This window comes from Bacillus rossius, chromosome 10 (genome assembly GCF_032445375.1).
Source record: "Bacillus rossius redtenbacheri isolate Brsri chromosome 10, Brsri_v3, whole genome shotgun sequence".
NCBI lineage: Eukaryota > Metazoa > Arthropoda > Insecta > Phasmatodea > Bacillidae > Bacillus > Bacillus rossius.
In genome coordinates, this window is record NC_086337.1 from 56018674 (window position 1) to 56299158 (window position 280485).

General features: G+C 43.9%; 2 protein-coding genes across 6 annotated transcripts; both read right to left on the bottom strand.

The window, feature by feature from the left end:
- Positions 1-2862: 2862 nt before the first annotated feature.
- On the bottom strand, positions 2863-239636 carry LOC134536225 (A disintegrin and metalloproteinase with thrombospondin motifs 9). Of its 4 annotated transcripts, none has more exons than XM_063375900.1 (33): positions 239353-239636; positions 121045-121224; positions 118860-119011; positions 114285-114413; positions 78219-78378; positions 56067-56296; positions 54614-54828; positions 52149-52301; positions 49225-49374; positions 47208-47358; positions 44413-44591; positions 43140-43390; positions 40485-40655; positions 38965-39129; positions 37477-37646; positions 36338-36467; positions 35250-35376; positions 33061-33277; positions 28604-28768; positions 26828-26989; positions 24211-24363; positions 22467-22709; positions 21760-21951; positions 20676-20918; positions 17761-17904; positions 16426-16620; positions 15344-15532; positions 13880-14015; positions 11686-11872; positions 10086-10222; positions 8646-8842; positions 7331-7449; positions 2863-6631 (listed from the first exon to the last, which is right to left on the bottom strand). In XM_063375900.1, the coding sequence occupies exons 1-32, from the start codon at positions 239528-239530 to the stop codon at positions 7354-7356; spliced, it is 5547 nt and encodes a 1848-aa protein (XP_063231970.1). In that variant the 5' UTR covers positions 239531-239636; the 3' UTR covers positions 2863-6631; positions 7331-7353. The 4 variants fall into 4 exon arrangements, with proteins under 4 accessions (XP_063231970.1, XP_063231972.1, XP_063231971.1 ...); XM_063375902.1 differs by having other exon boundaries at positions 2863-6682; XM_063375901.1 differs by having other exon boundaries at positions 2863-6711.
- Positions 239637-262735: 23099 nt separating this feature from the next.
- On the bottom strand, positions 262736-279182 carry LOC134536226 (ras-related protein rab7). 2 transcript variants are annotated; one of them, XM_063375904.1, is made up of 5 exons: positions 278965-279182; positions 274412-274598; positions 266523-266741; positions 265498-265739; positions 262736-263905 (listed from the first exon to the last, which is right to left on the bottom strand). In XM_063375904.1, exons 2-4 carry the CDS (start codon positions 274589-274591, stop codon positions 265518-265520), a joined length of 621 nt encoding a protein of 206 aa, XP_063231974.1. In that variant the 5' UTR covers positions 274592-274598; positions 278965-279182; the 3' UTR covers positions 262736-263905; positions 265498-265517. The 2 variants fall into 2 exon arrangements, with proteins under 2 accessions (XP_063231974.1, XP_063231975.1); XM_063375905.1 differs by lacking the exon at positions 278965-279182 and adding an exon at positions 275081-275097.
- Between the last annotated feature and the right edge of the window lie 1303 nt (positions 279183-280485).

The window sequence follows — 280485 nt, forward strand, 5'->3', positions numbered from 1 at the left end:
CCCCCCCCCCCCCCCCCCCCCCCCACCAAGAATTTTTAAAATAATTATCTGTTCACCTTTATAGCACTGTATATTGTCCGCTTTCATTTTTCTTAATTACATTAGCTTTTCTTGAAAGCCAATTTTAAGAAATAGATAATTTTAAAAGTCTCACATATTTGATGTTTAATCAAAATACAATTTTTGTTGTTGTTCATGTTACATTCTGTTCTTTTGTCGTTACCTTGTGCCAGAATTTTATAAATTCACAGTCACTGTTTTCAAATTTATAAGAAATTACAATTATAATATATGCTTTAGAGGTTATGTGTTTTCGTAATGTTTTTGTTTACTGTCCTTGATGGAAATTTTGAAATTGATTAGAAGTATAGTCAAAGTAAGTTTAAAGTTTATTGGTACATATATGTAAAAATTAATGGATGTCAGTATTAAATTTTTTTGAATTCTTGGACAAGTATTGGAGGTTTTAAAAACTACAAAATAATCTATTACTAAGTTGACAGGTAAAAAATTAAAAAAAAATATATTTATTAAATTATTGTTTATAAATCTGCAGTGTTTGAACTTGCTGTGTATATCAGGGAACAAAGCTAGTATCTGTTGAGTCTGCAAGGAACTATTGCTTGTGAAATTGTCTTTAGTATTATAAATTTAAGTTTGCATTGTTAAGATTTTGGCTGTAATATTTTATACTATTGATGTAGATGTAAATATTAGTCACAGTAGAACATACTGATGCTTTTGTATATACATTTGAAATAAATATATTTATAGACAAAAAAGTATAGTTGTTTTGAATCTTAATGTTATCGTAATTATTAGTGTTACTTGAAGTTTATTAGTACCTTCTAATCTAATTTGTGGACAACTATTTAGATATGATTTGAAAGCGATAAGTTTTCATTGTTGAAGTAGAGTTAATCGTTAGTAGGAGGATATTGATCGTAAATAAGTCTTAATACAATGATTAATTCATCCTTTTCTCTTTATACTGACGAAAGAAAGGACTACCAACTTCACATCTTCAGTTATCTATAGACTAGTTTTCTTAATTATTTTTGAACCAGGGCCAATATTTAGTCTGTTGTAGGTTTGTTGTTGGCTTGTGGGAAATACTGTGATCTAATTAAACTACAACCTGATTGTAAGTGACTACAAAAACTTGTACAACATGCAAGTCCTATACCCTGTACAGATTTTAAAATTTAGTAAAAAATTTGTACCGCGAAGCAGCAGCTAAATAAGTTAAAACTCCCAGATGTGGGAGACTGATTAACGTGGTCTTCCTGAATAGTGTCTCCGAGCTGTTGCGTCATTCCCACCTGCCATAGATTGTCACAGATCTGAGAACAACAGAGACGCTCCATGGAGAGGAGACAAGCCCTCCTCCTCGGACTGCCAACAGCAAGAGCTTCGCTGTCTTCGCTGTCTGTGCTGATTGGTAGGACAAGGAGGTGGGCAGCTGCAGCTGAACCAATCAGTCGGACGCGCTGCTCTGCACAACGGAGCGGCAGTTGTAGGCAAGCAAGTTGTTGCAGTGTCTAACCTCGGTGGCAAGAGCCTGCTGGAAGGCGTTGCCAACGGCAGATCCCAACGACAAGGAAATTCCACCTAGCTAAACCTGATAATCATTTATGCTAATTCAAATTTTGCATCTTCCTCAGAAGATTCTCTTTGTGAGAAACCTATTGCTCTTTAACTGAGTTCTTTAACTTGTTTACAAATGTTAACCCAACTCTTAAAGGAATCTTTGTAAGTCTACCATTGGGCATTTTTCATTGTCACTAAATTATAAAACACCCACCCCTTGAAGTAAATTTGTTTTGTTAGAGCTGTTTTGAAGTAACAGTGCCAATCAATTACCACATGACTCGAAGCAGCGCAGGCATAGATTTGAAGTAGCGCTGTTTTCTTTTACGTGAAATTTTTATTTCCGTGCGCGCACAATGGCAACGGCACTTGTGTGGCATTAAATACAGTGCAACCAATTAATAATGTGAAGAATCAACAAACAATATTTTGCTCTTTCCCTAATAGCTATTCGCCTCCTTAATTGCGTATTTGTCTCTGATGATGCTCATGTGTTCAGCCAACGTTTATTCTACGCCACATCCCGTATGTCAGCAGCAGCGCTGGAGAGAGAAGGCAGACGTTTTCAGGGCTAGTTTACCTTGCGCCTACTAGAATGCACTAGTGGCAAATCATGGCAGACACATTTAGTAATCAACGGTTGGGAATTAGGTTTGAAGGTTAAATAATGTTTCTGATAATAGAAAATGTTAAGTTTATATTTTTTTTAAATTCTTGTCAGAACTGAAATATATCTTCTAAATTAATAACTGAATTATTTTGTAAGTCAGAAATGATTTTAGCACCTACTTAGAAATACTATGCCAAAACCTTATGTAAATAATGTCGTACATGAATTTTTTAAATTTAATTATAGGTTGTTTAATCTCAAAATTATGTTCAACATTTATTTAAATGTACTTCAAATGTATTTGGACATTTATTTGTAATGTAAATTAATTTTAAGAAGAACCCTGTATTGACTTAAAGAAATATTTCATCTTAGTCTGCTTTCCTGACGAGTGCCGTAACTTCGCTGCCAAGTCTTTGCAGGATCATTATGTAGATTCCTGTTGCTTCTACTGGTTGCTCAATGCATTCAATTGCAGTTTATAGAGTCTTAAGTTCACAGTAGGACGTCGGAAAATATGGAAGGTTGTATAAGTGAAGGTCGGATAAAAAAGACACTCAACTGTATCATATAAAAAAAATTGTTTCTTCAGTCATAAAAAAAATTAACAGGTGGTCAGTTTTCTTTTTTAGGCAGAATCCAGGGAAGAAAACTCAGAACAATTAAAAACTATTTTTATTCAACCACATTAAAACAATACAAAAAAATGTTTTTCGCAAGCATCTCTTTGATGTTTCTACTGGAAAATATAGAAATAAAACGAAAAGGAAATCAATCAAATGAATAATTTCAATCATACATATACTGAATTTTTTTTTAATTTTGTTAAAATTTTACATTTACTTAAGATTTCATAATTTTATTGAACTAATATAAGTTAATTTAAATATAACTTGTCCTATTTTACTACCATAAAATTTGAGATTCGATAAACACAACAGTGAGTTCATGGTTGGCACATCATAATTTTAAAGTTGTTGCTAATATAATTAAGATTGTTTGGCAATCTTACTGGCATCATTTACATTACAAATAATACAAAAACATGATATGGCAGTGATTCAAACACTTCAGTTCTCTCGTACAATTTCAAACTAAATAATAATAACAAAGCAACACAGCTATAAAAGGCAAAATTTCCATTAAAACAGAAATCGCAGTAAAAAAAATACAAAAGCTTTAAAACACTTATGCTACAGAGAACACAAATATACATCACAAATACTACGTAATGCAAAACTTGAAACTTGTGACGGAGGTGCAAAAATTCTTCAATGAATTTTGCTTGTGTTTATCTACATTTATACACATGTTAATAACATTTGAAACATGGACTGTTTCCGAACAGTAGCTTGCTGGATCCCTTAGCAAAGGAATCCGTGGAAAGTGCATAGTTTTTTTAGAGTTTTGGCACATGAGAAAAAAAATCCCACTTGAATTAGAATACTAATCCCAGAGAGACTTTGACTTAAAAATTTAAATAATGCCCATGATAAATATTTATAATACTGCTGAAATTAAGACCAAATAATTATTTTGATCACTAACCATTTACTGTCATCCACAATGCATTAAAATAGTCATTTGTGTTTGGCTGAAAATCCATGCATGTAACTACTCAAAATGGCTGCGTGCACAATAGCACAAACATCAACAGGTGGTGCTGGCAGCACAAGTATTTGGATATCATCCATCCCTTGAAGTACGTACATCCTTTCCATTGTGGCCTCACTTGCTAAGGGATGAAGGGCCGTGTATTCGGAAACAGCCGTAGCTGTCAACCACTGTGTTTAAAAATAGTGGCGAAATACTGAAAAGTTATTTCATTGGTGCTTAAAATACATTCCCTTGCCTGTCACCTGTTACCAGACTGCGCAGACCTTTGCGACTTACCGAGCTGAGATGAGTATTTTGCGACTTCAAGTGCTCCCTTATCGAAACGGATACCATCACGCAGATTGTCTTAGGTCCCTTGTAACTTACACACTCGTAGCGTTAATAAACTATGACCTTATTGCTCCAATCTTCTGACAGAATCACAACGTTGGAGTATTGTTTGAGTACAGAATACAGTACAGGTCAGAACATAAAGCAGCCGGTAATACCAGCACTGTCTGGGGCGGCCCCCAACAGCCGGGCATGGTCCACCGAGAACACCGCCTCCCCGGCAGGTTGCGTACAGGGTCCTGCGAAGGACATCGAAATGTGTCAGCCGGAAAACCCAGCAGGATCACCTAGAGGGACTGCGGACACGCGGTAAGGACGGTACGGCTCACCGGGCGAGCGAGCGAGGTCACGAAACACAAAACACACTTGAAGGTATCAATTTTTGTTAAGTTTACTGCATGAGAGAGTCTTCTACACTGCCTCAAAAGCCATCTTGAGTGCTAAACATCGGTAAATATAAATGAATGCCAGAGGTGGTTCATATTAGGAGGCTAGCAGCCTGTGCCAATTATTATTGCTTTTGTGTTTAACCTGAAAAGTGCTTCATAATCATATAATTACCCACCAATGTTTCCAAATAAGACCAGCCAATTATCAGCATTAAAAAAATTGTTTTGATTTTACTCCGAGTGTTGGAAAAAAACCTTTAGCAGCATTACGTGGCACTAACTGGTTTTAAGTTAAAAAATTGTCTCCCTCTCTGAAGAAATTCTGGTATTGGAGCTCATGTGAAATGTTCCAAAAGATTCTGAGGCAGATTAGACACAATCAAAATAATAAACCCTACAATGTTTTTGTTTTTCTTGGCATATGAAAACAATCAAAAAGTACAGGAACAATTTCCCACAAAATAAAAAGGTCCAGGCCCGTTCAGAAGCTGACTTGATACATTATTTTTTATATTGCAATGAAGATTCACGTTTTAACGACTGTCTTCAAATCTTCTTATCCTCGTCACCATGCAAAATGCATCTCAAAAGTGTTCCTTTTGCTTTTAATAATTAGATTTTGTAAATAAAGACATTAAGAAGTTTCAATTACTTTTAGTACATTCTAAATATGGCCCTGAATGCATGTACAATCAATGCCTTTGGTTATGGGGTAACATTAAACAGTAGATGTATCATAATCATCCACACTTACCAGATAAGGGTTGTTTTCTTAGAATTTACAGGTGAGAGATGGCTGGGATGTTTGGAGTGACTGGGCGCGACATGCAGGGACATTGCGATGTTGGGGGCGGGGAGAGAAAAGCAAAATCCCCGGAGCCTGGGTACCAGGGAGGCCCAGTTGAGTTTCGAGATTTTTTTCAATGCAAGACTTTGCCCAGAGAGTAGGACGAAATCACTAGTCTGTCGCCAATAGAATTCATTGGAAACCTAACAAGTTATGCAATATGCATGGTTTGCGTTTACACTTACGACCACAGTAACGTTGAGTCTTTATATAAATATATGTATAAATATATAGAGACATATTTTAAACTGTGTGGTTTGAAAAATTGTACATTAAGTAATGGGGAGTGGGGAGTTGTCCTGACGCAATTATTTACCTGCAGACGCTTGGTTTCTCTCAACAACCTTGGCAACATCCATATCATAGTTTATTAATTTAAATGTTGGTAACATTCACAATGCCTGAAACAGCTGGTTTATCACTGCCTCACTTCTGCGTGCACCCCACAGGGACGTCGGTTCACTTCACTTAATTTCACATCACTCACCGTGTAGATAGTTCGTTCTGTGGCTTGTCGTCTCATGATAAAATCAAACATCTTGTACCATTCTTACACCCACGCTGTTACCACGTGTGACTGATTGCAAGGAAAGCTACTGCCCACCACTCCTTCGTCCATGCAAGCGCACAAATATTGGCATATTTTAATAATTTGTTCGGATTGTACCGCTCATCTTGTATTTGCCATAAACACTTAACACAAAATAAAATATATGTAAATATATTTTTTAAGCATTTTGCCACATTTTTCATACCATAGATGGACACACAAGCACACACAAGCAATATGAAGTATTTGAGACAAGATTTCATTTTGACTGGTTTTTGCTTGGAAGCTATTTACAAAACAATAAATTAGTTTTGGATGGCATCTTATGTTACTCTCAGTTCTTCATTTTTTTTACAACCTAGGCAACAACAAAACTTTTTTTTCTCTCGCAGAAACAGGCCACGTCCACTTCCTGTCGGACGTTGCCTACACTCTTCGCAAGTCTACAGGCGACACAACAATACAACTAGGCACACACATTTTGACTTCACGCTCATTTTTCCTACTTTTGTGTTGACGGTAACGAGTAGCGGGCACGCTGGCGTGTGCGTGACCGGGTGGGGAGGGGTGAGAGGGGGGAGGGAGGGCACGGCAGTCTCCTGACTCGTGGGAGTCGCTGGTTCGAGTCCTCCTCGCTCTCTGCGGTCACCGGCTGGCTGCTGAGCCACCTCGGAGTCTTCTCCTCTCGACGGGAGCTGCTGCAACGACACGTCTCGTCAGCACGCCCAACGACTAAGCATGCTCCATCACTACGAGAGCGAACATCCCATTGTACGTCCTGGATTGAGAAATGAGATTTACGAGCTAGTATACCAACTCAGTTATGTATTGTATAGAGTTATAGAGCACCACTTATGAAGTTCAACAAAGGATTCTTGATGTTATAAGACACGTATACAAAGAACAAATTCAGTGATCCGACTTACAAATTATTAAAGAGTCTTAAAGCAGCAAGCAAATTAAGGAGACACAACTCTAAATTAAAACTGTGTGAGGTGGGGCAATGGGATTGTAACAACGAGTAAAATACTAACGATGGTAAGAAAAATTTTACACTTATTCTATGCCAAAATTCTCAAATGACTAGAGTTATAATATTAAAAAAAAAAAAAAGTTTATATGTGGAGACACCTCTGGGGAGTTCCGGCACAATGGCTGGAGCAGTGGAGGGGGTACAGGGAGTACAGGGTGGGGATACAGGGGCGTAGAGGGTGGGGGTACAGGAGTGGAGAGGGAAGGGGTACAGGAGTGGAGACGGAAGGGGTACAGGAGTGGAGAGGGAAATTGTACAGGAGTGGAGAGGGAAGGGGTACAGGGGAGTAGAGGGTGGGGGTACAGGGGTGGAGAGTGTGGGAGGGAGGAGGGGGGCGGGAGGCACAGGCAGACGGGCGGCCCACCTGTGCAAGCAGGCAGCGCGTCACTACGGTGGCAGCACGTCTAGCTGCAGCCCGAGGTGCGAGTGGGGACTGCACGTCCCACAGTAGCCGCCACACCGCCCGTCTATCACCTGGTTGTCCTGCAACAGGGCGGCCAACACGCTGCTCAGAACACCGCGGAGCGACACCACCTTCTGCACAACCACGTGGCAAGAGGTCGCAGTCTTCCATCCACGAGCAATACCGCACTGCACTTCACGTCAAAAATTAACCCAACGTCGCCCTGTTATCTATCTCGTTCAACCACCATCGTCCACCCCACAGTTGCCGACACTCACTAACCAACCTTCTTACACTACACACACAAACACACACATAATTACTAGCCAGACAATCAATTATAATGAATTAAAACTACAATTCTGACGCAAATCGACCGAGACAGATGATGGTGAATCATGGTGAGAATGTGATTTGTTTTGGCACTGCAGGCAAGTGATTTATTTGTCGTGCTACGTTGGTGCTGCACGTCAGTTTTAAATATTACTAGCTGACGTGCCCGTGCCTTGCTATAGGAGTCCACAGGCAGAATACCTTCTGGTGTGTGTGCCACTGCCATGCCGTAAACAAAATGAAAAATTATTAGAATTTTGAAAATAACCAAAAGAAATATCGGATTCAACAGGTTTGTAAGGGCCTTAAAGTTTGAATTTATTTAACCAACAATACTTACCTGCAATACCAGGCACTGCCCGGATAAGAAGTTATCATGATTTTCGATTCATAGTGGATGGTTGATAGGTTGATGATAGCCAAACTGTCTATCTTCACACGAAAATACAATAATTTAAACATTAAGGGCATTTTAGGTTCAATTAAATATATAAATACTGTTTATTCCCCCTCCTTTTTTAATTTAGCCGGTTATTATGCTAGCTTCAATGACGTCATCAAGCAGATGTCAAAAACATAGTCAGTACATAATTTTCGTGAATTAAAATTAAACAGCAAAATGTTTTGTGAGCCAACCTTCGGTTTGAGACAGTGCAACAGCATTCCTTGCATATTCAACGGAATTCCAAAAATCACCAGGAAGCATCAAAAATGCAATATCTGTTGCTATGGAGATTATCAGGAAATCGCGGTTGAAAATTCAATTTAAAAAAAAAAATTAAAACAAAGACGCACAGCCACTTCCACTAAACAACTCTTGGAATTGATGGTAGACCAAGGGCTATGTATGATTGTGTAGAAAACTGAGAAAGCAACAATGATATCCCTTTTATTTTGAAACCGGCGTGTCGAATGTGCAGCAGATGTACGTAGTCGTACTCACGGCGCTCTTGCTGATGGCCAGGGATGAGCTGGAGCCCTGCGTCTGCCAGTGCGTGGCGTCCGACACGCTCAGCCCCGTGCCCTTCAGGTTGACGTTGAACCGACCTTGGGGGCAGGTGACGCGGCTGTAGCAGTCCCCTGCCTCCGCGTACGCCACGTGGCGCCCCCACGCCTGCCGCGCGAACGTGTAGTCCTGGGCTGCAAACCACCGCGCGCAGGCAACACGTCGTAACACTTGCCCCCCAACACTTCACTTGTCGCTTCAGACTTGCAGGCGTCCAGGGCCGGCGCTTCCATACAGGCGAACCAGGCAACCGCCCAGGGCGCCAAGTAGCTGGCGGCGGCGCAGCATGACACATAACAGCTGATATAATGTTTAACGATGATTGAAACTAGATGAAAATGGATTTTTGTAACAGTTTGGAATTTTTATATTGATATAAGTAATTATTTAAAGTCCAGGGTGACCTGTTTATGATTTGTAATAAGTAAAAAAAAAAAAAAAAAAAAACGCAAGCCTGCTTACATTTGATTGTTGACAAAATCTTAGGCTTACGAGATGTATTTTGTTGCAAGGAAAATTTTTTTTTGGGGTGTCCGCCCGGGGGGGGGGAATTAAGGTTTTTTCGTCTAGGGCGCCAATTTACCTTGCACCGGCCCTGCAGGCGTCGAAACACGACAAGTAAACATTTTCTTCAAAACTGTTATTTGAAAGTTTACAACAAGAATGTTTCAAACGAATTAAAAGACTACAGCCATATCAATAATACACTGAGAAGCAAGCCACGTAAAACAAGGACAGAGGCATTCAGGTTCTCATTTTCAGTTCTGAAACAGTATAGGTTTCCCACACGTTGTTCAAGCTAGTGATTAAATTCCTGTCGCAATTCTTTTTGCAGCACACTTGGCGACTATGGAAAGTGATGCCAAAGTTTGTTAAAAAAAAATTTTTTTTTTGATTATGTGTGGTTTTAAAACTGGCGCCAGTAATATATGTATAGGTTGGAGTAAAACTATTATTAGTTATGAAACGAGATGTGTTCCTGATAGCATTTTATGCTGTAATTTATTAAAATATTATTTATTAAAACCTATATTTTTTAAACTATTCGTGTCTGTGCCATGATAATCACCAGTTATTCTGCAGTGATGTGGATTGGATTATATATTATTTTTGCGACTCTGCTTCGCGTTGTTGGTTTTTCAATTTTCTTAAAAAAAAGCTTTAAATAATAACCATTGGGTGTTGAGATGTGGACACTGCCTCGTGGATCAAGGAGAGCCCTCGAAACGAAACAACACGAGGTCTCTGTTCGGGGGCGAACTACTAGTTCAGATCGAGCTTATGGACTTGGCAGTTAAAAAGCGAGGAACTGCCCGGTGCGAGAGGAGGGATGCACCGCGACACCCGGAAAGTGAACTCTGCGGTCTCGGCACTCACTGTTGACGCGCAGCGAGGTGATGTTGAGCTGGATCTTGGTGTAGACGGTGCGGCCCGCGTTGCCGTTGGCGTCCACCGCGCAGTCGCACTCGTCCAGGCGCTCGCCGTTGTTGGGGCACGTGTCCGGGTTCAGCAGCCTGACGGCACACGCACGCACGCAAGTCAGTCGCTGCGACGTTCCGTGCTTCGCAGCTGACGAAAACACTTCACTGCTCGTGTCACAGTTTGTCGTCTTCCACTCAACAAGTTGAAAATTATGAAACAACGAAAATAGCAAAAAGTTATAGTTAGATTTCATTACTCAGGAAAACACATGCATAACACTTCCGCACTTTTATATAATAAAACACATTATAATTACACTTGTTCTACAATACCTTTCTCATTTATATATTAAATGCAAGACTATAACCAACAGATAGACTCTTGTCTATCCTTTCAAACTTTCTTAATAATTTGAAATTGGACCCCAGGTCGACCACTGGGTCAGCCTCTCCCCATAACAATTTCCGTGATTTTTTGTACCTCTGATTTTAAAAAAAATTAATCGAGGGTTGTTATTTTTTTTATGTAGTATAGAGCGATAACAACCAAGTGAAATGAAGCCATCCGTAAATTTTGAGCCATTATGTTTTTTTTTTTTTTTTGGTAACGAATAAACCAAAATACTGTTCAAGCAACTTTTATTCTTTTTTTTTTTTTAACAAGCAACTAATTATAATTCTGGTGAAAAGATACAAAATTAATTCTATAAATTTTTAACTAGTAAAAAATACAACTTTTCTAGTGCTAAAGGTGTTTGTTACCATTCTTGGCTGTCTAGCCGGGCCAACCGGGAATGTGACCAAATTATTTCAGTCTAAAAATGGACATTCGACACAAAAAAACGACTTCTAGACCATGTCTCATGGTGCTGTAGTCCACAAATAAGCAGACTAATTGCCGTTGGCTTTTTACCATTACATTTGTGTTCAGAACTTTTGTATTGCATACTTTGGGTAAAGTACGTAGCATTAAAATCCGTTTTACCAGAAACCTGCGAGAACGTTGTCTGCCTGACAGGGCCAGAGGTGTGTGGGAGGCCTGAATAGCCCACTGACGAACCATCGACTAGTACAGTCCACAGTGGGGCCAGCCGCTCAGAGCAGGCTGGTGTGGTGTGTAAGTAAGGACGGAGGGGCACACAAATGGGGAACGTGACTGCCCTGGGGTAGAGGCTTCAGCTGGGTCCACGAGCCCATCAGCACGGTGGCACCCAAAGTCAATGACGAATGGTTACCAGGGTGTCCACAAGGAAAAAAATATTTCTTACCAACTTAGGCGAGAAAAAAAAGTACTAGATTTGAAAAAAAAAAAGTACTAAATTATAATTTGTTATGGTTTTAACAATTTAGGAAGTTATAATGAAATTGCAATGTTCTAACTTAAATATCACACCACACACATATACATTCCATAGTTTTTAAAAATAAACACGCTTAACAATGAAACATATTGGAGTTACTGTAATATTATTATATTAAAGAAAAAAAAAGTACTAGATCTGAGCATAAATGTACTAGACCACTAAAAAACCGGCCGGTCGGGAGGGAACCCGTACCTGCGGTCGTAGATCTCCGCGTAGTTGGCGGCGTCCCCCTGGGGCAGGGACAGGTACTCGCGGGGAACGCTTGTGTCCATGTCGTGGCAGTACACGGACACGCTGCGGCCGCGCAGGTTCAGCACGTACTCCCCGCTCTGCTTGCTGCGCAGCCTGTGCTGGACATCCGCGCACGACGAGTACCCACCTGCGCAGTGAGACCACTCTTGCTGCACTGCCGCACGCGGCGCAGTGCAAGGTCTCCCGTCCGACTCTTTCGGGAGCACGGCCGTGACCAGAGACCCGAAAAATTCGCGGGTTCATTTCGTGTTATGCTAAAATTCAAATAATTATACCTTAGTGCTGCTTCTGTCATTGGTTCACTGTTAATCTGGAGGACTGAGGGCCAATTAGAGACCCTCACTCATAGAAGTGCCAAATCACAGGTTCACCCGGTCGAGACGACTCACAAGTCAGCAGCCAATGAACGGTTGGCATTTGCCCGAGTGTGTAGAGGATATTGGAGTCCATCCTGGAGGTCATTGAACCCGCGAATTTTCCGGGTCTCTAGCCATGACTTTGCCGGATCATCGAACGTCAATATAGTTTCAACGAAAATACCGAATGTGAAAATGTGAACTATTCAATGTTAACCAGATAGAAAACCGGAAACGTTGTTCTGACATGAAAACCAAGAGTAATACAATAACATGCTTTTACCAAATTATCGAACGTCAATATAGTTTTAACGAGAATAGCGAGTGTGAAAATGTGAAGTATTCAATGTTAACCAGATAGAAAACCGGAAACATTGTTCTAACATGAAAACCAAGAGTAATACAATAACATGCTTTTACCAGATTATTGAACGTCAATACAGTTTTAAATAGAATACCAAGTGTGAAAAAGTGAAGTATGAAATTTTACCAGCTAGAAAACAGGAAACGTTGTCCTGAAAGTAACGATAAACAATGACCTAGTTAAAAAATTGCGGCAGCCCAGTAATGCCACCAACGCCACCTGGCAATGAAAGCCAACAGCTGGAATCCATTTGAAATACCTCAACGCGAGTGACTCGATAAGCGCCGGACTACAGTGCGTGCCAGACCACACAGGCTGGGTTAGATACAGCTCACTGTAGTTTGTATTATAGGAGCCACTAAGGAGTTTATCTTTAAAAACAGTAAATTTAAGGTAATGTTGTATAAGCAACAGATCATAATGTAAGTTTAGGTATGAATAAAAAACATGTGAGCCAGTCTTTCAGTACACAACAGTGATGTGCAACATCTAACCTCGGTAACGAGCAAAGTCATGTGTTCTCATGTTGCAAATAACACTTATAATACAAAACTCAGGCTAAAATTTAATTCTTTAAAATAATGCAGACTGAGATAAATATACGCAATTTGTGTTTTCAACTACATTTCTGGAAGTGGATCACACGTAGTTTCCGCACCTAGTATTCGTTGCTGGAGCAGCTACCGACTATCGAATCATTCGCTTTGCAGAGCATAATTTTAAACTACATAATGAAACTGCTCCGATAAATGCGGAAAAAAAAAAAAAAAAAAAAAACCCTTGAAAAAATATTAAACAAGGAATTTTATTAAAATACTCCCTATCTTGTTAGAACTCATTATACAGTTAATATTATAAAGATTTCCTTTGACTTTGTGAACTTTGATTCACACCATCTGCAAAGATGGTAGCACTGTGGTTACACATTCCAGTTCCATGTGACTTCCATTATATTCACGAAATTACTCATACCTAATGCTTAATGCTCTATACTGAGAGCGGAAATGTTACACATCAATAACTACAGAAATAGTGCTACATCTGCATTATAGATATTAATCCCGAGGTGGCTAAGACATACGTAGATATTGTATCAACCTTCATACATGTATCAAACTGTCAAAAGACTCTTAAGTCAGAAGCAAATTAATATCATCCCACTTTTGCTTATATTCTTAACAATTCAGTTTGTTTGCAAACCCAAAAAATGAATAAATGAGATAATTATTGGCAAAAATATAATTAACAGTTAACAACAAATAAGTTACAAAAGAGGGGGGAATATTACTGGGAAGAAATTATGTACAGTATACCTACCCGACAAGTTTAAACAATTTCATACTTTCAGACTGGGGAAAATACATACAATAACCTGCGAACCTACATATTATACAATGCAGACTCAAATACTTACATTTTCTAAGTGGACACTTTCTTCTGTGGCGGGGTTTAAAGTTTCGAGGGCAATTTCGTTTGGGCACTTTTCGGTTGTCAACACTGATGCAGTATACGTCACGCTTCTGCTTGCATTTCCCACGCATGTGCATACACTGCAAGATAAAAGAAAGCAAAGAATGTTTAGTTTAAAGAGAGATATTTTTTTTTAACCCCTAAGTTCATTAACTTAACTACAGTATGTCATAAAAAAGGGTACATGTAGTTATACATACCACTAGAAGTTATACCCTTTGGCATGATCAGATAACACAACAAGAAAATAACTTATATGCTACACAGGAATACTTTTATGTTCAACTGACTTTTTCTTTTCTGGCAGCAAAAGATAATCCGAATAATAACACTGGCATTTATGATTAGTGATTACAAATTAAGTACCAGAGGTAGCATAATATGAATGACGTTTGGACTGCAACAAAAAAAAAAGAGTGCACATGAAAGGACTGTAGTGATATTAAAAATACTGTTGGTAGAGTATAAATGCAATCAAATGAAAAAATATTAAAATATATACTCATTATTAAATATTAATATAAACACATGCACGTAATTAATTACTTATCTAGTAAAATAACTGAGATAAAATTTAAATAATAATGGAAATCAATAAATATGAATAATGTTTTTTCTAAGTTATAATTTTCATTAATTATTAAATCTTAATTTAATAATTTATAATCTATAATTCAAATAAATTATACATACAGGAACATAAACTCACTTCTATAAATACCCTTGAAAGTTCATAAACACAATTTGTATCACTAATATTCACAACAAATAAATCTTTTTAGTTATGTATATGGATCAGTATTCAAATTTTCAAATTCAATCACTAAAGCATATGATTTAAAACCACATAAATAATTTTTATTTCAATTAGTCTTTAGTCCTGTCAATATCTGTTGCACTGTGCATACGCAATGTAAAAACTCATTTTCATAATTTCATAATAACGTGCCTAAAGAAGTATAACCTAACCTCACATATTTAATACACTTGAAAAAGATTATTGACGTAATTTATATCCCCAATATTTGCAATAAAAGTAATATTATTTAATGATATGGACCAGTATTCAGTATCAATCACTAAAGAATAACTTTTAAAAGCACATACTACTAGCTCGCTATAGGAAAGGTTTTGATGGAGATTTAATATTGACGAAAACTAGCTTCTACTGTGCAGCTTAGGTTCCCCCCCTCCCTTCTTGGCGACAGAGAATTTCTGTCACTCCCCTCTCTGTCGCAAAGAAGGAAGAAGGGAACCTACGCTGCGCAGTAGAAGATAGTTTTCGTCAATATTTAATCTCCATCAAAACCTTTCCTACAGCGAGCCAGTAGTAGGTGTGTGTGTGTGTGTGTTTATAATATATATGTATATATATGTGTGTATGTGTGTGTGCGGGCGAGGCACTGACCGGCTGCCACTCGCCGGCCGACCAGAAGTAGGCGGCGCGGCAGTCGCCCACGGAGCAGGCCTGCAGGTGGGGCGGTCTCGTCGCCGCGTCGCAGCCGTGCAGCACGGGGTTGGGGTCCAGCCAGCCGTCCAGCACGCGGTGGCACGACACCAGCCGCTGCTGCTGGCCCTTGCCACACGTCTGCGAGCACTGCGACACACGGCACGCGGCGCGGTCACGCTCCCGCCACGGGAACAATTACCCTTACCGACATGCTGAGTCACTTGCCTACGTGCTGAACAACCAGCTAGCTGCAACTGTGCATCCTGACAACACAGATGTTTCAAGATTTACAATTACCAGAGACTGTATTTTAGTTCAAATCTACAACACCCCGGATACAGCCGCATCAGTTCACGAGTAGGTTGCCTGCAAAACTAGTTTTCTCTTAGAGGCAGAAAGTAATTATCATCAGCTTCAGTGAACATTGTTACTAAGGAACAATGGTAGCTCCTCTTCATTTTACTAACATTTGTTTAGTGAGATAACTGAATTATACATTCCACTTGTCATCTCTTCGCTTAGATAACAATACCGCCTAATTAACATTTCTGTAATTTTAATGGAGGGTAAAAACAATTATTTTATTCAAGTACATACAGTGTGTATTCAACATAATACTATTTTTATTTTTATTTTAAAACAACATTTAAAAAATATATTTACTATAAAGCAAGAGTGACTAACTGCTCTCCTCCTATCACCACAGCATGGAGCACACTGCAGTTAATAGGTCTGATTTGTGCATTTAGGTGCTTACATTTTTGTATGATGGTGCTGCTACTTGTAGGATTTTTGAAGTAAAAATTGTATCGGTGGATGCGAAACAGCCACTAGAATGCACTGGAACCAAAAAGTCAGTTTCGTTAAAAATGTCACTTAGGCGGTATTGTTTGCTAAGTGATGATATTATATGCTTTCGGCCTGTAAACCAAAATATTTACGGGTGGATTAGCATGCTGCAGAGTGTTAGACCTCAGGGCTTCCAAGGTTACGCTGGTCGAGACGGGGTCTCGCGGGAGGGAGCGACGGGGGGCACTCGCCTGGCTCCACGTCCCGGTCTTCCAGCGGTAGAGCCGGCTGCCGCTGGCAGGGCACGGGGGCAGAGCGGGCTCGCACTGCCGGTAGTGCTCGGGCTGCTCCGAGCGGGGACACGCGCTGTCGGGCAGGCTCTCCCCGCGGTGGCTCTCGCAGCGCACCAGGCGGTGCTGGTAGCCGAACCCGCACGTCTTCTCGCACTGCAACCACGCTCCCCGGTCACACGTCAGCAGGGGATTGCCAGTTGTGTACTTGGCACTAGTTGCATTAGCCTTCTTTTGACTCAAGTGAGGTACTAAAATATTTTTATTATTTATTTTTTAAGAGATCAACCACTGATTCATGCCAAAAGGGCTAATTGGGGTACGGCTTACAAGCTTACTGACACCTGAAGTGGGACTCGAACCACAAAGCCCCAGAGCAAGAAGTCAAGTATGCTGAATCTTAAGATCACAAGAGACATTATTTGCTGAATCCTAAGATCGCAGAGACATTATTTACAATTTGTTATGTGATTTACAGAGTTCAGGTTTTCTGCATTGCACATACGTACAATCAGGAAGGCATGGAGATCGAACTGGCCGAATAGTAAGACTAGCTTGTATTTCACGAAAACCCAGGTAGAATTTGGTCGAATCATTCTGATCTCAGTTCTCCCTGGTTTACCAAACTCATGCTCAGCAAAATCAGGGTTGGTTCCTCACACTAGAAATGGCCAATATTCCTTCCTCGATTTCCCAGGTTTGTGTCGTTCCATTTTCTCATCTCTATTATTATCTCTATTATATCTATAGCTGCAGATGCGATATGAAGCTCACATTTGCTGTCATGAATCAATGATACCGTATTTACTCGCATATAGTTTGCGGCAATTTTACCAGATTTATGGGAAAAAAATGAAGTGTGACCTATAGCAAAGAAAAAATTTTTAAAATTTTTGAGGAATTTTTTTTGCAATATTTTGCGATTTAAAATGTTCATTTTTTCAATACAAAGCACTGTTTTCGAGTTATAGTCTACAATTAAGACATTTTAAGAAGTCAGGAATCTAACTTGACTTCAATTTTCTATATTCGGTTATTACGAGTACTTGTTGTTACAACAATTTATCACGCCATTATCAGCTCTCGTAGTGGCGGAGTTTTACAGTACCCGTTAACTCTTTCGTGCACGGCGCGCCGGCCGTTCGCGTCATTAAATTACCGGTGTGACCTATATGGGGGGAATCTTAAATACCAAATTCAAGACCTCAAATTATGGGTGCGACCTATATGCGATGGTGACCTATATGCGAGTAAATACGGTAGTTGTGACAAAAGGTAGTCGACATGCCCACTCACCGGCGCCCAGGCGCCCACGTTCCACACGGGGCACGGCTCAGGGCTGCAGGCCACCGAGTCGACCGGCCGCTGGAAGGCGCTGCAGTCTGCGAGCCGGCACTCGACCACTCTCGTCCGCACGCCGCCCCCGCAGGTCCTGGAGCACTGCAGTCGGCCACAGTCACTTGCCGCTCGCGCCCGTGACTCTCACTCTACCTTCAAGAGTCTCTCCGTAGTCGCACATGGCAACTACATCTACCATTGACTCTTTGAAGCAGCCTCCTCCCAAAGAAAATACGATACTTATTTTTTCTCCACGCAAATTGTTTGGACATTTAAAATATTGTGTGTTAATTTACTGTATAGTGATAGAAACGTTTGAATTTTGAACTTCGCGCGCTGCTTGCCAACGAAGCAACAGTTGTCGTTCAACCATCATGGCGGTAAGTTGTGCTATCGTGCACGCTTGCTGCCAATCGAGTTATTTGCAAGTGCATCGTCATTAATTGTGTCGTTTTATCTGGATTTTACAGTCTCGTACGTCTCTAGACAAAACACAAATTTTACAATGTGGAGTGCCTTACAATCTTGACTCATAATACACAACATTAACATTCAAACTACTTCTTACCTTGAGAAGTTTCAATAAATGCAGCACATTTTAATAACCTGATAATGCATTGAAAATTCTTGACTTTTTAGTGACTTTCATGAAGCAGAAAAAACTCTACAGTCACAAACGATCACATGCAGTGCCATTGAGGCACTCGCGGATTTATCCGGGTTTGTCATTTACCCGGCTCCGAACCCCTTCACTTTGCAAGCCTGGCTTCTGGGGCCACAACTGCCAGAGAGCACACGCGATGAACACTTCTTGCCTATGGTACTACCTGCTGGCTCCAAACACTTCTTGTAGCTGAATATACCAGAGCCGGAGCCAGATACGCTTAACTTTGTTGGTTCCAGAAACTCGAACTGTGCTCAGAAGCTACCACTTTTCCCCAATTTCACATAATTTTATTCTGGGCAAGTAGCATTCAGAAGGAGGAAGGAGAAAACCGGAGTAGCTTGACCGCGACTTACCGAAACCTCTCCCTTTAGATCTGCCATGGATGCTCCAGATAATCTTCAACAGTTTCTCATACTTGGGATTTTGGGAACGTTCATACTTCTGACACCCCAATGGTTAGAGACAAGGGACCCAGATAGATATTTGTTATTGGACAGCAGAATATAATGATCTTAATTCCCAGGCATTAATAAATATTTTTTTAACGTAGTTCCAAATTTTTATCACTATTTAACACAGATTTTTCCTTTCTATTCGTTCATCATGATGAGTGAGGTTCATGACTTTTGGTGTAAAAAAAAACTAGATGACTGCATCCAAGGTGTTAATTCAATATTCGCAGAATTTAGATGCCTGAGGAATAAGATTCAGAATGGCTGAGACAAGTTAGAAGATAACATGCACAGGGAGTCTATACATGTAACTGCAAGTATGCATATACTAACCCATCGTTTTTTAAGAAACTGTAATAGGTACCATTGTTTCTAAAAATCAAACTCTTCAAATATATACTTATTTAAAATTTTGAACAAGAAATAAAGTATTACATTGTGTATTTAAAAATGTGATCTTTGTGCTTTTTTTTTTAAAAATAATTAATATAACATTCCGTATGTAAGTTTCCTCAATGGCCAAGCTGGTAAATATTCAGCCTGAAGGTAAAACTTCCTCCGCAACGTGGCCCCCAGTCACGGGGCTAACTTACGGGCTCCCAGTCACGAGGCTAACTTACGGGCCCCAAGTCACGGGGCTAACTTGCGGGCCCCCAGTCACGGGGCTAACTTACGGGCCCCCAGTCACGGGGCTAACTTACGGGCCCCCAGTCACGGGGCTAACTCACGGGCCCCCAGTCACGGGGCTAACTTACGGGCCCCCAGTCACGGGGCTAACTTACGGGCCCCCAGTCACGGGGCTAACTTACGGGCCCCCAGTCACGGGGCTAACTCACGGGCCCCCAGTCACGGGGTTAACTTACGGGCCCCCAGTCACGGGGCTAACTCACGGGCCCCCAGTCACGGGGCTAACTTACGGGCCCCCAGTCACGGGGCTAACTTACGGGCCCCCAGTCACGGGGCTAACTTACGGGCCCCCAGTCACGGGGCTAACTCACGGGCCCCCAGTCACGGGGTTAACTTACGGGCCCCCAGTCACGGGGCTAACTCACGGGCCCCCAGTCACGGGGCTAACTTACGGGCCCCCAGTCACGGGGCTAACTTACGGGCCCCCAGTCACGGGGCTAACTTACGGGCCCCCAGTCACGGGGCTAACTTACGGGCCCCCAGTCACGGGGTTAACTTACGGGCCCCCAGTCACGGGGCTAACTCACGGGCCCCCAGTCACGGGGTTAACTTACGGGCCCCCAGTCACGGGGCTAACTCACGGGCCCCCAGTCACGGGGCTAACTTACGGACCCCCAGTCACGGGGCTAACTTACGGGCCCCCAGTCACGGGGCTAACTCACGGGCCCCCAGTCACGGGGCTAACTCACGGGCCCCCAGTCACGGGGCTAACTTACGGGCCCCCAGTCACGGGGCTAACTCACGGGCCCCCAGTCACGGGGTTAACTTACGGGCCCCCAGTCACGGGGCTAACTCACGGGCCCCCAGTCACGGGGTTAACTTACGGGCCCCCAGTCACGGGGCTAACTCACGGGCCCCCAGTCACGGGGTTAACTTACGGGCCCCCAGTCACGGGGCTAACTCACGGGCCCCCAGTCACGGGGCTAACTTACGGACCCCCAGTCACGGGGCTAACTCACGGGCCCCCAGTCACGGGGTTAACTTACGGACCCCCATTCACGGGGTTAACTTACAGGCCCCCAGTCACGGGGCTAACTTACGGGCCCCCAGTCACGGGGCTAACTTACGGGCCCCCAGTCGCTGGCGAAGGTCCACACGGCTGGCGGGGCGTCACTGGTGCCGCCCGGGCCTCGGTCTCGCACCCCCACGGCCGTGGTGGTGGTGGTGGTGGTGGTGGTCGTGGGGCACTCGTAGTTGCCGCAGCCGCGCTCGCGGGCCGGCTCAGCCAGGCCAGCGTCCAGGCACGCCTTCCCTTCCACCGGCGCGCCCGTCAGCACGCCCACGCACGCCACCTCGCGCAGCGCTCTGCCCTGGAGGCCACCCCACCGACACTTCACACACTCGGCGGAGTTTAGCACTACTGCTTCCGATACTGCGCTGACGTATTAGTTTACTATAAACAGCATTTTCATCAAGATCTCAAACCTAGGAGGACTCAGCCATAACCCAATGAAAAATGAACTATGCTGAAAAAAAAACCTGTTTTTCTCTATTCCAATTTTGTAGCCTGGGATATGAAAAAAGTGAAACCATTCTAAGATATTTCTGCAGGGGACCAAATGTAAAAAAAATATTAATGCTTGTTTAGCAAAAAAAAAATATATTTTAAATGGAAGAACTTAAGCCACATGTGTTACTAATCTGAGTTTGGAATCACTGAAGTCAGTTACAAAGGAAATATTACTATTCACTCAGCAGTTGCTAGGTGTGTGTAATTTGATTGGTGTTTAAAAACAAACCGGCTTGAAAACGGAATTATTATCTTAATTCTTTGATCAAGTTTTCACAACATGTACTGTTTGATTTGTGTTTCCAAACCAATATACCATATTTTTTTTTTTTTAATTTACATTGACGAGTTACAAACATGCGAGACATTTTATTTTCACAAAAAGGCAAATGAGAGCAAAAAGGTTAGTGACAAATATTGCTTTTACTGACAGTATTGATTTGCCTGGACAATTTAAATAGAATATTCTAAATTAACTGTACACGCAAGAAATTACGTAATTATAACAGATAATTTCTTTTAGAACTTTATTGTGGTTACTTTTGGCCAAAAAAAAAAAGGGAGTTTACTCGACCAATGTAATCTCGAACTGAACTAGAAGTGTAACTCCCGGTACAGGATGTCAGGGTGAGATGACGCACCCCTCCGCAGCTGACGGGGCACTGCTGCCAGTCGCCGACACGCCAGGTGACGCAGCGCGGCCGTGTGCACGTCTCCGAGCCGTGAGGCTCCACCAGGCGCGCGCAGTGGAACCGGTCCGTGCGTGCCTCCAGCAGCTCGTCATAGCAGAGCACGGAGCGGTGCTTCACGCCCTCCCCGCAGGTCACGCTGCACTGTGGACCAGAGCACGGCTCAGCCTCTACCCAGCTCGTCTCGGCAGCTGTGCTCCGAGGCGGGAACGCCACTGCCGGCTTGAGTCGAGCATGTCACACTAAAGTTAAGAGTTTCTTTGTTGTCACACATAAATCAATGCAAACATAGCGAATACATCTGCCAGTGATTCTTTGAAGCAGCCTCCTCCCAAAGAAAATATAATGCTTTTTTTTCTTGAGCAAATTTTACAATGTGGAGTGCCTTACAATCTTATAATACACAACATTAACATTCGAATTACTTCTTGCCTTAAGAAGTTTCAATAAATGCAGCACATTTTAATGACCAGAATATAGATTGAAAATTCTTGACTTTTTAGTGACTCACGAAGCATGAGACACCCTACAGTCACACTCGATCGCACATGCATCGCCATTCAGGGACTCGCGGCGAAAGAAGCCATCGAGATGCCGACACGACGAACTCTGTGCGCGGACGACCGAAGAGCTCCCCGGCGGGGGCGTGCGGCCGTTACCTGGGACCAGTCGCTGGCGTGCCAGGTGACGCGCGGCCGGCCGCTCCTGCGGGCATCCCCGGGCTGCACCGGGATGCTGTTGCTCTGGATGTGGTCCGTGCCGCCGGGGATGAGGTTGTCCGCCGGGTCGTCGGCGTCGGGCGCGGGGCGCAGGCTGTTGTGTTGGCGCGGGTCGTCGTGCTGCCCCTCCCGCCGCCCCCCCGTCACGGAGGTCGCCGTGGACGTCGCCGGCAGCAGCGGCCGCTGCAACGACACACCAGCTCCGGCGAACGCTCTCGCTTCTTCGGCAGCGTCGTCTGGGTCCTTTCTTTCTTACATTCCTTGTCATTACTTTCATTGAAGGACTATTTATAAAGTCTTAACTTGATACCTCTCTTGCATTTTTTTTATTCTGCCACAAACATTTTCAACAGATATGTCCACTAAGTGTAATATCACAGATGTGAAAAGTTGCGCAGATGATGATCATTAATTATAGAGACTTGTGCACTATGTGAATATATGTTGAAATTATTTGTAGCAGGATGACAAATGCAAGGAAAGTATCAAGATAAAATTTTAACAAATAGCCCTTGCGTAAAAGTAACGAAGGAAAAAGTATAAAAAGTTAACACAGTGTGTGAGACTTAACATTAGCCATGCACAAATCTACTGGAATATCGAACCACGCGAGCAGTCGATTCACTTGCTGCCGGATAAACCCACATTTTTTTTAAGAGTGGGAAACGTGGTGGATGTTGCCATGAGCCAGTTGTTTTTCTTGGTTTCCAGTCCCTCCTCTCCGCTCCTCAACAAACCCACCCCAAATTCATTTTGCCAATGCTGCTTCTTCCACTCTCTTCTTATCACCTCTATTAATCTCTGAAGACCCTGATGTCTGCTTTAAATAATATGTTCATTCATTTGGCTACAGGAATGTTTGGTGTCGTGGAATAACTGTTGATTGACTTGAATTTGCAGAAATTATTTTATAAAATTGCATAGCAAAAAAAGCCAAAAAAAAATTTATAAAACTTAATTAAGTACCCACTAATATTCGTCTATTTCTTTAATAATGTTGTTAGACTCTTTCAACATGGTGCCATCTTGTAATTTTATTTGTAGACATTATTTGCAAGTTCTGTAGTTCAAAACTTGAATATGTATTTCAAATGACAAAAAACAAAACAAATGCACATGCCATGCCAGTTTCCTTTTTCACAATTATTGTTTTATTTCATTTAGCAGTAAGAAACAGAATTCATATAGTATATTTTTTTGTAACATAATAGGAAATTAAAAAAAATTATTTCTACCTTGCCTAAGCTGCTTTACTAGCAGGTAGTCAAGGCAATGGTCATGACCATCAAGAATGATGAAGAGAGTGGTTCAGAAGTGTTATTACGAGTATTCTTTTAAAAGCTCTATTTTTTTCAAAAAAATAAAATTTGACTTTCTTGACAATTACTGCTGAAACAAAAATTGACCTTGGCAGCTGAAAATTCTTTAAAATTAACAAAGTAGTTATTGATGCATGATAAGCTGGTCATGTGCTACACGATTCTGTGCTTGTTTAGTTTATGTCACAATATTAAGCTGTCAACATATCAAAGTTCATTGCAGTACCTGTCAAAAAAGTCACACCTCATCTTGAACAGAATGTGTTGGAATGTCGCCAGCGACGGTATCGGATGATCGAGGTACGAGAAGTGAAGTGTAACATCAGGAAACGGTGTCCGGGAGTCAGAAAACGGCCTGGACTCACCAGGGTCTCGGCGGGACAGTCCCGGATCCTGCACTGGTCCGTGTGCTGCGGGCGCGGCTCCGCAACGCAGGCCGCCTCGTCCTCCGTGCTGCCGTTGGGGTTCTGGCAGAGCACGGCCCTCGTCATCACGCCCATGCCGCACGACGCCGAGCACTGGAGCCACACCACGCTGCCGTCAGCACCTCGCAGGTGCGCCAACACAACCTCGCACCACTCGCGCCGGTGAGTGAGGGAGCCACACCTCTATTTCAACTGCCCGTTCTTTACTTGTAAGATAATGTAAATATGTGGAAAAAAAACATGCACTGTAGTCTTTAAAAAAATCTAAATTGTCTCCATTTATTGTGAGCATACCTTGCAAGTAGGCCTGTGCGAATATTCCAATTTTCGAATATCAAAACGAATAGTTTATTATTCGTATTCGATTCGATTTCGAATACTAACACTTAGAAAAACCGAATATTCAGTCATTTACGAAAAAGGCTGAGCGGGATCACTACATCTGGCCACGTAAAGCCCGTTTGAACACAGTAATTCGGAGCGATAACTAATGTATTTTATGTAGAAGAATGTCGTCAGGTCGTTTAAAACAGATTTGAACTGTCAGCATACTGATAAAGATAAATACGTGTCTGTAAAATCCATACAACCAAGACGTTATAGGTGACAGTTTTCAGATTAGAGGGTGAAACATGGTTTGTCGGCACTGTAATTTCGTTCAGAACGTGACGGCGAAGAGAAAGAAAATTGTACAGACCATGTGGAAAACATCTGGCCGCATACTCACAGCAAAGACTCAAAAAACCCAACATGCTACTTAAATGTTTTTCAATAGGATAATACACAGTAAACGACCGGATGCAGGCGGAAACCCCAACCCCCCCTCCACCCATTCATACCCTTCCCACCCTTCCCAAATTCCTCGCGTAGTGACAGCTCAGGCAATTATCCTGTCCCACGCTTCAAAAAAAAAAAACTCTTGCCAAGAACTTACTTAAAAGCTTGCGATCACGTTACATGGGGTACCAAGATTGTGAAGTAAATGTGTTTTCTATGATGGTAGATCCACGGTTCAAAGATTCACTAATTGAGGATGAAAATTAAAATAAATATGGGTAGAAAATTTGTGCAGGGAGGTATGTAAGCTGTGTAAGCTGAACACAGTAGCTGAAACTATAACTGAGACAAGTGAGGCTACAAGTGAAATGGCCTACGTGAAACCTTCAACAGCAGCTCAGTCTACTCTTGCAAGCTACGAAGAAACTATCCAAGGAGAAGTAAACGAATATCTGGCAGCACCCTTAATCCCAAAGAATGAAAATCCTTTCAGTTTCTGGTCAGAGAAGGGGCGCACTTGTTTACGAAACATAGCTGTGGTAGCAAGAAAGTACTTGCCTATACCTGCCACATAAGTGTGCAGTGAGAGACTTTTCTCAATAGCTGGCAACATTGTGACGTGTAGAAGAGAGAGTCTACTCCCCGAAAATGTAGAGCAGCTTGTGTTTCTCCACAAAAATTTAAATTAGCTAATATGTAGTGATGTGACAAGACTCTTTATAATACGAACTAATTATAAAATTGGAGAACCTTAAAATTTTAAGTACTGTCAGTTTTTTGATTCTACATACATTGTATCAGTAAATATGTACCTGTTATATTGTAATGTGATGTGATATAACATGTTTTATGGGATTTCAATTCTCATTCCAATTATTCGAACTCAATATTCGTATTCGAGAATAATTTGGTATTCGTATTCGAATTCGATTCGAACTAAAAAACTGATATTCGCACAGGCTTACTTGCAAGACATCTAATACTATAGAAAAAATATTATCCAGTATGTGTAGCTAAGTGCCTCCTACTGATATCGATTCATGTAAAACAAAATGAGATTTTTCAGAACTTTTATCACACATTACTGGAAGGATATCTGACACAGCCTCTTAATGAGGATTAGGTTAATACAATTTCAGTTAACAATATTTAGGTTAGGTATTGGGGATTTAAAAAAAAAACATGTTTTGATTTAAGGAGGAGTTTAAGTTACAGAAAATCGGGTATATCCTGTTGTTTTTTTTTTTATAAGGTTTCTCATTAAGTGCATTGAATGGCTGAATTTGAGCTTAACATGTTACTTTTATGGGGGGCCAGTCAGAAACCAAAATGTGATATTCTGGTTTTTGGTCCATGTTAATTTTTGAAAACTGGCCTTTGTTACGGCAAAGAGCACACTTTTTTTTTGAGGTTGTAGAAGTGTGACTCTTGATAAAATTTTACAGTTTAAGTATTTCTTTGAAATATTTAAATTCCGAACCATCAGTGACTTCAAAGGGGAATTTATTTATTACTCCTAAAAAATTGTTAACTTCAGCCGTTCCATTACGTTACGTGCTATACCAGTGACGACCAATCAATGGCCAGTGGGCAATCAGTAGCCCAAACAAAGTGACACACTCTTGCAAAATCTCAATATGTAAATTATATATTTAAAAAAAAAAAAGAGCTGTGAATTTACTGATTTTATTGCTCAGCTGATTCTAACCACTTGTCACGATATCGAAACGACCTACGTTGCGGGGAGAGGAAAGACAGGTGTTTGTCGTAGCACACTCACCTCGCCCCAGGGCCCCAGGCGCCACGCCGCGCAGGGACGCAGCTCGCACGGCTCCTTGTGCGCGGGCACGGGGTCCAGGCAGTAGTTGGCCGACACCACGTGGTTGTCCACCTGGCACCAGTAGGGCCGCTCGCGCTGGCCCGGGCCGCAGGTCGCCGAGCACTGCGGGGGGAAGCACAGGAGCCTCGTGCAGGAACTGGGGTTGCTCCCCTCGCCCCTGCCGTGACTACCACTGTCCCGCTCGAAGCCCCGCTGTCGCAGCACAGGCTGGGAGTGGTTCAACGGCTGGGGCCACCACTTTCAAATGGAAAATGCTCTTTATCTACAGCATACCTTCCAAACTTTCCAGAAACAAAATTAGGAAGAAATTTCAAAACAGATACTCGTGCAAGGGTTTTATGTTTTGTGAGAGTTGGCAAATCCTGAGGACATGTGAGCGAGAGAGAGAGGAAGTGGTGTGGAAGCGTGGTCGAGAGTTCAAGCGGAGGAACTGAAGATGTTTGAATCGTAAACGTAGTGAATAAAGAGTTTGATGCTAAATGGGATACCATTATTGATAATATTAACAATGTTACTCTAAGTTACTCCCAGCACCTCATTTGTCCCAGTCGAAGCCCCACTGTCGCAACACAGCAGGGAAAGGTTCGAGGGCTGGGGCCACCATTTTCAAATGAAAAATGCTCTTTATCTACAGCACACCTTCCAAACTTTCCAGAAACAAAATTAGGAAGAAATTTCAAACTCTTACAAGAAGGCGTGAATAATACGCAGCAATTCTAACAGAAAACTTGATACATAGTTACAAATGCACTTGTGGCATGCTTTGCGTGTCCTGGGGATTATTTAAAGACTTGAGTTGTTTCCCTTGCCTTTTCAAATATCTTTAATATTAATCGTAAGCTTTATTTTGCATAGTGGACATTTAATAAATATTGCTTTAGATTTTATTTTAGCTATTAATTGTTACTGCCTTTTTTATTTTTATGTTGGCATATTTCCTCAATATTTCTATTTTACATTAATTTAGTTATTTTATTTATGAGCCTGAAGTTTATAAGTCTTTTAGTAATTTACTTTTAATCTTTAAAAAGTAGTTTTGGAAGGTTGTTTATATTTGGGTTTAGGTGTGACAACTTTAAAGAACGTTCAACTTGTTTCTGGAACTCAAGTTTTCCTTCCTTGCCGCGAGAGGGGTATGGTAGAGGGAGGGTGAGTGGAGAGTGTACTGGCGGCAGTGTGCTTCTTGATCAAAATTAAAAAAAAAAAAACAATCATGGGGTATATATTAGCATCTAAATTGTTTCACCTATCAGTAGATAAGAAGTAAGGCCTACTTTGCAAATTTCTCACTATCGCTTCTCTGGTCGTTTCCGTCATTTCTGCAATGATTGCTGTTGTTTTCATTCTGCCGCATCTATGTCCCCATCCCTTTGTTTCTTCAGAATTCAGGAACATTTTAAGAAATTACGGACCAGCGTGATCTGCCACACTTACTGGGATGTTGCCTTTTAGCAAAAAAAAAAGTTTAAACAAAGACTGCTACTACTCCCAAAAAAAAAAAAAAAAAAAAAACTGAATTTGCTGTTGAAATCCACACTTTTCACATTATTACAATGTTTGACCAACTTTAAAAGATTGGTAAATCTGTTTTCCTACCATAGTGCAATGTACAACAACAACATGCCTGTTGGAAGCTCAATGATGAACGTCATGTTACTATGTAGGGATATGAAAGTGTATGTTTCAAGTGATACTTATCTCCGATGCCAGACTCACCGGGAACCAGTCGCCGATGGACCACTGGGGGCAGCTCAGCTCCTCGCACACGCCCTCCGTGATCCTCTCGCTGGCCACGCACTGCGCGTCCTCCACCTGCCGCCCCAGCTCGTCCACGCACTCGGCCGTGCGCTGCCGCACGCCGCCGCCACACGTCCGCGAGCACTGCACAGCACAAGCACGCCCGCTGCACCCGCCGGGCCAGCTCACACGCGTCCGTGTCCGCGACGCCCCACCAGCGAGCCAGCACAGACACCGCACACACGCGTACGTGTCCGCGACGCCCCACCGGCGAGCCAGCACAGACACCGCACACACGCGTCCGTGTCCGCGACGCCCCACAAGCGAGCCAGCACAGACACCGCACACACGCGTCCGTGTCCGCGACGCCCCACAAGCGAGCCAGCACAGACACCGCACACACGCGTCCGTGTCCGCGACGCCCCACAAGCGAGCCAGCACAGACACCGCACACACGCGTCCGTGTCCGCGACGCCCCACCGGCGTGCCAGCACAGACACCGCACCAATTTCAAGTACAAACTACATGAACCAAGCAAGAACTTAATTTCCAATAATAAGATAAATAAAATCAAAATTAATGTCTGGTTCAAAGACTATATACTTAAGCTTTCCCAAGATCCAGATATCATCATCAAGCTCATCTTATTCTATCTTCAAGGTAATCCCAGCTAATTTACAGTTTCATAACTCAACCCTGACAAATGTCGTGTTTTGACGAAGGTATGATTACAATACCTGTCATGTAGCAGTTAGAGTGATTTGTTTTTGCAGGTCTTAGCTTCAGATATAGTGCTTGACATCTGAGAATCAATAACAATGGTCTTGAACTTCAAACATTTTAATTTTAAATTATGTTCTATATAATTGAGTAGGAGATGCAGTATTTCTGGTATGCCACCGCACAAAAATATGTGGCTAACTAAAGTGAATTAATTTTACATTGGTTTGTTTGCCTGATGACAGCTGATTCAATTTTGTCTCACAATCAATATAGCTATGTTAGTAATATATTATTAAAACTACTATCTAGCAGGTGGGCCCAAAACTTCTTGAAAAATCAAAAATCAGTCTCGACAATTAAGAGTTTCTCCCACGTGTTCCCACAAACCTCGGTAATTAAGACTGTCATCTTGACACTCAACATCCTAATCAATTCATTTCACAAGTAATGATGTAATTTTCCATGAATCGAGCCAAGACAGCCAGGATGCAGTCATGAAGGTAATTAGTAATAAGCATGTCTTTAACAGAATTACTCTCAAAAATAAAAACGAATCAAGAATTATTGTGCAATAAAAAATTTGCCAATGTCATAAATGTGAAAAAGTGCTATTAGTACGAGATGCAATTTCAAACAAAGAATTATGAATTATTTCCAATCCATTAAGTTCACACGATTTGGTACAAAATTCATGCTGAGTAAATTACTTTCAATGTATTTATAATAATTAACGATAAAACTGTTGTAATTTGAGTTAGTTTGTCAAATTGCTCATTGATTTCATGTTTTTAGTTCGATTTGGTGGTAAGTGGTCTATTAACGGTGTACTGATGTGCTTTGCAGTGTTATTTTGGTATTACCCCAATTCACCATGTGATCTTGTTCCTAGTTATTGGTCATTGCGAAGGTTGGTGATGTGCTTTGTGGTGTTATTTTGGTTATCCCAATTAACTGTGTGATCTTATTCCTAGTTATTGGTCACTACGAAGACTGGCGATGTACTTTGTGGTGGTATTTTGGTATTATCCCAATGGACCGTGTGATCTTGTTCCTAGTTATTGGTCACTGCGAAGGCTGGTGATGTGCTTTGTGGTGTTATTTTGGTTATCCCAATTAACAGTGTGATCTTGTTCCTAGTTATTGGTCACTGCGAAGGCTGGTGATGTGCTTTGTGGTGTTATTTTGGTATTACCCCAATTCACCATGTGATCTTAATCCTAGTTATTGGTCACTGCGATGGCTGGCGATGTGCTTTGTGGTGTTATTTTGGTATTACCCCAATTCACCATGTGATCTTGTTCCTAGTTATTGGTCACTGCGAAGGCTGGTGATGTGCTTTGTGGTGTTATTTTGGTATTATCCCAATTAACCATGTGATCTTGTTCCTAGTCACTGGTCACTGCAAAGGCTGGTGATGTTTTGTGGTGTTATTTTGGTATTACCCCAATTCACCATGTGATCTTATTCCTAGTTATTGGTCACTGCGAATGCTGGTGACGTGCTTTGTGGTGTTATTTTGGTTATCCTAATTAACCATGTGATCTTGTTCCTAGTTATTGGTCACTGTGAAGGCTGGCGATGTGCTTTGTGGTGTTATTTTGGTATTACCCCAATTCACCATGTGATCTTGTTCCTAGTTATTGGTCTCTGCGAAGGTTGTGAAGTGCTTTGTGGTGTTATTTTGGTATTACCCCAATTACCGTGTGATCTTGTTCCTAGTTATTGGTCACTGCGAAGGCTGGTGATGTTTTGTGGTGTTATTTTGGTATTACCCCAATTCACCATGTGATCTTATTCCTAGTTATTGGTCACTGCGAAGGCTGGTGACGTGCTTTGTGGTGTTATTTTGGTATTATCCCAATGGACCGTGTGATCTTGTTCCTAGTTATTGGTCACTGCGAAGGCTGGTGACGTGCTTTGTGGTGTTATTTTGGTATTATCACAATTAACTGTGTGATCTTATTCCAAGTTATTGGTCACTGCAAAGGCTGGTGACGTGCTTTGTGGTGTTATTTTGGTATTACCCCAATTAACCGTGCAATCTTTTTCCTAGTTATTGGTCACTGCGAAGGCTGGTGATGTGCTTTGTGGTGTTTTGGTATTGTCCCAATTAACCGTACGATCTTGTTCCTAGTTATTGGTCACTGCGAAGGCTGGTGATGTGCTTTGTGGTGTTATATTGGTATTGTCCCAATTAACCGTGTGATCTTGTTCCTAGTTATTGGTCACTGCGAAGGTAGGTGATGTGCTTTGTGGTGTTATTTTGGTATTATCCCAATGGACCGTGTGATCTTGTTCCTAGTTATTGGTCACTGCGAAGGCTGGTGATGTGCTTTGTGGTGTTATTTTGGTTATCCCAATTAACAGTGTGATCTTGTTCCTAGTTATTGGTCACTGCGAAGGCTGGTGATGTGCTTTGTGGTGTTATTTTGGTATTACCCCAATTCACCATGTGATCTTAATCCTAGTTATTGGTCACTGCGAAGGCTGGTGACATGCTTTGTGGTGTTATTTTGGTATTACCCCAATTCACCATGTGATCTTGTTCCTAGTTATTGGTCACTGCGACGGCTGGCGATGTGCTTTGTGGTGTTATTTTGGTATTACCCCAATTCACCATGTGATCTTGTTCCTAGTTATTGGTCACTGCGAAGGCTGGTGATGTGCTTTGTGGTGTTATTTTGGTATTATCCCAATTAACCATGTGATCTTGTTCCTAGTCACTGGTCACTGCAAAGGCTGGTGATGTTTTGTGGTGTTATTTTGGTATTACCCCAATTCACCATGTGATCTTATTCCTAGTTATTGGTCACTGCGAATGCTGGTGACGTGCTTTGTGGTGTTATTTTGGTTATCCTAATTAACCATGTGATCTTGTTCCTAGTTATTGGTCACTGCGAAGGCTGGCGATGTGCTTTGTGGTGTTATTTTGGTATTACCCCAATTCACCATGTGATCTTGTTCCTAGTTATTGGTCACTGCGAAGGTTGTGAAGTGCTTTGTGGTGTTATTTTGGTATTACCCCAATTACCGTGTGATCTTGTTCCTAGTTATTGGTCACTGCGAAGGCTGGTGATGTTTTGTGGTGTTATTTTGGTATTACCCCAATTCACCATGTGATCTTATTCCTAGTTATTGGTCACTGCGAAGGCTGGTGACGTGCTTTGTGGTGTTATTTTGGTATTATCCCAATGGACCGTGTGATCTTGTTCCTAGTTATTGGTCACTGCGAAGGCTGGTGATGTGCTTTGTGGTGTTATTTTGGTATTATCACAATTAACTGTGTGATCTTATTCCAAGTTATTGGTCACTGCAAAGGCTGGTGACGTGCTTTGTGGTGTTATTTTGGTATTACCCCAATTAACCATGCAATCTTTTTCCTAGTTATTGGTCACTGCGAAGGCTGGTGATGTGCTTTGTGGTGTTTTGGTATTGTCCCAATTAACCGTATGATCTTGTTCCTAGTTATTGGTCACTGCGAAGGCTGGTGATTTGCTTTGTGGTGTTATATTGGTATTGTCCCAATTAACCGTGTGATCTTGTTCCTAGTTATTGGTCACTGCGAAGGTTGGTGATGTGCTTTGTGGTGTTATTTTGGTATTATCCCAATTAACCATGTGATCTTGTTCCTAGTCACTGGTCACTGCGATGGCCGGCGATATCTCGACCCCATCTCGCCGCGATGCGCTAAGCGGACGTGCCGGCAGACTCACCGGCCCCCACTTGCCGTACTTCCACTTGACGACGTCGCAGATGCCCTCGCAAGGCTCCCGGTCGGGCGGCCGGAACGCCAGCAGGTGCAGGCACGAGCTGTTGTCCACGGGGTAGATCTGGTGCGTGTCCGTCATCTCCTGCACGCACTGCACGCTGAGCGTGCGCTCCCCGCGCCCGCAGTGCGCCGAGCACTCAGAGCGCGACCAAATCTGCCACCTGCGGCAACCCGCGTGTGTCTCTCAAACAAAGTGTGAACAGACAGTACAAGCAAATAAGGTTATAATTTATACATTTTTTTTGTTCATACATTATAATGACCTTTAAAAAAGTTGCTCATTTTGACTTTCATCTTCATATAACTAATGTAAAGTTTCTTAGGTTATATTTTATATATTTATTTCTCAGTTATTATACATTTACAAATGTTTACAATCGTCAAAATACCACATGTAATTTGAAGTGACTAGATGCACTCACAAACAAGCTTGCTTACGCGAGTGCTAAATTTCCTGGTTAATTAAGTGAATATTGTTAAAAAAAATGGTATATAAATTATTATTATTATTATTTTAAAAAATATTTGTGGGTAGTGAAATGTACAGAAATTAGCCTTTAGATTTGCCCGGCGCTAATTTTTGGATATATTAATTGATGTTGCAGAGTAGATTTGTAATCATTAAGTTGGTAGCAGAAGGAAACTGTAAGAGTATTGACTTCAATGTTTTATTGTTGTAGTCTATGCAGTCTTTCGGTAGCCATGATGTAGAGAGGATCGTGTTGTAATGTAGTCGTGAAATAAATATCCTCAAAGAAACATGTTCGTATGCTTTCTCCATAAAATCAGGCTCAACCACTGATCCTGTGCCACAAATGCTACTTTCACAAAATCTGTAAGGTATTTGCGCTCATTATAACATTTTCTTACGGATTTAAAGTGCTATTTTGACACTCTTAAACATCATTGCACGTCTCTTCTGAGACTTCTGGCGGGCGTACTTACTATGCCGCTTTGACAAAGTACCCAGATAATTTGTATGATTGTTTTACTTTTCAAAAAAATTGGTGCTGGTTGATATTGTAACATGTCACAATCATGCCCGGCTAAGACGACAACTCTTCCTTCCACAAACATAAAACATTTGAAGAATACCTTTATGACTGTCACAGGTAATGAGGTGTAAAATTCTATTATATGACTTGGCACTTTTAATGATATTTATCAAATAAAATCGTCTGAAATGAATTAAGACTTTTATTCCTCTCTCGACGACCTCTCGGCCCAGCCCTCGTACAAATACTGATGAAACAAAGCAGAATACAAAAGCCTTACGAAAATTATTTTGTTCGGTACTTCCCCACAAAGCTGCCTAGCTATTGGCTATAAGTATTATTCTTATACTTATTATTCAGTGATTCCAATCTTTGACAGCTTCCCCTAGTTCTCTCCCATATCTCTGTCTCTTTCTTAAACAGAATGCGATAAATTATCGTCTATCATTTCGGCGCCACTGTGTTGCCGCAAATTTTTATTTATTTATTTTTACCTAGCACTGTCTTATGTTATAAAAACGTCAACAAAACACCATGAACCAGATACAAAAATATAATCATTATAAAAATAACATTTAAATGCAATCAACTACAGAAAACCACACTTACATACATAATAATACAGCAAGCAAAAAAGAAAACCAGTACAAATATAGTTAAAAAGCTTTTTTAAATAAAATAAATAAATATCAAAATTTATTACTAGAATATTATTGTCGACATAATATAAATACCAAACTAAGTCACCCCAACCCGAGATTAAAGACATTCACGTTCCTGTCGGAAATTCGTTTAAAATTCAACTTTCAGATACGATGCTTGCCAAAAGTTTACAAAAAAATCTTTCCTTAAAACTGTTTAACTGAGTAAATTAATAATTAAGAGTCCCGGAAATTTTTTTCACTTTAATTCAACAACCAGTTACTGCAAGGTTATGCGACATGCATTTTTGTTTATAGTTTTTACTTGACAAGATTTAAATTAAGGGAAATGAAGGGTCGAATCCAGTGGGAACTGAAAAAGGTTTCTCAAAATAGACAGCTGGCAATGATGAAAGAAGTGCAGCCCGTGGTCTCCGGGCTTCCCTAACGCTACGGGGGGGAGCGGCAAGGGCAAGGGGTGGTGGGATGGTACTCGCTTGAGCGTGCAGTGGCTGTTGCACGGCTCCGTGCGTGTCTGCGGCAGCACCAGCCCCTTGCAGTTCTCGTCGCCCACCTGCGCGTGGGTCTCTATGTCCGCGCACACCGGCAGGATGTGCTTCTCACCTCGGGAAAGCAAACAACACGCAGGCTGTAAGTCAGCTCTACCGCTGCGTCCACTTCGACCTCCAAGACACAGCTACTGGAAGAACTCAGCTCAAACATGACGAAAACCACTGCCACATCGTCAAAGTTCATTATTTGGCCAAGCCAGCGAGGTGGCACAACTGTAAAATGTTGGACATGTATTCTGGAGGACCTGGATTTGAATCCCAACTCATCCATCCTAAAACAGATTTGACATAGTTTCCTGAGATCACTCCGTATGCTTTGATGGTTTCTTTTTATGTGCCACAACAGAAATCTCCTTCAGAATCCCTGAGTTCTACTGTGTTGTGGTCTACAATTAACTCATTGTCAACGAGACATAAAACCAAAATTAATAATAATTAAATGGCAGGACCTTATTATGAAAGTAATTAATGGCTAGGGACAATATTATTTTGTGAATTACGATAAAACTGAAATAACATCAAAAAAGTGTGTCGATAAACCACGTAACACTGAAAATTAATACACCATAAAGCACTGAATTGCAACTAAAATCATTAAATTAATCATTTATTACAAAAAAATTAACACTTATCACAAAGACTAATCCTTGAATACAGTAATTTCAATAAATGATATATATTTAGCACAAAATTTTGTACCAAATTTTATGTAAAAAAAAATATTTTTTTTATTCTTGCAACTGTTATTATTAGCAACTCAGTTTTACATGATGACAGTACATTTTCAAAACACACAAACACCTGCCAATTTATTTTTTATTGTTCTGAATAGTTAAATATGCATATTAAATTTTATTATAGGCGCCTAAAGGTGCCCGTTGAAAAATGACGAATGTAACAAGCAATTTAGTATACACGAAATATTTATTAATATTTCAATTTATTTAAATATTGTAACTCGTCCAAGTGACACACTGTAACAGCGAGCAGCGTCGGGGCAGGGAAACACCTACCATGACACACGCGGTCGCAGGTCGACCACTCGCTGCCCTCGATCCAAGTGTAGTCGGTGACCATGTCGCGCGACACCCTGTACTGGTACGTCACGTTGGGCGGGTACTTGAGCTCCCCCACGGACAGGATCTGCAACGCGAGTCACGTGCTCCCAACGTCTGCCTCGCTTCAGGAGGGAAGGTGTGTGCGCGGCTACGGGACAGCTCTAGTTCGCAAACCACTGACGCGGTGCTTGTGAGTTGTCTGCCGTCCCGTGGCCCCTCGACATGTGCCGTGACAACAGACGCAGTGCCGGGTGGCTGCACAGCAAGTCAGCAAAGGGGTAGTCAAGGCCTCGAGTGCACGTATGTGCACATAGGCCTTGGCACCGGGACCAAGGAATTTGCAAACGTATCATCGATGCTCCAATGGATGGCACCCAATAACTTAATAAAATTTGTTTTTCTCCTGACTTTACAGTGTCATACAAGGATTAGACCTAACAAGTTACTACTAAAATGTTTATTAAATTATCGATGTTCCTCTGATTTGAAACTACGTATGTACTACAAAATAACTTCAATTTACTGACAAAAAAAACGTGATTGTACCTATTCGAAAGTGTGTTCATTCAAATCGGCCAAGGTAGCTCTATTGGTCGGGACAAGATTATACACTGAATTGCGATAAAACTGAAATAACACCGAAATTCTTGTCAAAACACAGCTGAAACACCGAAATGCTAGTTAATACACCATATAACACTTAGGCGCAAGTTATATCATAGGATTAAAAAGCATTTAACCAAAACTTAATTCAAATAATAAAAAAAGGAATCTCATAATGTTTGAAATTCTAGGAATGTCAATTCCAGACAAAAAATTGTACCAAAGTGCATGAATCACAAAAATTAATTATATCGGAAGTATTGTACATCATCTCTTATTAAATTACTTTTAAACAGCAAATGCTCAATAATTCATTTTTATTGTTCTAAACATATCTGTTTTAGACCGATTTATTACAAATTATTTTATTGCAAAAATTCAGCATTACAAAACAACTTTTATGAAAATAGAAACAATAACAGGAAAATCTTCTGTTTTAAAAATGAAATCGGCCGTACAAATGTAGTTTCCAGTGACAGGTGTACTGATACCTCCACGATGAGGTCCCGCTTGAGCGGGCGGGAGGAGTTGACGCGCTCCACCGCGACGTTGGAGCCCGAGTAGTCGAGCGTGGTGTTGTGGTACTCCACCTGCTTGCCGCTCGTGCTGATGATGTAGCCGCCGTTCAGGACGTGCTCCAGAGACTCGCTGTCCTTCAGCACTGCGGGCAGACAAGGTCGCGAGCTGCCGGGGGGCACTGCCCTCCGACACCGCTCTCGGCGGCTAGAGGGAGCGGGGAAGGGACTAACGCAGGCCCACTTCCCCGGGGGAAAACAACAGTTTCTGCTTGTCTCCGCTAATTAAAAACGCAGGGTCTGATTTTTAAAATCGTCTCAACATTCATATAGTACAGTATTTGTAACTATAATTTATTAATTAATAACCTCTTTTTTTTGTATTGAAATATGGTAACACCCAGATACTTAAAAAAATATATTTGATATTACTTACTCTATCTTAATATCATACTATGTATCAGATTTGTGTACAGTAATTCCCAAAGCAATCCATTATTGAAAGTTTAAGACGATTCACGTCCCGTTTCACACGTAAACGAAGTTTTGGCATGGACAAGCCCAGGGGACCGAATCCGTGTGCCTTCAGGAGTGACCGAATGCCTTCAGGAATTTCCACAGAGCACCACGTGGCCTGAGGGTTTTTTTTTTGGACATGGGTTTTAACCGACACAATTCATCTCTGGATAAAGTTGCTATTATGTTGTATCCTGCCCTTGAGTTGGCCTGCATGAATGCAATAGGCAGAAAACTTTAAAATATACAAAAAGTTTTCCATAAAACATATTTTTGACGGTTACATTTATCAACCCCATTTCACATTCGCGATTTTCCAAATCCAAGGAGAACCCCCCCCCCCCCCCCCCCCCCCCCCCAGGGTCTACACTCATGACAAACCCATTCCTGACGATTTGAGCTCTACTCCATCGAGGTGGAAGAGAACTTAGGGATGCCGGGGGAAGAGAGGAGAGGAGGCATCTATGGGGGGAGGGGGAGGGGGGGAAGGAGAAGGAGTAACTTCCCCAGGAGGCAGGACAGGTCGACAGTGTCGACATGACGAGTGTGCTCCTGAACCACCGACAGTCAGGGCTGCCCTGACGCAACTGTCACTCATACACACCAGCACGCTCCAGCACCAACAACTACATATCCTGTAAGTTGGGTGGACTAGAATCATTGCATTTCTTTCTTTTTCAATTGGAAACTCCTTCATCTGGGAAAAAAAAAGTAGAGGTTGAAATTGACGGAGGAGTTCAAAAAATAAAAAAGGATGAGAAAAAAATTTAAAACAGAGAGGGGGGGGGGGGGGGGGGGGGGGTAGGGAAATTTTGTTTAAAAAACACGCTATGTACAATGATTCCAAATGGCAACAGAATCATCACTGCTTCGTAAAGACTTGTTCACGTGCAAATGAAACGTTACTGCTACTGGCTGCTGGCTATCGGGCGGGCGCGCGGGACGCACCCAGGAAGTGGTCGTCCTTGCCATCCGAGCTGCGCTGCCGGATGTCGAGCCCGTACGCCCCGGCCGGGATGCGCACGACGAAGTTGTAGCCGTAGATGGTCCAGTTGTAGCTGCCCGAGATGAGCTTGCACGTCGAGTTGTCCCCCTTGCACTTGCCGCAGATGTCTGCACACAACACGCGCTCTTCAGACGAGCCAGGCCAAAAATAAACAACTACAACACGCGCTCTTCAGACGAGCCAGGCCAAAAATAAACAACTACAACATGCGCTCTTCAGATGAGCCAGGCCAAAAAGAAACAACTACAACACGCGCTCTTCAAACAAGACAGGCCAAAAAGAAACAACTACAACACGCGCTGTTCAGACAAGACAGGCCAAAAAGAAACAACTACAACACGCGCTCTTCAGACAAGTCAGGCCAAAAAGAAACAACTACAACACACGCTCTTCAGACGAGCCAGGCCAAAAATAAACAACTACAACACGTGCTCTTGAGATTAGCCAGGCCAAAAAGAAACAACTACAACTCGCGCTCTTCAGACGAGCCAGGCCAAACAACTTCAACTGCATGCGCTGTATGTCTGTTCGCATTCCCACGCAAGAGGATATTTACACTGTGAAATAATAACATCTCACAGCACTCAAAGGATTCATACAAAACAGGAAATTTCTAGCTGGCCTCTACAGACTAACTTGTATAATAATAATGTGTTCTGTGAGTCTCCAGTTTGAAGACAAAACAGAAGCTATCAGATTCTCTTTTTCTCCTCTAAATTCTACTGGCAAAAAAAAAAAAAATTATTTTGTAATGTTTAATGTTGACTTGTGTTTAGAGTAGAATCATCTTAGTAACCTTTTAGATTTTAAAAATTTGACTGAATCATTAAAAAATAAATTAATTAATAAAGCAAATATTGAGCAGTTTTCTAATTGTGTAATTTCATCTGAAGCTTTGCGCACCATTTACGTGCCCCGGTAAGCTGGGCCTTAAAACCAGCCTTCGATTTAAGTGGACGCCACGAGTTCGGGTGGTGATGAATCATGGACCTGTCAGGACGTGTCTCTCTAGTTGCTAGCCTATCCAATTCAGTTGTGCTGCTATTTTACTGTGGTATTTACCAGTTAAACATGGTTAGTTAAGGGAGAGTCCACTGTAAAGCAACTTTTGTTGTTTTAAATCCAAGGTCTAAAGTTTAAACCTGAGTGTGCCGGTGTGTTGGGATCGAATCAGTGATCCTCGTCACATAAAGCATGACCGAGGTTCCAACAGGAAATTTTTGTGAATATTGACGAACTGAGTAATTTTTGGCAAATTTTTAAGATCAAGGTCATGGTCATAGGTCATCCAAGATGGTCTCCGTGACGTCATCGGAGATGCAGGTTCCAAGGCAGCAGAAGCCGCCACCACCACAGCCAGTAGCCGGGTGCCGGATCGGCCAAAATACGCTACTACTGCTAACCTTTATATTTGTTTCGTTAACATTTTTACTACAGGAGGAACCTCGGGACCACGACGTACCGAGCCGCGCCTTGGAGTACAGCACGTGGTTGCAGCCGGCCGGGATGCACTTGCCGTTGACGCACACGTCGAAGGTATCGGGACCGCACGGCGTGCCGTCAGTCACCTTCTCCCGGAGCGGGTAGTACTGGTCGGAGTGCGCCATGCGGCAGTACAGCTGGCAGCGGTTCTCTGCGCACACGCACACACGGGGGGCTCGCAGGCTCAGCTTCCCGGACCCGCTGTCCCGAGGCCAGGCTCTCGCCAGCTTTGGGGCAGCACCCACCCTCAGTTGTTTAATTGTCTCTCGAGTAACTCCTCAACCGCAGAGCTTTAGTGCGGCCTAAAAGCAGTACTTCAGGACAGTGGCGTGGCCAGTATTTGTGTATTGGGGGGTGTTAGAAGCATGGCCTCCCCTCCCCCACGTATTAAAGCCGTGGGTCCGGGGGTCCTCCCCCGGGAAAATTTGGATTTTAAGGTGTAAAATAGTGCTAAATTAGCTGTTTTCGGTACTTCAATTTAAATATTGTAATGGTAAAAATTGTATTATTTTTAATATGAAATTTGTTTGAGTGATGAGTAAGAAATTAATTAAAGATTTGGTGCTAAGGGGGGGGGGGGGGTTTCAACCCCTAACCCCCCCCCCCCCCTGGCTATACCCCTGCTTCAGGAGCCTTTAGAAAAGTATGTTGACAAAACGTTATTCTGGACTTTCACCACCGCTGGCATTTTAATTCAATCTTTTCTGTTTGCAAGAATCATTCAAAAGAACCTACCAGGAATACTCAATAACTGTTGCACTGAAAATGAAAATAAATATAAATTGTCAAAAACAAATACATGGCTAAGTTCGGGTTCACAATCCCATGTTTTATATTCAGGATATTTCTATGAAGATTCTGTATCAATTCCGCACACCGCGTCAGCCTGAATTCTGCAACGCATCCATGTTTTTACACTTGTCCACGCTGGTGCTAACTCTACCTAAGTGCATTAAATAAAGACTCAAACTGAAAGACTAATAGTTGTAAACACAATAAGATAACACAAACTCACATTAGCTTAAATGTTGCTGCAGTTGACTGACTGGACAAGCACCCTTACAGGGAAGAGAGTTAAGGGTGCGCGGGATCTGCTGTTTCGAGGGGAAACCAGGGAGTCGTGGGAAACACAAACCATGGGAACTGAGATACAGAGGTCAGATGATGCAACTAAATGGGATAAATGGGCTGTTTAGGCCTGGAAACTATCTCCGATTAACTGATGGGTTGGTTACTAAGAAAGCAATATGTCTGCGGCCAGCCAGGGGCAAATTAATTTCCTGAGATAACCAATTTCTCCAGTTCATGAAAATTTAAGAATGAAATTTCCCAAATATACTGAAATTTTTTACATCTCTTTTATTATAAAAAGAAATACCAATTTAATTACTGCATGCTCAATTAACATGATAACACAAAAATGAATGGAAGCCAATATGGTTTACTTTCCTAGCTTAGGACTTGACTCAGCGATATGTTTTATCGGCGGCAACTTTTACTTACCAGCCGAGTTATTAAAAAAGGACTCAGATATTTTCGACGAACCTAGTTCGCTCATTAGTGCATTTTGTCCACCCCAGTTGGCCAAGTGGGTGGAGTGTTTGTGGCGAGGTCGCAGACTGCAGTATGCGGTCGGATGCAAATCTGCTTTTGGTGCGTGAGGTTCTGGGGTTGAGTTACGGGGAAGGCATAAGTGTAGGATCTAAGTGTACATCACTAAACAATCAGAGCCCCTGATTTTGAGTGCTGTTTCAAACTGAGTGTTGTGAGTGCTGCAAACCTGCCAGGCATCAAAACATTTTGTTCTAAATTTTATTTTAGTTTCTTGCAAAAACGGTGGAGTATAGGGAAGTATAAAAAGGTGATCTTTTTCGTTACTTTTGACGTGCAGATTAATAATCAGCATTCATTTAAAAACCACATAATTCTTCCGCGTCACCAAAAATTAATGGTAAAAAAGGGTGTTACCCTAAATTATTTATATTAAATAATTTTACTTCAGCGACAAGATTTGCAGAGTTTGCAGGACTTTATTCAATCAGACATTATGCAAATTTTGGTGTATCATCAAAAATACTTTCTTCATTATTTTCAAAGCCATATACCAGTCTTAAGAAGCACTTTACGAATATGCAGGAAAGTTTTTCGATCAAATAAGGACTCATTCTGTATATAAAAAAAATTGGTAGCAAGGTCAGTCAGTGCTGTTTGCACCGCAATTAGCAGGTTTGCAGCGGCACATCTGTAACAGCCCTGAACAGTTCGCCGGCTGCTTCAGAACGAAGGTGAAGGCTTTGATGACCGGCACCAGAGCCTAACGATGGGATGGACAGCGTACACACACTCGGCAAATTGTTTGAGCCCCAACTTTGAATGGCTTATTAACAAATGGAACTTTCAAAACAAACCGAAGATGATCAATTCTTGAGGACATAATATCTCAAGAATTTTGAAAGTCCTAAATTAAAATAGCTTGATATTTAATTAGTAATACGTTCTCCTTCAAATTACATTTTAAATTTGATAGTTTAATTAAAAAGTGCTGGTGTACCATTGCCCACATCCTACGAGAGCCGAGTCGGACAGTCGGTTTGGCAGATGGCACGCCGTCTACGGAGGGCAACACGGGACTCACTCAGGCCGTACTTGGGCACCCACTGCACCTCGCTCTGCACGCCCACAATGTTGAAGTGGTTGTTGTTGAAGCGACGGCACTGGAGCTCCCGGAAGCTGACGCTGCCCTCGGGACACTCGGCTGTGGCGCAGGAGCGGTAGCGGGTGCCCTTGCCGATGCAGTAGTGGCCGCCGTTGGCCGGCGCCGGGTTGTTGCAGTGGCGCACGGACTGCTTGATGCCGCCCCCGCACGTCCGCGAGCACGTCCCGAAACTGCACGGCACGAGCACACACTGCCCCAGCTCGCCTCTCTACGGAACGCTCCCGAAGCAAGTTCACCTGCGGGCAACTTGTGTTACGCTTGATGATACAAGCACCCAAGCCTGAAATGATCTTACATCAAGCTTTAATTGAAAATTTTCAAGCCAAGTTTAGCTTGAAAGCTTACTGCAAATTTCCTGACTGCAAGTCTGTGAGAAACAGCTGTCAGAATTAGGTTTGAAACAAATTTAAAACCAATTTGAAATGACAGTCTTGTAAAATGGGTATCAAAATGTTTATTACCGCCATTTTTCTCTTTCAAAAAAATACATTTAAGACAAAGCGTAAGAACATAAAATAACATTTAGACGTATCAACTATTTCAAAACATTCATGAGAACAGATGCCATTACAAAATTTTGAGAAAGCCTGAACCACTGTCTCTTCAGGAGTGTTTTCATTCAATTTTGAGATTTGTGGAACGAATCATAGATTAATGCCAACTGTGATTTAAGGTACCCTTTTTCGATAATGAATTAAATGAATTATAAAAATCATTAAATTATTGAAAATTGAAATGGTATATTGAACCAATCTACGAGAGTGGCATGTCCCTCATACAATATTAATAAACACCTTTTCAAGAGAGGAATTAATCAATAACGTCAACGTTTTTGTGGTGTATGGAACATTAAACAAAAACCAAATAAATATTTTCCGAGAGTCGCACTATGGTAACAGCTGCAATAGGTAGTATTTCTTTGAAATCTACCTACTCTATAAGATTAATTTTTTTTTTCATTCTGGTACAAAATTCATGCTAACTAGAATATATTAATTTTTTTCAAATTTAATTTAAGTTTTGTCAAACTGCTGATTGATCTCATTTTTTAGTTACATTTAGATGCTAAATGGTGTACCGACTTACATTCCGGGGTTATACGTTGAATTAACATGCTTTGCGGTGTTACTTCGGTTTTATCGGAAACGACCACACAACTGACGGCACAAGCAAGGAGGGCAGCGGCACGGACCTGCTCCAAGCGCCCCAGCTGCCGTCCACGGGCCGCAGCGCGGTGCGGTTCACGGGGATGCAGTGGCCCTTCTGGCACCACATTCCGTCCTTGCACGGCGTCCCGTCCGCCCACGGCATCTGCTTGGAGCGGCAGCCCTCGCTCACGTTGTCCGTGCACCACAGCTGGCTGCACATCGGCTGCGCACCAGCACTGTGTCATTGTTAGAGGGCACACCGGTGCACCGAGCCGCGCGGGGCCTGGCCGCGCGTCACCGGTCAAATTTGGAGAAACAGTACAATCTTGCCAATGAACAGACAAAAACTACGGAATCCTAACTCTACTTAAGGCTCACTCACACACGTACAGTTCCCAGCAAGCATCGCTACCCTCGTCCCATTGCCACATTTCGCCACAACTCGCTATTTTCATCTCAACGTTTCATAAACTTTAAGTCAACTAGCTATAAAAATTGTTAAAATTCATTTTTATAAGAACCCTTAAAAAGAACACCTGCAGCAATGGCCAAATACCGCAATTCGGTTTTCCAGAATATTCATTACAGATTAAAATTACAAAAATCTGTGCAATAATTATTTATTGTAAGGAATCTTCATTAACAATTTAATTAATTAAAGAAATCACAATTTTTTTGAGTAAGTAATGTTTGCATAATATAGTCAGGGGTTGTTTCATTTATTGATAGGAATGCCAAAATATATATATATATATACTTGTGCATTTTCATACACCAGATACTGAAACTAAACAAAACAGACAAAGTCTTTAATTGGATCAAGTTATGTCGGCTAGGAGCTACGCCTCACCTATGAGCCCACCCCTGCCCGCATGTTTGTGTCGTGACTGCATAGGCGTGCGCACGGTAGGTGCCACAGGTGCCTTGGCACCACCATTAGTGTTAACGTTATTTTGTTTTTTACAAGCAGAAATAATACATACTTACAAAAATCCGTATTATTTCCAAAAAAAAACTATGTTTTCCAATCGTGTCGAGTTACAGATATGTGCTCATAACACTATCAGTATATCAATTATCAATCGAACCAACTATACACACGGAAACAAGCCAGTTGCAATTACTTGTGTTGTGCATGCGGGCCGCGGCTACGAAACTTCTGAAATGAAATATGTACTTCTCTAAGTTCTCCTCGAATTACATAGAATGCGCGCTCGGTGTCCACTGTTCACTCCACTCGGCAGGCGCACGGAATAATAGCAGCCGTCCACCAGGGTTTAAAAAGAGAGAGAGTTTAGTTAGTTAAAAAGATAGGCTTACTCGATGACTTATATGCAGTCGCCGACAAAACATTTTTGTTGTATTCCAAAAATTAAAACTTTTGCCCACTCTTATTTGTGTATTTTTATTATTTTAATATTTTACATATTTAAGGTATGTTACAAAAACTCCCTTGATTTGTTGATTTTAAAACTTAACATTTGAGAATGTTTTTTTCTAGCATTTATTTGTCATCTTCAGAAAACATGTAAGTACGGGTTTTCAAAGCCACCAGTATGAATTCCGTGCAAACAATTTGTGCAATTTACTTTATGGCTCAACAAAGCTTAAAACTGTAAATAGTTTAGTAGTTTTTCTGGTGATTATAATGTTCAAAGCCATAATTTGTCATAAAAAAAAATTAAAATTTTTACATCTGTGTATTTAATGTTTTTGTACGAAACACCTTAAATAGCACCATTTTGCGCTTTCAAATCCAAATTTTTCCGGGGGAGGACCCCCCCCCCCCCCCCCCTCCGCTTTAGGCTCCGGGTCCGTGAATGACAGGGCTGTTGTGTAATCTGGCACCACCAATACTGAAGTCCTGCGCATGCCTATGGGTGACTGTGCTACTTTAAAGTAACAGTTTTATTCAAATATCAACCTAATGTAATACTGTCAACTTCTGTTTTCATGTAATGCCCCGAGTGTATGTGTTTATGGTGTCAGCATGCAAACAATAACGATAGAGCAGAGGTACACAAGTAAAATTTCAGAACGCACCCTGTTCCAAAACAACTTATTCTATATTTTTAAATCTAGTCAACTCAATATCTAAACAATGTTATTGTAAAAGGGCACATGTTTTATTTTTAGGACTTTCATTGAAGGGTTTCTTTTGTTTGCCCCCGGTCTGTATTTGAAATCAACCTAACGGTCATCTTAGTTCACTGATTGGATGCTTCCTGTGGCCAATGAGCGCTGCGCCCACACCAGTCTCTTGAGATCGCCACCCAAGGTAGTTTGCTCAAAACACTACAAAGCCTTCAACTTCGCATTAACTGATCCGTTTCCATCCGCCGCTTATAGAACTATGTATTATTAATTTTTTTTTTTGCTTGCTTAGAGGCCTACTTTGTGCAGTAGACTGCTTTACTTAATTATTTCATTTCTCCGTTTACAGATTTTATGGACTTAAACGACGAACGCTGAACTTATGTCACGAGATGACCTGAACTACGAAGTATTACAATTATGTACCGATGAGGTTTTTATTTTTAATGTTTTTTAACTATTTAGCAATGTGCAACCTATACCAGGTATAAATTGTGTATTTTCTTTTTAAAGACCACATGGTCAAAGCAGTTGTAAAGGCCTACTTAATTAAACGGTGCTCATTAACGGTAAGTAGTGTACATGGACCAGCTTCTGTAGTTGGATGGTACGGGGGAGTCTTGCACCCACGCGGGTCGCGTCACGGCCTTGTCATGTAGTCTCTGCCGGGTCCACGAGGTGGCGCCCCTTAAACCCCTGCAGCACGCGACGGGGGTGGTCGGGAGCGGCCCGGGCCAGATCTCACCATGTAGGAGCAGATGGTGGAGTCCTCGCCGAACACCAGCTTGCACTGCTTGTCCTGGGTGAAGTTCTCCCCCGGCAGGCGGTCCACGGGGCCGGACTCCTGCATGATGTCCTTGAAGGGGCGGTCCAGCAGGCACCTGGCCTGGTCAGACCTGCAAGCCACCTGCTCGTCACGCAGTGCAGCCAACACTCCCCATCTTTTTTCCTAACCTACAGGGGCGCAACAACAGGAGGGGGGGCAAGGGTATTTTGCCCCCCCTTTGAAACCTTGAAGTGGGGGCAAACGGGGGCAAAGAAAGTGCTGTGTAATCAATTTTTAGATAATAAAACTGCTTAAATAGCACCATTTTCCACCTTCAAATACAAATTTTCCCAGGGGGAGGACCCCCGGACACCCCGCTTCAATAGGGGGGATCGATGATTCTTTATATAAAGGTATATTGCCCCCCTTTGGAAATTTAGTTGTTGCTCCCCTGCTAACCTAAGTAATAAAACTAAGTGTATTTGGGAGGGGTCTGGGTTAGGAAAAGACTGTAAGTGCGTCTCAGGTCGAAGCCTACACGCTCTAATCATGCAGGTTGGTAACCATGCAGGAGAGGTAGCATGCATCATGTGCTAGGAGGGGGATTGGCCAGCCACAGCAGCGATTGGCGCCATGACTAACTCCCCCTCACTGACTATACTAGACTAAAAACTAGATAAGTTGGGCCTAGGTAAAAACCTGCATGGACACAGGGAAAACCCTGGGCACAACTCCCATGACACTGGTCACAACTACCCACCCAGTCATTGGCTCGCTGGCCGCTCTGACTGGGGGAAGACATCAACCATAGTCTCGAATGACCAAAATGTGATCCAATTGTTAGGTTGCTATTGGTTGGTTGTTGGTTTGGACTAAGTAACTCGGGGTGTGTCAAAAAAAGAAAACCAGTGATTGAAGGACGTCACAAAAACATTACATGTGTTAGGATTTAAACTTATGGCTGCACAATTTGTGGATCTCCAGGTACGAATGAACCTTGACCATTCATGAAAAAAATATTTATGAATTAGTAATTTTATTGTCGTTTGCTTGTCCAAATAAATTTTTTGTAACCTTTGTTTATAGGCTAGAAACTAATGTGTAATAATGAACAGTACCAGTTGTTGCAGAGCTCGAATAATGTCCTGCAATACAAAAGTTTGTGACAAATGATATGAACTATAAATTACAGCAAAAAAAATATGCATACCTAAACACAAAACAGAAAAGTATTCCTTATTAAATTCAAATAGGATTATTTCTGACCAAGCAAACACGTGTTTCATGAAAATTTTCCATTACAATTGTGGGAAATGTGGTACATCAGCCTCACGTTTAAAGTGACAAAGCTCTTAGGTAATTATAACAATTATAACAATTGTTTTCTATAATTGTAATTTCTTGTTATACATCTGACCCTTTCATACGAATACAATTCACGCAAATTTTTAAGTTGCATGGCTTCCGGGTTGTAGCCGCGTCCAAGGCAAATATATCGCCGATGTTTCGGTCAACCGACATTGCAGTCGCCATCGTCAGGGAGCAGTTACCTACAACAGGTACGACTGCAACGGCGACCGAAACGTCTGTGATATCTTAGCCTTCGACGCTCTAAGCAACTCCAACATTCACACACGTCTGAAGGCAACACTTGGTGTGAAACAAAACACGTCACACCCTGCGTACAAGACTATCGTAACTCAAAAATCAGTGCAATACGATCACAACTCAGATGCCATATTCTTGCATATATTCTCATATAATGTTTTCCAGAGTGCAACACTACATTATTTTCCATAAGTCCCGTAAATGTAAATATAATATTGCGATAATCTTGCAGTGCCTAGATAATCATATTTTCCTGCTTATGGTAAAAATATCTCAGAAACTCAATTTTTTGAGTTGCGATAGTCTTGTACTCAGAGTGTGACGTGATGTCTGTTCAGCGAGCACAGGAGCCCGGCGAGGGGGGAGGGGCCGCTCTCTCGCCACTCACTCGAGGAAGGCGGTGAGGTAGTGGCGACTGCACTTGGACCAGGACCACAGGTCGGTGTGGATGCCCAACATGCGCGACATGATGTTGTGGATGTTGGGCCCGCCGTTGATCTCCTTGCACTTGGGGTCCTCGTCGTGCGTCATGTCCAGCCTGCAACAGCCGCACCGCTCCCGAGTCCCGGGCACAATTCCCCCTCCCCTAACCTTTGACTAGAGCTTTCATGACTAGGAAAACATTTGTTATTCCTACCAAAACAAATTTTTCTTCCATTAACACATTTTTTCAAACCCATTATTTCTTTTTTCTTTCATTTTTAAACTCAAATTTAATATTAGCATATTTATAATACAAACAATATATATACAGTCAAACCTCAAAAACGCAAAACCTGAAAGGGCCATAATTTTGTCAGTTTTCAATTACAAGGTTTGTACTGATAAAACTATTACAAAATTTAGTCGCAAATATTTTTTTAATTTTTAAATAAAAATTCAAATAAACTTTAAACTTGCACTCAATTTTATACTGCACCGAATATATGTGCATTGTTTTAGGGATTGTAAAATATAATTTTTAGATAGCTACACCCACTGCTACAAAAAAAAATGTATTTTCTCTTAAATAAAATTTTCAAGCTATTTTCCCCCAACCTAAAACTAAAAGTACATCTAGTTGACGCTTAAAAAAGGAGCTGTACATGCACACTCTTTGCAAACAGCAATTCCTTTTAACAGCAGTATTGTAATATACTGCATAAACAGGCTTGAATTTGAAATCACGAAAGAGCTGGTTGTTAATACTTTTTTTATTTTTTTTTATTTTCAAATTCCTCTTGCAATTTATTTCTTACCTACTTACAATCACACAAAGCTTTTAATTTAAATTTCGTGATATTACACAGAAGAAAGAAGAGAAAGTTGTAAAAACAGAGCACTGATCATAATATTATTTTTAATGCCTCAAACATTTTGTGTTACTGTGAGTCTTATTTGTTGAATTAAAGGGTCACAGCTTCATGAAATAATAAAATAAATCAACGGACTTACTTCCTTTATTTTCCTTTTGCTGTCAGATAAAACAAAAAAAAGTTAATTAATTACTCCTGTAGCAACTAAGTTTATGACTAAGCCACTGTTTACTGCTAAATGAATCCATTTACACTAATTGCAGTTAGGGCTTAAGTGCATACAGGTACGCACCGTGAGGCTAAAGTCACAGAGCGGCCCAGAATTTTCAGATTGTGTTTCCAAACGTACATTCCTATGGAATAATTTCACTGTATGTAAATTACGGTCAATATTAATATTTATTATGTCGTACAGCATCACAATTATATGCAAATAAAATCAATCTGTAATCGCATAGGAGTTCCTTATATAACATAGGTGAGCACAGAGACAGGAATTTTTTTTAAATTAATCAAGGGTTAAAGAGGGGATGAGAGTTTGGATGGAAGTTTGTCATTTTTAAAATTGAAAATATGGAAAATGCTCTGTTTGTAAATAAAAGTCAGTTGTATCAGCATTTTTGGTATTTCTTCAAATATATGATCAAATACTTTCCCGTCAGGCACATGTCATGTAATAAAATAAAACAAGAATAAAAATTTAAACCACTCTTGGAAACTAAAGTGAGCTTATGTCGTAAAAATAATTCAGTACCTACTTACCCTTTATTAATTTTTTCTTTCAACTTGGTCATTTTGCCTGTTTCAGTTGAATTACAGTTGTGAAATATGCTGTTGTGAGGATGTTGAGAGTAAAATGTTCTGAATGATGAGAATGTTTTTTGGGACAGTGTTATAATTGTAACACAAACATTATGTTTTAATCTAGAATGATCTAAACACTTTTATGGACAATTCATTTTGTGAAGTCATGTTCTAAAGAAAATTACTCACCTAACATTTGTGTAAATAAATAATAGATTAAAAAACTAAAAAAAACACACTTTTATAGAAAATGCAACAAAAAAATTAAAAATAAATTTTAATAAATTTGAATTAAGAATAGTGTAAATAAGAAAAAATGTATTTTATTGTAAAAAAAAATGTGGGGTCCTTTTTAAGATGTTATCAAAATAATAATCCTTCTACTCGTATCTGTCAATAAAATAATATAACTATTGACACCATGCACCCCACGCTTTTTTTTACAATAAAATACCATTTTTTTTATTTACACTATTCTTACTTCAAATTTATTAAAATTTATTTTCTATTTTTAGTTGGATTTTCTATAAAAAGCGTGTTTTTTAATCTATTATTTGTTTTTAATTTTTTATTTGGGTAAATGAAGATGATTTTGAACAATGGGTTATTCGTAGGAATAAAGAATATTGTGTGTGAGCATTGGCAAAGCTATTTACCTACGTTATATAAGGAACTCCTATGCGAAATTTCATGCTTTTTTAGACTCACTGTTTGTAGCAAAGGTTTTTTTTTTAGAATGATCTACGTAAACACTGTTATGGACAATTCATTTTTCTGAAGTCACGTTCTAAAGAACATTACTAACCTAATATTTGTGTTAAATGAAGATGATTTTGAATAATGGGTTATTCGCAGGGGCGCAACAACTAAATTTCCAAAGGGGGTAATTGAGGGGGGAGGGGGGGGCAATATACTGTTTTATAAAGAATCATCGATCCTCCCCCGGGAAAATTTGTATTTCAAGGTGGAAAATGGTGCTATTTAAGCAGTTTTATTATCTAAAAATTGATTACACAGCACTTTCTTTGCCCCCGTTTGCCCCCACTTCAAGGTTTCAGAGGAGGGGGGGGGGGGCAAAATAACCTTGCCCCCCCCCCCCCCCCCCCCCCCCCCTGTTGTTGCGCCCCTGGTTATTCGTACGGATAGATGAAGAACACTGTGTGTGAGCGTTGGCAAAGCTGTAGATTAAGGGCAAGGGGTTGACTGAACTCACACGTGCCCCAGCTCGTGTGCGATGGTGAAGGCCGCGTTGAGGCCGTTGTCCTGCACCAGGGCGCAGCTGGCGCTCAGGTTGCACATGGAGCTGAGCTGCGCCAGGCCGAGCGTGTCGCACTTCTGCAGCTGCGGGTTGCTGCAGATCTTGTACCTGCGCGGCAGAGAACGGTTGCCCCCTTCTCTGTGGTGCCGTGGGAGGGCGATCCCACGTTCTACCAGTTGCACGATTTTTTTTATCCTAACCTAACTTAAAAACTAAGTGTGTTGGGGAGGGTTCAGGGTTAGGGAGAGAGACTAAGAGCGTCTCAGGCCGAAGCCTACACGCTCTAATCATGCAGGAGGGGTAGCATGCATCATGTGCTAGGAGGGGGATTGGCCAGCCATGGCAGCGATTGGCGCCATGACTAACTCCCCTCACTGACTATACTAGACTAAAAACTAGATAAGTTGAGCCCAGGTAAAAACCTGCACGGACACAGGGAAAAACCCTGGGCTCTGACATGCTGCGGGATGCAAAATTTTCATGCATTAATATCAAGCAGGATGCTTACGGGAAAATAGAAGGCTGGATCTGGAAGAAGAATTCTACCAGTTGCATTCAACTACTTTTAGTGTATTCTTTGAATTGTTCTTGCAGATGGAGAAGATTGATTGAAATTATTATTTTGTACATACGCCGTTGTTAGTTTGCACTGTATGGCACAGAGAAAACCAAAAGAACGGACAAAGAAAGATGGATACACCAACCCACAGAAAACAAACCAGAACCAGCTGATGTTAAAAATAAATGTATAGACAGCACAGAGAATGCCATGAAAGTAATTAGTCAAGAAAAGATCACAGCACAGACGAACACAGTGAGCTGACGAAAAGAAAGTTGCAACAAAAGTGGTCGGTTTCGAAGGATTAGTTTCATTACCGGGTTCCTCTGTCTGTAGATGTGATGTCCAAGGTGGTTGGTTTTCTGTATTTCTTTATGACATACAGTCCCATCTATCAATGATGTACGCTCAAATAAAATTAACAACTTTAGCTTAGTAACACATACATAAGTTGACGCCGTCGTCAGTGCTCCCTCTGAGAGCACAGGCCGTTATGTGTCCTCAACACCTGATCAGTGCCGCGCCTCGAACGCGCCCGCGCGCGCATCATAGTGCAGTGCCCCGAACGGCGTGACGTCAGTCACGGCCCCCTACGCGTGCAAAGCGCCCGGCCGGGTGTGGCACTGCGCAAGGGTATTATTTATTCATGCATTTGATAAGATAAACAGAAACTAATAAGTCTAAAACCATTAATAATTAATGTTACATTAATAATCATTTTATAAAGGGTTATCATTCACAAAACTGGCCGAAGTCATCTTCCCGCGCTCCGCAGTTTTCCCGCGGAATTTCCCCCCTCCCTGGCCCCGGCGGCCAGGGAGGTTAGTCAGTCGCCATCCAGCACTCGCCCGGGCCGGCAGCTCACGCACGGGGAGCTCTCAACTTTCGCGCCAATATCACAGTAACTACAATAGGTAATTATAGCCATATCATTTTAATTCAGCTCCCCGGTCGGCCCGAATCGACCGTTCGCGACCCCGCGCGGTCCATTAATAATCTGTGCAGTCCAACTCAGGACTTTTAATATAATACGTAATTAACTAGGTGGCCCATCGTGGCACCTGCGCCTCACGCTGTAAAGTCCCACACCGGGACATAGTTCTTCGCTCACGCAGGGCGGCACTGCGCCAAACGCGATACCAAACTTTCAGACGAGTCATTAACTGGGACATGCCACGGCCACGCGTGTGATATCCTGCAAGATTCCACCGTGCCCGTACCCAGCGTAACGTGGCCCTCGCCACCACGCGGAGTAGCCGCCGTTATTTATCCACCTGTGCAGGACTATCCACAGTGATCATAGTGTAATGTGTTATCTTAAGTAATTTTGCGGGACCTATCGCCCACGCACTTCACGTTGCGTCCACGTACTTTCGCATAAGCCAGAACAGGTTCATGGTGCGCGGAGCTTAGGTCGACGATGAAGCGGCCAGTAACGTGAGCGTGTGACGTGTAGATTGTGCGACGTAATAAAACAGCTAAAAGTACGCGTGTGTTTCATTAATAAGGCGTCCTGGGAGGCCATAACAGCCCGGGGAGTCCTTTGTCGACGCGTCCCTGCCTGCAGCCACGAGGCCAGGAACCCCGCCCTTGAGACCCAAAATTAATCAAACAGTTTAAATTCACGTAAATTCAGATCAGGCAACGGGGACGGCGTCAAAGTGTATAAGAATACGGGTACAAGACTGTACACCCATTAAATTCCTGGCTGAATTGTACTCCAGGCCTTCCCAAGGGAAGACAGCCATGCTATGACTGGTAAGCTAAACTAGCGTGCATGCAGGGGAGTGCTGAACTAGCGTGCATGCAGGGGTGTGCTGAACTAGGGGACTGGCCAAGTGTCTGCAGACGGGGCGCGCACCTGGTGAGCAGCAGCGCCGTGTCGTGGGTGACGCCGTGCCGGAAGTGCGCGTTGCTCGCCTGCCAGCGGCAGAAGCTGTCCAGCATCTCGGTGGCCGAGGTGCCCTCCGAGTCGTCGTCGGGCCGCACCAGGTCGATGTCCTTCAGCACCACCACCTTCACCACGGCGATGGAGATGGGGTTGCCGATCGACGCGTCCTTGAAGATGTCCTGCACCTGCAGCCACGATGTCCCACACGCGTCTCAGACATGTCACTTCAACATTTGAATATATATACTGTATAGAAGTCGCGAGTGGATAGTATTTACTCTTCGTTTTTCAGGAGCATATGATGAGCAGCTTGGGAACTTCACCGCTGCTGGGCGCTGCCGTAACGACCTGTATCGTCTTAGGTTGTTATTTACACGTTAGAGCGCAGCACTGTCGCCCGCTGTCATTCACCCGCACCCCCCACCAATCATTCAATGCAGCTCAAGGTCGTTCAACGGTGTGGGGGAAGGGGTGTTTGAAGAGTTCGACACTTGTCCGCTAGGGACCACCACAAGTCGATGCCCTAGAGATGGTGGCGATTGCGGCGGTGAATTAACCAACTACCTCAAAATCGTATTAAAAATTTTAACCTGGGCTGGCGACTTCTATACAGTATCTATATTCAAAGCTTCAACTCGCTGAAACACTGCGATGTTTCTGCACCATTACATGTGTGTCACTTCACCTCGCTGAAACACTGCGATGTTTCTGCAACATTACATGTGTGTCATTTAACCATCCTGAAACACTGCAATGTATCTGCAACATTACAGGCTGTGAATAGTATAAAAATTCAGACAACTTTACTGTCGCTCTGCTTAGGCGATTAGTCCACATGTTTACTGGAGCTCAGGGGGCAATGAGAAATCATGTGTCAAATAAGTAAAGAATCCACGGCAATCCAGTTTGAAATGCTTCGAAAATCAATAACCAAAGAACACGTGACTTTAGCCCGAAGGCGCAGGGCACTCTGCATGTCTATCCTGAAGGTCAGCCCATGCACATTAAGCGAATTATTATTCTGCTGACTGTTTGAAGGCCGCTGGCTCTCCGGGAAGCGGCGAAGGTAGTTTGGGTTCACGTTCACGTGTGCAACAAGGACACAAGTCACTCGAACCTGGGGAGGACCAGCCCGTGCGAGGATGTGCGTCCCGGGGCTCGAACCCGAGCGTGAGGACAGCGAGAGAGGGAGAGAGGGAGAGAGAGGGAGAGAGAGGGAGGGAGAGGGAGGGAGAGAGAGATGGAGAGAAAGAGAGGGAGAGAAAGAGAGGTGGAGAAACGAGGGGGGAGGGGGAGAGAGGTAGAGTGGGAGATAAGGAGAGATATAGGGAGAGAGAGATAGGGAGAAAGGGAGAGCGGGAGGGGGAGAGGAGAGCAGGAGAGAGGGAGAGAGAGGAAGAGAGAGAGGGAGAGAGCCACGCACCATCTTCATGAGGTAGAGGATGTAGGTCTTGAGGCCGGAGCCGTGCACGGCGGCCATGGTCTTGTCGGCCACCACCATCAGCTCCACGGTGTACTCCTGCGGCCGCCGCAAGGAGCGCCTCCTGCGCCGCCGGCCGCCCGGGGCCCTCGTGGTGGAGCTGGTGGAGCCGGTGGAGCCGGTGGAGCTGGTGGAGCTGGGGTCGCCCCCTGCCCGCGCCGGGCCCTCGCAGTCTGCGCACACACAAGCCCAGGCCGTCTCCAAGGTACAGCCGACTGCGTCAGTCATTCCTCTTTACAACAGATTCATTCATTCATTGTCACATTGAAAATCTCAGAAGATAGCAAGACTTTCAGAACTCCAGAGTTTTCCAACAGAAATTTGGAATGACACATTGTTCCTTAAGTGATAATGTCTTTAATAGTAAGTTGTATTTAAACCTTTGCCATATTCTTCTGTCTTGAATCTTTTAAAAAGTAGTTCAGTATCAGATATAAAATTTGAGCCGCCGGTATAGCCTTCTTAAAATTGTATTTAATAGATCCTTAACAAAAAAAGTACGTTGATGCTGTATAAAATTGTGTGCAAGTTCCCTTAAAAGCATATTCTATTTTTTAAGAGTATTATGCATGTACTAAATCAATTTTTTTTTAACTTTATTTGAATTTAATTTAGAAATTATATAAAAAGTGTGATTGAATTTTGTCACAGAATGGTTAATGCAAAGTTGCACGATTATGGTCCCTTCAGGTTTGTGTTATTGCTTATTGGTTATTGATTGTTAGGCACATGTGTTGGTGCCCGGCGGTGCGCCTGCCCTAGCTCCGGCCGCAACCCGCACTGCTGTCGTGTTGCGCGGGTGACCTGCTGGCCCGGCGCGCCGGGTCGTGGTGTCTGGACTGAGCTGAGTCAGCTGGAGCGTGCTACTTTCTTTGCTGTTGTATGTATTTTATTGCTGAAATAAATGAATTTAAAACTAAACTAAACTGGACTGCGCGCGTCTTCTCGTGCGGATTGCGACGGTAACCGTCACATCACATGGCGGGGAAATGAAGACAAACGTGTAATGCAAGTCTCTTGAGCGCTTTCAAGAACTTACCGGGAGTTTAATGCCAAAGCACATTATCCTGAAAACACGCGTTTTAACCAAGTCCAATCATAAAAAAAACACAGTTTAAAAACGAATTGCGGAAAAAGAACCTTCAGCGTACTCTTAAATGCTTTTCGTAAACAGACACCACTCGGATATCTCGAGAAGTTGTCAAATCTCGTGATTTATTTTTCTGAAGCTCTGCGTACCGTAGTGTGTCCGGGTAGACGGGGCCCTTAACTGAGTTGCGATCCCTAACGTAAGACGCTTCTGGTAGTCTCTCTCTCTCTCTCTCTCTCTCTCTCTCTCTCTCTCTCTCTCTCTCTCTCCTTTTCATTAGGTAACACGGGTGCCGTCCACACACAGGAAGGGCAAAGTGTGTCACTGCAAGGATACTGCGCAGATAATAATTGGTTAAATTGTCTGTTTTATCATCCAACTACAAAACATTTTTGCATTAAGACATTTGGGGTGGAAAGTTCGGTTTTTGACATAAATTTGTATCACACATATATCTACATAATTATTCATCCACATTCATTTCCGTTCATCATAATTCATCTTCAAATTTCATTCATTATCATTTATCATCATCAACAATCATCCAAAAACATCATTCATCATCATTTATAATAAATTATCATTATTTTTACATATTTATCGTAATTTATCATTAATCATCGTCCATAATCATAATTCACCATCACACTCGACATTCATCACCGTTCATCACTCGTCAGCGCGCTTCAACACTGGACCTCGCGGCGTCACAACGTGGCGTCGGGCAGGGCGAGTGACCTTGGAGGCGAGTTGTCCCGAGTGACGCATGCGCGCCGTGACCTTGAACTGCCACCAGTCGCGACGTCTCGGTCCGACCCTGCCCCCTCCCCTCCCGACCGACCGCGAATACCGCGTTATTCTCGCGGCTGTAGTGCTGCTTCGCCGACACGACTGCACGTGCTCTGCACTGACATCACCATCCCTGGCGGGAATTCACACTGCGTACATGCATTACAGACATACATCAACTAAACGACCCTTTTATTTTTGACGTGACAACGTCTAATAAATCGATGAACGCCGGCTGCACGCACGAAAAATTGTCCCGTTACGCACATTGTCCCGTTACGCGGTGTCCCGTTACGCTCATTGTTCCGTTACGCTGTGTTCCGTTAAGCTGTCGGCGAGTGCAGTAATAATAGGTTATGTTAAAATTGACTAAAAAATTATGGTGATTCATATACTTGATAGATAATTGATTACAGTTTATTTATATGAAAACGTGTTCATAATTATATTTAAACTTTATAGCTAAAAGACAAATTTTAAAATTAATTACTAGTCATCTACACGTGAACTGTTTCGTCGACTGTTAAGTGAAGTGAAAAGTTAATGTGGTTTTCATTGCTTATTACAACAACAATTCCGGCAATAAAGGTTAATTATTCTTGCATTTTAAAAATCTGATTACTAGTATAATTTCAAGTATTTATTCTTTTATTATTAAAATAAAAATGATTCAATTTTATTCATAAAAGAATTCAATCATTTCATCAATGTTTTGTTATGACGTGGTCACGTTAAACTATCGTCCGTAAACCGACTTTAAAGACAACCATTTTTATTTTATTTCTTCTTTTACAGTCGCGCATAATACCACAATGCTAAAGTACACCAATCCAGTGAGGCAAGTAAAATATTTTGTTATCAATATCGTAATACCACAATTATAATGTATTTTTTAAGTTGCTACTATTTTTTGTGACTATTAAAGTCAATAAAATTTATTAATTATTTTTGCTATCTCAGAGATTTATTTGGCAGGAGAATATAAAATAAGTTATTGCCACCACGCGCAGAAGACTTCGGTACTAAAGCGCCTTAAGAAATTTAACTTCAAAAACGACTTTGAGCATCTTAATTGTTGCAACCAAACATTTCACGAACTTTTCCATCCGTACAAAATGATTGCAACTGCATAAATCTGGCGGGGAAAAGGTACATTCAGAATCACTCCAGTGATAATAGAGTACACAGAACATGTGTTTCCCATGGGCGTGTCACGATACGTATCTACGTATCTAATCGTAAACACAAGTGTACACTTTCAAATTTCGCCGAAGAAAAAAAAAGTCATTTGCATATTTGGCTCTTCATGCTAGGGCAATATCAGCACAATGTTTTTTTTTAAGAAACGTAACCGTAAGTGTGATAACGTAAGCTTACGTAAACCGACGTAGCGTCGTTGTCTTCGTCGTAAAAGTCCAAGTCGGAACTAGAATGGACTCAACCGATGCACACACCGACCGCCCAGACACCGCAGTAGTCGTCATAAGCCAACCACAACTTTCCTAACCCCGCACGTAACTGCTTATCATCATTGGACGGTGTTGTGTAAAAATGGTTAATCCCACAAACATTTTCAACTGAGTAAATTGAGCTCAAAGTTGAACACACAATAGCCGGTATTGTGGCAGTGCGTTGAATGTTTGGTCGCAAGATGGCATAGTAGCAAGGAATGTCGGTTGAAAAAAAAAAAAAAAAACTTAATTAAGTGACATTTTACCTACACAATTATTTCAATAACTTTTTTTTTCCTTTTGTTGGCTAACTCATTTGTGCATAACACCATCCAATTACACAAGCACCAGACGGCTCTCGTCCAGAGTTAAAAGTCTGTTCCGGAATTTGAATATTTCCCAGCTACGGCTGCGGGACTACCAGCAAGTGGCTTTCCTTGAAGAGATTCCAAGTCCGGTGCAGTCCAGTGTGGAGTCGGTTCCTGGCCGACACACCCAGTGTCACGTGGTGGTGATGACGGGCCATTCATTGGCTCACAGTCCTTCAGGCAAACTGTGTTACAATCACTAGCAACCGGAAAAATTCGCGAATTCATTTCGCTATAGGCTTAAATACAAATAGTTATACCTCAGTGCTGCCTCTGCTATTGGCTCACAGTCCTTCAGGCAAACTGTGTTACAATCACTAGAAACCGGAAAAATTCGCGAATTCATTTCGCTATAGGCTTAAACACAAATAGTTATACCTCAGTGCTGCCTCTGCTATTGGCTCACAGTCCTTCAGGCAAACTGTGTTACAATCACTAGAAACCGGAAAAATTCGCGAATTCATTTCGCTATAGGCTTAAACACAAATAGTTATACCTCAGTGCTGCCTCTGCTATTGGCTCACAGTCCTTCAGGCAAACTGTGTTACAATCACTAGAAACCGGAAAAATTCGCGAATTCATTTCGCTATAGGCTTAAACACAAATAGTTATACCTCAGTGCTGCCTCTGCTATTGGCTCACAGTCCTTCAGGCAAACTGTGTTACAATCACTAGCAACCGGAAAAATTCGCGAATTCATTTCGCTATAGGCTTAAATACAAATAGTTATACCTCAGTGCTGCCTCTGCTATTGGCTCACAGTCCTTCAGGCAAACTGTGTTACAATCACTAGAAACCGGAAAAATTCGCGAATTCATTTCGCTATAGGCTTAAACACAAATAGTTATACCTCAGTGCTGCCTCTGCTATTGGCTCACAGTCCTTCAGGCAAACTGTGTTACAATCACTAGAAACCGGAAAAATTCACGAATTCATTTCACTATAGGCTTAAACACAAATAGTTATACCTCAGTGCTGCCTCTGCTATTGGCTCACAGTCCTTCAGGCAAACTGTGTTACAATCACTAGAAACCGGAAAAATTCGCGAATTCATTTCGCTATAGGCTTAAACACAAATAGTTATACCTCAGTGCTGCCTCTGCTATTGGCTCACAGTCCTTCAGGCAAACTGTGTTACAATCACTAGAAACCGGAAAAATTCGCGAATTCATTTCGCTATAGGCTTAAACACAAATAGTTATACCTCAGTGCTGCCTCTGCTATTGGCTCACAGTCCTTCAGGCAAACTGTGTTACAATCACTAGAAACCGGAAAAATTCGCGAATTCATTTCGCTATAGGCTTAAACACAAATAGTTATACCTCAGTGCTGCCTCTGCTATTGGCTCACAGTCCTTCAGGCAAACTGTGTTACAATCACTAGAAACCGGAAAAATTCGCGAATTCATTTCGCTATAGTCTTAAATACAAATAGTTATACCTCAGTGCTGCCTCTGCTATTGGCTCACAGTCCTTCAGGCAAACTGTGTTACAATCACTAGAAACCGGAAAAATTCGCGAATTCATTTCGCTATAGGCTTAAATACAAATAGTTATACCTCAGTGCTGCCTCTGCTATTGGCTCACAGTCCTTCAGGCAAACTGTGTTACAATCACTAGAAACCGGAAAAATTCGCGAATTCATTTCGCTATAGTCTTAAATACAAATAGTTATACCTCAGTGCTGCCTCTGCTATTGGCTCACAACTCACCTGGACGACTCTGGACCAGTGAGAAACACCCAACCAAAGCTTTATCGAATCACAGGCTGGGACACCTTCACAAGACAGCAGCCAATGAGTGGGTGGCATTTGACCGAGTGTACGTAGAACTATGGAGTTCATCCTACAGGTCATTGAACCCTGCGAATTTGTCCGGTCCCTACCAATCACTGAAGCGGCGATAAGTCACACGCACTTGGAATCTAGCCTATCGCGAAATGAATTCGCCAATTTTTCCGGTCTCTACTAATGATTCATCCAAAAGAAAGACGCACAGCAGCCTTGGGAAGTACTTTAGACCGTGAGTCGTATAGAGGGTTTCAACTGATTGTGTCGTGCTGAGCCTCCAGCAGCTCAGGGTTGTTCAGCTGAGTCACGTGTCACGCGGCTCAGGACATTCCTGAGCGCTGAGCGGGGTGCACTGGCCTCGGCCGATCGCGCTGAGCTTCTCAACTGAGGTTAAGTGCCTCGCGTCCCGCCTGCCTCGCTGTCAGCAGTCGCCTGAATGGCGTCCATTCATGCGCGAATCCCTCCCCCGTCGTCTGGCGCTCGGCTGCGGTGGTTAGCGCGCTCCCCTCCCGACCCGGGTCCCGGGACCTCCGAGGTCTCCCACGTCTGCAGCCTCTTTCCCGGGCCACGTGTTTCCATCTCCTGCGCTGGTGTTGCCGATTCAACCAGTGCAACATATAAACCATCTTAGCTATCGGTAGGGACCGGAAAAAATCGCGGGTTCATTGACCTCTAGGATGAACTTTTTAGTTCTACGTACACTCGGTCAAATGTCAGCCTCTCATTGGCAGCTGTCTTGCGAAGGTGTCCCAACGCAGCGGCCTGTGATTCGACACGGCTTCGGTTAAGGTTTTCTCACTGGCCCAGAGTCGTCCAGGTGAGTTGTGAGCCAATAGCAGAAGCAGCACTGAGGTATAACTAGAGACCCGGAAAATTCGCGGGTTCAATGACCTCCAAGATAGACTATAATATCCTCTACACACTCGGGCAAATGCCAACTGTTCATTGGCTGCTGACTTGTGAGTCGTCTCGACTGGATGGCCTGTGATTCGACACTTCTATGAGTGAGGATCTCTAATTGGCCCTCAGTCTTCCAGATTAACAGTGAACCAATGACAGAAGCAGCACTGAGGTATAATTATTTGAATTTTAGCATAACACGAAATGAACCCGCGAATTGTCCTGGTCTCTAGGTATAACTATATAAATTTCAGACTGTCGTGAAATGAATACGCGAATTTTTCCGGTCTCTAGCTATCGGTATACGGTATTTAGTGGGAGTAATTTCGTGAATGCGACAGAAAGTTGCATGGAACGGAAATGTGTAACAACCACGGCGCTGCCGTCCGTGGCGGATGGCGAGAAGGAGAGTTCACAAATCCGAAGGGGAAAATCTACAGTACTCACTGTTTAGAGAATTGTAACAACATTGGCAGTATTTAAATAAAATTCCTTGTCGAAAATCAGATACAAAACCGGGGGGCAGTATTTATTCAAATCTTTATCTATGTACATGTGATTCGCATACAGGAATAAGTATTTATTTTTCACGTTTGGCGTTCGGCATTATTTTAAAGAATTCTATGTTACGTTTCATGTCCGAGGTTCGTATTAAGAGTGTATTTTGCAACTTGAGAACACGTGAATTAGTTCGTTACCTAGGTTAGAGGTTACATTGTTAAGGTGGTGCCTCCCATTTCAGGTAAAGATTTTATATTTACAGTAATTACTAGAGACCTGCAAAATTCGCAGTTTCGTTGGCCTTCAGGATAGACTGCACATACCCCCGTACACTCGGCCAAATAAAGCAATTTCATTGGCTTCCGACTTGTAAGTCGTCTCAGCTGGTTTGTCTGTGATTCGATCCTTCTTTGGTTGAGGGTTTATAACTGGTTGAGATTCGTCCAGATGCCAATAGCAATATTATCTAAGAGGTATATGTGTTTGAATTCTAGCCTATCACCGAATGAATCCGAGAATTTTGCAGGTCTCTAGTAATTACACATAAACCTATAGACTTTTTCAATTGTTTAACTTTCACGAAATGAAAAATATATACAGCGCATACTCTTTGCATACTTAGCTGCCAAATTTTCATTTTTTAACCTTTTTGGGTTGTACAAATAAGGAGAATTTAATTCACTGCAGAACTGAAACATGTCTAGGTTGAACTGCGATGCCGTGGCATGGGGGAGGGGGCCGGTTGCAGTCGCGAATGTGCGAGGCAGCCTGTCAGTGCCTGCACTCCGCACCACGCGCCATCTGGCCCGGGCGCCGCCGACTGCTAGGCGCCCGCGCTAACAGTCCGCGCTAACACCACTCCGGCGGCTGTCGTCGCCTGTCACCCGGCTGGCGCGCGGCGCGGACAGCCGACACCTGTTCCCTGACAGCTCTCAGTTCATGTCCAACACACTGGCAAATATTCCCGATCCTCCGCTACAGACCGGAAAAATTCACGGTTTCATTTCGTGATAGGCTGAAATTCGAACATGTGTACAATTCTGGTGATTCTGCTACTGGCTCGCAGTTTAACTGGAGCTCTCTGGGCCAGTGAGAGACTATCGACCAAAGAAGCGTCGAATCACAAGCTACCCAGTGGAGACGCCTCGCAATTTAGTACCCAATGAAGACGCGTGTTTACTTGAGATGTGCAGAGGATAACGGAGGCTATCCTAGAGGTCACTGAATCCGCGAATTTTTCCGGTCTCTAATGTGAGCAAATGAATGACACCTCAATGCAATAAGTATCGAATCACAAGCATCCCAGTTAGCAGGTGTCACGAGTCAGTAGCCAATGAGCTGGTGTGATTTCCCCACGTAAATAGAGGATCGTGGAGTCTAGCCTAGGGGTCTTCGAAACCACGAAATTTTCGGGGTCCCTGTCCTCTGCATACTCGGGCAAACGTTGCATGTTCATTGGTCCTGGCTTCTCAGCTGATAACTAGTGATTCGATACTGGTCCATATTAACAGTGAACCGATAACAGAAGCAGCACGGATATGTAGTTATGTGAATGCTAGCTTGTTACTAGAGACCGGAAAAATTCGCGGGTTCAATGACCTTCAGGATGGACTCCAATATCCTCTTCACACTCGGGCGAATGCCACCTGTACATTGGCTGCCGACTTGTGAGTCGTCTCGACTGGGTGGCCTGTGATTCGGCACTTCTATGAGTGAGGGTCTCTAATTGTCCCCCAGTCCTCCAGATTAACAGTGAACCAATGGCAGAAGCAGCACTAGGTATAATTATTTGAATTTTAGCATAACACGAAATGAATCCGCGAATTTTTCAGGCCTCTACTTGTTACGAGATGAATTCGCGAATTTTCATGGTCTCTACCAATGAGTGGTAGAATTCAAACACCTTTGCCTGTGGTTGGCTTCCACAGTTTATGTGAAAGGCTCAAAGCCAATGAGAAACCCTTATCAATGAAATTATCAAATCACAGGCAACCCAGGTGAGAAATCTTTCAAGTGAGCGTACAATAAGCAACGGGATGTTACGCAAGTGTGCATAGGAAAGTGGAGTCTATCCTAGATGAAATTAAAAATGCGATTTTTTCCAGTCTCTACTCTGTCGCCGAGACGATAAGCTCAAGCGGTTTTTTTTTTATGTAATCGTAATCTGCAATTCGAATGCTGATCACTGAATTTTATTAAGCTAACGGTCATACAGAGGCGTGTCAAAATAACTGCGGCTTAAGCATTAACTTAGTGTGAAATAGTACAGATTTACGGTCTAACCTACGACAAAATAATCTGCAAATTTTTTTATCCCCCCGGGCGTTCAGTGATCTTCCGTTTTCGAGACCATTGCAAAACAACTGGTCTCCTTGCGTGGCGTGTGAACGGGCGAACCACTCAAGCTAGATGTTGGCAAGTGAAGAGTAAAGTCATAGTTAGGGGAATGCATTTTTCGCGATATTATCTGAACGCTCATTAAACTGCAAGGAAAGGTATGCCGTGTCAGCGGCCTGCCGAAAATTTCCATCGCTCTAAATTACTGTGATTCGCGTGCCATGTAACTGAGAGAGTGACTCAACCAGTCATGAAGGACACAGCTGCTATCGAAAACTTATCGCGATGCATGAGTCGAGGCATGCACATTTCGCGAAAAGATTCCGAGACTTAACTGAAAGTTAAAACACTGACCGTGTTTCGTGATTGGGTGAGTTTCTTTCAGGTACATGGTACACCGAGAGCACACCAATCTCAGTGACTCAGTGCTGAAACAAACTATGTCCTGAGTGGCTCGGTCAGACAAGGCGACGACTTCTCTCGCAGACGGCCGCCAATCACCGCTGGTGCGGGGTATACCTTGTTGCAGTCTATTGGGCGTTCAGATTTATTCGCGAAAGATGCCTGCCCCTATGCACGAGCCACAGTTGGGGAGTCGACAGAGGGAACGTCTTCTCGGGCGAGATGCTGGCAGGGTCTTCGCGCCAGAGAGCGGCGAGCTGAGAGAGAGAGAGAGAGAGAGAGAGAGAGAGAGAGAGAGAGCGTGCTTCAGCCGTGGCGTATGTGGCTCGTGTTTTACTCGGTCGTAAAAGCGGGGCTGAAATGGTTCAGGGTCCCGGGGCGGATCCCCACGAAGAGGTCGTATAACAGAGCGGGCAGTCGACAGCAGGGACTCCAGGCTGTCTCCCTGCTCAGGGATTGGCAGCTGGCGTATAGCGACGCGCCGTATTCACGTTATTGCCCAATAACATAGAGTGTCAACTGAAGAGGTCCGTGGGATAGTAGTTGTTATCTTGAGTATGTAATTTTATTTTTGTATATGGAACAAATCTTCATGTAAAAATAATATATATTTCTAAATTTGATCATTAACATAAAATAGCTTTCGCAGTAATACTAGATTCTGACTGTTACCCGCGAATTTATGCTTTGTTATAAAGTTATTTGTAAACAGTTCGCTGAATATCTTTCCAGCATTAACTGCGCACATTAATAAGCACAATAAAACAAAATAAAGTTGAATAATTGAATACTTTACTTTCTTGTTCACGGTTTTAAAAAAAATATGTGTGAATGAAACACCAATTAAAATGTAAAATTATGCCCGAATTTTCGTAAAAAAATAATTATCATTATCATCTCGAAACAATATATTTTATTTATGAAAGTACAAAGTTACAATATCTTTCCTGCAGTGTTACAAACTATTTCCTGGCAACTAGTTTCCAAAAGAATCTGTTGTAGAAGTACAGAATTGTCTCCTGTGTTTCGGACACCAGTGCCTCGGAGGAAGCCGTCTGGAGCAGTTCAAGCCGTGTGACGTCACTTCCTCGGCAAGAAGGGCCGGGGAACCGTCGCTAGGGACTGCGTCGTGCAGCGTTTACTCGGGCAAACACTGCCAGTTCATTGGCTGCTGACTCGCGTGACCTCTCGCCTTGGTGGCCTGCGATTCGGCACGTCTTTGGACGAGGGTTCCTCATCGACAAACTGTGGTCCAATCACGAAAGCAGAAACGACATAGAAGTGTTCGGATCCTAGCCTGCCGTGAAACGAATCCGCGAGTGCGTGGTATCAATGTAAAATTTAGCTACAAGACAGAAGATATTCGCCACTGCGTAACATTCGAGTACGTCTTCTTTTTTTTTTTTTTTTGCTGTGTCTGCTATTGGTTTGCGGTTCATGTCGTGTAGTCTGGGCTTATTGAGAAACCCAAATCAAAGTATGTGTCGAATCACATATTACCCGGTTCAAAATTCTCACCAGTCAGCGATCAATGAACAGGTTGACATTTGCTTGAGTGCGTACAGAGGACTGTGGAGTCTATCCCGTATGTCAATGAACTGTTTTGAGCCACTACTACTTCGCTACATCTATTTGCTGCAGGTTGGCAACACAGCATTTTAGCCTCATTGACACGCGACTTTGGTTCATAAAACAGGTATAGGTAAAAACAAAAATGAGGTTATCAAAGAGGTAACAAATTTCCCTGTTGTATTTCATCAAGAACATCGATTGATAATATATATATATATTTAGGAGTAGTTATTTAAAGCCGCCGTCTTGGTTTCAATTATATTTGTGAACATTTTTTATAAAAGTTTTTTTGAGCATAGCACGAAATTTTATGGAATGTCTTGTTATTTACAAGGACAGACTGCTACAAATACATTCTCTTGTGTAACAATGATTGATTGGTGTTTAGCATTGATTTATTATTTTTTGTCGGAATGATAATACCGTCAGTAGACACTAATGGTAAAGCTTGAAGACGGTGCACAAGAGCCGGGTGCTCCGCACTGCGTGACGCGGACTGTACAAGCAGGCTGCTCTTGTGGGGCGCCACGTGTGGCCAGCGCCGCTGTGCACGTGGGCTGCTCTCGGCCAATCACGTCCCGTCGCCGCGTCAATTAGCCGCCGGCGAGACCGCGGGGTTGTTGCTGTGCCGCCCCAGCGGAGACGGCGTCGTTAAAAGTTTACAGGCGCCTCGGCGATGCCGGCCTCCCAACCCCCGGACCCTTGCTTCCTGGTCGTTAACTCGGCGGCCGTTGCGCCCCTGTCGCCTCCCGCACCAATCACCAGTCCTTCCCGCGGCCCGGAGCGTCGCCTCGTGTCCGCGCCTGTCGGTTCAGGCAGGCTCGCTGGTGCTTCTGCCAGAGCACAGCGCGAGGTGTCATGCAAGTCCCTTTGGTGCTTTTGACAATCTGTAACCGGTTGTTCTACGCCTATGCTCCGTGGAAGCTGTTACCGGCTGTCACCGGCTGTTACTGGCGCCTCACCATTGTTGACCTGGTGGAGGAGCTCCGTGGAAGCTGTCACCGGCTGTTACCGGTTGTTACTGGCGCCTCACCATTGTTGACCTGGTGGAGGAGCTCCGTGGAAGCTGTCACCGGCTGTTACCGGTTGTTACTGGCGCCTCACCATTGTTGACCTGGTGGAGGAGCTTCGTGGAAGCTGTTACGGGCTTTTACTGGAGCCTCACACTTGTGGACCAGGTGGAGGAGCTCCGTGGAAGGTGTTACCGGCTGTCACCGGCTGTTATTGTTGCCTCACCATTGTTGACCTGGTGGAGGAGCTTCGCGAAAGCTGTTACCGGCTGTTACCGGTTGTTACTGGCGCCTCACCATTGTTGACCTGGTGGAGGAGCTCCGTGGAAGCTGTTACCGGCTGTTACCGGTTGTTACTAGCGCCTCACCATTGTTGACCTGGTGGAGGAGCTTCGTGGAAGCTGTCACGGGCTTTTACTGGAGCCTCACACTTGTTGACCAGGTGGAGGAGCTCCGTGGAAGGTGTTACCGGCTGTCACCGGCTGTTATTGTTGCCTCACCATTGTTGACCTGGTGGAGGAGCTTCGCGAAAGCTGTTACCGGCTGTTACCGGTTGTTACTGGAGCCTCACACTTGTTGACCAGGTGGAGGAGCTCCGTGGAAGGTGTTACCGGCTGTCACCGGCTGTTATTGTTGCCTCACCATTGTTGACCTGGTGGAGGAGCTTCGCGAAAGCTGTTACCGGCTGTTACCGGTTGTTACTGGCGCCTCACCATTGTTGACCTGGTGTAGGAGCTTCGTGAAAGCTGTCACCGGCTGTCACCGGCTGTTATTGTCGCCTCACCATTGTTGACCTGGTGGAGGAGCTTCGTGAAAGCTGTTACCGGCTGTCACCGGCTGTTATTGTTGCCTCACCATTGTTGACCTGGTGGAGGAGCTTCGTGGAAGCTGTTACCGGCTGTCACCGGCTGTTATTGTTGCCTCACCAGTGTTGACCTGGTGGAGGAGCTTCGTGAAAGCTGTTACCGGCTGTCACCGGCTGTTATTGTCGCCTCACCATTGTTGACCTGGTGGAGGAGCTTCGTGAAAGCTGTTACCGGCTGTCACCGGCTGTTATTGTTGCCTCACCATTGTTGACCTGGTGGAGGAGCTTCGTGAAAGCTGTTACCGGCTCTCACCGGCTGTTATTGTTGCCTCACCATTGTTGACCTGGTGGAGGAGCTCCGTGAAAGCTGTTACCGGCTGTCACCGGCTGTTATTGTTGCCTCACCATTGTTGACCTGGTGGAGGAGCTTCGTGAAAGCTGTCACCGGCTGTTATTGTTGCCTCACCATTGTTGACCTGGTGGAGGAGCTTCGTGGAAGCTGTTACCGGCTGTCACCGGCTGTTATTGTTGCCTCACCATTGTTGACCTGGTGGAGGAGCTTCGTGAAAGCTGTTACCGGCTGTCACCGGCTGTTATTGTTGCCTCACCATTGTTGACCTGGTGGAGGAGCTTCGTGAAAGCTGTTACCAGCTGTCACCGGCTGTTATTGTTGCCTCACCATTGTTGACCCGGTGGAGGAGCTTCGTGGAAGCTGTCACGGGCTGTTACTGGAGCCTCACACTTGTTGACCTGGTGGAGGAGCTTCGTGGAAGCTGTAACGGGCTGTTACTGGCGCCTCACCATTGTTGACCTGGTGGAGGAGCTTCGTGAAAGCTGTTACCGGCTGTTACCGGCTGTTATTGTTGCCTCACCATTGTTGACCTGGTGGAGGAGCTCCGTGGAAGCTGTTGCCGGCTGTTACCGGTTGTTACTGGCGCCTCACCATTGTTGACCAGGTGGAGGAGCTCCGTGGAAGCTGTCACCGGCTGTCACCGGCTGTCACTGGAGCCTCACACTTGTGGACCTGGGGGAGGAGGGTGCAGAGAGCGCGTGCTGTGACTAAGCGCTCGACGGATCGTGCTCGGAGTCAAGTGAGCAGGCGAGTGAGTCAGGGGGCGCCCTCGCCTCGCCCCCCACACAGTGCTGGCTAGTGACCGCTTGCGAGGAACACAGCAGTAACTTACCATAGCGCTGTGGTCAGGATGTTTCAGGAGACGGCTTGCTGTGACGTGACACATCGCGGAAATGTGGCTTTATAGGGTGATGGTTAGTGAGTGGGAATTATATTTTTTGTCGTTAAAAACAGTCCCATTAAAAAAAAAGTTAAACTGTTCACGTTGCAAACACCACTCTTCAGTCAAGTTTCCGGTGTGTAAACAATATGGCACAACAATTAGTTTTCATAATAACGGCTTCGTGTAATCGTATGGGCGTAGGCCCCTCCTTCTTATAATGATTTCCTCTTGATTGTTCACATGTTGTTGCTGCGCAGAGGCGATGAAATTTTTAACATGAATTTCCGACAGGAATATGAATGTCTTTAATCTCGGGTTGGGTGTCACTTCGGCTGAGGATTCGACAGGAATAAATAATACTTTTATTTATCAACGAAGTATTTATCGGCAGTTTATAATCGAGCTTTTCTATTGTTATGGGGTGAAGCGCATCCTCCCTTTAACTTATCTTAAGTGTACGGGCGCCGTATCGGCAATATGCGGCCTGGCATATACGAAGCCTGCGAGGTAGACTTCCGGCGTTGCAGTTGATGCCTGCCGTATAGGCCATCCGACGTACGGCACCAAAAGAAGTAATTGGTTGTCTGTAAAGTCGGTTTACGGACGATAGTTTAACGTGAAAACGTCATAACAAAACATTGATGTAATGATTGCATACTTTTATGAATAAAATTGAATCATTTTTATTGAATTATCACTATTTTGTATGGATACAAAGAAGGAGTGAAATGAAATCTACAGTTTAATTGATACATTTACTTTTATTTGCACTCATTAATAGAGCCACGGAATTTTCGCGCATTCATTTAGTCGCAAGCTAGAATGCAAACCTCCACCCTGTCGCACTGTGTTCATGATTGGACCGCAGTTATCTGGTCACGCCCCTCTACGACCGTGAGCCAACGATGTCCAGCTAGGAGAGAAGTAAGCGAATCAGGTAGTGCCAAATAACAAGGATAAAAAGGTTCTCGCTAAGAAATCAACCAATGGGAAAGTAAACATGGGTCGAGCACACCTATAACTTTGAATTCTATCCTGAGGCCAGAGGAATCCGCGAAATTTCCGGGACTCTACTCATTAATTCAAAAAAGTGTATTACTTTAAGGTGCGAGGTAGGCGCGATAGTCTTGTCTGCAGAATGCACTAGTTGCCCGCTCCTGGCCTGGCCAATGAGAACGCGCGCCATCTTGCAAGCGTCCCTGCGTGGCCTCCGGTCGGAAATACCGCGCGGGCCGCCGGTCCTGCAGGTAGCCGCGACGTGACTGGCGGCGGGGCGCGGGCGGCAGCCAATCAGCGGGGCCGGCGTGGTCAGCAGACTGTCCGCGGCAGGGTTCTTCCTTGTGATTGGCGGCCGTCCGCGGGAGAAGCCATTCTATTGCGATTACATTTCATGTCAAGGTATTTCACAAAACACTGTAGCATTTTCTAAGAGTCGTGGCTAGGGCCATGTAGTTTTCGCGAAAAGATTTATGGACCAGTTTTGTGTTAAAACACTGTAGCATCGTCTGTGTTCCGTGATTGGTTGTGTTTCTTTCCGTTTCATGTTTACTGTCGGCCCACCAATCACAGTCGTGCATTGCGGAAGCCAACACGTTCTGACTGGCCCGGCCAAACAGGGCAATGGCTTCTCTTGCAGACGGCAGCCAGTCACAAGGAAACAATCGCTAACGCGGACATACTTTTTTCAATCTAACGAGCGATCAGATTTATTCGCGAAAAACACCTGTCCCTAGTCATGGCAAATTGTGAGGGTGCAGCACTACAGTATTTTGTGAAATACCTTGACACGAAATGTATTCACGAAATACAGGTGTCCCTAGGTATAAGTATGGACAAAATTCGCAGTTTCGATGACCTCTAGGATAGACTCCACGCTCCTCTATGTACGCGAGGAAAATTACACCAGCTCATTGGCTACTGACTCGTGACACCTGATAAACTGGGATGCTTGTGATTATTACGTTGAGGGTCATTCATTGGCTCACAGTCCTTCAGGCAAACTGTGTTCCAATCGCTGAAGCGGCAATAAGTAACACGCACTTTGATTCTAGCCTATCGCGAAATGAAACCGCGAATTTTTCCGGTCCCTAATAGTAAGTGTTCACATATCAGTAGGGGCAGGCATTTTTCGCGAATAAATCTGAACGCCTATTAGACTGCAACAAGGTACACCCGCACCAGCGGTTTATTCCTTGTGATTGGCAGCCGTCTGCGGGAGAAGTCGTCGCCTTATCTGACCGAGCCACTCAGGACGCGTTTGATCCGGCACTGAATCACTGTGATTGGTGTTGTAACAGTCGACGTGTAGTGTGAAAGAAACTCACCCAGTCACGAAACACAGACGATGCTGCAGTGTTTTAACCTACAACTAGTCTCGGAATCTTTTCGCGAAATATGCATTGCCCTACATCACAGTATAGATAAATTAACCTACATTTTACAAGAAATTTTATGAATTCGTTTTGAGTCAGGCTAAAATTCAAAAGTATTGTGTTCGCTCTACCAATGTTTGCTTTCACAGTGACTGATTTCTTAGTGACAATTTTTTTTTGTTAATCGGCATTATATAATCCTAGCTGAGTGTCATTGGCTCACGGTCGTAGAGGGGCGTGTCCAAATGGCTGCTGTGCAAGAGCATGAATTTAGCATTTCAGCTTGCGAACAGATGATACCGCGAAATTTTCGTACCACTAATTATTATATACCTAAAAAATTCGCGGATTTATTTCGAGTTATGCTAAAATTAAAATAATTATACCTTAGTGCTGCTTCTGTCATTGGTTCACTGTTAATCTGGAGGACTGGGGGCCAATTAGAGACCCTCACTCATAGAAGTGCCGAATCACAGGCCACCCAGTCGAGACGACTCACAATGAACAGTTGGCATTTGCCCGAGTGTGTAGAGGATATTGGAGTCCATCCTGAAGGTCATTGAACCAGCAAATTTTTTCGGTCTATACTAATTATTTTCCTGAAAACTTTGTGCGGCGTTTACCCCGCCGTACATACATCATCACACTCGCATGTCGATACTTGGAAAACACTTTTTTTGTTTCCTTCGGCGGTTATGTTTGAAACTCTGCACGAGAAGCCATTCCCGCCTCAGGGCTCAGCGCTTCCCGTCGCAGAAGTCCTTCGCCTCTCCATCAGACGCGCGCCATTTTCCCCGCATCACCACGGACGCCGGCATCTCGAAGACGTGCCGAGGAAAGACGCACCGGCAGTAAGTAGCCTTCGACGGATCTCGCCAGCAGGATAAACAACTTTCATTCTTTTCTTCTTTTTTTTTTTCTTTGCCGTAGCCTCACCGTCCTTGCGAGTTGCCTCGACTTGCCCCCTCCCTGCCGCTCCTCTGTCGGCGAGCCGAGCGCCGCCCGCTTCTTCGCGCCGTGGACTGCTGGGGCCGCCGGCGCTTCCGGGGCCACAGCTGCGCTACTGGTCCGGTGGCCGGACTGACCGCTGCGGTGAGCCACGCGCCGCATGTTGCAGGCATTTCATCCTCCTAGATCCAGTCCTCGTGTAGGGTGTGCTAGGGGTTCAATTATACCTTGTTACGAGAGACTTGAAAAATTCACTCTTTCGATGACCTCATGAGCCCTCAGCGGCCTTCACAGGCCCTCCTGAGCCCTCAGGAGACCTCAGCTGCCATCATGAGCCCTCAGTAGACCTCAGCGGCCTTCACAAGCCCCAATGAGCCCTCAGCTTCCCTCGTGAGTCCTCACAAGCCCCTCATCAGCCCTCAGCGACCCTCACGAGCCCTCATATGTCATCACGAGCCCTCATGAGCCCTCAGCGGTCTTCAAAAGCGCTCACAAGCCCTTAGATGTCCTCACAAGCCCCTCACAAGCCCCCAGCTACCCTTACGAGCCCTCAGACGTCATCACGAACCCTCAGTAGACCTTAGCGGCCTTCAGAAGCCCCCCAGAGACCCTCACGAGCCCTCATGAGCCCTCAGCAGACCTCATGAGTCCTCACGAGCCCTCATGAGCCCCTAGAGACCCTCACAAGCTCTCATGAGCCCCCAGCGACCCTCATGAGCCCCCAGCGACCCTCACGAGCCCTCATGAGCCCTCAGCGGTCTTCACAAGCGCTCACAAGCCCTCAGATGTCCTCACGAGCCCTCATGAGCCCTCAGCGACCCTCACGAGCCCTCAGATGTCCTCACGAACCCTCATGAGCCCTCAGCAGACCTCAGCTGCGGAGGGAGAGCGCCGGCGGTGGGCAGCCCTGGCGCGGCAGCCAGGCAGTCTGGCGGGTCTGCCCCGGGCTCGCACCTGACGCGCGCATACCAGCTCGCCGGCGCAACAAGCGACCAAGCGCCCGCCTCCAAGGTCACCGCCGCCTCCGGTCCTGGTCGAGACGACGCAGTGGTCTGCAGCCACGACTGTTTCCACTCAGTGAGTGTCCACGGGTTGTGATTGGCTCACGCTGCTCTTCTCCTGGCTTACGACTGGCTCGGGAGCGTACACAGCATTTCATTTCGGAAAGAAGATGGAGGGGATGAAGGGAGTGGAAACTCTCAGCCTGATGATTTATTTCAAATTATTTCATTTTGCTGGTGAGTTCTAGATGTGTGTGTGTATGTATATATGTATATATGTGTATATATACGTATATATATGTGTGTATATATATATATGTGTCTGTATATATATATATATAAAATTTCTCCAGCTCATTTCCCCCTCCGCGTTCTCCCGTGTCGACAAGCACTGAAGCGCACGTGACCACAAGTGCAGGTGCTTCTGCCGACAAGAGGGTTGCTGTCATAACTTATAACCACACAATTTAAAAAACACACGAGGTGTAATTTTTCTAAGTTATGCCTGTTCTAAATTATGTTTTTTCTACGTTATGACGATTGTGTGTGTTTGTAAGTAATAATTAGAGACCGGAAAAATTCGCGGTTTCAATGACCTCTAGGATAGACTCCATGTTACTCTATGTACTGGGACAAATTGCACCTGCTCATTGGATACTAACTCGTGACACGCGTCAACTGGGATGCTTGTAATTTGAAACGTCTTTTTTTCAAGGGTTTCCATTAGCTTAGAGTCCTTCAGATAAACGGTGGTCCAATCGCTGACTCTGCATGAAGGTGTACGAGTTTGGAGTCTAGCCTATCGCGAAATGAACCCGCGAATTTTTCCGGTCTCTAGTAATGATAGTTCTAAGTTAGAATTTTCCTAAGTAGCTTGGCTTCCGGGTTGTAGCCGCGTCCTTGGCGAATAATTCACCGACGTTTCCGGTCGGCATCGCGGTCGCAATCATCAGGGAGCAGTTATGTACCTACAGTGAATTATTCGCCAAGGACGCGGCTACAACCCGGAAGCCGAGCTACTTCAGACAATGGCCGTGAAAGCCTGCGAACATCATTAGGACTTTCTAAGTTACGAAGTTTCTTAGTTGTGTGTTTCTGTGTTGTGAGCTTCCAAGTTATGATAATTCTAACTTATGATAGTTCTGAGTTATGTGGAGTTTTTTTTTTTGACGTGATAACGTCTTATAAATCGCTGAAAGCCGGCTGCACGCACGAAAAATTGTCACGTTCCGCCTGAGCCGAGCGTGCAAGAACCGGCCAACCACCGTGCGATAAAATCTTCTAGAATATCAAACAGGTTAAGGCAGACTTTTTAACTAATTGTTTGTGATTATATTTAAAACAAAATTATTTAAATTAAATTTACAAAAAAAATTAATATTTGAAATTGAAAAAAAAGTATGTATGCAATTTTTTCTAATCAATGTTTTTCTTGTGACGTTATCACTAGAGACCTGTAAAATTCGCGATTTCAAATCCCTAAAGGATAGACTCCATGATCCTCTATGCACTCGTGCAAATTACATCTGCTGATTGGTTACCGACTTGTAACACCTGTTGACTGGAATGATCGTGATTCGCTAATTCTTCTGTTAAAGATTTTTCATTGGCCCAGAGGCCTTCAGATAAACTGTGGCCCAATCACTGAAGCAAAATAATGTCAAAAGTATTTGGACTCTATCCTATCGCGAAATGAATCCGCGAATTTTACAGGTCTCTAGTTATCACGTAAAAATTATCGTCCGTTAACCGACTTTACAGACAACCCCCCCCCCCTTTTTTTTTTCTCGAGAAATTTAGAGATGCGACTGTTCTAAGTTGCACGTTCCCAAGTTAGCGAGCGAGGCAGACGCCACCTCTCAGAAGACGGGGGAAGGGGGGGGGGGGTTGACCTCGGGGCCGAAGGCGTCTCCGCGAAAGGAAACGAGGAAGACGCAGCAGCGATGACACCGCCGGGTCAAGGCCGTCTTCCCCCCCCCCCCAGCCCCAATACTGCACGCCGGCGCTCCGGGGTCCCCCTAGGGCTGGCAGTCCGGACACACACACAGAGAGAGAGAGAGAGAGAGAGAGAGAGAGAGAGAGAGAGAAAAATTTATTTTTTAATCAAACAAATATTTGATTATACATGGACCTAGGTACCGGAAAAATTCGCGGGTTCGATGACCTCTAGTCTAGACACTACGATCCTCTATATGCGCGGAAAAACTACACCAGCTCATTGGCTACTGACTCGTGACACCTGCTAAACTGGGATTATTGTGATTCGATACTTCTTACGTCGAGGGGTCGTTCATTGGCTCACAGTCCTCCAGGCAAACTGTGGTCCAATCACTGAAGCGGCGATAAGTTACACGCACTTGGATTCTAGGCTATCGCGAAATGAAACCGCGAATTTTTCCGGTCTCTACAAATATTTACTTGGTGGAACAAAACATGTTGTTAGCTTAACCAAAACTCGGTAAGTAACAAAAAATGTTTTGTCACACCTAACCAAATATACATTTGAGTTGAACAAAATCATTTTGTTGGGGTCAGCAGAATCATTCCTACTACAAAATATTTGTTTAAATAAACAGAATATATTTATTTCGCCGTATACAAACAAATAATTTGTTGCGACAAAAACACCTTTCTGTCGGTGCAGGCTGCGGCGTGCAGACTTTCAGGAGGGCTGTTTACGGAGAGCTTTTCAGAATGGATGAGTAGAGACCGGATAAATTAACGGATTCATTTCACGACAGCCTGAAATTCAAATAGTTACACCTCAGTGCTGCCTCTGCTATTGGCTCACAATTCACCTGGACGACACTGGGCTAGGGACCGGAAAAATTCGCGGATTCCGTGACCTCTAGGATAGCCTCTATTATCCTCTGCACATATCAAGTAAACACGCGTGTTCATTGGGTGCTAAATTGTGAGGCGTCTACACCGGGTAGCTTGTGATTCGACGCTTCTTTGGTCGATAGTCTCTCATTGGCCCAGAGAGCTCCAGTTAAACTGCGAGCCAATAGCAGAACCAGCAGAATTGTACACATGTTTGAATTTCAGCCTATCACGAAATGGATCCGCGAATTTTTCCGGTCTCTACAAATAGGTACTCAGCTTCTATTGGTAGAGACCGGAAAAATTCGCGGATTCATTTCGCGATATGCTAGAATGCAAATAATTTTATTTTTATGCAACTTCTGCCATTGGTTCGCTGTTAACCTGGAGGACTGTGGACCAATTATAGACCCTCAATCAAAGCAGTATCGAATAACGAGTTTCCCAATTGAGACGCCTCACAAGTCAGCAGCCAATGAACAGGCGACGTTTGCCCGATTGTGCACAGGATCGTGGAGTCTAGCCTGGAGGTCATTGAACCCGCGAATTTTTCCAGTCCCTATCTATTGGTCGCACGGAGCAAAGTAACCGGAAGAGCTCAGCCTCGCCGAGCTGGTCCGCGCGGGTTCGTCTCCGTGTGCGCGCTGCTGTAGAAGGGGACTGGGAGGACTGGAGGGACTGCAGGGACCGGCGGGGACTCACCTGCCAGGCCGCAGTGCCGGGGCGAGGGCTCGGGCTGGTTGGCGAGGCGCGGGGCGCCCAGGCTGCGGTACACGGCGTGCAGCAGCGGGCCCGTGTGGTTGCGCCACTCCTCCGCCGGCTCGATGAAGAAGCTGCCGTGCGCCGTGCGGATCAGCCCCGTCTGCAACCAGCGTCATTCCCATCACTCTCACTGCCTCATTCTCACCGCCGAGCTCACCGCCGAGCTCCCGTGCCATCACACCACCTGCTCGGTGCACAAACAACGGTTACGGAAAGTTTCATTCGTGAACCAAAATTTCATAATTTTCGCTGTAACTCGGCGGCTTGAAACTGGTTAGATAGAGACAGGGGAAAAAAAAAAGGGGGGGGGGGGGTTGTCTGTAAAGTCGGTTTACGGACGATAATTTTACGTGATAACGTCATAATTAGGACCGGAAAAATTCGCAGTTTCGGTGACACCCTATGATAGACACCACGATCCTCTTATGTACGCGGGGGAAATCACACGAGCTCATTGACTACTGACTCGTGACACCTGTTGGATACTTCTTACGTCGAGGGTCATTCATTGGCTCACAGTCCTTCAGGCAAACTGTGTTCCAACCACTGAAGCGACAATAAGTTACACGCACTTGCATTCTAGCCTATCGCGAAATGAAACCGCGAATTTTTCCGGTCTCTAGTGATTGTGTTAGAAACTGCGAAACTGAACAACAAATGAGCACAGAGTGAAACACGCAAGCAGCAGCGCAAGTACCCGGGGTGTTGCAGTCGGCGTGTCCAGGAGTTAGGCGGGCTCCAATAATAGCCCGGCCATACATCGTCCGCTACCGCTTGTCCCGAGAACACTCAAACTGGTTCTTCATCTGCCAGCAGGTGTAGCGAGGCACGCCCTCGTGACGCAACAGGCGAACAGCCGGCTGTGCCTGAGCCCACCGGCTCTCTGGGTGGATTTCCTTTTTGTTTTCCTAACCTAACTAAAACTAAGTGTATTTTGGAGGGGTCCGGGTTAGGGGAGGGACCTAGGTGCGTCTCAGGCCGAAGCCTATACGTAGGGGCATGCAGATTTCGCGAAAAGATTTCGAGACAAGCTGAAAGTTAAAACACTGTAGCATCGTCTGTGTTTCGTGATAGGGTGAGTTTCTCCCAGATAGTAATAACACCAATCACAGTAATTCAGTGCGAAATCAAACGCTCCTGAATGGCTCGGTCAAATAAGGCAACGACTTATCTCGCATTACGGTCGCCAATCACAAGGAATAAACCAAGGGTATGGGTATACCTTGTTGCAGTTTAATAAGCGTTCAGATCTTTTCGCGAAAAATGCCTGCCCCTGCCTATAGGTCTAGTCATGCTGGGATTAACCATGCAGGGAGAGGGTCGCATGCATCATGTGCTAGGAGGGGATTGGCCAGCCATGGCAACGATTGGCGCCATGACTAACTCCCCTCACTCATAAATCTAGACTATAACTAGAGATAGGTTGGGCCCAGGTAAAACCTCCATATACAGAGGGAAAAGCCCTGGGCACTGTCATGCGGGGTAGTGTAGGAGAATACAGGAGACAGAGGATAGACTGGATGAAGAGTTGGACAGAGTAGAAGAAAGAGTCTACCATGCGAGGGGGGTTGGGCAACTTGGACTCGTGTATGCAGGACTGGATCTAGTGACCAGGGACGCGAGCGTCCCTGGCGGTGAGTGGCTACACTGACCACTGGGTGGATGGTCCAGGATGGGGAGTCCTCTGAGTCAGCCCCGGGTCAGCAGAGTGGTTTACGACGATGGGCTCGGCTGCCTCAGACTCTCCTCAAACTCGTCCGAGCTGCGATGAATTGGCGTGTCCGTGTCCCCTCTGCCTCTAGGGAGCCCGTGCTTGTGCGCTCAGCCCTTCACGGGAGCACATGCCGGTGGGTTCAGCACGTTAACTGGGGTGCTTGTGATTCCAGTATTATATTGTTCAAGATAAACTTGTAGACTTTTTCAATTGTTTAACTTTCAAGAAATGAAAAAATATATATATACAGCACGTACGTTTTGCATAATTAGCTGCCAAAGTTACATTTTTAACGTTTTTTTTGGGTTGTACAAATAAGGAGAATTAAATTTTTTACAGGACTGAAACATTTTAAGGTTTAACTGCAATGCCACTGGCTACTTCAAGAAATGGCTTGAATTTCTTTCAGAAAATGTTAATTAATTTTACCTGGCATTTCAAAATTCTGAATTTTGTTACGATCTTGACAGCCAAGAAACATGAAACGAGATTTTGTGATAGAAATGCAAACCCATATCATGAAGTAGCCAGTGGCATTGTAGTTAAATATAAATAAAAAGTTTCTGATATGCAATGAATTAAATTCTCCTTATTTGTACAACCCAAAAAAGTTTTAAAAAAAATGTAACCTTGGCAGCTAATTATGCAAAACTAAAAAGTATGCGCTGTATATAATTTTTTTTTTCATTTCGTGTAAGATAAACATGTGAAAAAAGTCTAAAAGTTGATCAGTGAAATGGGAGGCACCCCCTTAAGGCCCCCCGCCTCGTCAGGGGTGTATGTGTGTCATCGAGGCGGGATGATAAGCGCGACGCTCGCTGCTGCTTCTAGCGCGGTGTCTCCTCTGGACTGGCGCGCAGTCTTCTCGTAGTCACATGAGCGGTGACCGTAACATTATATGGCCGAGAAATGAAGATGAAGGTGTAACGCAAGACTCTTAAGTGTTTTAAAATATATATACCGGTTGTTTTATGCCTAAAAAGTACTCTGAAAACACTCCAATTAGCCATTTCAATCCTTCTAAAAATACAGTTTAAAAACTTAATCCGAAATCGAAAGTACTTTTCGGCCCTCAGGGAACTCTTAAATGCTTTTCCGTAAACAGACCCCACTCGGATGGCTCGATTAGTTTTCCCCTGAAGCTCCGCGCACCGCGTGTGTGCCCGGGCGGGCGGGGCCCTTGAAGGTTCGGCTCTCAGCGGGAGACCTGGTTGCGACACGCGGCTGTGTTGCTGCGGGAACACCTGCTCACGTGGAGGTGGTGGTTGCCCGGCACGTGCGGGCGTGTTGAGCAACCAGGCGGGACCGCACTGCGCATGCGCCGAGGTCGTGTGGCGGCCCCAGGGGTCGAGGCCGGAGCCGCTTCTCTTCCGGCCGGACTCTTCACGCGTGCAGCGAGCAGCGAGGGAGGTGGAGAGAGAGAGTGAGAGAACTGACGAGATATTGAAGACAGAATTAAACGGGAGGATGAAAGAGGGAATGAAACACAGAATAATAGAGAATTAGTGAGAAGAGAGAGAGAGAGAAATAAATAAGAACGAACGAGAGAATGAAAAAGGATAAATATAATTGAAAGAGAATGAACTAGAGAATGATAGTAAGAGAGTGACAGAGAACTAAAGAGATATTGAAGAGAGAAATGAAAGGGAGGATGAAATAGGGAATGAAACACAGAAATAATAGAGAATTAGTGAGGAGAAAGATAAATAAATAAGAAAGAACGAACGAGAGAATGAAAAAGGATAAATATAATTGAAAGATAATGAACTAGAGAATGATAGTAAGAGAGTGACAGAGAACTAAAGAGATATTGAAGAGAGAAATTGGGAAATAGCTCATGCACACGCATCAATATTCTCAACTGTCAAATAAAAAATAGTGCAATACACCCATCACTCAAAAGTAATTTTTTTTTCCTCCAGTCACCTACACCTATCCCTCACTTAGCACGACTAATTCGTTCCTAAAAGAGGGGGTTGTCTGTAAAGTCGGTTTACGGACGATAATTTTACGTGATAACGTCATAAGAAAACATTGATAAAAAATTCCATACTTTTTAATTTTCAAATATTATTTACAGTTTTTTTGCCAAATTAATTCAATAATTTGTTTCAATATAATCACGAACAATTAGTTAAAATGGCCGCCTTAACCTGTTTTGATATTATAGAATATTTTCTCGCACGGTGGTTGGCCGGTTCTTGCACGCTCGGCTCAGGCGGAACGTGACAATTTTTTCGTGCGTGCAGCCTGGTGTTCATCGATTTATAAGACGTAATCCTGTCAAAATGCTCGTTTTTATTCGAAATGGCATATTCTGAAGCGATAGTTTCCATAAATAGCAAACCAGGCGCGGGCGAGACGCAACACAGGATCTCAGCGAAGGCTGCCAAGGCGGCGTGACGTCACGGGTATTACTCCGCGCGCGCCGACTGAACAAATTGCCTGTCCGCGCGGCAATCAGTCCCGCGGGGGGCGTGGCTACCCACAGTTCCGCGCGGCGAGGAAGCATCGAGGCCGTAGCGCGCTCTGGCGAGGCGTCGAGTCGTGACGTGTTGTTTAGGAGCTGACTAAGCACCGCAGAAATGATAAGGACAGCTGCTTTATGTGCGAAGAACCACGCCCATCACCAGAAGACGGTGGCGTCTTCGCAAAATAAAACACGACTTCACGATGTAAAATACCGGGTGTACCTGTGTCAGCGAGGCGGGACTGGCTGGTGCTTCTAGCGCGGTGTCTCCTCTGAGCTGGCGCGCAGTCTTCTCGTCGTGCATAGCGCAGGGCCATGAAAATATCGCGAAAAGATCCCGGGAGTAGCTGGAAGTTAAAACACTGTAGCATCGTCTGTGTTTCGCGATTGGGTGAGTTACTTTGAGGTGCATGTCGATTGTTACAAAAACCAATCACACTAATTCAGTGTGGAAGCAAACTCGTTCTTAGTGGCTCGTGCAAACAAGGCAACCGACTTCTCTAGCAGACGGCCGCCAATCACAAGGAAGAAACCGCTGGTGTGGGTATACCTTGTTGCAGTCTAGTAGGCGTTCAGATTTTTTCGCGAAAATTTCCTGCCCCTATGCATAGGACAACTAAGAAATTTTAGCCTTAAAACTATAAACTTTATGGCGGTGACATGGAGTTAAATAAGTAATGCTAGTCTCTTGGGTGTTTCATTGATATTTACCAGATTTTTCACACAGCAAAAATTGTTCTGAAAAAACACGCGTTTTAGCCACATTCACTCTTCTAAGAATATAGTTCAGAAACGAAATACAGAAACTTGTTGGAGGTCTCAAATTGGCAGCCTGTGATCTGGTTCTTCTGTGGAAGAGAGTTTCTCATTGGTCCAGAGTAGGGACTGGAAAAATTCGCAGTTTCGATGACCTCTAGGATAGACTCTACGATCCTCTAAATGCGCGGAAAATTTACACCAGCTCATTGGCTAATGACTCGTGACACCTGCTAACTGGGATGCTTGTGATTAGATACTTCTTACGTCGAGGGTCATTCATTGGCTCACAGTCCAGGCAAATTTGTGTTCCAATCACTGAAGCGGCAATAAGTAACACGCTCTTGGATTCTAGCGTATCGCGAAATGAAACCGCGCAATTTTTCCGGTCTCTAGTCCGGAGTCGTCGACACAAAGTGTGAACCAACAGGGAATGTATGCGCGCACAGAGGTTAGATAGATCTTGAGTTCCAGCCTATCACGAAACGGAATGGAATCGTGTATCATGTATCAGTAGAGACCTGTAAAATTCGCGGATTCATTTCGCGATAGGATAGAGTCCAAATATTTTTGACATTATTTTGCTTCAGTTTATCTGAAGGACTCTGGTCCAATGAAAAATCTTAAACAGGAGAATTAGCGAATCACGATAATTCCAGCCAGCAGGTGTTACGAGTCGGTAACCAATCAGTAGAGACCGGAAAAATTCGCGGATTCATTTCGCGATATGCTAGAATGCAAATAATTGTATTTTTATGCAACTTCTGCCATTGGTTCGCTGTTAATCTTGAGGACTGCGGGCCAATTATAGACCCTCAGTCAAAGCAGTATCGAATCACGAGTCTCCCAATTGAGACGCCTCACAAGTCAGCAGCCAATGAACAGGCGACGTTTGCCCGAGTGTGCACAGGATCGTGGAGTCTAGCCTGGAGGTCATTGAACCCGCGAATTTTTCCAGTTCCTACCAATCAGCAGATGTAATTTGCACGAGTGCATAGAGGATCATGGATTCTATCCTTTAGGGATTTGAAATCGCGAATTTTACAGGTCTCTATGTATCAGGTATCACATGTTCCACGGTGAGAGAAATGAATCAGGTCTATAGCCGCTTGTTGCCCGCGGGGCCTACGTCTGACAGGCTTGGTCACATAGCTCCAGCCAGAGCCCGAGGAATGTGTGTGTGTGTATGTGTATATATATATATTAATTCAATGGCCACACCGAGCAGCGGCTAGTGTTGGGGGACGCACCAAAACGCCGAACGTACAATATCGCCGAAAACCATAACGCCGAATGCCAAATTGACCACAACGACGACAGCTAGAAAACTGCTGTGTACCACAACGCCGAAATACATTAACGCCGAAAAATGTCATTGCAGGACTGAACAAAGGTTAGGTTAGGTAAGGTTAGGTTAGGCTAGGTTAGGCTAGCCTAGGTTAGGTTAGGTTGTGGTATTACGGCGTTAAGATATATTTAAGAAACACACACAAATTCATTCAATGTTGTTTTTCATTTGGCTACTGTGGCCGTCCCTCCCCGCAGCAACATTTTTTGGCGTTACTGTATTTCGGCGTTGTGGTACACAGCAGTTTTCTAGCAGTCGGCGTTGCGGTCAATTTGGCATTCGGCGTTGTGGTAACGACCCGCTAGTGTTGTACAGTCCTCGAGGCGTGGGGGGGGGGAAGACACCCACCATCACGCGATGACCCCGGGGGAGGCGCTTGAGGCGGGAAGGCGCCGCGACGCCCCACAGACGCCGACCTCTGACCTGGCCGCGCCCCGACACTGCGCCGTCTTTCAGGGCGGGGACCAGCCGCAGATAATGACTGACCGCTCTGTGGGGGAGGGGAGTATCCCTGGACCACAATCCCCCCCCCCCATGCCTCCTACCGCGGTTCCTCGGGAACAATTAGTTCCCTTGATTTGCCGGCTGGCCGCGCGTCAAACGACGCGCCGAATGAGGCCCGGCCCGGAGAAGTAGCGTCGCTACCCTCGTCACCAGGAGTGCTCGCTCCGTCGGATCAGACTTCTGCCGCCCTTGTGAGAACTATCCGTCTGCACCTCGGCTGAACAACAGGGTGACAACCTGCTGCACTTATAAACCAGGAGAAGAATATTGGTTATGCAAACACGTGTGACCGCCAAAAAAAAAAAAAATGTGGTCTTACTGTCTATCAATGGAGACGGGAAAAATTCGCGGTTTCATTTCGCGATAGGCTAGAATCCAAGTGCGTGTAACCTATTGCTGCTTCAGTGATTGGAACACAGTTTGCCTGGAGGATTGTGAGCAAGTGAATGCCCCTCAACGTAAGAAGTATCGATTCACAATAATTCCAGTTCATCAGGTGTCACGAGTAAGTAGCCAATGAGCTGGTGTAATTTTCCCGCGTACATAGAGGATCGTCGAGTCTATCCTAGAGGTCATCGAAACTGCGAATTTTTCCTGTCCCTATCTATCAACCAATGTGCATTCCAAAAAGTGTGACCGTGTGTAAGGTCACGATACATGAGATATTTTTTTGGTTTTATGTCCCTACACTAAAAACAAAGCAAAGCTGAGGAAATGGTGATTAAGTAGGTATAATTAACATTACGTGAGAATTAGTTTGATGAAAATAAACAGAGCAACCATAGACTGAGAAGAGGGTTTAGTGAACTATCTTCTTGACAAAATAACAAAAAAAAATAGCTCAGGGTTACCAACCAGACAGGCCGAGAGCTTAAGGAAAAAGAAGGAAAAGTGGAAGCCTTGCCTTGCAATCGATTATGCTGATTCTACTACATAATAGTGAAGACTGTGCTAAAAGAATAAAGTTGCTTCTTCGAAATTCCTGATTCGCAGAGGTTATAGGGGCAATAGAAGTAAAGGGATTGTAGGGTATGTACACTCGGGCTTTGAGCCGATCGGAGACATATAAAGGATATCCATGATGCCGACACTAAATTGGCAGAGGAGACAAGCAATATCTGACAAACGCGGTGCAGTCCGGGCACCGTGAGGCAGCCACTGGACACCAGGGCAGTTAGCACACTTGCCCTAGGTGCAGTGAGGCAGCCACTGGACACCAGGGAAGCGAGCACACTTGTCCTCGGCGCAGTGAGGCAGCCACTGGACACCAGGGTAGCGAGCACACTTGCCCTAGGTGCAGTGAGGCAGCCACTGGACACCAGGGGAGCGAGCACACTTGCCCCAGGTGCAGTGAGGCAGCCACTGGACACCAGGGGAGCGAGCACACTTGCCCTAGGTGCAGTGAGGCAGCCACTGGACACCAGGGGAGCGAGCACACTTGCCCCAGGTACAGTGAGGCAGCCACTGGACACCACGGGAGCGAGCACACTTGCCCCAGGTGCAGTGAGGCAGCCACTGGACACCAGGGGAGCGAGCACACGGTCCGTGCGGCAGGTCGTTCGCCTCCTGGATAAATATTTCCACTGCGCGCCGCCCAAATATTTCGCTGGCGGAGGAATTTTTTAATCTGTGTGGCCGCTGCGGGCCAGACCCGAGGCTGCGGCGGCTCTGGGCGCGCCGAGTGCGTGGAAGGAATGTGCGCTGGGCCGCCGGCTCCCGGAGGACTCTACCGCTGCTGGCTCCCGCTAGCTCCTAGCACTCACTAGCTCCTAGCTCCCACTAGCTCCTAATAAATCTTGTCTAGTGTATTAATTGTTCTTGATATCGCTCTTGCATAGTTGCGATCGTATGTATGAATCTTTAGCAATTTACGGCCTAAAAACTTTATTGTATTGACGAGTTTTTAGTGCAGGTACGCCTTTAATTGTTTTTTGGTCGTTATTTTCATAAACTTTGTACATTTACGTGCTTACTTCCGACTCATCGCTGTCAGTTTCATAGCTGCATGTTACTTGTTTGGAGGCGACCGGGCGAACAAGTGACACGTGTCCACCCTGGTGTCGCGGTGCAGATGCAGCAGTGTCTGGAGAGCCGGCCCCGGGCGGCGAACAAGGCCAGGAGGACAGACGGGGGCGCCGCGTCTTCCAGGAGAAACCGCGAGACAAGCCCGTCCCTGGAGCCGGCGCCCTTGGGGGCAGCCCGGCGCGGAGTGCCCACCCGCCCCCGGGCACCCGACCACAGGTGTACGAGCCGCGCGCTGGTCAGACACTCCGCTCGGCCAGGCAGCCCTGACGACCCCCTCCCGCGACCTCGCTGCAGCAGCTGCAACAGCTGCAGCAGCTGCTTACTTCCCGTGGTCACACTGCACGTGTCGAGTGAGGGGTGCTGTCACGACTTACAAACACACAAGATAGACTCTTCTAAGTTATGCCTGTTCTAAGTTGCGTGGTTCTAAGTTATGACAGTTCTAAGTTGTGTGGTTCTGTTTGTGTGTTTCTAAGTTACATGTTTCTAAGTTATGACAGTTCTAAGTTGTATGTTTCTAAATTGTGAAATTCTAAGTTATGACGTTTCTAAGTTGTGTGGTTCTGCGTTGCGTGTTTCTAAGTTATGGCAGTTCTAAGTTGCGATGGTTCTAAGTTATGACTTTCCAAGTTGTGTGTTTCTACGTTGTGTTTCTAAGTTATGATCGTTCTAACTTATGACAATTCTAAGTTACGTGGAATTTTTTTCGAGGTTTCTATGTTATGACTGCTCTAAGTTGTGTGCTTCTAAGTTATGTGTGGTTCCCGCCGAGTGAGACACGGCGTCTGGGCAGTGGGCGCATGTTCTCACATTGAAATCTCTGCACCTTTAAAATTAATAACGAAATTAACTAAAATAGTTATTGATACATGATTAGCTAGTATTTTTTTCTACCTGAATTAGTGTTCGTGGTTTTTAGACGTCAGATTAGGAACGTTGTCACCCGATCGCGAAGAGAGAGCACGCAGCTAAACTACAGCATGTGGCGAGTGCGAGCTGCGACGGCGCGCCTGGAGAGCAGGCAACGAGTCGCGCACCGCTGTCGTGCGGGTTGCCGCGAGGCCAGGCTGCGCCCTGCTCACGGGTGTTGCAGCCCTGGATGTCAGCCAGCAAGTACAAGCACCGCTCATTGGCCGCCGATATGCCGGGCGCAGGGACCTGGTGACGTCGCTGGGGCATCGGTCTATACTCTATATAGTCTTCTGACACGCCAGTCTGTGACTCGATCTTCTGTCGCTGTTGGGTTTGTTTCCGATGCAGATCCACGAGACTGTGTCGGAAACGACCACGGTCCAGTTGAAGAATGCTCGCGAGCATGAGCGGGAAATCAGTATGATTCCCGGGAGGAGGGGAGGGGGGTGCTGGATAACGTTTGTCATGTCCTGTGACAGCGCCATCTCGTCCCAAGCCTTCCAGTGGGTAAGATGGGCTTCAAGACACCGGATGGACACAGATGGACAATAATCTGTGGTCAGCTGTATACGTAACTGAATCCCTTAAGTCGCCTAGTTGAATCGTGGGCATAGTCTGTGCGTGGTATAGGAAAAAAAAGTCAAATTTCAAAAAATTCATTGATACACTGTACAGATTTTCTACATTCCAATCACGAGATAACATCATTGATCAAAATACGCGTACAAAAACACTGATATTTCCGAATTGCGCACACTCTATACTTGCTCTCGTTTGCGGACGGCTTGTTTGAAAAACAGGAAAGACGCAATCGGACCCCGCGTCTCCCGTGGCGACTGCGAGGAGTGCGAGAGACGGCAATACGCGCTGAGCTGGCACCAGGAGCGGCGGAGGGGGGAGGGGGGTTACAGCTCCCTTAGTGACGGCTATTCCTGGCGGCCGGCCGCCGGCCCACTGCTGCCAACTGTCAACACACCGGCGAGGGAAGTTGCACTAGGTAGGAGAAATATTACAGTTTACGGTCATTGCATTTACGGGAACCCGACATTTATTTTTTTTAGTTTAGTTTATAATACTAATATATATTATAAAAAACTAAGAATACACAAGGAATAAATATAAATAAAGTTTCGCAGAAAACATAATAATATATAATTTAAATAATATATAATTTAAAAGTTTAACTTTAACCCCTAGCATTCCCTAAATTGGGATCGAATCCAGGTGAAAATTAAAGAAATGATGCCTACAATAGGTTGGGGAAAAAAATTTGATACTAGTCGCACTTCAGTACGCTACTAAAGCATCATAATATATATATATTTTTTTTTGAGATAGTTCGTGAAGGTTCCAGTCACGCTTCTCTCGCTGTTCTCCACAAGACGCGTCGCCGTCAGAGTCGCTGGAGCGAGGTCGCTCGCGCTGACCTGTGACCTCTGACCTCTGGCTCGGTTCCCCGCGGCAAGCTCGCCACCTGCCGACACGGACGCACGTCGATCAGGTCAGTGCCGGATCGTCGAAGACTCCAAGTGCTCGATGTCCAATTTTTTTTAAAAATATCTCACTAAATGCTACTTTGCTGTACGCTCAAAGACATGTTTCGGCTTGTATTTCAGGTAAAATTATTCTTAGAACCGAAATTCCTGCGTGCGAAAGAGGCTTAGCAGGTTTTTTTGGTCTTCATTAACCAATAATTATATTTGCTCCTGATTAATTCACATTACACGTGATAGTTTATCATTTATTTTTCTGAAATATAAAACACAAGTAAAAGCCGTTTACATATAATCCGCGAGATGATTATTTTCAGAGCATTTATTTCTCAAACTCTTGCCCTTTGTTTGAAATAAAGTTTCCGCCGGCCCTCGAAGAGTATATATAGGAACGAATGAAGCTGGCTTGAAGGAAATCAACCACCCGCACCTTCAATCTTCGGTGTTATTGTTCTGTTGACGTTGCCAATTTGTCTTGAAGAGGCTGAGCCGTCTTCATGAGGTCCGTGTGCGCCGATTTACCTCCCCCTTCCCACTTCCCCCCCCCTTCACCTCATCACGGACATCCCCTCCTCCAGGTTGTATGACGGAATAAATATCTATTATAATTTTGTTAAGTTTGAAAATTTTGCCTGCGTTCTGATTTTAACGCAACCTCAGAAACTTCTGTGTGTTCCATCCAGCTGGAATCATTCAATTTAAATTTTGTGTGTTCGTGCGCAAGTTTGTACCTAAGGTACCCACCACACTGCAGTCTGGCCCCGTCGCGCCGACAGGACTGGTGAGTTCCTGGAAGGAATGTCCGACGAGTGGACTGATGGCGGCTGTAAGGGCCACTAACGACGCGGCTCTGGCTGTCGATGGCCTGGCGATGAACTTCATCAACAACAACAACCCCCCCCCCCCCCAACCCAATCCGCCTTGTCGGAATGAACCATCGCATGCCTTCCATCAGCCCGACAGCTGTAACAAGTCGAGGTAACGACTGGTCTGCCCCCTCGTGACCCATGCCGGGTGCTCCGGGAAGAACTCCGGAGATGCCACGGACTGCAGTCAGAGGCGTGTCCTTATCGGCGGGGCGGGACGATAAGGTCGACGCTCGCTGGTGCTCCTAGCGCGGTGTCGCCTCTAAGCGCAAGGCTCTGAACTGGCGCGCAGACTTCTGTGAAAATTTGAACGGTGATCTTAACATTATACGGAGCAGAAATGAAGGTAAAAGGTGTAATGCGTGTTCATTAATTGCTTTCAGGGAACTGTACCGGTTATTTCATTCTAAAAAAAAACAACACGTCTAGTTGCCATTTTAACTCTTCTACAAATACAGAGCTAAAAAACATTATACCGGAAACAAAAATACTAATCCGCCACTCAGCGAATTCTTAAAATGGTTCTTCGTAAACAGGCCTCAGTCGGATATCCAGAGTAGTTTTCCTGAAGCTCTGCGCACCGTGTGTGTCCGGGCAGCCGGGGGGGGGGGGTTGTTATGTTCTTAGCGGGGACGCACCGCAACGCCGAAATGCCAAATTGACCACAACGCCGACAGCTAGAAAACTGCTGCGTACCACAACGCTGAAATACACTAACGTCGAAAAATGTCATTGCAGGACTGCTACAAAAGTTAAGTTAGGTTAGGTTAGGTTAGGTTAGACTAGGTTAGGCTAGGTTAGGATAGGCTAGGTTAAGTTAGTTTAGGTTATATTACGCTAGGTTAGGTTAGGTTAGGTAAGGTTAGGTTTGATTGTGGTATTTCGGCGTTAAGGTGCATTTAAGAAACACACACAAATTCATTCAGTTGTTATTTCGACGTTGTGGTACACAGCAGTTTTCTAGCTGTCGGCGTTGTGGTCAATTTCGACATTCGGCGTTGTGGTAATTCGGCGTTGTGGTAACGACCCGTCCTTAGCAACGAGACGAACTCCGAGCTGTTGTGTGCCGCGGCGACGTCTTCAGCCGGACAACACTAGCGCCCGCGGTGGCCGCGGTCACAAGCACCGGGTGTACTCTCTGCAGGACAGCTGACAACCGACAAATGGAAACAAGACAGAAGACACGGCGCTATCTGGTCCAATCAGATCATACAAGCCCACGAGTCCTCGCTGGGCTGGAGAGGGGTATTCATTTATAACCCTGGACACTTGACAGCTACCTGGGCGATAACCGACACAAAGGATACCTACGATATGTACAGTCGGTGGTGATTATGTGCACACACGCATGTGCAGACGAATGTCAAAATCCAGATCATGGTTATTATAAAAATTAGCGCCGGTTCTCTTAATACACAAAGTTTGACAAGAAATAGTATTTGGTACAGGAAAATGCATTGTAGTTCATTTTGTGTCTGCGTGAATCTGAAACCAACGCGCATTGTTAAAAATAAACTCTAAAAGCAGAAGTAGATAGCCACGGACATTGCCGTGTCATCATTTAAAGGTTTTCCGTTGCACGTGTCTAACGATTTTTAACTTTCTTGTGAAACTCTATTAGTTAATTAATTGTCTTGTTTTTAAAACTTTTTAAGGACATACGCAAATGATTGTTTTCACTGTATGTCGCAGAGAAAAGCCAAAAAACGGACAAAGGCTTGACCACCCGTAACAGCCACGCACCTAGTGCTAGAACCAGCAATGACAGCCAAGCACCTAGTGTTAGAACCAGCAATAACAGCCAAGCACCTAGTGCTAGAACCAACAGCGATAGCCACGCACCTAGTGCTATAACCAGCAATGACAGCCACGCACCTAGTGCTAGAACCAACAGCGATAGCCACGCACCTAGTGCTATAACCAGCAATGACAGCCACGCACCTAGTGCTAGAACCAGCAATGACAGCCACGCACCTAGTGCTAGAACCAACAGCGATAGCCAAGCACCTGGTGTTAGAATCAGCAATAACAGCCAAGCACCTAGTGCTAGAACCAACAGCGATAGCCACGCACCTAGTGCTATAACCAGCAATGACAGCCACGCACCTAGTGCTAGAACCAGCAATGACAGCCACGCACCTAGTGCTAGAACCACCAGTGACAGCCCCGCACATTGTGTAGTGCTAGAACCACCGGTGACAGCTAGAACACGTGTATGACGTGAACGAGGCGAATGACGACTGAGACTCGAGCAGCCCGGGGTGGCCTGCGAGTGTCGGCTGAGTGGCCGCGCGGAGTGGTAGCTTATGGCGTGGGGCAGGGGGCGGGTGGAGGGGGGTAGGAGGGGCGCCGGTCGATCAGACGCCAGAGTCAACAAACACCTTGGTTGAACCAGTGGCCTACATCGCCCCGCGAGTCGCCAACCCCCTCCCCCGACCACTCACCTCTCTCACCGCACGAGTCGATCACAGAGTTGAGTGGGTCGTGTCGATACACGTAACGTCACGAGACAGCGGCGCGGCTGATACAGCTAGCATATCTGACGTCACTGCACAGCCCTGCGCGGCTATGTCTTGGATCCGCGGCGGCGGCTACCCACGACAATGTTACTTCGCTGCCTCACAAACTCCAAGACTCACCTCTTGACACGTTGTACAATCCAAACTGTTTTACCTCTGCACTGCTTTTGTTATTGGTTCCCAGTTCATGGAGAAGGGCTCGGGACCAATGGGTGAACCTCAGACCTTTGAGGTTCCAATCACAAGTTTCTAAGATAGAGACGCATAATTTCTGCTGCCAGTGGACAGGTGGCATTCAATGAACCAACGAATTATTCCAGTCTGTAATAACTAGAGACCTGCAAAATTCGCGGATTCACTGACCTCTAGGATAGACTCCACAGTCCTTTAGATACTCGCGGAAATGACACCTGTTCATTGGCTACTGACGCGTGAGACGTCTCAACTAGGCTGTCCGTAATTCGGCACTTTCTTGGTTTAGTGTTTCCCATTGGCTCACAGTTCCCCACCGGATAAAATGTGGGCCCATCGCAGAAGCGGTACGAAGGTATAGTTGTTTTGATGCTAGCCTATCGCGAAATGAATCCGCGAATTTTGCATGTCTCTAGTTATTACTAATAACTAGAGACCGGGAAAATTTTCGGGGAATCAATTCATGTTGCTTCGTGCTGCTTCTTCTGTTGATTCACTGTTATTCCTGAGGACTCTTGGTCAACTAGAGAACTACAATCAAATAAGTATCGAATCTCAAGTGACACAGTTGAGACGCCTCTCACATGTCAGCAGCCAGTGAACAGGCGACGTTTGCCCAGACGTGCTGAGGATCGTGGAGTCCATCCTGCAAGTCAGGGAGGGGGCAGGTCACTCCTGGTATTGTCTTCTCGAGCGAGGCCGTGCACACGCCAGGCTGGACCGGGCTTGCCTCTGATTGGTGCTCCAACAATGGCGCGCGGGTGTCGTGCGGCACGTGACTGCGCCGATGCTTCCGCCCGCACTCGTCATGCGCGGCAGTCACGAGTGCCAGGAGCCAGCTAGCACGCCCGCACGGGGGCTTGTCGCCGCGACTGTTGACTCGCGCGCCGTCTGTACACGCCTCGCGGCACGACCTGACTGCTGCTCCTGCTGCTCCGAGCTGGCTGTCAGGGGCTGTCTGGGGCTGTCAGGGGCTGTCAGGGGCTGTCAGGTGCTGTCTGGGGCTGTCAGGGGCTGTCAGGGGCTGTCAAGGGCTGTCAGGGGCTGTCAGGGGCTGTCAAGGGCTGCCAGGTGTTGTCAAGGGCTGTCAGGTGCTGTCAAGGGCTGTCAGGTGCTGTCAAGAGCTGCCAGGTGCTGTCAAAGGTTGTCACGTGCTGTCAAGGGCTGTCAGGGGCTGTCAGGGGCTGTCAGGTGCTGTCAAGGGCTGTCAGGTGCTGTCAAGGGCTGTCAGGTGCTGTCAGGTGCTGTCAGGGGCTGTCAGGGGCTACAGTTGCTCGCTTGTAAACGACCACCGGTGGAACGGCGCAGACGCTGGTGACCTCTAGACGAGTCTCCGGCGTCCAACGAACACCGGGGTACGTCACGCGCTCAGTGGCTGCTGTCCAGTGAGACGTCTCAACTGGGTTTCCAGGGATGGATATGTACTCTTTGTCCTTATTAGTCAGAATTCGATGATAATTTTTCCCCATTACATTGAAGGCGCGTGTGTAACGAGTGTTGACGTGGGTGCCGGCTCGCTGGCGGCGGGAGAGGCTGTGCGGGGGTGCGGAGTCCTGACGGGCGAGGTACGGGCGGGTCGTGCCGCCGTGCTGAACACGCCTTCCCTCGTCACGTGCCTCACGGCTCGCACGTCACGTGCCGCTGTTGTCCGAGTGTTGCACGTAGTCCCCAGCCCTCACCTCCCGGGAAGCCTTCTGTTCACAGACGAGAGAGCCAAACCACCGATCGTGCATCTTCGGTTTTTTTTTTTGGTTCAATGTAAATAAATATGGCGACGTTGATAAAAGGAAAAACCATAAACAAGGCAACGGTATTTATTTGTAATTGTTTTTAGAGGAAAATACCTAATTGAAGAAACTTACTTCGTATATTTGTATATGTTTCATACCGTATAAAATCTAGGAAGTCTTTGTCTTCCACAAATATTCTCGGAACGCCCCATGTTCCGTCAATGTTTATTTTGGACAACTCATGATAATTAATGGTCAATTAGGTTAGGTTAGCTACATTATAAACACTTTAAAACATTGTGGACGGTTTATTTGGTTAGGATAGCTACATAAAAGATACTGTGAAATCATGTAAACGGTTTCCTAGCTCTGGATAGCTACAAATTAAAAAGTTATTTGCTAAGCAACCATGAAATGATTTTACAGTATTTTTAATGCAGCTATACTTACCTAATATAACCAACCATCCACAATGTTTTAAAGTATTTATAATGTAGCTAACCTATCCTAATCGACCACAAAATTTAATGCCACGCCGGTCTATACAATGAGATTGAACCGTGAAGGGGGGGGGGGGGGGGGGGGAAAGCGAACGTGACCTTCGGGGAACTTCGGGTGTGGCTCTCTCGTCTGTGAAAAGAAGGCTTCCCGTAGTCCCTACCCGCACCTCCCACCCCATTCCTTTCATCATCTTTTTGTTCTTTTCACTAGCTATCGTTTGCTGCTGCGACCACGCGCGCGCTGCGATCGCTGATTACTCCGACTCCTCGCGTCATCAGTAAATTTTACGAACGAATCAAGACCGGCTGATTCTACCTATCTCGTCATTTCCGCATTTTATGTTCTCCCGGACCAATCATGCGCTCAAATGCGGCTCTTCGCGTGACGTCACGGCTCCACAGCTCACGGCTCGGCCACGGGCATGTCCTCTACCTGCGCTCTGCACCTTACACTCGCCCGGCTGCTTTTTAATGTGATTATTAATTACAATAAGATAGGTTCTCTTGTTGTATCAGTAGAGCTCTACTAATAACTACCATTTTTTTACATTTACGTGGGTTTTTTTTTCCCTAAGTAACCTGAATGTTTAAGACTTTATGTTGAATTTGTGAATTTTATATACAGGAAGTCCATAAAGTTTTTCCCTCATTACAAACATTAATAACATGAAAACTACAAATGCTAGCAAAATTCGGTATGGACTAACGTGTAGTGTAGCGTGCTAAGTTTTGTTGTGTGTATGTTTTAGGTAGGTGGTGTGTGAAGAGTGAAAGGCACAATGACCTCCATGCAAGAAAAGGCTCAATGTGTTCTGTGGTATCACGAGAGCAATCTCGCTTATTTACAGTCTTAACATGCCATGCAGATACCGAGGCAATGCGTGTTGCGTCTCACTAGCAGACTGGAGAAGCTGTCGTTCTCCCTGGGAAGCCTGCCGACCCCTGAGACCTCCAGCTCGGTGACCCGGTGTTTACACAGGCGACGGGGTCGTGTGGCGAGGACCTAACTGCACGCAACAGACGGCTAAACTCGCCGAAGTGTGGCTTGATTGTCGGACGCGAGGCGGAGAGTGGTACCTCGCGCAGCCGCGAGGGGCCAGGTGCGTGCTGCCCCCGGGGGTCTCTGCCCCCCAGGGTCGAGCAGGCACGACCAGACCGCCAATCACAGTCCACTTGGCCTCCTCGGTGACTCTTACAGCGCGCCTCGCTCTGTTCCTGCTACAGGGTGTCCCTGATTCCAGCGGTTTGCAACAATCATACAGACGACACTAACTGACATCGGCAGAGCATCTTTTAAATGACTGTATCAAAACAGAAGATATTAGAGACCTATATACTTGGAAGATGGCCCTGGAAGATGTAGACATCAAATAGTAAGAAATAAGAAGACATATGATAATATGGCGAAGCTACATTTTTGAATTATCAAAGAGGCTTGAACGTTTTGACAGCTGGATACACGAACAATCATTGATGGAAGATTTATTTTCCGATACGGAATAGTTACGAAAATTTATCTGCGAATTCCTACACAAATTTCTTGGCTGTTCTTCTTGTGTATGCGTAATCGAACAGTCGGATTGAATTTAATTCTTGTAGTTGAAAGGAAAAGTATAAGGAGTATTAAACAAGCAATACAAACCAGATCTCTCTCTTTTAAAAAAAAAAAAAATGATAACGGTAAAGCTATACCCTGGAAACTTGAATAAATCAGATAAAAGTAACTGATTTATTATATTATATAAACTGTATTATATAATATATATAATCATGTGTGTCTATTATAATTTGTGTACAATTAAAATGTACTACTCTTGCAAACCTTGAAAAAGGATTATATCCAGAGTAGTTTTAAGCAATATATATAACCCATAAAAAATTTCTCTATAAGCATAAGATAATCTGACGACACTAACAGTCGGTCTCTTGTGCAGGCGGACCGATCAGCGATCAGGGCTGATAAGGGCGACGCTCGCTGGTGCTTCTAGCGCGGCGTCGCCTCTCTGAGCTGGCGCGCAAGTCTTATCGTCGTGCATTGAGCGGTGACCGTGACATCATATGGCGGAGAAATTAAGATTAAGGTGCTTTCGAAAATCTCTACAGATAGCTTCATGCCTAAAAATTATTCGTTCTAGTCATTTTCAAGCTTACAAAAAGAACTCCTCATCCGTTTTCAGCGCATTCTGAAATTCTCAAACCCAAGTGCGTTATTTTAAGTAAAATTATTATAAAATTTGATTTATTAAATTTGTTATAAATTAAAAAGTTTTCGTAATTTTTTTAATAATAATTACTGATTTTTCATGATGGCAGCCATGACATCGTAATCTAAGATAGCGGAGTGTTTATAATTTAAATTTTTCCTTGATTATTTTTTTATTAATTTTAAAATTGTTCCTATTTTTCCATCATAAAAATTTCTGATTTTCGCAGACGTTGTTCGGGATGTGTTGAGCAGTTCACGAATCACGTGGTTTGTCGTGGCGCCCGGGTCTCCGCTCGCACCGTTCCCACGAGCTGTCAGCCGCGGCCATTGGTATTCCAGGCCACCGCGCGGGCCCAGCAGCTGTCCGACACGTGTCCGGGTGTCCGGGTGTGGGAGGCCTTATCTTCACAGACGAGAGACCCAAACCCCCGATCGTGCATCTTCGGTTTTTTTTTTTGACGTGACAACGTCTAATAAATCGAAGAACGCCGGCTGCACGCACGAAAAAGTGTCCCGTAACGCACATTGTTCCGTTACACTGTGTCCCGTTACGTTCATTGTACACTTGCGCCGCATCTATCTCTCTTCCACTCGACTGTTTATAAAGTGAAGTAAATGTTAATGTGGTTTTCATTGCTTATTACAACAACAATTTCGGCAATAAAGGTTAATTATTCTTGCATTTTAAAAATCTGATTACTAGTATAATTTCAAGTATTTATTCTTTTATTATTAAAATAAAAATTATTCAATTTTATTCATAAAAGTATGCAATAATTTCATCAATGTTTTGTTATGACGTCGTCACGTTAAACTATCGTCCGTAAACCGACTTTACAGACAACCAATTTTTTTTTGTTCATTGTAAATAAATATGGCGGTGCTGATTAAGGGAGAGACCATAAACAAGGCAACGGTATTTATTTGCAATTGTTTTTAGAGGAAAAAATACCTAATTGAAGAAACTTACTTCGTGGATTTGTATATTTTTCATACCGTATAAAATCTAGGAAGTCTTTGTCTTCCACAAATATTCTCGGGACGCCCCAGCATATTCCGTGAATGTTTATTTTGGACAACTCATGATAACTAATGGTCATTTAGGTTAGGTTAGCTACATTATAAATACTTTACAACATTGTGGACGGTTGATTTAGTTAGGATAGCTGCATTAAAGATACTGTGAAATCATGTAAACGGTTTCCTAGCCCTGGATAGCTACATATTAAAAAGTTATTTGCTAAGCAACCATAAAATGATTTTACAGTATTTTTTATTGTAGCTATACTTACCTAATATAACCAACCATCCACAACGTTTTAAAGTATTTATAATGTAGCTAACCTATCCTAATGCAATCCTACGCATGCAATAAGCATAAAACTGTAAACCGAAACAGAAAGATTTTTTTTTCTTCTTCATGAAACATAGTTTTTTTTTACGTTTACGTTTATAAAAACCCCGTTTCACGGTCAGGATTTTTTTTTGTAAGCGCAAGCGGTGTCTTGTCTCTCAGTGAGGGGCTTGTTAATTCCAGTGGAAATGGAGGGGGGGGGGGGTGGTGCCGGCACCTCTAGTATCCGAGCCCATGATCACGGCGATAAAGGAAAGTCGAGGCAGGAAGTCAGGAGCCAGACAGACCAGTGCAGCCGGCGGGCGGGGCTGTGCCGTCAGCGCAGAGGAAGAGCGGCTGGTTATCTGCGCTATAAAAATACTGCCGCAGTAAACTGTTTTAGGTCCCCCCCCTCCCCTACCCTGGGCAGGCAGAGTCAACAGCCGGGCGGGCAGAGGCGCGCTTGGGTGGAGACCGACCCCGCCCTCCCTCCCTCCCTCCCTCCCTCCCTCTAGCTGCTCGGCTGGATCTAGTACTTGTTACTAGAGACCGGAAAAATTCGCGGATTCATTTCACGACAGCCTGAAATACAAATAGTTATACCTCAGTGCTGCCTCTGCTATTGGCTCACAACTCACCTGGATGACGCTGGGCCAATGAGAAACACTCAACCGAAGCTGTGTCGAATCACAGGCCGCTACATTGGGACACCTCCACAAGACAGCAGCCAATGAGAGGGTGACATTTGACCGAGTGCACGCAGAACTATGGAGTTCATCCTACAGGTCATTGAACCCGCGAATTTTTCCGGTCCCTACTTATTACACGATTGTAACCTTTAAATACGTTCAACCGCAGATATAGTCCTTTTTTTATTTTAATTCGAAGCGCTGTATGAGGGTAAATATGTCCTCTTTTAAAAAAAATAATGAAAACTGTTCTGTGCCTTGATTTTGTTTTACAGCAGCAAATGAAATTTAACAAATTTCAGCAGTGACATCGAACAAAAGTAAATGGACTACTTTCTAATATATATTCACCAGGCCCAATTTTTTTTAATGTTTCAGAAAAACACAATAACATCCTGCGTGATTTTAAAAAAAAAGAAGGAAAAGGTACTTTTTCCCTTCCTCGTCAGTTAAAAACCCTATGTCAGAAGAATGTGGAGGCCAGTCACCACTTCGAAAAATCGAACGGTCAGAGACTTGGACGTTCAACCTCTCTTATTTTTATTTGTGGCACATTTATAGTCCTAAGCGCGTGTTACTTTCGTGGATTATGTTGCTAGGTAACTTAAAAATTCTAACTGACTTCATTTCGAAAATGAACCGGAAAATGTTGGGGTGCGAGTTATAAACAAAAAAAAAAACCTACCCGAAACGAAGGACTATTAGAAGAAAACTATCCTATTAAAAAAATTAACTAAAGATATATTTTTTTTTGAGATTGTAGATAAAAAATATATATTTTGACGAAACGAAGCCATTAAACGTTTAGCACTAAATAATACATTATTTATCGGCGTTGTATTCAAATGCTTGTCTTTAATTACTATTTGATGGATTTTGTTTCCCGTCTTTATTGAATAAAGTTGGTGCGTGTACAGCTCCAAAAAGAGACTGTCCAATGAGGAAGTTACTTACTATTTGATGGATTTTGTTTCCCGTCTTTATTGACTGAAGTTGGTGCGTGTACAGCTAAAAAAAAAACTGTCCAATGAGGAAGTGGAGTGTGGAGTGTGGAGTGTGGAGTGTGGAGTGTGGAGTGGCAGACTCGCGCTGACGGACGAGCTGCCGGAAGAACAGAGTGCTGTCGCCCGCCCTCGGGCTAATGTATCGATACCCGGGGACAATACCCCGCCTGTCTCCGGCCGCGCCACTGGGCCGCACAGCACAGCCACAGCACAGCCACGGCACAGCCACGCGCACAGACCTCCACGTGTCGCCGTGCCAGGGTCGGGGAAGCCTTCTTTTCACAGACGAGAGAGCCAAACGCCCGATCGTGCATCTTCGGTTTTTATTTGTTCATTGTAAATAATATTAAAAAATGTCCGTGAATGTTTATTTTGGACATCTCATGATAACTAATGGTCAATTAGGTTAGGTTAGCTACATTATAAATACTTTAAAACATTGTGGACGGTTGATTTGGTTAGGATAGCTACATTAAAGATACTGTGAAATCGTGTAAACGGTTTCCTAGCCCTGGATAGCTACATTATTAAAAAGTTATTTGCTAAGCAACCATAAAATGATTTTACAGTATTTTTAAAGTAGCTATACTTACCTAATATAACCAACCATCCGCGATGTTTTAAAGTATTTATAATGTAGCTAACCTACTGAATAATTCTTTAAATTACTTCTTGCTAATTTTAAGAATGACACCTTATAAGTTAAACCCGCGCATTTGGAGAATAAATGCCAGCGTTTTTTTTTTCACCCAAATACATACACCTGCTGTGGTACGGGAAAAAAAAAGCCAGCATGAATTTCGGGGAACTTCGGTTGTGGCTCTCTCGTCTGTGAAATGAAGGCTTCCCCTAGGGTCGCGCCAGGGGGCTGTCACTGCGTCACTGGACTAGATGCGCTTGTTGCACACTAACTATTCCGTCTACACCAACAACACAATGTCATTCACACTCAGAGCTAAACCATAAGTAATTTTTAATAGTGACAATGTAACCTGTAAAGTTATATACTTTCTTAATGTGATTATTTGGATTCGAACAGCATTTTAATGTTGATAAAACCATTTAACCCTTTATTTATTTTTGACGTGATAACGTCTTATAAATCTACGAACGCCGGTTGCACGCGCGGGAAAAGCATGACTCATCGTCACGTTCCGCCTGAGCCGAGCGTGCAAGCGAGAGCGCGGAACAAGCGACAGAGAGGCACGATCGGCCTAAATCGTTCGGCTTGTGGACGCTTCTATCTCTCTTCCACTCACGTTATCACGTAAAATTATCGTCCGTAAACCGACTTTACAGACAACCCTCCCCCCCCCCTTTTTTTATAGATAAAGTTGTGAATCAACCAATGTTACACCGTCAGGTTCGTTGGTGACCTTGAATTTTATTTAAATCGCGCTAGTCAAAAGATTTAGCGATATTTTATTGGAAAATGTATAATGTATTAAATGTATGCCAATTTGCATCCCGCATGAATGCGCCCAAGATTTTCCCTGTGTCTATGCAAGGTTTTACCTGGGCCCAACTTAACTCTAGTTATAATCTAGATTTAAAAGTGAGGGGAGTTAGTCATGGCGCCAATCGTTGCCATGGCTGGCCAATCCTCTCCTAGCACATGATGCATGCGACCCTCTCCCTGCATGGCTAATCCTAGCATCACTAGGCGTATAGGCTTCGGCCTGAGACGCACCTAGGTCCCTCCCTAACCCGGACCCCTCACAAGTACACTTAGTTTTAGCTTTCAATATATATACTGTATAGAAGTCGCCAGCCCAGGTTAAATTTTCTAATACGGTTTGAAGTAGTTGGTTAATTCACCGCCGCAATCGCCACCATCTCTAGGGCATCGACTCGTGGTGGTCCCTAGCGGACAAGTGTCGAACTCTTCAAAAACCCCTTCCCCCTCCCGTTGAACGACCTTGAGCTGCAGTGAATGATGGATGAGGGGTGCGGGGAATGACAGCGGGCGACAGTGCTGCGCTCTAACGTGTAAATAACAACCTAAGACGATACAAGGCGTTACGGCAGCGCACTGCAGCGGTGAAGTTCCCAAGCTGCTCATCATACGCTCCTGAAAGACGTAGAGTAAATCCTATCCACTCGCGACTTCTATACAGTATATATATTCAAAGGTTTTAGTTAGGTAAGGAAAGAAGAATCACGCGCCGGCGCGCGGGGCCCACGAAGGGGCGACGCCCCCAGGGGTCGGCCTCAGGGTCGGAACGATCAATGAAGCTTGTTTTATTGCCGATACACGTTTTGTGCGTTGGTGGCGTAGAGACCCGCTGATTCGAACCCGCATCGTCTAGATATGTTGTTAATCCGGACGGGAGGTTTTTTTTAAAAAAAGAAGAATTTACTAATCAAAATATTTATTTTGAATTTAATCACGAAGCTGCTTTGTTATGGTAATCTTATGTCTACATAGACAGTAGTATTAAAACAAAAATTAAGCCGTTATGAATATTATCTTTGTGGGGAAATTTTTTTTTTCATTTTTACACACCTAAAACTCGCATTGTGCCTTTTTAAGTGGGGATTAGTCTACACCATCTTTCAATTTCAAATTATTTGATGCCGCTTGCAATAAAGCTACCGCGCCTAATTTTTTTTTTCTGGTTTGACGTGGCACAGGACTTAGCTTTCGCTGCTTTTTGAAGTCAACACTTGTGCCCAGATGTGGTTTTCATGACAGTTTTGGCCGCCCGCGTGAAGCAACAAGTTATTTCCGCGCGGCGCTTAGAGACTTAACAGCTTGTTAGTAAATACGTGGTTGCAACAAGAACATATGATTTATGCATTGACATGCCAAAAATTAGAACTGTAGGAAAAATAGAAGGAAAAATCCGAAATAGAGCGGCGTAATCCTCCCTTAAGAGGGCCCGCCTCTTCAGGGGTGTATGTGTGGTAGCGAGGCGGGATGATAAGCGCGACGCTCGCTGGTGCTTCTAGCGCGGTGTCGCCTCTGGACTGGCGCGCAGTCTTCTCGTAGTCACATGAGCGGTGACCGTAACATTATATGGCCGAGAAATGAAGATTAAGGTGTAATGCAAGTCTTTTTAAGTGCTTTCAAGAATCTGTACCGGTGGTTTTACGCCTAAAAATTACTCTGAAAACATGCGTTTTAGCCCTTTTAACTCGTCTAAAAATACCGTTTAAAAAACTTCATCCGAAATCAAAAGTACTATTCGGCCCTCAGGGAACTCGTAAATGCTTTTCGTAAGCAGACCCCCACTCTGATATCTTGAGTAGTTTTGAAATCACGTTGTTTTTTCCTGAAGCTCTGCGCACCGTGTGTGTGCCCAGGTGGGCGGGGGCCTTAAGGGTGATTTCCGTCGAATCTGTACTTTCTGTGATACGGTGAGGTCGGGACTAGCAGCGCCCGCGGCGGCTGAAGCAAGAAAGACAGGATAGTTCTTCACTCGCGCCCCACTGGTGTGGACCGACCACGTGGGACTGGCCGGAAGAAGGAGGGGGGAAGGGGCGGCTCGTCTTGGGAAACTCTTGGACCAGGAACCAGACAACAGCCATATAAGGCAGGGTTCCTCGGCTGCCCGCATTAGACTGGCTGGCAGCCCGGCGGGAAACGACTTAAAGTCGCCCCCGAAACAACCCAGTGCCACCCAATGTAATGCGAACAGAAATGTACAAGTTCCCGCCCTTTTTGCTTAGTTGTTTATTTCTACTCTGCCCAACTCTTCTTCCGCAACCATCCTTCTGTTTCCTGCAACCAACCTGCCTGTTATTAACGCATGGAATTTTCGCATCCCGCATGTAAAGTGCCCAGGGTTTTCCCTGTGTCTATGCAGGTTTTACCTGGGCCCAACTTATCTAGTTTTTAGTCTAGAATAGTCAGTGAGGGGAGTTGATCATGGCTAAAACGTTGCCATGGCTGGCCAATCCCCCTCCTAGCACATATTGCATGCTACCTCTCCTGCATGGTTCATAACCTGCATGATTAGAGCGTATAGGCTTAGGCCTGAGACGCACTTAAGAGTCTATCCTTAACCCAGACCCCTCCCAAATACACTTAGTTTTAGTTAGGTTAGGGAAAATAAAATAAAAAGGCCCGCATTGCGCGAGTCGTCCGCAGTGACCACGACCTTTCACCTACTGCACCATGACAACACCTACTGCATCATGACAACACCTACTGCACCATGACAACACCTATACTGCACCATGACAACACCTATACTGCACCATGACAACACCACTGAGATATCTTACCAGAAAAAAAATTACGTTACCAAGTGGACAGTAGAATTGGCTTCTTACAGAGGCACGTTGACCAAAAAAAAAAAAAAAAGATAGATTTCTTTGGCTTGAATTTACAGAAGGGTGAGCAGTATATTCCGGTATATTCTATTGTTCGGCTGTGATTCTTTTTTTTTTTTTTCTTTAGTGTTCTGAACCAATCGTGATTTTGGTTACTTCAACACACTAGCGACTGTAGAAACTATATCAACGCTGAAGAGTGTTGGTGCGAAATATTTTTGTTTCTCGTAAACGTTCCAGTCACCGAACAGATTTGCAGGGTGGAAAGGGGAATAGCTACAATAATCAACAGCAATGAAACCTCGTTTGTCACTGTCTGCTATCACAACTAAGTATCTGCACTGACTGCGCAGATCGGCCACGTTTACGGAACTGCTATTTGTTTTGTGAACTAGACATGGCGTCGCGTCGCGCGTCGGTGCGAGTGAGGTCGTCCTTCGCTGACGTGTCGCTGTTCCGAGCAGCCGGTTGGTTTCCTGACAACCAACAAGCTCTTCCTGACTACATCATCTGGTGGTCGTCTGGAGTCGTGACAACCCCGCAGTTCCTCGTGAAGAGAAGCTGCAGCTACTCGTCAGGATAAGTTGTTATTCGTTAAGAGAAGGCTGCAGTTACTCGCGAAGAAAACTGCACTTACTCTTGAATATAATCTGATTGTTACTCGTGAAGAGAAGCTGCAGCTACTCGTGAACAAAGCTGCAGTTACTCGTGAGAATAAGTCGCTGTTATTCGTGAAGAGAAGCTGCGGTTACTCGTGAAGGCTATTCGGGAAAAGCTGTAGTTACTCGTCAAGGCCACTCGCGAAGAGATGTTGCAGTAACTCGCGAAGAGATGTTGCAGTTACTCGTGAAGAGAAGCTGCAGCTACTCGTGAAGAGAAGGCTGCAGTTACTCGTGAGAATACGTCGCTGTTATTCGTGAAGAGAAGCTGCAGTTACTCGTGAAGGTTATTCGGGAAAAGCTGTAGTTACTCGCGAAGGCCACTCGCGAAGAGATGTTGCAGTTACTCGTGAAGAGAAGCTGCAGCTACTGTGAAGAGAAGGCTGCAGTTACTCGTGAGAATACGTCGCTGTTATTCGTGAAGAGAAGCTGCAGTTACTCGTGAAGGTAATTCGGGAAAAGCTGTAGTTATTCGCGAAGGCCACTCGCGAAGAGATGTTGCAGTTACTCGTGAAGAGAAGATGCAGCTACTCGTGAAGAGAAGGCTGCAGTTACTCGTGAGAATATGTCGCTGTTATTCGTGAAGAGAAGCTGCAGTTACTCGTGAAGGTTATTCGGGAAAAGCTGTAGTTACTCGCGAAGGCCACTCGCGAAGAGATGTTGCAGTTACTCGTGAAGAGAAGCTGCAGCTACTGTGAAGAGAAGGCTGCAGTTACTCGTGAGAATACGTCGCTGTTATTCGTGAAGAGAAGCTGCAGTTACTCGTGAAGGTAATTCGGTAAAAGCTGTAGTTATTCGCGAAGGCCACTCGCGAAGAGATGTTGCAGTTACTCGTGAAGAGAAGATGCAGCTACTCGTGAAGAGAAGGCTGCAGTTACTCGTGAGAATACGTCGCTGTTATTCGTGAAGAGAAGCTGCAGTTACTCGTGAAGGTAATTCGGGAAAAGCTGTAGTTATTCGCGAAGGCCACTCGCGAAGAGATGTTGCAGTTACTCGTGAAGAGAAGCTGCAGCTACTCGTGAAGAGAAGGCTGCAGTTACTCGTGAGAATACGTCGCTGTTATTCGTGAAGAGAAGCTGCAGTTACTCGTGAAGGTAATTCGGGAAAAGCTGTAGTTATTCGCGAAGGCCACTCGCGAAGAGATGTTGCAGTTACTCGTGAAGAGAAGCTGCAGCTACTCGTGAAGAGAAGGCTGCAGTTACTCGTGAGAATACGTCGCTGTTATTCGTGGAGAGAAGATGAGGTTACTCGTGAAGAGAAGCTGAGGCGGGAAGTCGGACGGACCTCCTGTGCCGACCCGGAGGAAGAATGACGGAGGGTTATCTGTACCTGGAGTCCATCAGGAGGGGAGGTGTTCCGGGAACATCGTCGTCAGCCCCGCCCGGGGACGCGTGAAGCACGACCGACCAGCACGGAGTCATGCAGATAAGGTGCTGTCCCGAGATGAGCCATTGTGCGCCCAGCCGAGGGCCTGTCTGCCCCCTGAGCCGCGCTGAGATAGCCTCAGCCCGCCGTGCCGACACGTGCCCGCCCGGCTACACGCCGCCTGCAGGATAACCACCGTCGCTCATCGGTCATCGGAGGGAAAGAATCACGTACAACTCTCTGTATTCATAAAGAGCGATGGCTTGTCGTGGCGGGTGACTCCGAGTATTCCAATCTGAAGTTTCTTGAATCGTCACTTCCCAGATCTGATTCACTGTTGAAGTTGCACTAGGGTTTTTTTTTGTAACTGTCATTTCTGTGATTCTTGAATATCATATATCTTTAATTCACTTGGTTTTCATTCGGTTTTTTTTAAGAGGGGCTTATCATATGTTTCATGTATATGAAAATAATTTCATCATTTATCTGCAATATTTTATCATACAAGAACTTTATTTCTTCTAAATAATTTTTTTTGTTGTGAACCTTTCTTTTCTTTGTTCAGACTTGATACATAAATTCATCATTCTGTGATACCAGATCTCGTACCTATCTTCCTGTTCCCCAGACTAATTTCTTGCCTAAACTTATCTATTTTCTGTTGGTTCGGTGACCTTCTAGCCTGTCCCGACGGTCCAGGCGCAGGCCTGCTGGCTGGGAGTACCGGAAGGGAAGGGGCCAACCACTGCAGACTCGCCCTGCCGCGAGGAAGGCGCTGCCCCTGTGTGACGAGCAACCGGCAGCGCGCGCGTGCGAGGCGCGGTGCCGGCCGCTTCAGGAGCAGCGCGCGGACTAATGGCGCGGCCCTGGTCATTGCTGAGTTACTGAAGCGCTGTCCGGCCATAGGCGTGCCTACAAGGGGGGCAGGTGGGCCATGCCCCCCCCCCCCCCCCCCTAATGTAATCACTCAGATCGGCATTTTCTCTAATGTGTTCGTTAATATTCGTATATTCCTGGCACTGTGACACTCAAACTGTTTTTCAGTGTTGCAGCGTGCTAATTAACAATAATTTTAAACATTTTATCGTTCTGGAAATACAGCCGCCTTAGTTTATTTAAAACACGAAGTCCCTTAAAATGGCCAAGCTAAAAAAAAAAATTTTAAGAGGTTTGTTAAAGTTCTGTTGTCTGAATTGCTGTGTTTGCATTCACTAAAAAGAAGTTCATTTCAAGGTAGATCTGGACCAAGCTATTGGAAAATTCGAGGGGGAAAAATGTTTAAGTACCCTTTAAACATTTGTCTATGGAAGAAAAAAAAACATATTTTCAAGATTGTTAAAATTATACGGATATAAATATTAACTAGTAAACATATCTCGTTGATACTGCACAAAAATATAAACAAGTCAATGAGTGAATGTATTTAGGCTATTTAACATTCTAAATTCAGCTTCTGATTTAAAAATTTAGTAGGCCCCCCCCTAATGGAAATGTCTGGGCACGCCTATGTGTCTGGCCCACGTGACAGCCGGGGTACGGCGCTCTGGCGAAGCACGGGCGGGAAGACAATAACCTCTCGGATCTGAACCGAAGTGATTCGGTATTAAAAGAGGACCCGCCAACCTAGGCCAGACCTTCATAATCAAAACCACGCAATTTAAAAAAAACTTCTCTAGATATCCGAGCGGTGTGTGTTCAGGAAAATAATTTAAGGATACTTTCATGTCAGATCTGTTCTGTTGTACATGCAAATACTTAAGAACAATAAATAACCAATCCACAAAGGTGATCATTTAAAAACGACAAATATCATATATGTATCAAAAGCAAAATGAGTTCGAATAACATGTTGTAACCGTTATGATTTCAGACGATTGGCGCCCTGAGTTTTTTTTTTTTTTAATGGGTGGACCCACCATTAGGGGGGCCCTCCCTGCCAAAAAAATCGCTCTTTATTAAAAAGAGAATTTCTAGAGACCCGTAAATTTCGCGGATTCTTCTGGCCTCAGGATAGAATTCAAAGTTATAGGTGTGCTCGACCCATGTTTACTTTCCTATTGGTTGATTTCTTAGCGAGAACATTTTTATCCTTGTTATTTGGCACTACCTGATTCGCTTCCTTCTCTCCTAGCTGGGCATCGTTGGCTCACGGTCGTAGAGGGGCGTGTCCACATAACTGCGGTCCAATCATGAACACAGTGCGACAGTGTGGAGGTTTGCATTCTAGCTTGCGAATAAATGAATCCGGGAATTTTCCGGGTCTCTAAGAATTACTAATCAGTAGAGACCTGCAAAATTAGCGGATTCATTCGGTGATAGGCTAGAATTCAAACACATACACCTCTTAGATAATATTGCTATTGGCTTACTGTTCATCTGGACGAATCTCAACCAGTTATAAACCCTCAACCAAAGAAGGATCGAATCACAGACAAACCAGCTGAGACGACTTACAAGTCGGCAGCCAATGAACTTGCGTTATTTGCCCGAGTGTACAGGGGTATGTGCAGTCTATCCTGAAGGCCATCGAAACCTCGAAAGGAAGCAGTAACAAGCGCTCAAGATGGCGGCGCGGGAGGCTGACAGGTGGCGGGCGGGTGTCTGGCCGCGCGGCTGAGTCACGGCAAGGTCAGTCCCCCCTCCACTCCGCGCATGCGCGCCAGGGCCGCCAGGAATGCGGCTGCGCAGTCTCGTCTGGCAGCCCCACTGCCCTCCCTTCAGAGCGAGGAAGCCTTCACTTCACAGACGAGAGAGACAAACGCCCGCTCGTGCATCTTCGGTTTTATTTTTTCGTTCATTGTGAAAGTTTAGGTTAGCTACATTATAAATACTTCAAAACATTGTGTGATGGTTCATTTGGTTAGGATAGCTACATTAAAGATACCGTGAAATCATGTAAACGGTTTCCTAGCCCTGGATAGCTACATATTAAAAAGTTATTTGCTAAGCAACCATAAAATGATTTTACAGTATTTTTAATGTAGATATACTTACCTAATATAACCAACCATCCACAATGTGTTAAAGTATTTATAATGCAGCTAACCTATCCTAATCGACCGCAAAATTTAATGCCACACCGGTTTATACAATGAGATAGAACGGCGTATGACGTATGAGTAAGCTACATCCCGAATAAATACACCTGTTGTGGTACGGTAAAAAAAAAGCTAGCATGAACTTGGGGGAACTTCGGGTGTGGCGCTCTCGTCTGTGAAATGAAGGCTTCTCCCTCCCTGCGGACAGGCGGCCGAGCAGCAAGGAGGGAGGTAACACTAGTGCGACTCTCAATGGAAACTGTCACCGTGGTTCGCGCGACTTGGCGACTTGTGACGCTATCTGTTGGGTGGGCCCATAACTACTACAAAAAAAAAAAAAATCAAAGCAGTCATGAGGACTGCCGTCAGAAATGAAAACTTAAAACTATAAGCAAACAGTTGTTATGTTTGGATATCCGAATTAATTGTTTGATCTTAAACTAAAACTTTCAAATCAAAACAACTATTATTAATATTAATAATAGAATTAAGGAAAAAGAAGTGTAATTTGAAATTAGAAATACTAACTTTGTAAAATACAATTGTGTAACATAAGAAAATATTTTTTGATGAAAATCAGAGACTTTTTCGCCATTTTTACAAAAAAAAATATCACAAAACAAATTTGTTTTATGACGTTAGTAAAATAACTCCTAAATTACTATAAAATACGCATTGCATAGTAACTGAATGTATTAAAAAGAATAAATAATAATGTTCTTAATATTTAGGTTATACTGCTACAAAGACTCAGTTTTCTTCGTTATTCAAACTATATATCTATATGAGAATATTAATATATTTTATACTCACTTTTTACTGCACAGTAATCGTATACTTAAGATTTAAAATAAAAATTGAACAAAAACACAATTTGAACAGATATTTATAGTGTTATCGTTAACACGTCACGTGACCATGTCGATGACGACTTACACGAATTTACTCCCTATCCAAACCTTCCTATAGACGTTTTTACTTCAAAAAACAACCGGGCCAGCGGTTAAAATACCAATTTTTAGATTTAAAATATAAATTTAACTACTTAACTAATTTTAAACGGTGCGAAAAACACCTAATGATTTTTTTAAAATAAAAGAGCATGTTTTATACAAGTATGCAAAAACCTTTCGGTATGCCACACACCACAAAATAAGTGGCTACCAAAATAAAGCGAATAAATTGTTCACTGGTTTGTTTGCCTGATATCGGCTCACCCGTGGAACACACGGCCGGTTGTTGACTGAGCCTTGGCGCCGGCCTAAGTTTAGCGGAGGTTGGTGGGCGCCACAGGTACGAGGTATGCTCGGTCTGGCGAGTGTAGCTCGCGGTATGCTCGCTGACGGGCCGTCTCTCGGCGCCTAGGAGCGGCCGGCGCGCGCGCCCAGCCGGAGAGCTGGCAACGTCGCGCCGGCCCGCACGCGTCTGCATTGTACAGTTACATCTAGAGACTGGAATTCTTATACCTCTAGGATAGCCTCCATGATCCTCTGCATTTCTCAAGCAAACACGCGTGTTCATTGGGTGCTAACTTGCGAGGCGTCTCCACTGGGTAGCTTGTGATTCGACGGTTCTTTGGACGATGGTCTCTCATTCGCCCAGAGAGCTCCAGTTAAACTGCGAGCCAATAGCAGAACCAGCAGAAATGTACACATGTTTGAATTTCAGCCTATCACGAAATGAATCCGCGAATTTTTCCGGTCTCTAGTTATATCTAGAGACTGGAAATATTCGCGGATTCATTTCGCGATATGCTAGAATGCAAATAATTGTATTTTTTATGCAACTTCTTGCCATTGGTTCGCTGTTAACCCGGAGGACTGTGGGCTAATCATAGACCCTCAGTCAAAGCAGTATCGAATCAGGAGTCTCCCAGTTGAGATTGAGACGCCTCACGAGTCAGCAGCCAATGAACAGGCGACGTTTGCCCGAGTGTGCACAGGATCGTGGAGTCTATCCTGGCGGTCATTGAACCCGCGAATTTTTCCAGTCCCTAGTTATATCTATCTCCATGAAGTTACACTTCTTTAGGCGAGTCATTTAAAAATATAAAAAAAATTATGAAAATTATTTTTACGATGCGCGCGCAATATTCAACGAAATTTTGACGAGATGAAGAAAAAAAGATATGTACGAATAAAAATTATACACGTGCTTTTAAATATTGTATTGAATATTGCTCCGTATCATTAAAAACATTTATTGTGAATATGAGTGATAGAAATAGTGTTCGCATTCACGTGGACAGGTGCATTCGACGAAGTGAAATATTTTACGTATTACACAAGCTATTAGTTGAACATGTTGACAATTTTTTGACATACGGTTCATATTTACTGTTTTTAGTAAATTTGAAGTCTGCTATTATGAAAAAAACAAGAGCATAAAAACCGTTTTCAAGAATTTAAAACTTCTAATGTAATACATGTATTGAATAACCATTATAGTGGATTGGTGGATACCAGTTATATAAAAAGAGAAAATAAAGGTTGACGAAAACAGATAAACGCAGGTGACTTTTAAGAAGTGCATTTGAATTTTTCACCAAAATATGGCGTTAGAAGTTAAAAAAGAGCTTTTATTTTTTTTTAATTTGTGAGATTTTAATTATTTTACTATTATAATTTGAATAATAACTTCGAAAATTAAGTGAATATTAAATTTATCGCTGAAAATCAGTTTGGATTACGTGAGTACGCCATTATAATTCATTAAAGATTACTGAATGAGACGATTCACAAGCAAAGTAGTTATTCAACAGGTTCTTCATTAAAAACAATTATATATATTATATACATCAGAAATAATTTTCATGTTCACAATATTTAAAATAAATTGAAATTGGAATAAATATTTCGTGTATAGTAAATTGTTTGTTATATTCATCATTTTTCAACGTGTGCTAGTTAAAGATAAAACAAAAGCATGCTAACTGCACTTCATTATTTTTAATGAAAAATAGTTTTGCAAACTGGGTGCCTTTGAGTGACCCGGGGGGGGGGGGGGGGGGGGGGGTTATGGCTTGAAACGAACAAACAAAAGTGTAACTTTTACCTTTTACTGGCGTTTAAAAGAAATTAAAAACAATAGCATTATCAGATGTTTATATGCAAAGGTCAAATTTGTTCCTCTAACACTTACTTGTTGTACAGTAATTCCGTTGGTATTTCCTAAATGTGCTGGTCTTTCTTGGGCCTGCTACGAATTCCTCTCTGCTGAATCGATAATGTTTGCTTTCGATCCTTTCTTTTTTTTTCATCGGCCAGAAATAAGATGATGTACACAAGGAACTAAAAGGGGCCTAGCGCAACAAACCAAGGAGAGATGGAGCATGGAGCATGGAGCACGGAGCACGGCGACGAGAGACCGCGCATACCGCCGCGTCAGTCAGCGCACCTGGCGGCCAGAGCGGCGCACTACAAGACCTCGGTCATGGCCGTGGGGGCTGTCGCTAGCAACTGACCTTCTTTCTGTTGGCGCGCGCAACGTCAAAAAATTCACCCTCTTAATGTTTTCCATTAACGCGCCTAAAGCAGTATAATTAAAAAAAAAATGTATTTTCTTCCGGCCATAAGAGAAATAAGTTTAACGGAGGATTACGGACTGTCTTAGTGAAAAAACATTTTCGCGGTAAATGATTACGTAAAGATAACACTTAATTTCTCTCATAAAAAAAAGAAACAATATAATTTGAGGAGAGGGGGATACTGAGAAGACCACACAAGGAACAATATGGCCCGCTATATTTTTTTAATTTGTAGTAATTGTCCGTGGCCCGGGGCGGGGCCGGAAACAAGAGGAGTGGGGCCACCCACGGAGGGGTTCCTCGGGGGTAGGGGGGAGTGAGGGGGAGTGAGGGGGGGATGTGGCGCAGAAGTAATGAGCGGGGAGGCTGCGCTCGGCCGCATTGTCTGCGCGGACAAAGGGCTGTGACCCGTGTCGCCTACACCTGCTCCTTCGAGGCCCCGTCACAAGACACAGCCGCAGTGCATCGTGTGTCCGTGTGTCCCGGGACCCCGCCCTCGCGGACCCACTTACAATCCCGACACTTCATCTACACCCGGGATCCTTGGGGATTGACAAAAAAAAGGGGGGGTTGTCTGTAAAAGTCGGTTTACGGACGATAATTCTACGTGATAACGTCATATCAATTTTTTTTTAAATTGCTACTTTTAAAAAGCTCGCCTTAACCTGTTTGATATTATTGAAGATTATCTCGCACGGTGGTTGGCCGGTTCTTGCACGCTCGGCTCAGGAGGAACGTGACAGTTTTTCGTGCGTGCGGCCGGCGTTCATCGATTTATAAGACGATATCACGTCAAAAATGGGAACCGCTGGTCTAGTGACCACATGGGAGACGTGACGACTGTAGACGGGGACAGAGGTAGAGGGGTAGGGCACTCACCATGCCGTGGCAGAGGCTGACGGACACGGAGGACTGAGGGTCGCCCTTGACTCGGCCGCGGTAGAAGCAGCCGTCAGGCCGCAGTCCCAGCTGCTCCCGCGTGGACGAGTTGTGCCACATGTGGATCACCTGCAACCACGCCGCGCCTGCACTCGCCGCACTGGCCCGCTGCACTGGCACACTGCACTGGCACACTGCACTGGCACACTGCACTGGCACACTGCACTGGCCCGCTGCACTGGCCCGCTGCACTGGCCCACTGCACTGGCCCGCTGCACTGGCCCACTGCACTGGCCCACTGCACTGGCCCACTGCACTGGCCCGCTGCACTGGCCCACTGCACCGGCCCACTGCACCGGCCCACTGCACCGGCCCACTGCACCGGCCCACTGCACCGGCCCACTGCACCGGCCCACTGCACCGGCCCACTGCACTGGCCCACTGCACTGGCCCGCTGCACTGGCCCACTGCACCGGCCCACTGCACCGGCCCACTGCACCGGCCCACTGCACCGGCCCACTGCACTGGCCCACTGCACTGGCCCGCTGCACTGGCCCACTGCACTGGCCCACTGCACCGGCCCACTGCACCGGCCCACTGCACCGGCCCACTGCACCGGCCCACTGCACCGGCCCACTGCACCGGCCCACTGCACCGGCCCACTGCACCGGCCCACTGCACCGGCCCACTGCACCGGCCCGCTGCACTGGCCCGCTGCACTGGCCCACTGCACCGGCCCACTGCACTGGCCCGCTGCACTGGCCCGCTGCACTGGCCCGCTGCACTGGCCCACTGCACTGGCCCACTGCACTGGCCCACTGCACTGGCCCGCTGCACTGGCCCACTGCACTGGCCCACTGCACCGGCCCACTGCACCGGCCCACTGCACCGGCCCACTGCACCGGCCCACTGCACCGGCCCACTGCACCGGCCCACTGCACCGGCCCACTGCACCGGCCCACTGCACCGGCCCGCTGCACTGGCCCGCTGCACTGGCCCACTGCACCGGCCCACTGCACTGGCCCGCTGCACTGGCCCGCTGCACTGGCACACTGCACTGGCCCGCTGCACTGGCACACTGCACTGGCCCGCTGCACTGGCCCACTGCACTGGCCCGCTGCACTGGCACACTGCACCGGCCCACTGCACTGGCCCGCTGCACTGGCCCGCTGCACTGGCCCGCTGCACTGGCCCGCTGCACTGGCACACTGCACTGGCCCGCTGCACTGGCCCGCTGCACTGGCCCGCTGCACTGGCACACTGCACTGGCCCACTGCACCGGCCCACTGCACTGGCCCGCTGCACTGGCCCGCTGCACTGGCCCGCTGCACTGGCACACTGCACTGGCACACTGCACTGGCCCGCTGCACCGGCCCACTGCACTGGCCCGCTGCACTGGCCCGCTGCACTGGCACACTGCACTGGCACACTGCACTGGCCCGCTGCACTGGCCCGCTGCACCGGCCCACTGCACTGGCACACTGCACTGGCCCGCTGCACTGGCCCACTGCACCGGCCCACTGCACTGGCCCGCTGCACCGGCCCACTGCACTGGCCCACTGCACTGGCCCACTGCACCGGCCCACTGCACTGGCCCGCTGCACTGGCCCGCTGCACTGGCCCGCTGCACTGGCCCGCTGCACTGGCACACTGCACTGGCCCGCTGCACTGGCACACTGCACTGGCCCACTGCACCGGCCCACTGCACTGGCCCGCTGCACTGGCCCGCTGCACTGGCCCGCTGCACTGGCACACTGCACTGGCACACTGCACTGGCCCGCTGCACCGGCCCACTGCACTGGCCCGCTGCACTGGCCCATTACACTGGCCCCACTGCACTGGACCACTGCACTGGCACGCTGCACTGGCACACTGCACCGGCCCACTGCACTGCACCGGCCCACTGCACTGCACTGGCACACTGCACTGGCCCGCTGCACTGCACCGGCCCACTGCACCGGCCCACTGCACTGCACCGGCCCACTGCACCGGCCCACTGCACTGCACTGGCACACTGCACTGGCACACTGCACCGGCCCGCTGCACTGGCCCACTGCACTGGCCCGCTGCACTGGCCCATTACACTGGCCCCACTGCACTGGCTCACTGCACTGGCCCGCTGCGTAGAGTAACTAATAAGACCAGTAAAAGTAATCCCAATAAAATTTGTGTCTACGTAAAATTAATAAAGGATGGTTATTATGATCAATACTCTGTAAAAATCAATGATGTTATGAGCAGTGATCTTTCTGTGTTGTCCAACGTTTTTTGCTAAATGTTTATCTAGTCTATGTGGCTTCATACACTTGTAACTCTCCAATTCCTAATACTGATATGGGCCTCGATTCTATTTCTGTACTCACCATTTCTGGAAGTCATGTCATCTGGGGAGTTAAGATCCTAAAAACGTCACGATCAAAATTTTAATGACTGTCGGTGGGCATGCCACAGTTTTAAATTAAAAATTTAAAAAAAAATAAGAGCGAGGGTTCGGAGACGAAAATAAGATTATTTTGACTGAAATGAGACCCAATAAAGGAACAAATCTTACACCGGAAGTGACTTTACGAACACGAAAGCAGTTAAAAACGTGGACACAAGACAGCTGGCTCGAACGGTACGACGGAAGCAGACGTGAAATAACAACAAAGATTGTCCGCGTCTCTACCAACACGATGCCGTGAAAATTTTTAAAAACATTTCAGCAGACAAAACAACACCCAACACAGTTCTAATTTCACTTCCGGGATGAGTCGCCCGATAAAGGCCTCTCTTCCACGACAGCGAGGTTTCCATGAAGTAAATGTCTACAATATAAAACCACAAAGTTTCCGTTTCAAAAACGAGTGTCGGTCTTACAATAACATTAAAAAAGATGAAAAAAAAAAAATTCTGACCACCATGCGCGTTTCAAAATGAAACGTCACAGACAGAGGGAATTTGAATCGTACACAAATATTTTGAAACACACGTAATTATTTGTCGGTAATTGATCCTTATTTACTAAGAGTTCATGGTTTAAGACATCTAAATTAAATTGTTATCTAATATCTTCGTAAAAATTTGCCATACATACGTGAGATCCTTTATGGCTCCGTTAATACACCATTCCATACATTCTGAACCAAAAATGTTCGTATGTGTGTATATACATGTATATATATGTATATACGTGTGTGTGCGCGTGTTTTCTCCTCGTATTTAAAACTTAATTTTAAATGTTGGTATTATTCTAGCGCACGGCTTTGTAGTGTACAGTTGTACAGTTGTACAGTTGGCCTGACGCCCAGCCACAGCGGGGGACGTCTGTCAGCGCGGCTCTGACTGGGGGTCCCCGGAAGTGGTGACCGTGTTACAGGGGCTATTCTCGCGGTCCTCCGCGCCAGGGCGTGGCTCGGAGACAGCGGGCCAACTGGAGTCAGTTCCCGGAGCTGACAGCTGAGACGCGACCACAGGCGCCGGCCTGGCACCGGGCAATCACCGCGGAACAAAGGCACTCAGCGAGTCTAGCGGCGGGCGGCGACTCAAACAGCCCGACGTGCTCCCAAGTGGTGGTTAACATCGCCCCGACAGATAGCGCCACTATAGCTAGCTAGTTCTTCTGTGAATTCATAGAGAGCGCTAATACTTATAATTAACCAATAATTTTAAATATTTCACGGAATTAAATAATAAATAAGAGTAAAAACATAAAATATTATTTAACGTTATTGTTCGTTAAACCTGATCCCTTATATACCTAATAACTGTTATAATATAGGCCATAATGTAAACAAGAACTATTTTAATTACAGAAATATCCTTTCAGCTTTGTGGAATTGTATCGAGAATCCTGGCAATTAATGTCTTGAGGCGTTTTTTACTATTGTTTATATTTTACTATGCGAGCCTGATAGCTATCCAGTGCCTTAGTTCGAGATAAAAACTAAAAACCGTAGACAATTAAAATACACAAGGACGAATAACAACAACACAGGCGAGAGTGTGAAAAAAAACGTAGTGGCAAGACGTGTGACCAAACATTTTTCATAGAAAAACAGTTAAATTATGTAATCTGGTTTCAAACGATTAATTACTTTTAAAGAAATTTGAAGAACTGAAGAATTATATTCCCCGTTAATCTGTTTAATTTTTAAAGTTTTTTCTGAGAGATAAGAAAGGTATTTTCGTTGTCATAATGTTTGTATCATGTGTATTAAACAGCTACAGTGTTCATACTGGGCATTGAGACTGTCATCTAGGAAGCCTACATTTCACACACGAGAGCGCCACACCCGAATGTTCCCCGAAGTTCATGCTCGCTTTTTTTTTTTTTTTATTATTTCACAGTATTTTTTAATGTAGCTATCCTAACCAAATCAACCGGCCACAATGTTTTAAAGTATTTATAATGTAGCTAACCTAACCTAATTGACCATTAGTTATCATGAGTTACAATGAACCAAAAAAAAAAAAAAACCGAAGATGCACGATCGGGCGTTTGGCTCTCTCGTCTGTGGAAAGAAGGCTTCCCGCTCTGAGCGCCTCGCTGCTGTCCGGCGCTAGTACAGGAAGGGGGTCTTGACGGGGACCCACCTGGATGTCCGGCAGCACGAACTCGTCCGTGTCGTGGTCCAGCAGCAGCCGGAACTTGCGGCCGAAGGCGGTGAACTCGTACTGGGGGTGCGGGTCCCACAGCTGCGCCATCTTGCGCCGGAAGTGGCCCGAGTGGTGTCGCAGCGGCCGTCCTGCGGCACACGGCCTCCCTCATCCAGCCACCAGACCACACACTCCTCCAACAACCACACACACCTCCAGCCACCACACACACCTCCAGCAACCACACACACCTCCAGCACAGACACACTTCCAGAGACCACACAATTACAGAGACCACACGCCTCCAACGACCACAAAGTAAAGGATAAATCCAAAAATGTAAACGAATTTAGGTGTCTTTTCCATCATCATGTGTTATTTCTTAAAAACAAACCTCGATAATCGTATTTACTATTTCTTACTTCATGTGCTAACCAGATCGAGAGTCGATATTACGAACGTGTATGTTGTGTCGTCAATAATTTATCGTTTTTTTTTTTTTTTAAATTTCAGTGTTTTATCTTACCATTGTACATTATTTTTCATTTCATAGCAGGGTTTTTTTGTTCTGATTTTCCCTAAAATGTTTTCAGCTTCCGAATAATGGACATAAGGCGATGGTCACCGACTGAACTACAAAGAATATAATCCATTGCAGTGGAAGAAGCCCTAAGGTTTGACACTGTGTACTGTGTGTGTGATGTTGTGTATTGTGCCATACCATTACTACCCCATGTAACAAAGATTGTGCCAATGATAAAGTGATCTTCAAACCAATCCCAAAATGCTATGTGCAATTGGCGTAACATATATATAATCCACCGTAAAATAATAAAGATGGCGCCACAATGCCACGACGGACAAGACATGACAATTCCGATTAAGCGTCTTACGGTGCTCCAGCACGACAGAATTAATAGCATAGGATCACAGTAGCACGACAATATCAACACGACCAACTCTAATACGGCTGTCGGTTAGTCTTCCTAGTCAAATGCGTCTATATACAGAACAGAATGCCCTATTTCCCGTTCACAGTTGATCATTTCGTTGTCTATTTCACAAAGTGAGATTAACTTTATCTAACAAGGATACAAGCTACAGATATGTTGATCAGGGACAGAAAATATTTCCGCTGATAGCTATGCTAAAGATTAAAAATAAACGTAATAAACAGTTGAAGGCACACAACGAATGTGAAGGTGTACCGAAAGGAAAAACGAAATTTCGTTCACCACGTAGGTAAATATTTTATAAATAATGTTCGCAGGCTTTCACGGCCATTGTCTGAAGTAGCTTGGCTTCTGGGTTGTAGCCGCGTCCTTGGCGAATAATAACTCACCGACGTTTCGGTCGCCACATTGCAGTCGCCATCATCAGGGAGCAGTTACTTACAGTAGGTAACTGCTCCCTGATGATGGCGTCTGCAATGTGGCAACCTAAACGTCGGTGAATTATTCGCCAAAGGACACGGTTACAACCCAGAAGCCGAGCTACTTAAAACATTTTATAAGTTTTAATTGTGTAAGGTTTCCGTTAGGGCCGTCGAAAGATTTTGAATATTGCTCTGATTAACTGAGCTGCACTGTGTAAGTGGGCGAAGGACGAATGTCTTAAAGCGGCAGGGTTTGATGAGCTCCACTAGCCCCCCCCCCCCCCCTCCTTGCTCTACGCCACGGCTGTTATCGTGTCGGTGTGGTATGGTCGCCGTGGGGGACGCACCACAACGCCGAAAACCATAACGCCGAATGCCCAATTGACCACAACGCCGAGAGCTAGAAAACTGCTGTGTACCACAACGCCGAAATACACTAACGCCGAAAAATGTCATTGCAGGACTGCCACAAAGGTTAGGTTAGTTAAGGTTAGGTTAGGTAAGGTTAGGTTAGGTTAGGTTAGGTTAGGTTAGGTTAGGTTAGGCTTGGTTAGGCTAGCCTAGATTAGGTTAGGTTGTGGTATTTCGGCGTTAAGAAACACACACAAATTCATTCAGTTGTTTTTCATTTTGCTCCTGTGGCCCCCTCCCCGCAGCAACATTTTTCGGCGTTGCTGATGTATTTCGGCGTTGTGGTACACAGCAATTTTCTAGCTCTCGGAGTTGCGGTCAATTTGTCACTCGGCGGTATTGTACGTTCGGCGTCGTGGTCGAGCCCCACGGGGGGCGTGTCCCCGGGACCAGCACCTGGGGCGTCCGGCGAGTCGGGCTGCAGGGTGGGCTCGGCCCAGTCGCCGCCGTGCAGGAGGTCGTCCCGGTGCAGCGGCGCCGGCGACAGCTTCAGCGGCTTCACGTACTCCACCTGGTGCCTGTCCGCCTGGTCGGCGATGCTGATGCGCCGCCCCTTCGAGCCCGCCGCCTCCGCCCCTGGGGACAAGAGCGCGGCCGTCAGCCCCTCTGCCCGCCGCCCCTTCGAGCCCGCCGCCTCCGCCCCTGGGGACAAGAGCGCGGCCGTCAGCCCCTCTGCCCGCCGCCCCTTCGAGCCCGCCGCCTCCGCCCCTGGGGACAAGAGCAGGGCCGTCAGCCCCTCTGCCCGCCGCCCCTTCGAGCCCGCCGCCTCCGCCCCTGGGGACAAGAGCAGGGCCGTCAGCCCCTCTGCCCGCCGCCCCTTCGAGCCCGCCGCCTCCGCCCCTGGGGACAAGAGCGCGGCCGTCAGCCCCTCTGCCCGCCGCCCCTTCGAGCCCGCCGCCTCCGCCCCTGGGGACAAGAGCGCGGCCGTCAGCCCCTCTGCCCGCCGCCCCTTCGAGCCCGCCGCCTCCGCCCCTGGGGACAAGAGCAGGGCCGTCAGCCCCTCTGCCCGCCGCCCCTTCGAGCCCGCCGCCTCCGCCCCTGGGGACAAGAGCAGGGCCGTCAGCCCCTCTGCCCGCCGCCCCTTCGAGCCCGCCGCCTCCGCCCCTGGGGACAAGAGCAGGGCCGTCAGCCCCTCTGCCCGCCGCCCCTTCGAGCCCGCCGCCTCCGCCCCTGGGGACAAGAGCAGGGCCGTCAGCCCCTCTGCCCGCCGCCCCTTCGAGCCCGCCGCCTCCGCCCCTGGGGACAAGAGCAGGGCCGTCAGCCCCTCTGCCCGCCGCCCCTTCGAGCCCGCCGCCTCCGCCCCTGGGGACAAGAGCAGGGCCGTCAGCCCCTCTCGAGGTCCGCCGACTGCTCTGCGGAGCTGGAAACTAGGTACAGTTCGATAGGAAGTTCTTTAAAATTTTATTCAAAACTTTTTTAATTTTAAATAACAGTATGTCCATAAAGTAAGGTCCTACTTTTTTTTTAGGTATCAACTATAAAATGTCGAGAGTTAATTCAAGGTAGATAGGCGCATGAGCGAATCATGATTTATTTATTTCTCGCCTGCAGTGCGAAAGAATGGATGCTTCCCCAAGTAGTAGAGGGTGAACCTGTAAACGGCGACAGGATGGAGCCCCTCCCCATTGGAATCTCTTTGTGCGAGAGTGGTTGAAGGTCGGAGTCCCTAACCGTTGGATCAGTCGTAATGGTCGAGACGACAGAGCTCTTTTTCGCTGGACTCCGCGTTCACCTGACAAATGCCATGCTATTATTTGTATTCCTTTGGGGAATTATAAAAGATCGTGTCTACGTTCCGCCGCTACCTAATGATTTGCCAGAGTTGAGACGCAGAATTGAAAAGGCTATTGCTTTCATTACTCCGGACGTGTTAACCAAAACATGGGGAAAATGGATTTCAGGTATTGTAACAAAAAAAAGTGTCTGTTTACCTTCAATAATGAATAGTTTTTAATTTTTAAAGTAAAACTGTGTAGTTAACATTTTTTGTAAATTATAGTTAATTTATCTTTTTTAAAAATTTATATTTATATTGTGTACTTTATCTCTGTCAGAAATCAGACCACTATAGGCTATATAATGTCACACATTGAAAAAAAAATTAAATTAATTAAATACTTCTTCCCGTAGTATAAGTGTGAACTATGTATTTTCTTAGCTCAGTCAATTTTTAAGTGATCCTTCTTTGTTTTACTATTTTACGGTTATCTTTATTTGTAAAAGTAATTTTTGTTTCAGATCTGTGGTTTGAGTGTAAAACAAGGGGCGTCCACGGCTTTGCTTCGCCACACAAAAATTAAGGCTAATAAATAAAATTAAATAAATATTCACATAAGCTGTGTCGAGTCGATGGAAGAACTGCAAACCTGTATTCTCTACCACAAATAGTATCCGATTTATTACCGAGTCTCTAATTGTTCCTTCCTTTTTTTTCCTTCTGTTTGTTGAAGAAGTGTATTTCCTCCCCAGTGCAGACTGCGAGTGTGACGAGTGTTTACACGGCGCGAACTCGGGTTTATCAACACCCCTCCCCCTTACCAACGGAGCAAGGGGCGGCAGCGGTAAACCACGTACGTTAATTGCGCTAATTGGTCGGTGGCTTGCTGATGCGGGGAGGAGGGTTGCACTCAGAGTCCCGAACACAACAGGCGAGTAAACAAACCCGCGGATGCGAGAGGCGGAGTGCCGACACGCCATAGAGCAAGGAGGGAGATAGAAGTGCGACTCCTGCAGCGGCAACTGAAACCATGCGTTGCGCGACGTGTGACGCTATCTGTTGGGTGGGCCCACAAATACTGACAAAAAAAATGTTTTAAAAAAAAGGAGGGGTTGTCTGTAAAGTCGGTTTACGGACGATAATTTTACGTGATAACGTCATAAGAAAACACTGATGAAAAATTGCATACTTTTAAATTTACAAATATTATTTACAGTTTTTTTGCAAATTTAATTAAAATAATTTGTTTAAATATAATAGTTAAAAATCCCGCCTTAAGATGTTTTGATATTATAGAAGATTTTCTCGCACGGTGGTTGGCCGGTTCTTGCACGCTCGGCTCAGGCGGAACGTGACGATTGTTCGTGCGTGCAGCCGGCGTTCATCAGTTTATAAGACGTTATCACGTCAAAAAAAAATCGGACGGGAGGTTCTAATCCAAAGTGTTAGCTTTATAGCTACTTGATGACTAGTGACAGAGAGCAGCATGGGGCAGATGAGTATTTAACAACAGGAAGATACAAGCCCACAAGGGATAAGCTACAGGAGAAAAGAGCAAGACTAGACTACCACTGGAACCCCGTGACGCATAGCAGCATTGCAGACACCAGCTCGGGGCAAGAACCCCAGGCGTTCGCGGCGCCTGTCTGCGGCGGAACAACCACAACACTACTTACTTTCAGGTGCTTAATATTTTGTCTGAAAACTTTAAAAATAACATGGGAATCCTTCTTTTCACAGACGAGAGAGCCAAAAGACCGATCGTGCATCTTCGGTTATTTTTTTTGTTCATTGTAAATAAATATGGCGGTGTTGATAAAAGGATACTAATGGTCAATTAGGTTAGGTTAGCTACGCTATAAATACTTTAAAACATTGTGGACGGTTGATTTGGTTATGATAGCTACATTAAAGATACGGGAAAAAAAAGGGATGAACTTCGGGGAACTTCGGGTTTTGACTCTCTCGTCTGTGAGCTTTCCTAACTGCATAGCCGCAAAGTTATGAGTGTTGAAAATCACAACTTCAGTTTCAATTGCAAACAAATCACTAGAGACCGGAAAAATTCGCGGGTTCAATGACCTGCAGGATGAACTCCACAGTTCTACGTACACTCGGTCAAATGTCACCCACTCATTGGCTGCTGTGTTTTGAGACGTCCCAACGTAGCAGCCTGTGATTCGATACAGCTTTGGCCGGGTGTTTCTAATTGGCCCAGAGTCATCCAGGTGAGTTGTGAGCCAATAGCAGAGGCAGCACTGAGGTATAACTATTTGTATTTTAGCCTATCGCGAAACGAATTCGCGAATTTTTCCGGTCTCTACAAATCACACGTGCAAAGAAGCAGCATGCTTATTTCATTGCTACCAAAGATAACTCAACACTGTCAAAAACAAAATTCCAAAGTATAAATATACTGCATACACTCAATGCGCCACTCCGTTAAAGCACCATTTCGTAAATTCTGAACTAATGATTAAGGACCGGAAAAATTCGCGGGTTCAATGACCTGTGGGATGAACTCCATAGTTGTACGTACACTCGGTCAAATGCCACCCACTCATTGGCTGCTGTCTTGTGAGACGTTCCAGCGTAGCAGCCTGTGATTCGATACAGCTACGGTTGCGTGTTTCTCATTGGCCCAGAGTCATCCAGGTGAGTTGTTAACCAATAGCAGAGGCAGCACTGAGGTATAACGATTTGCATTTAAGCCTATCGCGAAATGAATTCGCGAATTTTTCCGGTCTCTACTAATGATGTAGGCTATACTCTATATTTAAAACTTGATTTTTGATGTTGGCATTACTCAACCGCGCCTTTTTTTTTGTGTGTGTGGCCGTATCCCGCCTGTTCAGTTGCGCCCCCTGGACACGGGAGGGGGAATGGCAAGTGTCGGGCTGGCGGGCAGAACAACGCGACTCTGTGCACTCTGGCCGGCGAGCTGCCAGGCCATCTGGGCCGTACCGCAACTACGGCACGTGCCCGTCTTACGGCGCCGCCGCCCCTCGCTTGCGGTACGCTGCCCGCCTCCCTTTCGAACACCCTACAAAACCTAGGAGATGCTGTGCGGGCACACATACGGTGCGCAGAGCTTCAGGAATGACAACGCGATTTTCAAAACTACTCCAGATTTGCGAGTGGGGTCTGTTAACAAAAAAAAAAAAAAAAAAATCTAAGAATTCGCTAAGAACCGATAAGTAGTTTGGTTCCCGTATTAAGTTTTTAACTGTGATTTTAGAAGTGTTAAACAGACTAAAAGGCATGGAGTAAAATGACCGGTACAGATTCTTGAAAGCACTCCGCCATACACTCAACGGTCATCGCTCAAATCTCGTAGTTGTCCTGTGCACGACGAGAAGACTGCGCGCCAGTCCAGAGGAGACACCGCGCTAGAAGCACCAGCGAGCGTCGCGCTTATCATCCCGCCTCACTAACACACATACACACCCCTGACGAGGCGGGCCCTCTTAAATGACAACAATGGGAAACAACGGTCACAAATTTTAACATACCTCAAAAGTATTGTATAGTAGGACGCTATTTTGGCGGGACTAGAGAACGTTTTTATAATTATCAATAACATTGCAAGAAATTGGCCGAGACATTACAATGCTCAGGTGTAATTCTTGCATTAAAAATTAATTAATGCTATATCACTTATGTCCCACTAGCAAATATTGTAAATTTAAAAAAAAATGTGTGGTTGTTAGAATGGTTAGTTAAGAAATTTTTATATAATCTTTATTTATTTATAAGTTGAAAAACTGCGCTCACAAATTACTGGTCAAACGTCACGTGGTAATCATTTGGTAGTTAATACAGTTGCTTACTGACACTGCCTTCAGGTGTCGTATACATCACGAAATATCGTTGGCTGAGATCAACTGGAAGCCTAAGATGTACATCAAGTTCTGTCCCTGCCCGAACACACCCGAATATTCACATTCCGCCAACCTCGGGTTTATTTATATATATTCATATTTCTCTGTTTATTTTAATGTAGCTATACTAACCTAACTAACCGTCCATAGTGTTTTAAAGTGTTTTAATGTAGCTAACCTAACCGACCACTTTTAATATTTGAATTCATTTTTCCTGCGCAAAAATAAAACTAATCCCGAGGTTGGCCGAAGGTGAATATTCGGGCGTGTTCGGGCAGGGACAAGAGCTCGATGGACATCTCCGGCTTCTCGATATCAACAGTAAGGTTTCGATTGTGAGCCGACTTCGTACAGGTAGCTTGTGTTGTTGCTTGTGGAACCAGTCTAAGGGCGCGGTTCACCACCGCACGGGGCCTCCAGACTAGGGATGGGTAGTTCGCGAACTACCAGTTCATTTGGAACTGTTCTGACGAGCGAACTAGGTGACTAGTTCGCTGTTACCAAAAACAATCGTTCTTTCGTTCTTTGCGTGTTTCTCGTCTCCTACTCTGTTTGGTCCTTACTGCGCATGCGCGAAAGATACCCCCCCCCCCCAACCATACCACTGTCACCCAGTATGCCACGTCTTTCTTTCTTGCTTTCTTCCCTCTCTTACGTTTGTTCTTTATTTGGTCTCATCCCCCCCCCTACCTATATTTCCCCATCGCTTCGTCAGTTCCAAGCAGAGACGTTCCAAGTACTGATCTGAACTACGAAGACCGAAGAGAAAGGGAGTACATATACACACTGAACTAGCTAGTTCAAAGACATAGATAGTTCACACAGTAAGTTTATTTAATTGCGTAGTTAGGCTGTCGGTCATTATTTTCGTTTCGTTCTTTCTTGCGCAATGATTTATCGTTTGACGATCGTGAACTCTTAATTTTTATCTAATATTCTTTAGACATTTACATTACATATTGACATTAAAAAACGTGTCACATAAATAAGTGTAATTACGTTAAATTTCAGATAGCCTATACAACCTGAAATTAAACTTTCATTACACATAGACCACACATTACAAAACTACACTAAAATTTAAAGAAACATAATAAAACTTACCTAATACGAAAAAAAAATCAGCTTAGGTTGTCACAGATGAGAAAACACTATACCATTATTTTGTTTTGTACACATGTGAAAATAAGCACTTTACTTGCAGAAAATAAATTAATACACATTCAAAAATGTAAGAAGTGTGTGAAAGAAAACAATATGATAGTCGCTCATTTGTAATGGGAGATATTGTTTACAAGCATCGGATTACTGTGTGCCTCTTTTATTTATAGAAAAAGAAATGCCCATAAAACAAAAAGTCTGTAACGATTGTGTTGGTGTAATGTATGGAATATTTTGTTTAAACATTGGAAACCGCGATACAGTCCGCGACCGATGTAGTTCAATAGAACGGTTCCTAAAGAACTAGTCTTTGAAGTGACTAGTTCCGAACGAACTAGTTCGTTCCAAAGAACTATATTTCCCATCCCTACTCCAGACTGTCTGTGGTGTTGCTGGGAGGCCGGGAGGGCTCGACCACGTGACCACGTGATAGGGCAGAGGGGGGGAGGAGGCCACAACTGTCTGGGTGACGTCAGCGGCCATTCACGGCGGCAGAGGTCAGCGCGCCAGTATTTATACCACTGACTTCGCGCCTCGCCGAGTTCAACAGCCCACCTGCTCCCTACACTCTGTTCCAGACGAGGCGAGACATGAATCTGTACGATTTTTTAAATAGGTTTTTCTACGAGACATTTTCTAATTTCCGTTGACGTTTTGTTGGTACCATACGGGTGAACATACCAACTGCCATCAATCGGACTGACGTAAAAACAACTCCAGGTTTTCGCACAAAGGCGTGGGAGCTGTCCGGTGTTTGTCTCTGCCACTGCCTCAGTCTCTGCCTCTGCCTCTGTCTCTTCCTTTGTCACTGTGTCTGTCTCTGTCTCTGTCTCTGACTCTGTCTATGCCTCTGCCTCAGCCTCAGTCTCTGCCTCTGCCTCTGTCTCTGTTCTGTCTCTGCCGCCACTGGGAGCGCGAGGCAGCGCCGACTGAAGAGTGCGGCTGTTCCGTCACTACGACACGGCCATCACGCGGCCAGGCGTTTATTTACAGTGACCGCCGCGAATACCCTCCCCCGGGGCGCGGGCCGCCTGAAATACCCGCGTGCCGTGAGTCAGCCGCCCTGCTGGGGCTGTCGCCGGGCGCTTTCCGTCCACTCGTACTCATTCACGGCTGGATCACTGATTTTATTTTGTAATAATGTCATTTGTGAACAAACTGTTGCTTTATCTTCTTATTATGATTATTTTGACACGTACAATATTTGAGGTGTCGAGGAAACCATTTTACAATTTATTTTTTTTAATAAAGGTGCGTATTAACAAAAGTTATACCGTCGGGTTGGAGTCCTTGTTTTTTTTTTTTTTTTTTAATCGCGCTCGTTGAAAGAATGCTGTGTTTTTGCACATAAGTGTCTGATTGTATTAAAAATAATAAATAGGATGCATGAGTATTAAATGATGTGTAGCGCCTCAACTGCAAAGGGATCGGGAGACCTCGGTTAAACGTCTGTAACGTTTATGTTCATTTTTGTGCGCCCATTTGTTTGAATGTAACAGTAGATTCTTTGAGGGCACTGATTGTACATTCCTATTGTGGTATGTATAGCTACCACTTTAAATAAAGCCAATTTGTGTGTATTGCATTAATTGGGAATTTACGTAAATTAATATATATATTTTAGAAGCCAAATATGGTTATGAATTGTGAAACAACTAGTTGAGCCTAGCATTCTAAAATACCATCAATGAACACAACCAGAATCTAATAAAATATTATGAAAATCCTCAATTTGTTTGTAATGAATATCATGACACGGAAATTCTATTATAACGCACTAACGTATTAAAGAGACCTAGATTCTGAACCCGAATAGTTCTTAAACACCCTAGATCCTGGTATCATTCGGGACAGAAATAAATTTCTTTGGTTTTACGCCGTGTGGTTGGTAGTGGCAGAATCGTTGGTGGCCGATTTCAGAGAAGAAGAAGAAAAAAGAATTATGTTTACTTCTGTATTCTTTTTTTCCTGTCCGACGGGCCTTTTGTGGTCAGGGGTGGCCTCCAGGGTATCCAACGTTAGTACTTTCGTACTAGATCTAGTACTTTTATACGTTTTTTAGTGGTCTAGTACATTTACGCTCAGATCTAGTAGGCCTACTTTTTTCTTTAATATAATAATATTACAGTAACTCCAATATGTTTTATTATTAAGTGTGATTAATTTTTAAAAACTATGGAATGTATGTGTGTGTGTGTGGTGTGATATTTAAGTTAGAGCGTTGCAATGTCATAATAACTTCCTAAATTGTTGAAACCATAACAAAATTATAATTTAGTTCTTTTTTTTTCAAATCTAGTAATTTTTTTCTCGTCTAAGTTGGTACGACATATTTTTTTCCCTTGTGGACACCCTGGTCGCCTCTGAACTGGCGCGCAGTCTTCCCGACGTCATGGGACGATGGCCGGCAACCATTACGTTATATGTCGGAGAGATTTAGATAAAGGCCTTTTCAAGGTGCTGTCAAGGATATTTACCGGGCGTTCAGGAGAAAAAAAATTCCGTTTAAAAAAACTAAATATGGAAGCAGGTCCAACCACCCACCCTCAGCGCGTTCTTAAATGTTGTTTTTTTCCCCTGTAAAACAGACACCACTCGGGTATGCTGAGCAGTTTTCAGGTTGCGTTGTTTATTCCGGAGCTCCGAGCGCTAACACACGTACGTGTGACGTAGCAGCATGCGTGTGGAAACAGCGGTGCCAACTGGAGCACCCTGAGCCACGCCCACCGGCCAATGAGAGGCCCCATTCCCCTCCACCCGGGTCGCATCCTCAGTTCGCATTAACTCTCTCTTTCCAACGCTACTAGAGCTTTCCTTGTTTAATGCGTGCTCTGTTGCCAGGTATACTCAAAAGAGAACATCATTTTTAGATAAAGATGAAGTGCCTTGGGTGCTTTCAAGCATTTTTACCGGGCGTTTCTTAGCCCTTTTCGCCTTCCTGATAAAAATTAAGGCCCTCGGGTGCTTTCACGAATCTTTACCGGGCGTTTCTTAGCCCTTTTCGCCTTCCTGATAAAAATTAAGGCCCTCGGGTGCTTTCACGAATCTTTACCGGGCGTTTCTTAGCCCTTTTCGCCTTCCTGATAAAAATTAAGGCCCTCGGGTGCTTTCACGAATCTTTACCGGGCGTTTCTTAGCCTTTTTCGCCTTCCTGATAAAAATTAAGGCCCTCGGGTGCTTTCACGAATCTTTACCGGGCGTTTCTTAGCCTTTTTCGCCTTCCTGATAAAAATTAAGGCCCTCGGGTGCTTTCACGAATCTTTACCGGGCGTTTCTTAGCCCTTTTCGCCTTCCTGATAAAAATTAAGGCCCTCGGGTGCTTTCACGAATCTTTACCGGGCGTTTCTTAGCCTTTTTCGCCTTCCTGATAAAAATTAAGGCCCTCGGGTGCTTTCACGAATCTTTACCGGGCGTTTCTTAGCCCTTTTCGCCTTCCTGATAAAAATTAAGGCCCTCGGGTGCTTTCACGAATCTTTACCGGGCGTTTCTTAGCCTTTTTCGCCTTCCTGATAAAAATTAAGGCCCTCGGGTGCTTTCACGAATCTTTACCGGGCGTTTCTTAGCCCTTTTCGCCTTCATGAGCTAGTCGGCCATGCGAGAGCTGTGCAGATAGGCAACCCGCTGTACAGGGTCTCCCCTTGCTTGCATACACCGGCAGGCGAACACCGCGCAGGCGTTACCAGGGCGAGCTGTCCGCTGCCAGACACGTCTCACAGTTGCACCCAGGGTGTCTTCCGTGTTGCTACACAGCCAAGCTCAGTAGTTAGGTCCAGTCGACATGGTTACTGTTGTATTGGTTTAAACATACACTAGCCAGCCTGGAGCGCCGGAATTCCTAGAAACTTCCCACTTTCCCCGTCTACCCTCTCAAGAATCCCGGAAGACCTCTAAGCAGGTGGTATCTGTCCCTCCGTCAAGGACTGTGCGTTAGCGACGGCTTTCTGACCACCACACTCCTCTTCCCCCACCACAAGGCCCAAACCCGGGTCGTTACCACAACGCCGAAATACCATAACGCCGAATGTCAAAATTGACCACAACGCCGACAGCTAGAAAACTGCTGTGTTGTGTACCACAACGCCGAAATAACAACTGAATGAATTTGTGTGTGTTTCTTAAATGAACCTTAACGCCGAAATACCACAATCAAACCTAAACTTACCTAACCTAACCTAGCATAATAATCTAACCTAACTTAGCCTAGCCTATCCTAGCCTAACCTGGCCTAACCTAGTCTAGTCTAACCTAACCTAGTATAACATAACCTAACCTTTGTGGCAGTCCTGCAATGACATTTTTCGGCGTTAGTGTATTTCGGCGTTGTGGTATCCGGGCGTCTCCGTGTCTCCGGAGGGTCCGGCAGACACCCGTCACTGGGAGGCCATTGGTTGATTGCGCGGAACTCCTGAGAGCTGACCTGCGAAGAGGGTGAGTGACTCTTTGGCGAGCGATAGAGGGCGACGAGAGACGGACTTCGTGTGCGGGGGAAGTAGGGGGAGAGTGAGGGAACAGCGAGGAAGGGGCGTATGTCCATATATGCCTCGGTATAAGTGGTGGGGTCAGCCTGCTTGTGGGCACTACGGCGGAAGGATAATTATAATTTGCACTCGTCGGGTTCAAAACCCAGGACTCAAAACGTCCCGGACGTAAGTTCATTTTTAAATGATTTATTAATGTTGCCAAGTTTGGCAGTCATGGAGTTATCAAATATATAGAGGGAATTTCCTAGATTGCAATCTGGAATGGTCTTCAGGTGAGGTCGATGCAATCCGAGCTGCGACAATGAAGGGACACTCCACGACAATGCCACGATGGTCCCCTACGATAATGCTCGTACGCCACGACGCTGGCCGCCATGCGGGCGGGTACCGGAGTTGCGGCGCGCGCGCCACAGTTACGGCGCAGCTGGGGGAAGGTCGGTGCACTGCAGTGTTTGTTTGCGCGCAGTCTGGCCGAGCCAGAGCGCATGCGCACGGTGCGTCGGCGGGCCACGTGCTGCAAGCAGCGCCTCGCTTCCTGGTTGGCGCGGCGCGCTGTTGCCACATCGCCACCAACACACCACTGGGGCGCACGTCAACACTGTAGCCTCGTCTGAGTTTCGCATGCTCAGACTGTTTGCTTGATCAGGCAACACCGCGACACACTGTGTATTGTCATCGCAGCCACTGCGGGCCTCGTGGTCCGTGTGCCAGAACCCAGCATCGAACCAAGGACGCGCTAGGAGTCCCAGGCTGCGGAGTGCCGCCCACTACAGCTTGTTGATGTGTGGTTGTCTGTGAACAGGATTATCCTGGGTTACTTATAAGGCGGTGTTAAAATTTGTTTCTCATGGCTTCCCTCGCAGACGCCCGCCAATGACAAGGAAGGAACCGCCCACGTGGCCAGACTTATTAATTAAGTGAATATTGTTAAAAAAAAAGTGTAAAAAAAAGGGGGAAATAAATTATAATTATTATATTGTTACATAATGAGCATTCAGAGGGTTTTTTTTTTTTTCCGCGAAAAATACGTGGCCCTAGATATGAATCTGCCTGGGGTGTTGTTCAACATGGGAGAAGTATTCTCTACATTATATTTAAATACAAGCAATCGTGACATCGTAATCACTAACCATTAGAGGCAGATGTTATACTAAGGGGGGGGGGGGGGAATAATTCGCACCGCTCAGCTGACTGCAATAGTGTTCCCTTGTGACTGGCGGCCGTCAGCAAGACATCGCCTCGTGCGGCCGGGCCAATCAGGACGCGTTTCCTTCTGCGCGGAATTGCCTTCATTCGTGGGCGGGCAGGCTAGAGCCCACGGAGTGTTTAATTTCTTGTGGGTGGGGGAGGGGGGGACAGAACCACTTTCCCGCTGTTAACATACAATTATTCCCATCTTTTGGTGGGAATGAAGGGTTTTTAATTATTTCGGGGGAAAATGGCTATACCCCCCCCCCCCCCCCAAACTCCTCTTCCAACATACGCTCCTGAATAGTGTTATAACACATCGTTAGCCTCAAAATAAGAATTTTCTCGAATAATACGTGCCCCTAAACATCATCCAACAGTTTGTTACATAGAGTCTAAGAAGAGTACGTTATTAAATATTGTTTTATAATGTATTTTTAAAATATTTTACTAAATAAAATACATATAATACATATTTTTGTTTTTCTAAAAACCAAAATTGTAAGTAATTATTTAGGGAGTGAAAATTTTATCGCAACTTGAGTTTCATTTTAACGACGTTTTTCTGGCAACACTGCAGCGCTCGTAGACCCCAACACTTCTTTCAAATGCAGCTGATGTAAACAAGACCGTGAGCGCTTGTTTACAAACTGTACTCCTCACACGCGTGTTTCTGTTAAAGTTATTAACGTGAAGTAGTTACCAGACGAAGAACACGTACAGTAAAGAAACATCAAACACTCGCTGCATCCAAACTCACGACATTTAAAGTGTTATGTATGAGCTTTATAAGCTAAGGACCGGAAAAATTTGCGGGTTCAAAGACCTGCAGGATGAACTCCATTGTTCTACGTACACTCGGTCAAATGTCACCCACTCATAGGCTGCTGTATTGTGAGACGTCCCAACGTAGCAGCCTGTGATTCGATAAAGCTTTGGTTGGGTGTTTCTCATTGGCCCAGAGTCATCCAGGTGAGTTGTAAGCCAATAGCAGAGGCAGCACTGAGGTATAACTATTTGTATATTAGCCTATCGCGAAATGAAATCGCGAATTTTTCCGGTCTCTATTATAACTAGTGACATGTGATTTCGCGAAAAGCGTTCAAGACCAGCTGTGTGTTAAAACTTTGTAGCACTGATTGTGTTTCGTGGTTGGCTGTGTGTATTTCAGGTGCATGTCCGCTGGCAGCGCACCAATAGCAGTCATCCAGTGCGGAATCAAACTCGTCCTGAATGGCCCGGCCGAACAGGGCGATGGCTTCTCTTGCAGACGGCCGCCAATCACAAGGGAACAATCGCTAGCGCGGACATGCCTTATCGCTAGAGACCGGAAAAATTCGCGAATTCATTTCACGATAGGTTAAAATACCAATAGTTATACCTCAGTGCTGCCTCTGCTATTGGCTCACAACTCACCTAGATGACTGGGCCAATGAGAAACACTCAACCGAAGCTGTGTCAAATCACAGGCCGCTACGTTGGGACGTCTCACAATACAGAAGCCAATGAGAGGGTGACATTTGACCGAGTGTACGTAGAACAATGGAGTTCAACCTGGAGGTCATTGAACCCGCGAATTTTTCCGGTCCCTATACTTATCGCAGTCGAATGGGCGATCCGATAGGTAAAAGTGTTCCACCACGGCGCGGCCAATCAGCGCACAGGGACCATCACGGCATTCGGGTTGCGGTCGAGTCGGCAGATTTAGTAGACTGGATGGTCACACAACCTGATTTGGTAGACAAAAAATATATCGTATTTCGCAAATTAAATTTTTTTGTAATATGAAAAAAACTGGCTGAAGTACCCGGAGTTGTCCGGGCTTAACACATCATTATATAAGGAACGTTACTTCCGAGGTTCAAGTCTGTAGGACTTAACACCAGAAAAACGGGAAATTTTGATTTGTAAGTCCCATTCCATTGATTGCATATCTCGATGCATCAAAATCGGGACGCCAATCTTCAGCTTCATTTTGTGGGAAGGCAGGTAGCTCGTAGGCAAGACGTGACGGACGCACCAAACGATAGCGCGTTACACAAATGCAAGGCAAACTCCATCTACTGACGAAGTTCTAAAATAAACTGTTACTAACGCCTTTAGTTCGCCAGCAGCCGCGAGCTTCACTAAGCGGATGGGTTCCACCAAGGAGAAAGATAGGAAGTTGCCAGACCTCACTATATGACCGTGTGGCAAGTGTGGCGGACATACAGAAATGAATGACACAAACTCACTGTTTGTGTGTCCATGACTTACCTCCTACAAGTTTCTATTATAAAACTGAACCTACCCTTTTTTCACTCCCTCGCGAATGAAATTTCATAATTATATGTAGTCTATTTCACTCTTATCTAGTTTAAAAAAAAATCATGTCAATTCTATGCTCCGTTACTGCGTGAAAGAAACAAACATACTTTCGCATTTATACTATTGGTGGGAATGAAACTCACCCTTATAAGTACTTTTAAAGTTATCACTTTTACTGGAAAACTGTAGAATCTATACCATATTTATTCTTTACGAGCAGTGATAACAGTTTTCCAGTGAAATTGCACTAATTCTCGACAGTTTTTTGCAGTTACGTTATGACATTTCACAAGATATCTAGGCCTATTTTTTTAAAAGTATGGCATGCCTTCGATAAAAATATTATAAACGCCATATTATCGTACCCGATCTCACCATTTCTGCGAGGAATGCCCCACTGCCTGCGCAACCAGACAAGGCACGGTAGTTTCCCTTTGTCCCCAGAAGGGATCTCTAGTGTCGCCGCGCCGCCCAGACAATGGCTACGAAGCGGCACTTGGCTGGGTTATCGGAGGTCCATAATGGATTCCCCCCTCCTCCCCCCCAATAACCCCCACTTCCTGGACCGCCCCCAGCTCGGAGCAGACAGTCGCCAGCCCGTAACTGGGCCACGCAGTGGTAACGAGCTGCACCTCCGAGCTGAACTGGCGTCTGTCGGAGAAAACGCATGAAACGCTTGTTTTTTTAGTTTAATATTTAAACATTTTTTTGTCATGATTACTTTCCATATTTAAAAGGGGGGGGGGGGGGGTTCTGTAAAGTCGGTTTACGGACGATAATTTTACGTGATAACGTCATAAGAAAACATTGATGAAAAATTGCATACTTTTTAATTTTCTAATATTATTAACATTTTTTTGCAAATTTAATTTAAATAATTTGTTTAAATATAATCACGAAACAATTAGTTTAAAAGCCCGCCTTAACCTGTTTGATATTATAGAAGATTTTCTCGCACGGGGGTTGGCCGGTTCTTGCATGCTCGGCTCAGGTGGAACGTGACAATTTTTCGTGCGTTCAGCCGGCGTTCAACGATTTATAAGACGTTATCACATCAAAAGAAGCTTTTATTTTTGTAAAAACCTATTTATATATCCGACTGTTTCATTTCGTAATACATTAAAAATACCAGTAGACCTATGTTTCTTTCAGTTGTTATTGAAATTTAAAAGATAAGGCAGCGATTGTATGCAGTGGCGGATCCAGGATTTTGGTTTGGGAGGGGCTTGACCCAGCTAAGGCTAGGCTTTACCAAGGCAAACACTAAAACAATAGTGGACCCAGATTATTTTGGTGGGGGCTTGAGCTTCTTAGCCCCCCCCCCCCCCCCCCCCTCTGGATCCGCTACTGATTGTATGTCCTGATATCTTGCGGCAATCGCACCAACCATTTATCCGCCGCGTCTCAATCGATTGTGACATTCATTTCGTATCGTTCCCGCCCACCAACAGAAATGAACCCTAACATTCATTCGACGCTGCTGCTGCCTGTTGTCGCAGAATGTAAATGTGTGACGTTCGATATTCGCGCGAACAAAGATCGTGCGGTCGCAGTATGTGTGTGTGTGGTGTGACTCGCAGATCATTCTCGGACTGGGATCATTGGCTCGCTAGGGACCGGAAAAATTCGCGGGTTCTATGTATGAACTGTAGGATGAAATTTATATTTCTACGTACACTCGGTCATATGTCACCCTCTCATTGGCTGCTGTCTTGTGAAGGTGTCCCAACGTAGCGGCCTGTGATTCGACACAGCTTCGGTTGAGAGTTTCTCACTGGCCCGGAGTCGTCCAGGTGAGTTGTGAGCCAATAGCAGAGGCAGCACTGAGGTATAACAAAATAAATTTCAGGCTGTCGTTAAATGAATCCGCGAATTTTCCGGTCTCTATGGCTCGCGGATCGCGGATCGCGGATCAGGATGGAGCCAGTCACAGGACGGCAACATGGCGGACCTAGCGGTCCAGCATGAATGAGACAGCGAGGGCGTGTGGGAAGGGGGCGGCCCTGACCGCTGCGCTGGAAGGCCGATGTCAGCGACACCCGGCGACCTTGAGGGGGGCGGGAGGAGGGGGCGTGTCTGCACGGCCCATTGTTCACACGACACCCACGCCCGCTGGACACCCCTGGCCTTCTCCGCCCACGCGGCGCCTACACTCAGTCCGCCGTACACACCTTCCTGGCTCCGCGCTCCTGTCTGCGCCGTATCATGACACTGGAACTGATACACTGTATAACCTCAACAGATCATTCCTAGAGACCGGAAAAATTCGCGGATACGTTTCGCTATATGCTAAAACGCAAATAATTGTACCTTTACGCAATTGCTATTGATTCTGCTATTGGTTCACTGTTAACCTGGAGGACTGTGGGCCAATCATAGACCCTCAGTCAAAGCAGTATCGAATCACGAGTCTCCCAATTGAGACGCCTCACCAGTCAGCAGCCAATGAACAGGCGACGTTTGCCCGAGTGTGCAGAGGATCGTGGAGTCTATCCTGGCGGTCATTGAACCCGCGAATTCTTCCAGTCTCTAATTATTCCGCATTAACGGCACATACTAACAACACCACCTATAGCTAGGGACCGGAAAAATTCGCATTTTCGATTACCTCTGGGCTAGACTCCACGATACTCTATGAACGCGGGGGAAATCACACCAGCTCATTGGCTACTGACTCGTGACACCTGCTAACTGGGATGCTTGTGATTCGATACTTCTTATGTTGAGGGTCATTCATTAGCTCACAGTCCTCCAGGCAAACTGTGTCCCAATCACTGAAGCGACGATAAGATACACGCACTTGGTTTCTAGCCTGTCGCGAAATGAAACCGCGTATTTTTTCCCGTCTCTACCTATAGCGCGTCTCATCATTACATTGCAGTGAGCATTTAAATGGACTTTCGCTTTCTCTTTCCAATGCCATTAGCGCTATCCTTGTTCATGTGCGCTGTTGCCAGATGCACTCCATAGAGAGCCAACGTTCCAGACATGACTTTGTATTGTAATGAAAATTTAATGTATCGGAAAATATTTACTTTGTAAAGTACATTTTGGAATAAGAACTGTGAAAATACATCTTCCTGGTTTATTTCATCAAATGTATTATCTGATAATTTCCATTTTTTTCCCTAAGAAGATGTAATTGAAAAACGCCATTTTGGTTTCAATCATTTTTGTTAACATTTTGTTTACATAATTTAATTTTAAGAAGTTTGGCTCTTTTAAGCATTCCAAATATTTTCATGAAATGTCTTGTTATTAACAGTAACAGACTATTACAAATAGTTTCTCCAGTGAAATAATAATTCGTGTTTATTGTTTAGTTTTTCTACCAGAATGAATACTGTACTAATACTGTAATAATACTGTCCTTAGACACTATTTAATAGTCTTAGAAAAACAAGAAAAGTATAATTAAAATATATATAAAACTTATTATAATTAATGATGGCATACAAAATAATTTAACTTTTACAAGCTGGATAGAATCAATCTGGCAACAGTGTTCGCCATTTACCCTGTACTGCAATATAAGCGTAGAACAGACTATATATCTAATCCCTGTTAGGGCATACCAAGGTTTGTGTGTTCTAATCTTCAAGTTATCTGATTCACTTGTGAACTTATTCATCCTTAAATATTGGTTTTGTATATGTGGTATTCTTCTCATCACGGCTATTATCCTGTTCTTGTTTCTTAATCTTTGTTTATATATATTCCTCCCATTGAATTTTCGTCCAATTTCGTCCATACTTACTCTACATGACGTCTAGATTAAAATTAAATTAAATTATTCTGATCATTTCCAAGTCAATGTCATTATAAGTCACACTTATTCTCATCTGACAAGATGTTGTACTCCACCCAGTAGTATATTCATGCCTCTTCATTTATTATTCAACAACGTGTCAACAGCTATAATACGCATAATCTGAAAATTATAGTGGAAAATAACCTTTATAAGAGTTGGGACTACAAGTACCTTCTTATCGTACGTGACTTGACCAGATTAGAGATTAGAACACGTCACCGGTCCTAGGAATGGTGGTTGAACTATCAGTAGAGACCGGAAAAATTCGCGGGTTCAATGACCTCCAGGATAGACTCCAATATCCTATACACACTCGGGCAAATGCCAACAGTTCATTGGCTGTTGACTTGTGAGTCGTCTCGACTGGTTGGCCTGTGATTCGACACTTCTATGAGTGAGGGTATCTAATTGGCCCTCAGTCCTCCAGAATAACAGTGAACCAATGACAGAAGCAGCACTAAGGTATAATTATTTGAATTTTAGCATAACACGAAATGAACCCGGGAATTTTTCAGGTCTCTATCAGGTTCACAGATCTAGTGGCCAGAGGTAGCGTCTGTGTTGAAAAACTGTATATTTGTACATTTTCATGAAAACAACTGTATCACTACAAAATAGTGTTCGCAATAATATCGGGTTTGAATTCTCACCCGGACATTTATGCTTTGTGTTGTCCCAGTACCCTGAATAGTTTTCCAGTATTGACTGCACACATTAATAAGCATAGGTAATAAAACAAAATAGTCTAAATATTGAATTTTCTATTATATTTTCCTTAATTTAAAAAAAATATGCTTGAATGAAAACATCAATTAAAATATAAAATCATGCGCCAATTTTCGTAATAAACACTCAGTATTATCTCGAGAAACGTATTTCATATGCAAAAATAACGATGGTTAGTATATCTGTGTGGCAGAATTACAAACTATTTATTGGCAACTGCGTAGAGACCGGAAAAATTCGCGAATTCACTTCGCGATAGGCTAAAACACAAATAGTTATACCTCAGTGCTGCCTCTGCTATTGGTTCACAACTCACCTGGATTACTCTGGGCCAATGAGAAACGCCCGACCAAAGTTTTATCGAATCACAGGCTGTTACGTTGGGACGTCTCACAAGACAGCAGCCAGTGAGTGGGTGGCATTTGACCCGAGTGTACGTAGAACTATGGAGTTCATCCTACAGGTCATCGAACCCGCGAATTTTTCCGGTCCCTAGCATCTGGTTACCAGAGGAATCTACAAAAGCACTGAGGAAACCCAGGATCCCCTTGGAAGAGGGGGAGGGGGGGGGAGTGACCAGGTGACGCGAGAAAACATGGGCGCGGTTGTTCCCTGGGAGGCGGTCCCCTAACCACGTGGCGAGGTGTTGCCCTGCCTCCCTGCATGAATATTGAACAAGTCTCCCTGCCCCCCCTCCACTCCACCGGACGTGCTGGCCTGGTGCGACGCTCGATTGTTTTCATGGAAACACACGTCTGGGGCGCGCCCAACCATGTTGTCCCGGGGGACACCCCCCCCCCCCCCCCACTCGTCAACAATCACTCGGTACGCAACACTTCATTGGCTGTTCCACTTCCAGTCCTTACAACCCAGGTCCTCACGGCACAAGTGCCGTCCTGAAGACTGGGAACTCCTTTGAAGCTCATGTGGCAGCAACCATGCTCATGTTGCAGAAGTTGTCACACATACGCCCTAAATATGTGCGAAAAAAATTTCATTGATGTTACAAGATTGAATGTGTGAATGTGTAAATTATTATCAAATTTTTAAAAATATATTTAGGATAGTTTATGTCGTTGGTTTGTTTAAGAAATGTTTTATCATAAAACTTTTATTTACTACAGAAGGTTGAAATTTTAGTATTAAATATTTTTAAAACCTCTTTTTTTTTTCTCGGTTGGAAACTTGTCTGTCACAATGCCAATTTATTTATTTAACTTCTTTTTTATACGCTAGATGGTAAGTTAAATCACTTAAGCACATTACATTTATATTTTTTTACGTTTTTTACACTTGATAATAATTTAAAGAGGACAATAATGAGCATCTAGATAGATCTTTAAGAAAATTAATCACTTACTGAAGGGTAAGGACCGGAAAAATTCGCGGGTTCAATGACCTCCAGGATGAACTCCACAATTCTACGTACACTCGGTCAAATGTCACCCACTCATTGGCTGCTGTCTTGTGAGACGTCCCAACGTAGCAGCCTGTGATTCGATAAAGCTTTGGTCGGGTGTTTCTCATTGGCCCAGAGTGATCCAGGTGAGTTGTGAGCCAATAGTAGATGCAGGACTGAGGTATAACTGTTTGTATTTTAGCCTATCGTGACATTAATTCGCGAATTTTTCCGGTCTCTAATGAAGGGATAGCCCATACAGGCCAATACACACCACTCCACTACACAAGCTAGGTCTAACTGCGTGTGGGGTCGTGCGCAGCTCGTTGTAACCACGTTGCAGGCTTGCCTGAGAAGCTGCAGTTATTCTCCTAGCCTGTGCGTTGTGTACGCTGGTGTCAGGGTAAACTTCAATCATTTATCATTTTGTTTTGACGGTTCAACTTAGGCACACTTTCTAGTTTAAGACATCCGAATTATCAACGGTACAGTTGAACAAAACGATATATTTCTGACAAATAAACGCAAAATACGTTCGAATAGACAAAACGTAATATATGGTTCGCATTGGCGTTGAATGAATCCACGTAATGTCATTTCTTTGATCATCAAGACAGGGCCTACATTCAGGACTTGTGACTTCAGGATCGTAACATCGTACATTTCAGATATGTTTTACTGCCTAACAAAAGAAAATATCTAACAACCGATGAACGCCGGCTGCACGCACGAAAAAGCATGACTCATTGTCACATGCAAAAACCGGCCAACCACCGTGCGAGAAAATCTTCTATAATATCAAACAGGTTAAGGCGGGCCTTTTTTTTTTAACTAATAATTGTTCGTGATTATATTTTAAAAACTATTTAAATTAAATTTGCAAAAACTGTAAATAATATTTGAAAATTAAAAACTATGCAATTTTTCATCAGTTTTTTCTTACGATGTTATCACGTAAAATTATCGTCCGTGAACCGACTTTACAGACAATTGAAGCTCTGCCCAGCACCAAACAAGTGTAACTGAACGCGGACCAAGTATAGGCAGGCTAACCTTGGACGGGCTATAGAAGCTGGTGTCCCTCCAGGGTGGCAGAGGGGAGGGGGTACTCGGCCCTGCACCACCCCGCCTTCCCAGAGGCTGTTATCAGTTCGTGGGATCTCGGCCGGAAGTATCCGACATTCCCGGCGCTAGGCGCTGTTCCGCTGTCAGCGCGAGAGAGGCGCAGGTCGTGTGTTCGAGGCCCGCGGCTGTCACAGCTGTCACACTCCCCTCCAGGGCTACCCCAGCTGCAGCTGTGTGGTTCTCACGTCCGAGTTCGTGTTCACGCCTGCACGGGGCCGGAAAACGTAGAAGATTCATTTCGCGACAGGCCGTGTTTAGCTTGTAGCTATGAACAGGGACATGCATATTTCGCGAAAAGATTTCGAGACTAACTGGAAGTTAAAACACTGTAGCATCGTCTGTTTTTCATGATTGGTCAAGTTTATTCCAGCTACATGTCGATTGTTACTGCACCAATCACAGTAATTCGGTGCGGAAGCAAACGCGTCCTGAGTGGCCCGGTCAAATAATGCAGTAACTCTCTCGCAGACGGCCGCCAATCACAAGGAAGAAACATCTGGTTGCGGGTATGCCTTGTTGCATTCTTAATACGCGTTCAGATTTTTTCGCGAAAAGTGCCTGCCCCTGTTCATGAACCAAATAGGCACTAAGTCACATGCAACCCAGTTGAGACGACTCACAAGTCAGCAGACAACTCGCAATTCTTCCAGTCGCTAAACTACTATGAGCTTCGTTCATTCTGGACAATCTGCTAATACAATACCCACAGGGACACGACATGAACAGCAAACGTAATCGATACAGATCGTTGAGAGAAGAACATGGATTGTTGGCAACACTGTTTTGGGAGACAGATGACGTAATGTTTCAAATCGCTTGGCTAGACGCGTGGTGTTGACGGACGGGCGAATGTCTGAAGGAGGCGACGGGCTGTTGTAGACACGGCTCTACTGCTCAGGAGAACGTTAAACGGTTAACTGAAGTGAAGTTCAAAAAAAAGCCCAGGTTACACGAAGCCTTTGTGTGAAGTGCAGGTTTCCCGGGCTTAGACCTACTTGGAGTTGCTTGGCTCCTGGATTGTAGCTGCGTCGGAGGCGAAGATATTACCGAAGTTTCGGTCGACTTTACAGTCGTCATCATCAGCGAGCAGTTAGCTACTAAACCCAGAAGTCAAGAAACTCCACACAACGGCCGCGAAAGAATGCCATATATTTTAGACCAACTTACACTACTGTCGCAGATAGCCCTGGACTCTGTGGAGTTCAGCTGTTGCCATGGCAAAATGAAAAGAAAAAAAAATAGAGAATCCTTTGATTTCATATCACATCTAGGAAATAGCATTGCCTACTAAGAGCTGAACGAAGTGGGTATTGTAAAAGCAAAGCGTAATTGGAGGCTTAATTTCAATTGTAGACATACTTAATTATAATTCCATATCATTAAACTGAGGTAGGTGGTTAAAACGCGCGCCTAGTCATGTATCTGTGATACTGAAACGGGATGATAGGTGCGACGCTCGCTGGTGCTGTAATCGTAGTATCGCCTCTCAGAGCAAGGCACCGGACTGGCGCGCAGTCTTCTGGTCGTGCAAGCCAGCAACTACGAGACATGAGAGGTGAAGAAGGAATGAAGAGGAAGGTGTGATGCAAGTCCCTGAGGTGCTTTCAGGAAAACAATTATTCTGGAAACTTGCGTTTTTTTTTTAACCATTCTCAACGAAACTCCCGCACAAGGAGCTGACTACCCGCGCTGGCCCTCATGCATCCAATCAGCTTGCGTCTGAAGTATAGTCCTCCCCTTTCGTTTCTGAGTATGTAATAGTTGTGTCTGTCACTCGTTCAAAACATGCTCCACCGACCTATTACCGGAAGCACTCACAGGATGAATGAGCGAAATAATAAATATCAAACCCATTTGTTGTAGTTTGTGACTCGTGTTTCGATACTTCTTTGATTGAGGTCTCCAGAACAGAACTAGTCATCTGCCCTGAGGGTGTCAAGGGCTCCGCCTACCCGGGCACACATACGGCGAGCAGAGCTTCAGGAAAAACAACGCGATTTCAAAACTACTCAGGATATCAGAGTGGGGTCTGCTTAGTGATTACTAGAGCTCCTGAAATTTCGCGGATTATTTAGTCGCAAGCTAGAATGCAAACCTCCACACTGTCGCACTGTGTTCATGATTGGACCGCAGTTATCTGTACACGCCCCTCTACGACCGTGAGCCAACGATGTCCAGCTAGGAGAGAAGTAAGCGAATCGGGTAGTGCCAAATAACAAGGATAAAAATGTTCTCGCTAAGAAATCAACCAATGGGAAAGCAAACATGGGTCGAGCACACCTATAACTTTGAATTCTATCCTGAGGCCACAAGAATCCGCGAAATTTGCTGGTCTCTAGTGATTACGAAAAGCATTTTAGAGTTCGCTGAGGGCCGAAAAGTACTATTGATTTTGGATGAAGTTTTTAAATTGTATTTTAAGAGGAGTTAAAATGGCTAAAACGCATGTTTTCAGAGTAATTTTTAGGCGTAAAAGAACCAGTACAGATTCTTGAAAGCAATAAGGGACTTGCATCACACCTTTATCTTCATTTCTCGGCCATATAATGTTACGGTCACCGCTCATGTGACGACTAGAAGACTGCGCGCCAGTCCAGAGGAGACACCGCGCTAGAAGCACCAGCGAGCGTCGCGCTTATCATCCCGCCTCACTGACACACAGACACCCCTGACGAGGCGGGCCCCTTAACGAATACTTTGTCGTAACCGTGAAACAGACAAGGCGCCACTCACTCTGAGGTCGCGGGGTCTTCGCGCCGCACGTGCCAGACCAGGGCTCGCGTCACGCGACAACCGGCAACACCGCCGGAGGGGAGGGGAGGGCCAGACGTCTACCCCCACCACCACCTCCACACAGCAAGGCCGCGCATGCGCGGGAGCAGGAGACAGCAGGAGACAGCAGGGATGCTGCGACGGGCTGATTTATCGCGTGTAAACAGCGCGGCGGCGGGCTGCGGCCGGCCAGATAACGAGGTTAATGCGGAGCGCGCCTTCCCAGAACTGGGCTGAAGGAGGGAGGGCGGTAATGGAGGAGATATCAATTAGGCGGCCGCTGGGTCTCCGTCCGTCACGCCTGCGACAGGACGTACTCGCTGCGCAAACCCTGTGTACTTTTGGTACAACATGTTATTTTTATAGTTTTATAAACAAGTTTTTAGCGGATGTATTTTAATGATAACGTATCCTGCTTATTAACTTTTAGTATTTTGGCCAAAGTGATCTAAATATTTTATGTTTCTTAAATGAATACAAACACCCCCTTACACATGCACACCCAACTATGATTTTAAGAAACCTTTGAGTAAACATAATACAACTGCAAATTGTTTTTGGTAGAAAAAAGTAAAATCACTAGTTTGTTAATTTATGCCTTTCCAAACCAATTTGTCTCAGACTTTTGTTTTGTGATTACTATGCTTTTGCATTCTCAAAGTTCAGGGAGGGGGGAGTTTGGTTGAAGGTTGTCACGAAAATCGCATGATTTCGGTAAATTTTTTTAAACAGTTTGGATGTTTGACCCTTGCAGTGGCGAGTGTGTGGGAGGTCTGTCAGCCTTGACTTTGGTGTCAGAATAGCATTAGCTAGTTCATCTTTGATAATAAGGTTGTTTTTTTTTTCTAGAATTTACACTATGTTAATTTTTCTAAGACCATAAATTATTGTATACTGACAGTGTTATTACACATGTAGTATCTCTGTCAAAAATTACAATTTAATGATAAACACCAATTATTATTTCACAGGAAAAACTATCTGTAGCAGTGTGCCACTATTAATAACAAGCAATTCCCTTAAATTTTGTTCTATATTCAAAAGATTAAAAAAATAATATTTTAAGACATATTTTTTTGACAAACAGTTTAAACCAAAATAGCATCTTGCAATCACGATCCCTTAGAAGAAAAAAAATCAGATTACGTTTTGGAGAAAATACCTACAGCATGTAAATGCATTTCAGGAATTACTCAATTTTAATTTTCCTTTACAAAATACAATGTTACAAATAAACTTTAAAAAAAAAAAAACGTCATTGCATTATAAAGCTGTGTCTAAAACGATCTGGCAACAGAGCACGTGGAAATAATGGCAGATATCGTGCACTGGAGAGTAAGTAATGCACGCTGGCAACCGAGCCAGAAAGAGACGCTGTAGCTGGTCACAATGACGCCCCGTAGCGCTGACCCTGGCCGCGACAGTGGGGTCTGCGTCCGTGTCGCTGCACGGACCGCGACCGTGCAGAGTTCAAGTTAGAGAGCATCAGCTCTGACGGCGCGGTCCGGCGGGGGACGCACCACAACGCCGAAAACCATAACGCCGAATGCCAAATCGACCACAACGCCGACAGCTAGAAAACTGCTGTGTACCACAACGCCGAAAAATGTCATTGCAGGACTGTCACAAAGGTTAGGTTAGGTAAGGTTAGATTAGGCTAGCCTAGGTTACGTTTGGCACACAAATTAATTCAGTTGTTTTTCATTTTGCTCCTGTGGCCCCACCCCGCAGCAACATTTTTCGGCGTTACTGTATTTCGGCGTTATGGTCTTCGGCGTTGTGGTGACGACCCCCTGCTCCTCGTGTGTGACGGCGCGCCTAGTTCTGTGCGGAGCCGGGAGGGGTCGAGCCGGGGTCGCAGCCCCTCGGACAATCAGCTCGTAGCCGCGTCTATCCGCGATGCGATCTGCCCCCGGCGCGCGCTCATCCCGGCCATTATCTGCATGGCGCGCTCCTGACCCAGTTGCCCGCCTCGCCGAGTGGGCGCGGCGACCCAGGCGGTGTCTACCAGCACCACACAGGCCCGGCCGACTGGCAGCCACGTGCCTTTGTCTTTAAATACGTCGGAAAATGTTTCCAGTACGAAAATATATAGTGTTGTATTCATACTTTGTGATTTAGTTCTATTATTGCAATGCCTTAATCATTTTTTTTTGTAATTTTTTTAAAGTAGACACACTTGTACAAAAAATCATCTCTCTATCCCTCTATCACTCTATGTATATCTCTATATCTCTAGCTACATATATATATCTCTATCTACATATATATCTATATATTTCCTTATATATCTATATAAATCTGTCTTTGTATATGTCACCATATAAATATGAAAAAATTTAAAAACTATATTTTTACCTATCTCTATTTTTATTGATCTTTTTATAATTTCAAAGCAATCGGTGAACAACTTTCTGAGATTTAAGATTTTGAACGCACGAGCATTTGCATTTTTATTTATATAGGCTAGTTGTAAATTCTGCCTGTGTAACGATCTCGTTATATATATATAGTTAAATTAATATTTCGTACCCTTCAACTACAATCTCATTGATAGCCATTTTTTACGTCTCCGTGCACTGTAGAAGCAGCAGACGCCACTGAATAACCGGTCCGCACTGCCTAGCAGCGAACAACGAGCATGGAAAGACTCCTCCAGCATGAATGTATTAAACGAAAGACGAATACGAACATAACTTTTGACGTGAAAACGTCTAATAAATCGATGAACGCCGGCTGCACGCACGAAAAAGTGTCCCGTAACGCACATTATACCGTTACGCTGTGTCCCGTTCCGCTCATTGTACGCTTGCGCCGCATCTATCTCTCTTCCACTCGATTGGAACAACCATCGATTTGATTTTTTCGAGGCACATTAAACTTGAAACACTCCCATTCGTTTCCTACTTTTCCTATCATCGTCCTATCCTTAACAGAATAACACAGATTGGAAGAAGTTAAATAGCAAACATGTATAAAATTTATAGTTAAAATAATCTCTTCGTTAAAGTAATAAAAATATTTGGATTAATGTGTGCAAATAAAAGTAAATTTATCAATTAAATTGTAGATTTCATTTCACTCCTTCTTTGTATCCATAGATAATAGTGATAATTCAATAAAAATGATTCAATTTTATTAATAAAAGTATGCAATCATTTCACCAATGGTTTATTATGACGTTGTCACGTTAAACTATCGTCCGTAAACCGACTTTACAGACAACCAATTTATTTGGTTTAATTTAAACTATTTGGTCTAGCTCTTTTAAAACTAACACTTGAAAGTGGCCTCATAACTGCCAGAGAAGTGGACAGGTATCAGATGGACTACAATGATCCGTCGCGTTCCGTCCGTCAATCACGTGACCCTGAACCAATCAGAAGGCCCGAAATCCGTCAAAAACTTCCCCGAGCTTTAACTTTAGACGGACCAAAAAAATATTACTACCTCCACAATGTTACCTTGATGTTGACGTTTGATGTGTTTGTCTAGCTGCTTCCATGGAATGTTTTTAACTTACGTTACTTATAGTTCAGATACAAAATAGACAAAGTGTAATTAATAGCGCATGATAAACTAAAATATATGAATAAATATCAAAAGGAAAGAAATGAGTTCAATGACTTATGTGGGTTTAATTTTCATTATCGTCACTGTAAGCTTATGCAAGATAAATGTTCACCATTGTTTAAGCCATCTGCCTTCTAGTCCGTTGGCAGCATCGAAATGGATAGAGACGGGAAAAATTCGCGGTTTCATTTCGCGATAGGCTAGAATCCAAGTGCGTTTGACTTATCGCCGCTTCAGTGATTGGAACACAGTTAGCCTGAAGGACTGTGAGCCAATGAATGCCCCTCGACGTAAGACGTAAGAAGTATCGAATCACAAGCATCCCAGTTAGCAGGTGTCACGAGTCAGTAGCCAATGAGCTGGTGTGATTTTTCCCGAGTGCATAGAGGATCTTAGAGTCTAGACTAGAGGTCATCGAAACCGCGAATTTTTCCAGTCCCTAGAAATGGAAAAGTGTTTGACGGACGTGGGATCGCTGTCAGTCGGTCGGCTGCTTGGCGTTCGGGAGAGTCCACGCCGCGGTGTGTGTGTCTCGCTAGAGCCGCGAGGTGTTTCCGGCGGCGGACCGAGGACTCCGGGCCGGTGCACACACGTGTCCGGTGTAACCGGTCCTGCGCCCAGGGACACCCGGCCGGGACCACCCCTCCCCTGCTCCCCTGCCCGCTCCTGCTGCACACGTCTGCGCCGGGGGGATATGGGCCAGTCCCTCGGCCCTCGAGCAGCCCGGAGGTGCTCAGTGGGAGTCCTTCTTCTCACACACGCCCGATCGTTAGAGACCCGTGAATTTCGCGGATTCAGTGACCTCCAGGATAGACTCCAATATCCTCTACACACTCGGGCAAATGCCAACTGTTCATTGGCTGCTGACTTGTAAGTCGTCTCGACTGGGTGACCTGTGATTCGACATTTCTATGAGTGCGGGTCTCTAATTGGCCCTCAGTCCTACAGGTTAACAGAGAACCAATGACAGAAGCAGCACTAAGGTATAATTATTTGAATTTTAGCATAACACGAAATGAATCCGCGAAATTCACTGGTCTCTACCGATAGTGCATATTCGGGTTTTTTTGTTCATTGTAACTCTTGATATCTAGAGACCGGAAAAATTCGCGGATTAATTTCACGTTATGCTAGAATCGACAACTGTACCTTTATATTGCTTCTGTGATTGGCTTACAGTTTGTCTGAAGGACTTTTTTTTAGCCAATGGAAAACCTTCAACCAAATAGTATCGAATCGCAAGCGTCCCAGTCGACAGATGTCACGAGTCGATAGCCAATGAGCAGGTGGCATTTGCCTGAGTATGTAGGGGGTTGTGGAGTCTATCCTAGAAGTAAATGAAAGCGCAAATTTATCCAGTCTCTAAATATAACTAATGGTCAATGAGGTTAGGTTAGCTACATTATAAACACTTTAAAACATTGTGGACGGTTGATTTGGTTAGGATAGCTACATTAAAGATACGGAAAAAAAGCAGGAACTTCGGGTTTTGGCTCTCTCGTCTGTGTAAAGAAGGCTTCCCACTCGCGAGCACACCTAGCCTCGACAGATTACACACGTTCCCTGAGCGGTCCTTTCAGTCCGGTACATCTACTTAAATAGTTATTAAATAATGTTTTTTTTATGTGATAACGTCTTATAAATCGATGAACGCCGGCAGCACGCACGAAAATTTGTCACGTTCCGCCTGAGCCGAGCGTGCAAGAACCGGCCAACCACCGTGCGAGAAAACCTTCTATAATATCAAACAGGTTACGGTGGGCTTTTTAACTAACTGTTCGTGATTATATTTAAATTAAATTTGCAAAAAAAAAATTGTAAATAATATTTGAAAATTAAAAAATATGCAAAATTTTCATCAATGTTGTCTTATGACGTTATCACGTAAAATTATCGTCCGTAAACCGACTTTACAGACAACCCTCCTTTTTTTAATAAAGCGACATATAGTTGGTACTGACTGTAGTTTTTCAAGGAGAAATTGAAGGATAGTCTCAACCCAACATCACGACCTGAGAACCAGAGATTCAGGGGAATCTTTCGGTTGCCAGGAAGACCGTGAACATAAGTAGAGAGACCGTGTTACTTCGAACTTCTCAGTAAGAAATTAGTAGGGAATGGAAAAATTCGTGGTTTCGATGACCTCTAGGATAGACTCCACGATCCTCTTATGTACGCGGGGGAAATCACACCAGCTCATTGGCTACTGACTCGTGACACCTGCTAACTGGGATGCTTGTGATTCGATACTTCTTATGTTGAGGGCCATTCACTGGCTCACAGTCCTTCAGGCAAACTGTGTTCCAATCACTGAAGCGACAATAAGTTACACGCTCTTGGATTCTAGCCTATCGCGAAATGAAACCGCGAATTTTTCCGGTCTCTATAGAAATTACTAAATTAGTCAATAGGAAAGCATATGAGGATAAATTAAACATATGACCATGTATTTTAGCATGAGGCAAATAGAATGTGCGATATTTCCGGGTGTCTAGCCATGAGCTCTGAGGTCTCTGTGTCTGACTGCCTCCGCGCCACACCAGGTCTCTGTGTCTGACTGCCTCCGCGCCACACCAGGTCTCTGTGTCTGACTGCCTCCGCGCCACACCAGGTCTCTGTGTCTGACTGCCTCCGCGCCACACCAGGTCTCTGTGTCTGACTGCCTCCGCGCCACACCAGGTCTCTGTGTCTGACTGCCTCCGCGCCACACCAGGTCTCTGTGTCTGACTGCCTCCGCGCCACACCAGGTCTCTGTGTCTGACTGCCTCCGCGCCACACCAGGTCTCTGTGTCTGACTGCCTCCGCGCCACACCAGGTCTCTGTGTCTGACTGCCTCCGCGCCACACCGCACTGGGAACAAACAGACCCACGCTTCCTTCCCGAGCACAATGAAGTTATTTCAATCTCGCCGGTAAACACGATAACAGCGCTGCTCCCAGGCCGTGTGTTTCCTCCGCACCTGACCACACTTATCCCCTCCACCTGCCCGCGGAGATTACCGGACTTGCTCGGCCGGCATCTCCATATAACGAGCCGATCACTGGGGGGGGGGGGGGGGGGGGGCAGTCATCACGAGTCGAGGCTTGTTTGTCGACGGAACGGTAACATAAGTGCCGTGTGGGCGTGGCTCCAGGGTCAACAGTCCTTTCCGTGCCCGATTACTTGATTCATTCAAATATTTTGGAAGGTATTCAGTTTCATTTTAGCATCCTAACGACATTACTTTAAAAAAATGTAAAAAAAAAACCAATTAAAATGAATATTTTCTAATTAAACAAAAAAATAATTATTCAAAGAAAATAAACTCACGTAGTCAACAGCTAACTAAGCAATGAAGAAAGTTACCGGCACCGGTAACATTTACCAACAGTCCTTTCCGTGCCCGAATACTTATTTAATTCCAATATATTGGAAGGTATTCAGTTTCATTTTAGCATCCTAACGACATTACTTTAACAAAATGGCTAAAACCAATCAAAATGAATATTTTATAATTAAACACAAAAATAAATACTTCTTCAAAGAAAATAAACTCGCGTAGTCAACAGCTAACTGAACAACGAAGAAAGTTACCGGCACCGGTAACATTTACTTAAATTTTTAAATTCGCGTGTTGAACTTTTCTTTGGTCGAAAAAAAGTTGCACGAAACTATCAAGGTTCACTAGCTGAGACCGTGAATCTTGTAAACATTCCTAAAAGTCTGATTTATTTTTAGGCTATGTTTTTAAACGGCTTCTTTTACTTGCACGATAGATGGTCCCTCCCGACAAGTCTTCCTGGTACCACTCCTGATGCCGTTTATCTATTTATTTATTATTTACTATCGTATTTATTGGCCTTTTCTTACGCTTAGTCACATTTTGTGCTATTACATCATTCATTGAAATTTCACAGAATCAAGCATGACGTAAATATATGACAAAATATGCAGTAAGATAGAAAGCAGAATAAAGCAGAGGTAACTATAGTAAAATTCAGCCAAAAAAAGCTAAGATACACGTAACTAAAAAAAATTAAGCATGTGCATACACGAGCTTGAAAGAAATCAGTAATCTAAAAAATCGGGCGTTGCTAAAACAAGAAAATAATATTATTTTTTTTTACATTAATACCAGTCACTCAGTCAAACACATATATCCAAGCAGCAGATAAGCTGCCAAGTGATCATGGTGAGAAAATGATGCAAATATGTGTCATGGCGTGCGGCCAGGGTCAAACCAAGGACTCAGTGTCAAATAATTTTTACGCCGCCCCCCCCCCCCCCAAAAAAAATTACCTGTTGTACAACCTTTCAAACTCCACAGAGTTATGTGTGTGATTGTGTGTGTGTGTATGTGTGTATATAATTTTAAAACTCAACCAAAGTTTTCCTGGTTCCGACGCTTTACCCCCCTCCCCCGACACACACACACACAAATTCATATTTAACCCCACCCCCCTCCTTCCAGGCCGGCCTTGCGCCGTGTCACCTTGTCCAGGTTTGGGTGCGGCACGTATGTAGTTGATCGATATTACATCACCAGCGCATTCACGTAGGTATTCTCTGCGTCGATTTGCAGGAGATCATTTCGAACAAATATAGCGTGCTCGTCGCAGTGATGTGTGTAAGCAGCGCTCGTGCGGATGTCGCTCTGTCGGCGCACGTGCCACGTGCCTCGTGCCTCGTGCCTCGTGCCTCGTGCCTCGTGCGAGAAACCCTGGCACGTGCCGTGCGTGCGACAGGCTCGCTGGTTCGTGTGATCACTAGAGACCGGAAAAATTCGCGAATTCATTTCGCGATAGGCTAAAACACAAATAGTTATACCTCAGTGCTGCCTCTGCTATTGGTTCACAACTCACCTGGATTACTCTGGGCCAATGAGAAACGCCCGACCAAAGCTTTATCGAATCACAGGCTGCTACGTTGGCACGTCTCACAAGACAGCAGCCAATGAGTGGGTGGCATTTGACCGAGTGTACGAAGAACTATGGAGTTCATCCTACTGGTCATTGAACCCGCGAATTTTTCCGGTCCCTAGCTGATCACTAGAGACCTGCAAAATTCGCAGTTTCGATGGCCTTCAGGATAGACTGCACATACCCCTGTACACTCGGTCAAACAAAGCAAGTTCATTGGCTGCCGACTTGTAAGTCGTCTCAGCTGGTTTGTCTGTGATTCGATCCTTCTTTGGTTGAGGGTTTATAACTGGTTGAGATTCGTCCAGATGAACAGTAAGCCAATAGAAAAATTATCCAAGAGGTATATGTGTTTGAATTCTAGCCTATCACCGAATTAATCGGCGAATTTTGCAGGACTCTACTGATCACAGAGTTTTCCCTAATTATTACTTGTTTAGACGTTAAGTTACGGAATCGTGAAGTTTCGTTTATTACGGAAGCAGAGAAACTTAATTACACGTTTGAAATATTGCATCGGTAGAGACCGGAAAAATTCGCGGATTCATTTCGCGATATGCTAGAATGCAAATAATTGTATTTTTATGCAAGATCTGCCATTGGTTCGCTGTTAACCTGGAGGACTGTGGGGCCAATCATAGACCCTCAGTCAAAGCAGTATCGAATCACGAGTCTCCCAATTGAGACGCCTCACAAGTCAGCAGCCAATGAATGAACAGGCGTCGTTTGCCCCGAGTGTGCACAGGATCGTGGAGTCTAGCCTGGAGGTCACTGAACCCGCGAATTTTTCCAGTCCCTATGCATCGGTATTGCTGAAACAGTCCTCGAGGTCCCGAGAGTTCAGCTCGCCGGCTCTGGTCGGACTGAACCACTCCATCTAGCCCCCGACACGTCAGGCATACGTCCCGTGATCGCACGGCCGCTCGGCGAGGCTCTGTTGGCCTCGGCGTCTCGCCGATCAGCCATGAGGGCCCGGGATGTAGGCCGCGGAGGAGGCTGACACTCGTTTATGAATAAATATCCGGGGGGGAACACCCCTCATTGTGCGCCGAACCTGACACGAATACGAGACCGCCGCGGCCCATTACTGCGGCGCGCCGCGTCTCAGGACGAGTTACGGCTGGCAATCAGGGCGACGTCGAGCCCGTTAGCGACGGGAGAGTTACGTCGAGCCTCGTGCCTCGTGAGGCTCTGTGACTCACGGCGACACCTCCGCTGTTACCTCACTGGCGCGCGCCGAGTACTTCTTTGGTGGTTTTACCGAGTACCTAATCCTTTGGAACCAGTTGCCACCAGGGTGTCCACAAGGAAAAAAATATTTCGTACCAACTTAGGCGAGAAAAAAAGTACTCGATTTGAAAAAAAAAGTACTAAATTATAATTTGTTATGGTTTTTAACAATTTAAGACAATTTATTATGACAATGCAACGCTCGAACTTAAATATCACACCACACACACACATACATTCCATAGTTTTTAAAGATAATTACGCTTAATAATAAAACATATTGGAGTTACTATAATATTATTATATTAAAGAAAAATGTACTAGATCTGCACTAGACAGCTAAAAAAGTTATAAAAGTACTAGATCTAGTAGGAAAGTACTAACTGTGGACACCCTGGTTGCCACACGATAACATAGTGTATAATTTGTACTATTTCTGCATACATGAAAAATACACATTTTGGACACAATGCTCAATAATTATTGTCACGCTAACTAAAACTGGCGCATAACTTTAAATTTTGATTGGTGTTGTATACAAGGATAAATTATTCAAACCATATAAAAGATGTAGGGACTAGGCCAACACACAGCATAAACGCCCGGGCAGGAATTAGAATCCGGTATTACTGCGAACGTTTTTTTTTTTCGTAGCAAATGTAAATGTCCAAATGTAGAAATATCTGTATTTTTACAGACTCATTTACAAACATTGTTTGCAGTGTACTCAGTGGCAATCAGCAGCGAGTAGGTGTACTGGCTACTCAGATCTGCACTACCGTCTGTTATTTTTGCGGGGGGGAATTCTCTGCAGCCGGAATTGTAAGTCGTGGCGATGTAACTTACACGCGTAACGAAAAGTGCAACGCTCAATAGCGAGGATGCTCGATGCTGGGAAGAGGAAGGGGAATAAGAAATAAAGAAGTGTCAGTCCACAGTAGTCCCTTTGTATGTTCGTCGCCATGTTTGTCACATTAATCATTGCGAGCGCCCACGACGTACACAACTGTTTAGTTTATCGTTCAGGTAGTTTAATGAAGTGTGAATTTTCACTTATAACATACATGGCGGTCAAACAAACATTTTTATTTTACAAAATTTCTTTATATCCAAAATAATTAGTTTACTCTAAGTTCAACTAAAAGTTACTTTCTTATCTACTGTTCTAAAAATGTCATTAATTTATAACGGGATTATTGTTTTCAAACCAGAAAATCTTATACACATTTTCAACGCATACATTTTGCAACCTAAACCAGATATAGACGGCAAGTTGGAAACAAAGGCACGACTTAGTCTTGTGTTTAGACAACTACACTCTGCTCACTGCTGCTGATTTCCGACCGTGCGATTACTGTGTTGGCATTCCAGTCTTCATTTATATAATATTATTAATGCCGCGGGTAACGCGCCTGGTTCTACAAAAGGATAAATATGGATGGCAGGATCATTCTAAGCGAAAGTTTGGGTTACGAAAAAATACTGCATATCAAATTTTTTTTTATTAAAACTGTTGCTGGTTAACGCTTAAAAACAATATTTTTGTAACTCCACTCCAGAAATAATTTCGATATTCGTCCGCCTGACACGCCTTTAGCAGCCTGGAGCAAAGTTCAGCACATGAGAAACTGTTGTGTGTTGGCAATACATACATGTTACAAACACGCTATATACATTTTTGACGTGATAACGTCTTATAAATCGATGAACGCCGGCTGCACGCACGAAAAATTGTCGTCACGTTCCGCCTCAGCCGAGCGTGCAAGAACCGGCCAACCACCGTCCGAGAAAATCTTCTATAACATCAAAACAGGTAGGCGGGCTTTTTAACTAATTGTTTCGTGATTATATTTAAACAAATTATTTAAATTAAATTTGCAAAAACTTTAAATAATATTTGAAAATTAAAAAAGTATGCAATTTCTCATCAATGTTTTCTTATGACGTTATCACGTAAAATTTATCGTCCGTAAACCGACTTTACAGAAGACAACCCCCCTTTTTTAATAATTAACATACACGAAACACTAATATCTAACATAGACATTTTATTCAAGACGTTTTTGTAGAGGGAACTTCTCTTTACGCGCTGCCAACCTATCTTGTGTATGACCAGGTACTACGTCACTGCCGCTTGCGGGCGGTGGTTTAGTTTCCCGAGGTTGGCTGCGGGTGTCGAGCTGAGCCAGAGAACTCCCCGCCGGCTGACAGCTGGCAGCTGACACTGACATCTCCGCGCGCGCCGCCCGTGCGCTGTTGCCGCGTCGCGCGCACAGACGCCGGAATACTGCTTGGCGACACATCTCTGTTCTCGAGGCTTCTTTTGTTTCGCAGCTGAACTGACTTCGAACACTGCATGGTCTGCATGAAGATTCAGAACTGCATGTCCAAGTATATAAATGAAAATACACTGAGGCGCAACAACAGGGGGGGGGGGGGGAGCAAGGATATTTTGCCCCCCCCCCCCTTCTACTGAAACCATGAAGTGGGGGCAAACGGGGGCAAAGAAAGTGCTGTGTAATCAATTTTTATATAATAAAACTGCTTAAATAGCACCATTTTCCACCTTGAAATACAAATTTTCCCGGGGGGGACCCCCGAACCCCCGCTTCAATAGGGGGATCGATGATTCTTTATGAAAAGTTTTATTTCCCCCCCCCCCCACCCTGGAAATTTAGTTCTTGCCCCCCTGAAAATACAGTATGTCCATAAAATAATGTCCAAGTTACAAAATTTCGATAGTATCAACTGTAAGCGTTGTAGCGTTTTGGTTCAAGATCACCATCGGCGAACCTGAAAAGTTTTAAAAAAGCGCCAAAGACTTGCAGATTCGGAGATGGGGCCAGTCTTCGGCTGGTAGTCGCATGAACACGTAGTTGTGATTAGACGAGCTCTAATTGGACGAAGACACGCGGGTCACATTTAGCATGACGTCACAAAACCGGTTAAAACTTCCGGAAGGAATTAAAAGGAGGGTGGAGGTAGTGGAAGGAGTGAATACTGACATGTTAGCTATATTATATTGACTTTTCCTTTGGGTAAACAGTAGCTACGATCAGGAATATCCCAGACACTGGTGGTGCTCTCATTACTGTTATTTATGACTTCGTGTCAAGATCATGTTTACAAGTAAAATTAAAAGAAGCCAGGGTCGTGTTATGGCATGCAACCATCAACACTTCAGATAACGTAATCTCATTTCCAGGCTGACAGATGATTCCTCGGTTCCTCGGAAGAATAAGAGACGTGTGTAGCGAGGGACAAGTGTGCTGGGACCGTCGCTCGCTTCAGGCTGTGCCTCGCGGCCAGGCTGTGCCTCGCGGCCAGGCTGTGCCTCGCGGCCAGGCTGTGCCTCGCGGCCAGGCTGTGCCTCGCGGCCAGGCTGTGCCTCGCGGCCAGGCTGTGCCTCGCGGCCAGGCTGTGCCTCGCGGCCAGGCTGTGCCTCGCGGCCCGGCTGTGCCTCGCGGCCAGGCTGTGCCTCGCGGCCAGGCTGTGCCTCGCGGCCAGGCTGTGCCTGGTAAGTTCTCCCCCCCCCTTCCCCGAGGTCGCAAGAACCACTCCCAGAACGGCAGTACTCTGGTACACCTTGCAATGGAGGTTTAGCTACAAATTTTTGTTTGACTTGGCATTGGACTCAGCTTTGGATACTTATTGAAGTCAGAATTTTTTAACTGACGTGACTATCATGATAGTGTGTCTCCCGCGTGAAATAGTAATTTCCTCCCCCCCCTCCCACCACCCACCAGAGGTTCAAGAGCCGCGACCCGCCTGCACAGGCTGTTGCTGCCTGTTACTGTCGGTCAGCCGTGCCCTCGCGCCGTCGAGCCGTGCAGCAGCCCTGCAGCACGTGCGCGCCACCCGCCACAGCACGCGCCACGGACAAGACGGCAGCTGCTGCGACGGGAGATAGCGCACGCGCGGAGAACAGCCCGGTCTCTCCTCTGCGCCGTCACGTCGAGCGACAAGGCGGTCGTTTCCACGTCTTAATTTTTGACGTGACAACGTCTAATCAATCGACGAACGCCGGCTGCAAGCACGAAAAAGGATGACTCATTGTCCCGTTACGCACTTTGTCCCGTTACGCCCATTGTACGCTTGCGCCGCATCTATCTATCTCTCTTCCACTCGATTGGAACAACCATCGATTTGACCTTTTTCGAGGCACATTAAACTTGAAACACTCCCATTAGTTTTCCACTTTTCCTATCATCGTGCTACCACCCTTAACAGAATAACACAGATTGGAAGAAGTTAAATAGCAAACATGTATAAAAGTTATAGTTAAAATAATCTCTTCGTTAAAGTAATAAACATATTTGAATTAATGAGTGCAAACAAAAGTAAATTTATCAATTAAATTGTAGATTTAATTTCACTCCTTCTTTGTATCCATATAAAATAGTGATAATTCAATAAAAATTATTCAATTTAATTCATAAAAGTATGCAATAATTTCATCAATGTTTTGTTATGACGTTGTCACGTTAAACTATCGTCCGTAAACCGACTTTACAGACAACCACTTTTTTTCTACGGCAATGAATCGTGGTCTGTTTTTTTCCCCTGGTCTTTTAAAAAAATAAAACAGCGAGCCTTTAAACAAATCTTGTATTAATCAAACAACCGCGGCAGACAAAGTTAAAGCTTTGAAAGTGAGAATTTCGTCAGGAGTAAAGTCCGAAGGGAGGGGGGGGGGGGGGAAGCGGTTGGAAAGTTACGAACCATTGTGTTGTGTAATTACGTAGCTTCGACGTGTTATGTGCGTGCACGTGTGCCTTTTACGCGCCGCTTGTGGGCTTCGTATGCTATTATTTGGAATGACAAGTGTAACAGATCATTCTGCTGACAGTGCTGGAGAGCTGTCGCAGTGCCACGTCTGTGGTGGCTTGTTAATTGTACGGATTCGGTAATAGAGAAAATGCCATATGTACTGCATGACACTACCGCTCCTTGTATCGATTACTGAAAACAAGATGGCGGCAGCGGCCTCTAGTTTACGATGTATAACTAGCGCTTCTGGTAGCAAGTAGTGAAAATAAAGATGGCAACAAAGCCCTCTAGCAGGTGATGCTATTATTTAGAGACTGGAAAAATTCGTGCTTTTGATGACCTCTAGGAGAGACTTCATAATCCCCTACACACTCGGGCAAATGCCACCTGCTCATTGGCTACTGACTCGTGACACCTGTCAACTGGGACGCTTGCGATTCGATGCTCTTTTTGGTTGAAGGTTTTTCATTGGCTCAAAGTCCTTCAGATAAACTGTGAACCAATCAAGAGAAGCAATATAAAGGTACAGTTGTTTGGATTCTATCATATCGTGAAATGAATTCGCGAATTTTTCCTGTCTCTAGCTATTATTAGAGACCGGAAAAATTCGCGGGTTCAATGAACTTCAGGATAGACTCCAATATCCTCTACACACTCGGTCAAATACCAACTGTTCATTGGCTGCTGACTTGTGAGTCGTCTCGACTGGGTGGCCTGTGATTCGGCACTTCTATGAGTGAGGGTCTCTAATTGGCCCTCAGTCCTCCAGATTAACAGTGAACCAATGACAGAAGCAGCACTAAGGTATAATTATTTGAACACGAAATATACCCGCGAATTTTTCAGGTCTCTAGCTATTATTCTTCAATAAGTAGGGTCATGCAGATTTCGCGAACAGATTTCGAGACTAGATGAAAGTTAAAACACTGTAGCACCGTCTGTGTTTCGTGATTGGGTAGAGTTTCTCCCAGGTACACATCGATTGTAACAACACCAATCACAGTGATTCATTGCGGAAGCAAACGCGTCCTGAGTGGGTCGGTCAAATAAGGCAACGACTTTTCTCGGAGACGGCCGCCAATCACAAGGAAGAAACCACAGGTGCGGATATACCTTGTTGCAGTCTAATAAGTGTTCAGATCTTTTCGCGAAAAACGCCTGCCCCTATCAATAAGTGGTTCCTCCAGCAGAGACTTGAGCTAGGAAGTGCCTGTCCTGGTCATGGATCAGTAGCCACGTGGTTGAGTGGTCGAGTGGTCGAGTGGTCGAGTGGTCGAGTGGCACGCCGTGTCGCGAGGCGGAAGCACAATCAATGAAAAGGAAGCACATTGAACGAAAAAAGACGCACATTCTGCAAGTAAATTCATCAAAAAAAGCTAGCTCATTTCACGAAAAGGAATACGTTCTCAACAGCAAGCTGCGATAATACAACTTTGTCTAAGCACATTTAAAGAAAATGGCGTACATTTTCACAAACATAGGATGGTGATGTTAGTAGGATATGATCGTCAATTTTACGTCTCGATACATTTCCTCCAACAGTTATTGGATCCAACAGTCTATGGCTCCAAAATTCAACGGTCTATGATTCCAACGTTATTTTGGCTCCGTCAACCATTAGCGTCAAATGTATTTAGCTCCAAATAGACTTTATTTAACACTTTATTTGGCAATTTAATAATAACTGAAATGTCAGTGCACGCACCATTGCATATTTGCGCATATCGGCAACTTTGTAATAATATTTCAACATACAGCCGTGTGAAGATGTTTCCATTAAAATTTTAGAGTTTCAACTGGTTTTAAGGAGCCCGCCTCGTCAGAGGTGTATGTGTGTTAGTGAGGCGGGATGATAAGTGCGATGCTCGCTGTTGCTTCTAGTGCGGGATCGCCTCTAGGCGCAAGGCGTGCATAGGGCAACAACTAGACTTGACTGTATGGCGGGGAAATGAAGATAAAGGTGCATTGAAAGTCCCTTGAGTGATTTCAAGGATCTGCGCCGGGTGTTTCATGCCTAAAATTTATTCTGAAAATACTTTTTTTTAGTCTATCTTCGCTCTTTTAAATACTTAATTTAAAAACTAAATACGGAAACGGCAATACTCATCCATCCTCATCGTATCGTAAACGGACATCACTCTGATATTTTGAGCAGTTTCCAAATCAGGTGGTTTTATACGAAGCTCTGCCCTCCGCGCTGGTGTGAACCAGCCCTCTGAGGTGACGAGCTATAGCAGGGTCGCCCGGGCCAGGTATCCCTGCTCCGACATCTAACATCTTCAAATATTGACTGCCGTGGCGTGCCGGAGGTCCGCGGGGCAGTTAGGGAGTTGTGGGGGGAGGGGGGGTCTGCATTCCTCGCATTTTACTGGCTCGCGGCGACCGGACCAGTGCTGGAGCCGCCTCGTCGCTCCGGCCCGCGCCATTCCGAGCCAATGACTGTTGGAGACAAAGACTGTTGGAGCCAATGACTGTTGGAGCCAATGACGGTTGGAGCTAATGACTGTTTCAGCCAATGACTGTTGGAGCCAATGACTGTTGGAGCCAATGACTGTTTCAGCCAATGACTATTGGAGCCTATGACTGTTGAAGGCAATGACTGTTGGAGCCAATGACTGTTGGAGCCAATGACTGTTGGAGGCAATGACTGTTGGAGCCAATGACTATTGGAGCCTATGACTGTTGGAGCCAATGACTGTTGGAGCCAATGACTGTTTCAGCCAATGACTATTGGAGCCTATGACTGTTGAAGGCAATGACTGTTTCAGCCAATGACTGTCGGAGCCAATGACTGTTGGAGCCAATGACTGTTGGAGCCAATGACTGTTGGAGCCAATGACTGTTTCAGCCAATGACTGTCGGAGCCAATTACTTTTGGAGCCAATGACTGTTGGAGCCTATGACTGTTGGAGCCAAAAGACTGTTGAAGGCAATGACTGTTGGAGCCAATGACTGTTGGAGCCAATGACTATTGGAGCCTATGGCTGTTGAAGGCAATGACGGTTGGAGCTAATGATTGTTTCAGCCAATGACTGTTGGAGCCAATGACTGTTTCAGCCAATGACTATTGGAGCCTATGACTGTTGAAGGCAATGACTGTTGGAGCCAATGACTGTTGGAGCCAATGACTGTTGGAGGCAATGACTATTGGAGCCAATGACTGTTTCAGCCAATGACTGTTGGAGCCAATGACTTGGAGACAATGACTTTTGGAGCCAAAAGACTGCTGGAGCCATAGACTGTTGAAGGCATGTTCTCGCCACAGCGATATGATTGGTCGCAACATGCGGTATGATACAATGCCTCCAACAGTCTTTGGCTCCAAAAGTCATCGGCTCCAGCGGTCTTAGGCGTGACTGCTCAAGAAACGTATGGCTACAAGGCAACTTGGATACGAAGCTATAAGACTACAAGACTTCGAGGCTACGATACTACGAGGCTTAAGGACTACGAGATTATGAGTCTTCGAGTCTCCAACTAGCTACGAGGCTACGAGTCTACGAAGCTACGGATCTGCAAGTTCCAGCTGGCTACAAGGTTACGAGTCTACAAGGCTAAATGGCTACCAGGTTAAAAGGCTACGAGGCTACATGGGAACTAAGGCTACAATAATACGTTTGCAAGGCTGAAACTGGTTACCTTAGCTCCATTCAGCAGCGAGAGTAATTAATCTCATACAAATAACTTGTTGCAAGTAGTCCTAATGCTTGCAACAGTTGGCTCCACATGCTGTGTTGTACAGACAGTCACTGGTTTCAAGTGAGCTGCGGGATTCTCACTCACTCACTCATTCCATGCAGGGATCGATTTCTCAGAAATAACCAATAGCACTCAGAGAACATCAGAAGAAGTCTCGCCAGGAATAACAAGAAGCAAACGGAGAAAACCTACAGAAGCGTCGCCACGAATGACCAGAAAAACTTGCAGAAACAAAAAAAAAAAAATATTGGCAGGAATAATTAGGAGCACATGGAAAAAAAACCAACAAAATATTGAGATGGCTAATCAAGAGCACACGGAGAAAACAAACGCACATTTCCCTAAATCAAGATCAATGAACGACACCAAAAAAAATACAAAAACCAGTTTCTGCCAACTTGTGAACTTCTCCTTTGTTCAGCAATGATAGAGTTCTAGCACAAGCAAGAATTTTTACGTTTTTGGAAAAAAAAAATATTTTTATTTTTTATAGTTTTAATCACCCAGGCAGCTTCAGTTAAGCCATGCAATGCCAAATATCTACGGATCAATGACACTTCACTCTGTTCGAGATGAACGTGACACTTGGACAGTGGCAAATAAATGCATCCTCTGAAGCAAAGAAGAAGAAGAAGAAAACAGATTCGCGAAGCACCAGAGTAACTAATCGTTCATCAGAAACTACACGCGAGTGTTCGGCGGAACAGAGTGTAAACAGACAGCTGGGGGAGAGGGGAAGCCTTCTTTTCACAGACGAGAGAGCCAAAACCCGAAGTTCCCCGAAGTTCATGCTAGCTTTTTTTTCCCCCCGTATCTTTAATGTAGCTATCCCAACCAAATCAACCGTCCACAATGTTTTAAAGTATTTATAATGTAGCTAACCTAACCTAATTGACCATTAGTATCCTTTTATCAACACATTTACAAAGAACAAAAAAAAATTGGTTGTCTGTAAAGTCGGTTTACGGACGATAGTTTAACGTGACGACGTCATAACAAAACATTGATGAAATGTTTGCATACTTTTATGAATAAAATTGAATCATTTTTATTGAATTACCACTATTTTGTATGGATACAAAGAAGGAGTGAAATGAAATCTACAATTTAATTGATAAATTTACTTTTATTTGCACTCATTAATTCAAATATGTTTATTACTTCAACGAAGAGATTATTTTAACTATAACTTTTATACATGTTTGCTATTTAACTTCTTCCAATCTGTGTTATTCTGTTAAGGATAGGACGATGATAGGAAAAGTAGGAAACGAATGGGAGTGTTTGTCAAATGGATGGTTGTTTCAATCGAGTGGAAGAGAGATAGATGCGGCGCAAGCGTACAATGAGCGTAACGGGACAATGTGCGTTACGGGACACTTGTTCGTGCGTGCAGCCGGCGTTCATCGATTTATTAGACGTTGTCACGTCAAAAACAACCGAAGATGCACGATCGGGCTATTGGCTCTCTCGTCTGTGAAAAGAAGGCTGCCCGCTGGGTTAGAGGGGACAGCGTGTCGAGTGTTCCGGTGGTCCCTCCCCTGGTATGAGGAGGGAGGTAGGGAGGGGGGAGGACGGGTCTGGCGCGGGCCGGCCGAGAGCGAAAGTGCGTTAACGGGTCCTCGTCACGACACTATTAACATATGAAAGCCCGGCGCTTGTCCGCAGCCGCGGGCCGTGTGGGCCGGTCGGCGCAGAGCAGCGGCCCCTGCAGAAGCGAAGCAGTAGTCCAGTCTGCCGAGTAGATTCTTTCGAATCAGTATCTTTCAGTTCTGACCACCGACAACGGGATATGGCACTTCTCAAGAGTCACCCACATTTTGAGTGAGTAAACACGTTTCAAAGCTCTCACCGAAAATACGAACAATAATATTTTTAAGCGATACTTGTTGAGACGGTAATCACCCATCTCACCCCCTCACCCCAACTCCTACTCCTATTTTAATGCCACCCCTATTCTTTGATAATTTGTAGTTTGCTCTTGTTGACACGCCGACGCCAATTACCCTGGCTCCCGACGCCATTAGTCAATTCACGAATGAATCAGACTGGCCGGGTCATTTCTAGAGCAATCGACTCTGAAAGAACCTATTCTTTACATACGCTCTCTCAAAGATTCGTTCATTTAGATATGTTGCGCCAACTGGCGAGTACAGCTGCGCCAAAGGCGAGCAGTTGAGCGAATAATGACAACAATTTATTTCCCATTTGTTTACACTTTGTTAACAATATACACTTAATTAACCAGGTAATTTAGCACTCACGAAAGCAAGCTTGCATGTGAGTGCATATAGTCACTTCAAATTACATGCGGTATTTTGACAATTGTAAACATTTGTAAATGTATAATAACTTAGAAATAAATATATAAAATATCACCTCAGAAACTTTACATTAGATATATATTGATGAAAGTTAAAAAGAGCAATTAATTAAAATTCAATATTATGGATGAACAAAAAACGTATAAATTATAACATTGTTATGTGAATAAATGAAAATATAATTAAATAAAAATAAGTATTTAAGTAAAGTACAGACGAGTGCAGCAGCCGACCGGGCCTGGTCGCCAGCGTGTTGCCTGGAGCCCGGCAGGCAGGCCGCCGCCGCGATAGTCACTGGCTGTGACGCGCAACACTCGCCTTGAGGAGCCGCTCCGAGCTATTCCCGGCAGGTACTAGCACGCCCTGCAGCAGTGTTGCCAAGTGGCCCGCAGAGTTATGGCTGCAGTATTTGCAGTCCCCAGCAGTGCATGCTCGAGGAACTGGCTTGGTTCCTTTCAGCGGAACTACTAGCCACTCAGTTCATTACTCACGTGCACCGTCAGACCGGGCAATGTGGAGCATTCAAGGGGCAGGATGATAGGTGCGACCTCGCTGTTGCATCCAGCGCGGTATCGCCTGCAAGTGCCATGAATTCTGAGTGATTTAAAGAATCTGTACCGGGTGTTACATGCCTGAATATTATTCTGAAAATAAGCATTTTAGCCATTTTTATTCTTTAGCAATTTTAAAATGTAAAATTAAAAAAAAATTTCTAAAGTGAAACAATATTTTAACGTTATTATTTTTTTTTCAAAATTAAACACATCTTAAAATACTGGGGAAAAATTAATACTTAAATCAATCAAGTGGTTTAGTATTTACAACATTTTTGGATGTAGGATTTTATAATAAGTATCGAAAATTTAAAAAAAAAAAATATTGTATCTTGTAAATTAAATGAATCGCAATTTTTTTTTTTTTTTTTAGATGGCTAGATGTCTCATAGATAGAGACCGGAAAAATTGCAAATTCATTTCGCGATAGACTAAAATACAAACAGTTATACCTCAATGCTGCCTTTGGTATATGCTATTGGCTCACAACTCACCTGGACGACTCTGGGCCAATGAGAAACACCCGACCAAAGCTGTATCGAATCACAGGCTGCTACGCCGGGACGTCTCACAAGACAGCAGCCAATAAGTCGGTGACATTTGACCGAGTGTACGTAGAACAAAGGAGTTCATCCTAGAGGTCATTGAACCCACGAATTTTTCCTGTCCCTATTTATGTGTAAATAAGATACAAACAAGCTAGATCTAACCTAGAGGGTGAGTCTGAATTGGACAGAAAATTATTCATCTGCAGGTTCATCACGGAAAAAAAAAAAAAATTCGTTTAAAACGTGTACACTATTTATGTTCTAGTCTAAGGTGGTTTGCAAGGCTGGTGATTGTAAGCGGATGTTGTCACGGGTGCAGCAGACAGCTGCCACAAGAGGGCACCAGCCCACGGAGACCTCGAGGGCTTGGCCGGTGTCGCCGGTGCTGGTCAGTGGACGTGGAGGGGGGAAGCAGGTCCGCGGTGGGGCAGGTCGGCGGGCCGGCCACAGCGGCCACCAGGGGACCAGGGGACCAGGGGACCAGGGGACCAGGGGATCAGGTTCCCCGGGGGTCTGGCGGCTCGGGTTGCAGGGCGACACACGCCGCGCCGGCGAGACGCGACATGCACAGGGGCCTTCGCCCGCCGCCAGCACCGCAGAGACGCAAGCAGAGCGGAAGCACAGTCAATGAAAAGGATACGTTCCCAGCAGTAATATGCGACACTACAATCTTATCTATGTACATTTAACGAAAAGGACGTACATTTTAACGAACATTCAACTCGGTAGGATGCGATCACCAATTTTACGATATTGTTACGATTTTCCTGTGGGGGTTCGTAAAGCATAGTCCAATTAAAGATTTTAATTCACACACAGTTTTATTTATTACCACTACTTGTCACTTACAAATAATCTTCTAAATTGCTAAAGTAATTAATTACACTTAAAGAAATGTCAATTCCCCAGTCACTCGTTCCGCACACCTCGCTGGGCCGCACTTCTGGCGCAACTCTCGCCGCAGCACCCCTCGTGGGTCTCCGCCGCGGGACTCCGTCCCCACACTCTGCCGCTGCCGACGCACTTCCTCTTCGCCGAGGATCCGCTCGACTCCTCGCTCGCAACTTCACTCGGGACTCCGCCGCGCCCGCGACTCTATCGCCCGGAAACTCCACCGCGGGAAAACTCCCGACTCCACTGAACTCTCTCACTCCCTGCCCTGGAACCTTCGTCCAAGGACTTCGCCACTCTGCCGCACCCGCGGCACTATCGCCCGGAAACTCCGCCGCGGGAGAACTCCCCACTGAACTGAACTCGAAGGTCGGCCCAACCTACTTATATAGCCCTTGGGTTCCCGTCCAGAACAATCGGGCATGTCTCCGAGATATCGCGCGACCTTCGCCGTCGAAATGTCCAGAAACGCGTCGTGAGTCCTGTCGAAGGACGCGGCGGCTGCTCAAAGAACGCCGATAAACGCAACAAGCATCGGGTTACCACAAAACGCGCCGATAAACATGTCTGGGTCCTTTTATTCCGCAGTGCGGCCTCTTTTAAGTAACTCGATCTGAGGCAGGTGCGCGCTGCGACGGTCAGGATGTTGCGAGACAGTATGACACGAGATACCAGGGAGAGGATGCGGGTGGAAGGGGGCGCAGACAGGCCGAACGAGCGCGGCGACGCCAAGCATTGCAGCCAAGCGCGATCGTAACAATATGATATAATGCCTTCATCAGTTATTGGCGCCAGCAGCCTTTTGGCTCCATCAGTCTTTGGCTCCAACGGTCATTGGCTCTATCGGACATTGGCTCCAAAAGTATTTGGCTCCAGCTGTGTTTTTCTCCAGCTGTCTTAGGCTTAGCTGCTATTTGGCTATGAGACCAATTGGCTACGAAGCTGCGAAACTACCGGACTACATGGCTTCAACTGGCTACTAGGCTTCAAGACTTTATGTTACAAGACTACTAGCCTACAAGACTACTAGACTACAAGTCTACCACACCTTCGTACAAACTAAGCGACATTACATCTCCCTAGCTGTGTGTTCCATTGCAAACACGATAAACATTAGCTAAGTATTCGACTTTTTTACGAAGATATCAGAAAGGTTAAGGAGTGCACACTAATTGTTAGAGACCGCGAAAAAATTCGCTGTTTCATTTCGCGATAGGCTAGAATCCAAGTGCGTGTAACTTATCGCCGCTTCAGTGATTGCAACACATTTTGCCTGAAGGACTGTGAGCCAATGAATGACCCTCAACGTAGGGAGTATCGAATCACAATAATATCACTAGCATGTCGGTGACGCGAACCCATAAGTCTTGCCCCTACCAATAGTAACTTTAAAACTAGAAGAAATGAAGGGTTTTTTTCATTGAAAGAATAAAAAACTATCAACTTAAATCTACAAATAATCAACATTATTTTTAATAAATCAATAACCTGACATTTGAAGAAATTCACATCTTAAATAAATAAACAAAAGAAAAAACATAACCTCAACTTAATTACCTACTAAAAAAAATCCAATACTCGCAATATGTACCAAACAATAACGTTAAAATTTCCATGGAAAATAAAAATAAAATTAAAAACTTGTGTCTTTAAAAATATTATCATAAATTAAGTTTTATCCTTGAAATATAAAAAAAAAATAACACGTCACGTGACTATATCGATGACGATTTGCGTGAATTTACTCCCTATCCAAACCTTCCTATAGAAGTTTTCACTTAAATCTACGGACGATAATTTTACGTGATAACGTCTTAAGAAAACATTGATGAAAAATTGCATACTTTTTTAATTTTCAAATATTATTTACAGTTTTTGCAAAATTTAATTTAAATACTTTTTTTTTAAATATAATCACGAAAAATTAGTTAATTAAGCTCGCCTAACCTGTTTGATATATTATAGAAGATTTTTCTCGCACGGTGGTTGGCCGGTTCTTTCACGCTCGGCTCAGGCGGAACGTGGCATATTTTTCGTGCGTGCAGCCGGCGTTCATCGATTTATAAGGACGTTATCGCGTCAGAAAAAAAACACCCAGGCGCACCCCGATTGGAGTGAGCCGTGGATGGTATTTTGGCCTTTGATGTTCCATGTTCCCAGAGTTTCCACACAGTGTGGTTGGGCAAGTTTTGAGGATCTCTCCTCCATTTTTTAATAACCCAGCCTTCATATCCTATAAGGACGTCCAGGCTGGGGCCCCCATGGGCATGGATGCGGATACGCCGCATACGCAACCAGGAAGAGCGTTAGAGCTTTTAGCTATACACAGAGGCTGAGGCTACCCATCCCAGCTTATGCACCACCTCCGGCCCCCTACCACACTCGGCTCACCAGCAAGTTGTATGCTCCCTTCATCACTTCTGGGGCCTGCCCCCTCGCGACTCGAGACAAGGGCCGAGCGAGCCTGGGCGCTGTCGGCGGGGAAGGGCGCACCCTCAGGAGCTGATCACCAGCCGGTGACCATGAGGCGACCGGCAGGCTCGTTAAAGCACCCGCCCGTCCCCCCCCGAGTCGCGAGTAAATCACGGCGCAGATAAACGTCGCGGGCCGCCGGGTTGTTTACGACCCCTACGAGCCTGGCTCGCAGCCCGACGCACAACTGCACGCGGATCAGTCAGTCCCGACCAGGAACCGTACGGCGTTCAAGGTTCCCAATAAATTATATGCCGATCTCGGGACCTTGGCCAGCTTTTTTTATTTTATTTTTTATTTTTTGCAATGTTTTTGATCCTCGGACGGTTTAGTTCACACTCGCCAAGATCAGACCGCTGGGTACTAGCGCGTGCCGCAAGGAGCGGCTTCATTTAATTTAAAATTCCTGGACGGCAAGATTTGCCGTTGTTTTCAAACAAACGTGTGCATAAACAAGTCGATGTCACGTGACAGGGTGTCCACAGTTATTACTTTCGTACTAGATCTAGTACTTTTTTTCTTTAATATAATAATATTACAGTAACTCCAATATGATTTATTACTAAGCGTGATTATTTTAAAAAACTATGGAATGTATGTGTGTGTGTGGTGTAATATTTAAGTTAGAGCGTTGCAATGTCATAATAACTTCCTAAATTGTTAAAACCATAACAAATTATAAATTAGTACTTTTTTTTTCAAATCTAGTGCTTTTTTCTCGCCTAAGTTGGTACGAAATATTTTTTTCCTTACTGACAGCCTGCGTGATCACTGGCTACTCCCCTGCTTCACCTTTCTCTCCGGGTGTTTCTTTTTATTCCTTAGGGATTATTTGATCCTGTTTGATGTAGGAAGAGTCAGTGGATTATAACTATTGATATAATAATTATAAATGGTAATAGAAGAAGTGTAACGTGAAGAATCGGTTTAATGTTGCATTATCCACTACAAGTACTCCACTTCTCATTGTACCAGTTCTTGTCCTAAATATGGCACTGCTGACAGTAAGTTGGTGATAACTGTAGCACCTCAAAATGACACTGATGCGGTCAGTTGTCCAGGTGTTTCCTGTCGGCTTGCAGTCCTTCAGAGCTGTGTCACGGCAGGGACCGGAGGAATTCGCGGAGTCATCTCACGATCCGATGAAATCCCAACTCGCTCGCCTTCACGTGGCTTCAGTGACTGAACCACAGTTCACCTGGAGGACTCTTGAGCCAATGGAAAACTCTCAGCAGTCTCAGAAGCCAATGAGCAGGTGTAATTTTTTGACCAAGTACGTTGAGGATCGTGGGAGTCTATCCTAGAGATCATTGAAACCGCGAATATTCCCCAGTTCCTAATTGTAAGAAGTATTAAAATGTACAATATATATATATTATTTGTTAATTTCTATAAATATTTAGTACGATGCGTGATCGAGAGATACAACCCGATTTTCAATTTTTTTGTGAATTTTTATTGTTATTATAACAGCGATTTTTTTTTTCACACTAAAGCTTTATGCACGAGATAAGACTGCGCGCCAGTTCAGAGCCCTGTTGCGCTAGGAGCACTAGCATTCCGCGGGCTTACAGAGGCTGCCGCGGGGAGTGGCGTGGATAAGCGCCGCTGTTCTGGATGCTTCGAGCGTGAGGTCGGCCCGGGACGACGCGACACGTCGCAACCACTCGAGTCAGTTCCAGGAAGACGGGGTATAAAAGTGGCGACGCCCGGCCTCCGCGGGAGTTGCGACGGGCGAGTGGGGCGAAGTGCGAGTTGGGCGACGGGACCGTGAGAGTGCGACTGAGTGGCGCGGACAGACGCGGGGTGAGGGGAGAACCACTGTCGAGCCAGGCTCCAGTGAGGAGTGCGAACTGTGGACGGGGCAGATACTTACTGATTTGTGAACAGGCATTAAGTGTGGTTTTTTTTACATTAGTAACGCAAATATTAGTAGAAAATTAAACTGTCTAAAATTAATTGGCTATCCTTACGAACCTGTTTTCCCCACTCGTAACAGCATGGTTAGGAGCCGTGAACCACTCAGTGTTGGGAGCGGAGACGCGTAGACGTCTTAAAGCTAGGGACTGGAAAAATTCGCAGGTTCAATGACCTCCAGGATATAATGAACGATCCTCTGCACACTCGGGCAAACGTCGCCTGTTCATTGGCTACTGACTCGTGAGGCGTCTCAACTGGGAGACTCGTGATTCGATACTGCTTTGACTGAGGGTCTATAGTTTGCCCTCAGTCCTCCAGGTTAACAGAGAACCAATAGCAGAAGTTGCAAAAAGGTACAGTTCTTTGCATTTCAGCATATCGCGAAATGAACCCGCGAATTTTTCCGGTCTCTACTTGAGGCCCACAAAGCTGAGGTAGTGAGGGGAGCGCTTCAAGACTGGCGCTACCGGCACGAGAAGTAGCGCCCTCAGCAGCAGCCACCAGCACAGACCTGCCCGTCCACAGCCCCGCGCTTAGAGGCGACACCGCGCCAGAAGCACCAGCGAGCGTCGACCTTACCCCGCCTCGCGCCCCTTAGACCTCTCTGCGTAATACGCGACGTAATAACCTGTCAAGCAAATTCACAAATACGTGTTCATAAACACAATTTATATCACTATTTAACACAATAAATGTTTTTATTAATGATATTGTCCAGTATTCAATATCAATCACTTAAGTTCAAGATTTAGGAAAAGCACATACATAAATTTTATTTGTTTGTAACTTTGTTTCATCCCGTGAAAATTTCGTTGCATGGTTCGCACGTATCGTAAAAAAAAAATTGACGCTCATCATCGTTTCATAATGCGCCTCAAGAAGTATAACTAGAGACCGGAAAAATTCGCGAATTCATTTCGCGATAGGCTAAAACGCAAATAGTTATACCTCAGTGCTGCCTCTGCTATTGGCTCACAACTCAACCTGGATTACTCTGGGCCAATGAGAAACACCCAACCAAAGCTTTATCTAATCACAGGCTGCTACGTTGGGACGTCTCACAAGACAGCAGCCAATGAGTGGGTGGCATTTGACCGAGTGTACGTAGAACTATGGAGTTCATCCTACAGGTCATTGAACCCGCGAATTTTTCCGGTCCCTAAATATAACTTCAAAAATCCTAAGGCTGTTGAAGAAACGAAGATGACCGGCAACACGATCCTCGCGTTCAGAGACACGTAAAGACGATGCTCGACGGGACGTTGAAGCGCGAGTGAGCTGGAGCCGTCACTGCGCCTCTGTGCTTGCCGCTGCTCTAGCCGAGACTGCGAGGGGCGCCGGCTTCCGGCGGTGCACTTCCGGGCGGCTAGTTGCCCGGCGCGCCGTCAGCAGCGCTGCGCTCCAGCCACGGGAGCGGCTTGCCGAGTGTTTAACACACACTTCCAGTCAGCCATCACTAGGGACTGGAAACAATTCGTGGTTTCGATGACCTCTAGTCTAGAACTCTACGATCCTCTTATGTACGCGGGGAAAATTACACCAGCTCATTGGCTACTGACTCGTGACACCTGCTAACTGGGATGCTTGTGATTAGATACTTCTTACGTCGAGGGTCATTCATTGGCTCACAGTCCTTCAGGCAAACTGTGTTACAATAACTGAAGCGGCGATAAGTTACACGCACTTGGATTCTAGCCTATCGCGAAATGAAACCGCGAATTTTTCCGGTCTCTAAGTCATCACTTATCTGCACGATGCTTATCTACTTAGATCTGCAATCTTCACATAAAAAAGAGGGGTTTTGTCTGTAAAGTCGGTTTACGGACGATAATTTTACGTGATAACGTCATAAGAAAAACATTGATGAAACATTGCAATTTTTTTTTTAATTTTCAAATATTATTTACAGTTTTTGCAAATTTAATTTAAATAATTTGTTTAAATATAAACACGAACAATTAGTTAAAAAGCCCGCCTTAACCTATTTGATATTATGGAAGATTTTCTCGCACGGTGGTTGGCCGGTTCTTGCACGTTCGGCTCATGCGGAACGTGACAATTTTTCGTACGTGAACCCGGCGTTCAACGATTTATAAGACGTTATCACGTCAAAAAATATGTTAATATTTGGCTAGATAATTTAACTGATCAAGAGATGGCTTTAGTATTTAAGTAACTTTTATATATTGTTATAACTTTGTACCTGTACTTTACTTAAATACTAATTTTTATTGAATTATATATTTTTTATTTATGTAACAATATTATAATTTATACATTTTTTGTTTATACATTATATTGAATTTTAATAAATTGCTGTTTTTAACTTTCATCTTTATAACACTAATGTAAGGTTTCTTAGGTTATATTTTATATATTTATTTCTCAGTTATTATACATTTATAAATTATTACATTTGTTAAAATTCCGCATGTAATTTTAAGTGACTAGATGCATTCACATACAAGCTTGCTTTCGTGGGTGCTAAATTTCCTAGTTATTTAAGTGAATATTGTTAACAAAGTGTAAAAAAGGGGACATAAATTATTATATTATTAAAAAAAAGAACACGCGTTATTACGATACATTGTTACCAAAAAATTGTATTACATTACATTATTATACTGGTAGCATATGTATGTTTTTTGTATTAAAAGTAATTTTAATTTTACACATAGTAAATCATTGCATTACTTAAAATAAATGTTATTTGCTCCTAAAAAATGTTTTTATGTTTAATATTTTTTCTTTATACATATTTTGTTTTTTCATATTATTTTGTAACTGCTTGCATATTTTTATTGCGAAATATTGATGATTGAGTTACTATATCGCACGTACATCTCACGCACAAGCTTGCTGATGTGTTATTATTCCTGAAAAACATTTTTGTGTGGTTGTGTAAATGATTTATATATATATATATAATCGGACCTACTTCGAGAAATATATTTTGTGCACGTCTATCATACATCCCGCGTGTGCACGAGTAAACATATGTTCACGCAAATGTAAAATGATAAAGACTTCAAACAAGACTTGGCCCTTCCCTCTCTTCAATCCCCTTTTAACAATAAAATTTGTTTAAAATACTTTTACAGGGAAAGACCTTGTAAAGTTAGTTGGCAAAGAACATCATATGTAAAAAAAAACAAGGCTGAAGTTTGTACCATCTGTATGTAATTCTACAAAGCTCCGCCTTGTAGTTTTACAAGTGAGTTTCAAAGGACTCTCTCCTTGTAAAAGGTGCACTCAGGTCCTGGCCGATCGGAGTTGAGACATGTAACTTAGGTTCACACCTCATAAATTCACCAATACTTCCTCAGGCATATGATCCCGTTAAGGTGTTGACCTGGTTAGTAGAATTATGGGTCTTTTACATGCCTGACACTGTTACCAGTGTCTAACATGGGTTCCGAGAACCGGGAAACAGATTCGCCATTTCCAATCGCGGCATGTTACTGGCTAGCGCACGGCTAGGTCGGAGTTGAGACAAGTTGTTTCGGGCCGCAGCCCGGCCTGCCCTCACCCCCTCCTCCTCCTGGGACTGAACCCGTGAGGGTGTACCAGGAGCACTGCTTTGTCTGTTCGTCCAGATGTCAGCCGGTGGTTTGCTGGCGTCTGGACGATTGGCCTCAGTTGTACCATGTGCCAATTTTTAGAATGGTGTGTACCATTATTTTGCCTCAACCAGAAACCACTTATCCATTCTGTTTTAGCCGCCGTGCCTGCAGCCAGAATACAGCTTTGTCATATTATAATAATTTCTTTGTCCATTTCGCATCCATGCGTAAAATGTACACGACGGCCGATGTTAAAAAACACTACAGTCATTCCTTGTGGGATCTCTTGCATGCCATCGCTCCGGGACGGTTGCTCGGAGTTGAGACAGTGTTGCCGGACCTCTCTCTCTGCCGTGACGCAGCTGCAGCACGTGTCGGCGAACTGCGGGCAACAGACGGCGCGCCGCCGCTCCCCCCCCCCCCCCCCCCCCCCCCCCATAACACCGGGCCACGGACTCCGACGAGCACACGGACCGGTCTCAAACAGGCCCCGGCAGTCCGGCTCAGGGTGTCCACAGTTAGTCCCTACTTTCCTACTGGATCTAGTACTTTAGTGGTCTAGTACATTTACACTCAGATATAGTACTTTTTTTCTTTAATATAATAATATTACAGTAACTCCAATATGTTTTATTATTAAGCGTAATTATCTTTAAAAACTATGGAATGTATGTGTGTGTGGTGTGATACTTACGTTAGAGCGTTGCGATGTCATAATAACTTCCTAAATTGTTAAAAAAAACCATAACAGATTATAATTTAGTACTTTTTTTTTTCAAATCTAGTACTTTTTCTCGCATAAGTTGGTACGAAATATTTTTTTTTCCTTGTGGACAGCCTGGTCCGGCAGCCACACGTCTCCTATCCCGCCTCGCGCCTTTGCAGCCCAGGCCAATCAGAGAGCTGCGATATGTTCGCTATGTGCTCTTTGTTCGCTGCGCCAGGGGGGCCAGTCAGTAGTCGCAACGTCATTCCTATGGGACTACGACTTTGTGGTGGATTCTTGTGGTAGCTTCATCCATCGTCAGGATTCGGCCACGTTCGGACGTTTCCGTCGCTGGATGCCTGAGATCGGGAGTTCCCAGCGATCCTCGGGCACTTTCGTCTTTTTTCTTTCTTTTTTTTAATCCGCAATCCTGTACAGTGGTTCGCAGTTATGGTTTATATTTTTTTCCCTCGGTATTGGCTACTTCAAAACTCTAAAAATCGTTTTATGTTAATTCTTATGGTGGTGGTTCTTTGAAATATTTAGAGAAGTTAAAACCATTTCGGTGGTGGGTGGATTCGAAACCGCAACCTTCAAATTACCGACTCGGTGCTTTGACCGCTCGGCTACTGGGTCAATCTTATCTAAGAATAGATTACAAGTGTATACTATAAGTAATTTTCGAACTTTGATAGCTCGGACCTCCGGATTGGAAAACATACGCCTTTGACCGCACGCCATCAAGAAATTTACCAGACAAAGAATTAAATAAGGTATTAAAAAAACAACACACATATTCCGATTTGTATTTTTTTTTAAATTTGAAGGAATAATAGCATCACCTGTTAGAAGGAGTTATCGCCATCTTTACTTTCAGTACTTGCTACCAGGAGCGCTAGTTAACATACATCGTCAGCTTGAGGGGCCACCTAGCCAGGGGTCTGTGTTCAGTGGAGCGAGACAAGCTGGTGCCTCTAGCGCGGCGTCTTCTCTGAGCTAGCGCGCAGTCTTCTCCCAGTGCACAGGCCAACTGTGACACTTGAGCGATGACCACTAACACTATATGGCGGAAAAAAAAGTGTAATACAAGGCCAATGGGTAGGGACCGGAAAAATTCGCGGGTTCAATGACCTGCAGGATGAACTCCACAGTTCTACGTACACTCGGTCAAATGTCACCCACTCATTGGTCGCTGTCTTGTGAGACGTCCCAGCGTAGCAGCCTGTGATTCGAAAAAGATTTGGTCGGGTGTTTCTCATTGGCCCAGCGTCATCCAGGTGAGTTGTGAGCCAATAGCAGAGTCAGCACTGAGGTATAACTATTTGTATTTTAGCATATCGCGAAATGAATTAGCGAATTTTTCCGGTCTCTACCAATGGGTGCTATCATGAATCTTTACCGGGCGTTTTTCATGTCTAAATATATGATTCCAAAAATACAAGATTAGCCCTTTCCACTCTCCCAACAACACAGTTTTAAAAACGAAATACGGAATCAAAAGAACCCATTCGCCCTCAAGAATATTCTTAAACGCTTCTCGTAAAACAGGCACCACTCGGATATCTCGAGCAGTTTTTCAAACCGCGTGGTGTCGTCTGAAGAATTGCTCACCGTGTGTGTGGGTGACCACAACTACCTCTGTCGCATTTTACTCTTGCATCTTGTGAATGTAAAATCACGGGATAAAAAACTTAAAGGACACAGATCTGCAAAAAACTAAGAGAGTGGTTACTGTCAAGGATGGTTTTCTTGCTGTCCAATCATTACTACTTCCTCATGTTGACTAGTGTCAGGCAATGAAACACGTACAATAAAGTTCAGGCAGGCGACATGTGTGTCAGGGACGAGGAAGACAGCGCGCCGCTCCCATTGGACAAGCCGCGCGGAGGGAAGGGCCGGTCAGAAGGGGAATGAGGGGGGGGGGGGGGGGGGGCAGGAAGTGCCTGCAGAAAAGGCGAGTCGGCTGGCGAAGGTCCAGCAGCCCCGGCTAGCGAGGACGCTTATAACTTTCTCCGCCCGCGCCACTCGCAGCCTCGTCCTGCTCCCTCCACCGCTGGGAGCGCTGCTGTCTCTACCCCCCTCCCCCCCCCCTGCCGGGGCCCGCTCCGACCCAACTGCCGTCCAGGCAGGGACAACAAGCATTAACATGTTCAAATAATCCAGTCTAAGAAAATTAACATTACTGAATCAGTCCATATATATATATATATATATATATATATATATATATATCTTTAAACAGAAACCCTTTCTGTATGAGCTGATTCAATAATGATTGCAAAAAGCCTACATTAAAAAAAGTCTAAATACAAATAAAAATTATTTATGTGTGTGCTTTTAAATCTAATCAATAGGGCCATGCAGATTTCGCGAAAATATTCTGAGACTAGTTATAAGTTAAAACACTGTCGCATCGTCTGTGTTTCGTGATTGGTAGAGACCGGAAAAAATCGCGAATTCATTTCGCGATAGGCTAAAACACAAATAGTTATACCTCATTGCTGCCTCTGCTATTCGCTCACAACTCACCTGGATTACTCTGGGCCAATGAGAAACACCAGACCAAAGCTTTATCGAATCACAGGCTGCTACGTTGGGACGTCTCACAAGACAGCAGCCAATGAGAGGGTGACATTTGACCGAGTGTACGTAGAACGATGGAGTTCATCCTACAGGTCATTGAACCCGCGAATTTTTCCGGTCCCTAGTGATTGGGTAAGTTTCTTTTCACATGCATGTCGACTGTTACAAAACCAATCACAGTGATTCAGTGCGGAAGCAAACGGTGTCCTGAGTGGCTCGGTCAAATAGGGCAACGACTTCTCTCGCAGACGGCCGCCAATCACAATGAATAAACTGCTGGTGCGGGTATACCTTGTTGCAGTCTAATAGGCGTTCAGATTTATTCGCGAAAAATGCCCATCCCTACTAATCAATTAGTGATTAATATTGAAATGAAAACGGGACCACAAAATTTAAAACATTTGTTTATTGTGAATACTAGTGATATAAATTATGTTTTTATAAACGTTTTCGAGTTTTTTTTCCAAGTTTATTTACATAAGTTAGGGTTAGGTTATACTTCTTTATGTGTGTTACGAAAATTAATTTTCATGATGCACGCGCAGCATGCAACAAAAATTGGCAGGACAAAAAGGCTACGTAAAATAAAAATTATATATGTGCTTTAAAACATATACTTTAGTGATAAATATTGACTGCTGGTCCACATCATTTAAAAAAATGTATTAATTGTGAATATTAGTGATATTAATTGTGTTTTTAAAGTATATTTATATAATTGCGGTTATGTACCGTATGTATAATTGTTTATTAATTATTATTTATTATATTATTTATTAAATAATTAAAATTAATAAAGAAAAATAAGCTTTCAGCATAGTTATATGTTTTATTACTAATTAAAGTGTATTTCAATTATTTTACTAAATTATAATAATTAAGTATTTACATATGTTTATATTAATATTGAATACTGAGTTTTTATTTAATATTTTAATTCGATTGAATTTATTTTCTAACTGTTCTTATAATATCACACCAGTGCTTGTATTATTTTTTTCTTATTAATTCGTTTCAAGCAAAATTAAAGTTAGTTTTTAACTATGTCAAGTGAGTATAACTTTTAATAAGTAGATGCACCCTTTTATTAAACAAAGTTTTATCTAAAATCACAACTTTTAAAATTATGCCTTTTTGACTCAGTAAAACATATTTCAGTGTATTAAAAACATAATTCAATTAGTAAATAATAAACTTTCCACTTAATTACTAAAAACCTTTATATTAAAAAAGTAATAATAATTTACTAGTTTTCTTTTTGGATGTAAAAACTAGTTATGCATTTTAAGTGCTTGTTAATACTGAAAAAAAACTGTACTAGATAACTTAAAAAATTTAGTTAGGCTAATATTCTGTCATTCAGTAGTATCTTGGCTGATATCCCGAGTGCGACTGTTAATCTTTGAGTAGCAAGGGTAACATTTTGCAGGCGGAATGTATCCAGTTAGAATTAACATGTGTATAAAATTATTTCTTTAATTTAGTAAAATAACAATGAAAATCATAATTATGTTCAAATATTATTATAATTTAATAATTTAATATAACCTCAGTTATATACATTTGAAAATAACTACAAAAGGTTTATAAAATAATATTCACAATAAATAAATATTAGCAATTATATGGATCAGTATTCAATATCAATCACTAAAGTATATGATTTAAAATCACATCTATAATTTTTTATTTGAATGTAGCCTTTTTTTTTCAGCCTGGTAAATTTTGCTGTATGCTATTCGCGCATCGTAAAAATTTACTCTCAACATGTTTTCATAACTAGCCTAAATAAATAAAACTTTAAAAAATCCTAATATTTTATAGCAGTACGAATTCTATGTGGGAAAGCCTCTTATGCAAAGTTGTAATTTGATGCCTGTGGTTCCATACTGCTTACGTTGTGGGTTATTCATTGACCCAGAGTCCTTCAGGCAAACTGTGGTACAGTCACTGAAGCAGCACAAGGTTTTGCGTGTTTGGATTCTAGCTAATCACGAAATGAAACAGCGAATTTTTCAGGTATATAGTTATATGTAGGGACCGGAGAAATTCGCGGGTTCAATGACCTCTAGGATGAACTTTATAGTTCTACGTACACTCGGTCAAATGTCACCCTCTCATTGGCTGCTGTCTTGTGAAGGTGTCCCGACGTAGTGGCCTGTGATTCGACACAGCTTCGGTTGAGTGCTTCTCACTGGCCCAGAGTCGTCCAGGTGAGTTGTGAGCCAATAGCAGAGGCAGCACTGAGGTATAACTATTTGAATTTCAGGCTGTCGTGAAAAGAATCCGGTTTTTTTTCGGTCTCTAGTTATATGGCTTTAAGAACTTCAGTTATGACAGGAGTACATGTTAAGCCTTTTAAAAGATGCACCGTGTAACATGTGTGAAAAGAGTGAGTAATTGAGTAACTGACTGAGTTTCTGAGTTGTTCGGGCGTGTGGGTGTTTTTGCCATACAACTGTCCCGTTACAGCTTCCCACAAGAAGATCACAAGTAGCAAATCTGAAGAACGAATTGGCCCAGGTTGGTTTGTGCCACGGCTTGTATCAGGGTCTCTTCTAAAAGAGTAGAGTCCGTGGTTGCAGTAACATGTTCATCAACACTTGACATTAACTAAGTATGAATATTAATAGGTGATGTTACAGACTTATGGAGCAAGTGTGTAACGAAAATTTTAAAATTATATTTTGTTTTTCTTAAATTACTTACTTTCATCGGCAATCAGAATACTTTACTTGCACAAATAATTCAACGAATCTGAAAACTGCGTACATGAAAAATGTTGCCGGGGAATTCCAGTGAAGTCGCAACTTCCAGGTTTTCACAGCATTCTTTCGAAAACCATTTCCGGTGCACCACTTGTTGTGTTCGTGTCACGGAGGTCAACGGAGAGTTGAAGAGGGGGGGGGAGGGAGGGAGGTATGTTTCCGACTGCGAGATGAGTGGCGAAGACGTGAAGTCACTGCCGAAACAACCCGAGAGCGCTCCAAACTGGGGCGCGGAAGACACGGCCCCTGCACCCGGGGGCGTGGGGCCCGACACGCCCCCTGCACGCTGTTTACCCGCCGAGCACGACCCTCCCCCCTCCCGGCCGTACAACCAGAGGGATGTGCCATTCCCAGAACCCGCGCGCTCCCCCTACTAACTATCCCTCCTTATTGCCACGGCTCTCAGCTGGCGCTCGCTGCACATGTCGGGCCGGCGCGTCCCACTCTCAGGCCTGCCAACAGCTGCTCTCCATTTAACTACAATACGTATTTGTTTTTACATCCATAAATAACACTCGCAAAAGCTAGCTTGTACGTCTGCATGCGGTATTATTAAAAAAAAATAGTTAGGATTAGCTGAAAAGTAATCTACTCAAGCTACCAGAATAAAATAAAAACCTACTTAAATATATCAGAAATCTCAACATCAATTAATTTAGGCACCCATAAAATGATAAAGTACACAGGTGCATGTCTGAGCTAGGTTCACTGGCCTCTTCTCTCGCTCCAGTGACACAACACAGGAACACATGTGCCCGCCCGTGTTTACGCAACGCACCCTGCCCCCTCTCCCCCCTCCCTAGTACAGCGCTACACCGCTTCCAAGAACTCGCGTTAAGCTACGCAGCGACAGTGTGTTTTTTACAGGTGCAATGGCGTGTAAGCCACGCCGCCGACACATCTAGGTCAGCCGGGTGTTTTTTTGTGGCCTCCTGTTCGTTCTGGAAGCCGGCAAAGCATAACGACCCCATGTTGCCGTTATAAATAATGCATTGGCGACTTTCTTTTCGAAGAGCACACAATGTGTGCCTGTTGGGCAACATATGTTTGCTCAATAATGTTTAATTTCTGTCGCGTCACCTGTGGGTTAGAAACTTTGCGGAGTAGCATTTTTCCCATTGTGGTATTACGTACTAGAGACCGGAAAAATTCGCGGAATCATTTCACGACAGCCTGAAATTCAAATAGTTGTACCTCAGTGCTGTCTCTGCTATTGGCTCACAACTCACCTGGATGACTCTGGGCCAGTGAGAAACACTCAAATGAAGCTGTATCGAATCACAGGCCGCTACGTTGGGACACCTTCACAAATACAGCAGCCAATAAGAGGGTGACATTTGACCGAGTGTACGTAGAACTATAAAGTTCATCCTAGAGGTCATTGAACCCGCGATTTTTCCGGTCCCTAGTTATCACTGATGTACAAACAACTCAGCTCTCGGATATGGCGTTTGGAAAGAGTAATTTCGTGAAGATGGATCGGAAGTCGATGAACGTAAATGTGGGACAAAGATGGCGGTCCCATAAGTAGCAACTTAAACCCGTAAATAATCATTTTTGTCAAATTTGGGTAAGTACCAAACGTATTGTATGCAAAATAAAACTTTATGATAGTGAAACTACCACGGAATATATTTGGTAAACTAGAATAGGCATAATAATAAGTAGGGACCGGAAAAATTTGCGGGTTCAATGACCTCTAGGATGAATTTTATAGTTCTACGTACACTCGGTCAAATGTCACCTTCTCATTGGTTGCTGTCTTGTGAAGGTGTCCCAACGTAGCGGCCTGTGATTTGACACAGCTTCTGTTGAGTGTTTCTCACTGGCCCAGAGTCGTCCAGGTGAGTTGTGAGCCAATAGCAGAGGCAGCACTGAGGTATAACTATTTGAATTTCAGGCTGTCGTGAAATGAATCCGCGAATTTTTCCGGTCTCTAATTATAATGTATATTGTCCTCACCCTATGTACTCGGGCTAGGTAGAACAACGGCAGAGCGCGCGTATGTTAACCTCTAAGGAGGTTCAAATCTCGTCACTGCAGTTTTTTTTTTTTTTAAATAAATTCATGATTCAATAATATCAAATCAGCTCAATACGGTTAAGATTTTTGTAGTAATTATTTACGTACTGATTCCAGTAGTTTAAGCAAAAACAATATACAAACATATACTTATTGTTATAATACGTGTTTTAAAATTTTTCATGTTAATATTTCAGTAATTCCATTGAAGTATAACCTCTGAAGTGAACGGAAACTTTATAGTATTAACTGTTTAGTGAATTTTAACAAGATGGACAGTATATTAATAAAATTCAGTCAAAAATAGGTCAAAAATTCGCCACGCAGCCCTAAGTCAATCACACGAGCCAAGGTCGTTAAGGGTACTCGTCGTACAGACTTAAGCAGCCATTTAAACGGTCGAGGGTTGTTAAGGGTACTCGCCACACGGCCCTAAGGCAATCGCACGGGATATGATTGTTAAGGGTACTCGCCACACTCGCATGCGCGAGGGTTGTTAAGGGTGCTCGCCACACAGTAACGTCAGCGGGCAAGGGGCGGGGGTATCCGCCGAGGCGCAGCTCCTAATTTGGCGCGGCTTCGGGGAGAGCGGTCCGCCCACTGGCAGGCGCTACCGCCGGCCGAACAATGAACCTCCGCTCCTGCAGCCGGCTGTTTGCTGCGGCAAGGCACCCACGTCGCCGTCACGCGTCGAGCCGCGCCATCTTGGTCTCACAAGCATCACGCCTCGTCTCGCATCGCTGAAGCTAGCTTTGGGCACTCTTTGAAGTCTGAATTAGTGGGTTGGAGTTGGAAATCAAATCTTTCAGAGAGGCTTAAAGGTCCCGCCTAGTCTTAGTGAGGCGGGATTATAAGCGTGGTCCAGAGGCGAGATACTTGGTGAGAGTAATCTATAGGATTGGAGCTTAGCCAGAACATGGCGTAGGTAATATCTTCCCTGGCTTTACTACCCGGCCGGAGCCAGACTGTTACTAGCAGAAGGGAAGTGGCAAAGCAGACGCGATATCGCATCGTTGTGGAAACGCCGTCTTAAACTGCACGACGAACAGAAACAGTCAGTCTTCCCGCAGCTCGAAGGAGCAGCTCCGGACCTGAAGCCACCTTAACAACACTCGCGTGAGACCCAGGGCACCCGCGGCGCGGCGATAAGAGCGAAGATGAGGCACGTCAGCGCTCTCGCCGCGACCTTGCGCGCGGCCTCGCGGGCCTGACGCAAGCGGCTCAGCTATTGTCTGCGTCTCCTCGCGCGCCCTGGCCTACGTTCACACTTCCACGGCTGGCCCCTTAATTACCGCCGCCGAGATAAGATAAGACTTAATGGCGGCGAAGTTCAAACCAGTCGCGGGCGAGACGGCGCCAACTGTGTGGCCTCAGGCCGTGTACTGTGTGGCTACAGCCTCAGGAGAGGTACTGCGTGGCCGCAGCCTCAGGCCAGACTCTGTGTGGCCACAGCCTGAGAGAGGTACTGTGTGGCTACAGCCTCAGGAGAGGTACTGTGTGGCCACAGCCTGAGAGATAATGTGTGGCTACAGCCTCAGAAGAGGTACTGTGTGGCCATAGCCTGAGAGATAATGTGTGGCTACAGCCTCAGGCCTGGCACTGTGTGGCTACAGCCTCAGGCCTGGCACTGTGTGGCTACAGCCTCAGGAGAGGTACTGTGTGGCTACAGCCTCAGGAGAGGTACTGTGTGGCCACAGCCTGAGAGATAATGTGTGGCTACAGCCTCAGGCCTGGCACTGTGTGGCTACAGCCTTAGGAGAGGTACTGTGTGGCCACAGCCTGAGAGAGGTACTGTGTGGCTACAGCCTCAGGAGAGGTACTGTGTGGCCATAGCCTGAGAGATAATGTGTGGCTACAGCCTCAGGCCTGGCACTGTGTGGCTACAGCCTCAGGAGAGGTACTGTGTGGCCACAGCCTGAGAGAGGTACTGTGTGGCTACAGCCTCAGGAGAGGTACTGTGTGGCCATAGCCTGAGAGATAATGTGTGGCTACAGCCTCAGGCCTGGCACTGTGTGGCTACAGCCTCAGGAGAGGTACTGTGTGGCCACAGCCTGAGAGAGGTACTGTGTGGCTACAGCCTCAGGAGAGGTACTGTGTGGCCACAGCCTGAGAGAGGTACTGTGTGGCTACAGCCTCAGGAGAGGTACTGTGTGGCCATAGCCTGAGAGATAATGTGTGGCTACAGCCTCAGAAGAGGTACTGTGTGGCCATAGCCTGAGAGATAATGTGTGGCTACAGCCTCAGGCCTGGCACTGTGTGGCTACAGCCTCAGGCCTGGCACTGTGTGGCTACAGCCTCAGGAGAGGTACTGTGTGGCTACAGCCTCAGGAGAGGTACTGTGTGGCCACAGCCTGAGAGATAATGTGTGGCTACAGCCTCAGGCCTGGCACTGTGTGGCTACAGCCTCAGGAGAGGTACTGTGTGGCCACAGCCTGAGAGATAATGTGCGGCTACAGCCTCAGGCCTGGTACTGTGTGGCCACAGCCTCTGGCGTGGCACTGTGTGGCTATAGCCCCAGAGAGGTCATTAGGACTAGGAACTGATGGATGAAAACACTATCTCAAAATAATTAAATTTTTACAGACTGCCTTCACATAGCACAATTAATTCATTGATAGTTACTAACGTACAGCCAGGTTAACACAAACACCGATATGAAAACTAAGCCATAAGAATTAATAAATATCTTTTTAAGAAACGTGTGCAATTGCAAACTAAAAACTTTAAAGATAATGTTAACTGCCAGCCAGAAAAAAAAATAGGTCCGCTGTGGTATAAATGTATTAATATTGCTTCTATAATTACAAACTGGCGTATGAGATTTACCACCTTTATACATTTTACTGCGTTATTATAGCATTAATAAAAATAACTATATATTATTATACCGTAACTGTCCTGTCTGAAGCCTTCACTACCTGAAGGCAATGAATATTGGCGGGCGATTGTAAACAAATGAAACTGAAGTAACTTAAATATTTATCCTCTTAACTTGTCCTCTAGTCACATGTTATATCTTGTATTATCCATTTTTCTGTATATTTTGTGTATAGTAAATGTATTCACTGAGGCTATATAATTATGTAATTAATTTTTCGCTAGGTAATGTGTCATGTTATCTTGTCCTTTAGGTAATAATTATGTCTTTTCTGTTTTCATGTTTTGTGAATATCCTGTGCTGTCTCTATTTATTGTGATAGTGTTTGTTTTTACTTGTTTTGTGTCGTACCACCTGTTTTGTGTCGTGCCCACCTCTAAAGTCTGAAGACTGTCGGTGGGCATGTAACAAATTTAAATAAATAAATAAACACGTACTCACTATAGGCTGGAAGTAACTAACACCACGTACCTGAAACAAAAAGGAAAGCATGGCTACAGTACAACGAAATGAAATCTGTTCTTTACTACATAAACAGAAATGCAAAGAAAACAGTTGACGCATCGACTTGTATAATTTTTTAACATTTAACGTATCAGCGTTGTGAGACGTCAAAATTGTGAGCATCGACAAATACTGCATAACGACGCCGAGATAGCATGATAAAACGCTCTGTCGCTGCAAAGTAGCCAATTAATACACACATACTGACTGGTTCCCCGGCTCCTGCCAAAATAAATTTATAAGTTTTACCCATGACTAGGCAATGCAGTATGCCACCCTTGATTTCTCGCATGTATGAGTTTGTTTTCGACCGACGAAATTCGGCTACAAGTTCATCACTACAAAATAAATTGAAAAACTTTATATTACTTATGGTCTAAAGTGCTTCCCATCTCTGTTATGTATACAGCAAGTTGTACCTAAACAAAAATTTTATTGTAAATTATAGACAACGTATTTAATATGAAACTCTGAGTCTGAATTATGTTTAATTAAATATATTCTGTAATCACTATGCATTTTTTTTCTCTTTCGCAAAATTATTTCATTGAAATAATTGTGTATAACAACTTTATTTTTCACATACTTCAGAGACGAGTTTATACCCACAATTTTTTCCATGAAATAATTTTGCGACAGCGACAAATTTCGCGGTGGCTGTAGAACATAATTCAATTAAACATATTTCAAACGCAGTACAAGAAATTCAGAAAAAAAAAAATTAGTAGTCAAAATATTTTAAACATTGTTCACTTGTAGCGGTGACGCTATCATCTCATAAAGACAAAGGCTCCCTGAGCGTCGCTATGCCACTTACAACACCGTGTGTTGAATTTTTCATACCTAAAAATGACCGTGAAAACACCCGTTTAAGCCTTTTTTTTCCTGTCCAAAAATAAACGTCACAACTTGGAATGGAAGAACAATTAGGGTGGAAAACAGTCTTTGCCATAACCGTGACGTACACTCTAAAAAAAAATTTGTACTTTTACAAGGGAAATTCTTGGAAACCATGTTGCCAAGGATATTTCTTGCAAAACTACAAGGCAGAGCCTTGCAAAATCGCACATCGTACAAAGCTCTGCCTTGTAGTTTTACATGTAATATCCTTGGCAACAGGGTTTCCAAGGATTTTCCTTGTAAAATATACAAAAATTTCTTTCAGTGTACTGACATCAAACATCCCTGCCTTTTAGAAAACAGCCTCGGCTACGCTCTGAAGAACCACAGGATCAAGTTGCAACTAGCATTAAGTAAACCGCCATATTTTTTTACTAGACGTAATATTTACAGTATTTTTAAGCCAACAGCATCCTTTAACCTTGAAAATGCCAGTTTATATTATCCCCCCCCCCCCCCCCGCACCCAAATACAAACACATGCACGGACCTTAGCAGTAGAGCCAATATTTTATTTCGACCATAAATTTTATACTGTAACATTACACTCTAAAAAAAAAAATTGTACTTTTACAAGGGAAATTCTTGGAAACCCTGTTGCCAAGGATATTTCTTGCAAAACTACAAGGCAGAGCCTTGCAAAATCGCACATGGTACAAAGCTCTGCCTTGTAGTTTTACAAGTAATATCCTTGGCAACAGGGTTTCCAAGGATTTTCCTTGTAAAATATGCAAAAATTTCTTTCAGTGTATTATGAGATTAAACAGAAACGTTGTATATAATATTTGAATGAAATAAGACGGCACTTGTTTGTGAATGCACCTGAATGACAGCCACGATGTAGAGGTGTAGTGGGGAGGTTGGAGGGGGGAAGAAGGGAGGAGACTGGTCCAGTGACGCACTCCCGCGGCTAAGCACGCACTGTGTATGCCGCGTGCAGCTGGTTCCTGTCTCAGGACGTCACGTCGTGGGAGGTCCTGGCCAGTGCCGCGCCGTCCAGGATACTGGGAGCTCCACCCATGAGACACTCACGGTCGTCCTGTCGAGACGGCCTCTATGGGACTTGAACTTCACCTCCTCTGATAACGGTCAGTAAGTATTGATTAGAATCTCTGACGTTAAACACTGTCACTAGGGACACCCGTATTTCGCGAATACATTTCGTGTCAAGGTATGTCACAAAACACTGTAGCTTTTTCTTAGAGTAATGGCGAATCGTGTGCGTGCAGCAGTACGGTGACCGCATTCCCATTGGCCCCGTCAAGTGCGGGAAAACACCTCTCGCCGACCACAGCCAATAACTAGAAGTAGAAAAAAACTACGGTGTTGTGCGATGTACTTAGACACGAAATGTATTCGCGAAATACAGGTGTCCCTAACTGTCACTTAAAACTGTTCCAATAAAGCAAATCCTGTACCTCAGCCAATGTCTTAGCGTCTAACCGACATGACGCAGGCCATGAGCTGATGAAACAAGGCTTCACCCACTTAGCGGGTAATCATGGAGACATGGCCACCCTTGGTGATATCCCACGTGTGTAGCAAGTAGTGACGTGTTTTTCCTTTTTAACATAGTTGGGTGTGTTAGGGAGCCCAGCCTATTGAAACTTAAGTACAACGTTGATATTTATTGAGGTTAGGGACTGACAAGTATTTTTGTTTTGTTTATCCGTGATTTCATACTAGTTTGGGACACGGTCATATACTTATACGGGGTTTAGTATTTTTTTAAGTCTTTTTTTTCTCTTTTATCGGATCCGTTTCATTATATAGTTTAAAATTTTGATCTACTTATCAAATGATTCAGTAATTGAACTAGCTGCTCCGGCAACGAATTCTAGTGGCGGGTGCGAAAACTATCTGTGATTCTCGTCAAGAAATTTGCGTATATATTTGATCACGCTCGGCATTATTTGAAAGAATTCTACGTTAAATTCTGTGTCTGATTTTCGTATTACAAGTTTTTTTTTGCAACCTGAACAACATGAAAATACATAAATTTGCTCGTTTCCGAGGTTAGATGTTTATACTACATCACTGGCAACAACTGAAAGACTCGCCCCCCCCCCCCCTTTTTATATTTATTATAGTTATGTTATTTGTGAATTAATTTTGAAGTATTTTAATTTCGTAAGCGAAAAAGTATAAACGTTCAGTACTTTTGACTGCCTAGCGAGGTCACCAAACAGTGCAGGCGTCCAGAACTCCGGGTGTTAACGCCCCATTTGGAAACCGCTCAAGATTTCTTGAAAGTGTCTGATTGAGAATAGCACGTGTGCCAATGCAAGTTTCGTTCCATGGGTTCGCCAATAACTAGAGACCTGCAAAATTCGCGGTTTCGATGGCCTTCAGGATAGACTGCACATACCCCTGTACACTCGGGCAAATAACGCAAGTTCATTGGCTGCCGACTTGTAAGTCTCACTCAGCTGGTTTGTCTGTGATTCGATCCTCCTTTGGTTGAGGGTTTATAACTGGTTGAGATTCGTCCAGATGAACAGCAAGCCAATAGCAAAATTATCCAAGAGGTATATGTGTTTGAATTCTAGCCTATCACCGAATGAATCCGCGAATTTTGCAGGTCTCTACCAATAACGTATTTTTTTTTTTTTAACGGGGGAAAAAAGGCTGAAACGGGTGTTTTCACGGTCATTCTCAGGTATGAAAACTTCAACGCACAGTGTTGTTAAGTGTAGGGATGCTAGGGACACGTGCCCAGGACACGTGCCCGGGACTGCGAGACACGTGCCAGACCCACGCAGCGGCCTCCAGCGAGTGGGCGAGGACTATTGGTCAATGGAGCGGCGTGGGAGCCGGTGCCACGTGGGCTGAGCAGGTGGGGTCACAGCCGTGTAAACAACTGTCTCCACGGACACTGCGACCGACGGCGACGGCATGGCGTACAAGGCAGTTAAAGAACGCAATTTAACGTTTCATTACTAATAGATAGGGACCGGAAAAAATTCGCGGGTTCAATGACCTCTAGGATGAACTTTGTAGTTCTATACGTACACTCGGTCGAAATGTCACCCTCTCATTGGGGCTGCTGTCTTGTGAAGGTGTCCCAACGTAGCGGCCTGTGATTCGACACAACTTCGGTTGAGTGTTTCCTCACTGGCCCAGAGTCGTCCAGGTGAGTTGTGAGCCAACAGCAGAGGCAGCACTGAGGTATAACTATTTGTATTTCAGGCTGTCGTGAAATGAATCCGGGAATTTTTCCGGTCTCTAGTGATGACACTCGGACTGGGACAGCAGCGGGGGCCTCGCCGACAGCACGTACACCCCCCCCCCCCCCCCCCCAAGGCGCGCAGAACCATCAGCAGAGTGGCTCAGCTCACTCACCACGTGGCTATTACAAAAAAAAAGGATGGGGTTTGTCTGTAAAGTCCGTTTACGGACGATAATTTTACATGATAACACCATAACAAAACATTGATGAATAGAGGCCGGAAAAATTCGCGGATTCATTTCGCGATAGGCTAAAATACAAATAGTTATACCTCAGAGCTGCCTCTGCTATTGGCTCACAACTCACCTGGATGACTCTGGGCCAATGAGAAAAACCCGACCAAAGCTTTATCGAATCACAGACTGCTACGTTGGGACGCCTCACAAGACAGCAGCCAATGAGAGGGTGACATTTGACCGAGTGTACGTAGAACTATAAAGTTCATTCTAGAGATCATTGAACCTGCGACTTTTTCCGGTCCCTATTGATGAATAATTGCATACAAACCACATTAACTTTTTTTCACTACACTTTATAAACAGTTGACAAAACAGTTCACGTGTAGGTTGTGTGCTGCCGCTGTCTCTCTTCTACTCGGACGCATCGGCCGATGGAGTGGAAGAGAGATAGATGCGTCACAAGCCGATCGTGCCCTCCCTATCGCTTGTTCCGCGCTCTCGCTTGCACGCTCGGCTCAGGCGGAACGTGACAATGAGTCAAGCCTTTTTCGTGCGTGCAGCCGGCGTTAATTGATTTATAACACGTTATCACTTCAAAAATACTTAAGTGATTGTGTAACATTTAATCTTGCAAAATTTTCATTGTGTGAACTGCACAACATTTTCCTCTAGCCCAAATGTACACGTGTGGATATATAGAATAATTAAAGGGATACAGCAGGAAACTTCACTCTAAATTTCCCTTGTTTCGTGCTGAACAAACGCAGTATATATATATATATATATATATATATATATATATATATATAATTTGCGCCACGGTATTATTCACAATATACAGGTATGTTGTTCCGCGATGTACAGTATTGGCCGTTTTTTCCAAAAACCAGAGTTTAAATAAATAGCTACGACTTAGTGATAAATTAATTATGAAGATGTAACGTCTGTTTAGTGCCGCCATGTTGTTTGCCTGGACGTCCCGGGAGGAGGAGGAGGAAGAAGAGTTGAAAGGGGGGGGGGGAATCAGGGAGCGATAGAGCACTTGCAATAATAGCATTTGAAACACTTGTCGGTTAAAGTTATTTGTTCCGACCGGCGAACGAGCAGCCGGGAGCTCGCGACGGGCGGGCGAGGAAGAAGAGACGGCCGGGTGGTAGTCCCTGGACGAGCCCCAGGGACTCACAACCGGGGCAAGGTCGCCGCGCCGAGAGACGAGGCGCGACCAGACACAGCCCTCGCCAGCACCACGTGCACAGTTCTTCTCTCTCCTAAATATACACTCGTCCAACCTAACGCATTCTTACATCTTTCCACTCGGATATCTTGAACAGTTATAAAAAAAAAACGAATTTTCTTCTGGGGGGCCTTAACGACACTTTTTTTTGACGTGATGACGTCTTATAAATCGATGAACGCCGGCTGCACGCACGAAAAAAGCATAACTCATTGTCACGTTCCGCCCGAGCCGAGCGTGCAAGAACCGGCCAACCACCGTGCGAGAAAAATCTTCTATAATAAAACAAACAGGTTAAGGCCGGGCTTTTGAACTAATTGTTTCGTGATTATATTTTTAAACAAATTATTTAAATTAAATTTGCAAAAACTGTAAATAATATTTGAAAATTAAAAAAAAAAAAAAATGCAATTTTTCATCGATGTTTTCTTATGACGCTATCACGTAAAATTATTGTCCGTAAACCGACTTTATCAGACAGCTACCCGTTTTTTCCGACGCCAGACGATAGCAGGGCGTTGGAGTCGCCTCTACTGCCCAGGCCTTCTCCCAGACACCTGAAGCACTGGTATTATCGCTGAATTATTTTGCGAAACAGTCAACCCTAACCCTCACACTTGCCTTGTGACTGAGACAAGTATTTTTGACATGGCTAGTAGCTAGAGACCGGAAAAATTCGCGGATTCATTTCACGACAGCCTGAAATTCAAATAGTTATACCTCAGTGCTGCCTCTGCTATCGGCTCACAACTCACCTGGACGACTCTGGGCCAGTGAGAAACTCTCAACCGAAGCTGTGTCGAATCACAGGCCGCTACGTTGGGACACCTTGACAAGACAGCAGCCAATGAGAGGGTGACATTTGACCGAGTGTACGTAGAACTATAAAGTTCATCCTAGAGGTCATTGAACCCGCGTATTTTTCCGGTTCCTACTAGTAGCTAATTGCAGGAGAGAATCTCTGGAGGCCAATGAAGCAACTCCGGTCGAGCGAGGGCTGAAACACGTGTAGGATTCGCAGCGGGAGAGACAACAGACAAACACGTAGTCATCTCTCACCAGGCAGTCTACGCTCGTACGCGCGCAACAAGCGGAAACAGTACACATTCAAGACGTTTAGTTTATCATTCCCGTTTCACAGTTACGGATTACCTCCACAGTGAAGGCCTTCTTTACTCCAGTGAACGGGGGGTCCCTTCCCCCCCCCCCCCAAAAAAAATTATAATTGAACTACACCCGTGTCGAACACTGCTTCCTCTGCAGGCGTGGACAAAACGAGGCAGTATTTCCACACGCATGCTAACTTTTAATTACGTCTGAAGGACTGAAGGCAGTGAAGGGGCTGGAAACTGGTGCTGTGGCGCGAAGCTCTGATTGGCCGCCGCATTGCCGTAGGGGAGTGTTTCCCAAACTTTTTCAGCTGGCGACACACCTTTCCTTTTAGGTAGAGACCGGAAAAATTCGCGGATTCATTTCGTGAAAGTCTAGAATCCAAAAATGTTGGCCTCTTTACTACATCAGTGATTGGGCCACAGATTATCTGAATGATACTCGGCCAATGAAAAACCTTTAACAAAAGAAGTATCGAACCACGAGCATCCCAGTTAACAGGTGTCACGAGTCAGTAGCCAATGAGCTGGTGTAATTTTCTCGCGTGCATAGAGGATCATGGAGTCTATCCTATAGGTCATTGAAATCGCGAATTTTTCCGGTCTCTACTTATAGGAATACCTCCATGGTCTATCGGTCCATGGTGGAGTAAGAAAACCTTATGTTTATCGTATCCCTTCCTTGTGTATAACTTTATAATTGACCATAAAATATTGCATATGTATGTGCTTTTTTTAATATACCGATTTATTATTTATAAACAATTTGTAGCAAAAAACATTAATTTATTTAACAATAGATATGTGTTTGCACACAATTCGATTTGTTTCGATTTTTCTTATCTTTTCTGATGGTTTATTCGATGGTTTCTGATAGTTTTAGGATCGGGTCGCGAACCACCGTTTGGGAATCGCTGCCATAGAGGATTGCCTGTTTGCTCGCCTAGCCTGATGGCACCATCGCGGGTCAGCGAGCTGGCTGCAGACACGTGCAAGCAACGTGCACCGGCTGCGACACGTGCCAAGTGACGGTAGCACGTGGGCGATAAGAGAGTGACTCGACCGACCACCTGTTTGATAAGGACCCGGGCCGCGCTGCCACTTTATCAATCCGGCTGTGCATTAGCCAATCAGGACCAGCCTGCGACTGGGTTGGAGCGCGGGACGACATCGGCAGCGAGGCGCGCGTCTGCGTCGCCATAATGGCGTCGCTCTTCGACACGGTCTCGGTACTTGGGTATGGAGCAAGAAGGGACGAAGTGGATCAGACAGACCTTTTACAGTAAATGTTTTTGGTATTTTATGGCTGCTGCAATAGAGAGAACAGTTAATCGTCGATTAATGTGGGACTGGCAAATTTGCTTTGCTGTTATTTCAAAGAACAGTCGAAATTAAAAAATAATAAATTATAGCTATATTTAAGTGTCGGTATTATACGCCATGTTGGTTATGTCATTCTCTGGTCACTAACAATTTTTGAGGTCTTTTCCTGTAAATTTATTACGATAGCTCTCTGAATGTCATTTTATGCCACAGATTTTCTAAACGCATATTTACTAAACATTATCAATAGCTGTAAAAGCCATGCAAATGTTAATAATTGCTATCACTTGCGTGGTCTTTTACATCTCGAGATTAGCAAATATCTTGTTAGAAAATTTGCGACCAGCAACAAAAGCAAGAAAGCTATCGGAATAAATCTACAGGAACATCCCTTAGTAAATGGCAATGTCAAGAAAATAAAGTAACCAACAGAGTCTACATTTATAACTACAAACCATAAATGAGAACACAATTTCACATATAAATTATAAACGCATTATATTCCAGTGTGTACTAGGCTTGCCTTACACAGTATCAATTTTTATATGGAATATATGTCGTCAGAGCCTAACAAAAATGTGATGCTCGCTCGAACTCTGGATTCCGAAACAAATCCAACACAACCCTCCCAAGTCCGTTCGGCTGAACACAGTACAGTCGCGATGCAGCAACTTGGGCTTTGGCGCATTTAAAAGCTCGTTTAGAGGAGAAGAAGAAACACTTATTACTTGGCAGAAGAAATTTTGGAATTTTTTTTTAAAGAGATTTAATTGGTGGCATTCTTATTTCTTAAAAAAAAAAGGGGGGGGGGTTGACTGTAAATTCGGTTTACGAACGATAATTTTACGTGATAACGTCATAAGAAAACATTGATGAAAAATTGCATAATTTTTAATTTTCAAATATTATTTAGTTTTTTTGTAAATTTTATTTAAAATAATAAGTTTAAATATAATAACGAGCAATTAGTTAAAAAGCCCGCCTTAACCTGTTTGATATTATAGAAGATTTTCTCGCACGGTGGCTAACCGGTTCTTGCACGCTCGGCTCAGGCGGAACGTGACAATTTTTTCGTGCGTGCAGCCGACGTCCATCGATTTACAAGATGTTATTACGTAAAAAAAAAAAAAATAGTTGATTGACGTGGGTCGCTGTTTGTCGAGATGTTGATCTGACTCTCCGAGCGTGTGGAACGAGAGGCGCGCTGTGAATGGAGGGCCTGGCGGTGTGAATGGAGAGAAGTGCAGGGAGACGCAGATAAGCCCCTGCCGCGGGCTCGCCTTGCGCGCGGCTCGCTGAACGCTGACGGCGCTGCTGCCCCAACTGCCCCCGCCGACTGTGCATTCAAGGTAGTCGCGACCTCGCGCGCTGCCCCGCCGCCGGGCATGACGTCACCAGCCGGGTTCCCCCCCCCCCCAGGCTGTCCACAAGGAAAAAAATATTTCGTACCAACTTAGGCGAGAAAAATGTACTAGATAAAAAAAAGTACTAAATTATAATTTTTTTTTGTTTCAACAATTTAGGAAGTTATTATGACATAGCAATACTCGATATCACACCACACACACACACTCCATAGTTTTAAAAAATAATTACGCTTAATAATAAAAAAATATTGGAGTTACTGTAATATTATTATATTAAAGAAAAAAGTACTAGATCTGAGCGTAAATGTACTAGACCACTAACAGTACTAGATCCAGTAGGAAAGTACTGACTGTGGACACCCTAGATCCCCTCGGGGCGGTGGTGGCTTCACTTCAATGTTTGCCGGGAGACACTTTGGGTTTAATAAACTGCTGGTCCATTAACGAAACCTTTTATACATAGAGACCAGAAAAATTCGCGTTTCATTTCGCGATAGGCTAGAATCCAAGTGCGCGTAACTTATCGCCGCTTCAGTGATTGGAACACAGTTTGCCTGAAGGACTGTGAGCCAATGAATGACCCTCGACGTAAGAAGTATCTAATCACAATCATCCCAGTTAGCAGGTGCCACGAGTCAGTAGCCAATGAGCTGGTGTAATTTTTCCGCGCATATAGAGGATCGTAGAGTCTAGACTAGAGGTCATCGAAACCACGAATTTTTCCAGTCCCTATTTATACACTGTTTCACCCTTAGATTGCAGTAAACTGGTAGTGGCACGCACTGTTGGCATATATCTAATACATTAAGAATTTCAGGAGATGATTACACAAGAAGCATTTCAAGAACTCATATATTTATTTATAATAGTTCATACTATTACGCTTATAACTTTGTAATAAATTGCCACTTTTTTTTTAAACTCTAACTTACAGAAATAAACCTTTCATACGCATTCATTGCTAAGAATTGGTACGATTATTGTAAAGTGAAATTGAAAAAGAAATTAATAATAACACATACCTATTAATCACTATCGCTACTGTTGACCAAAGTTGATCAAAGCTTCCTTAACTGCATTGTTAACACTCGTGGTTTTCGAAAAATACTCATACTTTCAACACATACCCTTGAAGCCTACCAATGTAGTTTCTTTTCGGTGTTCCACCTTTCGTAGTTCATATTTATGTAATCCACACAAATGCAGAGTATAGTATCTCATAAGTGAATAAATAAATAAAATTCAAAATTGTAACTATAACGAGTCACTGTACACAACGCGTCGTGAGACACGGCACTAACTGGAAGGTTGGTATTCAGAAATAAGTGTCGAAGGAAACAGCTGAACTAAGGAAGCCTTTATCTTTGAACTTTCTTGCAGGACAGAACCTCACTTCTCCAAACACACAGCCATGTTTCATCTTACGACAGCAGTTAGAGAGCGAGCCTCTATAACAGCGCCTCTTGTGCTGATAAGACGCGTCTTCACAGCTATGAACACGAAAACTGTAGGGGCAATTGAGATGGTGCTGCTTTTAAAAACAAATTCCATTCATCGTGACAACTTTCACTCTTTCGATCCCCATTTAACTTTAATAGCAAAAAACCTTTACCGCTGAACAACTTTTTGATGTGTCGATTTCTGAGGGAATGCATTTTAGGATGTATATATATAAGTGTGTGTGTATGTATATGTGTGTGTATGTGTGTATATATATACACACATATATATATATATATATAACATGAAGCGTTTTTGGCTTGAGATTTATTCGGTGGCGTCCTAAAATATGAAATTATAACCGATAAAAATCGGAATTAAATACACCTGTAGGTAAATTTTTATGTGATACATTTTGGAATACTTTAATACAGTTCCCAGTGGGAATGTGATTTTTTTATTTTTTTCGGCCCCTTAAAATGCTATCAATTATGTACAATATATAGCGCCTAATGCGTATTTCGATGCTGTACAATATGCAAAAACGCTTTGTCCCAAAAAATACCATTTTAAATTCTTGTGATAAATGGCAACAGGTCACAAATAAACAAGGATAGCGCTAACGGCAGTCGGCGTGTGTTAGAAAGAGAGAGAAAGCACTTGTTACACTCCAAAGACCGCCGGACTAGCTCAGATATTTCACGTTTTGGTCTTTGAAGGGTAACTCACAGGATACGCTCGCATACTCGGATGCTGAAAAAGTGAGGTTATATTTCCCTCAGAATATTAGTTATGGGCGATTGTTGAATTTCAATTATGTCTCTCGTACACAAAATGTTTTTTACTGTTTATTTACTTGTACCTTACGGATTCATGAGACATTTTCCGCCATCTTGCGACCACAACATTTACAAGTTGAAGCAGTATTTTCCTTTAACACAACAAATAAGCTTCATTAATTTGAATCACCCGCTGACTGGCCGAAAATTGAATATTAAAAACAGTTCGAAGTTAAGTCCCGCAGTTGCATTCAACTTTTCGGTACAATGCCGAAGGACAATGTCCCCGGAAACAGTGACGAATTTTACTAAGTACTGTTTTGGGCGATTACCGACGACTGTAGTCACTAAATTCTAATTGTGTCCAAAAAAACGAAAATAAGGTTGTTTATAAACCGGTGACGCTCAGACCACAGCCGCGAAATTTACTCTTTAATACTTCATAATAATAAGGTTTTGAGCCACCTACTCAGTCGCTGTTCAGTAGATGACTGTAAAACCAAAACGACACACTGGTCTCACGAGAGACCAAGGATTGCACCATGACGTAACTTTCGGCCAATCACAACACAGTATCAAACACTCCCTCCAACACCAGCCAATCACAGAACCAATTACAATGCATGAAAAAACCCTGTACACACATAACCCGGGGCTTACCTTGATCTGTCTCTTATCAAATCCACCTCAAAATCGGGGACTCCCAGAATATTTTCTCGCGCTAGTTGCTCTGTCTCTGTCTTACACCGGATGCATCATTATCGATTTATCACCTCGGCGTCACGCGCACGCCTTTCTTTCTCGCTCTAACTGCCACGCAATTGGCTCACATAATTTTAACATCCCACGGACAAAATTACAAACGAAAAAGACGTTACAGTGCATTTGCGCATATAAACAAAATATTTAAAGCTTAAAAACCATTTTAAAACACATAAAACCGTAATTATTTAGGTAGAATTCAGTAAATTTACAGTTACATGGCTGTTTCATAATAAAGCAAATAGGCTTAAACAATACAAAAATATTAGAAACGGTAATTAATTGAGAGAGTACATTAATAAAACATAAGCAAACATAAATATTAACATGGAAAACAATTATAAACGGTAAAATATTATCATCAAAGTTATTTGAAAAGATTCATTGTAAGTTTCAATGATTTATCACATGTACCTCAGTTAGGTTATGATGCCTGAAAATTATCTAAACAACTTACATACTGTATTACTGTTAAAACATATTATTCATAAAAACTTAAAGAAAAATTGGGGAAGGCACTGTCCTGCAATGCTACACACTCACTTACTTACACATTGCAATCTAAGCTTAATATGCTCAAAAGCTCATCATTTATTGGACAGCTCATCAGTCTGTTAAAAAAAAAAAAAACGTTATAACAAAAGGGTCACTTCTCCTTTTAGGTACATTAATTACCTTAAAACGAAATAGGGACTACTCCCCTTATTTTTTAAAAAAATCCTATCTACGCACTTGTAGCAAATGTTCTACGGTACTGTTTTTTTTTTTCAACTGTAAATCTACTTTTAAGATGAAGAGAAGGAACCGAAATACGGCAGCTTAGTTCCAATGATTTTTAGGCCATTATAATTTTGTATCGTTTGATTTTCACATTGGCGTTTTGTATTTTTTTTTTTTTTTTGGAAATGAGTACATCTGTAATAATACTGTAAATGAATACTATGCTGGTGACTTTTAAAATTTCTGAATGTATTATATAAGCCTTAACAATAACGTAACTGTTGTTTATTATTATGACATGACTAAGATTCCCAGACATCTGCAGCAGCGCCGTGCAATGATGAGGGGAGTGAGTACAGAAGGTGGGGGGAGGGGAGTGTGTGGAGGGGGAAGGCGACTCGCCCCCTCCCGCTGATAATTCACGGTTTCAATTCACGCCGCGGTGCGCGCTGGAGTCGTGAGCAGGGGGCGTGGTCTGTCGCCTGTCTGCCGGAGACCTGGCGTCGCGCTCAGGGTCTCCACAGTTAGTACTTTCCTACTAGATCTAGTACTTTTATAACTTTATTAGTGCTTTAGTACAGATCTAGTACATTTTTCTTTAATATAATAATATTATTGTAACTCCAATATGTTTTATTATTAAGCGTAGGTAATTATTTTTAAAAAAACTATGGAATGTATGGGTGTGTGGTGTGATATTTAAGTTTGAGCATTGCAATGTCATAATAACTTCCTAAATTGTTAAAAACCATAACAAATTATAATTTAGTACTTTTTTTCTAATCTAGTACTTTTTTCTCGCCTAAGTTAGTACGAAATATTTTTTCCTTGTGGAGACCCTGGTCGCGCTCCGGCATGGGTGCGCACGGGCCTTAAACAAGGCTGCGGTACCCCTTGTTCCGTCCCGGTAGCCTCTGGCCCCAGTGGCTGTGCTTCGCCTCAGGATAACTAGAGACCGGAAAAATTCGCGGATTCCTTTCGAGACAGGCTGGAAAACCAAACTCGTTTAGCTTAATGCTGCGTCAGTGATTGGACCGCAATTTACCCGAAGGACTCTGAGCCAATGGCAAACACTCAACAAAAGAAGTATCGAATCATAAGAATCGCAGTAAACAGGTGTCCCGAGTCGGTAGCCAATGACCAGGTGATAGTTGCCCGAGTACATAGAGAATCGTGGAGTCTATCCTAGTGGTCATTGAAACCGCGAATTTTTCCAGTCCCTAAAGATAACACACTATCTTACAAACACCTTATCCAACCATACCAGTAAACATGTATTTAAGGCACTTTTTTTTTTCTCAACGAAAACTCAACACTCAACATTTCCAATTATTAGTAGAGATACTGCTATTCCACCGGTTCATTCTTTAGGTAGTTTGGTCCTCTATTAACGATTGATGTGCCTACTTTTTCAAAACTTGGTTACCTTAGAGATCAGATAAATAATTATATGAGTTGGAATTCCGGACTTCTTTATCAATGTTTCATCGTCCTACCACATTCTCAAAAAAAAAAAAAATTTTGTAAATTTTTTACTGTTATTCTTATAGGACGATTATTCTTATATTATTATATTATATATTATATTATATTATTATATTATTATATTATATTATTATATTATATTATTATATTATTATATTATATATTCTTATATTATCTTATATTATTCTTATATTATTCTTATTCTTATAGGACGAAGTCCTATCTCTTTTCGTTTTATTTTTCAATTGAGACTAGTAAAATTGCTATTATTATAAATTTAGTTTGTACTTTAGTTTAAAGTATTCCTGCGTCTTGTTCTTTGCTACCAGAGCTTGAAATTAAAAAAAAAAATGAAATAATTTGTAAAAATTATTAAAATCACATAGGAAAATCCTCTATAGTAACCACATCTTACAACGAAATATATTTCAATGATATTCGTTCACAATTACAAAGTAGAAAGTTTAAATAAGTTAAAAAAAATAGATTATAATTGATTCTATTATTGTATTCATATTCTCGTCACTAATGCAAGACGCTACCTGTGCTGTCCGGAGATGTCGCAGGTGCGTGATAAGAATGGCTGGTGTGTAAGAAGAGGCTGGATACTGTTGATACAGTGGTAGCTAAAACTTGGTATTTGAATTAAAAATGTTTTATGCGCCTAGGTAGGTTAAGGATTGGTTTCACAGCTATAAATAAAGATAAACACCATATAGGTATGCTAGCTTATATTATTTTATTGGAGCGTGAGTTATAAATTTGATACACCAAACAGAACTAGAATCATACGTAGTAGTGTTTTATAACTAAATATATAATACCAATGCCTAGCAAGATTAATTAAAAATTATTAATATATATATATATATTTTTAGCAAATGTACAGTAAAGAGTACCGATATGTTTAGCTCGTGAAATCACGGAAACTTGCTTTAAAATAACTAGAGGCCGGAAAAATTCGCGGATTCATTTCACGACAGCCTGAAATTCAAATAGTTATACCTCATTGCTGCCTCTGCTATTGGCTCACAACTCACCTGGATGACTCTGGACCAGTGAGAAACACTCAACCGAAGCTGTGTCGAATCACAGGCCACTACGTCGGGACACCTTCACAAGACAGCAGCCAATGAGAGGGTGACATTTGACCGAGTGTACGTAGAACTATAAAGTTCATCCTAGAGGTCATTGAACCCGCGAAATTTTCCGGTCCCTAATTATAGAAGATTTTCTCGCACGGTGGTTGGCCGGTTCTTGCACGCTCGGCTCAGGCGGAACGTGACAATATTTCGTGCGTGCACCCGGCGTTCACCGATCTTTTATAAGACGTTATCACGTCAAAAATAAAAAAAATTAAGCATTTGCCAACTGAATGGTAACTAAGTTTTGTTGACTTGCATCAAAAAGGATAAAAGCATAAACAATATAATTTAATGGTTGGTCACTTTCTGAAAACACGGCTGTAGCAAACGCAGCCAATGCAGCCAGTATGTGATACCTGGTCATCGACCGCCAGACAACACAGCCCTTCACTCACCCGTGCCGCGGGCCAACCCTTCCTCCAGAAAACACTCCAGCTGGAATGTAGTACACCTCCAGGGAAGGGACGACTTGCATTCCAGGACGCCAAGTCCCCGCTTTACTTCCCCAGGGAATTACATCCGCAGTAAATTACAGGCGCTGAGAGGCTTCCCTTGTACCTACAAAGGTCGAGCTGGGACCTCCTCGAGCTAACACTGACTCAAGTGTGGGGTCCCCACTTCTGAGAGCTCCACCGCTCCTTTCAGCCGGACTCTGAGCCGCAGTCTCCAAGGAGAACACCTGCACCCGGCCGCACGCCGGACTGCAAACCTCTATGCCCTGGCGTCTCGTCTGTGCTTGGGACACGTCTAGAGACCGGAAAAAATTCGCGGTTTCATTTCGCGATAAGGCTAGAATCCAAGTGCGTGTGACTTATCGCCGCTTCAGTGATTGGAACACAGTTTTCCTGAAGGACTGTGAGCAAATGAATGACCCTCAACGTAAGAAGTATCTAATCACAAGCATTCCAGTTTAGCAGGTGTCACGAGTCAGTAGCCAATGAGCTGGTGTAATTTTTCCCGAGTGCATAGAGGATCGTGGAGTCTATCCTAGAGGTCATCGAAACCACGAATTTTTCCTGTCCCTACCTATCACTAGGGACCTGAAAAATTCAAGGTTTCGATGACCTTCAGAATAGTCTACACAGACCTCTGTATACTCGGGCAAATAACGCCAGTTCGTTGGCTATTGACTAGTGGGTCGTCTCAACTAGTTTGCCCGTGATTCGTTACTTCTTTGGTTTGAGGGTTTCTCACTGGCCCAGAGTCGCCCAGACGAACAGTGGGCCAATGGCGAGAGAAGCTTAAAGGTATACGTTTATGAATTTCAGACTATCGCTAGATGAAACTGCGAATATTTCCGGTTTCTACCCATCACTAGAGACCGGAAAAATTCGCGGGTTCAATGACCTCTAGGATGAACTTTATAGTTCTGAGTACACTCGGGTAAAATGTCACCCTCTCATTGGCTGCTGTCTTGTGAAGGTGTCCCAACGTAGTGGCCTGTGATTCGACACAGCTTCGGTTGAGAGTTTCTCACTGGCCCCAGAGTCGTCCAGGTGAGTTGTGAGCCAATAGCAGAGGCAGCACTGAGGTATAACTATTTGAATTTCGGGCTGTCGTGAAATGAGGTCTCTACCTCTGAGTGTCCCCCGCCCGGAGGTCCCAGCCGACAGCCAGAAGGGCGGGAAGCGGGCCAGCAGGTGTCCCCGTGGCGGCAGGAGGCGCGGGGCATTGCGCATGCCGGGACGACCCGGGCGATGCAAATACCCGCATCGGTATTCAGCGCCTGCCCGGCCTCCAGACAGCACGCCGTCCCCCCTCGTCACGAGCTGTCCGGGGGACACTCGCGCTCCTCGCCGGAGATCCCCGACGACTGATGAAGACGCGACGCCATCACGGCCCGGTGCGAACAACGATGGCAGAATCACGATACAGGATGTCTCAATGGTGTATTATCACTAGAGACCTGCAAAATCCGCGCGTTCACTTAGCGATTGTCTAACATGCAAACAGTCATACCTAGAGACCGGAAAAATTAGCGGGTTCATTTCGCGATACGCTTAAATGCAATTAATTGTACCTTTTATGCAACTTCTGCCATTGGTTTCACTGTTGACCTGGAGGACTGTGGGCCAACTATAGATCCTCAGTCAAAGCAGTATCGAATCACGAGTCTCCCAATTGAGACGCCTCACAAGTCAGCAGCCAATGTACAGGCGACGTTTTCCCGAGTGCACAGGATCGTGGAGTCTAGCCTGGAGGTCATTGAACTGTTTTTTTTTTCAACCCTGCTTTCCTGGCAATATGTACCCCACTGTGTGCACAAGGACGGAAGACTGCACAGTAGCGAGCAGGCGGTGTTGGAACTGGGTCGCCGTGATACAGCTGGCGGTAGCAAGCCAGAGGTGTTGCTCGGGGCAGAGCGAGGCTGGCGGGTGGCCGTGTGGGCGAGAGTACCGGGCTGTAGCTCGGGGCGGTGGCCCCTACTGACCGCGGCGGTTGGCCGGTTGTTGCCCGCCAGCGCGGGCCCGCAGACCGTCTGGCCCGGGCGCTCCTCGGCGATGCTATCTGCAGCCGCCTGCCCGCCGCGACCTCTCTGACCCCTCAGTCCCCCCTCACCTCTCTGTCCCTACTGTCCCTACTGTCCCCACTGCCCCTTCTGTCCATTCTGTCCCCACTGTCCCTTCTGGCCACTCTGTCCCTTCTGTCCCATCTGTCCCCTCTGTCCCTTCTGTCCATTCTGTCCCTTCTGTCCCATCTGTCCCCCTACCACTGACCAATATTTCCCTTTGACCCCTCTGTCTCCCCTGGTCAAAATTATTTTTTAAAATCATTTTCTCTGCAGGCAATGAAGAGGTTCAAGCAAAATTCGGGTTTCAGGCCAGACTTAATGCCCCGCCCACCCCCGGGCACACACGCGGTGCGCAGAGCTTCTGGGAAAACAACGCGATTTGGGGTCTGCTTACGAAAAACATTTAAGAATTCGCTGAAAGCCGAAAAGTACTTATGATTTCGGATTAAGTTTTTACACCTCACTAACACACATACACCCCTGACGAGGCGGGCCCCTTAACAAAAGAATACAATACACCAATTGCAAGCGACAGTAAAATTTTGCAAAATTGCGCCAGGGTAACACTAAAAGCGTTATGTTCGCTCTATCAACAATTACATGGGCATATAGGCTATGCCTTAGTGCGAACTGTATTCTCTTTAATCTGCAGTAGTTTATTCGTTTACTTCTCTCCTAGCTGAGCGTTGTTGACTCACGGTTGTGGGATTAGCGTTCTGGTTTACTTCCAAATGAATCCGTGAAATTGCCGTACCTCAACTAATCTCTTATTACAAAATGGCTTACTGAACAAATATGCACCGAAAAGAAAATGTTTTTTTCAATACTTTATTATATAAAATTATGCTATTTACTAGGGACTGGAAAAATTCGTGGTTTCCATGACCTCTATTCTAGACTCTACGATCCTCTATAAGAGCGGAAAAATTACACCAGCTCATTGGCTACTGACTCGTGTCACCTGATAAACTGGGATGCTTGTGATTCGATACTTATTACGTTGAGGGTCATTCATTGGCTCACAGTCCTTCAGGCAAACTGTGTTCCAATCACTGAAGCGGCGATAAGTTACACGCACTTGGATTCTAGCCTATCGCGAGATTAAACCGCGAATTTTTCCGGTTACACTACAATTCATAAAGAGTTTACTTGTCCGCTACATCCTGTTTCAGTAACAATTTTATATGCAACCGCGTTGGAAATGAAACTGGCTGGGGTTTCGCAAAACCAAGTTGTCGCCACAACACTGCGTCCCGGTCCCAGCTACTTGTTGTTACAATGTGCCTGGCTGAACAAACAGCCGCTAGAGAACTCGCGAACAGACAATGTTATCAGGCAGTGCAAACTGCCTCGCGGGAAAAGTGGGACAGCCTTCTTCCTTTTCGCAGCAACCGCTTTCGTATTCGCAAATCCCTGAGATGAACGCTTGATGAGTGAGTTACGTGTTCCGAACAAACACACCTCGCGAGGACATAACGAGAGTTACGTTACCGCGTCTGCTCGCCTGGTTCTCTGCGGGCGACGGAAGCGTAGAGTGCGCGCGCGACACTGGACGATATGACGTAGCTTGGCTTCTGGGTTGCAGCCGCGTCCTCGGCGAATATTTTCACCGACGTTTCGGGTCGACATTGCAGTCGCCATCATCAGGGAGAAGTCACCTACCGGTAAGGTAACTAACTGCTCCCTGATGATGGCGACTGCAATGTCGACCCGAAACGTCGGTGAATTATTCGCCCAAGGGACGCGGCTACAACCAAGAAGCCAGGCTACTTCAGACACTGGCCGTGAAAACCTGCAAACATTATTACTTTACGATATGTTTGACGGAGACTTATTAAGTGCGCTTTAAAATTACACTTGTTTTTTTTTTACTTTTTTTTAAATTTATTCTCCGTAAAAAATTTTTACTCTTCATACTTTCTTCTTATTCTATTCTATTATGCTTCCTACTAATCTTATCCTAATGATATATATATATATATATATATGAAAGTTTTGATACTTGTTTCGCAGTCACGTATTTATTAATAGAGGCCGGTAAAAATTCGCTGTTTCGTTTCGCGATAGGCTAGAATCCAAGTGCGCAGAACTTATCGCACGCTTCAGTGATTGGAACATAGTTTGCCTGAAGGACTGTGAGCCAATGAATGACCCTCGACGTAAGAAGTATCGAATCACAAGCATCCCAGATTAGCAGGTGTCGCGAATCAGTAGCCAATGAGGCTGGTGTAATTTTCCCCTCGTACATAAGAGGATCGTGGAGTATATCCTTAGAGGTCATCGAAACCACGAGTTTTTTTCCCAGTCCCTACGGTATTAACAGAGACCGGAAAAATTCGCGATTCATTTCACGACAGCCTGAAATTCAAATAGTTATACCTCAGTGCTGCCTCTGCTATTGGCTCACAACTCACTTGGACGACTCTGGGCCAGTGAGAAAACCTCAACTGAAGCTGTATCGAATCACAGGCCGCTACGTTGGGACACCTTCACAAGACAGCAGCCAATGGGAGGGTGACAATTGACCGAGCGTACGTGGAACTATAAAGTTCATCCTAGAGGTCATTGAACCCGCGAATTTTTTCCGGTCCCTAGGTATTAATCATGAATGTATTCGGGTGAGGTTTGAAGCAGGAGGTAGTCCATTGTGAAGGCACGAACTCGTGTGCGACACCTGTGGAGGGTCCGGCGAGCAGTCGAGAGCAGATGCTGACGGCGGGACGACATGCACTCTCCCCGCTGGAGGCTGTTCAACTCGCGCGACAGGAAATCTGTCCGAGGGGGTGCGGGGTGGTGGTGGTGGTAGGAATGCGGTTATGGTTATGTGTGACAAGTGCCAATTACCCCGCGGGGGCACGCTGCCTTATCATGACAAATTACCGCCACGAACAGACATCCCCCCCCCCCCTTGTGGGGGGGATGGGGGAAGGAGGGGTCAGCGGTCAGCGGTCCCCCCCGCCCCTGTGTCAGTCACCCCTCGCCGGGCGACTGCTGGACCGCCGAGGGCCACGCCCACCAATCAGAGCCACCGCTTCTCTTCAGATCCTACATAAAGATGAACAGAACATCCTGCATGGTAATCGAACCACCGAAGTATAAATAGGGACCGGAAAAATTCGTGGTTTCCATGACCTCTAGGATAGACTCCACGATCATCTATGCACTCGGGGAAAATCACACCAGCTCATTGGCTACTGGCTCGTGACACCTGCTAAACTGGGATGCTTGTGATTCGGTACTTCTTGCGTCGAGGGGTCATTCATTGGCTCACAGTCCTTCAGGCAAACTTGTGTTCCAATCACTGAAGCGGTGAGAAGTTACACGCACTTGGATTCTAGCCTATCGCGAAATGAAACCGCAAATTTTTCCGGTCTCTAAGCATAAATGTTTTGTTTAAGATGGATTGTATGTGGACCGGCTTTAAAACGGATTTGATTAACGGAAATATATGTTGCTGATATATATATATATATATAATCGCATTTACTCATATAGAAATAATTATAAATAATATATAGAATGGAATTATGCGCTTAAACCTAAATAAAAGGATTAAAGAGAAAGTAGTGGTTAATGATGTTATACAGAATCGAAAAATTTGGAAAAGAAAATTGCTTCTTGCATACCCCTCGGGGTTGACATCAAGAGGATAAACGCCTCAGGAATAGGATTAGTGTGCTTCTCTTATCCACAGCACCAGCGACGACGGGGCATCGCGCACGATCAGGTGGGGTTATTCGTAACTTCAAGTAACTGAATATTCGCAGAAACTAACGTCGTATTCTGACTTCCGAAATGTACGTTTCGTTCTAAAAAAAATAATAATAAAAAAAAGTGAACATGCAATTGAACAAAAAGAAGATTGTCAATACTGTACACTTAACCAGTTTTTTGAATGTTTTGCTAGTATGAAAGTAATATTTTTTTTGGACTCAAGTTCAAAGTACCTACATAAGTGAACTCAGTGTCTGCAAAGTTACGAAGATATCTGTATCCTTTTTGAACAGCGTTGTTCGTAAATTGAAGGGGGAAATGTTTGAAGAGTGCGCGTGTGTTTGCAGTCCCCGGGCGCAGTGCAGGTCTCGTGTTGCCAGCCAGCAGCGCGAGGGAGTCGCTAGGGGGTCACGCGCTAACCAGGATGTGCTGCCCACGGCGCTCATCTCGGCAGCGCCGACAGCCAATGGCGTGGCTCGTGCCGCGGTCCGGTCCCCGCAGGGGGGGGGGGGGGGGAGCAATGACCAGGGAGATGCTGGCATGGAGACAACCTACATTATTAGAGTCCCGGAAATTTCGCGGATTCCTCTGGCCTCAGGATAGAATTCAAAGTTATAGGTGTGCTCGACCCATGTTTACTTTCCCATTGGTTGATTTCTTAGCCAGAACATTTTTATCCTTGTTATTTGGCACTACCTTATTCGCTTACTTCTCTCCTAGCTGGACATCGTTGGCTCACGGTCGTAGAGGGGCGTGTCCAGATAACTGCGGTCCAATCATGAACACAGTGCGAGAGTGTGGAGGTTTGTATTCTAGCTTGCGACTAAATGAATGCGCGAAAATTCCGTGGCTCTATACATTATGAATCAAAAAAGTCCCTTAAAATGTTATATTTAGGGACACCTGTATTTCGCGAATACATTTCGTGTCGAGGTATGTCACAAAACACTGTAGCTTTTTCTTAGAATAATGGCAAATCGTGTGCGTGCAGCAGTACGGTATCCACATTCCCATTGGCCCCGTCAAGTGCGGGAAAACACCTCTCGCCGACCACAGCCAGTAACTACAAGAAAAAAACAACGGTGTTGTGCGATGTACCTAGACACGAAATGTATTCGCGAAATACAAGTGTCCCTAGTTATATTGTAACTAGACAGGAAAAATTCGCGTGAGCTCATTTCGCGATACGCTAATATTCAAAAACCTATACATTGCTATTGGCTGACTGCTCATCTGGGCGATTGAGAAAACCTCATTAAAATAAGTATCGAATCACAGGCGAACCAGTTGAGACGACTCACGAGTCAGCAGCCAATGAACTGGCGTTATTTGCCCGGGTAAACACCGGACTGTGTAGTCCATCCTGACAGTCATCGAAACAACTAATTTTTTTCCAGTCCTTGGTTAAAAACAAGGAAATGCGATAACTAGAGACCTGCAAAATTCGCGGTTTCGATGGCCTTCAGGATAGACTGCACATACCCCTGTACACTCGGGCAAATAACGCAAGTTCATTGGCTGCCGACTTGTAAGTCGTCTCACTCAGCTGGTTTGTCTGTGATTCGATCCTCCTTTGGTTGAGGGTTTATAATTGGTTGAGATTCGTCCAGATGAACAGCAAGCCAATAGCAAAATTATCCAAGAGGTATATGTGTTTGAATTCTAGCCTATCACCGAATGAATCCGCGAATTTTGCAGGTCTCTAGCGATAACTAGAGACCGGAAAAATTCGCGGATTCATTTCGTGACAGGCTGAAATTCAAACATGTGTATAATTCTGCTGGTTCTGCTATTGGCTCGCAGTTTAACTGGAGCTCTCTGGGCCAATGAGAGACTATCGACCAAAGAAGCGTCGAATCACAAGCTACCCAGTGGAGACGCCTCACATTTTAGTACCCAATGAACACGCGTGTTTACTTGAGAAATGCAGAGGATAATGGAGCCTATCCTAGAGGTCATCGAATCCGCGAATTTTTCCTGTCACTAGCGATAGCTAGAGACCGTAAAAATTCGCGGATTCATTTCGCGATACGATAAAATTCAAATACATATACCTTAAAGCTGCTTTTTGTTATTGGTTCACTGTTCTTCTGGACGACTCTGGGCCAATGGGAAATGCTGAACCAAAGAAGTATCGTATCACAAGCAAACTAGTTTAGACGACTCACAAGTCAGCAGCCAATTAACAGGCGTTATTTTCCCGAGTATACTGAGGACTGTGTAGTCTATCCTGAAGGTCATCGAAACCGCGAATTTGTCCAGTCCCTAGCGATAACCGAATCACGCGGGACCCGCCAAATGATGTGATCTTGTTATTGACAATTGAGTGCGTTTCCACTGGGGGCGCCTCTTGTTTCGTCCGCGTGTTTCGGAGCTGTGCGGCGGTTTAAGGACTGTACGAGCGCACCTGAGCGCACCGGAGCTCGCGGCGCCAGCGCATCGGCTATTCACGAGGCGGCGCGCGCGTATTTCTCGCCTGTGTACCGCTGATGCATTTGAGTGACTTCGCCACGGCTCCACCCGCAGGCATGCTGATCAGGGACCGCGGAGTGCGAGGGCGTAAGTATAGGACGGACCATGCTGCAGGTCGCCAACTGGACTACCGGTCAGTGGACCACCGTCCAAAAACTTCGCTACGCCCTTCGAGCCGCAGCTTACCCAGGCGTTGCCCCTTTTTGACTTTTCGAAGGCTCCGTCAGAGACGTCACGTCCTCAACCGTGAATCGTAGAACTGTCAGCATAGCGCACGACCGTGTGCGAATATTACTATTTCTTCTTGCGAGAAACTGGTTTTAAATTTTCTTTGCTGGCCAGATTAATGTGCTGATTTAGTAAAATTTGAACTTTTTTTTTGTGTGTCCACGCCGCAGGAGTCTATCACTAGGGACTGGAAAAATTCGCAGTTTCGATGACCTCTAGGATAGACTCCACGATCCTCTATGTACGCGGCGAAAATCACACCCGCTCATTGGTAGAGACCTGAAAAATTCGCGGATTCATTTCGTGTTATGTTAAAATGCAAAAATTATACCTTAGAGCTGCTTCTGCCATTGGTTCACTGTTAATCTGGAGGACTGAGGGCCAATTAGAGACCCTCACTCATAGAAGTGTCGAATAACAGGCCACCCAGTCGAGACGACTCACAAGTCAGCAGCCAATGAACAGTTGGCATTTGCCCGAGTGTGTAGAGGATATTGGAGTCTATGCTGAAGGTCATTGAACCCGCGAATTTTTCCGGTCTCTACTCATTGGCTACTGACTCGTGACACCTGCTAACTGGGATGCTTGTGATTCGATACTTCTTACGTCGAGGGTCGTTCATTGGCTCACAGTCCTTCAGGCAAACTGTGTTCCAATAACTGAAGCGGCAATAAGTTATCGCACTTGGATTCTAGCCTATCGCGAATTGAAACCGCGAATTTACCGGTCTCTATCTATTACCTAATAAAAAATACTTTTATCAAATTTCGTTGTAAAATTAATTGTAATGCGGTCAATTCCGTGTAGTTATTAATCTTTTATGTTGGGAGCCCTTTCTTTTTGATAGAGAGATCACGCGCGTGATCATTTTCAACTTTGTCTTGGTGAAAAAGAAAGAAAAAATTTTAAACTTGGTCATATTTTAGCTGTAATTTAATTTTTTTTTATGATTCATGCGCCATGGACATTGCCATATCCGTGTGTTTGTTCGCGCGACTGCGCCTGGTGAAAAAAAAATCATGAATTTAAATAATTTGTTGGCTTGGGATTACTTTTCACATCTCACTGCCAATCGCGCAGCCTTACATTGTGATTACTCTGCCGCGTACTTCCACCCTGTCCCGGCATATGGTCGGAGACGTATCTTTCTTATGGAGAAACGGCCCAGTTGGGGGCAGCTGACCATGGAACAGTGGCGAGGTTTTTTTTTTCCCCTCAACATTTCCCGCTATAAATCACCGCATCCACCCGGGATATTTATTCTAGACGCGAATCCCGGTACCAGACGCTGACGCCAGGGAGCGGCGACTGCATCGCCTACACGCTAATTAAATATTCCCTCTGCTATCCGTCAGACAGGGTGTGTCCGGAGCCGGGGGAGGGGGTGAGGGGAGGAATGTAAACGCTGTAACTTTCACGCCGGCTAGACGAGGGTCGCTGACGCTGTCCCCCCCTCCCCCCCCCCAACTAGCGGGCCGCAGGGTCTGCTATTAGCAACGCCAGGTCGTTCACCTGCCGTGGACTGCGAGCATAAGGAAGGGGGGGGGGGGATTTTGTCTGTAAAGTCGGTTTACGGACGATAATTTTACGTGATAACGTCATAAGAATACATTGATGAAAAATTGCATTCTTTTTTAATTTTCAAATATTATTTACAAATTTTTCAAATTTAATTTAAACAATTTGTTTAAATTTAATCACGAACAATTAGTTTAAAAGCCCGCCTTAACCTGTTTGGATATTATAGAAGATTTTCTCGCACTGTGGTTGGCCGGTTCTTGCACACCCGGCTCAGGCGGAACGTGACCATTTTTCGTGCGTGCAGCCGGCGTTCATTGATTTATAAGACGTTATCACGTAAAAAAATTTGTAACTATGTAACTTTTTTGTATCACTGCAATCGTTTAATTGCAATCACTGCATCACTTCTCTTGAACAGACTCAACCGATGGTCTACTACGATATGAAAAAAAACTAATAAAACAATGGCTCTCTGAATTCACAGACACGTAACCAAGGTAACACTGAATGAATCTGTGTGCGAATGAGATTATCATAGTAATTTCATTATTTTTTTCTAATTAAAACAATACTTTATATGGTTTAGGTTAGCACTAAACTTAGATGTTTCTAGACAGATGATTAATCATTAATTCCTGTAATTTGTTAGTATTTAATTTCATGTTTGATGCCTTCATACTGCTTGCTATACGTTGTTTATGTAATATGTTTCAATGGGACAGATGGCGTTCACGCGTCAACTGCGCAAGACAGTCAAATATATGAAAATATAAAAATAGAAAATATTTCAGAAGAAATTATTTTATGAGGTGGTGTCTTAAAACAGTATATATTCGTGCAATGGCTACACGGGGTGGAAATATTAGCGAGTTCAATGACCTAAGGATAGTCTCCACAGACATCCGGACACTCAAGCCGATGTCATCTAGATGCAGAAGTTTGTGTTATTGTCTGTCGCGAAATGAACCCTCGAATTGTTTTGTCACCATCTGTGGCGATAAGGTTTAAAAAAATGGGGGGGGGGGACGACATGCAAACCTTCAGAATATTCAATCGAACAGTATCAAGTTGTATTTGTATGGTCATCGGACTGCATATTTCTTCCAATACTCCGCGCTGTCTTGCATAACTGCCGCAATGGTATCTGCTATGGTGGGTTTAACAGCTCACCGCCCGTTTTCGAGGTAATATTTTTGTAATCACTGTAGAGACCTGCAAAATTCGCGGTTTCGATGGCCTTCAGGATAGACTGCACATACCCCTGTACACTCGGGCAAATAACGCAAGTTCATTGGCTGCCGACTTGTAAGTTGTCTCAGCTGGTTTGTCTGTGATTCGATCCTTCTTTGGTTGAGGGTTTATAACTGGTTGAGATCTGTCCAGATGAACAGTAAGCCATTAGCAAAATTATCTAAGAGGTATATGTGTTTGAATTCTAGCCTATCACCGAATGAATCCGCGAATTTTGCAGGTCTCTAGTAATGAGGCGTGTGCCATTTGAAGTTTGGAAGTTTCCATACAAGTTGGAAAATCTGGTCAATCAGACGGGAGTCTTACAATGCGCGTAATGTTATCACACGTCGCTGGAGTGATCAGCGTGCTTTTAAACACACTGGAATGTGTGATGCTCTAACAAACCACAAGTACTGCTGAGTGCCAAGTACCTCGCGAATGCTGCGAAGCTGGGTGCCTCTGCAGCAGCTCTGGGGGCAGCTATTACTGGAGCCCGCACCAAACTCTTATCGCGACATTCGCACTTAACGAGCGACCCGTCTGATAGCGATGCCTTAATTAGCATTACATACTACTAACCTCGCCTTATCTTCAAGGCCGCTATCGTAACTGCACTCATCTACATTGTTACTACAGCTTTTTTTTTGTGGCCTCACAAGTGCTCATCTTGTAGTGTAAAAAAAGAAGAGATCGGCCATATATATATATATATATATATATATATATATATATATATAAAACTAGCTGAAGTACCCGGCGTAGCCCGGACTGAACACAGGGTGATATATATTGTCCGCGAGTTAAAGACAAATGGATAGCGCTATGTAATAGTGGGTTGGACATAGAGACATGACACACAGTTTCTGTTTGTATGTCTATGACCTATGGCTTTCTGTTTACCCATGGATGATCGGTTGAACGGTTTAGAAGTTTGATACTCTGCAGCGCCATCTAGCAACGAGTAATAAAAAAAAATGGATAGCATAAAAACCTTCTCCACGAAAATACATTTCGATGTGCCAACTTTCATGGCGATCGGTTAAACGGTGTCTGAGGAGTTTATCAAAGTCAGACACACCAAATCCATTTATATATATATGTGTGTGTGTATATATATATATATATATATATATATATATATATTATTTGTTACAAAATACGATATATATATTATTTGTTACAAAATATAAAGGAATAGTTGTGGCCTGTCCAGAGAGCCACAGTCCCGTATAGTGAGCATCGAGTCCTTCAGTAGTTCAGTAGTTCAGTAGCAGTGTTGCTATAGCGGTCATCCTAGTTCGCAGTGAAGTGCAGTAGACATTCTCTCTTTGCACGGTTCCCGCCGCCAGCGCTGTCCTTGTCTAGGCGCGCGCTGTTGCCAGATATCGGCCGCAGAGCACACGCGTCTTAGACATAACTTTATAATGTTTCAGGAAAAAATAATTATGAAACCTTTTTGGGAGAAAAAAAAAATTCTGAATAATTGTATGCTGTAAAGAAAAATTATAATTGAGATTTTAAGAAATAATGCATCTAAATGTTCTGTTTCGTCAAAAGAATTATATAATTTTTACTGCAAAGGAGATAGAACCGTAAGTAGCCATCTTGGATTCAAATGCCTTCGCAAAAAAAACTTTATTTTAAGATTTAATATTTACATGTTAGCTCTGATCAAGCAGGGCACATGATTTAATGGAATGCGTAAAATTAACAGTGATGGCTGCTATGAATAGTTTCTCGTGAGAAAATAAATGGCGTTTATTATTGAATTAGTGTTTTCATAATGTCAATAGGCATTAATATGTATTCTTAAAAAGTTCTAAATTAATTAAAATTTACAAACAATTTAAATATATTATTTACGACGGAGGCGTAAAAAATAAAATTTCCAGTGTAAACCATATGAGTAGAGACCTCAAATATATGCATTATTATTTGTAATAGAGAGGCTGTTCATACAATACATCTGCCTCTTCGACGGCCTTACTGGTGAATTTGATTACGTTATCATCCATATCGCACTTATCTTAATACCTCAAACTTCATCCCAACTCCAAGTGGTCTTCTCTATTCCTGAGCTATCTTCAAGTTCTGCTTCCTCCGATCACATTTATTGTTCGTAATGATCCTCCGTCTAAGCTTATTCGCCCAAGCACCGACAGGACTGTGGAGTCTAGCCTAGACGTCGATGGACGCGCGTGTCTCGGTGTTTGTTCTGCGGCCGCGCCAGGCGCCGAGCGCCCACTATACCTCGTCCTTGGCGGGCGAGGGCTGGGTCGTTATGGCGGGTATTGTTCGTCCGGCATTGTTCCCCGCGCGTGGTCCTCCACCTCTGGGGCACCACCAGTAGGGGCACCACCTCTGGGGCACCACCAGTAGGGGCACCACCACCTCTGTGGCACCACCTCTTCGCGCCTCCCCCGGCCCTCCCCCACGACTGTGCGCCCCACTCTCTCGGACTGCAGGGTGGTCGTGTCTCTGCAAGGCCCCTCCCGCAACTCGGCAGTTCTCAGCTCTTCCGTTTACGTCGCTCCGTGCGACCAATAGAAGCCGAGAACTTGCCTGCGGTGGTAGCCATGTTTGCTTATGCTCTAAATACGTTAAAATATTATTATTTTTTCATAACGCGCTTAAAGCAGCATGAGTTCAAAAATAATAAAACTTTGTTACGATTAAATATGGTACAGGAACTAATATTTGTAATGTTGGCTAGTCGGGTGGGCTGCAGCCCAAGCGGGGGTGCGCTGTCGGAACAGTGTCGTGACGGCGACTGGAACAGTCGCTGCCCGCGACTCGCTCTGGAAGTCGCTGCGACTGGAGGACAGGCGCGAACTGAAACTGCGAGTGGAGGCAGGCCTGGCAGGCTTCGCGGTGAAAATTAAAACCTTATTGTGCGTGCCGACTAAGGTAAACAACGAGACATGCGACGTCGCAGCTGGTGTGGCCGACCACACCGTGGCGGCGCGGCGCGGCGCGGCGCAGTCTGCCTCGCCCGCGCCCGACCGCGGCCGACGACGGCCGGAAACACCCGAGTCTCAGGCCAACCACACCGTGGCTTGGGATACGATCAACAAGACGTCAGTCGGAGAACTGGATGGAACGAGCTCAGGGAATGCAGAACGAGGTCTGGACAAAGAAAGAATAAAGAAAATATATTTATAAGAAATGAAGTAAATGTATGATCAAAATATTCAAACCAACATCATAGAAACAAAATCTACGGTGCGCCTCTCAGCCTTCCGAATGAAAACAAGTAGATTAAAGATAAATGATCAATAATTTGAGATTTATATAAACAACCGGGAATTAAAATATAGTATTTCCTCTACATACATCATATATTTAGGATGTGACAATCCAATAAATACCAACTGTATTGGAGCAATCCAAATTGCGGCGGACTTGTTGGACGAATGTGTTCACGGTCGAAACATTTCTTTCTTCGTCGGCTACGACCGGTAAAATAATTTCATTTAGCACTTTTCAAAAATTAATCACAGTTTGTTATAGGCGATACCAATCATTGATGCTGATGCTCAGAACCGCAACAACCACGTTAGTACACAGCTGACACATCCGTGATGGATATAAATGGTTAAAGATATGCATACAGTAAGTGTTAGGAATCTAATCTCATATCCACTGGTTGGAAGAACATTGCCAGGCCTACACGGAGCATCATCCGACATTGTAACCCACAATGTTTGTCCCTACGTAAAAGATAGGGGAAAAAAGCGGGGGATCAAAGCTTCAGAGCAGGCCATAGCGAGTGAAAAAAAAAAAAAAAAAACACGCAATCCCGTCCATTTCCGTCCTACACTTCCGAAGTAACAGGAAAGCTGACGTCATGCCGAGACATAAAAATTTGCTTAAAAAAAGAATTTTTAATAGGAATATCCAAAATTTAAATTTCAAGTTTCCTGTTCAGTAAGTGTTTCCTGGTGGTAATTAAAGAATTCGGTGCCCGAGGTTCGATGCCGGAATGACCGACCACACCCCTCACCCCCTCACCCCCCCCCCCCTCGGGAGCCAGGGACCTGGCAACCACTTCGCCGCCCATTAAACGTTATCTATTAATATACGAGCTCGCGTTCCACTGTGGATGGGGAAAGATAAAAAAAAAAATTGTAAAGAGCTTGGAGAATCCAGTGGGAGTAGGGAAAAAGGAAGAAGGGGGGAGGGGTATATAAAGAGCACTGCCGGAGTGCCGGTCTGCCAAAACTTGAAGTCTGAGAGGGAATTATAAATAGGAGGGGCATTGTCTGCTAAGTGGGCGGCTCCTCCCCGTCAAAAGGCAGGGTGAGTGGTGGGGGCCGGCGCGAGATGAGATACCCGGGACACAGAGCAGTCGGCACGACAGAAGCGCGTCTGTGCTCCTGGTGGCTCCAGCAGGTGTCAGGGCATCTTCACATCCGCCGTCCTGTTGGCTATCTTGACCGATATATTTAAAATATGAAACTTTTTAGCTATATTTAAAAAAAAACTTCCCAAAATCATCAATATCGCGATCTTATATCGACATTTGGAAGAAACACTTTTCTTTTTTCCACAAAGCGTAGTTCTTCCAGGGCGAGGAACGGATGGTTGACACCGCAGTGTGTTTTCACCCAATGGCTGAGCCAAGTGAGGCGCGAACTTCACGCTATCACACTTAAGATTTTCGGGAAATTAAACACTCACAAAATCAAGTTTGTCTCTTTACCCTACGTGCGCTATTTTAACTATATTACCCACATAATGAAAAAGAAAATTTTTATTAAATAAAAAAATGACGATAGTAACATACTTCAAAATAATAAAACAAAACAAAAATATCTTATCTATTTATAAAAAAAAATTAATGATTAAATTTAATGTTAGTCTATTAGAACTATTAAGAAGAGAACTTTTGAAAATATCGACTTAGATTTTTGACCTAAGCAATAGGCTCTATTCGAAATTCTGGCTCAAAAGGGACAGTAAGGTGTTATTAAAACGAAAATATGTTGGTTTGCCTTCTGCCGTCACCGCGGTAAATGATCGTGATATGTCCGGTACGACACGGAAACACTTGGAGCGTCTGGCGTAACTGCCTGGTGACGGGCGTAAGACGGGCGTAACTGCCTGGTGATGGCAAGACGTGGTGCGACGACAGTGTCCTCGGAGAGCGAGCAGAGTTCCCACGAGCTGGCTGCGCCCTCTGCCCGCTGCGCTTCCGTAAGCGCGTCTGTTCTGCGCCGCGGCTCTCGCGGTTTGCCGCTGACGTAACACGATGAGTGGCGTGACTCGGCTCGGCTCATACACTCGATCCGCCGTGCGACTCCGCGGTGGGCCCTACACTCGGTCCGCCGTGCCACTCCGCGGTGGGCCCTACACTCGGTCCGCCGTGCGACTCCGCGGTGGGCCCTACACTCGGTCCGCCGTGCGACTCCGCGGTGGGCCCTACACTCGGTCCGCCGTGCGACTCCGCGGTGGGCCCTACACTCGGTCCGCCGTGCGACTCCGCGGTGGGCCCTACACTCGGTCCGCCGTGCGACTCCGCGGTGGGCCCTACACTCGGTCCGCCGTGCGACTCCGCGGTGGGCCCTACACTCGGTCCGCCGTGCGACTCCGCGGTGGGCCCTACACTCGGTCCGCCGTGCCACTCCGCGGTGGGCCCTACACTCGGTCCGCCGTGCGACTCCGCGGTGGGCCCTACACTCGGTCCGCCGTGCCACTCCGCGGTGGGCCCTACACTCGGTCCGCCGTGCGACTCCGCGGTGGGCCCTACACTCGGTCCGCCGTGCCACTCCACGGTGGGCCCTACACTCGGTCCGCCGTGCGACTCCGCGGTGGGCCCTACACTCGGTCCGCCGTGCCACTCCGCGGTGGGCCCTACACTCGGTCCGCCGTGCGACTCCGCGGTGGGCCCTACACTCGGTCCGCCGTGCGACTCCGCGGTGGGCCCTACACTCGGTCCGCCGTGCCACTCCGCGGTGGGCCCTACACTCGGTCCGCCGTGCGACTCCGCGGTGGGCCCTACACTCGGTCCGCCGTGCCACTCCGCGGTGGGCCCTACACTCGGTCCGCCGTGCGACTCCGCGGTGGGCCCTACACTCGGTCCGCCGTGCCACTCCACGGTGGGCCCTACACTCGGTCCGCCGTGCGACTCCGCGGTGGGCCCTACACTCGGTCCGCCGTGCCACTCCGCGGTGGGCCCTACACTCGGTCCGCCGTGCGACTCCGCGGTGGGCCCTACACTCGGTCCGCCGTGCCACTCCGCGGTGGGCCCTACACTCGGTCCGCCGTGCGACTCCGCGGTGGGCCCTACACTCGGTCCGCCGTGCCACTCCGCGGTGGGCCCTACACTCGGTCCGCCGTGCCACTCCGCGGTGGGCCCTACACTCGGTCCGCCGTGCCACTCCGCGGTGGGCCCTACACTCGGTCCGCCGTGCCACTCCGCGGTGGGCCCTACACTCGGTCCGCCGTGCGACTCCGCGGTGGGCCCTACACTCGGTCCGCCGTGCCACTCCGCGGTGGGCCCTACACTCGGTCCGCCGTGCCACTCCGCGGTGGGCCCTACACTCGGTCCGCCGTGCGACTCCGCGGTGGGCCCTACACTCGGTCCGCCGTGCCACTCCGCGGTGGGCCCTACACTCGGTCCGCCGTGCGACTCCGCGGTGGGCCCTACACTCGGTCCGCCGTGCCACTCCGCGGTGGGCCCTACACTCGGTCCGCCGTGCGACTCCGCGGTGGGCCCTACACTCGGTCCGCCGTGCGACTCCGCGGTGGGCCCTACACTCGGTCCGCCGTGCGACTTCGCGGTGGGCCCTACACTCGGTCCGCCGTGCGACTCCGCGGTGGGCCCTACACTCGGTCCGCCGTGCGACTCCGCGGTGGGCCCTACACTCGGTCCGCCGTGCCACTCCGCGGTGGGCCCTACACTCGGTCCGCCGTGCGACTCCGCGGTGGGCCCTACACTCGGTCCGCCGTGCGACTCCGCGGTGGGCCCTACACTCGGTCCGCAGTAGCTTCTGCCGCTCATGCTCTACCAAGGACAGACCAGGGTCCATGAGGAAGACTTAGTATTTTAAGTGAAAGCGCTCATTAGGAGCTGTGCGACTCACAAACTGTGTTACCATGCCTACCAGGACATTGAAACGAGGCTGAAATAATTTTCATACACTCAAAATATGTACATAAACTACAAATTAAGCTAATAATATCAATATAAAAAAACTTCAAACTTACAACATCTTGTGAAATATTTTAGTGTCAAGACCCGTCTCTACTTATACCACAATCAGCATTTCTTATTTTCACTAATTTATTGTGCTCACTATTTTACGCGAAACAACCTAAGCACATTATATATTTCAAATAAATGTGCTCACGCCAAAGTTTTTTCGAACTACCTCTAACCTACTTGCGCGCGACAAGAAACTCTTGGTCCTGGGTTTAACCATTCGTAAAAAATAAGCCATGCTGCAGTTGTAAATGGTTCATCCCAATACAAAAACAACTTGTGTCGAGCTGCCGTGATGTAGACAATACTCGCGTACCCGAGCACTCGAAATAAACTTTAGGAAACCACTTCAAAAATAAAAATAATTTAGAGGCCCTGTGTACCTTGTCACGCATACGGTGTGCAGAGCTTCAGAAAAAAAAAACACTATTTATAAACTGTTGAAGATATCAGAGTGGCGTCTGTTTACGAAAAGAATTTTAAGACTACGCCTAGAATGGCTGAGTAGTTATGTTTACGTAATTATTTTTCTAAACTGTTATTCAGAATAGTAAAAATGGCTAAAACAGATGTTTTCAGAATAATGACTAAGCATGAAAGATCCGGTACAAGATACTCGAAAGCATTCAAAGTAGTTGCAATGCGCCTTTGTCTTAATTTCTCCGCCGTACAACGTCAAGGTCACCGCTCAACTCAACTCGCATGGTTGCCCCGTGCACGGCGATATGTCTGCTAAACCATCTCAGAGGCGACACCGCGCAGGAAGCACCAGCGAGCGTCACCCTTAACAACCCGCCTCGCCGACACGGACACGCCCCTGACGTGGAAAACAAACACTAAACCAGGGCTTTCCATAACTTAACGTCTTATTGAGTTAAAATAAAAAAAAAGAACACCACGAGTGCCGGGCTTTGAAAAGCTAATTTCAACCATGAACTACTAAAGGCCCAGTTGTTGCTCAGCAGCGGTGCAGTGGGAGCATCAAATAGCGACTGCACACACTTCCGTTGCCAACATGTTTCCCAGAATGCGACAGACGATCTTCCTCCAAGACTGCCTCGCCAGCTCCCCCTCCCCCCCCCCCCCCCCCCAACTCACCGAGAGACCCGGGGTACCCATGAGCCGCCAGTCTGGAAAATAACCGCCCCTGAGAAAACACCGCCGGCGATGTGACGTCACGTGACTGCCGCTACCGCCCACACGAGACACTACCGCCCCTGCATGACTTCACCGTCGGGCTCCGACACCCGGCTCATGCAAGAGGCTATTCACCACCGGCCGCCAAGACCACCCCGGCTCTGCCTAGGAGTCGCTGACCCGGGTGTGCGCCCCGGACAGCTGCGGGAACACGGGCCTGTCGCGTGTGGCAGACTCTCTCGTGATTGTTTCTCATGTATCCATAGGGGCATGCATATTTCGCGAAAAAACACTCCGAGACCAGTAGAAAGTTAAAACACTGTAGCATCAACTGTGTTTCGTGATTGGGTAGTTTCTTCCCGATTTATGTTGATCGTTTCATAACCAATCACAGTAATTCAGTGCGCAAGCAAACGCGTCCTGAATGGCCAGGTCAAATATGGCAACGACTTCTCTCGCAGACGGCCGCCAATCACAAGTAAGGAAACCACTGGTGCGGGTACACCTTTTTGCAATCGATAAGGCGATCAGATTTTTTCGCAAAAAATACATGCCCCTGTGTATCCAGCATCCCCCCGACCCTGGAGTACTAGCGCAGTTCCTGTGGAGCATGCACAAGTTTGTGATAAATGACGAGTCTACATTTAAAAATATGTCTGTACACCTTACCATTACGAACTGATAAAAAAAATTCGCTGTTTCGATGACCTTCAATATATACTACACAGTCCGATGTGTTTACTCGGGCCAATAACTCCAGGATCATCGGCTGCTGACTTTTGAGTCGTCTCAACTTGTTTGCCTGCGCGACGATACTTCTTTGGTTGAGGGTTTCTCATTGGCCCATATTCGAACAGAGCGCCAATAAGTAGCGATGTTTATACGATCTCTACAAATAACGCGTGACCTGCCAAAAAGTGTGGCCCTGTTATCGACCAAGGATCACTCTGCAAAGGCTTGATTACTAAAGGCAGGCAAGTGGGGTAACCAGCACTAAACAACACCTGACAAGGAAGAAGAGGTGAACATCCACCCCGCACAGGTCAGTGGAGGCTAGCCACAGGCAGAGCAGGAGCAGGATAGGGGAGGGGGTAGGGGTTCCGCACATCCGGTGCGGAGCGCGAGGTAGTGGTGGCTGCCGGCTCAGCACTTATGCCCCGCGCGGCGGGCTGTCTGTCCGTCCAGGACAGCCGACACCGCGCCGCGTCAGCACTTCCCAGTTATGCTGCCGCCGCGTCACGCCACTCTGCCTTGCCCGGTACCATGCCTCGCTGTGCCGCGAGCTGAGGTACTGCCTTGCCCGGTACCATGCCTCGCTGTGCCGCGAGCTGAGATACTGCCTTGCCCGGGGTACCGTGCCTCGCTGTGCCGCGAGCTGAGGTACTGCCTTGCCCGGTGCCGTGCCTCACCGCGCTGAGAGCTGAGGTACTGACATGCCCGTGGTACCATGCCTAGCCGCGCTGAGAGCTGAGGTACTGCCTTGCCCGGTACCATGCCTCGCTGTGCCGCGAGCTGAGGTACTGCCTTGCCCGGTACCATGCCTCGCTGTGCCGCGAGCTGAGATACTGCCTTGCCCGGTACCATGCCTCGCTGTGCCGCGAGCTGAGGTACTGCCTTGCCCGGGGTACCGTGCCTCGCTGTGCCGCGAGCTGAGGTACTGCCTTGCCCGGTGCCGTGCCTCACCGCGCTGAGAGCTGAGGTACTGACATGCCCGTGGTACCATGCCTCGCCACGCTGAGAGCTGAGGTACTGCCTTGCCCGGTACCATGCCTCGCTGTGCCGCGAGCTGAGATACTGCCTTGCCCGGTACCATGCCTCGCTGTGCCGCGAGCTGAGGTACTGCCTTGCCCGGGGTACCGTGCCTCGCTGTGCCGCGAGCTGAGGTACTGCCTTGCCCGGTGCCGTGCCTCACCGCGCTGAGAGCTGAGGTACTGACATGCCCGTGGTACCATGCCTCGCCGCGCTGAGAGCTGAGGTACTGCCTTGCCCGTGGTACCGTGCCTCACCGCGCTGAGAGCTGAGGTACTGACATGCCCGTGGTACCGTGCCTCGCCGCGCTGAGAGCTGAGGTACTGCCTTGCCCGGTACCGTGCCTCGCCGCGCCACTTGTTTTAAACCATAGTTTTATGCAGTGGTTGAAACCAGCCAACCCTGGTCGTAGCGATGCGGCTACGTGACCTTGGTTGATTACCCTGGCGCCTCGCCCTGCCCAGACCACTCGCTCACGTGCTCTCGCGCTGACACGCCATTAGTCGAAGGCTAGCCGGCTGCGGGACATTTCAGACAGGGGCACTTTAGCGCGAACACGTCTGATCCGCTAATAGCCCGCCCTAGCGACACTCTGGACCAGGTATTAGCGCGTGTCTCGCCTTCCAAACTGAAGAGTCCGACATGGTGTCGTAACCAGCCACGGGCTAAACCTGTCCTTCCCCAAACACGTGACTGACAGCCGCAACAAGCTTCAGCTGGTACTCGCTCAGTTGATGTCGTTCCAGTATTCCTTATTTTAGTCTTCACGTGGAGACGATGACATTGTAATGGAGGCTGCGGCAAAGGCGCGTACAGCAAGCGAGGGGGGACAGTGACCACAGCGCGTCTCATCCTTAGATTGCACTGCGCATTCAAATGGGCCTTTACTCTCTGTCTCTCTCCAATGCACGGTTTCTGCCATTAGCGCTGTCCTTGTTTCTGTGTGCACTGTTGCCAGATGCACGCCATAGAGCGCAAAAGTTTCAAACACAACTTTGTAATGTAATGCAAATGTTTTAAATTATATACATAAATATTATTTTGTAAAGTAAAATTTGGAATGAGAATTTTTTGTAAATAACATTTTCCTGTTGTATTTTATCAAAAGCATTCTTTTATTTCTCTCTCTGAAATCGGTTACTAACGATTTTTTTTGTTTCTGGGGGATGTAAATAAAAGACGCCATCTATGTTTCATAAGTTTTTTGTTAATAATTTGTTTGTATAATTTAATTTTAAAAGGTTTAGCTATTTTTAGCACAGCGCATACTTGTATGGAATGTCTTGTTATTAATAGTGGCAGCTACAAATAACTTCTATAAAATTACTTGTGTCTAGCATTTAACTTATTTTGTAAGAATGACTAAAAATGTAATAAAGCTGTCAGCACGCCCTATTTAGCGGTCTCAAAAAATCAAGAAACAATATAATTAAAAAAAATGTATATAATACTTTTTATATGATGGTAAACAATTAAGAGTTTTAATATTAATATCAATATGGCAACAGTGAAAGCCATTTACTCTGGACTGCACTCTAAGCGTGAGGCAGACTATACTGTATTCCTTAGAACAGGGTGACTAACTTACCTTTGACTAGTGAGGGTCCGTTACTAACTTTTCAAAAAAAAAAACATAGGGCCAATTCGTATTTTGTACAGTATTTCAAATATCAGCAAAGACCACTTTCCATTCGACATTTACCTGACATTTGCAATTATTTTTTTGTTCGTGAAAGACCGGAAATGAAAGCAAGTGAGGATTGAGAGATCTGAGGCTCCTGATAGCTCTCGCGGCGCTACCTGCTCGTCACCCGCGACACCTGCGGGAAGGCCTCGTGTCCGGGCGGTCCTCGGCAAGCAACAAGTGGTGCTGCAGCGGCGAGGCAGAGCCGTCTCTGTGACGTCACGGCTGCCCAGCGGCCTGGCACTTCGCCCGCTCATGTCATACGCCACATTCCATCCGCGGACGTTAACAGAATGTCCACGCATGATTAGATGAGCAGTTTCATTTCGCGAAAGGCTAGAATCCAAGCGCGTGTAACTTACTGCCGCTTCAGTGATCGGAACACAGTTTGCCTGGAGGACTGTGAGCCAATGAATGACCCCTCAACAAAAGAAGTATCGAATCACAAGCATCCCAGTTTATCAGGTGTCACGAGTCAGTAGCCAATGAGCTGGTGTAATTTTCCCGCGTACATAGAGGATCGTGGAGTCTATCCTAGGGGGTCATCGAAACCACAAATTTTTCCAGTCCCTACGCATGATGTATCCCCTACATCCAAAAGCGAAAACTACTGCGAATACAAACTGGCTAGCAACGATGCTCTTAAATGCTCCACAGGGACTCGACCACACTTTACCCGTGTTATATTATCCCAATTAATAAACGCATTATTTATTAACCATGTTTGGTTACTAGATCCAGACATTCTTCGCGAATAAAATCTGAACGCCCATTACACAGGAGCATGGTATTACTGCGCCAGCGTTCCGTTGTCGTCTGCAAGAGAAGACATTGCCCCATTTGACCGAGCCACTCAGGTATTGGTACTGAGGTATAACTATATGAATTTTAGGCTGTCGTGAAATGAATCCGCGAATTTTTCCGGTCTCTACCAATCACGTATAGATATAGACGCTTCAGTGGTGCAGTGTCTCAGCTAGTCTCGAAATATTTTCGCATAATATATTGACATGTTGCGTGAATGTAGGCTGAAGGTTACTTAACATCACACCCGAAAGACTTAAGTTCAAGCCTCATGACCAGCCCGAACAAATAAAGTTATAAGTAAAGATATTGTTACGTTTTGATAATGTGGGGAGAACTGGGTTTGTAAAGGATAGCCCAATTAGTTTTTTTTACAGTTTTATTGATAAATAATATTTAATTTAAAATAAACTGTACTTAAAAATGTCCGATCACAAATCACTGGTACTTAAAAATGTTTATTCTCAAGTCACTCAAACCGGAGCTATAGTTACGGACTGGAAAAATTTGCTATTTCGATGACCTTTAGGAAGGACTACACAGCCCAGTGTTTACTCGGGCAAATACAGCCAGTTCATTGGCTGCTGACTTGTGAGTCGTCTCAACTGGTTTGCCTGTGATATGATATTTCTTCGGTTGAGGGTTTCTCATTGGCCTATATTCGTCCAGATGAACAGTGAAACAATAGCAAAAGCGGCTTAAATGTATTTTGAATTTTAGCATTCCGCGAATTTTCCCGGTCTCTAGCTACAGTCTGTCGTCAGGTACTGTACTCGGGTACGATGACAGTATATATAGTCATGCAGCACACCCTGTGTTGCCGGGCTGTGATTGGCCGGCACTCCCAGGACACGGGCCGCCCCGGGCACGGTATTTTTAGCGAAGGTGTCGCGGGGACAGTTAGGCCGTTAGGCGCACCCGCCCACGTGACTGCTAACGGTCACACGTGTGCACTACCATCCGCAAGCTACTTGAGGCGCGCGTGTACCATAGTTCTGGCGCCTCGCCCACCGACACGGTACAACTGCCATAACTAGAGACCGGAAAAATTCGCGGATTCATTTCACGACAGCCTGAAATTCAAATAGTTATACCTCAGTGCTGCCTCTGCTATTGGCTCACAACTCACCTGGACGACTCTAAGCGAGAAACACTCAACTGAAGCTGTGTCGAATCACAGGCCACTACGTTGGGACACCTTCACAAGACAGCAGCCAATGAGAGGATGGCATTATTGACCGAGTGTACGTAGAACTATAAAGTTCATCCTAGAGATAATTGAACCCGCGAATTTTTCCGGTCCCTAACCATAACTACGGCCTACACGCCGTACATATGGCATACACCATAATTTTCCTCCGTTCGAGGAAAAGGTGTAGGGGGGTTTAAACCTCGCTCAGCTATGCAAATAAACATTTAAGAAGGAAGTAAGACATTTTAAGATAACACTTGGCGACAGAAGGTTGATCGGCTCTTAGATGGGGTAATGATAACTCCGATGCTATATTGTTTTCTTTTTATTTAACCTTGGTCCACCTAGATAACAAAGGCGTAGTAACAATACACATTCAAAACAAAAGAGTGAGAACGGATTTTTTCTTGCTGTAATAAATTAAGTTAAACCATCGTTTTTAATAACAAATAAACGCAAAATAGTTTCCACTCCATTGAAAGGTAGGCTACAAGAAATCCTCCACGTTGCACAGGCTCAAGGTTAACTCCTGCCAGGGTAGTGATATAACAGGTTTTGGCTAGCCATCACTGAGGAAATTCTGAAGAGAAGCGATCACTGCCACTATAACTACCTGTATTAGGACAAGTTTAGTTTAGTAGTTTAGCTACCTCCAACGAGAATTTTTTTTTTGTACAAGTTTGTTCAAAGATATCTAATGCGTAGAGACCTGTAAAATTCGCGGATTCATTCCGCGATAGGATAGAGTCCCAATACTTTTGACATTATTTACCGTTTATCTGAAGGACTCTGGGCCGATGAAAAATCTTTAACAGAAGAATTAGCGAATCACGATCATTCCAGTTAACAGGTGTTACGAGTCGGTAACCAATCAGCAGATGTAATTTGCACGAGTGCATAGAGGATCATGGAGTCTATCCTTTAGGGATTTGAAATCGCTAATTTTACAGGTCTCTACTAATGCGTCATGTTATAAAACGTTCAACCATGGAATGATTATACCACGTAGGTATTTTTAATTCTGTCTGACTGGCCGGACACCGTCTCTAGCAGCCTCGTAACAAATGTAACAATAACGTGACATACTGGTGGCAGTTGTGCGTGTCGCGGGAGCAGCTTCGCGGTGCATCGAGCCCAGCGGTGCCAGCTGTCTGGGAGAGTAGCTCGGCGGTACTCAGCCGGTACACCGGCATGGTCACTGGGTTCCTCCGAGCTGGGACCTGCAGTTGTCCTGCACGTCCGCCAGGGAGCAGGGGCGCTGGGTCTGCGAGACCGAACACGTGGCGTGTTGCCCCACCGCGCCTGGCCGGGGGACCGACGGCCCGTGGTTTACTGCCCTCGGCTGCCAGGGACGTTGCCCCAGCGCCGATCACTCTGTTCCCAGGGCAACTGCGCAACCCCGGTCCACGCCAGGGTTGCGGCAATGGCCGATGAATAGAGACCGGAAAAATTCGCGGATTCATTTCAAGACAGCCTAAAATTCAAATAGTTATACCTCAGTGCTGCCTCTGCTTTTGGCTCACAACTCACCTGGATGACTCTGGGCCAGTGAGAAACTCTCAACCGAAGCTGTGTCGAATCACAGGCCGCTACATTGGGACACCTTCACAAGACAGCAGCCAATGAGAGGGTGGCATTTGACTGAAAGCGCGGCCTCGAGGCCCACTCCACTACTGCAGTGTCCAAGTGTGGTATTAAGGCATTGTTGTATCATGTCCATATTTGGGCCCCATATGCATATAAGAATCAGAAATATTTAATATATACAGAAAATTTTCCATGAGACATAGTTCTGACATCAAAAATGTTTCACAGACACGCTTTTAAAAGTGCAGGGCCCAGGGAGGGGACTTCTTGAGTCCAGGAGGACGTTGTCGAAAGCGGATGGATACAAGTAAGTGCGATTCGACGCAGCACACTTGAACATTCGAACTGGAATTCTGAATTTAATTTTTTTTTTCGGTAAGACCTCGCCGAACCGGTATAAGTCTGCCCAAATAAGGAAGAGCCCAGCAGATATTTTATTCACAAAGACACCTGCTAATAATGACGCGGAAGATGCAGGATTACACGTAAAAAGTACTGTTAAGTTAAACCAGTCATCAAAATATCCTGCAATATCTGGGCCACTGCCGTGAAATGCACCGGTCTTTAAAGAAAAAAAATTAATTACTGCACGCCTTCGTTATGTATATGGCCAAATGGGAGGAATTATGATTTCAGACAAATATCTGTTTTTAAAAAAAACTGTTCACGGGATCGTTTGCGCAAGACTGCATATTCTTCTCACTATTGTGGTTGACGGATAGTTGTTTACATGGCGTAGTTACTGTAGTCACTTCCTGATGAGTCACGGGCGTCGTGCAACACAACCGCCGCGCACGTAACGAGCCCATAAGCGAACAAACACAGCAGGCATGAAGAGCGGCGATAAACCAGTGGCTGCAGAGACGGCAAACAGCACTCAAGGAGGATTATATTCTCGCGCGTGCCAGTAAACGGACGCGGGAGGCTCATTGGCTTGGTGCATTCTGCAGTCGCGGAGTCTTTGTTTGTCTTGGCCACACAAGACGGCCAACTGCACCCGGTTTACGGCCGACATAAAAACCCACGGCCGCACGTAAAAGAAACAATCCCGGGACCGCCGCGGGCGCACGAGAGCAGCCGGCCAGTTGGCGCGCATCCCCGGAGCACCTGCCCCGTCCGAGCTTCCGGGAGACATCAGCAGCGGACACTCCGGGAACCAGGCCCCACATGTCCTCACTTCTGATCACTGCTAGGGCCGCGCAGATCCCGAGACCAGCTGGAAGTCAAAACACTGTAGCATCGTCTGCGTTTCGTGATTGGTAGACACCGGAAAAATTCGAGGATTCATTTCACGACAGCCTAAATATCATATAGTTATACCTAGAGACCGGAAAAATTTGCGGATTCATTTCGTGATAGGCTGAAATTCAAACATGTGTACAATTCTGCTGGTTCTGATATTGGCTCGCAGTTTAAATGGAGCTCTCTGGGCCAATGAGAGACTACCGACCAAAGAAGCGTCGAATCACAAGCTACCCAGTGGAGACGCCTCACAAATTAGTACCCAATGAACACGCGTGTTTACTTAAGAAATGCAGAGGATAATGGAGGCTATCCTAGAGTTCATTGAATCCGCGAATTTTTCCGATCCCTAGTTATACCTTAGTGCTGCCTCTGCTATCGGCTCACAACTCACCTGGACGACTCTGGGCCGGTGAGAAACTCTCAACCGAAGCTGTGTCGAATCACAGGCCACTACGTTGGGACACCTTCACAAGACAGCAGCCAATGAGAGGGTGACATTTGACCGAGTGTACGTAGAACTAGAGGTCATTGAACCCGCGAATTTTTCCGGTCCCTAGTGATTGGGCGAGTAGTTTCTTTCAGGTGCGCGTCTACTGTTAGAACACCAGTCACCGTGATTCAGTCAGGCGAATGAGGCGACGACTTCTCTCGCAGACGGCCCGCCGACTGCCAGAGAGAAACAGCTGGCGCGGGTATACCACGTTGCAGTCTAATGGGCGTTCGGATTTTTTTTCTTGGAAAAATGTCTACCTTCGTCGCGCGCGAGCAAGTTGCACACCCTGCTGTTTCTCGGCGCGTCGAGCCACCTCTATTCTCCGCGCGAGATTGGTAGAGGGTTCAGCGACCTCCAGGATAGACTCCACGATCCCCTGCATGCCCGGAAAAACGTCACCTCTTCATTGGCTGTGGCTAGGGCCATGCATTTTTCGCGAGAAAAAAAAAACCTGAACGTCTATACTAGACTGCAACAAGGTACATCCGCACCAGCGGTTTACGTCTGCAGAGAGAAGTCGTTGCCTTATCTGACCGAGCCACTCAGGACGCGTTTGATTTCGCACTGACTTAATGTGATTGGTGTCGTGACAATCGACACGTGCCTGATAGAAAATCCACCCAATCACGGAACACAGGCGGTGCTACATTGCTTTGACTTTCAGCTGGTCTCGGAATCTTTTCGCGAAATATGCATGCCCCTAACTGTGGCTTCTCAACTGGGTGACTTGTGATGCGGTACTTCTCTGATCGTGGGTTACTCACTGGCCTCGGGAGCTGGTGGCCTCGGGGGGTGGGGGGGGGGGGGCGTCTGCCCCTGAACCCGCCGCGCCGACCTTGCTCCCCCCCCCCATCCACCCTGACCCCAGCAGGACAGAGCGGCGGCTAGGGCCAGACACAGAGAGCTCACTCACAGGCTAAACATCACTCTTTTTTTCTTCTCTCTCAGAAATCGGTAGGGACTGGAAAAATTCGTGGTTTCGATGACCTCTAGTCTAGACTCTACGATCCTCCATGTGCTCATTGGCTACTGACTCGTGACACCTGCTAAACTGGGATGCTTGTGATTAGATACTTCTTACGTTGAGGGGTCATTCATTGGCTCACAGTCCTTCAGGCAAACTGTGTTCCGATCACTGAAGCGGCGATAAGTTACACGCACTTGGATTCTAGCCTATCGCGAAATGAAGCCGCGATTTTTTCCGGTCTCTAGAAATCGGTTACTAAACGATTCTGAACTACCATCCACACAGCAGAAAACCAAATAAATTTTGTTTTGTCCCCGTACAATTTCAGGATCTAGGTTGTTTTACCGAATTCTTCGGGTTCAGGATCTAGAGAATTATAATACATGTATACGTTTCAATAAAATATTGTCGAATTTTTGTTTTTGTGTTTTATATTCGCGCAAAAAAATTAAGGCTTTTTGTAAGATTTTGCTGAAGATAAAAGGTAGTGTTCGTTGATGATCTAAAAGAATTTTAGGTTAACCTAGATGTTTGCACAATACTTAACCATCGTCGGCTCGTAAAATAGCGATATTAATCCACATAAATGCCCATCTAATGCAATACACACAAATTTACTTTATTGAAAGTGGTAGCTAATACCGCAAATACATAAAAAGAAATGTACCATTAACTTTGTGCCTTCAATAATGGGCTGATACATTCAAACATGCATGGGCAAAAAAAATTAACATAAATGTTGGTATTTAAACATAAAGGTTTATCGAGGTCTCCCGATTCCTTTAAAATTCAAACGCTATAAATTATTCAATAGCTATACTTCCTCTGTATTATTTTAAATACATCAGACAGGTTATGCAAAACAAAAAGATCTTTTGATGAGCGCGATTTAAAAATTCAAGGACTCCAACCTGTAACATTAGTTGATTCGCACCTTTATTTAAAAATATATATATTAAAAGTTTTTTTTAACATCAAAATGTTGTACGAGTCAAAATAATTATATTAATCAAGGGTAATTACGTAGTAACGCCACCGCAGCAGAAGTTGCGCTAATGCGCCAATAAAGAGCCATCTTGTTGTTCGCACGCGCACGCAGTTATCTTTCTTATTCCTTGTTGCATTGTTTGCTGATTTTTGACGCCATTTTTTAGTGCTACGAATATGCGTATTTGGGATTTGCCAAAAACAGAACACGATGCAGGTTAGGGCCATGGAAACTCAACGTTGTTTTTCTGTACCCGCATACAATTCCCGACTTCACTGCAATCTATGAATCTACAAAAGAAGTAACGTGATCGAAAGTGCGTGACGAAGGAATGTATTAAAAAAAAAAACCTATTGTCAACGGAGGCACTAGGTCTCGCATAGTAGAGTATTAATAACAACAATAACAAACGCTCAAGACTCGTTTATTGCCAGGATGCTTGATACAATTCCAGAGCTGTTGAAATGTTATTTCTGTAATTAAAACAGTTCTTGTTTACATTATGGATTATATTATACTAGCTAATTAAATTTTCTTCAATTATTATAGAAGCCATCTCAGGTGGTAACACATAAATGTAAAAATAAACACAATTACATACAATATTTGATAATAATTTATTACAAATAATTATTTTTATATTATATAAATAATTATCTATTATTTAATTCATAAATTTTATTCCGCCGTGAACATTACAATCATTGTTTACCTTTAAGTATCAACGATCTCTATGAATGGCAGAAAGAAGCAGCTAGCGACAGTGGCGCTATCTCTCGCGCGGATGTGAACCGCTACTTGGGTGCGCGCGGTGTAATTGCAGTCCCGGGCTGCCAGACGCGTGCCGCTGACCCTGAGAGGCTGGTCCATGGGAGGGGGGGAGGGGGGCACGTCATGTCCCCCCCCCCCCCCCGCCCCCGCCACCGGGCTCCTGCGCGACCAGACGCAGCCGCTAGCCGCGCCTCCCGACCAGGCTTCCCACGCCCCGCTTCCCCCGCCACCATGGGACCCAACACCACGCAGCCTGTACTGCCATCAGACACGCCTTAGAGGACCACCAGGCCCGCCCAGAGCACGAACAGCGTGTATATCTAGGGACCGGAAAAATTCGCAGTTTCCATGACCCCTATGATAAGACTCCACGATCCTCTATGCACGCGGGAGAAATCACACCAGCTCATTGGCTACTGACTCGTGACACCTGCTAACTAGGATGCTTGTGATTCGATACTTATTACGTCGAGGGTCATTCACTGGCTCACAGTCTTTCAGGCAAACTGTGTTCCAATCACTGAAGCGGCGATAAGTTACACGCACTTGGATTCTAGCCTATCGCGAAATGAAACCGCGAATTTTTCCGGTCTCAGCGAATCGCTAGGGTGTGTCAGACCGTCAGGATACACTCGACATTCCTCTACACACGAGGGACCGCCAATCCTGCAGCCCTATGCGCGTCTGGAGTTCTGCCTGCGGTTAGAAACTACCTGACGTTAACTCATTTGAAGGGCCGTATCTTCCCCGCGTAAATATTCCCAGACCTCCTGTTTTATCAAAACATTTGTAACTTTGACGGCGTATCGTCATTGGCTGGGTTTATTTCAGGCGCACGTCTACCGTCGGCGCACCAATCACAATCCATCCAGAGCTGAATGCCGCGGCCAAACAGGGCAATGACCTCTCTTGCAGACGGCCGCCAATCACAAGGGAATAATAAATAGATAGCGCGCGCATGCCTTATCGCAGTCGAATAAGCGATCAGTGTGTTTTTTTTTTTTTGCGGAAAAAAATGCATGCCTTTATTTATTAGTGATTCGTGGTTACACAGAGAGTCAAGTATTTTCCAACCGTAAACTTTCGTAGCGCTTATACGTTAGTTACGAACTCCCGGGAGACCCTTTCTTATTTGACACAGAAAAAGTCTTGGAAATATAACATGAACGCAGTTTCTATAGGCATAACCGGATATACACACTGTTAGGAATAGCAGTTAATTTACACACTTTTCAACAAAGAATTCACCATAAATAAATCAAGAGATCTTCTTAATTTCAGATGAACTAGGTCTTCGTAGAAATAAAGTCGCATTTTTTGACTTCCGAGATTTGTTTAGCATAAGGTTGTACCAAATTTGAATGTTCTGCTTACATACCAAGATTATTCTGCGGATTTTTTGTTTAAAGCAAGTGAACTTTGTGCGCGTAAATTTAAGAACACTGGATAATTCGTAACCAGCATTCTTCGAAAAATTCAAGGTGAAAATATTTAACAGTGTGGTTAGTTCATTATAGTTAACAAGGACTTTGCTTCTAAACTAAACGAAAAATCATATTCCCATTAAATGATTATTTTACCCATCCTGTTAAAAGATATCTAAGAAAATGTTGTAGGCCCTTAAGGCTGTAGCAGAAATTTAATTTCTATTTAAGTGTATGTGTAAAATATTGTTTCTTTTGAAGGGTAAACAACTGTAATGAGCTCCAACTAATTAAATTAATTATTAGTAATTATATCAAATTATTTTGTCGCCTTCTCAGCCCACTAATTTTAAAGCTACATTCGTTAGAGCAAACTATCATATTTTATTTCGAAATTTGGTGAATTTATTTTGTTTTAATATTCCACTGCAAAGCCACCAGCAAATTTAATATAAAATGATTTCATTCATCCAATTAAAATAAATGACATAAAGAAACCACACATATTAAGTTGAAGCTTGAAGAAAGTGCAGTAAACTTGCCATCTCGTCTTCGCCTTGTAGGAACTGTGAGAGGCTGTTCGACACGTAACAAGGTCTAACAAGGAAACATTGCCTACGCGCGGTATGGCATCATCTCAAGCGACTATACTTGAGATGGTTTTATCCCCTTTGTGGTCCTCAAACCACAACCCTCGATACTTCGAAATTCTTATACGGTACTGAGCATAAGGATATATATATATATATATATATATATAAATGTTTTTTTTTTTTTTGCAAAAATATCAAGTAGATTTATTTTCTGGAATACAACAACCTACATGACTCAAGACCTTCCTCGGACATATTAGCTACGTGTTATTAGGGCTGTAATAACACTAAGCTTGTAAGGGTCGACGGGGACCGTGGTCGGGCCTGGGGCGTAAGTGCGTGAGATGCTCCAGGGGCGAGGCTCTGACGGACACACAGCCACCGGACCACGGGTTCACTGGGTCCCGGTGTGATGTAGGCGTCAGCAGTGCTGATAGTCTCAGGGCTCAGGACACAGCCAACTGTCTGGTCAGCTGAGTGGAGGTTACAGGGCTGAGGCGGTGACTATGCTGGGTTGGTGGCCCCAGCCGCTCGTCATTGCCGAAGCTCTACTATCCTCCCGATCAACAACAGGGAACGATCCCTAACAGTTCTGTTTTAAATAACCTCTGGAATGTTATTAAATGAGAACTGGAATGTTACTCCCACCCTACGCTATTAGGGCGCATATATGTGGGAGGGGAACGCGAGAACGCCGGCCGCAAGGTCGGGATAATCTGACACGCAGTCTTCCCGTCGCGCGAGACCCGAGCGGTGACCGTAACACTAGAAGCGGAGAGATGAAGATGCGAGATCCTCGACTGCTATCGAGAATCTGCACCGGGCGTGGCTGGCCTAAAAAATTCAATCTAAAAACACGCGTTTGGAAATGAAATGCAAATCTTCCACCCAGAGCGTATCTTTGAATGATTTTTTTTTTTTCGTAAACAGATAACACTCGGATTATGTTGAGCAGTTTTCTAATCGCCAAGGGCGTAGGAACCGGGGGGGACAGGGGGGACGTGTCCCCCTGAACTTTTTGGGTGGAGGGGACTGTACCCCCCAATTTTCTAGACCGTGATATTTTTATTTTATAATATTATTCTGACCAACTTAATTTGTTATTTCTTCACTCATCAAATTTTATCTTAAGGAAACAATAATAATTTTAACATCGATGTATCCAATGGTTAGATACAAAAACTGCTTAAAAAGCGCTATTTTGCACTTTTAAAATCAAAATTTTCCGGTGGAGGACCCCCGGGCTCCCCGTCTTAGTAAGAGGGGAATGGGTTTACATGACATCAAAATCATTATTTGTCCCCCCCAACATTATGAACTCAGCTACGCCAATGCTAATCGCCTGGTTACACGTGGGCCCTCGAGGAGAATACACGTGCGTGCGACAGCCAGCAGTCCCGTGCAGTTGGTTCAGCCTCTAGTTTACTTCCGTGTGGTCAGGGCCTGATCGACCCTTAGGCTAATTAGGCTGCGGCCTAGGGCGCGAGGATCAGGATCGTGTCTTCGCATGCACTGTTAATCTAGCGTCATTGCCTCTACCCTACATATTTCAACTAGACCGAGACCAAAAAACACTAAAACTGAATGCGCTGTGAACTGAAAAAGCTTGGGACTCCCTGATTTTTAACAAATAAATTTTGAAATATTTTAAAAAGCGCGCGTAAAACAAACACTGGCTTGTCACCTGGCGGGGGCGCGTCCTCGTAATTAGCCCGGGGCGGTCAGAACTCCTGGTCAGTCGCTGCGTGTCGTCGCGACCAGGACGAGACAAGTCGCGTATAGGTGCTTGTCTCGCTGCAGTGTCTCGCCTGCCCGCGTGCGACGACCAGTGTCTCAAATACTGGCAACTGAACCTTGTCTGTCTCCACCCGCACACACTGCCATCTCATGGTAGACTATACTGAACAAATCGATTGTCACTTTTTTTTTTTTTTTAAAGCTAGAACGGAGCGAGGAACTACAATACTATCAGTCTCGCATATTAAGACTATTAATAATAATAATGAACGCCTCAAAACTTTTTTTTATTGCCAGGATTTTTCGATGATATTTCAAAACGCTGAGTTTTTTTTTTTTCGTTACGAAAACGGTTTATCTTTACATGATGGACTATATATTATATCTGCTCATTTCATTATAGTCAGTTATTATAGAAGCAATGAAGTGGTTAACACATTACCGTAATAAAAAAAACACATTTAACAAAAATATTAATTTTTTTTTTACAATTATTTATTATTAAATTCCGTCACAAACATTTCAATTGCTATGTGATTGTGATTGTCGGCGCTCTTGTGTGGATGTCTGCTCGGGCAGACGCACGGCCGGCGCCCCGGGACCGCAGAGCACGTGTGGCCGAGGACACTGCCCCAGCACCGCCGCCTGGACTCTCAGCCTCGTGTGCCAACACAGCGGCGATCACGTGCGTGCGAGGTGGGAGCAGTTTTCAAATAACCACAGGGCCGGTGCAAGGTAAACTGGCGAAAAACCTTAAAGCCTTCCCCAACCGGACACCCCAAAAAAATTTTTTCGTTGCCTCAAAATACATCACGTAAACCTAAGATTTTGTCAACAATCAAATGTAAGCAGGCTTGTGATTTTTTTTTAACTTTTTTACTTATCACAAATCATAAACAGGTCACCGTGGACTTTAAATAATTACTTATATCAATATAAACATTCCAAAGTGTTACAAGAATTCCATTTTCATCTAGTTTCAATGATCGTTAAACATATTGTATCAGCTGTTATGTGTCGTGCTGCGCCGCCCCCAGCTACTTGGCGCCCTGGGCGGTTGCCTGGTTCGCCTGTGTGGACGCGCCGGCCCTGGATAACCAATCACGAAGAGTGCCACTATTCCGGACTAGATGACATCGGACCCTGTCGTGTTCACCGAAAGTGGGTAATTCTATATATATATATATATATATATATATATATATATATATATATATATATATATATTAAAATGAAACTTTTATTTTGATCTTAACACTTGTGCACACGTAGATCTGAGTGTTATAAACGAGTGTGCGGACGCTCACCTCTGGCCGTGTCGGCGGCGGGCGGGGGCGGGGGCGGGGGCGGCGGCGGCGGCGGCGGCGCGGACCGGAACAGCCCCGCCCCCACGCCCGCCCACAGCAGCACGATCAGCAGCACCAGCAGCAGCACGGCGCTGGCCGCCGCGATGCCCACGGCGCGCTGGGACACGCGCGACGTCATGGCACGGGACTCTCGCCCTTCAGCACGCCACCATGCCACCACTCGCTGCCACTCGCTGCCACTCGGCGCGCCAGCCTCGCACGGACTGCCTGCGAGCCGGCCTCCGCGGGCCTTTTCCCGCCCGCGGCGCCGCTCGGCCATCCTCGGCCGTCCTCGGCCGTCCTCGGCCCTCCCCACCCCGCGACCTCGCGCGCAGTGCCGCCAACCGCCGCTCCTCCCGCCCTTACGTAACTGTCCCGGCTGCACGTCTGCGGGGATATATTAACCTCGACATCTTCGTAACTAAATTATACAATAGAAAATATAAATTTTAAAAACCAAATTTTTTCACATTTACTTAGTTTTAAACCACGGCCAAACACCGATAATTTCTTTTTCCAACCAAAGCTTCTTAACGTTATAGTGTCCTTTAACAACAGACCCCCCCCTTTAAAAACTGACTTGTTAGCTTCGCAGCCGTAGGTCGTGGGCGGGCCTGTGTTAGCCCTCTTTGCAGCTGTGACGCAAGCGCGGCTCCAGAAGGAAGGGGGGGGGACAGCCCCTCTCGAGACCTATTTTATTGATTAGTGTACATTTATGTTTACTTAAATATTTGATTTCATATGTTAAAACTTTTACCTCATCAAAAGTTGCATGGAGCTACTAAGGTTCTGTATTTGAAACCTGTAATTTGTAAATAATATTCCAAGGCCATTATCTGACAACTTTCATTTTTTGGCAACTACGACCTTTCTTTGTGCGATAGCCCCTCCCGAAAAGTCATCCTGAAGACGCCATTGCTGTGTTGGCCCTCGCAGCAGCTGCAGCTAGCGGCGGACTGCTTCAGGCAGATGTCACTAGCCGCTGCTCTGGCGCCTGGGAGGCGGGCTACCCGCGCAACCAACCAGGGACCGCAGCCGTGGCCAGCAAGCAGTTCGTGTTCAGTATAACCACTACGCGATTTTCTCATGAATAAGTTTTATTTATAGTTGAATCTTAAAAGAAAAAATTTGATTGTCACTCCAAAATCTCAGGTTACAGCAGAATTTTAGAACTCCAAAAGTTTATACACTGAAATTTAAGTAGTGATTTCGCTTGAGAAAAAGGTCACTGAAAATTTCCTGTTTTGGGTTTTATTTAATAGGGTTGTTAAATAAATTGGTTGATTTTTTTTTATTCGTTAAACATGTCATAAAAATATATAGATTAATGCTATTAAATACATGAAACACACGTGTAAAGTTTGTATGAAAGACATGCTTACAGTAACACATATGCAAAACGGCATTAAATGTAGACTAAGTACTTGGAAACACACCGGCCCACACACTCCCCCCTGGCTAGGCCCGCTTGAGCAGGCAACATTGCTTCATGCAAACACGACCACAGCGACACAACTCCACGTCTGCACTAAAACAGCTTTAAAAAATCGCACTTCATTCAGAAAACACATGTCACATTAAAAAAAATTAAATGACATAAAAAATGTCTAAAAAAAATTTGAAAACAAAATAGTGTATTTTAATTATCGCTCCTTAGAAATAAATAATACATGTTATCAGATAATGCTCTTGATGAAATACACCACGAAAATATAGTTCCACAATTCTCATTCCAAATTTTACTTTAACAACATACAATATATCAGGTGCATTTTGATGCTAAAATTGCATTACATTGCAAAGTTGTGTCTGAAAAAGTGTTCGCTCAATGTTGGTTACAAAGTGTTGATGGAATTGATGCAAACTGTTTATTGTGTTTGTGGTCAAAGATGTATGCTATGCACGTTTCTTGAAGTGTGTTTTTGATTAGTATTTGTATTGTAATGTGTTACATTGCAAGGTGGTGTGATGGGACAGGGAAAACCCAGGTAAACCGATTGAAGTAAGGAAATGGGAATCCTGTTAAATGACCGATGCCCTGGCAGTTGTTTGATTATTACAACATATAATTTAGTCAAAATACTGACGATGACTTGACTAGGTGGCAGCTTTTACGGCTCATAATATTAAACCTTAACGACGGCAGGCCTAGTTCAGCTTCCAGGCCGGCGTCCGACCAGGCGCCCAGTCCAGCGTCCATAGCAGCTGACAGTTCATATCATCAGCTGCTCCACGCATCAACCAACATTGGCCTACAATCAACAGGTTAGGACAGGCCTCTCACCAGACACCGACCCGCTCCGCTTCATCGACGTAAGGCTTCCCGTGGTGTTGTTTGTGGGGGTGTTCACCGGGGGCATGTGTGCTGGTTGACGGCGTGTCGAAGCAAGCACAGCGCCAGTAGCATTGGGAAGATGGAGTAGCATGGAGCAGATGCGCAGTGTGAACTGGGCTGAGACGCGCTACAGCCTGACAGCTGCGAACCAGCGAGCCCCTGGAGCGCGCGCCGCGACCCGCCACGCGCGGCTGTCATGCGGGCTGCCGCACCGCCAGGCGCACTCCGCTCTTCCTTCGGCAGTCTAGCCTCTCTGGAACGGTCGGACTAGAATTTTTTTTGACGTGACAACGTCTAATAAATTGACGAACGCCGGCTGCACGCACGAAAAAGTGTCCCGTAACGCACACTGTCCCGTTACGCTGTGTCCCGTTGCACTGTGTCCAGTTATGCTGTGTCCCGTGACGCTCATTGTACGCTTGCGCCGCATCTTTCTCTCTTCCACTCGATTGGAACAACCATCGATTTGACTTTTTCGAGGCACATTAAACTTGAAACACTCCCATTCGTTTCCTACTTTTCCTATCATCGTCCTATCCTTAACAGAATAACACAGATTGGAAGAAGTTAAATAGCAAACATGTATAAAAGTTATAGTTAAAATAATCTCTCTTTGTTAAAGTAATAAACATATTTGAATTAATGAGTGCAAATAAAAGTACATTTATCAATTAAATTGTAGATTTAATTTCACTCCTTCTTTGTATCCATACAAGATAGTGATAATTCAATAAAAATTATTCAATTTTATTCATAAAAGTATGCAATCATTTCATCAATGTTTTGTTATGACGTTGTCACGTTAAACTATCGTCCGTAAACCGACTTTACAGACGACCAATTTTCTTTTCCTAACCTAACTAAAACTAAGTGTGTTTGTTTAGGAAGGGTCTGGGTTCGGCAGCGGAATTTAATGTGGCGTTTAATCGAGGTCACTATACAAGGATTAGAGCAGAAGTATCAGAAACTCACTCAATCACGAAACCATCAGCTAGTATCGAAATATATTTTTGCGAAAAATAACATGCATCTAGGTATTAAATGCTGGTAATTAATAACAGGTGAATGCATGTTCTTAGTAATTATCATACGTATACTTCTCAGAATTTCGTCTTCGAAAACTGGCGCAATCATTGGTGAAAAAAAAAATAACACGTGGGTATGATTGAAAATGCTACTGCAACAGATCATCGTTTTTATTAACATTAATTTTTAGTATAGTTGTAATTTGACGCAGTTCATTCGTTAATGTACGTAGCCTAGTTAGTAGAGATCGGAAAAATTCGCGGATTCAATTCACGACAGCCTAAAATTCATATACTTATACCTCAGTGCTGCCTCTGCTATTGGCTCACAACTCACCTGGATGACTCTGGGCCAGTGAGAAACTCTCAACCGAAGCTGTGTCGAATCACAGGCCGCTACATTGCGACACCTTCACAAGACAGCAGCCAATGAGAGGGTGACATTTGACCGAGTGTACGTAGAACTATAAAGTTCATCCTAGAGGTAATTGAACCCGCGAATTTTTCCTGTCCCTACTAGATAGGAAATATGAAACAATACTCCATTCAAACATATATATATATATACGTACAGTGCGAAACTGCAACGGCGTATGTATGAAGTCCAAGAAATTGTATCGAATCGAAATTCGCCATCACGTGAATAACTTGATGAACGTGTTTTGTTTCGGTCGAGAAGGCGCTGGTGCTAACGCGGCAGTGTTGTACTCATGTGCAGTGCTCTGCACGGAGCCGTCCACCGGGCTGACCCACTGACGGCGACCCGCGGCTCGGTCAAGGCCGCCTGTCTGCGGGGTCGACCCAGACACAGCCTCCCCCCACCTGGCCGCTCCGGCTCTCCCTGGCGGCGGGAGATGCAACTACCATTCTCTCGGCCAGCGCTCCGGGCGGCAGCTGTCACGCATCACCCGACTCACTTTCCTCAATTTATTCTCCATTATTTTACTTTAATAAAACTAACACGATTACGTACTCGCCATTCTGGTTTTAATATGCAGAATAATTAGGGACTGGAAAAATTCGTGGTGGTTTCGATGACCTCTAGGATAGACTCCACGATCCTCTATGCACTCGGGGAAAAATTACACCAGCTCATTGGCTACTGACTCGTGACACCTACTAACTGGGATTATTGTGATTCGATACTCCCTACGATGAGGGTCATTCATTGGCTCGCAGTCCTTCAGGCAAACTGTGTTCCAATCACTGAAGCGGCGATAAGTTACACGCTCTTGGATTCTAGCCTATCGCGAAATGAAACCGCGAATTTTTCCGGTCTCTAAGAATAATAAGTTTTTTTACTTATTGTAAACTTATAAGTAAAATGTTTTGGTCACGATTAATATAATAATATGCAGTTACTGCAAAACATAGTTAAAACTTTTCTTTTTTATTTTAAGAATCTTGAATGATAACCATTGTTGTGCAATTTGTTATTAGTTGGTTTTAGGCAATTTTAGATATGTATTTAATGAAATCTCACGATGTTCTAACTCTGGATGTTTTCATTATTACTTGTAACCAAATATGGGTAAATACTGTAACAATACAAACCTCCGACTAGCCCAAAGTTAGTCTAAATTGCACATACATAAAAAAAACACTAGAATAATTTGTCGGGTTAGAAAATACAGTTCAAATTTCGTAAAAACGATCTTTAAATGGCTCCTGATGTAAATAAAGTCTCTCGAAAAAAAAAAAAATTTTACTGTTTTTTATCATCCTTGAGAAAAAATTCGCGGCGTGACTTGTTGCTCATGTCGCGACTTCAGGCATGAGCCGTGATGTACATGAGCTCCAGGCTGCAGCTAGGACATCTCAGCGTACAGAGCTCCGGGTGTTAACTCGCATTTAAGTGCCATTGCTAGAGACCTGCCAAATTCGCGGTTTCGATGGCCTTCAGGATAGACTGCACATACCCCTGTACACTCGGGCAAATAACGCAAGTTCATTGGCTGCCGACTTGTATGTCGTCTCAGCTGGTTTGTCTGTGATTCGATCCTTCTTTGGTTGAGGGTTTATAACTGGTTGAGATTCGTCCAGATGAGCAGTAAGCCAATAGAAAAATTATCTAAGAGGTATATGTGTTTGAATTCTAGCCTATCACCGAATGAATCCGCGAATTTTGCAGGTCTCTAGCCATTGCACTTTCCTACGTAGTTATTTCGTTACAAGGTTTCGTTTTTAACATCAACCTTTTTTTTTGTACAGCGAGAAAGGCTAAAAGAGTGCTTCCGCTGGCTGTTTAAGGTGTGAATAGCGCGTAGAGGCTGCATGGCGTGCGATGCGGGAGGCAATGTCGCCCTTAGCGCGCGCGCGAGGCGTGAGCTGTGACGTCTCTGCTGGAGGCATATTCGCACACGTGACCTCACCTAGCACCACTGCTTCTCGCGGTGAAGAGAGATTAGATCTGAGTTCAACTACACAAGGCTGGCGATAATCGCGATCATTACGCAACTGGACTGCAATCACAGCCCAGCGGCCTTCAGCCCGTCACGACTCTGCAGACTACTGCTTGACCAATCACGTGCTGCGATGGCTTGCCTGGTAAACTGCTGTTGTCTCCCGAGCGGAAACAAGGCCGACGTTGCGTGGCGGGTTGCTTCCAAGGCGCACCCAGTGACGTCAGTCGAGCTCTTCCTGCCGACCTCACAACGTGGCCTGTCTCGCACCTGTTCCATCTGACTGGAAGAGAGAGAGAACTTAAAACACGTGACAAGGCTTCATTCTGGCTGCTGGCACGGCGGTAAAGACAGAATTGATAAGTTATTTTTTCTGGTAAAGGCCCTCTAAATGGTATGAGTTACCATTCACAGAAACATGGAACATCAGAGGCAAAAATACCATCCATGTCTCACTCCAATCGGGGTGTGTCTGGGTGGTTTTTCAAGAACAAAGCAGTGCTCCTGGTACACCCTAACGGGTTCAATCCTAGGAGGTGGTGGTGGTGAGGCCAGGCCGGGCTAGGCCCGGGAATAACTAGACTGGAAGAGAGCACGATGACCTTCAGAACAAGTTGTTGAATTGTAGAAAGTAGTTTGACGCGACGAACAGGAGCGGTGTCCCTGGATGCTGGAGCGCTGGAGCGCCTGGGAGGTCTGCAACCCGCGCCACTCGCACTATCTCGCGGGGGAACCAATTGGAAACGAGCGATGTCACTTCCTGCGCGGTCGCGGTGTCAGGGTCGTCATGGATGACGTGGGGACCCGCGGCGCTTCATTAGACGGTTCTGCTCTTGCGAAACCCATTTGCATGTCGGAGGGGAAGAGGGAGCATTGACCTCCAGATGCTGGTGTTGGTGCTGGTCTTCAACTGCTCACTTGCATGAGGCGGTTGCACCGCGCGCTCAAGTAACGCTCGCTATGGGTCGTTACCACAACGCCGAACGTACAATAACGCCGAATGCCAAATTGACCGCAACGCCGACAGCTAGAAAACTGCTGTGTACAACGCCGAAATACAGTAACGCCGAAAAATGTTGCTGCGGGGAGGGGGTGGGCCACATGAGCAAAATGAAAAACAACTTAATGAATTTGTGTGCTAACCTCACCTAACCTAACCTAACCTAACCTTTGTGGCAGTCCTGCAATGACATTTTTCGGCGTTAATGTATTTCGGCGTTGTGGTACACAGCAGTTTTCTAGCTGTCGGCGTTGTAGTCAATTTGGCATTCGGCGTTATGGTTTTCGGCGTTATTGTACGTTCGGTGTTGTGGTATTTCGGCGTTGTGGTGCGTCCCCGCTCCCTATCATAAACAGTCCAAAGACGTCAAGTGTGTTTTAAATTCATAATTTCATGAAAAAAATTAACTAATATTATACAAACGAAAATAATAAATCATTTTAAAATACTGTTTTTATAAAACTGGTGAAAATTTAACAGAGGGAGCTACAATAATTTGCAATGTGTTAGCAGGAACATAAATATGTGACGATGTCCGACAAAAGGGTTAAGGTAAACTGTTGGACATATTAAATGGCATAGCTAATGTAGTAAAACTATGTTGAGTAAATTTAAGTGAAAGTAAGGCTTATAAAGTGTGAGGCGTCGAAAAAATCAGAGCGAGACAGGAGTGTACGGTTAAGTGGCGGGTTTCATAGAAACTATTTTGAAGTGATAACGTCTTATAAATCGATGAACGCCGGCTGCACGCACGAAAAAAATTGTCACGTTCCGCCTGAGCCGAGCGTGCAAGAACCTGCCAAACCACCGTGCGAGAAAATCTTCTGTAATATCAAAACAGGTTAAGGCGGGCTTTTAAACTAATTGTTCGTGATTATATTTCAACAAATTATTTAAATGAAATTTGCAAAAAACTGTAAATGGTATTTGAAAATTTAAAAAGTATGCAATTTTTCATCAATGTTTTCTTACGACGTTATCACGTAATATAAACCGACTTTACAGACCACCCCCCTTTTTTTTGAAACTAAATTATGCCGGAAGGAAAGTTGTTGCGGAGTGGAATGCGCGGGAACTGGCGGGCGACGAGCCAATCAGCGCGGTGTTCTGTCCCGGGGGCGGGGCTGCGACAGTGTCGCCAGCTGGCGGCGGGACTGGGGTCTGCAGGGCTGCCACCTCTCACTCGCCACCCTTGTTTGCTTGCTCACCTGGCCTTGAGACGACACCCCCCCTCCCCCTCCCAAGCAGCTTCATGCGGGCCTCCCCGTCGCGTGCGGCGAGACCAACACACAGAGCCTGCACAAGTTTTAAGACCGCAGGCTTGTTTAACGTAAAATTAACCTAGTTTATGTTTTTTTTATGTATATTTCGGAGAAATACTACCTATTGTAGCCGGTACCATGGTTCGACTTCCGGAAACTAAGTTTTATACAGTTTTTTGTTTCATGGTCCATAGCCCCAAAAATCATCAACTCAAAAGTTTGTATTGGTGATGGGCTGAGTCCCAAGTTCCTCGAATCCGAATCCCGGTTTTAAAGGGTTAAAAATTAAATTATGTGATATATATATATAAATTTTATGGTCACAATAACAGCCGCAAATTTTCACAAATCACATCCAAACTGATACATAAAATATAATCAAGGAAATCTCGATCGAGTTCGTTAATGGCAATATTCGACCAAAAGGGTAGAAAGGGAGAATACAGAAAAATCGCTATAACTCCCATAATATTTTAAAAATCACATCCGTTTGAACGTATTATAACACTATATGGGTAATATAAAAAAATTATCTAAATACATTTTTGATACGACCAACTATAACTGCAAGGGGTGGAAAAAAACAAGGGTTGGAGGATAAAAAATCCATAACACCCTTAGTAGGCACACTATCGAATCCGTTCAATTATTTTTAAGTGGCAAAATGTTTAATCTAAAACATTAGTATAAAACCATTTTTGATAAACAGAACCATTGCAGAAACGGGTTGAAAAACATAGGTATAATACCAAAAAGAAATCATATTTTCTGTACCGTGTACACTATTAAAACCATCCTAATTTATTGTAAAACCATAAATTATTATTTATTAAATCATTTATATTATTAGTATATATACACACACACACTCATTAAATATTTCAATTAATATTTGGAATATGCGAGTGCACTTTCGATTCTACACTGATTGGTTGATAGAACACGCTGCTCTGTTGCTTGTTACAAATAATTTAAAAAAAACAAACATATAAATCTTAAAATAGAAATTATGAAGAGATGATGAGTGTGGCATGACCGGAACATTTAAATTCGTTACGCCGCTGAACATATAAATCATGTTAATGTCTCTCACATCGTTCTTTTTTTTTCCGACGATTACAAGGTTCGTTTTTTTTATGGCGCTGTGTGTTCTCTCTCTGATAGACACGCGGCGCAGCAACTGCCTCTGGACGCATGCGCACATGACGTCATGGCCGGTCGCTCCGACTCTGGTGGTTTTTACTGCGCGTCGAAGCCGCCGGTCCCAGCGCGAAGCCACTCGGACAGCGGACGTGTTCAGAGCCGTAGCAAACGAGAAGCCTAAGATGTCCATCAAGTTCTGTCCCTGCCCGAACACGCCCGAATATTCACCTTCGGCCAACCTCGGGTTCATTTATATATATTCATATTTCTCTGTTTATTTTAATGTAGCTATACTAACCTAACTAACCGTCCATAGTGTTTTTAAGTGTTTTAATGTAGCTAACCAAACCGACCACTTTTAATATTTGAATTCATTTTTCCTGCGCAAAAATAAAACAAATCCCGAGGTTGGCCGAAGGTGAATATTCGGGCGTGTTCGGGCAGGGACAGAACTTGATGTACATCTTAGGCTTCTCGTGTCTGGGACAGCCAACCACCAGCTCGTGTGAAGCCGGGAATTACAACAGTACGTCGGTCACATAAACTACCGCCAATCGGATGGCCCCAATAATTTCCACCCGTCCATCCGTCAAAACCTTGAAAGCTCTAACTTTTGTCGGGCGGTTACATCTATGGTTTCGGCCGCGGCAGGGAATTGTTGACGGAACACAGTCCTGTGGTGTTTGTAGGTCGTTCAGATGTTTCGTGTAACAACTCACGTTCAAACAAATTAATCTCGACTCGAATCTTTAGGAGGAAATGCTAACAAGATAGCACATACGTAGGCCTACATAGCAAAGAACATCTTTATAAATCTCCGAGAAGAAAAAAAAACATAATTATGTCTAGCTTATATGACAGTGATAATATGGCAGTAAAATTGTATTTCGTCAGAAACAGAATAAGTAAGAATTTATTCTGTGCTTTTACATAAAAATAAGGGGGGGGGGGGGGTGTTTGTCTGTAAAATAGGTTTACGGACGATAATTTTACGTGATAACGTCATAAGAAAACATTGATGAAAAAGCGCATACTTTTTTTAATTTTCAAATATTATTTACAGTTTTTGCAAATATAATTTAAATAATTTGTTTAAATATAATCACGAACTATTAGTTAAAAAGCCCGCCTTAACCTGTTTGATATTATGGAAGATTTTCTCGCACGGTGGTTGGCCGGTTCTAGCACGCTCGGCTCATGCGGAACGTGACACTTTTTCGTGCGTGCAGCCGGCGTTCATCGATTTATAAGACGTTATCACGTCAAAAAAAAAATATTGTTGGCAGAATTTCCTTGGGAAAATATTCTGACGGACGGGTGAAGTCGAGTTGTAAACTGCTTGGCTGGATTCGTGGCGTCGACGGAGAGAGAGGGACGGATGACGGAGGGACGGATGACGGATGGACGGATGACGGATGGACGGATGACGGATGGACGGATGACGGATGAACGGATAACGGATGGACGGATGGACGGATGGACGGATGACGGATGGAGGCGCCGGGCACTTGCAGTTCCCCTTCAGCCGCCGAGCGACTCACAACACTCCGTTCATCCGTTATGTTTCCCCCTTACGTTGAGAACTGTCAGGAAAACTTAAAATTTAGAGAGAATTTATATTGTTGACATTCGTGTGAGCTATGCACTTATACTTATAACTCATCAAACATAATATTTTCACATTGCTATTTTTTTACTTTTTTTAAGTTACCATGCGTAATTAATTACACTTCTGCGAATCACGCGCTTTTTGTTTTCAGAAAACAACCTTTTTAAAATTGTAAAACATGATTTAAAAAAAACAATTATGTAAGCATATAAAGAATTTAACTAACTCACAGAACTTCTAATGTAATGAAATTTGACACGCAAAACACTTGCTGTCATTTGGAGGTTGTAATTTCATCCGTCCGTCTGTCAGAAGTATGAAGTTGCCAAGCTCTGATGGACAGGCGGGTGGCTTTTCTCTGGCCACGCAATTGGCTCAAGGTCACGTGATTGACGGACGGATGACGGACGGAGGTGACGGACTATTGTCAATTTTGGGGATGACCTACAAGAGATAAAACTGCGCGCATATCATCTACTTCCCGACCACAACCTCGGCATACTTTATTTGGCTGCTAGTTCGTCTCAGAAAAAGCGCGTCTCGCGAGTGTATCTGCCACTGGTAAATTCCTTTAGCGGGAAGTTCAACCTTTTTTTGACGTGACGTCTAATAAATCGATGAACGCCGGCTGCACGCACGAAAAAGTGTCACGTTACGCACATGGTTCCGTTACGCTGTGTCCCATTACGCTCATTGTACGCTTGCGCCGCACCGACAAGTGAAAACTTAAAAAATTCCTTTAGCGGGAAGTTCGTTTTTTTTGACGTGACGTCTAATAAATCGATGAACGCCGGCTGCACGCACGAAAAAGTGTCACGTTACGCACATGGTTCAGTTACGCTGTGTCCCATTACGCTCATTGTACGCTTGCGCCGCACCGACAGAAGTGAAAACTTAAAACTTTGTTTATAAATGTGTAATATGAAATAATTTCTACGTCAAATGTACGTAAGAAAATGAATCTGATTACTAGTATAATTTCAAGTATTTATTCTTTTATTATTTAAAAAAGTAGCATCTGTCGGCGAGTGCAGTAATAATAGGTTATGTTAGATATTTGATTACAGTTTATTTATATGAAAACTTGTTCATAATTATATTTAAACTCTATAGCTAAACGCCAGTTTTTAAAATTAATTACAAGTCATCTACACGTGAACTGTTTCGTCGATTGTTTATAAAGTGAAGTGAAAAGTTAATGTGGTTTTCATTGCTTATTACAACAACAATTTCGGCAATAAAGGTTAATTATTCTTGCATTTTAAAAATCTGATTACTAGTATATTTTCAAGTATTTATTCCTTTATTATTAAAATAAAAATGATTCAATTGTATTCATAAAAGTATGCAATCATTTCATCAGTGTTTTGTTATGACGTTGTCACGTTAAACTATCGTCCGTAAACCGACTTTACAGACAACCAATTTTTCTTTAATAATTTGTGAGTGCTGTCAATAAAATTAAAGAAAACTCTACATTGATGGACAAGTGAATTACAAATTGAATTTCCACCTGAACTCACTGTTGCCAGTGGACATTGCAACTACAAACTGACGTCTCGCGAGGTTGAGCTGACCCCGAAAGGCACCAGCAGACTTGCACCAGGCGTGGCGAGAAAGATTCAGACATTATAACAACATTTGGAATAATTTTTAAGCTTCTCTCTTACAACAATATAATATTTAATAAGTTTTTTTATGATTATAAGTGATATGCGGTATAAATTCTAGGGGTTAAATATTTTTTTTTCTCTGAACATAGAACGTTGGAGAAAATAAAGATATTATGTACATTAACTTATTAATATGTTATAGAAGTTGCTGGAAATTTCCAAAATATTTCCAGAATAAATAGGTACTTCGAAATCTACATACGCCTGGAGGCTGTGCGGAAAGTAGCGCCCACTCTCAAGGAAGCCGCGCATAGCTGGGGGGGGGGGGGGGGGGGTTGGACAAATGGTACGGTTTTTTTTTATTATTATTTCTCGTACACACTCGGCTTTACTATTCCAGAATGAAACGTGTCCAATGACCACAAACCCTGCCGAACCCACCAGGCAGGAGTGCTGTCGGGGGCGGATCCTCGCAGACGAGGCCTGGAGGTCGTTCACGCGGTCCTGAGGCCTCCAGATGGGCGGGTCAAGGCCGCCTCTCCGCGCGATAGAGGCGAGACTCCCGGGGCCTCTGGGGGCAGGCTCGACCCTACGTGCCTCTTGGGGACTGACTGCTGAGGGCCTGACACCCTCTGGGCAGGCCACACAGTAACACACAGCAACACACAGCAACACACAGTAACACACAGCAACACACAGCGACACACAGCAACACACAGTAACACACAGCAACACACAGCAACACACAGCAACACACAGCAACACACAGCAACACACAGTAACACACAGCAACACACAGCAACACACAGCAACACACAGCAACACACAGCAACACACAGCAACACACAGCAACACACAGCAACACACAGTAACACACAGTAACACACATTAACGGCCGGTCAAAAAAAAAAAAAGCTTACAGCCGTAGGAAGATTTCCAAGTACCTATTTATTCTCGAAATGTTTTGGAAACTTCTATAAACTCCTGGAAAATATTAAGAACTTTATCAACGTAACATCCTATATGTTCGCCAATAGTAAAGAAAACAAAAAACAATTAAACAGTTTCTCATATTCCGTGCAGCGAAAATATTATTAATGCGTTTAACTCAATGCATCCAGCATTGAATGTCTGAACGAATTTCATATTATGTCTACTAAGGTAGTTATGCAATTATTTTTTACCTTCAAACACTATTTTATCCCTTATACTAATACGTGATCATGCAAACATTTTTAGGACAAAGCTTTAAGTAATATTAAGATGGTTAAAAAAATTCCTTTGAATATGATACTAAAAAGTTTTAATATATTTTTTTATTTCAACCCTTGTTTTTACGGTAATAGTTCGTTAATCAAAAATTGTTTCAGACAAAGTTTAGAAGTTATACAATAAATTATAAAGGATTTGATAGGTAAATCTATAAAAAAAAAAACAATGACTTTTTTGTCTATCTACCCTTGTTATTTCCACCCCTTTCCTGGTATGTTATTTAAAAACTCTTTAGACAAACGTTTTCTACAATATTTAAAAGAGTACAAAGTAGGGAAATTTTATTTATTATTTTATTTTACCCCAGGTTTTTTCAATCCTTTGCTGTTATGGTTTGTATCAAAATTTGTTTCAAACAAAAGTTTTAGATAAAAATATAAGATTTACGAATAATGTGAACGGATTTTATGGAATGCCTACTAAGGCATTTATTAATTTCTTTTTGTATTTTAACCTCTATTATCCATCCCTTGCAACAATGGTTGGGTATATCGATAATTATTTCAGACAGATATTTTGATAATATTTATAAGGTTTACAAACAATTTCAACGGATTTGATAGTGTGCCTACTAAGGGAGTTATGAATTTGTTTATCATTCAACACCTGTTTATTCCACCCCTTGCAGTGATGGTTGGTCGTATAAAATATTACTTCAGACGAAAATTGTATGTAATAATTTAAGGTTTTACATTAAATTATGACGGTTTTAATAGTATACTTGGTACGGAAATTATGATTTTCTTTAATTTTACCCCTGTGTTTTTCAACCCCTTGCAACAATGGCTTGTCTTATCAAAAATTGTTTTATACAAAAGTTTTAGATAAAAAAAAATATATAAGATCTACAATGCAATTTCAACGGATTTTATAGTGTTCCTACAAATGGAGTTATATTATTTTTGTTTTAATTTTATCCCTCTTTTTTCAGCCCCTTACATCAATGGTTTGTCTAATCAAAAATTGTTTCAGACAAAAGTTTTAGATAAAAATTAGAAGACTAACAAACAATCTGTACGCATTCGATGTTATGCCCTACGAAGGGAGTTATGATTTTTTTGTTGTCCTTCAACCCTGGTTTTTTCAACCCCTTGACTGTTATGGTTGATAGTATCAAAAATTTATCCCGACAAAAATTTTTGGTGTAACACGCACTCAGAGGACAGAAGACGGTTTACTGTAGACTTGACAAGTTACTGGCCGTACAGTTAGAAAGACATCGGCAAGCCGGGCTGCTGGCAGTGTTGCTGGTGTGCATGAACTAGGAGCGCGCCTGCTGATGACACGGCGATATGCCGGCGGGCGGGACGGCTCAGAGGCGCGCGCCGGATATAGCAGTTCAAGGTCAAGGCGCTCGCCGATATTCCTGGGCTGCGTCCTTGGTGGTTCCGTGGTCAGGGCCTGACGACCAGCCAGCCAGCGCCGGCACCTTGCCTTCCTCTCATTCTGCCTCTCTGCTTCCCTGCCTGTCTTCTCTGGCTCCCTTCCTTCCTCTCTGTCTGCCAGCCTCCTCTGCCTCCCTGCCTTCTTCTCATTCTGCCTCTCTGCTTCCCTGCCTGTCTTCTCTACCTCCCTTCCTTTCTCTCTGTCTGCCTGCCTTCTTTCCTCTGTGTCTGCCTTCTTTCCTCTATGTCTGCCTCTCTGCTTCCCTGCCTGTCTTCTCTGCCTCCCTTCCTTCCTCTCTGTCTGCCTGCCTTCCTCTCTGCCTGCCTTCTTTCCTCTGTGTCTGCCTTCTTTCCTCTCTGCCTGCCTTCTTTCCTCTCTGTCTGCCTGCCTTCCACACTGTCTGCATGCCTTCCTCTCTTTCTGTCTCTCTGCCTTCCCTGCCAGCCTTCTCTGCCTTCCAGTCTGCCTCTCTGTCTGCCTGCCTCCTCTGCCTCTCTTCCTTCCTCTCTGTCTGCCTGCCTTCTTTCCTCTTTGTCTGCCTTCTTTCCTCTATGCCTGCCTTCTTTCCTCTATGCCTGCCTTCTTTCCTCTCTGTCTGCCTGCCGCCCCGCCACATTCGCAGTTGTTTACCACACGTTAGTTTCGAGCTGGGGTCACGCAAGCGATCATAATTACGAACACTCACGTGCTTCTTGCGCTATTCCGTATATTCAGAAGAAGAAAAAAAACAAGTTGAGAAAATATCAGATGAAACACAAAATGCAAGAGCTATCGTGATGAATTTACAGGAAAATAAGAAAATCCCTAGAATAGAAATGAAATAACGCGATGGGGTGTGAGACACAGCTCCTATTCACGTGTCTATAGTGTTATAGTGTTGAGTTCATAGCGTAATGGGCTCCGACCAGGGACGTAACTAGAAAAGTCCCCCCCCCCCGGGTGGGGGGGGGGGGGGGTAGAACTCATATTGGCTCCACCTTTTTTTTTGCAAACCAACCAAACCACAAGTCCACAACCACACATAAATTACACTATTCTAAGTATTTTTATTCAACTTAGATGTTAAATATAAATAAATAGATTTTGGTGCAGTCGTTTCATTTTTAAATACATTGCAAGTTATATAGTAGGCTACAGTACGCGAAAAATACCACTTTTTTAAATATTTGACGATATATTACATGTAAGTATCTTTCAATACAAATAATTCAGTTAATCTGCCCCCGGGTGTGTTATAGCACTATGATATTTAAGTAAACAGCTATAGTAATAGTTTGGCGCCCCCTCCCCCTCCTCGACGAGACACAAGCCCCCCCCCCCCCCCCCGGGGGTGCCCTGATGCATATTCACGACGACGACGGCCACAGCTCACATCCATCACCATTACCGCGCTAGTGCCAGCGACCGCGCGATCTCCCGTCACTCAGGCCACTCACGCCACTCACGCCACTCGTCCCCACAGCGAGGCCATCGTCCGAGACACTGTAGCTGCACCAACAGCGACGAGAATACATTATTGATGAGAGAAAAAAATTACAAGATCACTGGAGCCGACGCTTGATCGTAAATCATCGGCTGAGATACACGGGCGCGTCTCATAAACACCAGGATTTGGTAATCTGGTAATAGGCAGCAATTTATTAAATTAGCCTAATGGTGGGAATTGGCCCGGCTACTAGCTAGCGCTACACCGCCTGCTGTTGTGTGTGCTCAGCTCTCAGCAGTCAGCTCAGCGCTGACCGGACCGAGAGCCGGGGGCGTAGACGCAGCACTAGCGCCCCTGGCGGTCGAGTCGCCGGACAGCAGGAGGCCCCGCCCACCCGGGCACACGCGTGGCGTGTGAAACTAACTGCGCAACATATCCGACTGGTACTGGCTTACAAAAAAGTGTCCGAGACTACACCCAGGAGGGATCTGTACTTCTGTTTCAGGATTTATTTTTTTAAACTGTATATTGTATAGTGAAAATGTGTTTTCAGAATACTATTTAGGTATGAAAATCCTGGTGAGGATTCAAGCACCCAAGGGACATCCAATGTCATGGTTACCACACAAATCTCATAAAGTTGGCCTACGTACAACGTACCAGTCGACAGCCTTGCCCGTAGAGGCGATACCGCGGTAGAAGCACCAGCGAGCGTCACACTTATCATCCCGCCTCACTAGCACAAATACACCCATGACTATACGCATTCAATGCTAGGCCTTTCAACTCACCTGTAGGTTTGCTGAAAGTGATCAAGATGGCGTGCACGAAGTGGCCAGACCACCTGAGACACCGTTGTCATAAGTAGCGCTGAGAATGAGCACTCAGCTCTGGGGCAGTGGAAGTGAAATGTTGAATGAAAGTGCCTGATGACAGCTCGTCTCCCCAGGCAATGCCAGAGCGAGGGTTCCCAAACAAAGTGATTATGCAATGGTTTACCGTTGCCTGTTGCAACATGGAGGCGAGTAAAGCAACCTGATACCAGGGATGGCCAGAGCCATCAAAAAAGAGGCATGAGGAAGAGGGGTGTTAGGAGGGGTGGGTTGAAAATTACCCTGAGTCCAGGCACCCGGGTTGAGTTTCGAGATATTTTAAGGATTAGGACCCGACATCTTGGATTTTCCATCGTTTTGCTTTAATTATATTCTTAACTATCTATCCCAATTTTTGGCATGTCAAGACATAAATCATATATCTCAGACCTTCTATACCTTGTGGCAACCACACATTTACCAACAGGCTCTATAGTCTGTAAACATTGCGAGGACATAACTTATTATTCAATGTGGATGGCTACAACTATCACGAAAACCACACCAGTTTACTAACAAAACCATTGTTGCAACTTAAATTCAAACAAGTCATTTTAAAGAGTTTATTTTTTAAATATTATGAGTCAGTCCCAACCACCACCGGGCAGCCACCGCCTGAAACCCAAAAGTAACCTTTTATGACTTGGAGAAATCCTGGCACATTTTCAAACAACTGCTGCTACTCCCAGCAACAACCGTAGCAACTGTAATTCATCCAGTCACAACAATGCTGCTCGTCATGTTAGATGTTGCTGGAATATAATATATTATGTTCTGCATGTTAAATATACACATTTTTTTTAACATACACATGTATCGACATTTATTCTTTTTTACATTTTTAAGCCCAAATGCTGAAATAAGGCCACCTGGTCTAATTATGTTCATTTGTCATTAAGCCTAAAAATAAGTTAACATACTAACATCATGTAAGGCTGTTAATTAAAGTCAAATCTGAGATCTATGTTCTTTTTGACACTAGCACCCCCAGCTAATTGTATAGGAACCAATGGCTAACAGTTCACGAATTCTCCGGGAGTACTAAAGTCAACACGCAATCGGCTAGCTCCCCCCCCCCCCCCCCCCCCCTTGCTTTTCACATCCCCAGAAACCAAATCTAAGTGATGAAACTTTTTTTTTCGTGTTCATATTGGTCAATTTTTGAAATCCTAAATCCAGTAAAAAAAATTCCAATACGTAATTAGGTGTAAGTCTGGGGTGATGAAATGGAGGTAAACATGTTAACATTAACAGTTATCCTTCATCTTATTGTGAGTACGTACGCAAAATAGCACTACGTGACATAGATGCTTTTGAAGTTCTTCAAGGTATCTACGAATCTCTGGAAATTTACAGGTCATAGTTTTTGGTCAAATTAGTTTTATGATCAGTGCAATCATCACTGTACTACATGACATATTATCCCTTTACAAACTTAATTCAATTACTGAAACGTAGTAATTCTCCAACATCTATCGCCGACATCAGTAACAGTCGGGTTGTAACAAGTCACAATCTTACCTGGCTACGACGACTGTTCCTTGCACGTACATAAACACTTGGATCTCTCGACGACTGTTGCAGGTAGTGGGATATAAATTCTGTTGATTATTAATTATTGTGATATTATTCGTAACCTTCTATGGTTGAATTTCAATAAAAGAGTTTTAAAATTATATTCTTTTTATGAGGAAAATACCGCAGGTCCTTTACACGATCGCGAACAAACACACTCACTTAGTTTCGACGATCGTTACTCACAGTCCTGTGAATTCACGAAATAATGCTCCCAGCGACACCGTCTTCTATATACGATCTACGAGAACACACGGAAAATAAATCCCGGTGGAACAGCGGACCACCCTAGAAATGCTAATTAAATGATCTAAAATTGAAAGAGGAAAAAAAAGTTATTGTTTAAACTAAATCGCGGCATGGCCCCGGCACATCACCGCCCCCGAACTCCTTTTGACAAAGAACTTCAACCACAAAACAATGAAGATAGAGTCATAACTCAATGCTATAACGCTTTTATTTTCTTTGGAAATTAGAGATTTTTTGTAATTAACGGCAACCTAACAACCTTAAAGTCATTAACTTTTCACAAGGAAATGTTGGCAAACTTGATTTTTTTTTTTTTGTCGTTTGATGCTGGAAATATTCAACATTAATATTTCATATTATCTATTTGACAAGATTAAAAACTGCTTAGCCGCAAAGTATAAGTGCTGAAAATCATAAGTTTATTTTCATTTGCAAAAAATACACACAAGCACACACATGCACATGGCAACCATTCTAATTACATTGCTACCAAGATAATAATTTTTTTTTTTTTCAAAAAATTTTTTTTAAGTATAATAGTTTGCAATAATACACAATAAACCGTTCCATAAATTCTGAAATAATAATGTCTGTAAAATTAATTTTTTATTTTTATGTTAAATAAATTTCTATGTTTTATTTCTATTCAAAACTTAAATTTTAATGTTGGCGTTTCACGACCGCACAAATTTTTTAGTGGCTCTATTTCGCCTATTCAGTTGCTCCCCCCGACTAGAACAAAGCTTACAGAAAAATTCACTTAGATGGGGACTTACCCGAAATGGTGCTTTCCTATTGACTACAACGTTTATTCTTATAACTAATAATCAGAGATTCCCCATTCGACGGGCCTTCCCCCAGTTTTTCCACATGCCTCTGTCTCTCTCTTACACAGGATGCGATGAATATCGTCTTTCACTTTGGCGCCACTCGTCTTTCTTTCAACACCCAGCACTGTCTTACGTTATAAAAACGTCACCAACACACTATGAACCATATACGTTAAATTATGATTATAAAAATAGAATTATATAATTTGCAATAAAATACTGAAAATCACACATTGATAATAATCTCGACAGCAAAATTAATACAAGTACCTATATCCCTAGCTAACAAGGTTTTTTTCAATAACATGATTAAACATCACCATTAATTACCAGAATATTATTGATATAATATAAATACAAAACTAGGTCACGGTGAACTTACGCAATCTGCAGATACCTTCTGAATGATAAAATATATTTATTCCTTAAACAAATGCTCCTAAAAGCTGGGTACTTACGGCAGGGTCTTGCAACGTTACAAGATACACTGGCTTGCAGTGCCAGGGTTTCTGGTTCAGAGGGTGAAAGAACAATAATAAAAAAAAAAATTAATAATAAAATTCCTAACTCCCTTATTAGGTAACCTATAAAATTTATAATAATAAATTATAAATCTTCTAAATATTATCTAAAACTTTGGTCTGAAACAATTTTTGATAATATGAATTATTACTACAAGGGGTTAAAATAGAAAGGCGTAGAAAAAAAAAAAAATCATAATTTACACATCATGTACACTACTATTAAATCCATTTTTATTTTTTGTAAAACCTTAAAATATCATCTAGAACTTTCGCTTTGTTGTTTGCATTCTTGTACGAGATCGTTTTGCAGCTTTGATGGAGACTCCACAATATAGCCTAAAAGTTTAAGGATTCTTGCTTCCCAGTTTATAGAATTATGGCTATCCTTCTGAACAGACATGTGTGATCAGTGAATGCAATAATGCAATGCAAGTCACACATTATTTCCACCTAGTGGTATAATTTAAGATCTTTAACTGGGGTGGCAAGGCATACTGGGGTCCAGGGGTTCTTCCCTGAAAAAAAAAAAATCAACTAGGATCAAACATTAATGAATTAAATATATCTAGTGCTTGTACAATTTTATTTTACAATTGTTTGTAAATTATTGATACTTTAACTTCAAAACTGGGTTGAACAATTCTGGGATGGCACCCCTGAATTACGCCTAGTTCCCACTGCAAGGATGATACAAACTTTTGCATGCACTGAAACCTCACACAGTCAGAGGGAGGGTACATATAGTAAGTAGCATAGAGCAGTTGGATGCACACTTTATTTGGGTGCAAGCAAGCATGGATGTACAATTTGTACTGCCTCAAAATATTCCTGAAATAAATATGATAATGTGACAAATAATCAAATTGTGTCTAGTTTTTGGCGAAAGCTGTAGTCCATTAATTAATTTCAAAAAAAGTTCATAATTAGTTTAACTTTTACTTGACAGAGTTGTTTTATTTGTAATTTTAGTAGTATGAACCACTTACCTTCCATTCAGAAGTCTTTGTATGTTCAATGATATTGATACCATTCTTTTGCATTATGTATTAAAGTATCACCATTTAGTTTTTAATACATCTCAATATATTCCCTTTCACACAACTTACCTATGATTACACTGAATAGCAATGCTGGTACCGGTACCTTCAGAGTAGCCAACTTTTGTATCATTAGAAGTAAATGATGTTACAGGAATGACAATATTTTCATTGTAATTTATATCAACAGGTACGGTATTCTTAAAGTACAGAATACTGTCCAATTGTACACAACTTTGAAATTACAGCATTTCACTTGACAAGTATAGTTTTAACTAGTTTTGGATACTAAACTTAATAATTGTCTACTGAACAAAAAACAAGTGTTAATTCTCAAGTTGTATTTTCACATTTTAGGCATATAGACAATACTCAAGACGTGCGCTTTGGCTTCAATAGTGTGATAGGTTCAAAATTACAATAACTTAAGATTTCATCAAAACTGTTACATAGACCTCTTCAGTACCAGACCAGTTACTTGTGTTCTTATACACACACCATTTTAAATGATTGTAGTTAGTTACAATACGGTTACGGGCGTTGACGAACTGTGGGGACGACAGGACAGCAGGAATGAGAAAAGCGATCCCTACGAGCGCTACGAAGAACCAGCGTGCTGCGGGTGGGTTATCCGCATATCTTCCCCTGTTGCAGAAAGAAGGACGATTTCCTTTTCAAGATTTACAGAGAAAAGCTGGGTTCAAGATTCGAGCGGTTTTTACTAAAACAATATTAATTAAAATCAGGGTATTCACAATAACATTCTGTACAATATTATAGCCACCAAACCACGAAAAACTATGTGGAAAACCATATCAGGGATAAGACTTTAAATTAACTTCTAGTTTTGTCAGCCATTTCATTGTATCGATTCCAACCTCCTCTGGACGAATACGGGAGGCCATGTTCAAGCATATTTCATTTTTCCTTCTCAGGTTTTTTCTCTTGCTTAACCTAAAATCAACATATAAAGAATTTGATTTCTAAATTTAATTTAGATTTAGTTCATTGAAAAACATCTTAAAACAGAATGCTACCCTAACAGATCTGATGCCAGCCATTACAAAATAACAGAACATAAAGTAGACAGTAAACTGTATTACTTAAAAATTTAGCGATGTTCTTTAAAAGGTTTGCAACATAAATGAAAATTGTTTATCGTTACATCTTGGCAAGTGACTCCTTTCAACTACTTGGGCTCTTCAAAGGCCACCCAGAGTAGTGCGAGAACACTTCGAAGCTGCAACGAGAACATGAGTACCATTACCAACACTATCAAAACAAATATTAACCTCTATGTATGTTATTTATTATGATTGTGTATCATCCCCAAGTATACAAAACCATTCCAGTTAACTTGTTAACACTGATAAAATTTCCTTTACTTTCCATTACAACTAAACACAATAGTACAGTTATGGTAGCTCTGGACTAGACAAATTATTTCAACCAGTGTTTTATTTATACCAATTGTAAGGTAACAAATTTATATTTACTCAGATAAACTTTAATTTTGACTCAAATTGTTAAAACTTCAGACTCATTATGTTTGGACTATTGGTGGCTGTGTTGTGTGCTACTAGCGACGGTAGCACCCCTTGCACGTGCTGGCAATCCAGTCGGTCACCATTGCTGCTCTGTCGCGATGGTGTGCACATACAAGCAGCATACTTCGACATCCCACCTGCCGTTCGTCCGAACTAGTGCAAGAAGCACTCCTGGGCCAGGAACAAGGGCATGAGAAAACTTCACAGTATATGCAAACACCAGAAATAAAAGAATGCTTCAACATGAATGTTTTAATAAGCTTGAAGGAACATTTTTAGACAAATTCATTTATTGTTAGTAAACGTTTACATTTCAATATACTTACTAAAAAACTAGCTATCAATGTTTATACAGCGTCCTTTTGACTCATTATTCAATACAACAAACTATACACAACATGTCACAAGCAGCAGAAACAATAAATATATTTTGCTAACATGATCAGATGGCTTCCAATTTTTTAAACTTAATTCTTTAACCTGATCAAGGTACTCATTTTATACTAGCAAAATAAAAATAGAAAAAAACATTTTTATTAAGAAATAGTATTTTGGACATAATCACTGTCTTGGTGGTTTTACAAATGATAATATGTCTGCTAAAAGAACACAATGCCTCTATTCAAGTTACAAACTATTACAAGAAAAAAGTTTTACTGTAGAGTGTATCTAAGCTATGTGACAAAGAGTATTGAGAAGAGGCTGCCAGACGCTCACACTCGTGAAACTGGGCCAGCCGACAGCAGCACCCAAGCTCGGACGACCTCGGAACTGCACGCCAGTGCTTCGATTGCCCACACACACGACACAGCAGAGCACGAACACATAACAGGAATGACTATGCCCAAAGTATTGCACATCTTGACCACAAGTTAAAATAAATTACGCTGTTGATTTTCATTCCCGGAGGTGGGAGACACCAGCCGATACCCGACTGCACGCTTCTTAACACAAGTTGTTACAACACAACAGCTTCTACAGGTTTAAAATATCAGCATCTAACCGATAACGCATTCCACTCCACTCCTCGGCAATCCAACGATAATTCGGCTCCAGTTCATGCACTCACGCACACTTGCAATCCCCAGAATATACAACATAGTTGATGCATTTGATGCATATTCTCACAGACAAAAAAAATTAAAGTAAAAAAAAAAATCAAATAATTGTCTCCTCTCCATGCATAAACACACTAAATTATTATATATAATATATATTATAATATACATTTGTTAAAAAACTGTATACAAACAATTCCTCGAATGTGTAAACTTCAAGTGCAGACTTCTGGTCGATGGTGAAACCACTTCCTCTCGCCTCGACGCCTACAGTTAAGTCCCTTTGCACGGCCGCGTGGCGCGCCTGACGCTTGCACGGGACACGCGGGAGCGACGCACCCGCCCTTGCCTGCAACAACCAGCGGTAACGTATCAAGAACCGTGCAGTACTAGCACGTCCACACACACTGTAAATACAGTAAAACCGTCTTAAAAATATTACTTAAGATAATTTCCAGATAATTATTACAAAAAAAAATTCAGCACGGGACTTTAAATACATACAATTCGACCCTTTAACAAAAATCTCCCTGTTAATAAGGCTTTCTAAGTTCACTGAAAAACTTTGTAACAGGGATTAACTGGAGTACCACTCAAAATATTGTAGCCAATGGTGCCAACAACACTACTCAATCATCTAGATTTTAACTCATGGTAGAATAAACATTACATCTAAAAAATGCATGGTATCTAACAAAAATTCAAGCCGTATCACTGCCCTTACATTATAAATTTTCTTTTATTACAATTAAACACTTAATCCCTACTCAATATTGTAAATGCAAAAGTTTGTGTCTGTCTGTCCTCTTTCACGCAGCAATAGATCAAAACAATTTTATGCATACAGATAATTTATGGGCCGGAGAGTGACAGACTACATATAATTATGAAATTCTATTCCTAAGGGAGTGAAAAATGGCTGAATTCAGTTTTATAATAGAAAATCATAGGAGGTAGGTCCCAGACACACAAACAGTGAGGGTGTGTCATACAGTAATGTCTGGCAACTTCTTATCCTTTGCCTATGCGAAACCCATCCACCTAGTGAAGCTCACTGCTGCTAGCAAACTAAAAGCACTAATAAAAGTCACTAGAACGGTGTTGCCTTAATTTGTAATGCGCTATCGCTTGGTGCATCAGTCACGCCTCGCCTAGGAATTACCTGCCTTCCCACAAAATGAAGCTGAATATTGGCATCCCGGTTTTGCTGATGCGTAGTTTTGATGCACCGAGATTGTGGGATTTTGAAATCAAAATTTCCCGTTTTTCAAGTGTATGTCCCACAGACTTGAAACTTGGTAATGATATTCCTTACACTGTGATGTATGCAACCCGGGCAACGCCAAGTACTTCAGCTAATACCTTACATATAAAAAGTTTACTTCACCTGCAAACAGGAATGTGCTTTGTAGTAATATGTTTGATACAATAAACTTGGCTAAGATGGCTGTACACTGTCCAAGTGAGACAGAAGGCACGTCAGGGTGGTCCTCTGGAGCCTCAACGGAGGCTGCAGAGGCTGCCCCTCTCCCCCAGACGGGGGTCTCACACAGGTTTCATCTCGGTAGGTAAGGTGGCAGATGTCGCAGAGATCAGTCCAGAGTGTCCACAGTCAGTACTATCCTACCAGATCTAGAACTTTTATAATTTTTTTAGCGGTCTAGTACATTTATGCTCAGATCTAGTACTTTTTTTCTTTAATATAATAATATTACAGTAACTCCAATATGTTTTATTATTAAGCGTGATTATTTTTAAAAACTATGGAATTTATGTGTGTGTGGTGTGATATTTAAGTTCGAGCATTGCAATGTCATAATAACTTCCTAAATTGTTAAAACCATAACAAATTATAATTTAGTACTTTTTTCTCGCCCAAGTTGGTAGGAAACATTTTTTCCCTGGTGGACCGCCTGGGTGTCGCCGGAGCGAGGTGCGCACCTGCGGAAGGAGGGGGGAAGTTAGCAGGCGCAGGCGTCGGGGCGGGCGCTCTTCTGCTCGCCAGTCAGCTTGATCTGGTCCGGGAACTCGTTGTACAGCTCCACCTCGCTCTCCTGGGCCAGCGCGTTCTTGGCGATGGTCTGGAACGCCTGCTCCACGTTGATGGCCTCCTTGGCCGACGTCTCGAAGTACGGGATGTTGTTCTTGCTCTGGCACCACTGCTGGGCGCGCTTCGACGACACCTGTTGGACACGCCCCGCTCCTGCACTTGCCCTCCCCCCGGCCGACACTCCCGACCCCACCCCGGTGGAACCACACAGACAACTAGGGATACCTCAAACAACTCGAGAGCTGCAAAATGGTTTAAAACCGAGATTTAATCATGGGCGGAAAAAAAAAACATTCAGGGAAAGATTTTAACCAATTAAAACCATTCTTTTACGAGAATTACTAACATTGTACATTTTTTTTTTTTTAAATTTTGTACACATTTCCTCATTGTATGTACCCTGCACTACCACTGCCACACTGTTAAACATATTCAAGGCTAGTCAACTTTTATTTTACATCAAAATAAAAGAATTGGAAAATCTGTTAACATCACTCACACACTACCAAAAACATTTCTGGAGTTATCTATAACGTTCACACTTGTTAACTCCGCTGAGATCTTACATGGGCAAAATTACTTGTGGTTCTAAACAGAGTTTTAAATGACTTTAAGTGCTTACAATGATAATTTGCAAGTAACTTCCCAATACATTCATATGTTCACAAAACCCCACTACTGTAATGTTTCAGAGAAGTAAATTATTTGATTATATAACTTAAAGCAACTCAAAAAGATGCAAATCAGCCTTTATACATTTATTTTTAGTATATAATTTCAATTTATTGTTAGTGAGGGCAAAATATAATCAGAAAAATAAGTTTTTGCTGTTTGTTTTTTAAGGTTTAATTAAAAATAAAGTCCCACCAAGGATTTCCGTCATGTGTTTTGTAAAATGCGAAAGAACGGCACTCACCGCTCTGTTCTCCAGGTCCACCTTGTTGCCGAGCACGACGAAGGGGAAGTTCTCGGGGTCGCGGGGCGAGGCCTGGATCAGGAACTCGTCCCGCCAGCTGTCCAGGCTCTTGAAGGTGTTGGGAGCCGACACGTCGAACACCAGGACACAGCAGTCTGCGCCTCGGTAGAACGCCACGCCCAGCGACTGGAACCTCTCCTGGCCGGCCGTGTCCCAGATCTGCGCACAGTGCACCCGGTGCCCCTCCGAAGGCTGCACGTCGCACCTGCTCGTGCCACATCCCAGCCGACAGCAAGTGGAACTCCAGTCAAAGCTTTCCTTAGACGGAGATTCCCAGGTAATGTCCGTTTACAAACCACCTTCAAGAAACTTCAGCTGGCATCTTTTATTTTCCCACTTTGTTTCTTTCATGTATCGTGTTAACCATGCAAAGGTCCTGAAGTTTGGCAGGCCCCTTGACGGTGCAAGTGACTTCTCTTCCTTGTATGTGGCCTGATAATTATGGCACCCACGGCAGAAGTAATTCTGTTGGCGAGTTTCCCCAAGCCCGAGGTATAAGAACTACACCCCGCTGACTGAAATGGGGCGTAATCATTAACGAATCACAAATAGAGCCAGTGCGAACCAAGGTGTAAGCACTAGCAATTCACCACACCTGTGATTTTGGCTCCATTCGTTCTGATATCCTGATTCAAAAGCATCGGAGAAGATAATTACATGTGTCATCATACGCTGCTAAAAACAAATTTTAATTGTGACTAGCAGGTGATGAAGCGTGGCTGCATGCATGATTGAATGAAAGTTTCCCAAAACATGGAAAAATGGTTTCCTAAAACTCTAAAATATTATTTGCAATACCATAAATTACATAGTAGGAAGAAAAATGCTATGCAAAATATTGTAAATAAAGCTTTAAGTTTCCTAATGAATGCAACTCTCAACTCTCTTGTAAGTGTTTCAGTCAGTAAGATGTTGAATGCAAACTGTTTATCTTAGTATGCTGTCTACTGTGTGTGTGATAACCCTCCCCATCACGCTTATGTTTTCAATTGTGTTAACGTGCTGTCAAGACAGGTACAACTTTAATAAAGTTACTAAAACGTTCAAATTTGTCGAAACGCACTAAAGCTGTTTCAAAACTGTGAGCAGCTGTTTGCAAGCATATAGGAAAAAAAAATCACATTAAAATAAATTCTGAAAAACCACTGGTCTGAGTAGTCTAGCCCGCCATGTTTGACGACAGCTCAGTTGAACGGCACAAAGGCTAGCTCACACTTGACCGTGCGCTTTTAACACACTGCCAGGTAATCTGCAATTCAAGTGGACTTTGAACCATACATTTACTATTTTCCTAGAAGGCTATCAGTTTAGCGACAGCGATAACCACGCCTTCACCTTTCCGCTTTGCAAGGACTGATAAGACAACGAGTGGCTACTCAAATGAGCAGTAAAATTTCCCCGACTTTTCTTTGACTTTCCGTAGCCGAAATTTAATATTTCCCCAGACTATTAATTATTCTAATAATTTAGAAACTTTGTGATTTTCTATAAGAAATAAATAATATATGGCCTCCATATGACTGCAAACTGGCTAAGAATTATAAAACAAAAATTCAAATTCAAATACATAGAACCTTGCATACACCATTGTACAGTGTGTATGACTATGCACTAAAACACCACTTGAAAAAAAAAACTCTCTCTGTCTGGGTGATGACAAGACTGGAGGATGAAATTTGTCCTTTACATTACTACCATTGTGAAATTTCCATGACTTTTCCAGGAAACCAAGTAAATTCCCTGACAGAGTAATTTCTGCTTTGGGATCTAAAACGTAAACATCAGAATACACTACTATCATATTTTTAAGTTACTTCCTATAAGGGGTTTGCAACTAGCACTACACATACATATGGGCAAGATTATACGGTGAATTGCAATAAAACCAAACTAACACAGGGAGGCAGGTCAATAGACTGTATGAACTGAAATGTAAGTTGATACAGCATAAAGCATTAAAATGCAACTATCATCAAGAAATTAATGAGAATTTAAAATCAAAACTTAACTCAAAGCACAAAAATGCATGTACTTAGAAGATTGGAAAAATTTATTTTACTCTCTTTTTGATCATACAACTGTTATTTTAGCAACTCATTTTTACATTACAAAGTTGGTACGTTTTTCAAACAAGTACTTGGCAGAATTAATTTTATTGTTCCTTCAGTCAAAACGACACTGTTTTGGTGAAATAAGTTTCTTAAAACATTTAAATATCACGTGAGTCCAATATATTATCTTAAGGATTAAACAGAATTCATAAAAAATAAAAACAATAACACCAAAATTGACCTAACATTATAACCATGAAATCTTGTCTCTACAAATACATAGTGATTATCAAATCAAGAGAATAAAAGGAGAAGTAATTTATTTCAAATGTCTTTGCAACTGCACTATCAAACAGTTCAAAATCTAAGTTCCGGCTTCATCCCCTGCTGGGCTATTGTATTTTCACATAATTATCTTTGCTGTATTGCAATTTTCGTCAGATACTTCATAATGTAAGCACAGAAAACTGTTATTTGTTAATTCTTGCACCAGGTATATTCCACATATATACTCTTCTTTCCCAACTCACAGCATCATAAACAATTCTTTTCCTGTGTTTCTACTCTACCTCTACAGTCCCGCCTGCCAGTGGAAAGGTCTCTGGCAAACAAGCCATAACGGACTAGAGATAAGTGGTTGACATGGGCTTATCAACATCTGACCACACGCCAGAGTGCAAGGACGGAGAGGGAACCGTCAGTCTGCACACACATGACACATCTCTGAGCTGCAGAAGAACTCACAAGCATGCATCTTGGTAATGATGCAATACTTAATAATATAACAGTTCTGATAAAAAAAAAAAAAAAGGAGAAAACCGCGTACTTACTATGATACAAACACATGGGGAGCTGCTTTTATATTTACATCTTATGCAAGACAATTTCAAACCTATTATCAAAAGCAGATTTCAAGTATTTCATTACACTAAGCTCTAAATTACATAATATATTATATTATAAATAATGCATTATGTTTCCACCTGAGCACTTCTCAACATTTTCTGCACACATCTCCTTGCGCGGATGGAGAACTGGGTGTAGTATACATTTATTGATGTTGACCCATAAATACGTACAAACCACTTTACTCTTTTAATGAGCTTTTTCCTGCTAAGTTAAAATTTCTAAAAAAACATTGAGAAATCTTTTAGTAGGGATTTATGGTAATTGGAAAGCCAGTTAATTTTGCCTCTACACACGGCACTGTCCCGTGCAAGCGGAACAGGAACGTGCACATTGGCAAGGCCAACTCGTGGTTCCAAAGCCGTTGAGGCAAGGACGACCGGACCGGTCCGGTGGCCAGGAAGACCAGATACGTCAATGGCCCAGGCTGTCGAGTTATCTGTTATCTAACAACCAGCTATCCACGGTGTGGTCACTGCATCGCGGTCAGTTCCTCCGGCAAGCTACGGCAGGACGCTGCAGTCCGACGTTACCCTCACAACGTTACCTCCTACGCACTGTCGTTGAGACATCATCAGCTATCAAATGATCACATCATGCACTATTTTAAGCAGTGAAATTCCATCACAACGTATAATACACAAAAATAACATTAAAATGAGATTTTCATTAGAGACCTCCCTTCACCCAACGATTAATTCAACAGGGTAGCATTCCTTAAAACCGACTTTACTTTTGAAATTTCATACATGGTAGATATGTGAAAGAGTACAAATAGGTATATAGTAGAACCCCCCTTTTTTACACAATTCAAAGGGGTATATGAAAATGTTGTAAAAAGTGGTACCGTGTAAAATAAGGGAAATGCACAAAAAGTTATTTTTTGTTCAGAAAACTGTGATATAATACAACCTTAACATACCATACTCATATACACATAACTATTAAGAGTGTCTGAAGCATACCTACATAAAATAATTAACATTAAAGCCTATATTTACATTCTGTATTGAGTATAGGTAAGCATACATACAGTATATGTACATAATATATGTACTTTCATACTTTCAATAGCCATTCATAGTAATATCTGACATTTACAGGTACAGAATATTAATAGCAATACAATACTTCATCACTACACTGAGCTGCATTTTCTTAAACGATTTACGATTTAGCTATTTTTCAATATTGTGTTCAGAGCTTAAATAGGTACGCCTAACCTCTCAGCGAGTGAAACACCAGTACCTTAGTGCACATCCATGCACTTTAAAATGTTTAGTTTTTCATTTGTTCAAAATGTTTTCCTCTTTTACATGCTGCCATCTCGATAAAATACACACAGATAAAAATTCCATTAATTACCCAGAGTAAAAGAAAAATTTTTACGCTTGACATTTAAATTTCTTACTGACCAAGTTATTTTTAATGGGCATTAACAATGACGAATACCATAAATTTAACTCTGCAATACAGTATTTACGGTATTTAGCGCTAGATTCGCGTGCTAACATTTTCTCAAAGACTGCAATTTTTATCCACGGTTGGTAGCCTATAAGTACTGTTTTTAATGGAAGAGCACACAGAAAAATCTAGGAGCTACAGTGTTAGTGTTCCCAACAGCATTTTGGATGTGGTATTTCATACTAAGTGTTATCTTCATGTGTATGATGTATGTGAGAAACACAGAAATAATGAATTTACGAAGGTATAGCATAAACAAACAGCATAAATTTCAGGAAACAGATTGTAGGCGTGTTGTACTCAAAGGGAATTTATTGCATTGTGTCAAATGAAGTTAAAACGGGACTGAAATAAAATGGTGCAAACGACAGGAAAACGTAAAAAGCAGCTATGTAAAATCGAAGTTCTACTGTACCTCATCCACATTACTAAGGACCTTACAGACTAAACTTCGTAATGCCTTGAAACTGTTGCAGCAATTGTGACCAATGATGATCGACGAGGGTGAAGTCTAATGTTGGGTTGAAGCACCCTTCGCGCCACAGGCCCAATTTTGAAATATTAAAATTATCAGTTGCTGGCTCCACACAGATTATATAAGCCGACAATATGACAAGAAAAAAGTAATTTTTGTGTTGAGCGCCAAATAACGTCACCACAATGACCTGAATACAAAACTCCGACGTGAATGCAGAGGTGATTAAACAAACCTCCTCAGTACTGTTAGACCACTAATGAGACCACAGAACACACCAGCAGCAAGGAATACAAATGGCATCCATTCACCACACTCGGTACACTTAGTGCCAAGTAAAACAGTGGCGTGCTGAAAATACTAACCGCATGTACGCATGGCATCTACAACAAACTGTGCACGTCATACGAACCTCTGTAAAACAAATCTTTACATGTAACTACATCTTACAGTTTAGTTAACAAGGCTGGTCATTGGAAGAGAGTTAAGGAACATACTCAGCCTTACTGTGTTATACTGTACTGGGTGCTGGTTATCTGTTTGCGGGCTAATGGTATTATATTTAACTTCCCAAAACCATGAACACAAAAATTATTTGTTACTTTTATTTTTGGGTGCGCACAATGGCAATGGTATTTGTGTAGCATTAAATACAGTGCAACAAATTAATGTGACGAATCAACAAACAGTATTTGGCTCTTTCCTTAATAGCTATTCACTTCCTTAACTGCGTATTTATTTCCGACGACGCCCTGTGTTCAGCCACCACCCACCACATCAGCAGCAGCTCTGGAAAGATAAGCCAGAAGCTTTCAGGACTTATCACGCCTACTAGGACGCTCTAGTAGCAAATCATGGCAGACAGGCATTTAGTAAACAACTGACTGGAATTACATTAACTGGTTAAATGATCTAACAATAGAGAAATGTTAATGTTATGCTTTTTTAAATCTTAATATAACTGAAACATATCTCCTATAACAACACCGTTATTTTTTAACACGGAAATGTTGGTGGCACCTACTTAGTAATCTTACGCTCAAGTCCTACATGTAAACAATGCAGTAAGTAAATTTTTAATTTTATTTTTAGGTTGTTTAATCTAAAAATGTTATTCAGCATTTATTTAAATGTACTTCATATGTATTAATACTGTAAATCAATGTTAATGGTAGTAGTGTCTTGATTCAAATACTCTCTTCTAGAAAAATCTTACTTGACTAGCACTGTTTTCCCATTACGAATTAGGACATTACTTCAAGGGGTGGGTGGTACAGTGTCTAGATAGTCAGGTGAAAAAATAAAACATTTCTGACATTGGTTTAACCCTGTTTTTCGGTTATCCACGGACCCCTTGCCAATCATTACTCCCGATAATAGAGTCTACTGGAATTGCAATGCTTAAGGCAGTGGACCCAGAAATATTTATTTTATTCGAACAGTAACATTAATAGTCAGGTACCCTTCAACATTTTATTTTTCAATAATTCTGCAAATGGATAAAAGTATCAAGCCCACATCCCACGTTTCCAAGAGACTGTAAAACACACAACCAAAACCACAGCATTTAACCCAGTTTGGATAAGCTCTGTATGGATACAGGTTACGAAAACCATCAAAAGTACATAAAAAAAGTAATAAATAAAAGTAACAAAGTTAACTATTTGGTAACTGAATTCAATTATATATTCTAATTTCACAGATGTATGTATTATAGATTGACACACATTAACAGTAAGTCCCTGTTAAAACATTTTTTACAATTACTAGAAATTTAGACTTACTTACTTATAGTGAAATTTTATCAAAAGGATAATATTGTATGTGTTCATAGGTCCAGTGTTAAATTTTTTTAAAAATCTTTTATGCGGGAAATGTTGAGGGATTTTCTTAGAGGGTTTTACTATATCACTACAAGCTTTATTTAATACATAAATATAAATTCTAGCTTTATGTGACAGTTTAGAACTAAAATGACTTCAGATCCGGGCACACAGTTGACTGCACACAGCCAGCAGTGGCCGGCTCTGCCTTCACGGCACAACAACACACACAATGGCAATCACGCAGCATTATTACCGGCGCAGCACACAATATATCCCCCTCCACCAGCCCCACAAACCACCGAGGGGAGCCGAGCCATCTCCGGTCTCTGCTCAATGCAACAGCTTCAACAAGGACCAGGAAACATTACCCAAACTTAACAATGCATTTTCCCTTGTTGCTATCCATCAAAATATGCTTCATGGCACAGCAAAACCTGAATACACGGGTCTCCTTCTAGCATTCTCAGCAGCCGTGAGACGCTGGCAGAGTGGCAGATGCCTCCGGTTATTCCGCCAATAAGCTACTGTAGCAAGTGGAACAAGTTTAGAATATGCCAAACCCAATACTTTCACAACCAGAAAATTATTCATTATTTATTGTGCCTACCTGAATTTTTAACATTTTTTTTTTAATATTAAATAAGTACATGGTTGGAAAACTTGAAATTTGTTCTTTTAAGCAATATCTAAAAAAAATAATTCATTAATTGTATGCAATGTACCCAAATAATTGAAAATATGGCAAAGTGGCTGCCCATGTAGCAAACGAGTGCCGAGTGGCGACAAACACTGATCTTTAACTCACAAATTCTCCTAAAAGAAACCCTGATACAAACTGGGTAAATATGTATAGTGTAGCGGTATTTGCAAAAAAAAATGTTAAAAATCTGAAAATACTTTTATTATATGCTCTTTCACTTCCTCTTTTCATTAAACCCAGCGTGAAAGAGCATATAATAAAAGTATTTTTGGATTTTTAACATTTTTTTCCCCCCAAATACCGCTACACTACATATTTACCCAAAACTTTTCAAAGTTTACCTTGAAATATGTTGATTGTGAATTTATAAAATGCACACACCGGAGATGGTAAAGCAAAGGACTCACCTGCATGGTGACTATCCTGTCGTCCACCATCACCTCCTTGGTCAGGAAGTCCGCCCCAATGGTCGCCTTGTACTGGTTCGAGAACTTCTTGTTGACGTACTGGTTCATGAGGGACGTCTTCCCCACGCCAGAGTCCCCCAGGATTATCACCTTCAAGAGGACCTTCTTGCGCGACGCCATCGCAACCCTGCAACACGAGAGTCCTCGGTGGCCCCACGTTCTTTCGTCACGGCGCTTCGTCCCGCCAGTGAAACCAGACAAGTCCTAGCTTGTCTCGCACCTGTCCCACCCGACAACTCACTGGGACCACTATCAAATTCGTGGAATTATAAAGGGATAATGCCAACCCTTCGTGCCAGACAGACTTATCATTTTAAAGAAGCAAGTCAGATTACTGCTAAACCATAAGGTTTTGATATCCACAACATAATCTAGTAAACAAAACAGTGTTAACAAGACAACATTCGAGGTTCAGCTAATACGGGGCAGCACGACACAGCGCAAGCATTGCTGGTTTTACGTATGTTCGTATTTAAGCTTCTGCTGTGCAATAAACCACATATTTATTATTTTCAATGTACTCATCTCACTGCGTTTTATTATTTATGTGGTAAACGGTGATGCATTGATAACTGGAGAAGATGAGGCCATTATCAGTGGAAAGCTTACCACCGTCACGCGGGTAATGTCCGAACACCACAGGTTAAGTCAAGCAACAAACCGAGAAAGGGCTAATTGTGAAGCCTGTGTGCCCTCACGCTGACTAGTGTTAAGGAAGTTGGTTCCGACGCGGCGGCAGGCAGGCGGACGGCAAGGCAAACCAGCTGCCCGGCTCAGTCGTCGCATCACCGCGCTATCTCGGGCCACAGCTGGCCGAGTCACGTGCCACAATGACTCAGCAGTGCTTACTCACAGCACAGCAACCACCCGCCTTCCAACACACAAGTGGAGAACTCTGGCACCACCCTGCTGATGCTTGTTTTACATTTCCCACGCCTCAAGTAGTTCCCCTCCCCCATCCCCTAGCATTATAGTTCCCTGAACTGAGCAAGAAGTGACTACTGTGTGCAAAAGTGTCTAAAAGTAAAATTAAAACTTAAATAATCATAAAGGGATTCTCTTTATATATAGACAAATTTATGAATTAATATTGTAAACAACAAAGTCTAATGTTTACTTTTTTTGTACATAAGTTCATGCAGTATTTTTATTTGTTGAGATAAATAATTATAATGCTATATTACTACATTGTTTTTGCAGCACTATAATAAAATATTAAGTTACATAAGAGAAAACTTTAGTTATAAATTTACCAATCTAAAACTAATAAGCTCACAAGTTTTATTAGAAGAATAAAATTGTTCTGAACATGGTCTATTTCATGCAGTCATAGCAACTTCTACTCTAAGTAATTTCAAAGTAGGTACTGTTCAATTCACTCAACATTTTCTCTAAACAACACTGACTTTGCTTTTCAAGATACCAGATGAATAAATTATATTTCTGACACAACACAAGAACTAGTTACCACAAAGTTGACATTTTAATTTAATTAACTTTAAGCATTTAAGAAAAATTATCTAATATATATATATTTTTTCTTCTTCTCGAAGGAGAGCTGAGCATTGTCTAAAGCATGTTCTTATCTTACATTATGTACCTACAGCTCCAAGCATTGCTTGTGCTACTCTTATTTCTTCTGTGTTGTTCTGAGCAGCAGCATTTTATTAGTCATACACTTGCCTCTTCAAATTTGTCTGCAGTGCTCCTTTCTTGTTCTTCTTTTCTCAAACACCTAAGATTCTCTTCATCAGCTGGAATTAATTCCTTCTTTAATAAAGTTTCTCTTCTTTATTTTCTCACAAGCTTTTTTTTTCATAAGCCTCTTATTTTATTCACCTTACCCATAAACCTGGGTGAATTGTGTATCAAAAAATCAAGCAATTATTAAAATGAAGAAAATGTGTATCAAGTATCTTCACAGGTATAGTTACAATAATTATAATAAAATGCTATTTAAATGAAAAATTGGGTTTACAACTACTGTAGAGAACACATTCACTTTTTTACAATAGCACAGTGATAACAAAAAAATCATGGTTATATATAAGAAATGACATCAGCTGATTAGAGATAGTATATATTAGTTATGGTCTCCACTTGCCTTTTTGTTGCCAAATGGATGATTTATTTAAAATAATTAACTAAAAAATGTAAAACAAATACATATATTTTCCATTAATGTGGTACATTCAGCATTTTGTAAATGGAAAAGTGACCAAAGTAATTTCATTAAAAAAATTCAGTGACCAAAAGTGACTTAGGTAGTGAAAAAGTTACTTTCTTTGAGGCCTGATGTCTTAACATCTATAAGTCATGTATATATTGTATATGTTTTAAGTGTTATTTACTTATTGTACCTAATGTATATAAAACTGACAAGCCCTATATTCTGTGAACATACTGTTCAAAAATTGTTTCTATTGGGTGCAAATAAAATAAAATAAAATAAAATCATATCAACGCATCGGTAAAAGCTGGTATTGATCCTTAGAACAGGACTTGGCCAAATCCTCTAGTCCAATGGATGCAACACTCATGACATCAGTACTTGGTTTGTTTCAATTTAAAAGAGTTTCCACAACTTCAGTAAAGGGGCAGTAGTATAACGAACAGCATTAATCTAATGCTAGCCGCCCTTGCAAATGTTGACCACCATTTCAACTGGCATTTATTGGCTCAGTTTAAATTAAGTGAAATATCTTTAAGTCTTTAAATTACAGAGAGCCAATCATTGTTCTCACAGAAAACATCACAAACTGAAAACCTCTCTCCAAAGCGAGGCCAGTTGTAAATGGCAATATGCCTACATGAACTAACAACCCGACATAAGAAGAGGCCCTTATTAGCACACTTGCAGAATGTAACTGCTGAAGCTATTTATAACATTCTATGTTTCTTGGCTGTTTAATATTAGTAAAATTTCCCAGTAACATTCAAACCTGTGATATCCCAAAAATTTTAACTGTTTTTGTGTACATGTAAGTACATATTGATTCAATATGATCACTCACTCATGCCTGTGATGATAAGTGACTAAATTGTTATCAGTGCTATTGCAATGATTTCAGATATTTTGCGCTCTTTTTTATATATATGGTTAATGTAATCCAGAAGTAAAGAACATCATGTTCATTTTTGTATGAAATATCATAGTAGTCACTATTAAAACATTGAACGGAAAAGTTACGTATTACTTATCCAAGTTAATCCCTTGATCCTGATGGCATGATCCTGCCTACTAAATAGATTAGTTCTGTATTTTAAATTTTTTATTATTTTTTTACAAAGTCAACTGTACAGAAATATTACTAAGTTACCCTTTTTACCAAAGGAAAATATTGGTTAAATAAACACTTATTTAAAATATATTGCAAGCAATAATACTCAGTTATGAAGGACTACGAAAAAGGGAAACATTAAATACCAATAAATAGGTTTAGGCTTAATATTACTGTAGCTGAAGCCCCACACAAAGAAAGATCACACTTCGGAAGTGTCAGGAATTTAAAAAGGGTAATTGTTCCGTACCATGTATTAAAGTTTATCCCACAATCCTGATGGCATGATCCTGTATAATTACAAGCAAGGGTGGAGTTTACACATGCATATCTGCATCTTATTGTTTAATAGTTTGATAAAAACAGGATGCAAGGCTAGTCGTGTATAGCAGTGACTCATGTGTTTGCTATGCTTGCACTCAAGGAAGCACATTAATGCAGATTATCAATAACTTTGTAATAAGTTTAGTTTTTTCCAGTTTTAATTATTTTTCAGAATTTTTTTTGTTTTAAATATTTACGTGAAGGTTTATCAACATGTCAATTCTACAAACTGATCTTATATATATTATATACTTACTCCACACTTAGCTTGGTCTTAATAGCATACCTCAATATTGAGTTTAAACTAGGTAATGAGAATAATATAATCTGTTAACAAAAGTGTAATCATAATTTCTTTCTCTTTTACTTTCAATGTTTTTTCTTTAAATTATAGTCATTTCTTAGATTTTTTATGACCCAGACCTGAAATGTAGTTTCCATTCTTATAGTGGTACATTTGCCTTGGAAAAATTAACAAAGGCTACTCATTCATTATATGTTTAAAATACTTTACAGTATACTGTATATATTGAATAAAATCAATTTTCAATACCCTTCCATTACCAGAATTTAGGTCCAATTCCAATTTGATAGGTACAACTTCGAATACATTTCAGTCGATTTAAACACTATTACGCATAACTTATCAAATAAATTACTTTCAAACTACAAAAATTCAATTACAAAGCCCACGCCTATAAATAAAAAATATAATACGTATTTATTCTTAAACGAAACCAATTATAGTCTAATATTGGAAAGACATTTGACAATATTTAAATGACATTTAGTCGCATTGAGCTTTACAGTAGTACGAAGTCAACATATAGAGTAAATACGTACCCAAAGCAGTGGGCTCATATCCTTCAAATTATAAACTTTACTCACGTTTAAAAGACGACTTCTTTAAAACTTTTTGATAAAAGTTTCGAACAAATGTCAGTACGTGTTGTTACCCAACCAAATGAAAATGGCGTACTAAACACAAGCCAGAATACACCAGTGCGGATTTACACAAGAAATAATCACGACTCACGAGTTTGGAACTCTAAGTTTCACTGAACCACGATCAGACTACGAACATAACCGAAGACTGCACCTACTCGTGCAACTTCGGTACTACTTCGTGCAACTGCGTATCACGATCATCTAAATATGTGGTAACTACTCTCCTGATAAAACAAAACAATAATTTAAATTTTGAAAGTATATATCTTTGCATGTGGGCCCACCAGGATTTTACATTTACAAAGAAAAAAAAATCCGAAGATGCACGAAGAGCGACTGATTCAGCGTTAGTGAACAGAGGTTTCCCTCACAGGTTTCCCGACGTCATCGACAAACTTACCCGGAAGTACAGACAGTAAATCTAATAAACTGTATCCAGCTTTGACGTTAACTAAAAGTTCAAAGTTAAACCATATTAACCAAATAAATTATAATAAGCAAATAAGTTTTTATATGTATCAAAACGATATTCAAGTGCTGAATTTGGCTTACAAGTATAAACAGCTATGTCAGTGTTCGCGTAGGTGACTCTTGCTTCTACGGGCATCAAACCAAAAATATGAATTGGTAAAATATTTTCTCAGTGTTAGAGACAAGGTTTTATTAATAATGAAGCTGTAAGGTTTTATCAAAAGTTTCTAGAGTTTAGGAAAACCATATTGGCGCTTGTTCCTTATCCGAAATGCCGAAGTGGTAAGGTAAGTTCCGTCAGCTGTGTGTACAAATCGACAACAAAACACCAGCTCTACATCGCACATGGACCCAGATCGAGAGTTGTTGAGTATATGCTGATCTAATTTTTTAACCTATTGATAAAAAAATGAACAGTATGGTTAGAATTTTTACAGGAGGTGGCCACGTCTACACGATTTCATGGTAACCAAATTGAGTTTTTTGTAAGTAAAATCCTGCGCCATGTTGGTAAGACGCCCACCAAAACATTAGATAAAACATTGTTTGCATTGTAGTTTTTAATGGCTGTATTTTATGAAAGCTACTGTGTTTAAGGACGGATATTCTAAGTCAAATTTACTAACCATAATCGGATGTGGTCAATCAACACTTCCGCAATGCTTTGCCTGTGCTATATGAAATGAATGACAAGGTAAAAAAAAAAAAAAATAATAAGACTTCTAACAACATCACAGAATGATGTCTCATAGCAATTCCTAACTTATATTGTTTTATGCATACAGCCGAGTCCACACAGAACACTACGCGATGTTCGCAATATTCGCTATGTTCGCTGCATCAGGTGGCCAGACAGGTCATTCTATTTTGAGATGTTGAAGTCTCACCAGGCTGAATCGCCCCCAGTAGGTGGGGAGGGGATATTTCTCCCCTGAGAGCCAAACCTTGCACAAAAAAAAAAAAAACCAAATGCAATCCAGGTAAATTAAT

Excerpts from the sequence above, each read along its gene's own strand:
- LOC134536226 (XM_063375904.1), bottom strand. The coding sequence starts at position 274,591 with ATGGCGTCGCGCAAGAAGGTCCTCTTGAAGGTGATAATCCTGGGGGAC. Across the intron at positions 266,742-274,411 it reads ACAGGATAGTCACCATGCAG|ATCTGGGACACGGCCGGCCA; the intron begins GTGAGTCCTTTG and ends CACTGTGCGCAG. Across the intron at positions 265,740-266,522 it reads TGGACCTGGAGAACAGAGCG|GTGTCGTCGAAGCGCGCCCA; the intron begins GTGAGTGCCGTT and ends CGTGTCCAACAG.
- LOC134536225 (XM_063375900.1), bottom strand. The coding sequence starts at position 239,530 with ATGACGTCGCGCGTGTCCCAGCGCGCCGTGGGCATCGCGGCGGCCAGC. Across the intron at positions 35,377-36,337 it reads CTGCGACCGCGTGTGTCATG|GTGAGAAGCACATCCTGCCG; the intron begins GTAGGTGTTTCC and ends TGCTTTCCCGAG. Across the intron at positions 17,905-20,675 it reads TCGCCAGCGACTGGGGGCCC|TGCTCCAGGACCTGCGGGGG; the intron begins GTAAGTTAGCCC and ends GGCCGACTGCAG.